Source organism: Corylus avellana, chromosome 2, assembly GCF_965113065.1.
Source record: "Corylus avellana chromosome 2, dhCorAvel1.hap1.2, whole genome shotgun sequence".
Lineage (NCBI taxonomy): Eukaryota > Viridiplantae > Streptophyta > Magnoliopsida > Fagales > Betulaceae > Corylus > Corylus avellana.
The window spans coordinates 18,317,847-18,602,024 of NC_142491.1; the positions used below are offsets into that span (position 1 = coordinate 18,317,847).

General features: G+C 36.5%; 27 protein-coding genes, 2 long non-coding RNA genes and 8 pseudogenes across 35 annotated transcripts; 29 read left to right on the forward strand and 8 right to left on the reverse strand.

Moving 5' to 3' along the window:
• Positions 1-867: 867 nt before the first annotated feature.
• On the forward strand, positions 868-2,756 carry LAP5 (Chalcone and stilbene synthase family protein). 2 transcript variants are annotated; one of them, XM_088513693.1, is made up of 3 exons: positions 868-1,128; positions 1,685-2,091; positions 2,174-2,756. In XM_088513693.1, the coding sequence occupies exons 1-3, from the start codon at positions 868-870 to the stop codon at positions 2,754-2,756; spliced, it is 1,251 nt and encodes a 416-aa protein (XP_088369819.1). The 2 variants fall into 2 exon arrangements, with proteins under 2 accessions (XP_088369819.1, XP_088369820.1); XM_088513694.1 differs by having other exon boundaries at positions 868-1,051; positions 1,680-2,091.
• Positions 2,757-3,228: 472 nt separating this feature from the next.
• On the reverse strand, positions 3,229-10,269 carry LOC132161628 (uncharacterized). Its single transcript, XM_059571791.2, has 6 exons — positions 9,847-10,269; positions 5,993-6,192; positions 4,414-4,554; positions 4,236-4,316; positions 3,632-3,756; positions 3,229-3,538 (listed from the first exon to the last, which is right to left on the reverse strand). The coding sequence occupies exons 1-6, from the start codon at positions 10,067-10,069 to the stop codon at positions 3,490-3,492; spliced, it is 819 nt and encodes a 272-aa protein (XP_059427774.1). The 5' UTR covers positions 10,070-10,269; the 3' UTR covers positions 3,229-3,489.
• A 1,461-nt stretch (positions 10,270-11,730) lies between these two features.
• A/N-INVB (Plant neutral invertase family protein) lies at positions 11,731-16,997 on the reverse strand. 2 transcript variants are annotated; one of them, XM_059591549.2, is made up of 5 exons: positions 16,561-16,997; positions 15,439-15,877; positions 14,185-14,616; positions 12,863-13,421; positions 11,731-12,304 (listed from the first exon to the last, which is right to left on the reverse strand). In XM_059591549.2, the coding sequence occupies exons 2-5, from the start codon at positions 15,865-15,867 to the stop codon at positions 12,009-12,011; spliced, it is 1,716 nt and encodes a 571-aa protein (XP_059447532.1). In that variant the 5' UTR covers positions 15,868-15,877; positions 16,561-16,997; the 3' UTR covers positions 11,731-12,008. The 2 variants fall into 2 exon arrangements, with proteins under 2 accessions (XP_059447532.1, XP_059447524.1); XM_059591541.2 differs by having other exon boundaries at positions 15,439-15,929.
• Positions 16,998-19,464: 2,467 nt separating this feature from the next.
• Positions 19,465-31,196, forward strand: LOC132178669 (Urb2/Npa2 family protein). 2 transcript variants are annotated; one of them, XM_059591161.2, is made up of 10 exons: positions 19,476-19,819; positions 20,508-22,173; positions 22,504-23,961; positions 24,178-24,563; positions 25,055-26,790; positions 28,115-28,556; positions 29,298-29,460; positions 30,087-30,190; positions 30,586-30,677; positions 30,761-31,196. In XM_059591161.2, exons 1-10 carry the CDS (start codon positions 19,566-19,568, stop codon positions 30,835-30,837), a joined length of 6,378 nt encoding a protein of 2,125 aa, XP_059447144.2. In that variant the 5' UTR covers positions 19,476-19,565; the 3' UTR covers positions 30,838-31,196. The 2 variants fall into 2 exon arrangements, with proteins under 2 accessions (XP_059447152.2, XP_059447144.2); XM_059591169.2 differs by lacking the exons at positions 28,115-28,556; positions 29,298-29,460; positions 30,087-30,190; positions 30,586-30,677; positions 30,761-31,196 and adding an exon at positions 26,930-27,055 and having other exon boundaries at positions 19,465-19,819.
• Positions 31,197-35,207: 4,011 nt separating this feature from the next.
• Positions 35,208-36,266, forward strand: LOC132170085 (uncharacterized). Its single transcript, XM_059580996.2, has one exon. The coding sequence runs from the start codon at positions 35,755-35,757 to the stop codon at positions 36,145-36,147; it is 393 nt and encodes a 130-aa protein (XP_059436979.2). The 5' UTR covers positions 35,208-35,754; the 3' UTR covers positions 36,148-36,266.
• Positions 36,267-38,204: 1,938 nt separating this feature from the next.
• Positions 38,205-39,531, reverse strand: LOC132167028 (uncharacterized). The gene is made up of 2 exons (XR_015911540.1): positions 39,010-39,531; positions 38,205-38,654 (listed from the first exon to the last, which is right to left on the reverse strand). It is a non-coding gene; the product is annotated as an uncharacterized LOC132167028 (long non-coding RNA).
• Positions 39,532-40,121: 590 nt separating this feature from the next.
• LOC132167027 (uncharacterized) lies at positions 40,122-40,888 on the reverse strand. The gene has a single exon (XM_059577921.2). The coding sequence runs from the start codon at positions 40,838-40,840 to the stop codon at positions 40,310-40,312; it is 531 nt and encodes a 176-aa protein (XP_059433904.2). The 5' UTR covers positions 40,841-40,888; the 3' UTR covers positions 40,122-40,309.
• Positions 40,889-41,355: 467 nt separating this feature from the next.
• Positions 41,356-45,970, reverse strand: TIM (triosephosphate isomerase). The gene is made up of 9 exons (XM_059578104.2): positions 45,694-45,970; positions 44,757-44,783; positions 44,483-44,552; positions 44,078-44,201; positions 42,989-43,073; positions 42,742-42,874; positions 42,451-42,624; positions 41,812-41,894; positions 41,356-41,691 (listed from the first exon to the last, which is right to left on the reverse strand). The coding sequence occupies exons 1-9, from the start codon at positions 45,877-45,879 to the stop codon at positions 41,635-41,637; spliced, it is 939 nt and encodes a 312-aa protein (XP_059434087.2). The 5' UTR covers positions 45,880-45,970; the 3' UTR covers positions 41,356-41,634.
• A 5,303-nt stretch (positions 45,971-51,273) lies between these two features.
• BHLH121 (basic helix-loop-helix (bHLH) DNA-binding superfamily protein) lies at positions 51,274-55,512 on the reverse strand. Its single transcript, XM_059600872.2, has 6 exons — positions 55,237-55,512; positions 54,620-54,741; positions 53,676-53,803; positions 53,122-53,580; positions 52,836-53,026; positions 51,274-51,670 (listed from the first exon to the last, which is right to left on the reverse strand). The coding sequence occupies exons 1-5, from the start codon at positions 55,323-55,325 to the stop codon at positions 52,874-52,876; spliced, it is 951 nt and encodes a 316-aa protein (XP_059456855.2). The 5' UTR covers positions 55,326-55,512; the 3' UTR covers positions 51,274-51,670; positions 52,836-52,873.
• Positions 55,513-56,736: 1,224 nt separating this feature from the next.
• On the forward strand, positions 56,737-61,588 carry XCT (XAP5 family protein). The gene is made up of 12 exons (XM_059579041.2): positions 56,737-56,965; positions 57,073-57,138; positions 57,233-57,297; positions 57,394-57,506; positions 58,780-58,855; positions 58,952-59,028; positions 59,115-59,176; positions 59,307-59,438; positions 59,544-59,597; positions 60,214-60,279; positions 60,947-61,021; positions 61,325-61,588. The coding sequence occupies exons 1-12, from the start codon at positions 56,795-56,797 to the stop codon at positions 61,373-61,375; spliced, it is 1,008 nt and encodes a 335-aa protein (XP_059435024.1). The 5' UTR covers positions 56,737-56,794; the 3' UTR covers positions 61,376-61,588.
• Positions 61,589-63,772: 2,184 nt separating this feature from the next.
• LOC132167644 (Translocon-associated protein (TRAP), alpha subunit) lies at positions 63,773-68,467 on the forward strand. Its single transcript, XM_059578658.2, has 8 exons — positions 63,773-63,971; positions 64,863-65,027; positions 65,119-65,169; positions 65,406-65,494; positions 66,171-66,248; positions 66,350-66,553; positions 66,882-66,953; positions 68,095-68,467. The coding sequence occupies exons 1-8, from the start codon at positions 63,902-63,904 to the stop codon at positions 68,143-68,145; spliced, it is 780 nt and encodes a 259-aa protein (XP_059434641.2). The 5' UTR covers positions 63,773-63,901; the 3' UTR covers positions 68,146-68,467.
• A 2,985-nt stretch (positions 68,468-71,452) lies between these two features.
• On the forward strand, positions 71,453-74,103 carry LOC132168164 (uncharacterized). The gene is made up of 2 exons (XM_059579267.2): positions 71,453-71,657; positions 72,009-74,103. The coding sequence occupies exons 1-2, from the start codon at positions 71,489-71,491 to the stop codon at positions 73,631-73,633; spliced, it is 1,794 nt and encodes a 597-aa protein (XP_059435250.2). The 5' UTR covers positions 71,453-71,488; the 3' UTR covers positions 73,634-74,103.
• Positions 74,104-74,564: 461 nt separating this feature from the next.
• Positions 74,565-95,729, forward strand: LOC132178167 (nucleoporin (DUF3414)). The gene is made up of 33 exons (XM_059590622.2): positions 74,565-74,799; positions 74,890-75,063; positions 75,412-75,507; positions 75,821-75,890; positions 76,109-76,242; positions 76,926-77,066; positions 77,149-77,306; positions 78,459-78,627; positions 78,724-78,822; positions 79,296-79,373; positions 79,457-79,516; positions 79,627-79,784; positions 80,021-80,222; positions 81,080-81,199; positions 82,807-82,892; positions 83,035-83,139; positions 83,382-83,480; positions 84,377-84,465; positions 85,204-85,352; positions 87,178-87,321; positions 87,412-87,519; positions 87,830-87,940; positions 88,850-88,957; positions 89,067-89,177; positions 89,783-89,961; positions 90,125-90,581; positions 91,007-91,114; positions 91,347-91,405; positions 92,148-92,532; positions 93,445-94,977; positions 95,164-95,371; positions 95,463-95,593; positions 95,681-95,729. The coding sequence occupies exons 1-32, from the start codon at positions 74,692-74,694 to the stop codon at positions 95,561-95,563; spliced, it is 5,907 nt and encodes a 1,968-aa protein (XP_059446605.2). The 5' UTR covers positions 74,565-74,691; the 3' UTR covers positions 95,564-95,593; positions 95,681-95,729.
• A 4,165-nt stretch (positions 95,730-99,894) lies between these two features.
• On the forward strand, positions 99,895-100,732 carry LOC132163213 (peptidyl-prolyl cis-trans isomerase). Its single transcript, XM_059573421.2, has one exon. The coding sequence runs from the start codon at positions 99,961-99,963 to the stop codon at positions 100,480-100,482; it is 522 nt and encodes a 173-aa protein (XP_059429404.1). The 5' UTR covers positions 99,895-99,960; the 3' UTR covers positions 100,483-100,732.
• Positions 100,733-107,434: 6,702 nt separating this feature from the next.
• LOC132181108 (magnesium transporter, putative (DUF803)) lies at positions 107,435-112,976 on the forward strand. Of its 2 annotated transcripts, XM_059594180.2 has the most exons (9): positions 107,444-107,903; positions 108,544-108,600; positions 108,702-108,792; positions 108,898-109,058; positions 109,182-109,309; positions 109,445-109,582; positions 110,544-110,636; positions 110,754-110,871; positions 112,381-112,976. In XM_059594180.2, the coding sequence occupies exons 1-9, from the start codon at positions 107,780-107,782 to the stop codon at positions 112,473-112,475; spliced, it is 1,005 nt and encodes a 334-aa protein (XP_059450163.2). In that variant the 5' UTR covers positions 107,444-107,779; the 3' UTR covers positions 112,476-112,976. The 2 variants fall into 2 exon arrangements, with proteins under 2 accessions (XP_059450172.2, XP_059450163.2); XM_059594189.2 differs by lacking the exons at positions 110,544-110,636; positions 110,754-110,871; positions 112,381-112,976 and adding an exon at positions 110,198-110,512 and having other exon boundaries at positions 107,435-107,903.
• Positions 112,977-114,073: 1,097 nt separating this feature from the next.
• On the forward strand, positions 114,074-117,103 carry LOC132167867 (glycine-rich protein). Its single transcript, XM_059578905.2, has 2 exons — positions 114,074-115,230; positions 116,768-117,103. The coding sequence occupies exons 1-2, from the start codon at positions 114,164-114,166 to the stop codon at positions 116,805-116,807; spliced, it is 1,107 nt and encodes a 368-aa protein (XP_059434888.2). The 5' UTR covers positions 114,074-114,163; the 3' UTR covers positions 116,808-117,103.
• Positions 117,104-121,824: 4,721 nt separating this feature from the next.
• On the forward strand, positions 121,825-124,950 carry LOC132163581 (Pollen Ole e 1 allergen and extensin family protein). Its single transcript, XM_059573924.2, has 3 exons — positions 121,825-122,041; positions 123,112-123,562; positions 124,463-124,950. The coding sequence occupies exons 1-3, from the start codon at positions 121,891-121,893 to the stop codon at positions 124,824-124,826; spliced, it is 966 nt and encodes a 321-aa protein (XP_059429907.1). The 5' UTR covers positions 121,825-121,890; the 3' UTR covers positions 124,827-124,950.
• Positions 124,951-128,862: 3,912 nt separating this feature from the next.
• On the forward strand, positions 128,863-132,239 carry LOC132170075 (dirigent protein 4 pseudogene; annotated as a pseudogene).
• A 2,784-nt stretch (positions 132,240-135,023) lies between these two features.
• Positions 135,024-138,551, forward strand: LOC148587441 (putative amidase At4g34880; annotated as a pseudogene).
• Positions 138,552-139,809: 1,258 nt separating this feature from the next.
• Positions 139,810-146,079, forward strand: LOC148587442 (putative amidase At4g34880; annotated as a pseudogene). Its single transcript, XR_015911394.1, has 5 exons — positions 139,810-140,461; positions 143,839-144,053; positions 145,058-145,300; positions 145,386-145,588; positions 145,696-146,079. The product of XR_015911394.1 is annotated as a putative amidase At4g34880 (transcript).
• A 9,606-nt stretch (positions 146,080-155,685) lies between these two features.
• Positions 155,686-160,843, forward strand: LOC132167965 (putative amidase At4g34880; annotated as a pseudogene).
• A 559-nt stretch (positions 160,844-161,402) lies between these two features.
• On the forward strand, positions 161,403-166,149 carry LOC132163480 (putative amidase At4g34880). 2 transcript variants are annotated; one of them, XM_059573793.2, is made up of 5 exons: positions 161,403-162,027; positions 163,697-163,911; positions 164,926-165,168; positions 165,254-165,452; positions 165,535-165,785. In XM_059573793.2, exons 1-5 carry the CDS (start codon positions 161,479-161,481, stop codon positions 165,697-165,699), a joined length of 1,371 nt encoding a protein of 456 aa, XP_059429776.1. In that variant the 5' UTR covers positions 161,403-161,478; the 3' UTR covers positions 165,700-165,785. The 2 variants fall into 2 exon arrangements, with proteins under 2 accessions (XP_059429776.1, XP_059429770.1); XM_059573787.2 differs by having other exon boundaries at positions 161,435-162,027; positions 165,560-166,149.
• Positions 166,150-173,546: 7,397 nt separating this feature from the next.
• LOC132167951 (putative amidase At4g34880) lies at positions 173,547-177,153 on the forward strand (annotated as a pseudogene).
• A 3,586-nt stretch (positions 177,154-180,739) lies between these two features.
• Positions 180,740-184,928, forward strand: LOC132167473 (putative amidase At4g34880). Its single transcript, XM_059578463.2, has 5 exons — positions 180,740-181,564; positions 182,494-182,708; positions 183,693-183,935; positions 184,020-184,218; positions 184,365-184,928. Exons 1-5 carry the CDS (start codon positions 181,016-181,018, stop codon positions 184,758-184,760), a joined length of 1,602 nt encoding a protein of 533 aa, XP_059434446.1. The 5' UTR covers positions 180,740-181,015; the 3' UTR covers positions 184,761-184,928.
• A 1,525-nt stretch (positions 184,929-186,453) lies between these two features.
• Positions 186,454-189,787, forward strand: LOC132163759 (putative amidase At4g34880). Its single transcript, XM_059574134.2, has 5 exons — positions 186,454-187,054; positions 187,380-187,594; positions 188,501-188,743; positions 188,852-189,050; positions 189,194-189,787. The coding sequence occupies exons 1-5, from the start codon at positions 186,503-186,505 to the stop codon at positions 189,584-189,586; spliced, it is 1,602 nt and encodes a 533-aa protein (XP_059430117.2). The 5' UTR covers positions 186,454-186,502; the 3' UTR covers positions 189,587-189,787.
• A 2,137-nt stretch (positions 189,788-191,924) lies between these two features.
• Positions 191,925-197,255, forward strand: LOC132167474 (putative amidase At4g34880). The gene is made up of 5 exons (XM_059578464.2): positions 191,925-192,479; positions 195,478-195,689; positions 196,156-196,395; positions 196,484-196,682; positions 196,766-197,255. The coding sequence occupies exons 1-5, from the start codon at positions 191,925-191,927 to the stop codon at positions 197,111-197,113; spliced, it is 1,554 nt and encodes a 517-aa protein (XP_059434447.1). The 3' UTR covers positions 197,114-197,255.
• On the reverse strand, positions 193,236-194,992 carry LOC132180243 (uncharacterized). Its single transcript, XR_015911536.1, has 2 exons — positions 194,872-194,992; positions 193,236-193,475 (listed from the first exon to the last, which is right to left on the reverse strand). It is a non-coding gene; the product is annotated as an uncharacterized LOC132180243 (long non-coding RNA).
• Positions 197,256-206,654: 9,399 nt separating the features above from the next.
• On the forward strand, positions 206,655-209,901 carry LOC132174526 (putative amidase At4g34880). Its single transcript, XM_088512605.1, has 6 exons — positions 206,655-206,690; positions 206,733-207,353; positions 208,119-208,330; positions 208,496-208,738; positions 208,854-209,046; positions 209,462-209,901. The coding sequence occupies exons 1-6, from the start codon at positions 206,655-206,657 to the stop codon at positions 209,816-209,818; spliced, it is 1,662 nt and encodes a 553-aa protein (XP_088368731.1). The 3' UTR covers positions 209,819-209,901.
• Positions 209,902-213,096: 3,195 nt separating this feature from the next.
• LOC132174515 (putative amidase At4g34880) lies at positions 213,097-216,269 on the forward strand. Its single transcript, XM_059586161.2, has 5 exons — positions 213,097-213,719; positions 214,461-214,672; positions 214,838-215,080; positions 215,196-215,388; positions 215,819-216,269. Exons 1-5 carry the CDS (start codon positions 213,135-213,137, stop codon positions 216,173-216,175), a joined length of 1,590 nt encoding a protein of 529 aa, XP_059442144.2. The 5' UTR covers positions 213,097-213,134; the 3' UTR covers positions 216,176-216,269.
• A 1,563-nt stretch (positions 216,270-217,832) lies between these two features.
• On the forward strand, positions 217,833-221,673 carry LOC132174505 (putative amidase At4g34880). Its single transcript, XM_059586154.2, has 5 exons — positions 217,833-218,635; positions 219,717-219,928; positions 220,127-220,363; positions 220,473-220,665; positions 221,170-221,673. Exons 1-5 carry the CDS (start codon positions 218,174-218,176, stop codon positions 221,524-221,526), a joined length of 1,461 nt encoding a protein of 486 aa, XP_059442137.2. The 5' UTR covers positions 217,833-218,173; the 3' UTR covers positions 221,527-221,673.
• Positions 221,674-232,723: 11,050 nt separating this feature from the next.
• LOC132167977 (dirigent protein 23-like) lies at positions 232,724-233,284 on the forward strand. Its single transcript, XM_059579035.2, has one exon. It carries the CDS (start codon positions 232,724-232,726, stop codon positions 233,282-233,284), a length of 561 nt encoding a protein of 186 aa, XP_059435018.2.
• Positions 233,285-238,820: 5,536 nt separating this feature from the next.
• LOC148587443 (uncharacterized) lies at positions 238,821-239,693 on the forward strand. The gene has a single exon (XM_088512606.1). It carries the CDS (start codon positions 238,821-238,823, stop codon positions 239,691-239,693), a length of 873 nt encoding a protein of 290 aa, XP_088368732.1.
• Positions 239,694-246,883: 7,190 nt separating this feature from the next.
• Positions 246,884-248,014, forward strand: LOC132170016 (mitogen-activated protein kinase kinase kinase 20-like). The gene has a single exon (XM_059580943.2). It carries the CDS (start codon positions 246,884-246,886, stop codon positions 248,012-248,014), a length of 1,131 nt encoding a protein of 376 aa, XP_059436926.2.
• Positions 248,015-249,330: 1,316 nt separating this feature from the next.
• Positions 249,331-249,894, forward strand: LOC132169760 (dirigent protein 23 pseudogene; annotated as a pseudogene).
• A 9,294-nt stretch (positions 249,895-259,188) lies between these two features.
• LOC132174730 (dirigent protein 23 pseudogene) lies at positions 259,189-262,717 on the forward strand (annotated as a pseudogene).
• A 1,768-nt stretch (positions 262,718-264,485) lies between these two features.
• Positions 264,486-265,152, forward strand: LOC132167579 (dirigent protein 23 pseudogene; annotated as a pseudogene).
• Positions 265,153-272,058: 6,906 nt separating this feature from the next.
• Positions 272,059-276,552, reverse strand: LOC132178530 (translocase of chloroplast 120, chloroplastic). Its single transcript, XM_059590971.2, has 2 exons — positions 276,413-276,552; positions 272,059-276,103 (listed from the first exon to the last, which is right to left on the reverse strand). The coding sequence occupies exon 2, from the start codon at positions 276,071-276,073 to the stop codon at positions 272,294-272,296; it is 3,780 nt and encodes a 1,259-aa protein (XP_059446954.1). The 5' UTR covers positions 276,074-276,103; positions 276,413-276,552; the 3' UTR covers positions 272,059-272,293.
• Positions 276,553-284,178: the final 7,626 nt, after the last annotated feature.

Consider the following 284,178-nt stretch of genomic DNA (forward strand, 5'->3'; position numbering starts at 1 on the left):
AGGGCCCACTTAGTGTACTTAGGTATATTAAGTTTGAGGTAGGGCTTATAATTTTTGACACGACTCATAAATCCGATACGAAATTAGTAGGTTATGGTTAAGATGCCTGACTTGTTTAATTAAATAGATCAGGTTAGAGTTAACTTATATAAACAATCCAAACCCAACCCAACAAGCAACATTTAGAATTGACAATTTTTTATACGACTTGCAAACTCAACACAAATCCAACACAAAATTAGCGTATTATGGTTGAAGGGTCTAACCGACTTAATTAAATTGGTCGGATTATGGTCGATCTATTTAGTCTTATATTTTGGTACGGCCCAAACCTAATAAGCGAACACAAATTACCATCCTTAATTTCGGGTAACTGGCTGCTAATGGTACTGAAGTTGTCCATGCCAAGCCCATGTGCAGTGAGTTGTGTTGAATATTCACAACGCGACTGCATAGCACAGGGATTTTGCATAAAATTTCTTTTTGAAGTCAAGGGATGATAAAAGACAGCAAGTAGAGGCTCAAACCCTACACCAAACCTCTACCAACACCCCTAAACATGACCTACATGAATGCCTCGCTCCTCAACTAATCCATTACTCAAATGTATAAGAAGTTGCATTCTTCATGTCTCACCCTTTTTCTGAAATTGTGATAACAGTTATCATCATAAAAAAAATATATTGGTTCAGTGGTATGTTAACGAATTGGTCTTCTTTGAGCTTGTTTCAATGCTTTAATCATGCAGTTCAACTGTATATATGTGGGTAGTTTGGTGTTTGCTTCACTGCAAGGTAAAGGGTTTTCTCTTACAACAAATTCTGCTACCATATTTATCAACAACTCATTTGGAGCAGCCAGAAAGACATGGGAAGTGAGGGTATAGCACATGGAGGTTCCACAAAGGTGGCTAGCCCTGGCAAAGCTACAATTTTGGCTCTTGGGAAGGCCTTCCCTCACCAGCTTGTTATGCAAGATTATCTTGTTGATGGGTATTTCAGAGACACCAACTGTGATGATCCTGTTCTCAAACAGAAGCTTACTCGACTCTGTAACACTAATAACTTTACTCTTTACTCTTTATTATATATTGTCATTTGTGTTTGTCATTGTTTAATTAGTGTAAATGTGTAGTAAAACACTTGTAGGCAACCATGTGGTGTTACCTCGGGGTCCATTTTGAGTTATGATTTCAAAACATGCGATTTAAAAAATAATGATTTCAAAATGTGAGATTTGGAAACACAGCATTTATAAACACAGTTAAGTATGTGGTAAAATTGCAATTTTTTTTTAAAAAAAAGCACTTCCAAATGCTAGACTTTCTGCAATTTTGCTAAACGGACTCTTAATATATGTTCTTCGTTATAAAAATCCTACCCAATTGAATGATCATGGCCACCCAAATCACAAAACCTTCCACTACGTATAGCATACCATCGAGTGTCAAAAATTAGTATGGCTTGCTTCTGGTGAAAAATTTATTGGAAATCCTCCTGTGCAAAAATAAACATTAGAGATTGTCTCCAATGAAAGTTATTCCCGATTTTGCAATCTTCGTTGTTTATTTTTGTATAGAAAATCTCTTGAGATTTTTTCACTAGAGGCAAGACAAACTCGTCAAAAATAGCTCCTTGGCTATCCTAAATGTCATCATATTTCTTTATGGCAAATTACAGGCAAGACAACGACAGTTAAAACAAGGTATGTAGTCATGTCAGAAGAGATCTTGAAGAAGTACCCGGAGCTTGCCATTGAAGGCTCAGCCACTGTGAAGCAAAGACTAGATATTTGTAATGATGCTGTGACCCAGATGGCTGTTGAAGCCTCACAAGCTTGCATCAAGAATTGGGGCAGGCCTATGTCAGATATAACCCACTTAGTCTATGTCTCATCAAGTGAAGCTCGGCTACCCGGCGGTGACCTTTACCTAGCAAAGGGACTTGGACTTGCTCCTGAGACTCAAAGGGTCATGCTCTACTTCATGGGCTGCTCTGGAGGTGTTACCGGCCTAAGGGTTGCAAAAGACATCGCTGAGAACAATCCTGGGAGTCGAGTTTTGCTTTCAACTTCTGAAACTACCATTATTGGGTATTATTAAATTATCATGTATCTCAAAAGCTTAAGTCAATAGAAAATGACTGAACTAATTATTTAATTAATATTTCAACAGGTACAAACCACCAAGTGCAACGAGACCATATGATTTGGTTGGTGTTGCACTATTCGGGGATGGTGCTGGGGCCATGATAATTGGATCAAACCCAATTTTAGACACTGAAAGGCCTCTATTTGAGCTGCATACAGCAATCCAGCACTTCTTGCCGGACACCGAGAAGGCCATCGACGGAAGGCTAACAGAGGAGGGGATTAGCTTCAAGCTAGCAAGGGAACTTCCCCAGATAATTGAAGACAACATTGAAGGATTCTGTAAGAAGTTAATAAAATTTGTTGGATATCCTGACAAGGACTACAATAAAATGTTCTGGGCAGTCCATCCAGGCGGGCCGGCAATCTTGAATCGGATAGAAAAGCGACTTGAGTTGTCGCCGGAGAAGCTAAACGCAAGTAGACGAGCTCTCATGGATTATGGTAATGCTAGCAGTAACACCATTGTGTATGTGCTGGAGTACATGATGGAAGAGGGGCTGATGATTAAGAAGGAAAATGAAGGAGACAATGAATGGGGCCTGATACTGGCTTTTGGACCTGGGATCACCTTCGAGGGAATTCTAGCAAGGAACCTCACTGTCTAACAATACAAAATCTATTGCTCTGTTTTAAGGTCTGTTAATGTAGCTTGTTACTTTGGAATAATATCCTTTAAAGAAATGAAACTAACCCTCAAGTTTAGTTTTTTAATAAAAAGTTTCTTTGAAATAGGCAATCGACTTTTGTAACAATAACTACTTTTGTAAAGGACACATGGTGCTATGTGTCTGATGAAAGAAAAAGTGACAGATTGATGCGAATGGGTCGGTTGATGTTAAAATTTATGCTTTTTGGAGTCTTATGGGTGAGTTTGCATATTGGATGTAGGTCGTGTTAAGCCATAAATATAAGGCTATACAGGTCAACCCTTACCTGACCTATTTTATTAAACGAGTCAAACCGCTCAACCCTAAGTAACTGGCTAATTTCTTGTTAGGTTGAAGTCGGGTTTAGACAAGCGCCTGGTTCAGCACCAGCAACTAAACTAAGCATTCATCATACAGCTTGAACACATAATTGGAAGTGGGAACAACTACGACTCTGATAAACTTCAAAATTGACACAGAAACATAAATCAACAATGAAAATCATGTTTAGTATATAAATATCAAAGCTTTCTGCATCCCCCCATCTTTACAAACAGCCCACTTGACTAATAGTCATGACAGAGGGAGAGCTAAAAGCAGATCTAGATTACGACAACCAGCCAGATTGCCTGGTTAAGTTAATTTTTGGATGGCACTGCACTCATCAAACATGGAACAAGAGGATCCCCTATCACACCACTCCAGAGGGAAGACGGAGGACAAGCTGGCCACCAAAAACACTGCAAAGCAGAGAATAAAGTTTACAAGATTAATAATTTCAGAGAACAATTTTTTTAGGGGGGAAATAAATAAAGAGAAGTATACAAACCAACCTTTTCACATAATAGTAACAGAAATCTGCTAAGATAAAAGTCTGGACAATTTCTGAGATAAGAACCATTGAAGGCCATAATCCATAACCAAGGGCAACCAGCAAGTGTCCACGACTATCTAAAACCTGTTGAAAGCAATAGAAACAAAGCATGGCAGATTGTAAACCCAATTAGTCCATACCCCAAAGAAGGATATTTTTGTAACTTACAGCAGGCACAATTTGACACCTTTATTGAATGCTCTCCAACAAATAAAGTTTTTCTTTGTAGACATTGATTAATTAGAGAGTCTAGGAATAATAAAAGTGGGACCTCATTGAAAATCACCAAAGAATACTTCTAACAAATTCTCCATCACATTGAAATACTATAAAAACAGTTATGTATTAATATTACTGTAATTCATGTTCTGCATTTTGCTCTTGTACTATCAAAATGTCCCACCCAAAAGTGAGGTGACTACACCAACTACCCCAAAATCGCATCAAAGCAAATTTAAAAGCAGTAACCCGACAAGCAGCACAACGGCAAACTCAATTTCCAAAAAGCACTAACAAATCAGACCTAACTCAGGACATATAGATTCAACTTTGCAAGATCAAACCTGGAGAACCCAATGGGCACAGCTCAAGAACCTTGCCACACCCAAAGCAAATACATAGTGAGCAGTGAATGGTTCAACAATCTGAAAGTACAAAAATAAGATATTACATTATAGAGGAAAGCTATAATATTTGTTCCAATGAAGAAAAAAAAAAAAAAAACTCGTAAAAAACTTATACCTTTGTATTCTGCATTACCCGCAACTGGGGTAGTACTGAAACAGCTTCCAGATACACACAGAATGCCCAGAAGATCCTGTTCACTAAATGGTGAGAAGTTGATGGGTGAATAAACATAGCTAACGCAGCACAGGGTAGTGCCTGCATCCAAATTAAAAAACAAGGATATTACTTTTACAAGAAGAAGGAAAAATAAAAAACAAATGTAGTGTTCCAGAAAAGTGCATCAAGTTGGGCAAGAAAGAAGGTTAATTTTCTTTTTTTTTGATAAGTAAAAAAAGAAGGTTAATTTTCAACTGACCCAACTTGCTTCTCTAAAGTCCCAAGGAAGCAATATTTTAATTTATGATGATACAATTGAAGACAAATTGCTCATTGAAGTACAAAATGGATAAAAAAGAAGAGCTTTCAGAGTTATGTCATCAACACATAGCACTGATTAAATAAAGCAAACTGCATAAAACAGTTATAATCATTCTCCATTGTACAACTCTTTGAACATCAACAAAAAGCACAACCAAAAAACAGGGTGCATTCTAAACGAAGAGAATTTAACAGCAGGATGTAATTCAAGCAATGACCTTGTAAAAATTAGAAGAAAAAAAATAGTATATGAGAAGGATTTTGGGCCTTTTCCCAGCCCTTTTCTCAAATCCCTGTTGGGCAGCATCAATTAGCATAGAACACAAATCCAGCATTACATGGAAAACTAAATGGAAGGGCCACTTCTCACTGAATTTTTTTCATCATATCTATTATACTGAAACATTTTAGGACTCAAATGGCAGTCCAGAATTTAAAATGTGAACTCAAAAAGCTGCAGTAGTCCATGGTAAATCACACATGTTACTAACAAAATTGATATTGCCACCCAAAAGAAGAAATAAAAAAGGACATAGTGAAATTTTACAGCTGTCTTCTTTTGGATACTATTTCCCTTCAACCAAAAAAAAAATTGACGGCTCAGAAAGCTCAAGAGAAACCCAAAAAGTACTTTTCCTCCTTCTTTCAGTGCCTCCAGAACAATCACTACCAAGGACTATATATACATAAAAACAAGAGGCATTATAATAAAAATATTTATTTAAGCATAAGCAGAATATTTAAAGAGCACGAGGAGGATGGAATGAATGCCAGAAAAAATATCATCAGCGTATCAGGAACGGACAAGGACATTCAGTCCATTTCGCTATTCCTGTATTCAGGAGGAATACATTCGATGGAATAATTTCTTAGAAGTAATACCACATCCCCAAGGATTAGGGCCCAGTGTATCAGGAAATAAAGCAATTTTCCCCTATAAGCATGCTCCCAGAAAATGTCTTACAATCTAATTACAAAATCATTCAACTTTCACAAGCAGATGAAAGAAGCATACACTCACAAGTACATTATCAAAATTTCACTGTCATATTCTCGCTTTATGAACAGACCAAGACTGTTACAAATTTTAACCATATCTAAGGACATATCAAACAGTGGAGCTCATGGGAGTCAAACTCAACCCATAAAAACCAGGATTAGTGCTTCACAGAAATAACTTAAAATGAAAATGGCACATAAATGATGGAGAACTTACCACATAATATATCGCAAAATTGTCTTTGTCCTCCATGTAACTAGACTTTAATTTAAAGCGGATCATATAAATAACCCACAGGGTTGTCACAAATGTAGCTAAATCAAGTAGAGTGTGTATATCATATTCCATAACAAAACTGCAGTACAGCCTAACAGCTAAAAACAGAGCTGTTAATTCCTGGGATTTGAGCGATAGTCCTGCAAACCATTGAAAGGACTATCAGAAATAGTGATATCATAAGGCTCTGAGAGCAGACAGCAATATAAGAGATGTGTGACATCAGGTAAACCTTCTGATACTCAATTCCTAAAAAGTATTATATTTTGGTACATTACAGTCATGTAGAAGTGATAAATCTTCACTCATACCATATAATCCAGTAGAAGTACACAACCAGAAAAGTAATAAAGATAAGCATTAATTATTAAGCTCCATTAGCAACTATATAGTCTTCATCTTCATGGATTTGAAACACAAGCATTAATTATTATTTCAGACATAATAAGGTTCCACCAGTGTCACAGGGAAGACAGGTCGCGCACATAGTATTGTATTCACAAACTAAAAGATAAACTGCAGATATCAGATTATATATGCATAACCAAAAATAGTACTCATCATACCATTTTTAACACACTGCCAAAAGGTAATTATAACTGACAGAAATGTGTTACACTCAAGGCTTCTCAAAAAAGTATGGAAGGAAGCACTCGAAAGGCCAACCACTACAATATAGGACTTCTCTTCTGGTGGGATTATATTTGAATTCAACCCAAGGGCACCTTAGCACTCTCCTCAGTGATCAGCAAAATACGAAAAGCATTTAACAAAAAAGACGGATTCTTTGGAAGCAAAATGGTCATGAAGTACCCTTTTTATGGAAATGACAGGGCAAAGTCTTAGCAATACAATCATAACCTTCAAGCGTCTTGACACTTGGTTTAATTTTAGACTTCATACCTCTTTATGAAAATTGCAATAGTTGTAACCTCATATGTTCAAGAAATTGGGATGAAACTCTGGGGCAAGTTATTGCCTCAAGTCAAGCATAAACAATTAGGACCCACCACTGTAAACTCCAGTAATTCATGAAGAACTTTGCAACATACATTATCAAAAGAATAAACCAAATAGAAATAATTGGTATAAGAAGATGTCTAGCTCCCCACTCAACAAAACCTTGTTGGGAGGAGGGGAGGGGATAATTTCCTTATGAGACTCCAATCTACCAACCATATAAACCCCAAGTCACCAAAACAGATAATAGATACATTATGATCACAGTAACTTCTTCCGTCTCATATTCAAGAATAGTTCTTTTACCAACTAAAGAAAGATAAAGATGTACCAATTGCAGTTCCAAAGCATGGTGAGACCATCTAAAAGGAAAATTACTGTTTATAAAAAATTAAAGTTCCTTCAAGTCCACTTAATATGGAAAGGGTCATCAGATCTTTTTATTCAGTTATAGCTATAATATTAGAGCCGGAGAGAACAGAAAGGGAAAAAGAAATTAGAAGCATGAAAAATACTAATTTGTTAGCCATCACAAAAGTGACCAAATATATATATATATATATATCTTTGGTCACTTTCTAAGTATTTTGAGGCCAAAAGGGTTGATTCTGCTACATATAACATAGGTAGCAGAATCAACCCTTTTGGCCTTGAGATCCCTAGAAATAATTTGTTTTGGTTAAAAGAAAGTAGCATAATTTGTTGAAAACATTGATTTCAACTGTTTATGATCCTATGAAATTTCATTTCTTTGATATTGTACAAAAATTAGCTGATTATTGAGAACTCTAAGGAATCAAGGATTGGATAATTTTTTTATGTACTAAGGAACAAATGCCTATATGATTGGCTAAATTATTTTATTTTTACAATGTTCTTTACGTACTTCTTTATTAAATTGAACCTACAAAAGATCTTAAGTGGCTAAATATATTAAATTCATGGCATATGATGAATCAACTTTATTAATAACTAATTGAATCAAAAAGTTCAAATCTTTCAATTGTTTCTCCCATAATTCTCAACTCTTTACAATACATTTTATTATCTGCGAAAGAAAGTTCAATGACAATGAATGTCATAAAGCAATTTTTACTTCATCACGTTCCTCTTGGCCTTTAAGCCCAAGAAATATCTAAGATGAGGAGTACTAATTCTGTGTTTGATGCAAATGCAGGTTCGGCTGAGAAATTCAGAACTTAAAATGAATTCAAGCTCTTTTAACCGAATGATTAAAGCAAGAAGAATGTAGAAACTTGTAACATCCCCGTTCTATATTGGGAAGATGAGTAGTCCATATAGAGTGAGTAACCCATGGGTGCTAAGTCCCACATTGCCCACTTACTAGATGAAATTGGGCTTTATAAACGATTATAGGAAAGCTCCAAATTGACTAGTCTTTTTTGAATAATAGTGCAGATGTAACTAGAACTTTTTCCTAAGTCGTTAAAAATGGTATCAAAGCCACCTAATAATGCATATGGTACTGTCAGCACAGTATGAAGTGGCGGCCCTTATGTCCTCATCATGGGCTTAAGAATGAAAGTTTGTAACACCCCGGTCCCATATTGAAAAGAATAGTAGCCCACACAGAGTGAGTGGTTTATAAAGAGACTCATGCGTGCAAAGTCTCACATTGCTTACTTACTAGTTGTAACTGGGCTTTATAAGTAATTTTGGGAAAATTCCAAATTAACTAATTCTTTTAAGGTAATGACGCAGATGTGACTAGCGTTTTTCCTGTATTATTACAAAACCCAGCCTTATTAAACAATGTAGGGCTTAACACAGCTGCCTATCTTCAATCTATTGTCTCAGTAAAGTTAATATCACATGCTTTCTATATCCATATGCGACTATGTATCTATGTCTATATACATAGTTTATTCAAGAGGATCATAAAGTCAAGTTGCTTATGCAACTTCATCATTGTTGTGCCTGCAAACTTTGGTAGAAGTCACAATTCTATTCCCCATCCATCAGATGGGTGAATGGATAACCCAAAGTTAATATCATAGCAAGTATTTGAAATTCAACTCTACTGGCATATGCCAACTATTATTGAACACAATGTAGAAAAAGGTTCGACTTTCTTCTTATGAAAAACTACTCACCACATTTACTTTGAAGCACGAAATAGTATATTATGGAAAGCAAATGACAACGTTCTCAAATGCCTTGTTACTGCACAAACAAGCCATGTTTCCAGAATGAATATCAGGCCACTGGAGTTTGGGCCAATGGAAATACCAAAGCTCAAGCTCGACTCGAGCTCAACTCGAACTTCAAAACATAAGCTTGAGCTTAGCTTGGTGGACATTCCATAGATCTCCAGAGCGGGCCATCAAGATCATCTTCCATGATAATTTGAGTTGAAATGAATCCAACTTTACTCAACTCAACCATCAACGTAATTAAAAAGAAAATTAGGAAAGAAACTCCCTTTTCTTTTCTTTTCTTTTCTTTTCTTTTCTTTTTTATCTAAAACTTCTGATCAATTGAAACCGGAAACATACAATCAAAACCACAGTCCAATAACTTAAAAAATAAGAAATAAATTTGGAGCTCTCAGCTTAATTGGCAAAGTTAAGCAAGAACAAAAACAAAAACAGTAAACCCAATTCACGGAACAGAAATAACTAATCAAAACAATCAAAAACCAACCAATCAAGCTCGTCATACCTGAAAAGAACTAATTCAAGGGGGAAAAGAACCAAACTTGCAATATCAAATACCCACCTCCACCCAAAATTAAAAAACCAAATTTCCCACAAATTATTACCAATCAAACAAACAAATTTCCCAAACCTCCATTAAAAAGTTCGAAACTTTACCAGCGCAAGTCCTCTCCTTCATGAGCTTGTAGATGAGCACCGAGATTCCAATGGAGTGGACCGCCTCGGCGGCGACGAAGAGGTTGTCGTGGTCGTGGACGATGAATCGGAGCAGAACCAGCGCCGCCATGCCCGAGACCACGGCCAGGAAGGCCTTCACCTTCGGCGGTTGTTTCCGCACCCATGTCGACACGGCGTGGATCGACCTTCTCTGTGCCCTCATGAGCGTTTCGCCTAGATGTGTATATGTCTTTTGTTCTTTGTGTTGTTTTGATTTTCCGGGAAAGCGTAGGCGAGAAAGTGAGGGAAAATTATTAATTAAAGAAGTGGTGGGTTTGTACTGTGGAGGAGAGAGGACTTTGGTAATTACTATTTGGCCATTTCATTTGTGGAAGAAATGTTGTTGGCTGCGTGACGTGTTTTGGTAGTGTTTTTAGGTATTTAATTCTTCTTTTTATCTCTTCAAAAAAAACAAAATTATTTTCCCATTAATATTCATAAAGATGGAGAAAATATCCTTTAATCTATATAAAATAGTGTCAAATATCTATAAACATTTAAAAAGCACGTTAAATTTAGTCTAAATTAGTAAACTGCTATTAATGAGGTTAAGAATTTAATGTACATTTTAAATGTTTATAGACACTTTGCACTATTTTACATGGGTTGAAGAATATTTCATCCATGCCGGTTTGGAGCAAATTTCTGTCCTATTAATAATAAAAATAAGATATGCCAACTATTTCATAGTCTAGAATCTAGATTATATTTTATAAATTTAATAACTTTTATCTTGCCAAATTTTAAGTTTTATGGTTCCGTGTATATTATTAAATGTAATAAAATAAAATTTAAAGGGAATCTTATTTCCACTTTCGATCATTTTAATACATTTTTATTTATAATTTATCATTTTTATTTGTATTTTTATCTTTTTTAAATGTTCAAACATATCCAATTCAACATATTTTTGTTTTTTATTTCCACGGAATAAATGTATCCAACTAAATGCCAATAAAATCCATAAATAATTGTTATATTTTAAATCACAAAATGTTATATAATATATATAGATATATCAAATCATTTTCCTTTTCCTGTTCTTAGTCAATATTTATTTGGTGGCAATTACTCCTCGGAAAACATTTTCCTCCATCAAGAAAAATTATCAAAAGTATGCTGTACTATGAAGGGTATGTGCGGGGAGGTTGTTTAATGATGGAAGGCTATATTAGGAATGAATCTTAGGTACAGTTTGGTTTTGTGGTTTTGAAAACATTAAAAATTTAAAACACGATTTTTAAAAATACAATTAATCGTTAGTATAATTATGATTTAACTTTTAAAGTCGTGAGTTTTTAAAATCACACTCTTTATATACGATTTAAAAATGCAGATTTTTTTTAGTTTCCAAATTATTACTTAATGCATTTTCAAATGAATCACTTTCTGCTAGTTTGTTTAAGAGCACACTTTTAACTTGCAAAATCACAGGCCAAACAGACTCTTAGTAGCATGCTGTTATTAATGAAGCAAAGCAAATATGCATATGAATTTATGAAACCAGTAAGGTGAGTAATAGGCCTATGTCATGGAAAAAGGACCAAAACACACAGATGAAATACACAAGTCAATATCTTTTGTGGCTACACAGAGTTCAAACAGTGGTTTGAACACAGGAAAAGGTTAATCATTATAGGACCAGTGCATGAATTCTTTGTGTAAAAGCGGGTTTTACATGAAGAATCCAATCAAAGAAGCTTTATTTCTTGATTTAGGAATAAATTTGCCTCGTTAAGGTCCTTTATCATTCTGAATCTCTAAAGGGCATCTTGACTTTATTTTGAGAAATCAAAAAAACAAAAAACAAAAAACAAAAAAAAATTGTCAGAAGATTTCCATGCACTTATTTTTCTAACCATTTAGTAGCAAACTGCAACTACATAATGTCCAGGAGAGAGAGAGGGATGAAGAAGAAAGAAGAAATATACCATTTCAGTTTAGACATGCAAAAGAAAGAGCAAATACTACATACTACAAATGCCTTATTGGAGAGAACCTGAGAGTTAAAAGGAATAGGTGGAAAGCTTCAATTAGCCCTGTCCTTCCTTCCTTACAGAACAGGCCAGAGATGGGTAAGTAGAAAAAGAAGATAAATGGCATCAGAAAGCCCATGAATTTGATCTTCTGAGTAGGGGCTTCATCTGTTTGTCTTCCTCAAGTGCTATCATGCCCAGATGAGATGGGTCTTCAAGCATCATCTTCGCAACCAAGTAACCGGCAATCGACCAAGTTTGAGATTTCCGGGCCTGCTTCCCAATGTATCGACCAAGCTTTCCGTCATAATATTCAGGCCAGTTGTCTTTTAGCAGCCTGGTTTCAGCAAGTTCAATGGCACGTCTTGCAATCTGGGGGCGTCCAGTCTTGATACATGCTGCAGTGAGGAGCCATAAAAGCACTGTACACATTTGACAACCAAAACGTATCATCTAGAGGAAACCTCTCAGCAAAATTCAATAAAACTAAAAAAAAAAAAAAAAAATTAAAAAAAAAAGAGGTAAGTATTAAGGCACTTAGATTTTCCTATCTGATCATTTCAAAGAGCTAGATACTGTTCCTGGCTTATCATGTTGAAAAATCAAGAGAATGTATGCATGTAGAAATTTCAGGTTGTATAAGCACAAACGAAAGAATAGAGCAATTCCCAATCCATTGCAAGAACCAAAAGAACGGATCCATGAGATATACTATTAACTTTTTTGGCATTTCATCAACTACAAACACTGGTAGACTTGGGACTGTTGGCCTTAGAAAACTGCATATTCTGGTCAGATGGGTTGAAATTTTTATTTCTTTATTTTTTTTTTTTTTCAGATATTTTGTGAGGGCAGAATCATGTCAATACTTTCTAAGTATTCAGACAGAGCTTTACTCGCATCATGTCAATAGTTTGTAGTTTGTAAATTGAGTCATGTCATGAATTTCTGCATTGGTAAATTACAATGCAAAAGCATACCTGGCCAAGATCCACCATTGTGGTAACTCCATCTTGTATTTTTTGGGTCACATCCTGTTACAATCCGCCATTCATGGCTTTCTATTGCTGGATAACAAACCTTTAGTGGCATTTCCCCAACCAATTCCTCCCATCGTGATTCTATAAGATCCATAATTGCAATTGACTGTTCAGGGGTTGCTAAGGATGACAGAATTGCAATGCAATTGCCCATGCAAAACCAACGGAAATCCATTCTGGCGGGACTGACATTCCCAATGAAGTAACCACCATGAGTTGGCATAAAATCAAAAATCCATTCTGGAAGAGAATCAGGTATTACATTAAACTTGTTGACCGCTGTGTGTGAGTATTCTTCTGTTTTATATCGATATATATCATTAAGCTGCTTCAAGTCTAGCCAAAAATAACTTCTCATGTGATAGCTTAAGGCATGAAGGCGTTTAGATATTCGTTCTACAACCTCCTTCCCTTCATCATCTTGCTTAAGTAAAAGCAAAGCACATCTTAAAGCCATGAAGAAAAGTGCTTGGATTTCAATAGGATATCCATAAACACCCTGGAAACATATATAATCAACAATGAAGTGAAATGAAGGAAGTTGACTGATTGGTTAAGGATAAAACAGTAATCAGCACTACATGTCATTCTAAAGAGAAAGAGAAACAATACGTACTAATGAACATCAAGAAAACCTGAAACAAAAGTTTATTTATGATGTCAATTGCTAGAAACCTCACAATACAGTTGGTCCATTATCTGTTTTCTTGACCAAAAAGACCAATTCTGTTGTTTATAGGGCAGATTAATTTCTCAAAATCCTAGAACACTCAAATTTGTGCTCAACCCAACAAAGCCATAAGTCCCAGAGTCATCACAGATTGGCATGCACACGGTAAGTTAGTTATCTGGCCGCTCATGTCTTAACTTGGCCCACATGTGTGCATTATCATGCTCAATCAGTAAGATGACTGTCAATGCTCACTCGAATTATGCACAAGAAGTCATTTAGCAGAGATGAACAAGTTGGGTTTGAAGCAAATTTTGTAAGTTCAAAGTTCCCCTTATTTAGTAATGAAACAGAGCATAAAGATTGATAAAGGGTGCTCGGCAATTCACTAAAAGCACTACAGGTGAGACATAAGCACTACTGAAGTGACGCAAACGCATATGAAAGGTAGTGCAGTTTTATTGTGATCTTTTTTCCAGTAACAAATTCAAATATTTGATGCATTTTCACGACACATACAAGTTTGGTGTGCTTCAGTTCTGCTCTTTTCGCTGATTGTTAAAGAACATTAACATAAACTTTGAGAACTCACCATTCTACGATCAATCATACAGCATCCATCAGCACAGAGAAGGGTCGGGAAAGTGTCAAATCCCTCTGAAAGACATAAACTCAGAATTAAGCGCATACCCTTCTGGCATTCAGGCAATTCAGCCAAGGAAGTGTCTCCTGTAGATTTTGTGTATGCTCGAAGCAATATAATCCACCAGAATCCAGAATCAACCGGAGCAACTCTTCCAATTGCACTCTCACCAAAATCTGCCATTAAAGTTTCACTGTTCCTGACTGGATCATGTAGTACTTTGAAACTAGCAGGCATTACTCCTTCTCCTAGCTGGAATCTATCAATCTTTTTCTCCCATGACTGAAGACGAAGAGTCTTTAAAAGAAAATTTTTCACTATTTCAGGTTCCCCATTCATTAGAAAAGCCAATGCGCTTGGGACAAAGTCTCTCACAAACACCTAGACAGATTAAGAAAGTTACCATTAATGTTTACCATTCTTCAGCCATTAAAACCCTGTGTAGCTAGCCATGAATTCATAACAGCATGCACTGAAGAGAAGCATAGATGAAAGAAGGATTGCACTGGATAAAATCAACTAAATGAATACACATTAGACACAAATACCAAAAGGCAGCACCTCGTTAACACATTTCCACAAATTTCACTAATCCAAAAGCATTTACCATTCGAGAAGTCCATTAATGGGTCAGCATCCTCTATATATTGGAATCCACCACCCCTCCCAAAAAAGAAAGAAAAGAAAAGGAGAAAACACCTGCCAATGAAGAATTACGATATTGCAAGCCCTTAAACTTGTCAAGCTCCAAGGGAAATGACATTCGTAGAGATTATAATTATATGAAAACATTAAAATTCTGGAACGTGGATTAAATAAATAAATAAGCTGTATATAACAAAATGGCTTACAATAGTTGGCATGTGAAGAAGTATCGACTATCAAGAAACTATGTGATGCATCATGAAGCATCAAATTTTTATTGCAAGAACATGCATAAGTATCCATATATGCATGGTTTTTAGTGTAGGTACACTCTGGCCCCCCTGGTGATAATATAACCAAAAGATTGTACAAAAAGTAGATAAATAAGTTAAAAAGATGGCTTAAACTAATGAATCTTTAGTGTCTCTCTCCTACAATCACAAGTAGCACTACTTCATAGCTTGTGTTTTAAGTCTAAGAACATTGAGTTAGCAATAATTTGCACCACTTTTTATATTGAGTTATGTAACAAGGGCTAAAGGGATAAAGATTATTCACCTGATCATAGTTAAGTTCTTCTTCAGAATTATCCAATGCAGCAATTGTCCCAACTGGCTGGCCACGGAAATGCACCAACGAACGTCTCAAAGCTTCCCAAGCTTCAGCAACCATTGGGTGTGGCTCAAAGCCAAGATGCGACCTTGGGGTATTAAAACCTGACCTTCTACCCGGTGAAAATGAATATTCCAGATGGTCAATTACTCGGGAAGAGTACTCAGCAGTTCTGGATGGCGGCTGCGGGGACAATGAAATAGATAATTCATGGAGCGACCTTTCATCACATGATCTCTGTCTCTCCATATTCAGAGGCCTTGGCCTGTCTAATAATCTTGAGAAATCACATTCTTCGATTCCAGTAATGGCACATAAGGCATCAAAAGTTCTTATATCTCCATTGTGAGGCAGGTCCGCATTAGACATAGACATTTTCAAAGATCTAAAAAATGCAAATAAATGGAGGCACTATGGTGAGTTTAGCGTTTAATACCCTGCAGTGTAATTAGCAGAAAGTTAATGCCAAAAAAGTTCAATCAACTCTGTGATGACCATAAATGGCAATTGAGACATGGTAGAACCAGCCCTTTTGAACTGATTATACAACAGGAACAGCTAAATTTCCAGTTTCAATTGCAAAATAAAAATAAATAAATAAAACAAGAATCCTATACAGGCTATACATTCTTTATATCAATACTCCAATAGTTGTCCAGAAAATACGTACGAATCTCTAAATTGAACCTGTTACAAGCATGTGTCTTAGTTTAGACAGATTTCCCACTTTCTGAAAACCAAAGAAATATGCGTACAAGATTCAAAAATTCGATTGTCTTGTCATCTTGATAGTTTTCTCAGCAACCATTCAAAGGGTAAAGCTAACACATCTTATTATAAATTCAGCAAGCAAACGAGCGGTTGAAACAACAAGAACTTGCCTCAAGTTCACATCTGTAAACCACTTCAAAATCCACTATCAAAACAGAAGAATCAAAATGATTTCTAAGATCCAAACAAGCGCAAATTTCTGCCAATCCAAACAAAAACAAAACTGGGAAAAAAATGTGTCCAAGCATGTTCATTCATAAATCATCCACAAACCACGTAAAGATCAGAGAAACCGACCTCAGAATCCGTCACTCAGCTGAGATTGGACCACCTCCAGGGATCAAACTGTGAAAGAAACAACCTCACCAACTTCTGAGAGTTGAGACTCGAAAATCTTTGTCGCGTACTAAACGTGGGGCCAGAATTCAAACAAAAAAAATCCCAAGACATATAATATTGGTAGATGGCGACCGGCAGGTGGGGTTGTCATGCTTAGTGCCTGACCATCGCCATTGGTCACCGCGAGTGACTTCAGCGAAGAGATTGCAACTCTTGGTGACGATCAATGTGTTCTTGGCCGTGGTTTTGCGTAGGTGTTGTACGGAGGAGTTGATGTGTAGGTGCGCGTGCCACGGGAGACGTTGGATCGACTGTGACGGGTGAGTTTTGGGCGTGACTTGACAGTGACGCTTGCGAGCATGATTGCTTCATGCAGTGCTTGTGTGAGCTGTGACACGCAGTAACAGCGCGCTTTGGGAATTGGGCCTCCTTGCGTGACAGCAATAATGCTGGCGTTTCTGCAGAGAAAGGCGTCTGTTTGTGCACGTGTACGGTCACTGTAGTGCACGAGGTGGCTGGTATATCGCAAAACGACTTGTAGTTTGAGAAAAGAGAGAATACATGATCGCGTGTCAAAAAGTTGTACGGACTCATACGTATAAAATTACATAGATTTAATTAAATTTGTCAAATTTTTCAATCTTAATCGCTTCATTTAGTATTGACTTTGCAGGTCGTGTAAAAAATGTAAAGCCAAAAATGTTACGTAATGAATTCAAGTTGCATCGAAGCACTAATATAAAACTACATAAGTTAAACATACTCTAACCATTTAATAAAACAAGTTAGACCCTTGACCATAACTTGTTTATTTAGTTTGGATTGAATTAACAAACTGCGACAAAAATTGTCAAACTCTAATATTGTATGCACATGAATAAGAATCGTTTTCACAAAATCCATTATCATTATAATCCACACTATCACAATTTAACCCTCTTCTCTCTTCACTCAAATTTAAAGTTTGGTTTGTTGATTTTTCGAATAAATTTGAGCTTATTCACGATTAGTGAAGTAAATTAACCTGCAACGTCTTTCATTTAAGAAACTAGCTGGAGTTGTCAACATGTGAATCGGATGGTGAATATGGTAGCTCACACACTGGCTCAGTTAGCAACAAAAACTTTCATAGATAGGACTTAGGCGGGTGAAACCCCCAATTGTATCTGTGATATTATTACGAGGGAACTAAAAATTCCTTCATGTTGATATTTCTTAATGAGATTTAATTAGTTTTATTGAAAAAAAAAAAAAAAAAATCGAGTATTTCTAAATGTATTAATATATATATTAGGGTAAAGTTCACTTAACCCTCTCAAATTACCACTCCAATTGACAATCTACCCCCCAAACTATCAATTATGACAATTTACCACCCAAACTATTAAAATAATGACAATGTACTATCTCTAATGCTAAAAAAATGACGAAATTACCCCTATAAAATTTTCAATAAGACAAAAATACTCTTAAATTTTTGAAAAAAAAAAAAAAAGTATTTTTGTTTTTATTTTAGTAAGGGTAATTTCGTTGTTTTGTTAAAATTGGGAATACATTGTCATTGTTTTGGTAATTTTGAGGGTAAATTGTCATAATTGATAGTTTGGGGGATAGATTGTCATTGAGGTGGTAGTTTGAGAAAATTAAGTAGACTTTACCCTATATATTAATTAGTCAATAAGCTATGCTCTAAAACATTATAATTAATTCATTTACATTACAATAAATAATATACTTTTTTCAATAAAGTGTGGAATAAAATACAATTTGCGATCATTTATTTTTCCTTCAAATTTTCGCATATTAATATTAAAAAATGTTCAATATTTGTTGTTTACTTGGCACGTGAATCTAATTCTTTTTTTTTTTATTGAAAAGCGTCACAGCGGAAAGCTTTGACAATCATAGTTGGTTAGAGATCATGGGGAATAGGTGACAGCTAAACTTGTTAAGAATTTGATGACCATTTCAAGATCCAAGGCTACACTATTGTATTGATTTCCTAAAGATTATATAAATAATATAGTTAATGATATATGTATTTTTTTTTCTTTCAAAAATTTATATAAATTAGGAGAAACTTCACTTTGGCCCCTTGAACTTTCATTCAATTTAACAAACTCCCCATCAACTTTCAAATATCTTATTTTGGATTGCTGAACTTTCAGTTACTCTCAATGTAGACCATTCGTCAGATTTTAAACGTTACATGACATTTATACCAGTGACTTTTGTATAAAATTCCAACTTTGAAAATATATATATATTTTTTTTAAAAAAAAAATGAAAATCAAAGACATTTTGGTTTTTTTTTTTTTTTTTTTTTTGTATTTTTAACGGCTAAAATTAACAGAAGAGTTCAAATTGAGAATAATTGAAATTTCAGGGATCCAAAATGAAAGATTTGAAAGTTCAGTATAGTTTATAAAATTGGATAAAAGTTCAGAGGGTCAAAGTGAAGTTTTCCTTAAAATTTATAAATTTAATAACATATATTATCATATTGTTTAAAACTGTAAACTGTGTATACTATTAATTTATTAGATTGTAACCAAATATAATATATTTGGGGTAATTCAACCACTCCCATTTAGTGAAGGCATGGCTCGACCACCCTTAAGATGAGTACAGAAGGTAGATTTAATCTTGTTTATTCCGTATAGAGAATGCACTTTGCATGACTTGAGGTTTGACCTACGAGATGAGTACGGAAGACAGCCGTGTCTTGAAGAGTTTTTTTTTTTTTTTTTTTTTTTTTTAAAAAAAAAATCATGTGAAAAAAGGATTTGGTGATTTTAAAAAATTGGATTTGTAGGAAATTTAATTGGTCCGTCCGGCCCCGCGCCTTGTAAATACTACCCCAGGAAAAATCACTTCCCATAAATGAACTAAAACCCTGCAGGGAACCCTAAAACCCTTCCTCCGAAACACAAATCCCACTTCGAAGGACGAAAGCTGCAACAATGGCTGATTCGGAAGCAAAACCTAAGAAGAGACAAACGAAGAATAACAAAAAGAGAAAGCTAAGGAGCCCCGAAGAAACTGAAAGACCTCCCAAAACGCACCGTTCAGAGAATCGGAGAGAACAAACCGAGGTTGGGCATGTTCAAGAGTTGGAAGGAAGAGAGCTGAATCAGGAGCTCCTCGGAGAAGATTCTCCATGGAGGAACCTGCAGTTGATTTTGTCGTTACAGAACAAAGAGCTCGATCTTCAGAAGTTAGTCTCTTTCTCTATCTCTGTGTCTGTTTTCATTCGTGGCAGTCTGTTTGGTTTCCGAGAAAGTTCGATGAGAGGAATGGAATTTGAAATTCAGTATCGCATTTTTGTTTATTTTGCTTGTTTTAAGCAAAGCTCCATCACTCTCCAAGATTATAGCTGTTGTTATTTGTTTGGTTGCTGAGGAGTTGATTCTTTAGGAGTTCCTCATTTTGTCCAATCAGTTATGCTATTGATCATTTTTTATGATTGAATCTCAATTTTGTTTTTGAATACGAAAAAGGTCCAGCAGCCAAATGGAGCATTGGCGTATAGTTTTAATAAATGAGGGGACGCATAATTCAGAATTGCGAGGATTCTCATTTAATAAATGAGGGACGCTAGTTTTTGTATCATGCATTATTTCTGTTGCCATATGTTTGGTTGCTGAAAAGACCAAGGAAAAGACAAGAAACTGGAGTTTGAGTTTGAGTTTTATGTTTTAGTTTGTTTGACTTTACTGACATCTATTCAGTCAAGCAAGTTGTCTGAGGCAAGGATATGGGTGCCTTTTCGGGTTTAAAGTGGATCCGAAGCAAAAGTCATATCCAAGATATGAGGATTCTATTTGTCTTCATTTCCCTTATAATGCTAGCCATCAAATGAGCATTAATTTTTTTATTTAACTAATGAGGGAATTTCAATGCAGGAAAGTGGAATTAGCTTCCAGTTTTGTGAAAATGAGGGTCTCAGAAGAAGGCAATGATGCTGATCAAGATTATCAACCAGTGAAATTATCACGGTTGATAGTTTTCCTTAATGATTGGATCCAGTCTTTGTTGATTTCTTCAGACAAGAAAATGAGGGGTGACAGGCAGAAACCTCAGGCTGAGGTTATTGAGGCATGTTTAGATTTTAGATGCTGGGAGATTTTCTTATTTTGCTTGAAGGAGTCGTTGAGATTGCAAGTTTCTTTGAATTTCTCACGAAACCTTTTACGGTCTGTTTCTTCTATCGCAAAAAATGCAGCATCTCTCGTGAACAACACATTCTTGTGTTCACAAGAATCCTTTTTTATTGGTGAAGATTTTAAGCTGTACAGTACCGTGCTTGATTGTATTTGTTTGGTCTTCTCATCCCATGGTGGCTTGTCGAATGAAAATTTAGACTTGTGGATTTCAACTGTTGATGCAGTTCTTGATCTTGTCCACAAAGTTTACGCCAAGAACCTTGATAGCCACAATATGGGTGCTTTTACCCTGCAGTTTTCGTGCTTGGTACTTGAGCCATTTGCCACATTTTTGAGGGTCCATCCAACTCGGAAAACAGGATTTCATGATTTTATAGATAAACTTCTTGAGCCACTGATGCATTTGTTGGGTGTCTTGCATCTTCAAATTGGTGGAAGTTATTCTCATTGGACAGAAAACTTACTGAAACTAGTTCAAGAAGTTTTGTTTAATGGTTTGTTTCATCCAGTCCATATTGATGGATTTCTGAGCTTACAGAGTACAGAAAAGTATGCCACATATTTTGATGGCAAATCAAAAAACACAAAAACTGTTATTAAGAGTTATCATAGACACTTATTTGATAAACTGGAAAGAGTTCTGACTGAAAAGAAAGTATCAGCAATGGGTAGCATTGGAGAACTATTCCACTTGCTTGTTGATCGAGTCAAAGCACTAAAAAGGACTTCTGTGCTTTCTCTAGGTAACAAGATGATGGGGAAAACAGGTGCTTCAAGGTACTTGGAGGATAACGTGTTCGATAGAACGTCTAAGATGTCTTTTGAAAGTAGTAGTGTACTTCTACACAAGAGCTATTGCTCAAGTAGTTTTAATGCAGACACACGAAAGTCTCTTTTTGATTTTTTTGTACAGATAATGGAGCCTCTTTTGTTCAAGATTAATGCCTATCTTCAAGTTAAATTGGAAGTGGAACCTGACTTGTTGGAGGTTCATGGAACTCTCAAATCTATTAATAGTTTGCTTGCTAGCTTTATGCATGAAAAGGTCTATGTAAGAACGGAGGACACCTCTGAAGGAGCTTGCCTTAATTTCTTGAAGAAGGTTTATGATACGGTTATATCATTTTCCACCAATTTTTTCTGGTTGAAAAAATATGATTTAGATAACAATACACACATTGGCTCGTTAGCTTTATCAGCCAACGAGGTACTTGTTGCTGTAGGTTATCTTCTAGAAATTGAGTACGAGGTTATAGGGAATGACTTGGTAAGCTTGTGGCTTATGATGTTTTCGTACTCGGCCATTGGCCTGTCTTTGGTGGGTCTGGTGGATCAAAGCTCATTATCTTCCAGGATAGAAGCCCTTGGATGCCAACTGGTTAATCTATATAGTCAGCTACGCCAGGTTAGTAGAACTCTCTGGTCACTATCCAGTTATATTCTGTTGTCTTCTTTCTTTTTAGTTTCTATATTGGAAATGTCTGGCATCACACATGGTTTACGTCATTAGAATATGCATGCGAGTGAATAATTTTTTTGGGGGTGTGGTGTGTGAGAGTTGCGGAGTGTCATGGGGCCAGAATCTTTTTTGTTAATTGGTTTTTCATCCCCTGCAACTATCCTATCTTGTTCTGTTTCCCATTCTTCTTTCTGCACCTCAAAATTTGGTTCAACTCATATTTCTTTTGGATTGAGAGTTTTCATGCCTTGTTCTTATACATTTGAGCTAATGTAGGTGAATACTGCTATCTTTGACCTGTGCAAAGCAGTAAGGCTTGTAATATCAGGTGATGATGATCGTGAGATAAATTACACTGGGTTTATGGCTCCTTTACCTTCTGAAGCATATGCAAGATCAGTGGGAATGCTATTATCCTCCCAAGAGTTTAAATGTGTTGTACATAATGCCATTAGAACTATACCAGAAGGGCAAGCGAGTGGATGTGTTAGGCAGTTAACAGCAGATATATCAGAATCTCTAGAATGGTTGAAAGTTAATTGTTCAGTGGCCGAGGGAAAAGAAGTTGGTCAACTGAAAGTAAATAGTGTGCAAAGTTTTGATCTGCAAGCAGAACTTTTGGGAAGAGGATTGTCTGAATTGTATGCACTAGTACTGAATTCAGTGACTGTCACAACAGGTAACAGTAACCTCCTTGGAGTTTCTATCAAGGACCTGATGACACTGCTACATCCTTGCATGAATTGCCTAGTTGGAATAGAGCCGGATACTGTCAATAAGTTCCTTTTCTCTGTCACTGGAAGAAATTTTAACATTGGGGTGGCTGGGAATAAAGGTGATGTGCTGAAATTTAGGTTTTCCACTTATTGGGTCTTCGTGTTCTTCTTTCAGTTGTACATGTGCTGCCGAAGCCTATATAGGCAAGCAATCAGCCTTATGCCTCCAGATGTATCAAAAAAGATGTCAGCAGTGATGGGAGATTCATTCACTGCATACTCTGGAAAGGACTGGATTGAGAGGACTGATTGGGATGATAAGGGCTATTTTTCTTGGATTCTCCAACCTTCAGCTTCCCTTCTTGCTGTTGTACAATCAGTTTCAAATATTTATCTTCAGGGTGGCACTGAAGATTGCTGCCCCTTAATTTATGTATTGCATGCTATGGCTCTTCAGAGGCTTGTTGATTTGAATAGGCAGATAAAGTCCCTTGAGTATTTGCTGCAGAATAATGATAATCTGTTGCACAATAACTTGGTTGATGGTGCTGCCTTGTCACTGTATCGCAAGAAAAGTAGAAAGTGGGAAAGACACATCTCACTTTTGAAGCAAGAGGCAGCAGGTCTTGCTGATTTCATGATGGGACATCTTTGGTTATTGGCTAAAGATCAACAATCGATCTCTTCTGATGATGCCACTTGTATGGATATATCTGTCCAAGCTCTGCATGAAACTGAAGAATGGGATTTCAGTATTTGTACTGTGAACAAGAAGTCACTGCCCACTGCTATTTGGTGGATTGTTTGCCAAAATATTGATATTTGGTGCACTCATGCTGCTAAAAAGAAGTTAAAGTTGTTGCTCTCACTTTTAATTTGTACTTCCCTCCCCTCTTTAACAAGCAGCTTTGTGAAGATTAGAAAGCAGCACAATAATGAACCTAGCCAGCTGAAGAAAGTAACAATAAATCAAATGTCATCAGAACTTCTAAGCGACTCAAGTTTTTATGAACAAAAAGTAAGACCCTTAAGTAATACCCTGCTTATTTGTGCGCAGATATTCACTCATACATGCTCTGTTAAAGAGTTTATTATATATATATATATATATATATATATATATATATATATATAGTTTTCTTCAAAATTTCCCTTTCTGTATGATGTCCTCATACTTCAATGAGTTTGTTGGAAATTATTGCTTCATATTTGTTCATTCTGTCTCTTGTATTAGTTTGTTCGCAGGTACTTTGCATCTAGATTTTGCCATGTATTGGAGAAATCAGTATCACTGCTATCTAAAGATTTTTCGTCTGGCAATGTTGATTTGAATTCGTTGCCTAATTGGCCAGAGGTTCTTGATGCATTTGACAAGTCATCAGTAAATATTTCCAGCAACAAACATGTTACATATGATCATCTGTCAGATTCAAAACCGATCGCCCATTCATCTGATAAATTGCCAACAGAAATTTGCAAGGAAAAAAAAGCTCTACCTTCCATCAGCAAGGAAGTTACAGCTTGTCAGAGTTTGCTTAATCTTTTGTGTTGGATGCCGAAAGGGTATCTAAATTCAAGATCATTATTACTTTGTGCGACTTATATACTTAACCTTGAGAGGTATGTTGTCTTCTCTGCATGATTGATCCTTTTATGTTATGGTGTGGTGAGTGTTTATGTAATGGTCTCCCAGCTAAATGGTGATTGTTGCCTCTAGAGTATAGGCAAGTAGATCACAACTTCTTCACCTCTCTTGAGGAAAAGACTTTGTGCCACATGTCAAACTGTCCGAATCTACTGAAAAATAGGTGATAAAATTAGAAAATAAGCATTACTGAAAAAAAAAAAAAAAAGAAAAAAGAAATGTGAGACACATGTTATCCAGATTATTCATCTGATACTGCTGAATGTCTACTTGTGCACTTTTCTGTAATTTCATGGCTATTTATAATGATCTGTTATCTTGTTGCAAATTTTCAAGCTTTTTTCATAAGCATTCAGTAGCATTTATCTTGTGATATCATATGCTTTCTTTTGCTGCCTCTGCTGAGGATAGGCTTTGAAATTCAATTCAGAATTTTCATTAATATGAGCACACCTACACCTTTCAGGCTTGTAGTTGGCGGCTTGTTGGAATGTCAGGGTAGTTTGTACACACATAGTCATCACGAGCTTTTCAGATTGTTTGTTTCTTGCCGGAAAGCCTTGAAATATATAATTATGGCAGCTTGTGACAAGAAGACAGAAGCTAGTCAATCCTCATTTACTCCCATATTCCCTGAGGATTCAAATTTTGCTTTATGGCTTTGCAAGTCAGTATCTCTGGTGGTTGAGCTTCAACAGAGGGTATCAGAAGATATTGCTAGTCAAGTTAAAGATTTGACATTTTCATTGATGGATCACACATCATATGTCTTCTTGACATTAAGCAAATATCAATTTAGTCATTCTGTTCACTTCCTTTTAGATGCAGAGAAGCCTCGTAAAGAGCAACCCTTTTCTGGCAATGCCGACCAACAGAGTAACTTAATTGAATCTGATCCATCTTTGGATTCCACCAACTGTATTGAGGCCTGGAAAAGTGCATCCCTTGTCGCCAAGATTTTGAAGGAACAGACACAAAGCTTTTTTATCTCTCCAAAGGATGCCCTTTGTACTGAAACAGTGGGTCTTGGTGTCAATGTTGTAAAGTTGAATAGATTTTCTTCTGTAGCTTCTTGCTTTAGTGGGTTTTTTTGGGGTCTGGCATCTGCAGTTGATGATACAAATGCAAAATATATTGATAATAAAGCAAAATTATTAGGGTGGGATTGTGAACTTGTATCGGAACTCAACCTTTGCATAAATGTGTTTGAAAAGTTCATTAATCTTTTCTTACATGCATTCCTCGTTGATGATCAACAAGCCAGAAGTTTCTATGGCCCAGATTTGGTGGATGCAGAGGAGTTTTCACCGGAAGGTTCTCGTGCCCAGACTGAAATTTCATGTGGTAGACAGCAGCAAAAATTGGCTGCTGCAATGGCCTGCTCAACGTCATTTGACATTGATGATGACTCTGGAAATGCTAGTTGTAAAAGGTCACAGTTGAAAGATGCAAACTTTGCTGCCAGTCTTTTGACTGAGGTCGATTCATTTGACTTTCAATGTATAAACAAGCCTCTGTTGCAAAGTTTGCTAAAAGGTAATTATCCCGATGTGGCATTTTCACTCAGGCGGCTATTAATTGGTTCATCAGCCATATTGAAGCTAAAATTGCACATCAATAGGATTTCCTCACTCTCAAGCTTGGTTCCCTTTTTTGTTGGCATCTCACAAGTCTTGTTATTGGGTTTTGTGGATATGGCTGAAATACCACAACCATTTTCTTTTGTTTGGTTGGATGGTGTTCTGAAGTATCTGGAAGAGTTAGGAAATCATTTTCCTTCAACTAATCCTACCTTATCAAGAAATGTGTATGCGAAGCTGATAGACTTACACTTGAAGGCTATTGGAAAATGCCTAACTTTGCAAGGAAAAAGAGCTACTCTAGCATCTCACGAGACAGAGTCAAGTACTAAGACACTCCATGGTCATACAGGATTATCTGAAGCATCTAATTCTCATGGGCCATATTGCTTGGATGAATTTAAAGCTAGATTAAGGATGTCATTTAAAATGTTCATAAAGAAACCATCAGAATTGCATCTCTTGTCTGCCATCCAGGCTATAGAGAGAGCACTAGTTGGAGTCCGTGACGGATACACAACGATCTATGACATAACTACCGGAATTGCGGAAGGTAGAAAAGTTTCCTCAGTTGTTGCAGCTGGCGTTGATTGCTTCGATCTGGTTCTTGAACATGTTTCAGGTAACATTGCACATCCATTGAAGGGATATTTTGAGAATTACGTAGATTAATCATTCAAGTGCATTCTTTAACATGTCTGTAGTGGGTCCACTTTGTGTTTTTGGCATCTAATATGTTTCCGTTATTTGCATTTTGATAGCTGTTAGATGAGAATGTGCTTCTGTTGGTAATATTTCCACCAGAAGGATTTAAATCTTTCAAATGCCATGCAGAAAAAAAAGGTGAAGATAATCTCATTTGTTATGTACATTTAAAATGTAGGACAAAGATAATTGAGTAATTCCTTACATTCCTTCAATAGTACAACTGCTTTTTTATGGAAAAGAAAATCGAAAAGTTATGATTGGGAATTCTCTATGTTAATTGTCTTCGTTTGGATTAACAGAAAAGTTATTTAAAAAAATCCATGGAATTTTGATTCAAAATTCCAAGTATAAATTTCCTGGAGAAAGGTGTGTACAAATTTTACCAACGCTACCATCCTCATACCACCAACCACCAACCATCACTATCAACACTGCCACTACCACTGTCGTTGGTACTGCCATTGCAAGCACCACCATCGCTAACGCCACCACTAGTGCCACCAATTTCACTACCACTACTAGCACCATCACTCGTCGCCACCATTGCCATTGCCATCACGAGGCACAACCACCATTACCATCCACCATCGTTGCTGGCACTCCCACCATTGCTGCTGGCACTCCCACCATTGCTGCTGGCACTCCCACCATTGCTGCCAACACTGTTACTTCCATTCACTGCCACCACTACCACTCACTTCTACCGCCACTGCCACACCCATAACCAATGTAATATTACTACCATTGTCGAGACACAATCACCATTATTACTGTCAAAATGTAACTACTGTAATATTCTGATTTCTAAATTTCTAGATATATTTGTTCAAACACTAGAGGTTGAAATGAATGGAATTAAATTTCCCATCCCTTTAAATCTTGCCTTTTTTGAGAATTGTAAGAATTTTTTAATTCTTTGTCCAAGCACAACTTCCTAGATCTATCAGAATTTCATCTTGGTATTGCAAAAGGTGGTCTTTAGGAAATGGAGAAATGTTAGCGGTACATATTTTTTGGAATTTCTTCGTAACTCATTTTGCTTATTGATGTTGTCCTGCTTACATCCTGGAACTCATACTCCTGCTATACTAAATTATGAACTATATGGAAAGAAGAAATAAATGTCCAATGAGGAGATGCATGAATTGATTAACCCTGCATAAATAATGCTATTGCACTTGTCACTTGAGGTTTCTCTACCAATTTGAGCATGTTCTTACCTTTGACTTGTTTTTCAGGACGCAAACGTTTGAATGTGGTAAAAAGACACATTCAGGGCTTAATTGCGGGCTTGTTCAACATAATTCTGCACTTGCAGAGTCCTTTAATTTTCTACATGAGATCTATCCATAATAAAGATGATACTAATCCAGATCCAGGATCAGTCATTCTTATGTGCGTTGAAGTACTCATAAGAGTTTCTGGAAAACATGCTCTTTTCCAAATGGATGCCTGGCATGTAGGACAGTCTTTACGTATTCCTGCTGCACTTTTTCAAGATTTTTGTCAGCTTAAACTTTCTGAAGCTCCCATTTCATCTCATCCTTCCTTAAACATGGATAACCAAGTCTCTGATCCACTGGCAAGCATGGATTTCTGTGTTATAGATCGGTACTTCTCAATTGACCTATTTGCTGCATGTTGTAGATTATTGTATACGGTTCTTAAGCATCACAAAAGGTATTCTCTCTCTCTCTCTCTCTCTCTCCATGAGAAACCTGGTTATACTGGTTCCATATGTTTACAATTAAATGACCAGAAAAATCAAAGTGAAAACAGAAAAATATAAAAAGAAGGGCACTAAACCCGTGAAGAGTCGTTCTTGCAATTTGTACACTGCAAGGGCTTCTAATTGTCTGTATAACTTCTTAGTTCATGTTACTATCTTTATACATTAATGTGGAGTGGCATCTTTTTACTGTGGCAAACAGTATTAGCTAGTACTGACATATATTTATATTTGGGTAATTGACAAATGTCATTGAAAGCATAATGTAGTAGAAAGAGATGCGTCAATGTTTTTATTTTTTTAAATACGTGAGAGCGCCTTACACTTTCAATGATATCTCAATTATTTATAAAAAATAAATAAATTAATTAATTAATTAAATACATGGATATGCTTTCACGTAGAAAGAGTCTCACTTGCATACAGTTTAATTCGAGGGCTAGATTTGAAGTTATAAGTTTCTTTGTGGCTTAGTAAAGCCACATCTATAGCTGATTAAAATTTATATGATCATCTCTTTTCTTGATCATGTTTTATGCACTTAAGCATGTGGGCTTTACATTTATATTTCTCACTAAAATTTTGAGCTATCTTGCTTATTTTCTTTGGTGACCCCCTCCCTCTCCCCCTTCTTTCTGGTGGATAGAATTGGGCATTATACGTGTTTATACTGATTGTTTTCATACTTCTAGTGAATGTGAGCGGTGTATTGCTCTACTTGAAGCCTCTGTTTCTGTTCTTCTTCATTGTTTGGAGATGGTGGCTACTGATTCAGTTGTCAGAAAAGAATATTTTTCGTGGGAATTAGAAGAGGGAGTAAAATGTGCTTGTTTTCTCCGAAGGATTTATGAGGAGGTATGTGATGTTTGTGTGAACATTCCTTATAATTGAAATGCATCTAAATTGGGGTATCACAATGCATCCTTACTCCATTGCCTTAATTTAGTTTTGTTCATACATGGCAAACACTGCCTCTTATTTGGGTGAAGTTTTGAGACATGGTAGCTGAGTTGGCGCATTTAGACATGTCATTTATTTTGAGATAAGATCATCTAGCTTGAGCTTGTAGATCCAATATCCTTGTCAAGGGATTTCTTTGGTGAATGGGGTCATTGACGGCTTTAGTCAGAGCTTATATTGGGTTAAAGTGTTTAGTGCTTGTGAAGTCCCCACCAGCTCGACTTGCATGTTCAGGAAACCTTAAACGTTCAGAAAAGTTGGATCTGTTGGGTTTGGCCTAAGCATTGATCACCACTAGTGATTGAAACATGTTTATATACAAAGCCTACTTTGGGGTTTTAACCGTACATCGTGCATTTCATTTTTACCATTACTGAGATCACTGGTCATTTAAGCTTTAATATTTATATGACATATGCCAATGGTCTTTGGATTGAATGGAATCTATTCCTTCCACAAACAACAACTTACCCAAATTGATTCTCATTCCACCTGATTTACTTTCTATTTTTATGGTGCAGATAAGACAGCAAAAAGATGTCCTTGGTGGCCATTGTTCTCAGTTTTTGTCCAGTTACATATGGGTTTATTCGGGATATGGCCCCCGTAAAACTGGCATCAAAAGGTAACTTTTAGAACCTTAACTTAAATCTGATTATTCTTATTATGGAGTGCGAGAATTTCCATGTTTAGCTCATGTTTTCTGTTCAAACCACTTCTCCATCCTACTAAGATTGTCTCCGCATTTTAGTTTTTCCCCTAAACATTTGTCCATCTCAAAAGATGCCACCTCTTTCCTTGCGGACCAAAATGACCCCTCGGAAGGTTTTACTTCAGTCTTATCCCATAATTTAGAGTTAAATAATGTGGGAGGACAATATTGGAGAAATGAGCTTAAATAAGCAAGTGTGACTTGACTGCATGGCATGAGTTAGTCTCCTTAAAATGTTGGCTTTTTCCAAGAGGAGCCCTTTAGCTCTCATACTGTTGTAGCTGAATCATTGTATTATAAATCTGCAGGGAAATAGACGAAGCTCTAAGACCAGGTATATATGCTTTAATTGATGCCTGCTCAGCAGATGATCTTCAATATCTTCATACTGTATTTGGAGGTAAGCAATCTTTGACTTGATATTTAAAATGAGTCTCTGAAGGAAATGCTTCATTCTCACTTAATTTCTTATCATTTCTGTAGAGGGTCCTTGCAGAAACACACTAGCAACCCTGCGACATGATTACAAACTCAATTTCCAGTATCAAGGAAAAGTCTAATCTAAATTTTGTTTTTCCTCTGGCTGGAAATATCTGATCAAATCAAGTAGTTGCAGATAACACAGCTGTAGGTTGTTGTAATATTAAATTAAGGTTTTTTTGGGGTCCTGGTAGATTGCGCCTTAGAATTAGATGCCTAAATTGTAGTTGGGTTAAAGTGTACATATGAACTGAATTACCTAACTCTTCGTTTGGGAAAAATGAAAATCAAACCTTCATTCATCGGGAGTAAAAAAAAAGAAGAAAGAGGAATTGCCTAGCACCATTTCTTGATTCCGTTGTAACCTTTCAAGTGTAAAATGGCTTCAACAGTGTTGTAAAGTGCAATCATGCTTTAAAAAATTTCTAGTTTTTAATTGGTACTTCATTTTGATTGAGTATTCTGTTAACTAGATGGTGTGTATGTTTCATGTAATCTCATTGGTGGTGCTACGGGATCTTTTAAAAAAATGTTTAAGGTATTACAACTTTTACTTTAATCATATACAAATTGATGTGACAGCTTACATGATACTATCACATCAGTCACAATTAAATTTAATTGTTTAGTGGTTGATATGGTAAGTATCACTTAAATTTACAAATTCATGAGCACTATCACCTCAACCACAATCAAATTTAATTGTTTAATGACTAATACGATAAGTGTCATGAAATTTACCACGTCTGTTTATAAAGGATTTATAATAAAAATTTGAAGTAGTATTCATAAGACTCAGTAGAGGAAATACTTAGAGCAATGTCTCACTTCTTGAGATGAGATGTTCCTTGACTGACATCTCATTTGGAATATGGTTTTACGCATCCATGGCTCAATTATTAAAGCGTCCGACTCAGTATTGGTGAATTTGTAGGTGCAATTCATATTGGATGATGACATCCGCCAGTAAGCCTATTGAAATTCACTTTGTATCAATGGAACAACAAATTATTGGTAAAACAACAGGGCTGTTATTTATACAAAGCTTAGGTTAATGAGTGCATTTAACCTTACAATAACAGATAAGCTTTGGAATAATGTCGGCAACTAGGATTAATAGTAGTAAAGAGGACAACCCTAGCTGCCAAAAGTTGGAAGATTTTCTTGAGAAATGGATGGCCTAGTTTTAAAGTGTGCCTTTTGTATGAAGGATAATTGAGAGAAGGGATGAGGATGAATGGAAAAATATAGGAGGAATTGACACAAAGGCTACAATCCACTCGTGCCAACCAAAAGGTAATGTTGATGGTGCACCTACCGCATTCTTCACACTAAAAAAAAAAAGACAAAAACCGCCCACCGCATTCTTCACACTCAAAAAAAAAGACAAAAACCATGAGTGCGGTAGTTAAGTGGCTTCAAGATAATTTTTATTTACTTGAGTAAATATCAAGGTATGAGTTCGACTCTTATAGTAAGAATTTTTATGTCGGATTAGTGTAGACCATATATCAGTCATAATGAAATTGAGTCAAGTTATGACTCAACCGAGCTACATGTGATTCCTACTGTTCAAGCCTTTCTTGATATTGGTTCGTAACGGACATGTGTTACTATCGTCACACCTAAGGAAATAACTATTTTAGCCGCCCCTTCCTGCCTTTTTAGCTTTACAAACAAAAACAAAAAAACATATGTGGCTAAGATTAAAGCCACTTTATGCTATTAACTTTTCCAGGCCTTCATATCCATCCAGAAAATCAGAAGCCGCCTCTAAATTTCTGTAAAAACTTTGCAACTCTCTCCTAGCGGAAAGGCCATTAATGGGCTGCTGTAAAGGGTGCAGACCCAGACCCGCCACCTATGATGCTTTTCCTCTTCTGCTAATCTTGGCTGTAGTCCTAACCCTTCTTTGCCTTCCAAGGCTAATTTTCAGCGAGCCAATTGTTTTTGAAACACCTAGAATTCAGATAAATTGGTTACTCATAGCCACCCCATTGGTGTTGCTAGCCATTGTGCATTGGCTGTCATCAATGACAAATTCTTATGGGTATTGTCCAGTTCCACCGTGCAAGCGATGCCACTACTCCTCGTGCAAAGGATGCTTGCCGTGTGGCGTGCCCTGCTGATTGGTTTTTTTTTTTTTTTTTTAACTTTATGGAGGGAGCGCTTTGGACGGGTTCGGAATTCGCCCGACAAGCTTGATGCTGCCGGAAGAATAAAATGTCAGGCTATGTTTTCTGGTTTGTTGCATTTAATCAGCTGATGACAACATGTTTTACATTTTCTTAGTATCTTTGATATCGTATCTTCTGTTGTCAGAGTGTTGAGAAAGTTGTTTGTACTAGATACAAGTTGGGCAATTATATATAAATAATATGATTATGTGAATATTAAAATCATTGTTGGGCAATTAAATTTACATTTTCTTTGTTTCTGTGCTTGTTTCTTCTGCTAAACATCCGTTCTTCGTTTAGGGTAGGAGAAAAGTTTAGTGAAAGAAAAAATTTCACTTTTATTAGTATTAAATTTTTTCTGCTTGTAGATAGTTTGAAGTTATCCATTGCTTCAATGGCAAAGTTTATATATATTTTTTATTTATTTATGCCCAAAAGATGGTTCATATATAATATTTCTAATTGGTAATAGGTGTATATTATTGGGAATTGCTTCACTTGGATTTGCTTATTCTGAAATAAAGAAGATTTATTTCATCGTTCATTTACATATTTAATGGTATATATGTTGTCATGTCATTCAAAATTTTAGATGATGTATTACAATGTACGCTAAAAGAAGTAAGAAAATAAAATCTTAATAGTTAAATAGTGCATTTCCATTTCACTTAAAATGAAATTTCTAGAGAATCTTATGCTGCAAAATTTTAGGTTTCTTAACTCAAACTTTAGCCAAGACTTAAAAAATAGGACAAAGTTTTCATTTAAATTTGGTTGTATGAATTTTTTTTTTTTTTTTTTTTTTTTTTTTTTTTAACTATCTATTAAATTGATATATATTTCTAGAGTATATAATTTTTAGGGTTAAATACATTTTCAGCTCATTGTAGTTTAACGACATTATTTTTTTCTCTCTCAGTTTCAATTCGTATCACAAATAGTATCTAGGTAATGGCAAAAAAGGGATATGGTACCTCTGTCTAAATTCCGTCTAAAATTTTATGGAAAGCTATGTCAGCACCATTAACAATCGACACGTTTCCATATATTAATTAAAAATACAAAATAAAAATTTTAAAATTAATAATATTAGAAAATTAGAAAATAAAAAATAAAAAACAAAAAATGGGGAAAGGGGTGGCTCGAGCCACCCCAAGGGCCCACCCTATTTTATTATTATTTTTTTTTCAATTGGGCCTTGGGGGTGGCTTGTCCCCATGTTTTATTATTATTATTATTATTATTATTATTATTTTTATTTTTTAATTTTCAAATTTTATAATATTTTTAATGTTAAAATTTTTATTTTGTATTTTTAATTAATATATGGACTCGTGTAGATTTCTTAATGGTGCTAACGTGACTTTTCGTCAAATTTTGGACGAAGATACCATCTCCGTTTTTTGTCATTACCTAGGTACCATTTGTGATACGAATTGAAAAGTGAGAGAGCAAAAAATAAAGTCGTTAAACCAAAGAGGGCTAAAAGGTATTTAACCCTAATTTTTACTTGAATCTTAATAAACCGTTAAATGCATGTAATTTTTATATGCAATTTTAAGATAATTACATAGTTTAAGAACATATATCAATTTAATAGATTAAATTTAAAAAAAAAATCATAAACCTAATTTAAAGAAAAATTATATGGTAAAATTAAAAAAATAAAAATAAAAAAAAAATAAAAAAAAAAAAAAAACTGTGAAGACCCGTGTCAGAAAAAAACAAAGAAGCCAAATCAGCTTAAAGAAACCGACAAGGTGTAGCCGTGTAGTGGTGGAAGCATTTATACAGTAGATGTTGATTTGTGAGCACCGTCAACAATCTTATTACGTCGAAGTGGTTGAGCAATTACACCACGTCCACGTCCACGTCTCTAAATTTGATCATCTTCATATGCATTCCACGTGGCTTTGTGATGTAACCTTGATTGTCTTTTGGTTAGGATGTTGGATGGTCGGCTCTGGATATGTATATGAACGGAAGTTGACTGTTTGTACCTTACAAGTTCCTTACAAATCAATATATGATAGTTTATACCTTATTTCTCACATCAGTCATTAAAATGTGAATTATCGTGTGAAGCGTGGCATCATACATAACACTTATCATGTTTATAAATTGATATTACAATTCATGTGAACTGCTATCAAATGAATTTATAAAAAAATTATAGTAAAAGTCGTAATGATTCCAGATATTTTCCTGGTGCGAAAAGTATCCGTCTAAAGTGTAGTAGGGATTAGACTAATTATGAGCTTACAAAGAAAATGAAACAACATGCCTCATTCATGCACATCAACATTTATGTAGCGTTGGCCCATCTGCCCACATATCACGGCAAGTATTGTCCACAATACATACTTTATCATATTCAAACTCCATCTCTAATCCACATGAGAATTTTTATAAACCGTTCAATTAATGGGCTGAGTGGAGAATACTTAATGGTTCACACACTAATAAAATCAAATTGGACCACTACGACCTCCTTGTCACTTCAACCTAATCCCTCGACAATTTGTTTTTATTTATATTTTAATATTAGAATACTATTTTCAGTAATTCTAGTTTGATGTCTTTATTATTTGTGGAAAATTTTGTATCTCCTATTTGAATGTTCGAAAATTAAAGCAACGAATTTGAAAATCCACGGCCGGGAATCAGCATGTACACGATATACAGTAAGTGGTGCAGTAGCATATAAGACACCCCCACGTTTATACTATAAATCGTAACGGCGTCTTGAATTTTTCAAACTTCAGAAGCTTCAATTCCCACAAGCACAACAAAGAAAGCTAGCTAGGTCGGCGATCAATTATGGCCCACAGAAGAAGCACAACCTCCTCCATCTTGGAGGTTTTCAGCCTGAATCCTCTCCCATACCCAGTTCTGCTAATTCTAGCCGTCATCTCAATCTTCCTCGGCATGTCTTGGTACTTCTCGTACGAGGAAGCCGTGGAAACCGCTGAAGAACAACTGAGTTGGGTCCTCTTGGCGACACCTGTCGTGTTAGTTGTCGTCGTCCGGTGGCTGTCGTCGATGGAAAATCCAGGTAGTAGTTTGTTTGCCACGTCGCCGTGGGACCAGCGCCGGCGGACCCACCATCTCCCGTCGGAAGGGAGCTCCCCGTGGGCTGTGGCTGCTTTGATTGTGCTGCTGCTTGTTATGGTGCAATACCGTTCTATCTTTCTTGATGGCTGGTCAATTTAGATACTGCTAAGATTTTTTTTTTTATATGTTTTTTTTTAAACAGGTTAATCATGATTATTGTACATATATAGTCAAGGATGGTGCCTTGTAATTGGCTTGGTTTTCTGTTTGATATTGAGAATATATTGGCTCATATATATATTAATTGAGATGTTTTGTTCTTCTTTTTCATTGTAATTAGGAAAGAAGGATTTGATTAACTTTGTTTGAGAATCTTAATACTTTTAGATTGAGCACGAATGATCTAGTTAATTATCTATATAGCAAACTTCTGATGGCCTTGGACATGGATTTTATTTATTTATTTATTTATTTTTAATTTGGTAATTGATTTGTTCTTTTACAAGTGAATTGTAGGTTGAAGAAATGGGATTTGTGTTTGTTAGATAATGATAGGTTAACATGTCTTTCTTGTGACAACTTCATGTACTAAAGGATGATGCAGAGGGGTTAGGGGGTTTGGATTGTGTCCAATATTGTTAAATCGTGATTTATTTCAAAAGCTTAAATTTTCAACAACTCTGCTTTGATATCACTATTCAATAATCAGAGACAATTAATGCTTAATTAATTGCCTTTTAAAGCAAAAATTTGCATCGATTTGGAAATTACATTCTTACTTGCCAGGCATATTTGGAAATCGGATTCTCTCCCGTTGGAATCAATTAGAGAGGAGGCGGTTTCTTTTATTGAAGGGGTAAAGCTGTCCAAACAAAAGTGAAATGACAAATTTACACCTTAAACAAAAAGATACGGCTCCTCTCCTATTCCGCGTATTTGCACCATGTTTGGTTGATGATTATAATAGTGGGAAGGAGAAGAAAATGCCTTATGGCTTATCCCCTCATGTCACTTCAATTAGGGAAATAAATAAGCCTCCATTAAGCCTGATACTTGTGTTAGACTTAGACTTGATTGAGTGTAAGTTTTCGTTTTCTTCAAACTCAAGCAAGGACTATTATATCAATCAAAGATTCGTAACTCTGATTTCTTGTCTTCTACTATCATTATTAAGCGACCAATCTCATCTTGATCTTTGAATACAATTTACTCATTAGCTACAGATGAACGTTTTTCAATAATGTAATTGCAAGGTTGCTATGCAATTCTTTGTTCTACTTGTATGTTTCTTTTTTTACGGCTTTTTGTATTTTGATCACAAAGACAAGTTATCACTATTTTTACTTGTTCAAATAATCCATGTATTTTTATTTTTTATTTTGAATATTTTTTATTAATTTTATGGATAATATTTTTGTCATTTGAAAGGGTAATGATACCAGAAACCCTTCTTTTTTTACGATATTATTTAATTATAATGATGTGATAGTGCTAATTTATTATTATTATTTTTACAATAATACAAAAGCGGATTGATATTGTCACATTTAAGTATAATTTCTAACTTTAGAATATTGCAAAAAGAATAAAAGTTTAGATTGAGTAGAATATCTTATATGATACTGTATTTTTTTAGTTTTTTTTTTTTTTTTTTTCTTTTGTCTTTCTATTTTAGTGCTCGGATTCAGTATGTTTCAATGTTAGTTTCGCTGTTGTGGTTAAGAAAGGTCTCAGTTGCAATTGTTGTTTACTTGCTTTGTTGCCACATCAAAAGACTAGATTTATGTTTTTTTTTTTTTTTTTTTTTTCAGTTTTGTTTGTTATTTGCTTTATTTGTAATACACTTTTTCTGTACACGTGTAATTAGATGGGCTGTTTCTAACATTGTTTTTAGAAGAATTTTCGACTGGTCTCTTATTTTTTTCTTCATTTCATATGAAGAATGAGAATGATCCCACCAATGTAACCCTTTTCCTTATTTTCTTAGGGAAAAAAAAAATTAAAAAAAGGCCGTATATCCCGGAGTAAAATATCGGAGATGTCAATTTCATTGATCATTCCTTTGTCTCGGCGTGTGATGGCATAAGTTGGTGTCAATAGCAATCGCAATTCAAATATTCAATCATGAAAACCTACCACCCGCCACGTGGTCCAATGTTAATCAAGCCAAGGCGGCCCAAGACGACACCTCATCAGGACTACTGGAAAAGCGGGCAAGTGTCAAAACTTTCGGCCCTTTAATTTGCTTGCTTTGTCAAAACTATTTGTGGAAGCCAAGTCATCCAAAGAATTGGGGACTATTGGAAGAGGCTACACTATACACTGATGGGCCTTAAAAGGCCCAACTGCGAAGAAAGTTCCAATGGGCCTAAGAGAGGTACAAACGGTAAGCCCACAGCACGGCCAGTGACCCTCTCATAAACCCAACGCACTACAACATTGAGGTCGTTCGTGCATCAACATTCATCATGCTACATGTCTCTCCTTATCTCTCTATTCTAAAACATTTTCACAATCCCAAATAAGTCATTCAACTCAAATTTCATTGTATAGTAATTACATGATAAGTACCACAATTAGTACTAGTCTCTAAAGAGACAACTCAATCGACTGAAGACTACACTTTGTAAAGCAGAAATTACTAGTTCGAATCTCCCTTTCTCCCTCTGTAAAAAAAATAAATAAATAAATTAGTACTGTAACGTAAATTTATAAAAAAAGTTATACATAGCAAGAGAAATGAAAGGATACCAACAAAATAAAATATTTTACAGTTAGAAAACTAGAAACTTCTTAAAACGTTTTAAATATAATTTATTAAATTGATATCAACATGTAATTCTAAAAATAGACAAATATTAAGTTAATAAAAATTAATTAAAAAGAAAACTTTGCCCTATTGTTAAAGCTATAATAACAAGTAATAAACATAATTAATAAGCATTAAAGGAAGGCAACACTTAATTTAGAAGATGTTTCTTCTTTTGCAAGTAATTAAATATAAGTAGCTAGAGTACTCACCCCCAATTAAAAGGTCCAAACCACATGGAACGAAAGGTTGATTGGTATGAAAGCAAGACCAGAATGAGCGCCGCCACCAAGGCAGTACCCCAAGGCAAGCCGCCGGCTGGCTGAGCTGAGCCGTAGTACTCCGGCTGCCAGAAAGGAAAGCGGAACCTCCAGCCGGTAGTAAATGAAGCCATATAGAGTACCAATAGAAAGGGCAACAGAAAAAGGAACACCTGTAAGTTGAATATTGTGTAGTTGAACTGAGCCTTGATATCTGGGGATTGGGAAAACCAGAGCAAGAAAAGGACAATGGAGAGAATGATGAGGAAGCCCATGGTCGACTCTCAGCTGATCTATATATCTCCATGCATGTATCCAAAGAATGGTTTATATATAACAAAAGTAGAAAAGATATTTTACAAAAAAAATGGATGATTTCTCCTTATCTCTTTTTGGAAATATCCCAGGATAGCTGGGTTAAATATCTGGAATGTCAGCTTTAGTTGTCGAGTCATTGGTAAATATCTGGTGGAAGGTCAGTGGTAAAAATCTGGTGGAAGGTAAGTTTAAGTTGTCTCATTGTGTCAATGGATCGAAGTTCAATCAGGAAAACCTAGCCAAGACAAGACAACTTTAGGAGAGAGCAACTTTAGTTTTGGTCCATTAATTTGCTTGCTTTGTCAAACTATTTTGGGCAGGCGTTGCCAACATAATGAGGACTCTTTATAATTGGTTGTTTGAATTACAGGACTTTAGGACAACAAACTACATAACTAACCCAAGAAAATTACCTTAATACTTATGCCAGCAGATAATGTTTTTTCATCATGCTAGTTACTACATGTCGCCCTAATCTCTTTATTCTAAAACCTTCTTGCAATACTTATAAAAAAAAAAAAAAAAAAAAAAACCAAAAACCTTGTTCACAATTTCAAATAAGTTATAGTTAGTCATGCCATAGAATTAATACTCAACTTTAATTGTTTAGTGACTGATGTGGTAAGTGATATGAGTATTGTTACGTAAGTTTGTAAAATTCTTGTAATAAAAGCTGTAATATCCTAGGCAACATTCTCATTCTACCACAAGGCCGCCACTTTATAAATTAGATTTTGTAGTAAACCGAAACAATTCAATGATGGGGTTGATAAAAAGATATTAGATCAATTTTCCACTAATAATTCTTGTATAGATAAGATAGAATTGCTCCACAAAGAGCAACACATTGTACGTTAAAGCTAACATATGGACAAGAGCGATATTACAGCCAACATTTTACAAGATGTTTCTTCTTTTGCAAGTATAACTAGAGTCACCTCCAAAGAGGTCCAAACCACTGGGAATGAAACGATGATTGGTAAGAAAGCAACAGCAAAAGCACCACCACCAAGACGGCAATGCCCCAAGGCAAGCCACCGGCTCGCTGAACCGACTCATACTCCGAGCGCAAGAGAGGAAAGTGGAACCTTCCGCCGGTAGAATATGCAGCCATGAAGAGTATCAAAAGAATGGGCAACAAGAAAATGAAAAGTTGGAAGTTGACTGTTGTGTATTTCAACTGGGCCTTATAGTCTGTGGATTGAGAAAGCCAGAGCAAGACAATAACAATGCCAAAAATGGTGAGCAAATGGAGTGGTGGGGTGGAAATGGAGCCCAGGGTCTGGCCTGTCCACCCTTGTTTCCACTCTGGACCCCTCCTCTTAGTGTAGAACCACTCCATGTCTTTCTCTATCCCTCTCCTTGTCTCCAATAATGGTTTATATAAGAAGTAAAAAGCTTGGTTTTCTTTGCTATTAGGTTTGCTTTGGCATATATGCTTTGAGTGTAGAATCACTGCACCCATATTCTTGCTTTTGGACGAGTGCTTGTGAATGGAGTTAGCACATTAAGTTCATGCATTGTAAAAAAAGTTTTTAAAACACTTGCTTCAACTACCTAATTCAGCTGCTATTTTGCATAAATTCCCAAGCCGTAAGTAAAAGTAATACTAGATCTACAACTCTTTTATAATTTACTAACACGTGTCATCATGTGATTGAAACTACATTAGCTGCTAAACAAAATTCTAATATGCTCCAATCACATGAGAACACATGTCAACAAATTGTAGAATAGTTGTAAATCTCAACATAAGAAGGGATAATTTGTAAAGAAAGTTGGAAAGAAGATCACGCCATGCAGTAAAACTCAAGATACAAGTTTAGGGCTTTGTTTATTAATGTCTTGGAGAATGTTTTTTGTTTTGGGTTTGAAAAGGTGTTCAAATATGACATAAAAGTAAAAACCGTTTCGGTATTTTTGAGTTGTTTAGTAACATTTTTGTTTTGAGAAAAGAAAACAGGAGACAGAAAACAAAAATTTCGACAAACATACCACTGGATTTCTTGATATGGATGAGTCATTCATAAATTGTTTATGGCACTAAAACATTACTTTGTATACCTCTAGTTATCCCCGGAAGAGAGGTAGCCCATGGAAAACAAACAAAAGATATTCTTCCATCCTTATGAGAATTACGAAGCTGGAAAATGATCCAAAAACCCAACCAAGAAAACTGGCACATACTTTTATTAGACTATGTTTGAAACTGACACAGCTTCTCTCCAATTATTGCTCTCGTCGCCAAAACCACCATAATCAAGCAGCAACTTTCTTGGATGTTACAGAATTGATAATAGTAGCAAACTCAGGACCCTGCATGAAGAAAAATCAAGTTGTAGTAATCATCATAAAGCATCATCATTGAGAAAACCCTAGCAAATTTTAACATTTGTCCTTAAAATTTCAAGGAAACTAGTTATGACAGAAACATACCTTTAAGGAAGCACCGCCGACCAGAAAACCATCAATATCTTCTTGTTTTGCAAGCTCAGCAGAATTGCCTCCATTTACAGACCCTGAAAATGAATTTTGGTTTTAGTTAAATTCTAAGCAGCAGTCAAATATCACAGGGTCTAGAAGGCTAAAACATTCCAATTGGCTGAGAAAAACCGATGAGTTGTAAACAAAAGAAACTGCTCAGAAGTGGCCAAAAGTAGTTAGCCCATAGGGCCATACCAATTCTGGTATCAATAACAAAGCATGCGGAATATTTGTCAATACTGTGCTTGTGTACATCTAATCTTACAATAAGACAAAGTATATGGCCGTAGATGACATTGCTTATTATAATAACTCATCAAGGGTTAGTCTAATCAGTTTGTAGAGTCAAATAACACATCTTGACGTGTTTTCTCTTGTTTGTGCAGCACCTCATAGAACAATGAAGTGACATACAACTAAAAATCTGAGCCTCAACAGCTCAAAAAAAAAGCAACATCATACAGGTGAACTCCTGGTCTAGTACTAGAACTAAAACTTCCAAATGCAGTAACATGTAACAATAACATTAGATATCCTTGATTTTGCAACATGGTCTCCATGATGCAAATAAAGTTGCAGTAAACAAACTACCTCCATAAATAATTCGTGTTTTAGATGCAACTTCTGCCGAGATATTCTTCTTTAGCCAGTCACGAACAGCTGCATGTACTTCCTGTGCTTGCGCAGGTGATGCAACTTTACCAGTCCCAATGGCCCATACAGGCTCATAAGCAATAACCACATTATCCCAACTAGGTACTGCATCTGTACGAAATGGACATGACTACTGTTATGGAACAATCAACGCGGTTTCCTTTTGCAACAGGACTCCACACACTGCCAGCATATTTAATGAAAAGGAAACATCAGCAATATACTTGCCTGCAAAAGCCTTCAGTTGCTGAAAACAGACATCAAAAGTTTTCCCGGCTTCCCTTTCTTCCAACTTTTCCCCAATGCAAGCTATTACTCCAAGACCCTCAGTCAAAGCATAGGCAGCTTTCTTTCCTATAAACTGAAGTTGACAAAGCTTCAATTAAATTCTTCATCCATAGCATCATTAGAAATGAATACTGATGATAAACTTCTCTTGGAAACCTCTCATTGAAATAATTGTTAAAACTTTCACCTGATCAACTTCACCAATAACATGTCTCCGCTCTGAATGCCCAAGAATAACCCACTTGCAGCCAATATCTTTCAATTGTTCCACACTACAAAATTGAAATGGTAAATTTGGTACATATGTGAAATTATTAAATTGAAAAATGAGCTGAAGCACAAAAATACAACCCAAAAAAACACAACTTTTTCATGTAAATGATCACATCAGGATCGACATAAAGGCAAAGGTGTTCAAACAACTTCCAAACTAATGAAAATTATAACAAGAAAGTGCCCCCATGACGCTTAATCCAAAGCCCTAATTTGAAATATTAAACCCTGAAAAAAATAAAAAATAAAAAACTAGTACAAGATATGTCACTATTCTTAAATTGCAGAGTCGTGAGAAATTGGATTTAGGGAAGGTAACATGGAACGAAGTATAGTGATGATAACATTATACTCATATGAATTAGATATTGGGAAAGTATGACAGCACCCATGTTCAGTAGAACTTCTCTGTCCTGGCTTTACTGGGGAGGAGGGGTAGAGCAGATAAGGCTTGTTAGAGATATGAGTCAACTTGGAGCTAAGACATCTATATGTGGCTGACTCCTGCTTTGTCCCTGGTGGAATGATCAGGACCCTCGTGGAAGGGCCTCTTCTTTTGGAATTCTGGTGCTACAATCTTGAAAGAACCATTTGCATTCCATGCGGTATGATGACAAGACATTTTACCATATTTAAACAGTTACCCACTAGAATTTCACACTTTTATTTTGAAAAGAAAAAAGAAAGAAAGAAGGAAACTTTCTAGATGTAGCAGTCATAGTGACCTCCAAAAAAAATGAAATCAGATACTGGGAACAAAAAGCACATTATTTTGGGATGCAGTGCAATGTCATCACTCCCTAAGATTTTCAACCATTCCACACAGAATTGCCTAATTAGAATATACTCAGCTGTCAATGGAATTGAAGGTAAGATAATTACAAGAATCTCTCAACCTAAACAAAGATTAATTCTCCTAGACTAAACAAATATTGTAATCTAGAGAAGCAAAAATCTATAAACCAACTAATATTTTGTGCTCAGCAAGGAAGAGCAAGCTCACCTGATTTCACCCGTGAAAGCCCCACCCTTTCCGACCCAAGAGTTCTGAGCAGATATCTCAATCCGATCTGTTAATGTGTTCTTCACCTGATCGATGTAAACAAAGGGAGGTGCTACAACAACATCTGTACATCTCACAATAAAATCAAAATTTATAAACTTCCTAACTTTGACTTGGATAAGATAATATCAAATTAAACAAACTTCTATCATACAAAAAAACCTGTGGACATATCTTCACTGTTAGAGGCTTTTTGCACACTCACAAACTTAATTTTACGCACAAGATTATTTTTGAATCCAAATTTGAAAGTGTTCATGGGCAAGGTCAGAAAGAAGCTCAATTATATAGTCTACTTGAGATTTAAAAATATATATACCGAGTCAAAGATCAAAATTATCTCACCAACATCAGCCTCCAATTTTGCACTGTTCAAGTCAGAGACAAGCTTGCTGATAGTGTCTTTTGTCCCATTCTATATAAAAAAAATGATGAACATTTCAATGCCCAACAGAATAACAAGATAAACAAACATAACTTAAATACTGAAATTCTCAAGAAACAATGAACTAGAAGTAATGCAAAAAAAAAAGGGCAGATTAAAGATATCAATGTTGAGGTACAGACGATCAAACATGACATTTTCAAGAAAGAAGAAAAAGAAAAGAAAATAACTTACACACTTCCAGTTTCCACCAACAAAGAACTGCAAGCACAAGAAAGTATAAGGCCAATTAGTAAATGCCCAAACGGGAGAATCAGTAACAATTGAGAACCCATAAAAAATGGACGTAATGAAAATCGCTGCGTGAGCTAATTAAGAAATTCTACTCCTACACTTCATGAGTAGAGACTCTTTTCCTGAGATATGCTTTTGTCTTATAGTTTGTGGCATCATCATTAAGGAAAAATTATGCAATATACCTACAAACATGAATAAGAAGAGAATACAATGAAATTAAACCACATGTCTTCCGGTTAACAACCACATTTTACAGGCAGCTTAGCTTTTTTAACTAAACTTCAAGTGAACAATGCAATGAATGTTCATAATGTTGAGGAATAAAGATACTCCTAGTCACAAATTTAAGCAAATGCAGACTTAGGTTCACATGGTTCATCAGTCATCACTAAAGAACCCGAAACAATAGGCCAAAGGTTTGCCATGGCCTTTGGACCAAAAGGCGTCTTCATCCCCCATGGGTATGAGGTGGTGGCTATGGTCAGGGGTTCATAAACCAATCTAAAGAAAAAAGAGCCAAAAGGACTTAATAGTTTGTGGCATCATCAAATAGTTTTCTCAGAGTGGTTTCCTTTGTTAAAGATAATTTAAGTTCCAAAGCATGTCTGTTGGGGCTGCCTGAGCGTCAAGTGGTTATGCTCTACACATTGTTGGTCGAGTTTCCAGAGCATTTAAGGATTGGTTTCTCCCACTTTTCCTATTCATGTCTTAATCTATTCATCAAGATTCAACATTTCTAGCATCTCAAACACATATTAATACTCTAAAAGAAAATTCAAAAACACAGAACAATTGCTATACCCACATGAAAAAACATAGAATACTTGTACAAGTGTAGATCTAGAAGATCATTTAGAGGCTTAGCTGTGCTTACCTTGCCAGAGCCAGCCATTGAAACGACGCCGCGGCAGCCTTTGCGAGAGGAGGAGAGGCGGATATGGGAGTGGACGTGTTGGAATAAGGATTGTGGTTGAGAGTGATCGAGCTTCGGCGAGGATCGGCGGAGGCCGGAGAACTGCGCCGAGAGCTGGGAGGCGAGAGAAGTGGACGCCACGGCCATCGTATCTATGACAGTGAGAATGCGAGTGAGGGATTGGGTTGTTGTTGTTGTTAGCAGTTACCTTTTGCTTGGTTTCTCAGATGTAAGGTTTGGTGCTCTCGCTCTGTTTTATGGTAAAAATGGCAGGTAACTGGTGATGGAGCTTCACGCGAACCTTCTGCGCGTCAAACACACGCGAGAAGGAAATGATAGTGAGTAGAACAAATCAGAGCTAGTGATCGTCAGCAAATTCGGACAAAAAAAAAAATTTGCCAAAATAGTCCAATGGTGTAATAAAAAAAAAATGACATAAATTTCTCACTATGTACACATAAAAATTTGTTAGGAATTTACCATGCTTTCAATAATAGTAAATAGATACGTGATTCATATTCGTCGAATTTGATGTAGATTTGAAATTGTTTAAGACTGTAATTTTTCATAGATATTGTTTTATAATAGTTTGACAGGTTATTGTGTATGTCATAGATAATGTTTGAGTTGTTAAGATTTTAAATTATATATTTAGCATTGTACGGAACATTTTGTCTCATTTGATTGTTATATCAATAAAGAAATAATTCGTTAAAATAATAATAATAGTAAATAGGTCCTTACCATAACTTTTGTTAAAATCTCGACGGAATCAGTTAATGTGTTATATTAAATTCAATAATATGATGATATGAGTCACCCGGCATAAAGAAAATAAAGTGTATAAAAATATAAAATATAAAAAATACATATTGATATTCTCTATTGAATTTTTAAATAGAACAATGAGATGGACAGATTGAAAGTTTGAGAGGGTTGGTAGGTGGGGGATGGATTTTGGATTGCAGATTTTCAGGTGAAATTATTTTACTGTGGATTTGTGGTGCAGCAGTAAATATAATCATGGGTTTTGGACCTTTGGTTGTGTCACTCTCACCTAACAAGTACAAAACTGAAGGATATTGAGAATTGAAGTGACATATACATCATACATTGTTGGTTTTCTTCTTCCTCTACTTCTTTTTATCTCTCTATTATATTTTCTGCCTTTTTTTTTTTTTGCATATTTTAATTTTGATGTTGATTTTATTTGACAAATTAGAGTCAGATTTGATAAAATAAAATAAAAAAGTGAACAGCTTTTGCTTAGTGGATTCGGCCATGTTGAATTCCCCAAATATTATTTTGATAATGATATGTTAGTATCAATTAAATCAGCATTTTCTATAGAAAAATATTTGGATTTCTTTAACTTTTATTATAATCTCTTTTTGAAACTATATTTTATGAAAAATGACTGCTACATGAATTTATAAACATAATAAATGTCATGTAAAATAACAATAATAAATATCAAGGAAAAATATACTTTACCTCTTAAAGTTTGGGACAATTTTCAATTCGATCTCCAATATTTCAATTTTTACAATGCACCTCCAAACTCTCAAATTTTTGCAATTTGACCAATTTTATCCTAAAATTTTCATATTGGCCATAATTTTTTTTTTATATATATATAAAAAAATTGGGATGCAAAAATGGCCATATGGCCAAAGCGGTGGTTACAGCTACCCCAAAATTTTTTTAAAAAAATTTATAAAAAAATTAGGAGCAATATGAAAATTTTAGGATAAAATTAAAATATTAAAGATCGAATTGAAAATCGTCCCAAATTTTAGGGGGTAAAGTATAATTTTTCCAAAATATCAATTAAATTGGTCGGTTAAAAAAAAAGAAGAAGCAAGTGTCTTTAACGCGCTTGAAAGGCGATGATGATATCAAAGACAGTCGCGGTTGTGGTTGTCGCTGTCGTTCAACGAGAAGACATTTTGGCAAGGTAGTCTCGCTCTATCCGTGCATGAAGCACAAAGTCCAACGGCGTCGTTCGAAGACGTCATTCTTTGGCCAATACATGTATGTTCTTTTCTACCGGTAGGATAATCTTGCCACGTGGTTCAACAAAAAGGAAGAGGAAGGATGTGGATATAGTGGCGTGCATCTTCATGAGAATCTGTGGTGAAGGCCTCCACTGACCGTACAGGTATCTTACAAATCCAATCCATCGTATCCAAAATAAAACCCAATTTGACCATCCTAGGTTTTTCCAAAATTTTGTTTGGTCCACATAACAACAAAAGCTCGACAAAAACTTAGTCAGTGAATCGTTTCGTTAAGCTCTGTTTATCAAATTGATATCTGTTTTTTAATAAATTTTTGAAAGAAAAAAAATATTACTTTGTTAATGAGAAAATGATTAGGAAACGTTTGCCATTAGAGAGGCACAAATATTTGTTTAAGTAGATAATTAATACCATACCTAACTAATTAAGTTGCCTTCACAACAAAGAATCAAGGTTGCTGATGGGTAGGTGCCCCACCAAACCCTATCCTCTAAATTCTAATTGATTAATATGTTACAACTAAACAATTTGAGCCACTAGGCAATGAGCACGTTACAATTTCATATCATGCATCTACTAGACAAGAAGTTTATAGCATAGGATTAGGAAGACCCCGGTTGGACTATGGAGTAACAAAAAAAAGACAAATATTTTATTTACAAATAATCTTATAAAATATTTAGAAAAAAAATTCGGCACTACGGCTTTCATTGCAATTATTTTACAAGTTCACGTGGTAATTCACATTTTAAAGAAATGAGTGCAGCGTATATTACCACAAGTCGATCCACACTTTAGTAATTGTTGTAGTGCGTGTTAGGTAAACTGTCATGTTAGCTTATAAATATAGTATGTGTTATGTGAACAGTGGCGGAGCCACGTTACCCCTTGGGGGTGCCGTGGGATTTGAAATTTTTTTTTTTTTTTTCTCAAACCCTCAAAATAAAAAATAAAAATAAAATTCTTTTTTACAATTTTACCTACATACCCATTACCCAAAACACAGCAACACTTCTCTTGCACCCCAATTTAACCCACGGCAACCCTTCTTCCGCACCAAAAAAAAAAAAAAAAAATTTCTAAGACGCTCTCTCTTAGACTCTCTCTAGTCTCTTCATTTTCTGTTCTTTCTATCACAGATTCACATGTAACTGCTCGTCTCCTCCTCCCCGGCTTCTCAGTCACTTTTGTAGTTTTATGCTATAGTTTTTCTTGCAAATAGTTTAGTTCTCTATATTGAAAGAGAAATTGCTGAGAGCTTCGATTTAGATTCGATATTTGATGATTTTGTACTTTTAAAAGACCGTAAAATGCAGTTCTAAACACTTTTTTTTTTTTTTTTTTTTTTTTGTATTTCTATATTTTTAATATAGTGTAGTCATGTTACATTTTTAATATATTAATTTGAGCACATATTTATGAACTTTTATAGATATTTTTTGTGATACATATATTGTGTGAATTACCAAATTTTTAGGCTGAAGAAAATTTGTAGGACGCCAAAAAAAATTTAACGGCACCCCCAATATAAAATCGCTGGCTCCGCCACTGTATGTGAACTACTACATAACCGTCAATATTTTAATGACTAACAGGATAATTACCACGTCCACAATTTGTAACCGTTAATGCTCGCTAACCGTTATAACCGCTAACCGCTATAACCGCCTAGCGGTTATTAGGTTTACTAACTGTAACCGCTAACCGCCTTTTTATATAATATATTTTTATAATTATAATTATAAAAATATTTATACATATAACATAATCATTTGATCATTAAATCACAATTTTTTTTTAAAAAAATGATTAAATCACAATTTGAGCATTAATATATTATTACTATAATTTATATAATTATATCATATAATCACTTGATGATTAAATCGCAATTTTTTTAAAAAATAATTAAATCACAATTTGAGTATTAATATATTATCACTATAATTTATATGATTATATCACATGATCAATTGATCATTAAATCATTTGATTATATGATAACAAATTATACATGTATAATATGACATAACTCATAAGTATACCAATTCATACTAATACAACAATTAAATATCTAGAGATTTATTTCCAATGTATGTTATAAACTTATAAGTCTATATATGTTATAAGTCTATATAAGTTTACATATGCATATGAATAATATAAATGTATAATATCAATATTTAATCATATGATTCAATGACAATTCAAATACTTTATTCAAGACTTCAAGTGAATCATATTATTAATGTACAATGATGATATCATTCGTATAATATCAAATTAAGTAATTGACATTGGATTAAACAATTACCAATGTATTACTTATAAATACAATTTAAGTATTAATGTATTATCATTATATGTTGTAACATTTGTCTGAATTCTGAATTTTTTTTTATATGTTGTGTTGAATTTTTTTTTTTTTTTTTTTTTTATAGGTTGTTTTGTTTTGTTTTGTTTTTTTTTTTTTTTTAAAAAAAAGTTAACCGGTTTTGATTTAATATTTAAGGAAAATTTTTTAAAGTACAAGTAAATGTAAATTTTGGGTCAAATATTTTTGATTTTTTAATATGGGCTATTTTTACAGCAATTGAGCCCAAGAAGTCACTAAAAATAAAAAATAAAAATAAAAAGAGTAAAAAAATGCCCAAAAAAAAAACCCAAAAAGGCCCGAAAAGCCATGAAAAAAATCCCAAAAAGCCAAAAAAAAGGCTCAATTTTAAAAAAGCGGTTAGCGGGCGGTTATCTATTTCACTAACCGTTAACCGTCTAGCGGTTAACGGTTAGCGGTTAGTGAAATCTATTAATTGCTAAGGCGGTTAACCGCTAACCGTAACCGCTCGTATTCAATAAGTTGTGTTCTCTCATCACTCGAAACAAAATTTTGTATCGATTAAAGTTTTTGCAAGAAATTGCCATAAGTTTTTGTGTTGAGACCTGCTCGGTCAACTGTCTTACAATTATTGCCCAAATTAATAGCCAAACTGTTAATATCTCAATCTTATACAAGATCACCATAGCAACCACATCTTTTGTCTTTTATGAGCTTCTTTACATAAGAATTTCCAACTGACACCAAAAAAATCTAAATGATATTGGAATATAGCAATTCTGTGATTGGAAACGTAGTTGTTGTAGCATCCGTGCACTAACTGCTTTTTTGGTGTTCATTCGAGACCTTATTAGAGAAGCCCATCTTCCAATCAATAGCCGCCTCTACTTGCAGGCCTCTACTGGACATTTTCATTGTGCCCATACCCATAATAATTAGCCGTCTGGTTGGATACAAATACAATCTAGTCTCTTTCGCGATTCAACTTCCACCTCATGAAACGTGATCTCCAGCGGATTGAACTATCATTTGGGGACTTTACTCTTTTATTATTGAAATGCTGCCTTTGACTACCTTAATATGTCTGGTTAGTTGTATCTATTGTATATTTCTTGTATACTTGAATTGCGTCTTTGCACTAAAAAAATAAAATAAAATAAAATAAAATAAACAACAAAGAAGGGCTATTGTTTGTATGATCCACACAAACCCCAAGTTAAAATGTTAAATAACTAAACAAATAGTCTTGGTTAAGCATTAAGACCTTCATTTACAACAAAAATAAATTATAAATACAAACTTTTACACAAAAAAAGTTACTTTCTACAAACTACCGTTGGTTATTTTTGTTATTAATGTACACAAATGGATTATACACCCCCGCAAAACACCCCCAACCTGCCGTTGTTTTCATCCTCAAACAAACAAAGCTTTAAAGCGCTTCCCTTTGCCCAGAAGAAGTGGACAATAGCATTATACACCACCCGATCCACCCGCCATATTTGTGGCCTTCATGCAAGGTGATGCATGGCCAAAAAAAACCCATCTTCAAAATTGTTTTAAAAAGATACTTCGTTTCTGCCTGCATTAGTTTGGAAGGAATTCAGTTCAGAAGAATATCAGATAATAAAAAGTGACTTAAAAACAGTTAGAGCAGTTATGGAACCAAGGTTTTTCTTTTTGGGGAGTTTGACTAATGAAACGGGATTATTTATATATAAATATTACCATAGGACTAAAGAGAAGTATATGAAAGTATATCTAGTCAACTTGGATGTAGATGTATACAAAAAAGAACACAAAAAATTCATAAATTTCTCATAATAGTGGGGTTTCAGATGATGTTTTAGAGAGTATAAATAATCTATCAACATCTTTCTGCTAAAATTTTATGCGATTTCTTTCTCGATGTAGATAACTAAATAATTTATAAGAAAGTCATCCTCTATCTTGTTGCACAGTCTAATCTTAACGTTATTCATAACCCAAAATGTTTGTTCTATATATAGTAAAGGTTGAAACCAGAAGAGTTAGCAGACATTGTGAAACTTTATTGAAAACAATCCATTCAGTAAGCACCAATTTCAAACAAATGTACTTTCTTGGAAATTTTTAATTGCCAACTCCTAGAGTCTTTGCTTTGGACTTGAAACTCTTCAATAGTTTTTTTCCCCCAAAAATTCCAGGTAGCCATGGCCCCAGCCACCTTCCCTCCCTCTGCCAGTGAGTTCGAGATCATAAAAATCTTTTCTTTTTTGTTGTTAGGTGGTCTTGTATTTTGGACTGGGCTTCTTTAAGCACTGGAAAGTAGCCTTCGCTGGAGCTCTAGTATTTGGAAAACTTTTCGTGGGGTTCAAGGGAGCGCCCTGCCCAAATTCTTTTTAGGGCTTCCTAATGTATATGTTATGAGGAAAATGTGTGCTGCAACAGTTGTATCGGAGAGAGAAAGTGATGTTGAGATTGTTGTAACCCCATTGATACATAGTTAAATTTTTTACTCTTCCTCTTACGGTTAATGTAGCTACTCTTGCTGATCTACGATAAACTTATATGTCCATTTGTATTATGTACAAATTAATTTCTTGCTTGTGGGTGTGACCGGACAACATTTTATGTGTCTTCTTTTTTAGGGGAAGGGGGGGTCAAAGAGGGTTGGTGTGCTGCTAAGACTTTGGAATCAAACAAAACAATAGCAGACAGAACTACATAATAAATTAGCGATATGATATGAAGAAATGGGATAAAACCTGGTTTTCTCTGTTCTTGTTCAAGTCTTTCCCATTTTTCAGCCGTCAGGCTTTCCACCACCAATCATGCCACCAGATGAGCTATCTTGTATGCTACGTGATGAAGAACACCTACTTGAAGAACTCCCATTAGTAGCACTGTTTTCTTTCCTCGAACGCTTCTTAGAAATTTTTCTTACTGGCGACAAATCCTGTTACATACTTACATTTGTATCAATTATATCCTAACAAGATAGTTAATGATCTCTGAAATGCTCACATATCGATCTAAAAGGCAACAACAGACCTGATCTTCAGTAGATCCAGGAGTCTTCAACTCCAGGTCTGTAGTAACATCATTGGAATCCTCTCTTTTTTCAGTATTGCTCTCCCCAGATGACTTGTTTTTGGAGTCTTGTTTGCCTAGATGCACAAGTGAAGATACGTGCTGGGTGGATTGTTGTTCGACCATGGTATTCGGAGTTACATATGGAATAAAAGTTGAACAGGGGTTAGGAATGACCCCAGGAATCTGATTTCCAAAGAAGGGGTATGGCTGCATAGATGGATGCACTGGAAATGGCCCTGGAGGCATCGGCATTGGCATCGGAAATTGATAAGATGGTGGGGCCATGACAATGGTGTGATCCATAGCACCCCATGGGTACATTCCCCTGAGTCTCTGCTGATATTGAATATTAAGGTTCTCAATATCAGATTTAAGAGATGCCTTCTCTTCTCTGAGATCATTTTTCTCCTGTGTCAACTGTATTTCGACAAAATTAAGTGACTTTAATACCTTACTAAATAAGCAACACAGCACACTGAACTAGCCCTCAAGACAAAAGATAAAAGGATTACCTCACGTGATTCTTCCATTAGTGTAGTATACTCAGATTTGAGTTTGTCAATTTGATTCGTGAGGTCCTTCAGCAATTGAACTGCATCAACCAGAATGGTTGCTTTATCATTTTTGGGCCTAGTAGGATCTGCATTTTAAAGTCACCACGTCCAAGTCAGTTTCATGCTTCTGGCCAAAACGTACATGACCACCACATATATGCGCTCAAAGAAATTACAGGCAAAAGCAACTAAACACTTGGCCTGTACTAAGTTTATCAAACAAAAATGAACCTCCCATAAATCTAGCTAAAAATTATACCTTACTATAAGCATAATTAACAGATTCAGTACAAACCTTAAACAGCTTCAGCTGTCGATTTCTAAAATCTAATTACTCTATCATCATTTGAGCATGGTGAATTAACTAACTACGCCCAAAAAGTAGTCATTCACATTTCATATACAGCCTCTAAATCTAGCTTAGAATGGTGTAATGGCCGATAAGTGTCCAATATAGTTTAGGACTTGACAGATTGCTACCCTACATCATTCAAACATATGATGAATAAATTATGAATAAATTACTAAATCAAGCTTTCCATGTTAATACGATAGCTCCAAGGCAGTCTGGATGGCAATATTCGAATATTTCAAATTGTGAACTCGAGAAACTCTTCATCGAGTTTAGAACCCCTAAATTTAGGCAACAAGTGCAAAGCTCAAATAATTTGCGGCATTGTTTTCAACCTTATGTCCTTATCCAATGCATAATACAATAGTAGTTTATAATTTATGCCCCTTGATGACAAATCGAACCCATGAATCATGACACACTAAGAATGCACCAAAACAGCTCAAATAACATGTTATGCTTCTACTATTTACATGGGATTTAGAGAAATGTTTAACTGTCAATGCATATTAGGGTGGCATTAAAGAATAAAAGGGAGTAGTATTATTACCTACAGCATTTCCCAACTCGACAAACTGCTCGTTTACTCGACACCTCCGCAGTTTCTCTTGGCCAGCTTTCTGCATTTTCCTTGCGGATTTGCAATCCTTGAGCTCCACTTCAGGCATTTGGCTGCAAATATAAATATAACTTTCAAAACGCGCGGTTTGAAAAAAAATATAGCTTTCTCAATAACAATAAGCAACAAAATTGCGATTTGACGTTTAAAATCATTCATTTTTTAAAACACCCCCTTGCCTGCAAATCCGAAAACGTGAATTTTTTCGAGTTTTCATACCGCTATTTCTTTCAAAGCATTCCAGAATTAGACACTTTCCGTGATTTTGCTTAAAAATTGGCTTTTCGGGTGCAAAATCGTGGGGTCAAACCCAATCTAAACGGGTAAATTTTTGTGATTCAATTCAAACAAAGCATAATAACAACAAGAACCAAAAGTCCTTAGCAACACTACAAGTCTACAACAACAATAAAAGCACTCCCACTGGACTAGGAAACAGTGATTGTGGAGGACTAACTTCAATGTACTGTTACCACATCAAAGTATAGAAACCACATTAAAAGCTACGAACAAAGCCCAAATTCTTGAAACCCAGAATTGATACGAACCTGGAACAGGGTTGGGAGCGAGTGGAGAGAACGCGCGGGTTTGGAGGGGGTGGTGGAGTTGGGGCTGACGGGGTTTGAATGAAATCCATTACGGCTTTTCTAAAACCCTTTTCCTTTTTGGCGGCGGAAGAAAGCTGCCTCCGAAGTGCTTGGTCGGACGGCGTTGTTATCACAGAAGTCCACGAGCGAATGGCTTATCTGCTACACGAGTTGCGTCGTGATTCTTGCTTTGCTTTCCGGTTCCCACGCTTGGTCGCAGTCCACCCAAGCGACTTGTCTTTTATCAAATAGGGAAAAATGAAAAAATATGTTGTACTGATAATTCACAATTAACGGTATCAAAATCAACTCAGAGATTTTCGAGATACGTTGAAAAAAAAAAAGTTCCTCTAATCAAATTCTGCTCACTAATCTAATAAACTTATTAATGTGAGATTGACTTAAATGCAATAAGTGTCATAATTTTATTTATTATAACGTTTCAAATTATCAAAATTTGATAAGCTAGTGAACGGAATTTAGCTATAGAGACTAAATTATTTTTGTAACATACTTCAAGGACTTTTGAGTTTATTTTGATACCACAATGATTTAATTGCAAATTAGATAAACCACGATGACCAATTTTACAATTTGTCCCTATCAAATATACAGTCAAAATAAATCATTGATTTTTTTTAATTAAATTAAATTTTAAAGTTTTATGTATTTTAAGGGTTTTTTTTTTTCAAAAAAAAAAAAAAAAACTTGGAGATATTGATATTTTTTGATAATTTATAGTGAATATTGATACAATTGGTAATTTGAGAGGGTATGTGTGTTTATCCTAAGTTCTTATTTTGTATTAAATAAGTCCATATGTCAATTTAGTATCTAATTAATTAGAGAGATGCTAGATTATTATTTTTTTTGTCATTTTTTTTTAAATCAGACTAATTAATTAATACCACGTGACTCTCATTTGATATATAATGTGCCAACTGTAATTATCAAGTGATACAACTACTTTAAATTACAAATATATCTTAAATAATTATTATTTTTTTTAAAGTTAAAAGCAAATTATTTATTTATGGTATATTTGTAATTTAAAATAATTATGACACGAGACATGTATAGTTAACACATAACATGCCAATCAAGAGTTATTTAACATTAATTGATTGGTCTAACATGACATATTATTGTTAATTAATTGACTGTAATTAACCAGATGGGGGCATATTTAAAATTAAAGAAAATTTTATAAGGATCAAATTTGACCCTTTTTTTTTTTTCTTTACTAGCGAAGATTTAAGCGTTATTTTTCTTTTAATGATGTCAAGTTATCAGTCTGAGAACACAAGGGGGCGAAGCCACGTGTCCTTGATGCACAGCCAATGACCAAGACAGCAAAAGGTCAGCAGATCCACGGTGTCTCAAATCACTCTTTAAATTTTCCCAATAGACCGCGCTTTACCTTATCACATCCACGACCTACATATGGAGAACATACCGTGACAGATTCGCACATTCACTTTTTCGATCTAACCCGAGAAAGAGAGAAAGAAGCAGAAAGATGTCGGGTATGGGAGACGGGTACGTGGGCACGGCCCAGGACGCCGTGCGAATCCGAAAGCTCGAGAAGCAGAGAGAAGCCGAACGCCGCAAAATCCAGGAGCTCAAGGACAAGTCCGCCTCCACCAAGGGCCAGCCGGGTCTCCTTCAGTTCGGCAAAAGCAGGGCCGAGGTCCGTACTCGAATGCACATCTAATTTCTAGGGTTTCCAATTGCTTTTTTGATAGCCTTGCGAAGCATACTCTATACGTGTGTTAATTCATTCGAGCCTTGTTTCAGGTTCTCGAGCACGCTTTTAAGAAGGAAACTGTGGGTTTGGTTACAAGAGAAGAGTATGTTGAGAAGGTAATAAAGATTAATTGCTGTTTATTGTTGATGAATGTGTAATTTGCATAGCGAAGGGTGTGATTGGGTGCTTGTGATGCGTGCTTTGTTGTAGAGAATTAATATTCGGAACAAAATCGAAGAGGAAGAGAAGGAGAAGCTTCAGAAGCTACAGCAAGAGTGAGTTTGTTTAGAATTTTGTGTTAGTGTCTTTTTTTAGTGGGGTTTTTTGTTTGTGTTGTTTGATGGTTAATTTTGTTGTTCTTTGTGTTATAGGGAGGAGGAACTTCAATTAAAGAAGCGCAAACAGAGGAAGATAAAGGGGAATTCACGGTTATCATTCGCTGATGATATCGAGAATGGTAGTGAAGAGGAGGATGGTGAAAATGGTAGGCATATATTGGTTGTCTTAAAACCCGAAACTTTTAGTTTCTCCAATTACTTCAAATTGCTACCTATAGCTGTAATTTTTCACTTTATTATCCTTAATGCGTGCATGTTATGGTAATTGGGGAATTTGTAGATTTTAGGAGTTGTTTTAATTGTCACTTTTGATTTCGACGATCAACTTCTAATTATCATTCTTGTAAAGTTGAGCTGTATTAGATTTCTTGTTTTGTGCTTGACCATGTGAAAAAAATGCTTAGTTTACTTTAAAAGAGATGACTTTTCCATCATTTATTTGATGATCATGTCGAAGTTTAGATGCCGGTATTCCTCCTTTTTGTAAAAAGTTCAGGTGCTGGTGTCCAAAATTTATTTCAAATATTCCAAATGGTGTTTTAGGTTGATTTATTTATCTTGCCGAGCTAGATGCCTAGGGGAAACATTTAGTTGAATTGATGCTCGGGTCAAGTATTCTATATGGCAAATTTCAACTAAATATGGTTCGTTGTGCTCAATTTAATGTATCCAAATGACTGCATTTGGATTTACATTCTGGGTGAGATCCGGATAAGGTGCTGATATGTGTTGATAGCTTTGTATTATGTATTTTACCTTGTAGTTTAAGGTTGTAAAATTTGGGTTTGAGTTAGGGGTCAAACGGCTATACAATTTTTTTCAAATATAGGTGTACAATCACTTATGACCTGTTGCTATACCCTGTATGTGCAGCAACAACTAACTGTTAGATGCATATGGATTTGTATTCTATTTGTCAATGTTGCACTCATAGGCTTCATGACGAATGCACTTGATGAGTTGTTGGAATGATGCCATATGTTCAGCATGAAGAGTCTCTAGCCATCTAGATGGCTTACTTTCTGTTTACATTGTTTAATTTTTTGTAGAAGTTATCTTATGACAACTTGATGCATTGGTCCATTCTGAATCTGTATTCTGGACACTCAGCACTGCATTTTACTTTGTTGAAAATGTATTCATTGAATCTTGTTGGAGTGATATCCCTGGGAACGAAAAAAAAAAATCTTGAAAGGCTGAATTTTTTTTTTTTTTTTTTAAATTCTTAATTGCTGTCATGAGTTTTATTGAATTTCTATTGAATTCAAATACTTGGTATTTAGTAGTTATTTCTAAAAGATGTTCTCCTTTTTATCCCTCCTAAGAACAAAGTTGGATGGATGCAGACAATTAGAAATTTCATTTCTGGTTCTCTTTCTTTCCTATATTGAAGTAAGAGTTTCACATGTACTTTTGCAGATTCGCAATCAAAGAAGTTTCGGCATGGCAAATTTGGTAAAGATCCAACCGTGGAAACTAGCTTTCTGCCAGATAGGTATGGCAACTCTCTCTCTCTCCTCCCTTTCTCCCTCTGTCTCTCTAGTCTTGGTACTAACGTTTGATGTTAGAGGTGATGAGGAGACACTTTCAGTGAGCGGGAGGCGGAGGAACAAGCTGAACGTGAAAGGCTGCAGAGACAGTGGTTTCTTGAGCAGGAGCAGATTCGAAGTAATGCTGTGTTTTGACACTGTTAAATTTTGTATGAATGTGTGAAAACAAATTTTTTACTAAATCTGGCTTTTCATGTGTTTTAGATGAGCCTCTTCAAATTACTTACAGCTACTGGGATGGTGCTGGCCATAGGCGGGTAATTCAGGTAAGTGGTGGTACCTGAATTGCATATTATTGATATTGCTCGTAGTTTTCTCTTTCTCAAATTTTAGGTGATTGATATACTTTTTTTTCCCCTAATGTTCTTGACCCTGGTCCCTCTTCTCATCATTTAGGTACGCAAGGGGGATGCAATAGGAGAGTTTCTTCGTTCAGTTCAGCAGCAACTTGCACCTGAGTTTCGAGAAATTCGTACAACCTCAGTGGAGAATTTGCTTTATGTAAAAGAGGATCTTATCATTCCCCATGTAAGATCCTACTGAAAACACGTGTAGGTATGATTGTGATATTCAGCTGTTGAACATTTGCTAACTAATACCTCTTCGTTTGTTTTTATGATTATGGAATTGCAGCAGCATAGTTTTTATGAGCTAATCATTAACAAGGCGAGGGGCAAAAGTGGACCGGTAATGTTCAATTTTACAAATTTCATTTTATCTTTTTGTTTCTTTCTTCTTTTTTTTTTGGGGGGGGGGGGGGGGGGGGGAGGGGGAATTGGGGACATGTGAGCTTGCTTGTTATTTTACCCATGTTCCATCTGCCAGCCAAAAGCCAAAATTTTAGAGGTTAAAAAGAAAAGATTAGTATTTAGCATTTCTTTTGGTGGAGTATGTTGGTATGATAAAATTGTTCGACTATGCCTTTTTTGGGGTTGTCGACTAGTCTATTCATTTTTTGGGTTGTCTGGTTTGGGAAGTACGACCATTTTCTATTGCCTAAGATATAAGGAAAATAATATTGAAGTTATGCAGAATATGGCTCATTAGTAAAAAGTTTTTGCAATATGATGGATAGCTTTCGCCCTAAATCTTTTCATGTTTCACTTCTGCTGACACTGACTTCGTAAGTGCCACTTTAAGGGTTTTGTTAGTGAAACCTAATTAATTTGTAGATGACCAAAAAATCAGGTCCTTTCACTATAATGAGTGGCCTTGGTTTTCTTTCTTTTTATTTTAAGTTCTTTAGTATTGAATTGAGGTGACTTCTTATCATATGCCATTTTTTCCCTTTATTCTTACACAGCTTTTCCACTTTGACGTGCATGAAGATGTGCGAACCATTGCTGATGCAACGATAGAAAAGGATGAGGTACATTCTCTTCCTACTTTTTCATTATTCATCACTTTGACAAAGGTATACAAGGTAACAGATGCACAAACAAGCCTGAATTATGGCTTTCCATTCTACTAATAATGGCACATACTAATAGCGAATGATTTAAAATGCATCTTAAGAGCCTGTTTAAGATTGCGTTTAGGAACTTAAAAAAGTACTTTTAGTACATAAAAACTTGTATCAATCAAAGATGGTTTGTTTGGTAAAAAGTTAAAAAAAAAAACTGCGATTTGAAGAAGCTTAAAAATGAATTCTTTTCTAAAAAGCTCTTTCAAACTTTTTATATAGACAAAAGCTCTATTTACCAAAAAATCTTCAAACCTGCTCAAAGTCCATTTTTTAATGACATAATTTGCTATGATACAATCAATGCTCGGCTTTGCTTTTTGGAAAATGTAATATGAAAAATGGCATATACATTTAAATCCTGACCCCTAACTGTATAGTAAGAAATGGATTGTAGTCCAGATGGCACTTATCAATTGGTGTGTAAGTTAAATTACCAAGCCCAAAAAAGAAAGAAAGAAATGAACTACATAAGATTTGATTACCTTTTGCAAATATTTCCCATTATAAATGTCTTTTAAATATCTGGCATCTCTTTGCTTTGATATTTATTTTTTCTTGAATTTTCAAACAGTCTCATGCTGGGAAAGTTGTGGAGAGGCACTGGTACGAAAAGAACAAGCATATTTTCCCTGCTTCGAGATGGGAGGTAAATTATATTTCTCTCTCATTGTATACACACTCATTTTAGATGGACAAATCAATTATGTTTATGGCACACCCTTGGCTATCAATCTAGATTGTCTATAGATACTAGGGTTCTATCGGTTCACATTCTAAATCAATTGTTTTAGAAGTATCACTTGAATGCTTCTATCTGTTGAGAAACTTGAGACATCTAGTGTGGTATAATATTCAGCTTGTCTGATATGACAGGCATATCTGCTACTTGTTTTCATGATGCTGCTAAGGATGTTTTCTAATCACTTCTCTTCATCCTTTGGTTTGGCAGATATATGACCCAACCAAAAAATGGGAGCGGTATACCATCCATGGGGACTGATTAATTGTAGCAGACGACATGAGGATCGAGAATTTTGTGATATGCTTCTAAAGCAGTGGAACCTGGTTTCATCCGCAGTTGCTTCCGTATTGTTTTAGATTGTCTTACCTAGTGAATAGGAAAATGGGAATTGGTCTTGCCTTTTCCATATGAAAAATGTTTGTGATGGGATCTTAAGAGTCGATTTTAGTTCTATTTCCATCATTAATCTTACCCCACTCTTTCTTCTTGCTCTTAAATATATGGTAAAGAGAAACAATATTCTTCACGCGACAATCACACTTTGCAAGCTAGTAACTTTTTGAATTAGTTCTTGTTAAAAAATAAAAATAAAGGGTTACTAGCTCATGTCATGTCGGCGAGTGATTGTGGGGCTATGTCATGTTAACATAGTGTGATTGCGGTGTGAAGCCGAGTAATGCTAGACTTGCAATTGGCTATAATTTTTTGTAAAATGTTAGACTTACAAATAAATTTTACAAAAATTTTTTTACAAATTGATGTGACACAATATAATTGAGTTTTCTAAATTTTTACAAACAAATTTCTTGGCAACCAATCCCAAAATCCATTGACACATTGCGGAAGAATATGGTCTAAATCCACATACAACGCATTCGAATCATTAAAGACTCTAAGGGTAACCATAAATACTACAATACTAGACAGAAGTGATGCAGAAGCTGATCAGTCTTAAAATGAGATCTCAAGGTAGATAAAAGACGAAGAAGAAGAAGCTGTATTGTCGTTGTAGAGCAGTAACTGTCCATGTTGTTCATTGTGGAAGAGCAAGAATGATTTATTGTGACAAAAAATAAAGGAAATATTTCTTATTTTAATTATAAATTTGTGAAATAAAGTACGGCTCCCTCAAAAGGTCCGAAAATGTACTCTTGACAAAACTTTTTTTTTAAAACCGTTTATAACAGAAACACCTGCCCTTGAATTTGTAATTGATAATCCTATTTTTGGTTTTTATTGAAAAATGAAGTTCGGAGGACTTTGTGATAAAGCGCACAACAACAAAGCTCTACTACGCGTGGCCACAATTACATTCTCTTCTTTCGAGTTGATTGTTGTCCGTTGACTACAAGAAGACAAGGATATGGAAATGGTTGTCTCTTGTGTATACTCGTTTGCTCCTCCTGAATTTGCCAACAACTACCACTTGTTTTAATCTCAGCAAAAGTTCTACATTATGTTAAAGAGGATTAAAAGTAACAATTATTTGTTTTTAAGATAAGAACGGGCCGGTTACAATCGACCCACCTTTTGTGTCTATCCACCTGGAAGAGTAATAGATAGATTTTTTCCTCATTATCCGATTAACGAATTTCACCCCTTGTAGACAGGCAATTGAATATTGAAACTGCCCCCATTAGAAGGTGAATTTGGGTCAAGTTGGGGTTGAAATCCACTCCTAATTAGTGGTGCTCAACCTTATTCATCTCCACTAGCAATGATTGGGCTACATGGATGCGGATATGTTTGTTGCTACTTGATTGGCATAAGTAACATGAGTTGAATGACTACTTAACAAAAAAAAAAAAAAACACTAAACTTTATAACTCCATTCAAATTACGTCATATTATTAATATGAAATCAGTGGTGAAAAAATGAGTGCAAAGTGTTGCATTTTACAAAAACAAAAACAAAGGGAGGGTGGTCGCCCTAGTTGAGGGACAGTTGTCCTTCCGAAAGAGGGGTGGTGCAACTTTCTTTTGTTTTGTTTTATATTTAAAATATGTAATTTAGGTTAGATTGTCACACGGCAATGTATTATAAGTATTGATGTGTCTATCTAATTTTCATTTATTGTAAAAAATAAGTAAATCTATTATTAAATTTGTGGGACCCAATCAATTTCTTTATCATATTTTTTGTATATATGACTATATGAGATCACAGATTCTTAGTAAATTTACAAAAGATATATATGGACAATAGATTGATTTTTGGGATATGGTAGGTGTTCTTTAAGTGTTCTCTTGGTGTCCTCCTAGTGTGATATAACTTTTAAAATTATCGTTGAATTTAAGATTATCATTATTGACTTTTAATCTATTAGTGATTTTAAAAATCACATCACAATTGTGAGGACACTGAGAGAACACTAGAAGGACACTTAACATTTTTTATTTTATTTTTAGGAAATAACTATTTTATAAAAAAAAAATTAATAATCACAAGCCAATTCTATAAAATTTAAATTAGAGGAATTAATTCTATAAATATGCTATTTACATCAACGAATTTGATGTTGCATTTGGAAATACAATGGTATTTTGTGTGTGAAGAACATCGTGCATAACACGGACATGTTTTAAAAAAAAAAAAAACACACAACATCGTGCTTAATAAATACCTTTATATTATAAGATGTTTGACCCAAGAACAAGAGTTCGGCTTTGCCTTGCCCTTATGTTTTAACCCACACGGTCTCGCTGTGGATCCCCATTTGCACAACAAAGAAAACCAAAACCCGTCTCAGACCAAACTCACCAACCCGTCCAAAGCTTCCAATCATGGCTATGAAGAACGTTAGGGTTTTCTTCCTCGCTCTCCTCCTCCTCCTTGCCTCCCCTCTCGCCCAAGGTTCGCTTCCTTAGCTCCAGATCTAGATCCACTCGCTTGCTGATACGAAGACTTGTTTCCATGTGAATTTGATTCGTTCCATTTCGTTGAATTTCGATTTTGCACGTTATGAAAAGTAGTCATTTAGGATTTGATGGTTGCATGCATGGTGCGGTTTGCGATGATCTAATTTGGATTGAGATCTGGTTCCGTAAAATTCTGATCCTTTTTGAGTTTTGGGGTTTGATTTTGTTCGAGATTCGGTCCCTTCGTATTAGCTTCTGATTCTATGTTCAATTTTGCACTTGCATGGTTTGACTGAGTTTCATTGTAACTGTGGCATCGTTTGGGTACGTGTAGCTCTAATGATATGGTGCCTTTATTGCTTTTGAAAGCGAAATTTTACTTTGTTGTAACGATTTCTTTTGAAGGTGAAGTTTGACTTGATTATTTGTTTGAGGAAAATTATGAAAGAAAGCGAGAGAAGTACTTAATGTCGGAAGTACTTCTTTTTCCCCTCGCTTTTGGAATTCAAACTTTGCCCTGATTTTTTATTTGGGAGACGGGAAAATCTTAATGTTTTCTGGGTTTTGAAAGGTGCGGACTTTCAAATTTACTTTCAGATTGCTGATTAAGTGGCATCTAATTGAAGATTACGTTAAAGTAGTGGATGCTTTATTTGATTTGATTATCCGTTTTTCATGGTGAATTTGTATGCTTTGCACCAGTTGCTTCACTGCTAGTAGTAAGTTGAATTCAGCTTGTGTTGCTCTGGATTTTGATCTACATTTTTTGTGAACTGGGTTTAGGGGCGTGGGGGATAATATCTTGTTTGAATGCATGAGTTTATTTTCACGACTTCTTGTGATATCTCGTCAATTCTGTCATAATTTAAGTTCTTTTGCTTGATAGTTGCTAAGTGCCAATCGGATTCAGACGTGGAGGCTACAGAGGCTGTTGAAGAAGTGGGTGATCTTGGGATCGTTGGTGAAGATGTCCAAGATTTTGGTGATGGGATTTTTAGCCCAGCTCCCGGAGTTGAGACAATATGTGTTTTCCCTAAGAATAGTGCTAGAGGTAATAGTCTCATCTATATTGTGCATAAAAGTGTCTTCTTGTGTTTTTATGGAAGATGCCTGTATATAATTCAGTTTTTTCCTTCTTGTAGTGGTGCCAGCTGGAGAAGAGACTGAACTATTGGTCGGAATGAAAAATGATGGTAATTGAATCCCTATTTGGTGGTGTTGTTGTCTTACTTTGTGTTGAAACGCCATGATGTTTTAAATCCATACTGCTTCTGCATTTTATCCTCTATTGGCTTCTCACTCTACATTTTTAGTTCTTTTTGAAAGACCAACATATATTCATGTTGTTTGCATGTGTCACTTATGCAACTCCCTTTTTCATTTTAATATTTGGAGCGTAGCTCATTTGCTTCTTTGGATGAAAAAATAGGGGAGGCCACTGTGAACGTCATTGCAATTAAGGCCAGCGTTCATCTTCCTTTTGATCATAGTCTGCTGGTTCAAAATCTTACTGCACAGGTAAGTCGAGATATACTTGAATTTGATGGGGTGGTTTGTGTATATGTAGTTTCCAAGTTGGCTCCTTATTGTTTAAATGGCTATGTTGCATATGTTATATTAATGAATTATATTGTGTGTTGTGTTGAATTGGTATTTTGACATTTGCAGTTGCATGCTTGCCCTAGATTCATATGGGCGACTTTCATATGAGTGTAGGAAATGTTAAATCATTCTTGGTGTATTTCATCAATATAATTTTGCATGTCAAAATATTGTTTATGTTAGTAGAAAAATACCTATATTTTATATTACTTTGCGTTCTCTGTGAAATTCTTGTTTGAGTTTCCTTGTGTTTCGTAAGTTTTTTCTTGGCATATACATATAGCTTTACATTGGCACTGTCTTTTTTTGGTTGCATTTCTCCTACCCTTCATGTTTTCTATTCTTTTGTTACTGAAAGTAGTTGTAATTCTTAAGCTTTAGAACTTTTTCTGCCTTATTGCACTGGTTGGGGGTGGTGCCCTTCGAGTGGATGGGTTCTCTGGGGGTATGATTACCTAGACTATATGGAGGGGGAATTTTTTTTTTTTTTTCCCTTTATATCTTATTGATTAAAACAGCCTTCTAGCTTTTTCTTGTTTGGTTGATTTCTCTTTGTTATTTCCTTGTTTACATGTTTGCGTTTTGATTATAGGCTTTTAACAACGCATCAGTTCCAGCTTCAGCACAGGCTACTTTCCCATACATATTTGCTGTTAGCAAGTTCTTACAGGTATTGCATTACTGTTTGAGTTATGTATGGTACCAATAATCAGTGTAAGAAATCACTCCAATATTTTGCTTGAGCTTAGGCATTTTATTCTTTTTGTGCAGCCTGGAACATTTGACCTTGTAGGCACCATCATATATGAAATTGACCAGAATCCTTACCAGAGCACCTTCTATAATGGCACCATCGAAGTTGTTGAGGCTGGTAATGTTCTCAGCATTGAGTCCGTTTTTCTTGTTACCCTTGGAATTGCCCTTCTTGTCCTCCTTGGCATATGGATCCGTGGTCAAATAAAGAACCTTTCCAAGGTATGCACTTCCAATCCTGCAGTTTGTATTATTATGTCTTATCTGAGATTAAATATAGGATCTCATTAGCTTGCATCGATTGCTATTCTCCAAACTGACAATGCCAACTTTGTCCTTATACAAACCTGCAGTTAATGTGAACTTACCATATTATTCTTTCTAACATTCTAATTATGACATTGTGATTGGAAAGTTAATTTTTATCCTGGCCATCTTTGAACTCATTAGATGCTTGCCTTTTATCTCCTCAAGACTACATATTTTATATTTCTATTGTGGATATTTCCTTTTTATAATAATTCTGATCTGTCTGCATGTACTTGGTTAGAAAACTAAGAGGGCTCCCAAGGTGGAAGTTGGAACCAAGACTATGGATGCCTCAATGGATGAGTGGCTTCAGGTGAGTGGTTTATGCTTCAACATGGCACTGAATGTTCGCACAAATTGTTGTCCTGTTGATGGGAATTGAATGAGCTAGAGTTTATACAAACCAGTCTAGGGTACATAATCCCCTGTAATCCATATAATGAACATTAAATGAAAAAGGGCTAAATGCATTTTTTTTTTTCTTGTGGTTTTGACAAATAGCTCATTGAATTTTAAAAAGCGATTAATCACTCCTTAGGGTAAGCAAAAAAAAAACAAATTGGTCCGTGTTGTTAGAAAAGTAGACTAAATCCGTTAATGTGCCGCACCAGCACCAATCACAGTGTGACATGTGTCACTTTTAGTAAAAAAATTTTAAAAATTATTAAAAAAAATAAAATATAAAAATTATTGGATCTTACTGGCATAGGTCAACAAAGAGAATTCAACTCTCTCTTGGTCTTTCTGCACCAACTTCTCCTCCAACCAAAGCCTACTATCCAGCCCACGTCATGTCCTGAACAATGAACACTGCATATCCAGATTCAGGATTAAACAACCAATCATGCACATCCCTCATCAGATCAGCCAACAAATTGTCAACAAAAATCGTCTAGTTGCCTCTGAAGTTGCATTGCAGCCTCTTTATGCGATTCATCTTCTTGTCAATACAGACCAATAAAATTGGTGACCTTAAACCCTCATTTTCTCCGCCACACGTGATCAGCAGAACTGATCATTAAGCTTATATATATATATATTTGCTTTTTAAATTTTTTAATATTTTTATGTTTTTTATTTAAGTGACACAAGTCATACTATGATTGTTATTGATGTGGCACATTAACGGATTTTGTCAACTTTTCTAATGGCTGGGACGATTTTTTTTTTTTTTTTTTGCTTACTCTAGGGAGTGATTAATCACTTTTAAAAACTCAGAGCTATTTGCCAAAACCTCAAATCACAAGAATAAAAATGCATTTATCCCAAGGAAAAATAGGAAAGACAGCAAAAAGCTAGCGAACATCTTTGTAGATTTTGATCTCTAGTATATAGAACTTTTGAAGGTCTATCATTCCACAGAATTATTTTTCTTTCTGTACTTCTGGCGATTAACACTATAATTGTGCTGGCTATTTCTGATATATTCTTTTTCTGCCCTTTCCGATGCTCAGGGAACTGCATATACTCAGTCATTGTCAGGCAAATCGAAGAAGAAAAAGTAGATGACCATTCTCATCTGGTTCAGCTGCACAAGCCATTGCACTGAAGGGCAGACTCTTGTAACTCTTGCTAGGCATTTGATGACTTTAAGAGAGCTCAAAAGGTTGGAGTAGTTTTGGAAATTAGACCAGAAAAGACTTGTCTTGCCTGTTGTAGCATTTGGAAGAAATTTTTTACATTTAAATTTTATTGGAGACGAAGTTGAGCATTTTGAGGTAAAACTAACGCAAATTTGAGTTAGGAAGGATACAATTTTCTGTGACACCACAAAATTTTCTTAGATTACATGCACTTTTTTATATTTAAATTTTACCATTGAAGTTTCTTGCGGATGCATCTGTGATTGTTTTTCTTGTTTTCTAGAGCAAGGTTCTTCTTTGATGTAGGCCTGTTGAGTTACTTTGACGTGCATTCTGATGTGATCCCTGCAGCAGATATTGTTATAAAAATATCTGGAAAAAAACGTCATTAGATTTCCCGTCCGATGTCCATCTTGTGGTGTATAATATCCACCCCCACACATTCTTGAGATTGACCTTTGGAGATCGAAGGAAGCACACAGAAATTGCTTCCACTTTTTGTGGAGAACAAACATTCACAAGAACATTTCTTGTGGTTTCGATGAGTTGGAAGGTTTTGTCAAATTACATAATTTACTTCCGACTAGATTTAAACCCATTTTAATTTTTAGAGTGGGGGACTGTTTCTTGAAGTGGGGTTAGGGGTTGAGGATGATAATACAGCTTTTCCATGTGCATGTCCCGTGCTCCTTTTTGTGGCGGATTTAATGCCCCTTTTTCTTGTTTGGAAGTGGAACCAACTTAAATCTGGACCTTAAAATTTCAAAAGCACATGCAATAATAAATTTGCACCGAAACAATATACCTTGCATTTGAAAGCATTCTTATTAGATCTTCCGTTCTTTTTCCATTTGGATAGTGGAAAGAATTTCCTCGTTCCCGCTTTTGATTAAAAAAATTTTTTTTTAAAAAAAAACTATTTTCCCCAAGTCTTTTTTAAATCCCTATTCCACCACTGTAGATGGGGTCTTTTCAGAAAAAAAGCTATCAGATTAGTTGATTAGTCCGGGGTATCTTCATTTATGATACATCTTAATATTAGAGCACCAATTTGCATAGAAAAGGTTAGGCATGGCATTTTCAGGTTTGATTATGCCGAGGTTTCCTAATAAAGTCATGTTTGTGATATTTTCTCATTAATTAAAAAAAAAAAAAAGGTCATGACCAATGACGTATTAAGTTTTGTTTGGGACTTAACTACCATATGATTCATGAACACCTAATATTTATGCTTATTTATTTCATATTTAAAATGCCAGGACGTGAGCGTAGTTATTATGATCAGATTACACCGCCAAAAGGTTCTTCCATTTAGTGTGTCTGCATGATGCATCAACAATCAGTAACATTTCGCCTCCAGTCACGAATATAAACCATTTTAAATTTACAAACTGACATCATGCCATCACAACTAACATTTTAATGATTTTCAAATGCGTGTTGCTAGGGATATCACAATATTTATAAGCTGACATGACAATTTATGTGGCATTTATCACGTTAATTACTAAAATGTGAATTATCACGTGGCAAAATACGTGTAACACCTATTTTTATAAAGATAAATGGTATATACTACATTTTTATTCCATTATTATCCTGATGCGGCACTGTTAAGCAGTTCTTGGATCAACCCTGTTAATTTTTTTTTTTTTTTTCAATGCTGAGTGTACCTAACAACTTCAAAAGTTTATTTGGGCAATTAAACCACCACCCTAGATGATGTGAACAATCATATTAATTTATAAAGAGAGTTATAGTAAACTCTGTAGCTAGTAGCTCATGCATTTTCCATTTCAATTAGGGACCAGATATTCATTGTAATATTTTTTCATATGATTTTAAAAGCCACATGCAATAAAAGACAAAAAAATGTTAGTAAACAAATAAGCAAACGAAATCACTAGTATTATATATATATATAAACAGACATTCTTACTGTTACAGTGTTACTGCATCCACAAAAGCCAACTTTTTTCAATACGTCCAGCTCGATTGAGAAAAGTGTGCCTGTACTCCTCTGCTCCAAGTAAAGTAGCTCACCAATAGTGACAGAACCTTGAGGTTTGCCTGGATTGAAGGACAGATGGGTGAGCCCTTGCACCTTCATGAGCTCAGGATGATAGGGATAAGATTAGGGTGCAATAGGTTTAATAGTTGAGTTGGAATTCGTTAAGATTATATTATTTAAATAAGAATTAGGTTATTTAAAATTAGTATTAAGATTAATTTAAGTGTCATTCTATTATACTCTATTTAAAGGCCATACTGTTGTTAATAAAATAATTAAAAAATATATATTTGTGAAATTGTGACAATCTCCGTCCTTAGTAGAATTTTGTGGTTTTTCCTTTGGTACTAGGTTATTCTGCATCTACCTCTCAAAGGTCCTTCTGCAGGTGTGCGTGAATCAAAATGTTACTATCTAAAGTGTTCTATATGGTTTAAATGCAATCTTAATCATGTGTATATAAATTATTGGGCACCCTCCCTTTTTTAAGTCTCTTTTCAATGGTGAGTTCTACTCAATGTTTGTATTATTTGATATTAGAGTTAGCTACCACATCGAGTATAGGATTGAACAGAAAAAAAAAAAAAATGGACTACGGTTGCTCGTGTACCCTTTCTTCATAAGCTGATTTTTGGGTCAGTATCGATGGAGTGAGCTGGTTTTAGACATCCTCTCTGCATAAGCTAATTTCTAAAAGTGAGTTCTAAGTGATATTTCTATCAAAAAAAAAAAAAAAAAATTAGTTTGATAAGTGTAGGTGATTCACGTGAAGTTAATATGTACCTCAATTATGGTGATGCCTCTTTTTAGGCTTTGTACCTGTACGAGCTCAAGAATATTCAAATAATGTAGTTTCATTGCCAGTCTTGCATTGTATGGAAATTTTCATTAATCTAACCCTTTGTCTTGAGAAAAGCAAAGAATTTATGAGAGCTAAAAGTTAGGTTTGGAGAGAGAGAGAGAGAGAGCAAAGAAAGTAGAGCTGTACATGCAGTTGAGAACTCATTGAATGAAAGATAAATGGCCTTTGCCTTTGGTGATAAAGCTAGTGGGCATCGTGACTGTCTTTCTCATATATTTATGAAGGCCGTCTCAATGGGTCCCCGACCTCATGTGAAGCCCTTAAGTTTGGTGTCGGTAAGCCTTTGAAACCATTTCCCTAAGATCACTATAAAATAAGCCTTATGGGACTGTGCAATATCATGCTGTATCAAACCACAGAAGAAGCAAATAGCTTCTCATCTGCAGTTCCCAATGCGGATTTTTCCTTCTTGCAGAGGAGCACTTTTGTGCTTCTGGGTGATCTTGCTTTTTGCAGTTAGTTTCTGCTATGGTAGTGATAAGACACTACTCGAGGTAGTTGGGATTGGAGAATGTGCAGACTGTGAGCAGAGTAACATTAAGGCTAGCCATGCCTTCTCAGGTACTGTTCTTTTGATTTTTTGTTGTTGTTTTCTTTTCCTGGAACCATCATGATAAGTGTTGTTCTTGTTCATGTTGGCTGCATCATTCTTTTATATGTCAATGCTGGTTTTTCCATGCATTACAAAAAATGCAATTTTGGCATGATTTTACCTTATTTGCTCTTAGCTAATTTTGGTTTTCATTTGTAAGTTTTTTGGCATAAGCCGTGATTTAATATTGTATGAGAGCTAAGGTCCCGATTTCGAACCTTTAACACACATTTCGGATGTGAAACTGCTAATAAGACTTATAATGCAAAAGACAAACAATCTTGGGAAACATCAGAATGATTTTGTGCATCACTGTGCAGGGCTTCGTGTGACAATTGACTGCAAGCCAGAAAATGGACACTTCAAGACAAGAGCAGCAGGGGAGTTGGATGAAGAAGGAAAGTTTAAAGTGTCTCTTCCTCAGGAGATCGTGGAAGATGGAAAACTGAAGGAAGAATGCTATGCGCAGCTCTACAGTGCAGCAGCTGCACCATGCCCTGCCCATGATGGCCTACAATCCTCCAAAGTAATATTCAAGTCTAAGGCCAATGGGAAACACACCTTTGGGCTGGCTGGTAAACTCAAGTTCTCCCCTGTGACGTGCACTTCAGCCTTCTTTTGGCCTTACCACAAGCACCCACCACTACCCAAATGGCCACCTTTGCCTAAGTTGCCACCCTTCCATAAATCTCTTCCTAAGTCCCCGCTTCCACCATTCCCCTTTCCTCCTAAGGTCTTTCCCCCACTACATCCAAAGATCTTTCCTCCCATATATAAGAAGCCTTTTCCACCACTTCCACCAAAGGTATTCCCTCCTATATATAAGAAGCCTCTCCCTCCACCAACGCCTATATACGAGAAGCCGCTTCCTCCACCAACACCTGTATATGAAAAGCCTCTCCCTCCACCGACGCCTATCTACAAGAAGCCACTTCCTCCACCAACACCTGTATATGAGAAGCCACTTCCTCCACCGGTGCCTATCTATAAGAAGCCACTTCCTCCACCGGTGCCTATCTATAAGAAACCACTTCCTCCACCGGTGCCTATCTATAAGAAGCCACTTCCTCCACCAGTACCTATCTATAAGAAACCATGTCCTCCACCGGTGCCTATATATAAGAAGCCACTTCCTCCACCAGTGCCTATCTATAAGAAACCACTTCCTCCTCCAGTTCCAGTTTATAAAAAACCACTTCCTCCACCAGTGCCTATCTATAAGAAACCACCTCCTCCTCCAGTTCCAGTTTATAAAAAACCACTTCCCCCACCCGTACCTATCTATAAGAAGCCACTTCCCCCACCAACTCCAGTTTATAAAAAACCACTTCCTCCACCGGTTCCAATATTCAAGAAGCCATGTCCACCTCTTCCTCCCGTTCCAATCTATAAGCCAAAACCACCAATATACCACAAACCTCTTCCTCCAATTCCAAAGATCCCACCATTTCATAAGAAGCCACTTCCACCTCTTCCTCCAATCCCAAAGATCCCTCCATTTCATAAGAAACCACTTCCACCTCTTCCTCCAATCCCAAAGATCCCTCCATTTCATAAGAAGCCACTTCCACCTCTTCCTCCAATCCCAAAGATCCCTCCATTTCATAAGAAGCCACTTCCACCTCTTCCTCCAATCCCAAAGATCCCTCCATTTCATAAGAAGCCACTTCCACCTCTTCCTCCAATCCCAAAGATCCCTCCATTTCATAAGAAGCCACTTCCACCTCTTCCTCCATTTCCACATCTTCCTCCATTTCATAAGAAGCCACTTCCTCCTCTTCCTCCATTTCCACATCTTCCTCCATTTCATAAGAAGCCATTTCCACCTCTTCCTCCATTTCATAAGAAACCATTTCCACCTCTTCCTAAGGTACCTCATAAGTATTTCCACCATCCCAAGTTTGGAAAATGGCCTTCCTTGCCACATTTCCCTCCTCCTGCTTAGGTACTGCAGTATTTATTCCAGATGCAAGTGTAAAGTGTAAACAATGTCGTTTAATGTGCTGATCAAGGTTGGTGTGGAATGTTATTAACGGCAATAAAGCCTTCAATGAAGAGAGATTACGCAAATGAAAAGGCATGCAGAGAGGTGGTGGTTTGGTGGGGGAAGCAAGCATTGTTTATTACTTTGTTCACGTTAGATGTGTGTGATTGTGTGATTTTTTCTTGCTACGTACGAACTTCTACAGATGTACTCAAATGCATTTGACTTCTGTAATAATGGTACCTTTTGTCTTGTAATTTATATATATATATATATATATATATATATAGTAGCTTTTACTAGCTACTTCATTTATTCTCAATCAAAACAAGTTCAGATGCCAAAGTACTGTTCAAAAACGACTCCTTGTACCTCATACGTGCTTGTACTGATGTATATATGCATGTGCGTCAAGCTCATGCTTTGCTGTCCTTGAGCTCTAAAGGTTCGCATGCAGTAGATGGATTTGCTTTTTGTACTCTATTTCATCTAGAGTGGGGGAAGAAACATGACTTTGACTGCTATTTACCAAAAAAAAAAAAAAAAACAAATATATTAAGCTCTATTTGAGTTTGTAGCGTTAAAAATATCATTAAAAAAGTAGCAATTTTAAAAACGCAATCGAATATTTAATAAAATCACAATTTTTAAATATTCGATTTAATTTGAAATTGGACTAAAATCACAATTTTTCTTTACTAAAATATACAATTTTTTACGATTTAATTTAAAATTGGACTTTTGGCCCAGGAAATCCGACTCGCCAAACGAACTCTAATTACTTTCTCCAACCCAAATAGACCCAAACGGAAAAGCCCAGCCCAAAAGCACCAGACCACCACCACCTCCGGTCCTCCACTTTACTCCCGCATTTTCACTTGCTCTCGAAGAAAGCTAGAGCTCTCTGTGCCAAACCTTCCGAGCACAAAAAGCGCGAAAATCAAACAAAGCCCTTCTTCTTCATCTCCTCTCAGTCTTCTCTACTAGGGTTTTGGCTCTGCAACCCTCGAGAGCCTCCAATGGCGAGCGGTAGCTCCGTAGACGGCTCTCTCTGGTGGGACCCGTTCTCTCTCCTTCTCACCGAGCTTGAGCACGCCCCTCTCTCCTCCTCCCTCCCTCCAAATCTTGTAAAACCTAATCCTAACTCTATTATTCACATATGATGTAAATGTATGTATATGTTGTATGTGAATTTGGTGGTGTTGGTGTTGGTTTAGGCGAAGAAGTTGAAGGACAACCGCGCCTGGTTCGTGGACACAGTGTCGCGATTCAAGCCACCGAATGAGAAGTCCAGGAACGCTTTGAATTCACAGAAAGTGGAAATAGGGTCTCACCAATTGACTGTACAACCCGAATTGAAAGAAAAGGCTTTGCATATCAGCTCCTCCTTGGTGCGTTCGTTGCACGCTTTTGCTAATTTGTAATTTGTTGAGCTAGTCGTAACCCTATAATCACTGCACTATTGTTCACTATCATTTCCGTTGATACTGCCAAATGTTGATAATCAGTTCTGTGAAAATTGTTGGTGCGCTTCAAATATTGTTTGGTCTTTGATTACATGGTTCTTAATGATGTGTTTCGTCTATAAAGTTAATTTTATATGAAGAATGAGTTTCATAAAGTGTGTATCAGATGCTTCCATCGAGGTTAATATTGGTGTTACTCAAACTTATTTTCTGACCCATATGCTATAAATATTCTCATTGATTATTATGTCACTATTCTGCTTCTTGTTTCAGTGTTTAGACGAGGTGCAATCGTACATTCTTGTTGAAAGATCTCTTCAGGACAAAGATCTAGGTGCTAATTCTATAGTTCAAGAATTTCTTCACGTGGTTAGTAGCTTTTTTTCCTTTATTCTTTTTGTGTTGAATGTGGGTACATCCGAATCTTGGATACAAGTTGTTGGCAATATAGATTTGGTGTATGATTCAATGACAATTTCATGGTTATCCAACTGATGTGAATATGCAAAATGCTAATGTATAGCTTATTCAACTTAGTTGAATTGAGTTGTACATGTGAAATGTTCTTTGCGTACAGATTGGGATGCTAGTGTTGGAGCTTTTTTTCACTGCTAGCTGCTTGTCTTTTTATTTCCCCCCCTCCCTTCTCAATGTTCTATTTTCTTTTGCTGTTGTTATGAAGATATTACTTCAGTATTACATGGAGCGACAATGCTTGCTAAAGTGTACCAGGCAAATTCTTATGCATGCCTGTAAGTCCATCATGGAGCTCTTCTAATTCCCAGTTATTTTCTGTTCTTTATTTTTGAGTTTATTCCTTCTTGGTGTCATGGAATATTTGAACCATTTGGATTATTTATCGAACCATACCACAACCACTTTTATGCCTTAACTTCAAGTTTTTGAAATGTTGCCTATACATACTGAGTTTTGGCTTGTCCTACTGAAAATGTTACTACTTTGGGTGCAGTATATGTTGGAACTGGATCCAAAGAAGGACAAATTATGAGGGAGGAGGTGCTAAAGCTGATTTCTGATGGGCTTGAAAGGAAACTAATATCGGTAATGGAGGACCTTCTATCCTCCAGTCACCCTGTGCAAATGGTATGTTTAATGTCAACATGTGTCTTCTACTTTGTGCCTTGTATGATTCTAAAAGGGAGCTGGATGATGGATATATGAGGTGCACATGTAAATTCATAATCTTACTACAATGAGTCTTTATAATGACTAGCAGAACAATCAACTTTATTAATGGTGCATATTGGTTCTTGAAATTGCCCAAAGACCCCAAACAATACCTATAGATGGGCGAGTATGTGCTTTTCAATTTAAGCACAACAAATATCAACAAATTAAAATTGGGAACCGCACACATGTATCTTCTTATTTCTGAGTTGCAAGAAGATACTTGATAGAAGATTGGACAGAATTCTTAGTTGTCATGATTTTCTTTTTCTTTTTGCCCCTACTACCTAGCTGGCTTCTCTTGTATACTTTGTGTGTACGTGGGGGCGCCTTATGTTTGTAATGATGTCTCGATTAATTATCAAAAAAATAAAATACTATTGATGCAATGGGTAACACTGTCTTAGTGGCTTAGTCAAATTTTATATGGTGCCCATATTTCTTCAACCACTTTTATACACAAGTCTGCTAGCGATAAAAATGTAGATGTATGCATGTTCTATTTGAGAGAAAAAAAGAGAGTACTTGCTTATTTTAATCATGGATTGTCATAATTATGCATTTGAACTTTTCGTGTGATTTGTGGGGATGCTTTGTAGGATGTTGACCTCTTCACTTTGTGGGCTGAGGAAACACTGATTGAAGACAATTTGGTTTTAGACATTCTTTTTCTAGCGTATTATGAGTCATTTTGTACTTGTGATGGTGGAAGATGGAAAAAACTGTGCTCCCTCTACAAGGTATATTGTAATCTTTATGAGAGTACTGTTTTTTTCATTCATTTTTTTTATCCTAATCAGGCTAGAAAAGAAATTCCTGCAGGGGATCACATCTGGGGATTATAACATTGGAAAGCTGGCAATATCATCTGAGGCATTACAATCTTCTTATCATGTCAAAGTTCAGCTGCTACTTATCCTCATAGAGACCCTGGACCTGGAAACTCTTCTCCAGATGGTTCATGATGAAATTCCTTTCAGGTTTTTTACCTAGTTGTTAGATACATTTTATATATTTTTATGGGTAATGTGGAAAGTTCATAGGAGCCTTTTATCTGTTGGAGAAAGAGAATAGCTGGTCAAATCTGTTAAATGCCCTAGTATTATTTCAAGATTTCATTTATTGCATAATTAACGGGCAATACCACGAACAACTTTGGGCTTGTTGAATCTCAACTGAACAAAAATGCCTAATGAGATTAATTGCCCTGAGCTTTGAAACACCAGTGTGGTAGATAGTCTGTAACATAGTATCTAATCTCTCTTCCTCCAAGATCTTGTGTCCAGGATACATAGCTTTTCTCACGAGGGAACTTAACTAATCTTATAATATGCATATAACATCAGCAGATATCAAGAATATCCAGGAAACTAAAATCAATACTGAAATAATGGCTAAAAGACAGGAATGAATTCATGTTATCTTCTACGAATCAGGTTATATCTCTCTCTCTCTCTCTTCCAAGTCAGGTATGTCTATAGGGCATGACATACATACCTAACAAGTATCCTAATATCCATGTTGTGCCATGTCTGACATGGGTACTGTCATTTATAGTATGTACTTGTCTTTGTGTTTTTTTTTCTCTTTTGTTGGGAGTTTTTTGTTTTAACGTTGAATATAATTGGAGGACTCCTATTGAAAATGAAGGTTACATGGGTGTCAGACCTATCAGCTAAAGATTGATGTGTAGTGTAAGTATCAAACTAGATATGAGTGTCCGCTTAGGGAAAAAACCAATTTGTCGTTTGACTGATGTTGTTTTGGTTTCACATTTTTTCGATGCTGTCCAAGATTACTTCACTCTCTAATTATTGGATCAGTGTTGAGTTTTTCAATTATCGTAGAATGGCATATTTTAGGGAGATTTCTCCATTGGGATTGGGTTTGCATACATGCTTAGCAGGCAATTTGAAGCTTATGCATTTTGTTTGTAATTGGAAACTTATTCACCTTGATTTTTCATCAGATTTTCTTTTTGTGGTAATTTTTAGAGCTGTGGTAACTGCAATTTAGATAATTAGATACATTCAGTAGGTTTGACAACCCCCCCCCCCCCCCACACACACACACACTGTGTTTTTAAATATGCCTGTTCTAATTGTTTGAAGACTTGTTTTGCAATTTCGTAGGCAGGGTGTCTCTGTTTTCACCTTGTCTGATGTCCAAGAGATGGATTCAATAATCTCCAGTTTCAATGCCTTTGAACTGAAAGAGGCAGGCCCACTAATTCTAGCCTGGGCAGTGTTTCTTTGCCTAATTTCATCACTTCCAGGAAAGGAGGAAAATAGTGTGCTAATGGTATGTAGTACTGTTGATTGATTTATTGTTTGCTACACTAGGAGGTATGAATATTGCAAATGTTGACCCTGTTATTCTTCTCTTTTAATTCTCCAGGAGATTGATCATGTTGGTTATGTACGTCAAGCCTTTGAGGCTTCATCCTTGAGTTATTTTCTTGAAATCCTTCAAAGTGATCTACTGAAGGAATCAGATGTGAGTTATTCATAGTTTATAGTTCCAAGCGTTTACAGTAACTTGTTTCTAGTGTTTCCCATTTATTTCAAGTGTTCTGACTGATTTGTCCTTCCTTTCACCATAAACCATGTAGCTCTATAATTAACCGCCTCTTTTTGTTTTTTTTGGTATCCGAAGAGAAGAGGGCATGTAGTATATCGTTTGATATTAAATTTACATATGATTGCATCATTTTGGTCCGTATATTTTTTGGATTTTGGATTCTCACTTGTTAGTTCTTGTATATATTCTGTTTTTTAAACTTCCGAGGGTGCAGTGCATAGGACATGGGTTTAATTTGCAGGAGTGGTTCCGAAGGTCCCTGCCTTGGAGAGGTTCCCCGACATAAAAAAAAAATAAAAAAAACTAATTTTTTTTTTAAAAAAAATCTGTTTTTGTAAAAGAAGTGATCTCTCTTTCTGACTTTTTTTATTCCTCTCTTTCTTACCCAGGGACCTAGTGCTGGTTATCGAAGTGTCTTGAGAACTTTTATTTCTGCATTTATTGCATCCTATGAGATCAATCTTCAGGCAAGTATACTAGGATATCTGCGAGAGTTTGTAAGGAATTTATTGTGTGCCTTTCTAATTTATCCTGCTTCATCTTGGTGCAGATAGGGGATAGTACTCTTAATTTGATATTGGATATTCTTTGCAAAATTTATCGAGGCGAGGTTTGGATGTATAATGATTATTGTTCTTCAGGGTCATTCATTATATTTCTAATCATTTAAACTATTGCTCGTAGTTTGCTAATTGGAGAAGTTTTCTCTTGAATTTGCAGGAGTCACTTTGTATTCAGTTCTGGGACAAGGAAAGTTTTATTGACGGTCCCATTCGGTGTCTTCTCTGCAACTTAGAGGGTGAATTCCCCTTCAGGACTGTAGAACTTGTTCGCTTATTGTCATCCCTCTGTGAGGGAACATGGCCTGCAGAATGCGTGTAAGTAAAACTTGTTTAGTTTTTCTTGGTAATCCCATTGGCTTCAAAGCATATGTTCTTTTGTGCTGATGCTGAGGTGGAATATCCATTTTCTCAATGTAACATATAATAAGCTCTATGATTCTTGATATATATATATATATATATATATATATATATATATATATATATATATATGCGGCTGTTCTATGATATGTAGTTTTTTTATGCCTTTAATGTCTTCATTCTTCTAACAGGTATAACTTTCTAGACAAGTCGGTTGGAATATCATCCTTGTTTGAGATTAGTGGTCATTCTTTGGTGGATGACATGTCTCAAATTGTTGAAACACACCTGCCAGTGCATGTTCCTGGCATTGAAGGTTTATTCATTCCTAGCAATACTCGTGGACATGTTTTGAAAATGATTGGTGGTAATACTGCTCTTGTACGATGGGAGGTAATTAGACAAAAGCTTTTAATTGTTTTAATCTAACGTTTGCAGATTGTTTTATCGTAGACCCTTTGGATTTTCTTGGAAACAAAGAGGTTCCTTTTATCTAGGTTTTAACCTGCGTTAGAATGCATTATTACAGTTAGATGGGCATTTTCGATGTTACGGCTGTATTATACATATTATCCTTACCTCTTTGGCTTTCAATCTATGATTTTGACGCTATCTTTGTGGTGTTTGAAATGGCCCACTCTAATAATACTCCTATGACTGACCTCTCTGTCTAGATGAGGTTTAGGATCTTTCTTGTAAAATACTTTCTTATTTTCCTGAAAGCACATGATTTCGTCATGTTGATGGTGCTGCATTACAGTACAATTGAGTGAATGGATCACAGTACAATTGAGTATAATCCATTCACAATTTCATGTTCCATTATGGTTGCATAGAGAGAGATCTCACGTTAAATGCTGATCATGGTTATTGCTTAGTTTAGAATCTCCTTTTTCACATATTGATTAGTTTTGCTTCCATGCTCTCTGGACATGATGGTTATGGTGTTGCCACTGTATTTCATACCTTAAAATTCATAATTTTTTGGGTGCAAGTGTTCTTTCTCCCATCAAATTACTTCCCACTACTTACCTAGCCTGTTTCTGTAATGTGACGGAAGATATATTGTACTCCTGGCAGTGACCTCCTGAAGTTGTGATAAGGTTTGAGTTGATATGTTTTTGGTGATACAACTACTGAAATCATAATGAACTATGAAGCTGTATTCAAGCTGGATTGATTAATTTGGTCATCCAATTCAAGTTCATTTAAGCTGCACCTTTTTGCTGACATATGGATCTGTTTTGTAGTATACACAATCTGGCTTGCTTGTATTGCTCCTCCGTTTGGCACAGGAGCTGTATTTGGACAAAAGTGGGGAAGCTTTCCTTACTCTTGACTTGCTTAGTCGAATGGTGTCTTTTAACACGGTAATTTGCTTTTATACTTTTACTATTGTCTGATATCTTATGAAAGTTGATTTTAAACTGATAATGTTAGGTCACGTTTAGGTGATTGTGATAGAATTCACTTATATAAGTAGTTTTGAGTTCTGCTTCCTGAGAAAGTTGGTTGCTATATGATGCGAAAAGGAAAATGTTGATTGAGCTGCATCAGATGTGAATAAACCAGAATGCTAATAGTCCTTTCATAGTAATTATCGATTTGACTGATATGGTGTCTGAGCACCAGACTTGAAGATTCTTTGGTATATTCTATTCTATGGGTAATGGTGTTGCTGTCAGAGGGCTTTGGTCAATAGTTTCAGCTTTCAATATTGATTTGACTCATGTTTTATCAATTATTTATCTCTTTTCTTTTTTCAGTTTTTGATCTGCTACCAAGTTGACTTGGAAAGATTTGGTTTAACATGGGTTTGATGATGAAATGGCATTCTCTTTGCATTCTGAACTGAGACTAGGTGGCATTCCTCAACTGAGATTTTGATGGGCTTATTGGTATTTTTGTGGCACTGGGAGTTATTTTTTCTTCCACGGTTTCTATATTGATTAGTCCTTTATTTGTCCTCATGTTCCTTATCTCATCAATGTTCGACATGGATTTTGTCACTTTAAAAAATCTGCATTGTGCGTTTGAGCTTTGCCCCCCACCTTCATTTTAAGTGTTTTCTCTACAGTACATGCACTTTGGTTTTGTTCTTTTTCTTTCTGTTGCAAGATCAGATCCAGCTTTTTCTTCTTTTTTCCCGTCACAAATGGATCTAGCTTCCCCGCCCCCTTCCTTTACCCGTTCCTGGTTTTGTAATCTTGTTTTTCACCCATCCCTTTGAAGCTTGGGATCGCTTTTGTTCTATCATTTAGTGGGCGTTCGAGCTCTTCTGAATTTCACCTTTTAATTTTCCAGAAACTATGTTCTTAATTTATATTTCATCTGTAACTCAGATCCATTCTAGCAGTTCAGATTGTAATTAGAAAATATTGACCTTTTCTTAAGTTTTTTTAAATTGCTGTATGATTTTGGCTCCTAAGGTTTATGTTCCTTTTTCTTTAGGTTAAATTGCTGTATGTCTAAGGGTTCGTTCTCTTATTAAAGGTTAAATTGCTGTATGTTTCTTTCTGTTCTTTGTTGAGCTCTGCCTCTTGTACTCTGGAGATGATGGGTCTGTTACTTCTTCTGGTTCCTATCAAGAACTTGTTCTTGTGATTTTCTTTGGCACAACACCCATGTTTGTGCTCACACATTTGGCTTCTCTGTCATGCTGAGCTGATCCTAAGCCCGTATGCATGACGATGGACTGAGCTTGAACATGGTTGCCTCAGCTTGGCTAAAGCCCTAGTTTGGCTTGAACAAGTCCTGCTTGACTGAGTGAGGTTGTAGAGCCGAGTGCTTAGCTCAGGTTGTTTGCATCCGTTAATAAACATATTGGAGAAGGGTAGTAGTGCTAAATATAAAGTTCATACTTTGTGAGGCAAGCAAATGTATTTTTGTACTTTTTATTTTAATTTTCCAGTGCAGTTTGATTATTTCTGTTTAGATTTTCTTTTCACCAGAATTTCTGTTAATTTATTATATGTAGGCAGTGTGCTTTGCTTTAATGGAGGTTGGGAGCTTATTGCATCTTCAAGAATCTGGCATGGCTGGGACTTTGGAGAAGAATGTGTGGTAATTAGGCGACTTAGATGCTTTTTTCTTGTTTCTTCCTTTTTGTCTTTCCTTTTCTGAGTTCATTTTCTAGTTCTGTCCCTTTCATAACCATATTTCTTGTTAAGTTTGAGATAGTTTGTTGTCTTTATGGTCACTGCAGGGTGGTTCAGACCATTTGCACTTTGTTCAGAACTCTGCCTCCTAATTCCAGTAGTGCTGCTCTGATGTCCATGTGTCTCAAGATTTTGGGCAAGATGTTGAAATGGTATCTGTGTTTTTGTTCGGTTGTTCTTATGCGTTGAATGTGTATCTTCAGCTAATCCTTGGCTTGATATTCTTTATAATATTTGGTAAAAATGACATTTGGAGGAATCCTTGTGGGTAATCCTTGGCTTGATATTCTTTATAATCTTTAATTATAAAAAAAGATTTGTGTATGAGTTTATGGTCGTAAAGAGAAACACATATACTACAACCTCAGTCATTAACATGCCTTTCTATGGGCAGTTCCCCTTCTCATGTTGCTGCGGTGGTTCTGAAGGCAAATATATTTGATGTGGTCTTAAGGACAAGTATCTGCGATGTTGGCAGCAGTGCTTCATCAAGGTAAATCCTCTAGTTTAAAATTCTGGACGTTTACATTCAACTTCCACTGTTGTGTTCGAAGTCCTCCATAATCATTTTCCTTATTGATTTGACTTATATATTTTGAAAGAACTATTTTTTGAGCCTTCTATACATATTTTTAAAAAATAAAAATAAAAAATTTATCCTGTCAAAATATTTAGATTACAGCACTAACTTTGCATGGGTCCTGAGTCATTTTATTTCTTTATTAAATAAGGCTAAGTTTTCCTTGATTGCGCGCATGTCTATTCATATTCCAATTTTTTTTCCACACATATATCTATTCGTATTCCAATTTTTTTTCTTCTTTACTTCCATTTATTTTATGGTTGGCCATTTGAAGTGCATAATGAATAATATCGTCATTGATGATAGCAGAAATTTGTGTAGTTTGTGACACCATGAAGCCTTCTCGTGGAACATAAGGGGTTATAGAATTTGAATGACATGCCCTAATTGCAACCTTATGGTTTTGCTTATGTGGATTGTCTTGCCATTTCATTGTATGGGGCCATGAACTTTGTGGATTTTTTTTTTCTTTTTTGTGTGGGGGCAAAGTCTTCATCTTTTGCTTGCTTCCTTTGTCTTAGTAGTGGGTGCTGTTTCATTGAGTTATATTACTGCATTATTTAATTTCGTATAGACCATTTCATTGCATGGGGCCATGAACTCTATGTGGTTTTTTCTTCTTTTTTGTGTGGGGGCAAAGTCTTCATCTTTTGCTTGCTTCCTTTGTCTTTGTAGTGGGTGCTGTTTCATTTAAGTTATATTACTGCATTATTTAATTACTTATAAAAAAAATGACTGCATTATTTAATTGAACTATGAATTTATAGTTTGTGTTTGTATTCTTTTTACCTCTTTCTTCTTTCTAGTGGATCGTGGTTACTTTCTGGGAAATTGGCAAAGATGCTCTTAATTGACTGTGAGCAGAATGATAATGACTACCCATTGGCTATATCAGGCATGTTTAGTAGTAGCTTCTCACATTTTACTGTTAGTATCTTTAAATTTGCCTCATATTTCATTTGTTAAGCATTGCAATAAGATTGTCATTAAAAGTTGTCCACCTCTAAGATACACTGAAGGGCATTGTATGAAGTTAACTAGACTTTCTACCTCTTTTTTTTTTTTAATGACGGGGAACCCCACCAAAGGCAAGGCCACTTCGTGTAGTTACTTATGAAGGATAAACTCCGGACCCATGTAATGCACCCCTACCACATGGATCAATTAAATATGGCTTTCACCAGGGAAGTGGCCCCAAGGAGTTGTTTGCACTCAAGGGGATTCGACTTTAGATTATATAGTTATGCCAGCAAAGTCCAAGGCCTTCACTACTTGGACCAACCCCTTGGGGTTAGACTTTCTACTTATTTATACTTGCGCCGTTTAGAATCAAAGACACCATTTTGGACGGAGGGAGTAATATTTTGAAATTTTCACTGTTTTTCTTTTATAATCTACCTTTTAAAGAACTTTGCCCAATATGTAGTCTATCCAACTTGACTTCATGAGCAGGAAACCTGAAATATCAAAAAAATAATTAGGGGACAACAAGGTGCAAATCATTTTATTTGTCTATATACAATAATTATTTTAGGAGCAGTCTTTGCAGTACAGCTGTTCATGAAGTCTGTAACATCATCATTGTCTATTTGTTTTCTGGATTCTGACGCACATTGTTAAAAAACCTTTACAGTGCTGGACTTTACCAGGCAGCTTGTGGAAACAGGATTAGAGGATGATTCCATACTGGCGCTAGTTGCTTTCTCCCTGCAGTATGTCCTAGTTAGTCATGAGTACTGGAAATACAAAGCAAAGTATGTGCGTTGGAAAGTAACATTGAAGGTGCACCTTGGATCTCTCTGGCAGCTGCTACAACTTGGTTCCCATTTTTTATTCTATTTAACTTGGTAGACACGTATGGAATTATCAAATGGTTGCAATTGTTGGATTTCTTTCATCATTCACTACCTTGAGTCTATCTAAAACTGCAAACATTTTAAGCATTCTTTTAGGCCCATGCAAAAAGATATACATTCATGATTATTAGCCAAAATTGGAATATAATAAAATGGTCAATATGATGTTCGAGATGCATCGAGATTTAATTTTGGATTTACAACCTCAAGCCTCCCATATTTCTTCGTCAAGTTAGTTTTGTTTAATGTCCTCTTGCTCCTAGGCTCAGTTGGCTAGGAGGGAGAAATGGAGGGATAAAAAAAGGTTTAGAGTTGGAGATTGGGTTCCAGCCGGCCCACCTCTTTTCGTTTTGTATCCTCATCACAAAGATGGGAGGAAAATGGGAAGTACAACTGGGAAGGATGAGGGGTTTGGATTCTTTTTCCAATCTACCCTTATAATCCCTGAACTAAAATGGTGTAATAGTAATTTCAAAAGATACCTTTTTTCCCCACGTTTTCATCCCTACTATGAAACATAGAAGGAAAACATCTCTTATCCTTCTTTCCAATTTTTATTTCCTCCTATCTTTCCCATCTTGCCACTTTCCATCCCTCCTATCCATTGATCTCTTTAAGCAGTTGTTCATATGCTAATTGTATCTTGCAATGCTTTGGGTCTTTTTGTTGCGACAGTGATTGGGGAGCTTTTCTTTTCTGTCTTGTTTCATCTGTCTCTTCACCCTTCACTAATTGAATTTTACTTATCATTGCGAAGAATATATCAAGCGGGTAAGCATGAGTGATATTAATATTTCTTTTACACGGTACAATTAAATTTCAAGTTCTTATCTTTATGCCGTTTGGTAGGCCTCTTCGCATGCTGGACAGCGCAGTTGGTAAACCTCAGTTTGATGTAGTATGGAAGATGATACCGTCCTGCCATATGTGGTGTTTTTGGAAGGAAAGAACCAATATAAGATTTGATGACCGTGAGAGGACATTGGTGTAATTGAAGGGTTTATACTTTGAGACACTTACTATTGGGCTCCTACCTTCGACTTTAATATTTCTAGCTTTCATATTTTTCTAGAGCTTTTTTCTTCTTCTAATTAGGTGTCTCTCTTCTATGCATCTGGTGAACTTGGGTTTCTCCTTTGAGCTTTTTAATGAATTTGCGATTAATTAAAAAAAAAAAAAAAAGAAGTCAAATTCTGATTATTTTCTGATGAAGGTCTTTTCTGATGGGTGTGCATTTGATATGACAATCTTTGCTCTCCTTTATCCCCTTGTCATTTATGGCCTGAGAACCAAATATTACAAATGGATAATAATAGAAGAGTAACAGCGCTTAATTACAAGTTACAATTTGTATTTTTTTTGTTGCTGACATATATATATATATATATATATATTGCTTTAAGATCTTCAACATCTGTCTTGTAATATAAAAAATGTTTCACATGTATTAGCCTTGTTTTCTTTCTGGCTTTAGAATTGTCTTTACTGATATCTGTGACCTGTTTGTTTGACTCATGTAAGTGACCCCGAGAATCTTAGGTCTGGGTGTAGTCATGTCTTCCTTCTCTTTATCCCAAAAAAAGAAAAGTCTACTTTTTAGTATGGGTTTGACGTATATGTGGTAAACGGTCCTATTGCCTGCATATTGTCCTACCTACACCTGGTTTCTTGTGCTCTTTCTAAAGTTCTCTGATTCATTGCAAACCCTGCTACAATAACATGATATGCTGATCATGTGTATAATGTTTTAGGTGCTGGAAGTGATGAAAAAATGCATTTTGTCAATCTCATACTATAAAAGATTGGGTGATGTTATCCGGGATATGTTACTTTGTGACTCTTCCATCCACAATACACTCTTTCGAATTGTTGGTACAACTACACAAGCCTTAGAGGTCAGCTATGTTCTATATCTACCAGTCTTACCTGGCCATGAAAAACTAGATTTCTCTTCTCCTAACTGATGTGAGAACATATTCCTGCAGAATATTTATGTTAGCCGTCTCTTCGAACTGATGGAGATTGAGGGATTACAGCTTGCTATGGGTTCTGTTCTAGATATTCTTTTCATCATGCTCTCCAATTTTTCAAAGGTATTTTTGAGAAACACTGAGCTTTTCGTTTGATTGGCGTACTAGGCTGGAAAGATTTTCGAAGTAGCAGTCCATGTTATATTTCTTCTTATACTGCTACATAGATGTTATATGTTTTTGTTTAAAGCGTGTCTTCTCAAGTTCTCATGTCTCTGTTGCGCTACAATTTTGAGCAATATATCTACCTTGATTTTAAGTATTATATTCGCACCTGTGGTAGTATCTTTCTTGTTTAGATTATTTTGTTAGTTTTGTGAATCAGCTAATTTAAGATACAAAAGTTGAGATCCAGTTGTGGTTAATTTTCCAGGATATATCTTCCAGCCTTACTGTCTTTCATCAAGCAGTGCTGTCATGTACGACCAAACCAGTTCCCATTGTTGCTGCTATCATATCCTTAATATCATATTTTCGCAATCCTGTATGTACTTCATCCTTGCTCAATCTGTACGCGGATCATGCTTGAATTTTAATAGTTTTCAGCTTATGTTCCTTAATAATGCAATTAATTTAATCCCTGCATGTCGTGTTTCTGCACTTTCATAACAAAAATTCAATATTTTTAAATATGTGTTTGTTCATCATCTTCTTCTCTGTTTATGCTTTATCATCCAAATCATTCAGTTAGAGATTCATCGAGAAATGTACAATATAGGCTTTTGCACCTAATATTTTGTGTTGGTCATTGATCATTGCCTTGTAATTCATGAGAAACTGAGGGTCGCATGCAACTTTTTCCTACTCTCAATGGTGAAATTTATTGCTGTACTGGAGGAAATTCACAATTATTTGAAAATGAATTTACTACACAAGGTTGATCACCTAATGATTCATCCTTTGTGCTTGAGACCGTGCATTATTTGATTAGCCTGTTTGAAATCATGAAGGTTATAAAAAGTTGTTTTATGTTTGGGGTGGGTGGATCTGCTGGTCATTTTGGATCTTACCTACATATGTTTGTAATTTCTTTAGTGATCACAGGTTCTTTGTTTTGCTACCATCAATCTTGCAAACTGTTCTCTAACTGTTTTCGTCTAGACTTGGACATGTTTGCCTTCAAAATCGCATCTCCTGCTGGATGGATTTTGGCTTTGGACATCTGCTGTGTTTACATATAATTATAGATAGACTATACAGATTGGATATGGAGTTTCATGACCATTGCTGTGTAATTGTGTTTCCTACGTGGCCTTAATTTGCATCTCTTTCTTGACTCCCCATTGTTCTTAACCCAGTGTACTTTTCTCTTCCTTCTATGTTTTATTAATGTCATATGGTACTTCCTTTATTGTTGAGAAGCTTTAATGAGGTTTTTGAGTTGTCTATGCAGACAATCCAAGTCGGTGCTGCTCGGGTATTGTCAGAATTGTTGATTGTGGCAGATTATTTACAACAATATTCATTTGGCAATGCATGCTTTGGTTTGGATGATAAGCAGGTTTTGCATGTTGTATTTGAGCTTATTCTCATACTTTCCTCCACTGGCTACTGTATTTAATTGACTAGATTAGTTTCTACTCTAATTTTGATTAACAACTTGGTTTTAGATTACAGATTTGAGGCACGCTGTAAACTACATACTACTTGAGAAGTCAGCATGGAATAAAGATCTTTTTGTTGCCATAGTCAATCTGCTCACTTCTGCAGCAAATTATCAGGTTTGATACCTTATATACCGGGTTTGAGGCTTGAAAAATGTTTGGAATAACATTTACATGCCGAGTCTGATATAATTTTGTTTAGGAGTGGCCCCATTATTATTATATTGTACTTTGATATTCTTGCGATGCTGATATACACCTCCTAAATTCTCTTCCTGTATCATTATCCTGGAGAAAAATGGGTTATTACTTACTGGGTATTTTGAGTAAAACAGTAGTCTAGTGGTTTATCAAGCTCTGTGGATCCAACAGATTCCGTTAGATAGCATGGATCTCTGTATAAGAGTTATGATATTTTCCCAATATTTTTGCATCAACTTTTATAGGTTTAGAAAGTTAATAGTTTGTGGTTTCTGACACAAATAGGACCATTGTTGTGGGCAAGACAGCCAAGCCTACGCTCATAATCTGTAATGAACACAGGAAAGTTGCATAGAAGCCAAATTGGACATTGCTTAACTAAGTTCAGCTCAATCACTGGCTAGCAATGACTCTATTGTAAATTATTTGGTTCATCTTTACTTTTCCTCACTCTGTCATCTCAATTGTGTCATTCTAGCTTTTCGTGGCATTGTTTCCTAACATATGGTTTCTTTCTGCAGCCTGCTTTTCTTGTTGCTGTATTTGCTGCCAAAGAGAGTACAGATATCCAACATAGTAATGCTAATGATGTGAAGCACCCAGCAAATGAAGCTTCCTTTGAGCCACAGGGTTCCAATAAATCAAGTCTGGTAGATGCACTTCTGTACCATCTTGATAGAACAAATGATCTTATCAACAGGTATATTGTCCTGAAAGGATTTTATTCTAGTTTCTTTGTCAGTCTTTTTATTGTTACCATGTATTGTCATATTTTGTTGCTTTTGTTTGATATGATTGATATGCTTACATCTTATCTTGGCTTCACATTTTAATCTGCTGGATATATATATATTTTTTTTCAGCAATCCTCAAATTCTGTTGAATTTACTTAACTTTATGAAGGCCTTGTGGCAAGGGGCTGCTCAGTATACACATATCCTGAAGTGGCTGAGGAGCTCTGAGAATTTGTGGAAACAATTGTCCAACTCTGTTTCGCTAATTGCTGGCGTTGAAGATCCTCCCCTTGAAAATCTTACTGAAAAAGAGGCTCTGAACTTGGCGTGCAAATATCAATGTCAATCTGCAATATTGGAAATTATGGCATATGAGATGTTCCTGCAGAAAAAATTTTCACATGCTGAATCACTTGTGAAGCATGCAGTTGAATCAAAGGACAGGATAGAAAACGCGGTATACATTGAAAAATCAAAAGTTGTGAAAAATATTATGTCAAAGTGGTGTGAGAGCACTGTTTTAGGCAATCTGATCAGGTCATACGCTTCTTGTGAATACAACAACGAAAAATACTTCCACGCAAAGGTGATTGTTAGTATTAGTGGTAACAAACCAACAATCTTCATATCTAATTTCATTTAGTTTTGTTAATATGTTAATTTAGCAATGTCGCAGTTGAAAATTGGGTTATTTACTTTCACTGGTTGATATTATGTTTCTTTTTGTCAGTCTTTTCTTGCTTTCTATGTATTGAGCACTGAGCTGGGATTAAAAGAACATATGCCATTAGCTCTAATAGTTGACTTTTCAATTAATTCACAATTCTCGAGTCAACTAAATCAGTGCTTTTCGATATGAATACTTTAATGCTTCTCTTAAGTATGCTGTTTGTGTATATGGTGTAGAGTACATCAGTACTATTACCCCTTGATATTTGTTTCAGCCTTTTGGTATTATTTCTGTATATCTACAATGTAAGAGAATCACTGGTGTCTTTTGCAACTTTACAGCTTGCTGCCAGCTTATTCACGGTGCATGTGATGGGAAGATTAGCAACCAGTGACTCAGGAACTTTGTCTGTCTCATTGGTTGAGAAGATCCTTGTGATTTCAAAAAAGGTTTGATCCTGTCTCTAACATAGTCAGATTGTTTTAGTTAGTGAAATTTCAAGAATGATTTTTATATCATATGTGTTTGTGTGTGTGTGTAGAGAGACAAGCCCTTTGGGGGCTCATTTTATTTATTGTCAGAACTGCTGGCTCTATGTATTTTATTTTTGTCTTCTTTTTTCATTTCATTTTCTTGGAGTTGCATCTAACTATAACCTTTTTTGTTATTTCCTGTTTGCAGTTGATCAGTCAGCCTGCTTTTTCTGAATTGTTAGCTCAATATTCTCAGCATGGTTACAGGTAGAGTTCTTGGATAGTCATTTAGTTCTGATAAATATGGCTGGCCGTTTTTTGTTTTCTTGGATTGAGAGAGAGAGAGAGAGAGAGAGAGAGAGAGAGGGAGAGAGAGAGAGAGAGGGGAGGGGGGGGTCGTCAATTGGAACCTAAACGCCCAAGTCTGGATGTATTTGAAACTTGGAAATGGTCCTGCATGATTTCATGAAGACTATTGAAAAAAATTATCTGATTCTTATCTGTTATATTTTATAACTATGGCTGTTCTACTGAAAATTACTCTCTTATCTATGGCCATTTTGGCTGCCATCCATCATGCATCTTTGAGATTTCATTCTGTTTACCTCGTATATGTGAGCATTATTATATTCACAAACTTCTCTCCTTGTTTTTCTTGTTGTGTGTGTATTATTGTGCATGACGATACTTCCAGAAGTTACTATGATTTGGTTTAAATGGACATAACCACCTCCTACATGTTGTGTTCTGTTACCCTTCCATTTTTTTGAAAAGAACTTGGCCTTTCTTCGGCTGTGACAAATTATCCTGGCATTTACATGGAATCATGCATTTTCTACATTGCAGTATGTTAACTTGTTTCTTTTCTTGGGCAAGTGTTTTGTTAATTTGCTTCTAAAACACAAGGTTTTTGTATAGTTCTTCACTTTGATTTTCTTCTGACGTACACAATGTATTTTATTTTTAGATGCTTATACAAATCATTTTTTTTTCTTTGTTCTTTTTTCAGTGAAGGGAAGGAACTAAATACTTTAATTCTCAGTGACCTTTATTATCATTTGCAAGGAGAGTTTGAAGGTCGTAAAATTTGTCCTGGACCATTCAAAGAACTATATCAGTATCTAGTTGAATTGAAGCTTTTGCAGACTTATCAACTTAAGTATGAGGATGACCTTTTTGCAACTTCCAGACCTGTATACTTGTTTGACCTTGTACGGCTCAGAGCAGATATGGGATTAGATATGTGGGATTTTTCAGAGTGGAAAGCGTCAAAGGCAATCGCAGAAACAATGTTGTGTTGCATGCAGGACACAAACTCAATGGTGTTGCTTGCAAGTTCAAAGCAGTCTGCACTGAAAGCATTAATAACTGTTTTAACTGTTTACGAGGATGATGTGAGTTATCAGAACTCTAATTCCCTTTCTGTTGAAGTTCCAAAGTTAGAAATGCATGATCGTTAACGGTTTTGTTATGGTTTGATTTGTTAGGAAAGTAATGCAAATTTCGTAATGATTCTACACCTTTATGTTTTATCTTGTCAAAACTAAAATGTGAAAGAATGATCATAATCTAGCGAGTCAATTAATGATTATGTTGATCTATAACGGAGGGTTTGTTTTCTAATATAAAAGTTAATTTTTGGTGTTTTGGGAATTTTGCAGTATATGTTATTATGAGGTTGATTGTAGTGAACATCGTGCCTTATCACCCTACTTTTCTGTAAAAAAGTAATAATGCTTTGAAGAAGACAGGTTTGAGCGTAACCGCATGTTGTATTATGCATCCACCTTTTGAATGAAGTATGGAATAACTCTTTGAAGGATCTGGTTATAACCAATATAAATTGATCCTTGTAGGATAGAAAAAAAAATGGGGATTGTAATAGTTATGCAATTTAGATATCTCTCTTTGACAAGCAAGTTGTTATGTGGAAGTTGTGTGAATCAAAACTACATTTCACAATTGCCTAGCATGGTTCTCTGACGTTAAATGGAGCATGAAAGGAATTCTGAGGACTCTACACTACAGAGAAACATTTTGGTATTCGACAAAGAAAACCATTTCTATGAACCACGCACCTTAGGCATTTAGAACATATTAAGATAATTCTTTCCTCCTTTCTGCACTGGGCATCTAATTTGATCAACCTGATGTCTTAACCTTTGTGTGTAGTCCTTTATGATACAACTAAAGTTCAACTTCATGCTTTGAAAAAACCAAAATGTTTTTCTATTTTTTTATTTTTTTATTTTACTCACATTTGCTTTATTATCAGACAATTAATTCTTTTTTGCCTACTGATGCAGTCACCAACGAGAAATGCTATTGGAGCAAAGATCCCTGATCAAGTTGTTTTATCATGTATTGATCATATATGCCAATGTTTCTATGCCACCGTAGAATCACTAGCACCAATTCTGGATGCCTCTGAAGATATCCTTTGTTTTCTAGCAGCTCAAGCAGAATTACTTCTCCATCTGATGAGATCTGCATATAAAAGCTTTTCGTTGCATGCTTTTGCACTTGTCTTGAAAACCTTGGGTTCTGGCCTCAAAGTATTGAGTGGCTTAAGGTCATCAGTCGAAGGGGTTAGCACAACAATGAGGCTCTTACTTAGGTTGCTTCTTTCGACTGTGGAGTTTACTTGCCTTAGTTCATGTTTAGATGGGGTGACAGCTATGGAATCTGTCGAAGAGTTGGCTGTGATTTCTAACACGACTATTTCCCTACTACCCATTCTCTGCAACTGCATTACTACTGAGCATTGGACCCTCTCCCTGACAACTATGGATTTTATACTAAAAAGTTTCTGGATGCCTAACACTTGGTTCCCAATCTTACAGAATCGTTTATCGATGCAGAATGTTATTCTGAAGCTTCAGGATAATAAATGTTCTGCATCCTTTCCCATAATATTGAAGTTCTTTTTGACCCTGGCACGTGTGAGAGGAGGTGCTGAGATGCTTGTTAATTCTGGTTTTTTCTCATCTCTGAGGGTTTTGTTTGCTGAATCCTTGGATGGTAGACTTTTTTCCCCAATTAATAGTGAAGGGGGTTTCTCTGACTCATCTGACAAAATTGAACCTGGATGCATTTGGGGACTTGGCTTGTCTGTGGTTACGGCTATAATCCAATCTCTAGGAGACAGTTCTACTTGTACTGATATTGTGGACAATGTGATACCTTACTTCTTTTCAGAGAAAGCTCATATGATTTTTTATTATCTCAATGCACCAGACTTTCCGTCTGATGATCCTGACAAGAAAAGACCTCGGGCTCAAAGGACACAAACATCTTTGGCTGCTCTTAAAGAAACAGAGCATACTCTAATGCTGATGTGTGTGCTAGCAAAACATTCGAATTCATGGGTTAAGGCCATGAAAGAAATGGATTCAGAGCTAAGAGAGAAAAGTATCCATCTCTTGGCCTTCATTAGCCGGGGAACTCGACGCCATGGAGAGCCTGCCATCAGGGGTGCCCCTCTTTTATGTCCTCCTACCCTCAAAGACGACTTTGATTGCTGCAAGAAAGAATCAGTTATCAAAAGCAGACATGGATGGTTTGCTCTTTCGCCGCTTGGTTGCGTGTCAAAACAGAAGTTCACTGCTGTCTCAACTGCTCTAACAATCAAGGATCAAGCAACTGAAAATAATGATCCTGTTTCTCAAACATACTTCTCCGATGCAATTGCCTTGCAGATCTACAAAATTGCATTTCTTCTTCTGAAGTTTCTGTGTTTACAAGCTGAGGGTGCTGCTAAAAGGGCAGAGGAGTTGGGATTTGTCGATCTTGCTCATTTTCCTGAGCTTCCAATGCCTGAAATCTTACACGGTTTACAGGTAGGATGGTGCTATCTGTTCATTTATTAGCATTATCTACTCTTTCAACATAATTGGATGCCTACTATTTGTTAGCAGTGCTTTAGCTAGGCAAACATATCAAATCTGCCATATACTTGATATAAAATGAAGCCTTATAGAAACTATTAAGATCATTCTTTTAAACATGCTATTTATCCAATGCAGGATCAAGCCATTGCTATTGTTACTGAACTGTGTGAGGCCAACAAATTGGAGCGGATTCATCCCGAAGTCCAAGATGTCTGTTGCTTATTGGTGCAAATAATGGAGATGGCTTTATATTTGGAACTTTGTGTTGTACAGATTTGTGGCATAAGACCTGTGCTAGGGCGCGTCGAGGATTTCTCAAAAGAACTCAAATTGTTGATAAGAGGTACTAGTCTTTTTCATCCCACTAACAATCTGATAACCCAATAATTGGTTGCCTATAATATAATAAAATGACTACTGTTCGTCTTATGCAGCAACAGATGGCCATGCTTTTCTGAAACTATCAATGAAGTCCTTGAAACATATAATATCGTTTGTCTATCCGGGATTGTTACAGTCCGAGGGTTTATTGTAGAGTACTTGTGGATACAGCTGAAGTCTGCAGGTCTTTTTTTTTTGTTTATGTATAATATAATGCATATATAAATATATTCGTGGCACTTTCTTGAGCCATTCTTTTTATGATTCCAAGGAGGTGGCGGTATTTTTACAAAGCAATGTGCACTCGGCCCACTTTACAATTCTGTCTCCATATGTGCTTGTCGTTACGCGGAGAATGAAGTATTTTCAGCATACTCCGGTTTGTTGCCTTTTAAGCTTTTTCTTTTCTTTTGTTTTGGTTTTAGCAACTTTTTTTTTTTTTTTTAAAGCCGCATATTTATTGTTTTTTGTTTTGAGAAATTATTGGTGAATGGGTGGGCGGGCCCTGCTCCGTGCATGCATGCATGCATTGCCATCATTGCCATGTGCTTTGGGTGGTGAAAATACAGTAGTAATGCCGCAAGTCTCTATAATGATTTTAATAATTATATTATTCTTGGAGGGATTCAAAAAGGACTTAAGAAGAACTTTTAAAATTACTCGAAAATACATGAGACTCTTGGATAAGCACAAATCATGAGGGGTTTTTTTTGATATAAATTTCCTAAAAAATAATTTCTTTCAAGTAGCCTCTAAAAATGCTACGTGTGATTTGAGCATGAGTTCATATATTTTTTATTAATGTTATTAAAAAAGCGAATTGTTATATATCTCAATTTTTTTTTTTTAAAGTTAATTTTTAAATAATGTATCACTATTTTTTGAGATTTATTATTTTAATAAATGTGTCATCAATTCATAGAATGGTGACACATTATTTAAAAATTAACTTTTAAATAAAAAAAATTTGGGATGATTTATCTCAAACAAGCATTTCTCTTACTTGTGAGAGATTTCAAAATCTCCTTCCTCTATTCTTTCAGTTTAATCATGTGGTCGATCCACGCGTTGGATGTGACCCCTTTTTCATGACTCTACTGTACCAGATGGCCTGCCAGCCTGGCTGGTATTATTCGCAATCCTGATAAAGTAGGATTGGATCCCCAGCACTTTTTTTTCCCTCCAAAGAGGAGGGGGGTAATAATAAGGGTTTGTGAGAGGGGCGTTCTTGTCTTAGCAGGGCTCTTGCTTGAGTAGGCCCCTGGCTTGATTGGACTCTTTCTCGGGGCTCTTTTGCTTGGCCAAGAAAGTGTCTCTTCTTTAGTATCTTCTTCGAAGAAGAGTAGAGAAGAGGGACTAGGACTAGTAACAGGTGTTCTCAATTCATGTCCAATATATTACTCCAATCAAAAGGTTCCATTACCACCTAGAATGGCATTGTCCAAATTTAGAATCTCTTTTAGATCGATCAACAAGTACTTTTTTTTTTTTAGGTGTTCTCTTGTTGGAATAGACTAATTTTGGTTTTTCATTTAAAAAGTGTTTTGACGTAATATAAAGTTGACAAGCATTTTTTGGTAGGGTTTACATTTGAGAAAATGTCTTCTATACTGCACCAGTGTTTCAAATTAATGTAGAGCTGAATCTTTACTTATAAAAAATAAAATAATAGGTTAAATACTTTTTTGCCCCTTGTGGTTTAATAACTTTATTTTTTTGTTTCCTAAGGCTTAGTTTTTATCACAGAAGATACTTCAGGTTTACATAAAAACAGAGATAGTACCTCAGTCTAAATTTCGTCCGTTTTTAAGTAAATCTAACGTACTTCCTGTGATAAAAACTAAACTCTATGGGCAAAAGATGAAGTTGTTAAATCACAGAGGGCAAAAAGGTAGTTAACCTTAACATAAAAGAGTAGTTACATAACCATTCTCAATGGAGTAGAGAGGTCGATGTACTGCTACTCCTAGCCTATTGTGGCGGTTGTTGCCGTTGCCTATGCCAATGTCAGATGTAGATGCATGATCACCCCCTTTTTTTTTATTAAGGGTGGTCACACGAACACTCTAATTTTTTTTAATTGTTTTAAATAATAAGTCAGCTCCACGTGTACAAAGTTAAGCACTTATTTAATTTGTCAAAATACTCTTTAAAGTAGGTGTGAATTTTTATTTGTTCATAAAGAGTGTTATTATGTTTTGAATTATTTGTTAATATGTTTGAGAACAATGTGACTTTCAAACGAAAAATAACCGTTAGGAAACATTGTCAGAATTTTTCAAAAGAAATTTTTTTTATGGCTAACTATCCAAAGGTTTCAATCTTCCCGCGTCATACATAGTGAATAATGTTAGATTTTGGGCATGGGCATGATTCTAAATGAATTATTATATAAATGAAATTTTGAATGCTAAGAAGAATCCCTATTCCTTTACGAAAGTGAAGTATGATGCAATTGAAGAATAATGATCCTTTTTGAAAGAAAAGAAAAAGAAGAATAGAATCGTAGAGTAGAGTAATAAGGACTTTTAAATGCTTTAAGGAGTTCTAAAAATTTCAATGTGTGTTTTTTTCAACGCTAAAGATTCCAATATTGTATGATACCCGCAAATAAATATGTATGTGTCAATCAATTGTAAAAAATTCCGAATTTGGCATTTTATTTTTCTTTTTAAGTTTTAGGAAAAACAAATATATTTTTCGGTTGATAGAAATGTAGACAACTTCGGTTTTTTTTTTTTTTTTACATTTACACACAAGGAAAAGGGAGGGAGATTCGAATTAGTGACGTCCACTTCATTAGACATGGTCCATAGCCGATTGAGCTAACCTTGGGGGACAACCAACTTTTATTAAATCAATAGATATGCTATAGTGCAATAAAAAGACCATTTTTAGCTCATAAAAGTTTTAGGTGGCCAGAGGTCATAGGCAAATCAATAGGTGGGGCCACAGCAACTATGAATGGAGTTTATAACCTCTTACCACCTAAAACTTTTATGGGTTTTGTTTCTCAACTAGCCTTAGGGTTTTCTCACTTTCTCTCTAGCGTCGCAGCCTCAGGTAAGCCCCCTCACCCTCGCTTGCCCTTGCATCGGGTGCCAGTAGTTTACTTGATGTCCTTGGCCCAGGTTGCCTCCTCCCTACCCTTTCTCTGCCGCACCTTCCTCTTTGTTCTGCTTTTGTCCTTGGCGAAGCTCTCTGGTTGTTTTCTACTCCTTTCCTTTCTGTTTTTTTTTTGCTATGTTTTTTGTGTGATGTTCTTGTAGCCTTGCTTGTCTGCCACTCGGTGTGGGTGCTGATTTTGAGGGTTTCTTTTAGACTCCCCCCAGTTTTGTTTTGTGTTCGCCGCCGATCTCCTCCGCCCACCGTCCAATGCTGGGTCTTTCCTCGTGCCCCTCCAGCGATGAGCTTCAACATCCCCTGCTGGCGATCAGTTTTTCGACCAGCTGGTGATCAGTTTTGCTACCCTCCGTCCACTGTTTTGGGCTTTTTCCACGTCCCCACCGCGTTGAGCTTCCATCGTTCCCTTCCGGTGTCAGTTTCCGGCGAGTGCACAATCGGCATCTATGCTGTGTGTGCTTGTTCCCGTTTGTTTTATTTTCCTTGTATTGTCTATGTTCATGTTTTTTTCCTGTATGCATTTCATTTCTGTTATTTGCTTATAATAAGGCCCTGCCTCTTTGGTTCTCCCACGTTTTATTTCGGTTTTCTTACTTCTGTTTTGTAATAAGGCTTGGCCACTCAATCTGCCTGTTTGGATGTGAACTGAACTTTGGTCCATATCTTTTAGGTCGTGGATGTGAATTTTAGTCCAAACCTTCGAGTTGTGGACGTGAACTTCATCCTGACTTTTGGGTCGAGGAGGAATTTGCGCTATTTATGCATTGGATTGCCTCTGTCTTATGCAGATCTGTTATTTCAATTGAAAACTAGTCATAGGTTAACAGAGGTTTTAGGTAATGTTGTATCCTTATAGCTTCGGCTATAATTTGCATTTTCAGGGCTTTGTGATCCTGCGATGTAAGAGTTTTATACTTATAATTATTATCAATGAAATTAAAATGTATTTCTTTAAAAAAAAAAAAAAAAAACTTTTATGGGCTAAAAATAAATTTTTATTGCACTAAAAGCATTTCTCTTCAATCAAAGGCAGGTGGCAACTCGCATCGAAGAAAATGGCTGACAAGTGTACTATTTATGTATACCTCATGAATCCCTCAAATCAGAGCCGTTTCAAACGGCGTCGTTTTCCCTCGTCCCTCCCACACAGTCCAATAGTCCACGCTCCTTATCCGGAATAATGACGAAGAGCATATACCGTCATATCTCGAATCTCCTACACTAACACTAGTCAAAACCTAACCTAACCATAGTTACTCCCACTACCGTCACGATCCCCCCACGCGTCCTCATCCAACGGCTCATTCCAACCTTACAGACACAATCCCCATGTCCCAACCCCTATATAAACCTTCCTCGTCCCCTCAAAACCCTAAGCAATTTCTCTCTCTTGCTAATCTTTGATCGAACATCAAAATCTCTGCTTCAATGGCGTCAAACCCTAAGGTTTTCTTCGACATGGAGATCGGCAACCAGCCCGCTGGCCGGATCGTGATGGAGCTCTACGCCGACACCACTCCCCGCACGGCCGAGAACTTCCGTGCCCTCTGCACCGGTGAGAAGGGAACCGGCCGCTCCGGCAAGCCCCTCCACTACAAGAAATCATCCTTCCACCGGGTGATCCCCGGGTTCATGTGCCAGGGCGGAGACTTCACCGCCGGGAACGGCACTGGCGGCGAGTCCATCTATGGCGCCAAGTTCGCCGATGAGAACTTCATCAGGAAGCACACCGGCCCCGGCATCCTCTCCATGGCCAATGCCGGCCCCGGCACAAACGGATCTCAGTTCTTCATCTGTACCGCCAAGACCGAGTGGCTGGACGGCAAGCACGTAGTGTTCGGACAGGTCGTGGAGGGCCTGGACATCGTGAAGGCGATCGAGAAGGTCGGATCCAGCTCCGGCAGGACCGCCAAGACCGTTGTCGTCGCCGACTGTGGTCAACTCTCTTAGATCTGATTTAACTCTTTATCTAATAATACTACTATGTTTTTCATCTACTTGGGAGTGTCGTTTAACTCTTTTTTTAACGTCGTTTAGCCTTATGTGGTTGTCGGTATGGTCATGGTGCTCTTTCTTTTTTAAGAGTCTTATGGGACTTGGGGGCTTTCGTTACCCTTAGATCTGGTGGTTCTGAGACTTTTTATTGTGTGATAAAATGAACTACCACCATTAAATAATATGCTGCTCTTCGTTTTCCTCATGCTTTTCGTTTATTATCCGTAACGTTTGCTTTAATTCCTTGATCGGTTTGTAATTGTTACAAGATTTTAAGCAGATTTATCTATCTCTCTCATGTGAAATAAATAAATGTTGACGACGGAGTCAACGAATCAAACAAGCTAGATATTTGTTTGTTAAAGTTCTCGATGATTCGGCGTTCAAAAAAAAAAAAAAAAAAAAAAAAAAGACAAGGGAGAGATAAGTATTGACTTGTCCATGATGGTGACTTTTGTCTCATGGCCTTTGATAATAATTAGGATTTGTGGTCCAGATTAGGCTCCGTAAATTAATCATGATCCTAAGGCTTAAAAAAGAGTAAAGAATATGTGTTAGTTATATATGCCCTTGATTCTCTCGACTTTTGTTGTGTGGGTGCGTATTAGGTTGAGGCCTCCGTAAATATCTTGGATTTTTTTATGAGTTGTTTTATGATTATATTTCCTAGGATGCTCTTAGTTTGTGTTACTTTTTTGTTATTTGGGCCCAACTTTTAGCTGTGTGCCTCGTCCTCGGCGGACATGTAAATTCGGGCCACTGATCACTGGAGTTGAGAATCATCTAAAACAAAGGCCCATTGGGAGAGAAATAAGGGTTATTATTTTTTTTAAAATAATATCTGACCCGGAGAATGTGTATTATTTTGTTAAAGATTTATTTCTTTATTTTTATCTAACAATCATATTTTAGAAAATTTGTTTTTTTTTTTTTTTTAAAAAAAGAATATTTCATTCAAAATATTGTCTCTTCTCCGCGATGGTCATATTTTCAAGAATTTAATAGACCAATCGGGGAAATTTTAATTATTATTATTATTATTTTCGGTTGGTGGGTGTATCAGTTGGTAAGAATAAAAAAAAATTGAATTGGACCCCGCTTCAGTATGAAGTTGATATGTTCGGGTGAGAAGTCGGGGTGCGGTTTTTTTAAGATTCCCAACTATCTTTGGGCTCTACTTGTATTGAGTGAGCTCATCAATATCTCATCCATCCGACCAAACCAAAGAGGTAACCACTCTCATCGAGTGAGCAAAATGTATTATGTAATAGAATAGTGTATAGTGGCAGATTATTTAAATAGTCAATTGTATGACAAACAACCTCATATGTATTGACATCCCCTGTAAATGCTGTGGAACATCATTTGAATTTCTATCCTCATGATGACTTTAAGATGCTACTGTGCTTTTAGATTTTGGATTCGAACTAATCCTATACAAAATCTGCTATATGATTTGCTAAATAGGTTCATTTCTTTTTTTTTCCTAATTGAAAACGGGACAGGTTTACAAAGGGAAATCCAATTTGACATGTCCTGCTAATTCCATGATACATCATTTGAGAACCAATTTTTTAAAAAAAAAATTGAGAAGTATAACATGTTTTGATTTTAGTGGGTTGTAGGCTAGTGATTAATAATGCTCGGACGTTCGCGGCATATTTACAATGGTAATGACTAATGAGTGAGAAGTTGTCCCTTAATATTCTATCAACGTCCAGTTTGAAGAAATGTGGAGGTCGTGGGAACCATTTTTTCGTATGCCGTGCGTGGAGGTGTTATTGATTCCCTCGCAAGGTGGTGTTGTTTGTACACTTCGTTGGATTTGATTGCATACTTGCTTATCATCTTCTCTCTTCTTCTTCTTCTTTTTTTTTTTTTTTTTTTTTGGCGCTATACATGTCCATAAAAATGGCTGCAAAAGTAGAAATAGTCAGTACCCTCGGTATTTTTACTCGGTCTATAACCGGGGTTGAAGATGGATTTTTGTTGTCTTTGTGATGGATGAGTGAACAAATTGGTGAATACTTTAGGGGTGACAGAAGATTGATGCCAAACAACCTTGGCAGTTAATTGTACGGGATCTCCATCTTAAAATGCATCATATATAAAGATGCTCAAAGATTTTGGTAGCAGTGTTGTTTAAGGGACAAGCAAACACATGGTCGGAATTATGGTTTGACATTTATGACTTTAGTTCTCATTAGGGTGATTTTTTTCTCCAACTCATCCCGATTAAAAAAAAAAAAAAAGTTGTCTTTTTTTTTTTTTTTTTTAATGTCATTTTTCAAATCAACAACTTTTTAATGATTCACCAATTTATTTTCACTATAATCTCTACAATCTTGAGCTCTATAAGTGAGTTGGAACAGGATTCCCAATCAATTTTTGCTACCCTCTGTAATTGGGTAGTGAATTTGGAGGGGATCCAGCCCTCTCCTACAAACTCTTTTGCAATTCTCCTGTCTCCCTCTTCTTTGGACAATAATTGCAACAAAAAAAAATAAAAAAAAATCCCTATCCCAATAACTTTACCTTAGTCCACTTAAAAGGACAATCTCAGCCCAAAGGGCAACAATAGAGCCCTCAATCCCCATCTCCCTTACTTGTTTATAATTCTCATATTAACCAATATGTTTTCATTAAATGACTATTTAATAGTTACTAATTCACTATTTATCGCCTCTATAGGAAGCTACATGCTTGGCCCTAAGCCTAAGCTTTTCTACAACATCATGATGGGTGACCAATCTGTTGGTCGGTTTACAGTGGAGCTATACGACAATGACAAAAAGGTCGTCGACAATGCCCTTCAGTTCGTGAATGAGATCCAAAAGGTTTCCACATCCGGAATATCTTTGAAGGCCATGGTATATCACTAACTTAGATCATCTCATTAACTTCATCCAATAATGTTATTATAGGCCTGAGGCCTCTATCTATCTTTTGGGTTATCGTTTAACTTATTTAGTGTCGTCTTACTTTGGTGGTTCTAAGACTTCTCATTATGATATAAGATGAGCTACCTTTGAATAAAATATTAGCAAATGCTTGATGATCGATTGTTAGGGAAATGCTGGGAATTACCCACTTTTCAGCATTTTCCGTTGCTTCAATTCTTGGAATGGTTTGTGATTGTTTCATATTTGATACCCATGTGTTGTATGCAGATTAGATAACTCTAGAAAAATGATAGACCTACAATTCTTTTACAACTTGTTAACACGTGTCAGCATGTGATTGGAGGCTGTTAAATTTCTTTTAGTGACTGATACGATTCCTTCCCACTCAACAACCCAGAAAGGAAGAGAAAACATAAGAATTGGGCGATCTAAATTACAAACCATGGAATCGGTAGTTCTATGGATTTGAAATTGAACTTAGGCCATGAAATATGTCATCTTTATTTCAAGTCTCAATCTCACTACAAAAATTTTGGTCTTTAGTAAAGTCGACGACTTTTAGTCGTCACTAATAATACAAAAATCGTCGTTGTTGCTCCGTTGAGAAAGACTATTAGTGATGATTACGGTATCGTCTTTGATAATATTATCTCTTGATACATATACGTGTAGACTGTAGAGAGTAAGTAGAACATACATGTAAAGGAAGCTTCCTCCAAGAAGCCATTTTCAAGGGAGCTTCCTTTTCATTATGCTTTTCTCCCTCTCCTTCTCAAGAATTTTGAATTATTGAAGCTGATTGGATATATTTCACTGGCATTTTTATAGATAAGCAAGTTAATCCACAGCCTACATTCTTAATGAGTGGAACTCTGTGCCCAGATTTGCCAAGTTGGGTTCGTCGTTATTGGAAAAAGAAATGAGAAAAAGTTGCAACTTCTAAAATATAAATAAATAATAATAATAATAATAAAATAAATAAATAAAAGAGTGGAAGAATAAGTGGAGAACTAAGAGGAAAGGATTTGAACGGTTCAATTTTAGAAGCATACGTTAACTATAAGTGGAAGAATGGGTGGGCATGCGGTTTGGGCTTGAATTGGATTTGGGCATGGAGCAGCAGCATCGGGTCAATGCAAGCTGGGCCAGAAGGCGCTAAATGCTTGGGAATATGGATGATCCCCAAAAAACCAATATCACAAAATCTTTGGGGGATCATAATCGTGTTAAATTATTACTTATTTTAAAATTTTAAGCGAACATGAATAGATAAATTTAATAATTTAATAAATTTTCTAACACACACCATTCCCTATGGAATATGGTCATCTCAATTTCAAATAAATAGGTAAGTATTCATTTCATGCTTGGAATTCAAAGTTGACATGTCTAATGGTATACATGATTTTACATTGTTTAAATTATTTAAAAGGCGTGTCAATATTGACTTCATATACATCGTTAAGATGCACTAATTTTGAATCCTGACCTTAAAATAGATATTATCCATTTCATTTGAAATGAAGAGGATACTTGTCTCTCTCGTGTGGGCCCAAACTTTTTCTTAATAAGCGAAATCTAACACGTAAAATATTTAATTAAATGAGAAGTAAATAACGGATACAACGTTCAAATTCAGGACATTTGTTCTGATATAATTTACATGTGTCTAAACTATACACATGTCAACTTATTTATAGTTTAATAAGGCCAAGTAGACTAAAAAATACAATAAGAAAATTAATCTAAATATTACATAATAAAATTAAACTAAACAAGGAGCCCAAAAAAAAAAAAAAAAAAAAAAAAAAAAAACATATGTAGAAAGTAACACTAAAAATTTATCTTATCTCTTTCTTGTGTCACTAAAAAAAAAAAAAAAAAAAAAAATACATTCGTGTTTATACCTACAAATATAAGAAAATAGAAAATAAAATAAAATCATTTGCCAGTCCATAAGAAAATAAGGCAGAAAAAACTGACCAAGCAACTCCACCATTTGTCGTCAAAGAACAACCCTGTTGACCAGAATGGTATGTATATGAACGCAACACGGCATTGTTAGGGGCAAGACCAGGAAAAAACTAGAGAAAAAAAATTGGCGGAAATGGCAGTGAGCTTTCAACTCGACGAAATCTAATTAATTATATTGAAGGGATATTTTTATTCTCTCAAAAAAATAAAAAGACAAAAATACATCTAAAAAATAACTAACCGAATACTCTTGGAAGAGGATCTTGTTCCGCATTAGATTTGGTGGCATTCTTATTAGGTCTAAACTTTGAATTTTTTTCACATACAAATAATTATTTTGGGCCATATTTGCGGTGAAGTTAAGTCTTACCCGTTTTATGTGGGGAGCGTCTTGCATGGGTTTGAAGTTTATCTTTCACGGATAAGTACATGAAGTAGTCTTATCTTGTGGGGTTCCTTGTCATAAATAAAAAAATAAAGAAATCGTGTATATCAATGATGAATTTGTACACATAATGGAAAAAATTATATTTCATGGTCAAGATTTAATGTTGTTATATTTAATGGTATAGATGAATCTTGACTATGAAATAATTTATCTATTTAACTTAAATGGAAAAGATCCTTGTCTCTTCTTGAGATTTGCTACTAGTTGTTAAAGTTGTAATTTGACTAATTTCTAAAAAAACATGGCCTATCAAGCTTTTCCATTGACGAATTTGGATTTGGCTTTAGGTATTGTATATGTTGCAAGTTTATTTTTTGGGTAAAAGACTTATTTTTAAGTTTTTGTCAAAAATGCGTTTGGACTATTTTTAGTATTTTTGGACCTTTAAAAACATTTTTAATTTTTTTTACCAAACAAATACTTTTTTCTTCAAACGGACTTTTTAAGTGTTAAAAACATTTTAAATCCTTTAAACACAATCCTAAATAAGCTCTAAATCTCTGTCAACAGCAACAATAGTAGCACAAAGTATAGAGATAGGAAAAGATCAAGCACATTTACTCATGCTTGTGACCCATTTGTACCAGCGCAGCACTAAAATTCAAAGATGAATTGATATTTGATTATACCCGGCAACATAGGGCGACATCGGTCCATTAATTGTATGGTGCGTCATTTTCATCTTTTCTCATTCTCCCCGTGAGCCAACTGCATCCACAAGAGTCACGGTGCAAACAAAAAAAACAGGCCTCCTCCTATTGTAGCACAACTATTGTGAGAGAGATGATATATAATTCATCTGTTCGAGTAAACAATGGAGCAGTCTAAAATTTATTTAAGCAGGTTGATTCTATATTACTGTTCAAATTGCTAGCAATATGAATAAATTAATTGTTGTAAATCCCAACCTTTTGGTTTAACGGGATATCGTATTGATAATGCGTTTTACACAACTCGTTTGTCAATGCTTTTTATGATTTTTTTAAGCTAAAAAAATAAAAATATTAACAAATAACTCAACACATAAAATACTCACAATAGATTTAAAGTTACTTTTAAAAAAGAAATAAATTCTAAAAAGCATTAATAAACGAGAATCCATTTTAAATGTAAACCTCACAAAAAAAAAAAAAAAAAAAAAAACACTTCTCCTCTTTGTATTCCATCAAAATACTTTGTCAAATAATCAATTATCAAACATACCCATCATAACTTTCAATTTTCTTCCTAATTTTTTATTTTCTATAAAAGAAATAATACGGTAATATCCTTCAAAGTGAGTACTTTTGTCATTTGACAACATTAACCACCGCTCAGTAAAAAAAAAAAGAAAAGGAAAAGACAACATTAACCACCACCACCCACAATCATTTGGGCCAGGGGGCTTTGTACAACATCATAATTCATAACCAGTTAACCACAATGACCTAAAAAAGTTACCAAAACAGAGAAATAGGTCCACACGGTTTTTAGTATTTGTTTTGCAGAAATCAAGTTCATACTAACCGACACGTGGAAACTCTTACACGTCATCACAAAATACGATGCGGAGACCCGGTGTAACTTGAGGAAAATACACTGCGACACAGGAAATCAAGCCTTAGGCCCGTCGAGGAATGGGAAACTTCCGACAAGACGACGAAGACGAACTCTCACTGTGAGAGTCTTCGCTTCGATTTGCTTCGTCGAGAAGGCTTTTATTGTCATTTCAGATCTCTCTCTCTCTCCGTGGCTTCGATTTCAGATTCTCTCGTTGGCACTTGGCGTTGCAGAGAGAAACAGTTGTGCAATTCTTATTGGGCCTCGCTTTTTTAGCGGGAAAATTTCAAGCTCTTCCTCACCTAATCACTGACCTTGACCTAATATCTGTTTTTTCTGAAGACTCTGATAGAGATAGAGAGAAAGAGAGGGCGAGAGAGAGAGAGAGATGGGGACGTCGGACAATGTGAAGGGGCTGATACTGGCGGTGGCGTCGAGCGTCTTCATCGGCACCAGCTTCATCTTGAAGAAAAAGGGCCTCAAGCGCGCCGGTGCCGCTGGTACTCGTGCAGGTTAGTCATACGCTCACGGATTGTTTCCAATTTCATATTTGGCTGAGAATTCAATTATTTGCTTTGAAATGATCTGAATTTTGAATGTACTAGTTAGATGCATAGTGACCGAGCCATTATGATTTTATCTGTCTCTGTGTGCGCCTTATATAGATTTTTAATTAGATTAATTTGAGAAATTTTTTTTAATAAAAATCTTCTTTCAGTAATTGAAGTTGGAAATTTTGGATGTTAATTAGAAAAATTGGAAAGATAGATAAGAAGATGTTGCAAATATTTTGAATCCTCAAAAGTGATTGAATTGGCTCGAATATTAGATTCTTCCTCCCCCCCAACCCCACCTTTGTTGGAAACAACTTGTTAAGCACTAAGCAGAAGCTATCATTCTTATGAATTGAGGAAAAGGGTATTAGCTTGGCTTGCGTTTAATGTTTAGTTTTGCTTTGTCTGATTCTAACAAAATTCTGAAATGATTATCAAATTTATCACAACTTTTCGCTCATAAAAAAAGATAGAAAAGTATAACTGTTGTGTAGCTTATAAGCTATTGTGATGTGGCTGGCAATCCTCGAGTTAATTTTATTGAGAAGTATGCCTCTTTGTTTCAGTTTATTGACTTTTTGTTTCTTTACTAACGCAGGAGTTGGAGGTTACACTTATTTAGTAGAGCCACTTTGGTGGGCAGGCATGGTGACAAGTAAGTGTAGCACCAAGAGTTGATAAATTATATGTTTGAGATGGTAAATGTAATTGGATAAAATATTTGATCTTATGATTTAATATTTCTGGACAATATAGTGATTGTTGGAGAGGTTGCAAACTTTGTGGCTTATGTCTATGCTCCAGCAGTTCTAGTAACCCCACTTGGGGCACTGAGTATAATTATCAGGTAAATGCGGATGATTCTGAGCTTTTCTTATGTGTGGTAATTTCTTATGGGAAACCTGTCTGAAGTGTGGTATATAACTTAAAAATATTTGATGAATTTGTGCAGTGCTGTTTTGGCTCATTTCTTGTTGAAGGAACGTCTGCAGAGAATGGGTATTGTAGGATGTATATCCTGCATTGTGGGATCAGTTGTAATTGTAATCCATGCACCTCAGGAGCATACTCCAACTTCTGTAGAAGAAATCTGGAATCTGGCAACACAACCAGGTATATATGAATATGTGTGTTTGGAGTTTAGAACCCGTTTTTTCAATCTTTGATGTTATCTCTGATTAAATGTTTACTTTCTTCAGATTACTAATTTTTCTCCTTTCCTTTCTCATTCAACAGCGTTTCTAATATATGTTGCAGCTACACTTTCAATAGTGCTGGCCTTGATTTTGCATTTTGAATCTCGCTATGGGCAAACAAATATGCTGATCTACTTGGGAATTTGTTCTTTGATGGGTTCACTTACGGTAATTATATTTTTAAAGTTATCAACTATACATAGGCTCTATGTCATTAGGGTCATATGGCTTTTAAATTTCATGGTGTAATATCAATACTGTCTTAGGTTCTTGTCTCTGAGACCTTCCTGCACTGTGCTTCAGGTTGTAAGCATAAAGGCCATTGGAATTGCAATTAAACTTACGCTGGAGGGTGTAAGCCAAATAGCTTATCCTCAGACTTGGTTTTTCTTCACTGTTGCAGTGATCTGCGTCATTACGCAGCTAAATTACCTGAACAAGGTGAGTGTGGTGTTATTACATTGGCAGTGATACTATTCACTGGTTGGATTTATGTCTGTACCTGTAAAAACCACTTTGCTGCTATCAGAGTACCTAATAATCTTGTGATGCAAAATCTATCCTCTACCTAGTGTGCAAACTATAGTTATTTGGCATACAAAATCAAATATTAGATTTTGCAAATCCAAGTCGATTATTTAGTTGCCCTTGGAAAATCCATGAATATTACTCTCATTTTTATAAAAACCTCCTAGCTTGAGTATAGGAAAGTTTGGGCTTGCTTTGATGAAGACTACTCCTGCTGTGTAGAGGACTGCAATCCAACACTGGCAAATGTCCTAAAGCTTTGAGAGCATTATCATGTAGGGCTTCTGCTTTCTGTTGTCTATCAGATCCTATCCATTTATTTGTCACCTTTCTACTATAATGTGTTCCTGTAGGACTTAACAAAGAAGAGATTGATGCTTTGTTCTTTTCTAACTGAGTACAAGAGTCTTGGAGACAGCATACAGAACATTTAAACTTTACCAATACTTGAATGTTATTATTATATGCTTTACAGTCATCCAGCATGAGTCATAAATTTGGAATTTTAATGAAAATTGTAAATTCCAGTTGTTGAAATTTGTAGACAGAAGTGTACGTTGGGCACATAGAACTGAAAGTTGGCTTCAATTAGGTACTTCATGCATGCAGCTGTCTGTTCTAGTCGTTAAGGTTTTCAGTGGAACTGTATTGCTAACAGTGCAAAATATTGAATATTTTGATGCCACTTCGTAGAAACTCAAGTTTCTAATAACTAATGCTGCTTGGATGGCTATCTTACTAGTTTTCCATCAAACTAAGTTGGTTTCTTGGCCTTTATTTTAGGCCAAGTCTTTGTAGAAATGTTTTAAGTTCTAAATGAAAGGGCTGGTTGGAATTCTCATGTTGGCTGGTGATTATGGCATCTTAATTTCAGGCATTGGATACATTCAGTGCAACAATTGTTTCTCCAGTATATTATGTTATGTTCACAACTCTGACTATCATCGCTAGTGCCATAATGTTCAAGGTAAGAATCTCGAACGTATCCAGGAATGTGCTTCTGAATCTACATTATGCTTTTACAAGCACCACACGTACCAAGGAACAGTGAGCTGAAATCTTTTATTTCCTGTGTCTTGTGTAGGATTGGTCAGGTCAGACTGTCAGCAGCATAGCTTCTGAGATATGTGGATTCATCACTGTGCTTTCAGGAACAATCATACTTCATGCAACCAGAGAACAGGAACCACCTCCTACACAAGGTACAATTTGACTTAATTCTTCTAAAAATGCTTGCTTTTTTCACCTTTGATCTGATATAGATCTAGTCCATAGTGGTTGATATGTTCTTTTGTGACCCCCATTTAAAGTTGTGCTTTGAAGTCCAATTAATAGTATAACTAAAATCATTAGGCATTTGGTAAACCTATACCATTCTTGTGCAAAAGAATCGCTGAGAATAAGACTACAGGTGTTTGGCACAAATCTTGGGGATGTCAAAAATGAAACTTGATTTCTGCGTAATCTATATCACCCCTGGACCAAAAGTTGATGCCAGTTGGTTGGTTAGTGTGTATTTTGCAGCAAAGACAAAGTGTCCATATTGGCATTGAATATCATGTCAAAATCTTGAATCTTGTAGGCATAATATAGCTGTCAGAGTAGCATATTGAGCACATTGCCTCAGAAGGAAACTTTTTGAGATTTCAGAAAACCAAATAATGCCCGAAGATCCTGGTTGGTTAGTCTGAGTCATTTAGAATGAGGGTTTTAATCACGTGTTCTTTTCTATGTTTTTTGTTTTTTATTATTAATTTTTTGTAAGTTTTTGGGTGGGGGGGGGGGGGGGGGGGGGGGTGATGGCTGCTCCTATGGTTTTTTTGGGGATGGCAGGCTCTGTCCCATCTTCTTAGACGTCTTTGTTTGCTAAGGAGCGGGACTGAATTATTGTTTAGATATATGGTTAATCTTCAAGACATAGGTACTGGCGGTTCCTATCGACTACAATGAGAAAATTACCCTCATATACTTGTTCTTCTGTACTATTCTTTTTTGCTGACTTAGTATCTGTGGTTTAGCCACCATATTGGACTGTGTTCTACATCCTGATTGATTGTGGACTTGTTCCCCAGGCCAGTCCAGTGATGAATGTCATCTCAGAATATCACGTCTTATAGTGAAAACAATATAACAGTATCTTCCGTGTGTGGCTATGGTGTGGCTAATGGTCTAACTACCTAATCCACTTTTTATGCCAAATTTTTTAATCTTAGTTTCTTCTGGGTAGAGCAGCCGATAGCTTGTTGATTTGCCATCCTGACAAAGAACAGTGTTGTTCTCTCTATTTCTGTTACACGTCAGGATCCCCATAATATCTGAAAGAGTAATGCTAAATACTCAATTCTCATCCTACTCTCATACAACTGGGCTGATGTGGCAGTACTTATAAGCCCTTATTTTTTTTTTTTGTCTTTTTATTTTTTAATAATGACTAATTTAAAGGTTTATGAGCATTGCCACATCAGGCTAATTGTATGAGAGTGAGATGAGAGTTGAGTATGTAGTAATACTCTACCTGAAAAGCTGCTGTAATAGTTATTTTAATTGCAATATTCCGGGAGTTGTCCTCCTTACAATCTTAAAGTTGGATTTAGAACTTATTATGGTTTACAAAGGCTGAAGTATCCAGTACATGCATTCAGGGTTGAGTAGGGGTGTTCTGCCATTATCATGCCTTTAGCTTATGATGGTACATTTGGTATTCACTGCAGGGACTGTAACATGGTACGTCAGTGGGGATTCAGTGAAAGGTTTTGAAGAAGAACATCTGATCACCATACACAATTCAGATGGTCTTGAACAATGAGTTTGTTTGTTTTTTTTTTCTTCTTTCTTTCAAACAAGAGAACATGATTCCCCAGCAATGAAGGAACCCGCGGCTGCTGTTAAGAGTAGTAGAGTTGGAAGCTCCTTGTTTTCTCTGGACATACTTCGGGTATCAATGGTCCGGCTGAAACATCCGCTTCCGTTCTTCACAAGCCAGGAGACAAGATCCTCCGATCACCAGAATCTTCGCATGATGGACTATTCTCTACTCAGATGGGGGTTACAGAGCTGTATCAGAGGCAGTGGGATGCCTAACGTGAGATCGTGGCAGGCTTCATGATCTTTTTTGGCTGTACAAATTTGTGTTTTTATTTTTTCCCCATTAAATAAATTGAAGTTAGGGGTTTGTATCATTCCATTCTTTTCTTCTTTTGAGTTTGTCTAATCGAGTTTTTTTTTTTTTTTTTTTTTTAGCTGTTATATTGTCAGTATAATCACACAATTAAAGGATCCAACACATGCTTGATGAGTTGTAAAAACCTGTTGGATGAGCTTTTTTTTTTAAATTTTTTTAATTTTAATTTTTTTTAGCATTATACATCACATTTTGGTTGGAACCAAAAACCTCTCCGCCCTGGACTAGGCTGCAGGATTTTGTTCTTTTGTGAATTATCAAATTTTGACGAATCTTTTTTAAGTAAAACTCAATTGGATAATTCTTTCACAGTGGGTAAAATGGGCCGGTGCATGGCTTCATTGAGTATATAATTGTTCAGAGTCTGAGCTAAACCCCACAAACTGCAAAAATTTATTTCCTTTCAGCGTGGGCTTAACGGTTAAGCCATGTAGCACTTTTTAGGTGCTATGCGTTTTTATCAAACTACTCTTTAGATTCAAAAGTGACCCCAACAGTACTTATACTTTTCCCTTTTATTTCTTTCGGTTAAAAAAAAAAATTTACAAATTTTGTGTCACGTGATTAGGCTGTCACGTAAAATATTGTTACATGTATATTTTTATTACACCAGCATGTCACTTAAAAAATAAGGTAGTTATTGGATTCTCGTGACCTACCAACTAAGGAGATTCCAATCTTCGGTCTAGTGTTAGAATAATTTCAAATCACACCACTTTGAAAATATGAACTTGTATAAAAAAACAAAAAACCAGGACAAATTTATCGTGTCATATCATTTTAATTCTAATCTTATAATATTCATATAATAATCTACTAAATAAAATTACTAAAATTATCACAAAATGTTGTATACTTTGTACTAGCATTGACTCCCAAAAAAAGGAAAAAAAAAAGAAAAAAACCAAAAGAAGAAGGAAACGTATTATTACTACCAGAATGAGGAATAATAATAAGCAAAAATTTGGTCATTATTTTGGAATAAAAGCAAGAGAATATCCAAATTGCCTACGGTAATCGAATAAGATTCTACTTTGCACCTTCCTAATCCGACCCAAAACCTGTCCTAAACCTCCAATCCCAACCGTAAAACGAACCCCACTACCCTCCCGTTCGGATTAGGAATCCATCAAACGCACCACGCCACCGTCCATTCCATAACACCTATCCTCCACCGCCCGATCCAATCCCACTTCCCTACCTATATATATGTATCCCTACACCCACTCTTCCCTCCCAACAAACGAATCCCACACGCGAAGAGAGAGAGAGAGAGAGAGGAAATCCACAGCGAGAAGCGAAGAGAGAACGCGATGGCCGCAACGGTGTCTCCGTGGGCCAAGCCTGGTGCGTGGGCCTTGGAGGCCGAGCAACAGGAGGAGAAGGTCCAACAACAACAATCGAACTCTGGGATTCCCGGCGAGCCGCTCGCGGACTTCCCGTCCCTAGCCGTGGCCGCCGCCAAGCCGAAGAAGAAGAAGGGCCAAACCCTCTCGCTTGCGGAGTTCACCGCCGCCAAGCCGACTCAGACGACCTACCAACGTCCGGAAAAGCCTCAGGGCCTCACTACTCAAGAGCTCCTGGCTCTCCCCACCGGCCCGCGCGAGCGCTCAGCTGAGGAGCTGGAACGCGACCGCGGCCGAATCGGCGGCGGATTCAAATCCTACGGCTCCAACGGCAGCGAGTCCTCGAATTCTCGCTGGGGGTCCTCTAGGGTTTCCGATGAGCCCCGCCGAAACGGTGCTTTTAATAGGGAGAAAGAATCGGGGCCTTCTCGGGCCGATGAGACCGACGATTGGGGCGCGGCGAAGAAGTCGACGGTCGGAAACAATGGATTCGATCGGAGGGAGCGAGAGAGAGGTGGAGGAGGGTTTTTCAATTCGCAGTCTCGGGCCGATGATTCTGACAATTGGGGAGCGAGGAAGGCCATTGTGTCGCCGACGGAGGGGCGGAGATCCAACGGCGGGGAGAGGAAGGTAGGGTTCGCCTCGAGCGGCGGTGCTGATGCGGAGAATTGGCTGAGGATGAAGAAGGAGGAGAGCACAGGGACAGAGAGGCCTAGGCTGAATTTGCAGCCTAGGACGCTGCCTGTGAGCGAAGGGAAGCAGGAGGGGCCGGTGACGCCATCGAAGCCCGCCTCGCGGGGCTCCAATCCATTTGGCGAGGCTAGGCCGAGAGAGGATGTGCTGGCGGAGAAAGGGCAGGATCCTAGGAAGATTGATGAGCAGCTGGAGGCGATGAAGATCAAGGAGGCTGCGCAGATGAAGGGGGACGGATTCGGGAAGAAAGGTTTTGGCCTTGGAAACAGCTGGTCGGCATCGGTGGCAGAGGATAATCGGAGTTGGAGGAAGCCAGAAGCGGTGGAATCTCAGCCTGAGAGGTTTGTTGAGTCGGCTCTGTGATTGGTCTATTTACTGTACAATTGCAAAAGATAATTACTTTCGTTGGTTTTCAATTGTTATTGATCACTGGATGAACTGTTTTTGTTAGACTAGGAATCTTTGTGGCTCAATTCATCTGAGTAATTTGCTATCAGGCATTCTGTTTATAATTTGCTTTTTTTTTTAATTGCTTTCAAATTCTATTCATATAATAATAATAATAATAATAATAATAATAATAATAATAATAATAATCATATCGCTGGTTTTGTATTGCTCTCTATGCAATGCTGTAGATTGGTCTTAGTATATTGCTTCCTAGGCATAGGAATTGTTTGTGTTATAAGTTTTAGGTTAATGCTCAGAGAAAAGAGGAGCTGGGTTAATTCCTTGAGTTTCAGTGAGCAGGAAATGGATTTTGGGTTGTTGGGCTTAAGGGAGTGTTTGCATTTTTATCATATTTGTGTCTAGAGGGAATTATGTGAAGAAAGGCGGTTCTCGCATTTGTAAAGGTTGTTTAAGCATCATTTCAACCGCCTTGGTTCCCATGTGTGGAGACATTAAGTGACCTTTTGAGGCATTGCGTTGGTTTTGAAGGTGGGCGCTAGGCGACCATGAGAGGGGACCTTAGGATTATAGTAAACCAAAGTGAATGAGGGACAAGATCCTATTCTATGCACGAAGTAAAACATGTTATCTTTGTATTTATACCTGCTGCTGCTTGATTTTGCTGATTTGCTATTATCAACAGTTGGAATCCATGCATCTATTCAGTTCATAGTCGTTGATGGCTTAACTCTGGTTCTATCTTATGAGTGCATCATATTTAACACTTGGACTTTGCAAATGGTTAAGGTTGTTTCTGAAGCCTTTCTTGTTCGGGGACCTTTTTTGGTTCTCAGTCCACAGCTTCGTGTTGCATTTAACCTATATTTGCTCCCATTTGAGATACACAGGCATGAATGGTGTAGATGTTTTGTTGTAGAGTGTAAAAATTGTAGGTTATATGGTCCTGTAGTAACATGAACAAATAATTTCAACTTAAGTGTCTCTTCTTTGTCAATTATTGATCTACTTTTCAATTAACAATCTGCTTATCTGGCTCTTTGGCACACCTCTTAATATTAACTGTTACATCTGCACACATTCCCATGGATTGGAAAGCTGGAAGCATTCAAAATTTGAAAGAACACTAGAGCCTTTATTTATTTATTTTATTATTTATCACTTGGTTTTGTATTGTTATTAGTCACTCTGAAAATTGATGATTGTTGTTTAAATTGTTTCTGATTTTTCATTTAGCAGTAAAAAGTCTCGGGCAGGCCTTTGACGACCTTGCTGCAAACACCTGTGCAAAAATGCAACATACTATATATTTTTTTTCTTTCTTTTTTGTCAAAATACATTTGCTACTTTAAGAGCATGTAACTGGAGAACTGTAAAAAAGAAAGAAAAAAAATTACATTAGGTTTTTACAATAAAAGCATGTAATGACGCATTCAACTTTATAATAAATTGTTCTCTTTTGGGTTGCAGTGCTGAGGAAACTGAGAATGGTCTTGGTGAAGAAAAATGAGGAGAGCTTACTATGCTGGGGGGTTGGCAGAGACGCTGAAAGTGCTAGAAGCTATTGGTTAATGAGAGGCTTGTTTTCTTAGTCTTTTTTTTATAAAATTATTCTCTTTTACTTTTTTATTTTTTGGGTGTTATGCCCTGAATGTTGCTACTTTTGAACACAGTTTGGAGACAATTTTGGTAGGGTTTAAGGTAGTGACACTAGTGTGGCCTATATGTTGTAGTAGGTGTTTGCAACTCACAATCGTTTGTGTACTCTCATTATTGTTTACAATATTTGAATTTTGTTCTCCTCTATTAACCGCATTGTGCGGATTTTGGATGTTTTAGAATTGTCGTCGATCGTTTCCATGAAAACAACTTTCTTCTGAGAATGTGGGGTTTCTCTTGAGGCAATGGTTTCCCTTTTTGGTCCCTTTTTTGGGACATCATACACAGCTTTGTTTCTCTTCCTAAGATATTGCATGGGGTCCTCATTTTTTTTTTTTTTTTGTTGTGGGGGGGTGGGGTGGGGTGGGGGAGGGTGTATATTTTTACTTACCTGTTTTCCCCACCACTCCTCTCCTTAGCTTCTTTAGTACCTCCTCACCTTTTGGACGCTTTGGTCATTGTTGGTCACAGGGGGTGGCTAAGCCAGCTTAAAGGCTAGTTGATAGTTGCTGAACCACCTACTTACTTTGGTGTCATTGAGGGTGGTTTGGCCACTTTAAAAGTTAGGAGTGATTGAATCATCTTTCATCATTTGAACGGATTAGCCACCTTGCGCAAAGAAACAGTGAGAGAGAGAAGAGGGGGGGAGGGGGGTGGGGGTGGGGGTGTTGATAGAGAGGTGAGGTAACAGTGGTAGGAATTTCTGCCTTCTCTAAGGCACTAATGTGAGGAGTTGATAGAGAGCACCATCTTTAACCCCCAATCAGTTTGTTCTAATTCTTTGCTTAACATAAATTTTTTTGATGACGTCGGCTGTTCAAATGAACAGCTTCGGTTGCATGCTTGCATTGCATGGCATATTTCTTTGATGTTTAACTATTGGTGGACATGAGTTATTGGTTGCTACTTGCTGTGATTAAAGAAGCTTTATTATCGCATCGAATCTTTGTTTCTTTCTTACTTATTTTATTTAAAAAACAGCATAGCCTATTATTATAGGTATTTTGAGGGGGGAAATCTTGATACTTCTAACCCATGGGCCGCATTTGTGGTTCGGGTGTTGAATCTGGATTCAGGTTTCCTAAAATGTCAATTTTAATTGGAATGATATGCAAACTTGGCCCATTGAATTTGAGAACTAATTTGCATACGAACTAACAAACTCAAAAGAGGCCGCAATTTTGGGCCTTTGATAATCCAAAGGAAAAGAAAATACCCAAATCAGCTACAAAATTATAGTAAATTGCAAATGAACAACCAACAAAAGAAAATACTCAAATCAGCTATAAAATGCAAGTTTCCAAAACTACCTTACTTTCCGGGATTACATTACTTTGCCCAATGAGAAGTAAATGTTACTTTCTAGAATTACATGATAAAATGCAAGTCCAACGACACTAGCAGTGCCTCTCCAAAATCCTATATAAACTTCTCTATATCCTATAATTAAAATTAAAAAAACCCAATGAAAAAGCTAGAGCAATTTGATAGTGTTTCCCCATAGTATTTGGTAGTGTTTCTCCATAGTATTTTTCACTTCAAAATAGCACGAACACTAATTTCACTGCAGTCCTCCATTTCACTACATATTTTTCACTGCTCCTCTGCACAAACCCACTTCATTTCTGCAGGAAATTGAACCAATTTGTCAGAGAAAAAATAATTGAAGCAGGAACTCATGCATCAATGGAGAAATATTTATATGCATGGGTTCCTGCATAAATGGAGAAACCCATTCATGCTCTAGTGTCAACTAATACATGCATGGGTTCCTGCATAAATGGGTTCAATTATTTTTTCTCTTATAGGTATTTTGAGGGGGGATCTTGATACTTCTAACCCATGGGCTGCATTTGTGGTTCGGGTGTTGAATCTGGATTCGGGTTCCTAAATGTCAATTTTAATCGGAATGATATGCATACTTGGCCCATTGAATTCGAGAACTAATTTGTACAAACTCAAGAGAGGCCGCAATTTTGCCGCCTTGGATAATCCAAAGGAAAAGGTGGTGGTATGTATGTTTGGTAGTTTTGAAAAGTGATTTGGTTTTGTGTTTTAAACTGTTTGTTAGTAATTTTAAGGAGAAAAAAAAGAAAAAAAAGAAAAAGAAAAAAAGAAGTGTTTTTAATTTTGTAAACAGAATATTGAATAATATTTACCCATGTACATATTTATGTTTTCTGACATTACCCTCTTGTTAAAAAAACTGAAGAAGTATCGAAGTATGAATTCCTCACTAAAAGAAAAGAATTTAAATTTGAATTAGGAAAAATGCTATATATAGTATATACCATCATTTTATCCTCCGAAATTGATGTAACTTTTAAAATTACCATTAAATTTGAGATTGATTACTTTTGTTATATGACCGTCATACAATTAGAATAATCTATCAATAAAAATTAGCAATTTTTTTTTTACAAGTACTAATCCAAAGGCTAATTTTTATTACCACATTATCAAATTATATGACAATCGTATAACAATTTACTAAGAACATAAATTTCCTTTAAACCGATCTGAATAAAATATCTTCCAACCATTTAAAATAGTGTCAAGTGTTTATCAACATTTAAAAAACACATTAAATTCTTAACGTCATTAATAGCAGCTTACTAATTTAGACTAGATTTAATATGTTTTTTAAATGTTTTATAGACACTTTGCACCATTTTAAATGAGTAGAATGATATTTTCTCTAAACTGGTTTGGAAAAAATTTCTGTCTATTTAGAATTTATACTAAATAACATTACTCTTTAGATTAGAATCACATGTTTTATTAGAAAAACATGGAAGAATTGTATAGTACTTTAAGAATGCGTATCAATTTAATAGACTAAATCAAAAGAATTTGTTTCAACACAACTCTGAGGAAAACTTTTGTCATCTAGTTTTTTTTTTTTTTTTTTTTTTTGACATGTCCGCACAAGAGGGGGGAGGGGGATTCGAACTAGTGACCTCCACTTCATTAGGCATGGTCTCAGTCGATTGAGCTACCTCTCGGGGACTTTGTCATCTAGTTGAAACGTTGAAAAAGCATGTGCAATGTAGTTGAAAAGAAAAGGATAGAAGGAATGGATTCTTCCTCTAGCCTGTCTATGCACATGAGCACATCTTGATCTTCTACCTCTTCATCAATGCTCCTCACTACCTTGACGGCCAACTAATACTCGCCACCGCCAGAAGCTCAGAGTATAACGGCTATATAGCTCCCCAAGTCTTGAACTTTTGAAAATAAGCACTTCTGCTTTGAAGGAGTTAGGTGAGAGTGAGACATAATTCCCACCCTCCCCATCACATTCTTAAAGAGGATTTTATAATTGTTGACTCTAGTATAAATTATTAAATGGCCATGGCTTGTGCCCACGAATAATGCCTACAAAGTTGTAAAGGAAATAAACCCTATAATTATGCTTTCCTAGCCAAGCTTTGGTTGATTTTTGAATTTAAATGGATCGGAATTGCGAGCAATACATAGAGCATTGCATACGGGGTGTAATAGTTTTAATCTGGATCGTTTATTTTAAATGACCAATTTAAAACGTAACAATATATAAGAGAAAGAATGAGCGGCTTATATTGCATATATAAGAGTGATTGAATGGCCAGATTGGAGGTGGCCAAACCATCCCTTTGAGCTACAAGAGATGATTCGGCCACACTTTTACTCTCACACTTTATAATGTAATTCAATAATTATCATTAGATTAAAATTTAATAGTAATAGTCTTTTAACTTTTACTCGTTGCGTACATTATGAATTTGGCGTAGGTTGCAATAAAAATTGAGACAGCGATATTGCTTCAACTCTCTTTCCTGCTTTCAGGGGTGACTGGCCATAGATTTAATGCTTGGAAGGCAACAAATGCAAAGAAAAAGTATTTGTCTCTTTGACAAATGGCAACCCAAATCTAAAATTTTTGTGATATGCCTGCACAAGAATCAACTGCCTCATCAATGACGTTCACATTGCCGACCAGTTGAATACAACTATACCCAGCAGAATGAAGACGTAATTAGGCTCACCCAACTTATAACTAATATGTGCAGGTAAAGGCAATTCAATCCCACCCTTGAAGAGCTTCTATTATGGGACGAGCAAATGTGAAAGAGCTATTGTGTGAGGACCCACAATAATTAAAGTGGACCTGTTTTCGTGGCATCTCCTAGGTAATTTTGAAATTACGGCATCGCTTGCAAGAATTTCTTACTATTCATCCAAAAAATTTAACCATCAAGATTCTTATTTTTTACATCACATCAATCCACTTTTTATTTAAAAGGTAAAGTCCACTTAATTTTCTCAAACTATCACTTCAATGACAATCTACCCCCTAAACTATCAATTGCGACAATTTATCCCAAAAATTAGCAAAACAATGACAATGTATCTTCCAATGCTAGCAAAGTGACGAAATTACCCTTATATAAATTTTAATAAAACAAAAATACCCTTAAAATTTTGAAAAAATAAATAAATAATTTTAATATTTTTGTTTTTATTTTAGTAAGGGTAATTTTGTTAAAAGGGAAGGTACATTATCATTATTTTGGTAGTTTGAAAAATAAATTGTTGTAATCAATAATTTAAGAATAGATTATTATTGGAGTAATAATTTGAGAGAATTAAGTAGATTTTACCCATTTATTTATTTATTTATTTATTCACATCACTCAATTATTACAGTTTCTGTTCACCGAACAGTATCTGTCCAATGCCAGACGGAGTTTGAAGACATAAATGAAGTTCCGTACAGCTTGCAATTCTTGCTGGTTTCAGAATAGTAATTATTTTGCACACATCAATACATAATAAATATAGGCAGTTGAGGGTTGAAAATAATCATCGACACAGTACTAGTCTTTATTTACTTCCGACTCACATTCCCATTACACCAACCCGGCCTTTTCTCTTTTTACTCATTTTGCTTCATGGATTGGTTAGAGAAGCTCTTTTTTGCTGGCTTCATCATTCTTGCTGCAGCCATTGATGGAGCTCGGGCAGATGCTATGGTCACTGGCACCGTCTTCTGTGACCAATGCAAAGATGGCGAAAGGTCCCTCTTTGATTATCCCATTTATGGTGAGATCCACAACTATAACTCACTACATTCTACATTTTTGCATCTCTTCTTTTTCCTTTTTCTTTTTTTCTTGGATTTTCCTTTTGTTGTTGAGAATTTCGGAGATATTCTGATGATCTAGTATTAAATCTCCAGTGTCTCATGGTAGTGTTTCCTCCATTACCCTTTTTTCAGTTTATGATCTCCTTTAACCCCCTCAAACTGAGCATGTTGAAGTTTAAGTCAAAATGAGAGAATTAATTTCAATGCCCATCATGAGATTTTTCTGGATGACTGCAAAGTATTAAGACCTAATTAATGAAAAGGGGTACCCCTTTTCTAATGTTCTGTGGGTCCATTTCAAATGAAATGGAAACGAATTATTTCATGGTTTGAATTTAATGTTCCATCATTTAAATTTTTTAAATGACGTGTCAGTTTATCATGTGACATCATTTATACTGTTAACTATCGATCAAGATTTCGTATAATTTTTTTTTAAAATTGTAGATTAAAAAATTACATAATTTATGTTGTTTCTACGCAACGAAATGCTTGAAAAATGTTATCTATTAAAAATATGGCATATTATCAAGGTAATCAAAAAGAATTTTCCTCCAAAAAAGCTTATTCTTCGCTTTTGTAGAGACGCTTATTCTTTATCAAATCAAAAGGCAATTTTTATCTCAAAGATTTTTTACAACATAGAGAGCAATAACCTGATGAAAATATATTCAATTCTCAACTCTAATATACTACATTTTTAATAGGTGATATTTTTCAAGTGTTTCGATGCCTAAAAACGGTCAAAATTACGTAATTTGAGAATCTATTATTTCTTTAAAATTGTAGGAGATCTTAATCCGTTAAATACAACAAAATTAAATGCTGACCATGAGATGATTCATATTTCGTCATGGGTGTTTTTTTGTTTAAAAAAGTGTAACATAAAGATGAAAACAGTTGTTATGTTCTTGAGGAATATTTTGTTTATGTTGTAGACATCAAAAGTGCAAAGAACTTTACTTTTGGGAGTCACTACATGATGTAGAAATGTAATTTGAATTTTCAACAAAATTAAATCCTGCAGGAATTAAAGTTACAGTCTCCTGTGCCAATAGTGAGGGGCAAGTGACAATGTCAAGGGAAGAGACTACAAATTGGTTGGGAAGCTATGTACTGAAATTTGATGGTGCCCCAGACTTAAGCGGTTGTTATGCCCAGGTTTCAGGCAGTGGACAAGGTTCAGAGGGTTGTGGGGCAGCTGCTGGTGCTGCCCAAAATCTTAGACTTATGTTTAGGATATTTGACATGGAGATGTACACAGTGGATCCTTTGCTGTCTCAGCCAGCTCAGCCTATGTCATTCTGCCCGAGGTCAGCTAACCCGGTGCCTGCACCGGTAGCACCGGCACCACCAACAAGGTCTCCTCCGCCTTTCAGGTTTCCGCCACTGCCCGGATTGCCACCACTGCCTCCGCTACCACCGCTGCCGCCAATGCCACCACTGCCCTTCATGGAAGCTTCAGCATGCCCACATGAGTAAGTTGGATCATTACATAAAGGCTTATCTGTTTGGTCCTGTTACAATATTGCTACACAATATACCACATATTCCTGCCTGCCTCATTGCCTCTAGCCTCGTGGGCATGTGAATTTGCACGTGCGTCAGGCTTCCAAGCACGTGTTTGTGATGCACATGTGTGAGCCTCCATATTTGTGATGCACATAAATAGCTGAGCATCACCTTTTGTTAAAAAAGTCTTGTGACATAAAAAATAAATCGAAATAAAACAGACCTTTACAATCAGAACCCACAATGCAATTGGACTCGTGAATTAGCTAGTAACATCATTCTAGAGCTTCACGAGGAACTTGTCACATAAATTTTCCTTTAGGATAGTTGTTTTTTTTTAGTCGGCTCGGACATTGCAACTGCCTAAAGCTTTGGTCACATTCAGAAGAATGTAATAACTTTTTTTTGTATGAATAATGTTACTTTTCACGCTCATTTATTACGCTAATTTTATTTCATATCGGTTAACCGAACATGTTTTAAATAATTGATATGAGAAGTCACTTAAAACACAATGTGTCTGTGATAATTTTATTTCATATCGGTTGACGTAACATATTTTAAGTAGCTGATATGAGAAGTCACTTAAAACACGCTATGTCAGATAATGATAAATGAGTGTGAAAAGTAGTATTATTCTTTTCTTATTAGCTTTTATATGTTTGACTTCAAATCTATGCAACTGATACGTGCTGGTTGTGAAAATGCTTGTTACTACAGTTTTTACTACAATTCCTTTACAAACATGTATATATAACACTATCGTAAGATGCCACGTCAATTTGTAAGGTGCTTATAGGCATACAATTGGGCTTAAAACGGGCCTAACTTGACCCACTAATGGTTTTTTTTGTGTGGTTTGACAGAAATTGGACAATGCCGGAGTACAAATGCTACTGGAGGGCGGTGAACCCAGACACAAAGGTAGGGGTTGCCTTTGGTTTGGTCGCGGCTAGGCGATATGGGACAGACATGACACTGTGGCAAGGTCTACAAGGAAGAGGAGACGTCTATAGGACCCTTCTAAGGGAAGGGACCACTGCCTTTCTCAACTCTTACAATAGCCTTCAATTTCCTTACAATGCAATCGGTGTGGTCCAACACATGAACTGGGCCTTGATGGGCTCCCCGCGAAGTGCCCTCCTCACGGCTCTGCGGTTCAGGAGGGCCAACTCTGGTTCTGGGCCTTCGGGCCATACTGTCACTTGCAAATTCACCCCTTGCAAGTGATTTATTGCTCGCCATTATAGAATTTACTAGATTATTGATATGCATTATGAGTAATTATTGTTATTTTTATGGATTTTATTAAGTTAAAATAAAGGATCAAGGTATTTGACATAGTTTTTCATTCCACCAACCCAATCTGTAAAATTTATATCTGGCTTTAAAAAAATGCATCGTGAGAGAATATTTTAAAAAATCATAATAAGGTGATGTAACATGATATCAAAACGGAAGTCGTGAATTCAAACATTGAGTCGCACAGTTTACTCCGTATTTCAATCGAAAACTTTCATGTGTTGTTTGACCTACATGTGAGGGAAAGTGCTAATTTATAACCTAGTATGGAAACATATGTCTTGAATTTTAACATTGTCTTCGTCATTCACCCCATTTTTAATTAAATATTTTATGTATTAAGCATCACTTATTAAGTAGGAATTGGAGCTCAGACGTGAGGAAGAGTGTTAAAAATTAAATGATTAAGTTTATTATTTTCTATCAGTTTAAACTTTTAAGATAAATAGTAATTCAACAACCTTAAGGCAAACATGACGAGGTATATTCTTAAAAATTGTAGCTTAATGTGGTTCTTGTATGTATTATGAAAGAAACGTAATAGTGGCTTATAGGACGTAGCTTAATGTGGTTCTTGTATGTATTATGAAAGAAACATAATAGTGGCTTATAGGACATCGAGAAGATTTTGAATATATATATATATATATATATATATATATATATATATATATATATATATGATGAAGGGTGATTGGGATCAGAAACATAATGTTGGCTTAGTAGACAAAAATTATATCCTTGCCCTTTTTTAATTGGACGAAAATCTGATCAGGCAAGAGAGTTAAAAATAAATGGCCATGGGACTCCTACAAGATCATCTGTCACAGCTAAAATTAGTGATACCAGCAATGGATTCCTCAGCTTTAGCAAGAAAGCAGACGACAATTCGTGGAATAAATTAATAGGGTCACCAACTTCTTCATCCAATCGGAAAACAGAACCACTAGCCGGAGTTCAACCGATCACACTTTTTTTTTTTACTTTTCTAATCGGGTCACAGGGAAATTTATTTCATCATTCATATTATATTTTATAAATATATTGTCAATATTGAAGTACATGATGAATATATTGTTACATTATTTAAAAATGATTAAGCAATGTTATATACCATATTTTTATTTTACAATTATCTCATAATGCTAATGTGACAATTGTTGAGGAATAATTCTACATTGCCTATGGACAAAATCTTAGGCATGTTTATAAGGATTAAGTAACCCTCTCTTATTGAACCGAATTTATGAGATGAGTTTGGCCCACGAATTTTTTCATGGTATCAGAGTTTACCACATGACGAATGAGGTTCACACTACTTACCCTCTTACAAAGACCTTGACAAGGATTAGGAAAAATACTGGCTTGCACGTGAGAGAGAGTGTTGATGAATAATCTCACATTGCTTGTGAACAAGATCTTTGGCATATTTATTACTTACCCTGTGACAATGACTAGGAAAAATACTGGCCTGCATGTGAGGGAGGGTGTTGAGAAATAATCCCACATTGCCTGTGAACAAAATCTTGGACATGTTTATAAGGATTGAGCAACCCTCTCTTATTGAACCGGTTTTATGAGATGAGTTAGGCCCACGAATTTTTTCATGGTATCAAAGCGTACCACAGGACGAATGGAGCCCACACTGCATACCACGTGACAAGGATCAAGAAAAATATCGACCTACACATGAGAGAGAGTGTTGAGAAACAGTCTCTTTATAAGGAATTGACAACCCTTTCTTATTGAACCGGTTTTATGAGATGACTTAGACTTACGAATTTTTTCAATAATGACAACCAATTTTTAGAGTTTTGTAATAATGTCTGATTTAAGGATTTGTTGAGACTGCTACATTAATACTGTGGAATAAAAATACAGTTTTTAACATTATTCTATTTTTAAAATCACGCATTAACCATTCTAGTTCTTTAAAAAAGTTTATTTAAGAGATTCGTGATAGCTAAAGTCTTGATAGTTGGCTCTCGGCTTTTGGGTTGACAAACAATTAATGCCGATGAAGACGTGTACGTAGTTGCTAACTAAAAATCAAATTATGAAAGATTTCGTTGAAATCAAGATAGTAAAATAATTATTGCAATGATTTCTAGCTACATGTATCCCTCTTGTGTCAATAAATCTAATATATTATAATTAAATGTTCTAGCAGAAAATTCAATCTATTTTAAAGTCCTTTTAGCTTGTCTTGCTCCAACTTGGCCCATTAGATTGCTGATCAATTTCTCTAGGAGTTGTTTTCAAATATTTTTGAAACTTGACTCTTGAAACTATCTAAAACATAAATTGCATCATTAACAATTTTTTGTTTAAAAAATTGATGTAAACAACCACAGAGCACATCCTACGTACCCTGCCTAACAAAGGCAGCGCATAGGCAACATGCATACTGGAGTCAATGAAATATATATATATATATATTAATTAGGGTAAACGTTTGTTTTGGTATTTGATGGTTTACAAGAAGTTCAATTCTTTTCCTTATTATTTAAAAATTGCAATCATGGCTCAGCAAGGAAACGGCAAGACAAAGTGAATAATTAAACCCTAATACATCTTGTGTCAATAACCAAGATTCTTGAATCCATCACAAAACAGACACTCTAACTAAAAAGTTTGACTTGCCTCTAGCGAAAAAATTATGGAAGATTTTGTGTGAAAAATTAATAAACTGGAAAAAGAACTCGGGTTATTTTTGCACAAGAGGATCTCCAGTAATTTTTTTTCACGGGAAGCAAGCCAAACTCCTAAGAAATGCCTGAAATGGAGGAAATCAAATCCTAATCTACAAAGTTTCAAAAATCTCACAAAGAGAAATGCTATTTTTCCAATTCATGCCCATCTTCCGTCCAACTCTATTCATACTTTTTTCTTTCAAATTTACATGTTAGTCCTACGAGTAATGCTAGAAGTTTTTCTTGTATTACTCCAAGAACGATGTGGCTCTTAAAATCACCATTGAGCTTGTGATTGATCATTATTAGATTTTGATCAAATGATAATTTTAAAAGTCATCTCATTTTCAGAGTGATACTTCTAGAATTACTCTTGTCCTACAGATGATAGATTTAAAAAAGAGTTGAACAAGAGATCGACAAGAGTTGGAAGAATAACATGTCTCAATCACAAAACATAAAAAAGTAAAAAATCTTTAAATAGGAAAATTAACTCTTTGAATCAACTCTTATAATTATTTGAATTGTCCAAATCAACTCATCCTGGTGGCCTCATGACTAACCCTAATGGATGATCTATTTTATTAAATAGTTGATCAAATGGTATGTATGATTTAGTGGTGATCATTTGGGTATTGGAAGTCCATGTAAACCTTCGCACAACCTTTCAATCATGCTAATATGCAATATGACATTACTTTCAACTTATCATTAAGTCATGCAGCCTTATCATTGGTTGATCAAAGGACTTAAATGTAACAACATAAATAATTTAGGGTTTTGATTGTGGCTTTTTAAATGTTATGTACTAAATTGAAACCATTTATAAATTTCTAGGACCAAAATAAAAGAAAACATGTTTCTAATGACAGCCATGCGAATAGGGGAGGAGGGAGGCCCCCTCAACTCCTTAAAATTCTCCTTACCCTTGATAAAAAAAACTAATGCCATGATTATGGATTTAATTAAACGGGTCAGACCCATTAACACTGATATGTTAATTTCGTATTAAGAGCGTGTCAAATGTGTTAAAAATTGACTGCCATAAACCCAATTCTAGAAAGGAGACTCCAACATATTAGTGCAAATGTAGTGGAGGCAAGCTAGACTTTCAACCTAACATTTTTGGTAATAAAATTCCCTTAAGAATTGAGTCTATAGGTCTAATAAGGACTTGTATTATTGCAATATCTTTACTTATTCAGGTTTGATTGTTTATACCATGCCTATAAAAGCTCATCTCTCATGTTTCTCATGCACAGTGAAACATAATGAAACTCAAGCGAGTAAACTTTGTTTGCTTTTGTGCTCTGCTTCTGTGCATGGTGGCCATAGCCTTTCTCCGCCAGTACTGCACAATGCCACTGCTTCCTTATCACATATTGGAGAAGGAGACTGTCCTCCACTTCTTCCTCCACGACACGCCCGGTGGCAGCAGCCCTAGCGCAGTCCGGGTGGTCCAAGCCAACGGCACGGCGCATAACACGTCGCTCACGCCATTTGGCACCGTTTGGGTCGTTGACGATCCTTTGACGGAGGGTTCTGACCCGAAATCAACCATCGTTGGCAACTCCCGAGGCATGAATGTGTCGGCCGGGCAGGAGGAGTTGATGCTCGTGGCATACCTTGATTTCGGGTTCACCAGCGGCGAGTTCAACGGCAGCTCCATCAGCATGCTTTCGAGGAATCCGGTGACACAGATTGAGAGGGAGTTTGCGGTGGTTGGCGTCTGCGGAAAGTTTAGGATGGCTAGAGGGTTTGCCAATCTTAAGTGTATTTTCTTCAATGCGAGTAATGGTGATTCCATTGTAGAGTACAAAGTGGTGGTGAGGCATTACTTAGATAACGAGGTACCATCTAATTATGGAACAGAAAAAAGAACAAATTAAGGAGATGTTTTCTCTTGTTTTTCCTCTTCTCTCTTAGAAATTCTTCACGATAGCCCATTATGCAGAGAGGACTTGATGATTAAGAAGAGGCTTATGTTTTCAGCATTAATGCTCATCAGTTTAGTTAATTTTGTTTTGGGTTTGCTTCTGCAGTTTGCATTTTTCATCGAATAAGAAACGGATCGATGACATTGTTTGTGCTTTCTAGTTGTAATCTTTGGCTGCTGCCATGCATGTGTACTGCAAGGGAAAAAATCTTATAAATGGCACTTACCATATGATTAAAATGCCAAGTGTGTTTTATTTGTTCTATTTTTATCAAATAACTTGAAGAAAAAAACAAGTTGGTCTGCAAAGAAACAACTAACAACTCAAAACTAACCCAAACACCTAAACCAATCAACCCTTGTAACTAGAGCAGAGAGCAACTCTAGAAAAACAAAACATAGAACCACAAAAGGCAACAATACAGCAATGCTACAATCAATCCTTGCCAAAAAAACCAGAAACACCTCTAAACAAATCTACACCAATATCAAATTGTCTCTATTCTTTTGAAATTTACCCCTCTCCGAGCGGGGATGGAGCCAGCTTGAATTTGGGGGGGGGGGCCAAGGGCCAAAATTTTTTAAAGAGGGATCAATTGGCAAATAATACCTTAAATTATTATTTTTTTGCTTTAACATTTTTTTTCCTTGTAATTTGGGGGGGACCAAAGCCACTACCGGTCCCCCCCTAAATCCGTCTTTGTCCCCAAGATTTGAGATCGAACTTCCCAAACAATAGTCGTCAAAAGTTGCTCCTCTGTTTTGGAATGACCATCATATTTGAGCTCATTTCTATTTCGCCAAATGTTGTAGATCGAAGAACTCTAGACCAACCTGCAAAGCATAGCAAGCAAAGATTTATTCGTCCAACTACAACATCCCCTATGCAGAACATCATCTCAAAATTGATGTGACTTTTAAAATTATCAAAATTTAATAATGATCTATCATAAATTTAATAATAATTTTAAAACACACATCAATTTTTAAAAGACCAAAAAAAAAAAAAAAAAAAAAACATGAAAATGTCATTAAACATAGAAGGCAAAGTAGCTGAAATTTGCATTCCACAATTTTGTTTTTTATGTTTTTGGGCAAAATTGACTTTCCTGATTGATAAATAGATAAGGTAATGAGCAATCACAAGATTCATATTCCTCAAAACTTAACGCTTTATCATCCAACCCTATTTAAAAGGGGAATGTTAGGTGCTCTTCTCGTGTTTTCCTAGTGTTCTTCGTTGGATACTTCATTTATGTTTAAATCTTTGTACAAACATTAATTCTACTCTATCCCCAGCAAGCAAAGTAAATGTGATAAGAAATATTATTGAAATATGTATACAATTACATATATTTATATTTAGTTGTGTAAAACCTCGACATTTTTTTTTTGTTTAATTGAATAAGAAAAAAGGTTACTCGACATTATATTAGTAGTATATAATGATAGAGCCAAAATACACCTACGACCAAGATGCACAAGAAGACTTGAACCCAGTCCAACACAAGGCCCAAGAAAGGTCTGATAGCCTAATAAAAGGCTCATTATTACTAAAGTCCAAAGAGGGGCATGCGGCAAGGCTCACTGCCACTATGGCCCAAGAGAGCCCAAGGCGGCCTAATGGAAGGTCCGCTGTTACAAAGGCTCGAGAAAGGGCCCAAGAGGAACTATAAGGTCTCATCCTCTCTACAACGGAGGTCACATTCTTGACATAGATAAGGCTTATTGTCAGAGAATGATCTCTCTTGGAGCCTACTTGGGATTGCGTTAGAGAGTTTAAAAAATATTTTTAGTATTTAAAAAGCCGCACCAAACAAAAGCTAGTATGTTTGGTAAAAAATTTCATAAGTACTTTCTTAGTCTAAAGATGGCCAAAACGCATTTGGCAAAAGTTTAAATATAAAGCTTTTGTCAAGAAACGTTTTATTTTATTTTTTTTTTTTTTTAAACTTAAAATCTCTATTTTTTAGACACAATCTCAAACAGACTCTTACCCTCTCTCAATGTTTTCGCTCTAGAGCTCTGAAAAATTGACTTGAAAGTCGGAATGCCTTTGGTTAAAGGACCGATGGTGTATTGACGACCCCTTCCCTCTTTTACAGGTTTTGAAGAAGGCTCAATCCAAATGTGCAAATGTTGAATCTTGGGAGATCTATCATATAAATTATTATTTTGTCATGTTGACATAACAATTTAAGTCGTCGCTAATTAAACAATACATTTATTGAACATAGTCCATGTTAAGAATATTATGTTAATGTTATTTACTTGTTATTTACTTCCTTAGGTATTATTAGTCTACTAGGTTTACCTTTCCTTAGTCTATTAGGTTACTTGCCTCTCTATAAATAGAGGTATTTGTATTCATTATCAACACAATCATAATAGAAGAGATGTAGTATTATATGCTTCCGCTCTTTCTCTTTCTTCCGCTTCTAATATATTATCCAACATATTTAACATGGTATCAGAGCCACTTTTCTGTGGCCTTCAATAATTGTCTTTTATGATGTTTTCTTTCTGACAAATTTCAGTCTAGTCGCCCTACATCACGCGCCTCTCAAAATTTCTGCTGTCCATAATGTCAAAATCGCTGCAGCCCTTATGCCGCCACTGACAGTTCAGACGCCGCCAAGTACAGATCCAAAGAGATCTGAAGCGTCCACGCTTCCGAGCGCTCAGACGCTTCAGGGTTCTGTCCGTCAGTAAACGCGCCTCCACGCGCGTCCTAAGGATTCCTCGGCACGCCGGCAAGATTCACCTAAGAATTTGTTTGTTCCCTTATAGGCCTTTACAAAGCTCTGATCACAACAATGGTATCGCCAATCGATAGATCAGAGCCAGAAGAGTCCAGATCTGTCGAGATCTTTGACAAAGAAATTCTGACGCGCCTACACGTGTTGCCATAAGGTGATGCCTCTCAGTCCACGCGCCGTTGCAGTACTTCCACGTGCTGCCAGGTCAGGTGGATCAGTCCGGATTTCACATTGCTCCATAGATCCAGCGCCGACGGTCACATCGCCACCAAGAACGCAGTCATACCACCACGGACGCTCCTCCACTCACCGGCGGAATCCTCCGCGCATGGGATTAATGCGCCACAGTGCCGCCGCTGTTGAGGTGCGTGCACCACACGCGCCAGGTAATGCGTCACTGTATGCCCTAGTGACACGTCAGCCCTAGCACCACGTCATCACATTTGCCACATCATCATCATTGCCACATCATCAGCCCATGTCACGTCAGCACATCAGTTATGTCATCTCACTGTCACGTCAGCACATCGGCCACGTCAGCACCTTGATAGAGTTGACTTTTCTTTCGTTGACCGTTGACTTTTAATTTGACCATTGAAAAAGTTGACCAGGTGTTTACTACTCAATTTTTCGTCCTGATTTCAAATGTGTGGTCTATTTTTGCTTTTGGCATCTCTATATGGTAGAAAACAAGATTTTTCTCCAAATTTAGGGGTTTGTTTTATGTGGTTCAAGTTGGTTCATGCTTGTTCAATTTGGTTCCATAGCCTTTTCTTTGGCGCAGTTCAAATCCGGTTCATTCTTCTTGCAGTAGGCACTCTCAGGTCAGACCAATCTTTCCTCGGGTCCATGAGTTTTCGGGCCAAAGAAGCCCCTTTCAACCGGCTCACTTATGCCTTGCCGCCATCATCGGTCACTGTAGCCTCTCCTAGGCCATTGATCCATTACTAATGAGAATTTTTTGGGTCAGACCTTTCAACAGTCCAAGGGTTTCAGGCATGATTAGCCTTTTCAACCGGCCATTTTTCTCCTTACTTAGCTCAGCCGACCAGGTGAGACGGTCTACTAGTTAGATGGGTCAAACTTTAGTTCAGCCGACAAGGCGAGACGGTTCGAGAGTTTCAGGCATGATTAGCCTCTTCAACCGGCCCTGCTTATCTTAGCCGACCAGGCGAGATGGTCTACTAGTTAGAATTTTTGGGACAGACTTTAGCTCAGTCGATCAGGCGAGCTTCTTTATTACTAGTATATGGTTTTCAAGTCAAATTACCACCAAGTGAACCAAGATCCAGCTTAAATGCATAGCTCAATTCAGGTAGAATCCACCGGACTTTAACAACTTTTATGGCGTTACTTTGGCAACTCTTTTGGCACAAGCAGCTTTTTCGACGACTTACAATTTTTCTTTTCCTATTCTTTTACCCAAACTCAATGTGTAAACATTGAGTTTGAGGGGGGCTGTTAAGAATATTATGTTAATGTTATTTACTTCCTTAGATATTATTAGTCTACTAGGTTTACCTTTTCTTAGTCTATTAGGTTTACCTTTCCTTAGTCTATTAAGTTACTTGCCTCTCTATAAATAGAGGCCTTTGTATTCATTATCAACACAATCATAATAGAAGAGATGTAGTCTTATATGCTTTCGCTCTCTCTCTTCTCTCTTTTTCTTCCGCTTCTAATATATTATCCAATATATTTAACAGTCCAAACCCAATAAAGCGAGACATGAAACCCCAAACACAAGCAATAAAAAGAACAGTTTATCCAAACAAATATGAACAAATTCACCGGAAATGGACGGCAAAAGCAATGAATTAGTCAGATGCCATCTCTTGTACGATGAGAAAGAAATGCTAACTTGTTTTTATCTATAACAGGGCCAACTTCTTTTCGAATATTCTTGGAATGCTAGGTTCATCAAGCAAAAATGCAGAGAAATGAGCTCACTGTTTCATTGTTGTATTTTGCTATAAAAGCTTTTTTCATGTTTGTTTGTTTGTGTTTTTGTTTAGAGTCATTTGTTTTCTTCTTAAAATAAATATATTAACAAATAACTCAAAATACAAAACTGTTATGTTGACAAACGTTGTGCCAAACATAGTCTGTGAAGTACGCTCAAGCATTTCTCCAATCCTTCCTCCTCGATCATCAATGCGAATGAGGCTATATATACCCCATTTTATGGGTTGAGGCATTAGAGAATTGAACAAAAATTTTAAGTGATTGCGTGTATTAGGCAATGATAATCGCTCTCTCATTGTGCGTTTTCTAGTGTTCTTAGACTAAGTTTTTTAAATATTACTCTACTTATTCTAGTGGTGTACTCCACCACTAGAAAGAAGAAAATATTAAAGAATTACATGGAACAACATTAGAATAATTCGAGACACTGCTTTATTCTACTTTACTAGTTTATTTTTCGAACAAAAACACTCATTACAATATAAAAATTATTTTTACATTTACATCACATCAAAATACCTTTTCACACCAAAAACATTTCCTCTTTTTAACTATAAAGAATACAATGTTTCATTAATTAAGCTTAAACTTTTCTCTTTTGATTCATAACTAGGCTACAAATGAACCATCCCAAATTTCATGCATGTTTTGATTAGGCTTTTGCTTGTGATTGTGACTATATATACTAGGACCATTTCTAATAGAATCCAAACCCAAGTCCAAAATTAAAAATTTGACGAGTCGACTCAGTGAGCCAGCATCGCAATACTGCATGGCCACCAATGGCAGCTCTCCTCTGGCCTTTTCTCTCTTCCTATCACTTATTCTGCTTCTCCTAGCCATATTATCAATTGGGTCATTATCACGGGCGATGGCTTCTCAATCAGAGAAGCAACCATTGGCGACCTCCAACTCCCTTTCAAGCAAAACCAACTCACCTCGAAACAACTCGTTGAGTTCTACATTGGAGAGATCGGGAGACTCAACCCGGTCCTCAATGGGGTCATAGAGGTGAACCTGGACGCTCTATACCAAGCCGATAAGGCTGACCATGAGCGCAGGACCAAGGCGCCTGGCTCGCTCTTTGGGTTGCATGGCATTCCTATCTTGCTCAAGGATAACATTGGAACAAAGGATAAGCTGAACACCACGGTTGGCTCGCTAGCGCTGCTTGGCTCGGTTGTGCCTCGAGATGCAGCTTCATGACCAAGTTGAGAGAAGCCGGGGCCATCATAATGGGGAAGGCTAGCTTGAGCGAGTGGGCTAATTTTAGGTTGCTCAATGCTCCCAATGGATGGAGTGCTAGAGGTGGCCAGGGCAAGGTAAGTCTAAATACAACATAATTGTTGTGGGCTTGCAAATAGTTTACACGATTCGAAAATTCGATGCACCCAATATAAAATTAGTGAATTAGGATTGAAAAATCGAGTTAGAATTGATTTATATAATCTTTATATTCATGCTTCGACACTGATGAAATAATGATGATGGTCATAAATAATAGCATAAGCAAGAGAGAAAATAAGATAAAATAACACAAGAAACTTATGCATGGGTGGTTCGGTGTTAGACACCTACATCCACTACTCTGAATAACCATATATAAGAACTACATTATATATGCTCATTAACCCTTTTTTTTTTTTTTTTTTACAATACAAAGGTTGTTATTTATAGGGTAGTTATTAAATACAAGTATGGTAATCAAACCGACATTTAGAGCGGGCAATTTTAACATCATGACTTGCTAACCTGACATGATTAATTCAACTCAAAATTAGCAGTTTAGAGTTGAGGGGTCTGATATATTTAATTAAATAGGTCGAGTTATGGTTTACATGTATAATCTTATAACCGTGCCTCGAGATGATCCGAAACGAACACATAAAGACGAATTGCTACCACTGTGGGTTTGCAATTATTTTCCCCTGGTATGTAATTTCAGGGTTTACAATGTTAAATGCACGTTGACACTTCACAATATAATCGTAATCCAAAATTTTATGTACAAATAGCATTATTTGAATCTCATAACAGATGATAAAGTTTGAAGTAATAATTTTTTGTGCAGAATCCTTATGTGTTATCAGCAGATCCTTGCGGGTCAAGTAGTGGGTCAGCAATATCAGTAGCGGCAAATTTGGTAACAGTGGCGGTTGGGACAGAGACTGATGGGTCAATCCTATGTCCAGCCAGTTTTAACTCGGTAGTAGGCATCAAGCCGACCGTTGGGCTCACCAGCCGAGCCGGGGTCATCCCAGTCTCTCCTAGACAAGGCACTATTGGGTGGGTGATGGTACACCGTTACACCGTACATCAATATTTCCTTTTATCAGGATATAGAATGCTCAGTGCTTGATGAACCATTGAAATAATCTTTGCCAGTACTGATTAATTATAAATTGAGAAATTATACCATTGAAATAATCTTCGTTGGATTAATATTGGAACAGGCCCATCAGCAGGACGGTATCAGATGCTGTTTATGTTCTTGATGCCATTGTAGGTTTCGACTACAATGATGGAGCAACAAGGGATGCATTAAACTATATTCCACACGGTGTATATAAACAATTTCTGAAGGCTTATGGGCTCCAAGGGAAGAGATTGGGAATTGTAAGGAATCCCTTCTTCACTTGTGGCAGTGGATCTCTCCAGGCTAAAGCTTTTGTGCATCTTTTCCGGATTCTAAGGTAAGTAACTTTCAACTATGGTTAAGCATTTGATATAAGTAGTAATTTAACATGATATCATAATCAAATATCATGAATTATGTTAGAACATTTTCCCGTACGACGTGAGTGGTGTGCTAATTATTTGCAATACGTATCATGCGCCAGGGAAACTTTCTAAGTCAGTTCCTTGGAAAAGAGCAATTTGATGAACAAAGCTCAATAATTCAGCTTAATTGAGTATTATTGAATATGTGAAAGAGATCCCTTTATACCTTGATGCATGTGCCTATTTATAGGCTGAAGAATTGAGTTAGACTTGAACTATGTCTCCTTCTTCAACTTGATGTGGGGTCTTGAGAGTTTGAATTGGATCTGGGTCCTACTTCACTTAGTCTTGGAGTAAGACTGTTGTGTTAGATTCTTCAATGAGTTCTAATTGGAGCTAGATTGAGACACCTGGAATCTTTTGTAAGTGAATATTCCACAGGAGGTGTTTGTCCTGGTATGTTTGACTACCCTGGGTGAGGTTTGTTCTGGGTTTGCTTGATTGCCCAGGAGGTATTTGTCCTTGGGCTTGTGTGTAATGGATGCCTCTTGATCGATAAGCTCAATCCCGAGAATCTTGCCATCTGGGTCATGGGCTTGTTATTGACCTTGAAGCCCAAGATCTGATGGGTCGATTGAGTGAAAATATTCCCAACAAATTCGAACTTCGAATCCACAATTAACCCCCCATTCCAATTAAATATATCATGCTACATCGATTATAGATGAGTTTAAGCTTATACATGAGAGTCAGTGTTATAATATAAACTAAATGATTAATTTATCCATTCTTAGTAGTTTAAGCTTCGAGATAAGTGGTAGTTTCATATTTAGAAATGGACTAAATCTAATGTGCAGTTTTTTTTTTTTTTTTTTTTTTTGCTATGAAGGCAAAGAGGTGCAGTTTTGATAGACAACTTGGAAATAGCCAACATTGATGTTATCTTGAATGCAACATTGAGTGGGGAGGCAACAGCAGCTAGCTGAATTCAAACTATCCTTGAATGCGTATCTCAAAGATCTGGTGGCTTCCCCAGTGCGAACTTTGGCGGATGTGATAGCCTTCAATGACAAGTTCTCTGATTTGGTAAGTTCACGTATCAATCAGCAAAGGTTTCTTTGATTTCTCTTGTATAATATTATTCCAGCCATGAACAAAGCTTCTTTTTTTATGCATGCAGGAAATGATCAAGGAATTTGGGCAAGATATATTTCTGGCAGCCCAAGTCACAAATGGAATTGGCAATACAGAGAAGGCAGCATTGCTTAATTTGGCAAAGCTGTCCAGAGATGGATTTGAGAAGGTGATGAAAGACAACAGATTAGATGCATTGGTGACTCCTGGTGCAGATGCTGCTCCTGTTCTTGCAATTGGAGTATTCCCTGCAATCAGTGTCCCAGCAGGGTATGGTAGTAAGGGGGTGCCTTTTGGCATATCCTTTGGAGGACTAAAGGGCTCAGAGCCAAAGCTGATTGAGATATCACATGGTTTTGAGCAAGCTACTAAGATAAACCATGAAGCCCTTGAATACCCTTCATTCACAGTACTACAAGAACTTGTATTAGCACCTCTTAATTAATCATTTAGTTTGGTTAATCCTTTGTTTGTCGTGATGATTGAACTATATCAATTACATGTAATCAAGTACTTACATGTATATGTTCTTTTGGGGCGGATTATGCACATTATGGAAATAGTCTTTTAATTGGATGAAAGGAAATTGAAAGTTCAAAGGTATAAATTGAAGGTTTTTTAAAATGCGTGGTAGTTTAAAAGTTTAAAGTAAAGTTTTCCTGAATAAGAGAGTTTTCACGTGATAATTTTTCACTCAATTTAACAGAAAATGCTAACGGAACTTTTCAATGTTTGAGAGTGTTTGTAAATAGGATGTTAATTTGAGAGGTAAGCGTAGTTTTCTTATTATTTAGGGTTAACTACATTTACACCTTCTAATTACATTATTATTATTATTTTTGGCAATTTTTTTCCTTGATTTTAACAAAAGCAGCCCTGGTTGGGATCGAGATCCCCGACAATGCATGGGGAACTGCCTATAAAAAATGGCTGAAATTCTAGCCATTGGATGAAAGTTTGCCACATGTCCCTTTAATTAAAAAATACTAAAATATTATTTAAGTTTTAAAAAGAAAATAATAAAAAAATAAAAAATTATAAAAAAAGTATGGGGTGGCCGGCCACCCCATCTGAGACATGGGGGTGGCCGAAGCCACCCCCAATGGCCAGTTGGGGGTGGCGTCCGGCCACCCCCATGGCCATAGGGGGTGGCTAGGGCCCAAGGTGCCAAACCCAAAAATTTCCTTTTTCTTTTTTTGCGTTTGGCCCCTAGAGCCACCCCCTAAGGCCATGGGATGGCTCCGGCCACCCCGAAGCCACCCCCAAGTCTCAGAGGGGTGGCCGGCCACCCCATATTTTTTTTTTTTTTATTATTTTTTAATTACATGGACATGTGGCATCATGGATGAAATTCAATGGCTAGGAATTCAGCCATTTTTTATGGACAATTCCACATGCATTGCCGGGATCCCTAGTTGACCTTAATTCTGTAATAAAATCTGATTGGCCCCTTGCATTAGTCGATGCAAAAATAGGGTGGCCGCCACCCCCATACTTTTTTTTTTTTATAATTTTTTATTTTTTTTATTATTTTAAAACTTAAATATTATTTTAATATTTTTTAATTAAATGAACATGTGGCAGTATATACGCCATGGATGAAATTCAATGGCTAGGAATTCAGCCATTTTTGATGGACAATTCCACATGCATTGCCGGGATCCCTGGTTGACTTTAATTCTATAATAAAATCTGATTGGCCCTTGCATTAGTCAATGCTAAAATTCCACGAGTCTATCGTATACTCTCTCTTCAAGAACAAGAATCAGACAGATGTCACTTTCAACGAATGCCGTGGAAGTGAAAATGCGGATCAACCATAGAGCGTCTCTCCTTTCCTCACCGTTGATCTCTCTGTTAGTTCTCTCCGGCTTCGTCAACGCAATCGATGGCTCGCAATTCACCATCACCGAAGCCACCATCGACGACATCCAACGCGCCTTTACCGCAAACGAACTCACGTCGAGAGAATTAGTTGACTTGTACCTCGGCCAGATTGCGAGCTTGAATCCCCTGCTTCGCGGCGTGCTGGAAGTGAATCCAGACGCGCGGGATCAAGCGGACCGGGCCGACCGCGAGAGGGAGGAGGCGGCCAATCAGGGCCGTCGGTGCTCAGGAGAGCTTCATGGCATCCCGGTGCTGCTCAAGGACAGTATAGCCACTGAGGACGCGCTGAACACCACGTGTGGATCGTACGCGCTACTGGGATCAAAGGTACCAAGGGACTCGGGCGTGGTCGAGCGGTTGAGAAGGGCTGGGGCTGTGATCTTGGGAAAAGCTACACTCAACGAGTGGTACGGTATTCGGTCCTTCACGATTCCTCGTGGCTGGTGTGCTCGTGGCGGACAAGCCGTGGTCGGTATTTCTTTTTTCAACAAATGGATGAGTTATCTTAATTTGTTTTATATATTTGTTTATCTTCCGTTTTTTTTTCTTTTATTTATTTATTTTTTTAATTATTTTTTTATGGTGAGTAGCTTGGGCTAGAGTTCGGATCCCTCAATTTTTTAAAATAAGAGAATTTTGGATTTTAAAATTTGGCCCTATGTTACATCTAATAATCCAAATAAATGCAAACGACAATTATTTATCTTAGTAACTCACAAATCTCTGAATTTATTTGAACCATTAGATATAATGGATGGCTCATATTTAAAAAAATTTGAGAGTATCTCAATGGCTCAACCTGAGCAGTGGTAAGAGCATGTTAATTGCGTTTAAGAAATAGAGCTTTTAAGTCAAAATTCGTTTTTAAAATGCGTTGGCAATTTTTATGTTTTTTAGACACTTAAGAGCGGATTGGGATCCCCAGCAATAGTGATAAAATTGCCCAAGGATTTTTTTTTTCAAATCCTGACCATTTATTCTCATCCAACAACCAAAAATCCGTCACGTATCCCAATCAATATAAAATAATAAAACATTATTATTTTTTAAAAAATAAATATTAAAAAATATGAGGTGGTTCAGCCACCCCCAATGGCCAGTTGGGGGTGGCTTGATTTATGGGTTTGGTTCTAGGGGGTGGCTCCGGCCCTGGGGCCCTAGGGGGTGGCTCCGACCACCCCCAAAGACCGGTTGGGACGGCCGAAGCCCCCCCCCCCCCCCCCCCCCCCCCCCCTCTGAGGCCCCAGGAGGTGGTTCGCCTACCCCCTAGGGCCAAAGCCATAAATTTGATTTTAGGGTTTGGGTTAGGGGTGATCGATGCAGGGCCAAATCCATAAATTTGATTTAAGGGTTTGGCCTAGGGGGTGGCCAATCTACCCCCTGGGGCCCTAGAAGCCACCCCCTAGGGCCCCAGGGGGTGGTTCGGCCACCCCCTAGGGCCAAACTCATAAATTTGATTTATGGGTTTGGCCTAGGGGGTGGCCGATCCACCCCTTGGGGCCCTAGAGCCACCCCCCAAGGTTGAACTGGGGTGGCAGGGGGTGGCCGAACCACCCCATATTTTTAATAATTATTTTTATTTTTTAATATGTGATTTTATATTTATTTTTTAAAAAATAATAATATTTTATTATTTTTATAGTGGATGGGACACGTGGCGTATTTCTGACTATTGGATGAGAATAAAAGGTTAGGATTTGAAAAAAAATCATTGGGCAATTTTATCACTATTGCCGTGGATCCCAATCCCTTAAAACCGCTTTCAATTTTTTTACCAAATGGGTATTTTTTTAAACGGACTTTTTGAGTGTTAAACACATTTTTAAGCTTCTCAAATGCACATCCAAACAAGCCTAAGTGTGCAATTAAGATGGATTTAGCTTGCCATACAATCCCTATCCGGATTGCAGGGGATTTTTGTAATTGTGAGGTTTCAATAGCCCACTTGTTTGAGAAAAAAAATTAGTTATAAACTAGTTTTTTGTATAATAAATTGTCATGTGCTCCTTAACACACACACACACACACACACATATATAAATATATATATAGGGAAAAATATAAAATGGCCCCCCAAACTACCAGCCATTTGTAATTTAGCCCCCCAATGTTTAAAATGTAATAAATTAGCCCCTCAAACTACCAACTAGTTGCAATTTGGCCACTCCATTAAGTAGCACCGTCAAAATGGATGGAAAATATAAAACGACGCCGTTTTGTTGAGGTAAAGTTACTAAAATACCCTTTTAAAAAAAAATCCAATTTTTTTATTTTTTAGAAAAAAAAAAAAAAAAAAACCCCACTAAACGTTGTCTTTCAAGCAACAAACCCCCTTCAACAAAACGTTGTCGTGTTGATTTCTTTCTCAAGCAAAGAGCCCCGTTTCTTATTTACAGTGGCTTGATCAAGTTTTGCCGTGGACTTCACCTTTTCAAAATCTGGTGGACTGTATCTCTCTTAAAGAATTTCACAAGAATCTTTTATTGGGGATTGTAGTGCTTTTGGTGGTCCCTGCTGAGTTTGTTCTTGTTTTGGAATTTCTAGGCGTGTAGATCTTAAAGCTAGCCCAGATTTTACTGCTTATGTAGAAGGATATGTTGCACGGGTTCAAGTTTTCCAGCAAATAACCCCCTGTCCAGCAGCTACTTCCTCTTCTTCATCAGCGACTTCTTTCTTTTATGTGCAATTTGTTCCTTTCAAGATCTCAATTCATCACGTCGTCAATTTTTTTTTTAAAAAAAGCCCACTAAACGAGCAACAGACCCCCTTCCACAAAACGTTGTCGTGTTGATTTCTTTCTCAAGCAAAGAACCTCGTCCAACAAATAACCCCCATCCAGCAGGTATTGGATCTTTTTCGTTAGCCACTTGTTCCTTTCACGTGCAATTTGTTCCTTTCAAGATTTCAGTTTGATTTCAATAGGCCAACTCCTTCAGATTTCAGCAAATTTTAGCAAACGAAAACAGAGAGATGAGAGATAGAAGAGACGGATAGAGAGATACTTGGAATTGAGAGACTGAACGGCTGCGATTCACAAATAAACCCTAAGAAACTTATTTCGTAAAACCTCAAATTTTAAAAACCATCTTTGAGGAGCTGTGAGCCGGAGAGGAGAAAGTTTTGAGCTGGAAGTGACGAACTGAAATGAAGAAGACGAAGAAAATGAAGTGAGAAACAGTATGGATGGAAGTACGATATGTTGTCGTGCAATAGATTCTTTTGGAAGCAAAACGACAACGTTTAGTCGGATTTGTTTTTAATTTGATTTTTTTTTAAAAAAAAGGGTATTTTAGTAACTTAACCTCAATAAAACGACGTCGTTTTGCATTTTTCATCCATTTTGACGGTGTTAACTAACGGAGTGGCCAAATTGTAACTAGTTGGTAGTTTGGGGGACTAGTTTATTACATTTTGAACATTATGAGGCTAAATTACAAATGGCTGGTAGTTTGGGGGCCATTTTATATTTTTCCCATATATATATATATATATATATATATATATATATATATATATATATATATATTAATTATATGTGATTCTCACTCTTTTTTTAATAGCATTAATAAAAAAAATATGTATTTCTCACATGTTAAGGGACATCTAATAATTCAGATGAAGCTAATTATACCAAAAATGGTTTTTTTTGGTGTAAAATTTTCAAAAATCCTTTTTTTTTTTTTTTTTCAAAAGGGTGTGTTAGACTTACACGATGTGTTTAATCATACAAGTTTTGGGAACATGCAGAATCCTTTCCACAAAAATCCTTTTTTTTTTTTTTTTTTCAAAAGGGTGTGTTAGACTTACACGATGTGTTTAATCATACAAGTTTTGGGAACATGCAGAATCCTTATGTGGAATCAGGGGACCCATGCGGGTCAAGCAGTGGATCCGCAATATCAGTGGCAGCAAACATGGTGTCAGTGTCACTGGGAACTGAAACCGATGGCTCTATCATCTGCCCAGCTGATCATAACTCGGTCGTAGGGCTCAAACCCACTGTTGGTCTCACCAGCCGAGCAGGCGTAATCCCAATCGCGCCCCGTCAGGACTCAATTGGGTAAACCACTCCGCTTTTAACATTTTCATAAACATTTGCTTTCCTAACCCTCATATTAATATTTGATACCACAATTTTTTCTAGCTTGACATAACTTTGTATATCAGTATATGCCCATTCTGTATAGAGTGGATGGTGAAGAACTAGTTGATCGTATAACGAAGAATTCCTGCTACGCAAAAGGGAAATAAGCTCACAAAGTGTCCAATTGGGTCCAGCTGGGTCACTTTGATACTTATATCAGTGTAAAGTAAATTGAGGAAGAAGTATTTGTAACTCCAAATGACCCAGCTTCCTTCTCCTTTAAGGATTGTTTCCCGTGCATAGTTGGTTGAAGGAGAGATTTGAGGGATACACTTTATGTCAGTAGTCTAGGAGGCAAGCTAGGGCTAAGATATAATAGATGCAGCTTCTCTTTGTGCCATGTGTGCTCATTTCTCTAAATCAAACTGGGGGTCAGGTCAATTTCGAATGGATAAGGTTCGGCCGGCCGGCTTACGGATTTCATTGTCTGTGAATTGTCTTAGGGTTGTGCCGAAAATAGGTTGGTTTGGGCCGGTTTAATAGTTAGGAGAAGCCCGCCTCTAAAGGGCTTACAATGTGGTATACTAGGTGACAATTTTTTCTTTTTTCTATGCAAAAGGGTAAGAGGGAAGTGGACTAGTCGTGGAGACTCTACTTGGATGTGACCATAATAACCCATATCTGTTGGAAAACCAATGTTTGCCTAAATGGTAAGGGGCCGTAATCGCTCCCACATGTGGTTTTAACCATAGCTTAATCTCAGTCGCATCAGAGTTCTTGTTGCATCAAATAGTAACCAACATTGCCCCGTGATTCGATTACAGGACCTACTCCACACCTACCCTTTTTGCCCACACCATATGCAGAAGTAACCTTTTATGGTTATATTTTGGGCAGCAGTAAACAAAAGCATGCAAAAATGTGGATGCTTATTTTGGGCAGATGTTAAACTCACGAATTTTGATTGTGATGAAATACAGGCCCATCTGCAGAACAGTAACGGATGCAGTTTATTTGCTCGATGCAATTGTGGGTTTTGATTCGAGGGATTATGAAGCAACAAAGGCAGCAACAAAGTTCATACCTGCAGGTGGTTATAGACAATTTCTTAATCAAGATGGTCTCAAAGGAAAGAGATTGGGTGTTGTGAGGAATCCATTTTCAGACTCTTATAATGGATCCACTGCCATTCTGGCCTTCGAGCATCATCTCAATGTGTTAAGGTACTTTGATTCAGTAGCTTGAAAAACAAAATTACTTAAATAAGTCCTCATACTTCATGTTTTTTTATTTTCTGTGCATATCAAGGCAAAGAGGTGCAACCATTTTGGATAATCTGGAAATAGCAGATATTGATATAATTATGAATCTCTCTCAAAGTGGCGAGCTAATTAATTGCATTGCTGGCTGAGTTCAAGCTCTCCATTAATGATTACCTAGCAGAACTCATCAACTCTACCGTGAAGTCACTCTCAGACATCATTGCCTTCAACCTGAATAACACTGTCCTGGTAAGGACATAATTCATATAGAGCGTCAAAGTCATTATACAAAGAACCCTTGTTTTGCAATCACTTGATATCTTGTTGCTTGGAAATTTCTGTCAATGTTTTTGCAGGAAATGATGAAAGAATACGGGCAGGATGTGTTCCTGGCATCAGAGATGACAACCGGGATTAGGAAGGAAGAGATAAAGGCAATCGAGATGATGGAATACTTGTCAAAATATGGCTTTGAGAAACTGATGAAAGACAATAAATTGGACGCAATGGTGACACTCGGCTCAGACGCTTCAAGAGTGCTCGCGATTGGAGGTTACCCGGCAATCACTGTTCCCGCCGGGTATGAAAGCGACGGAATGCCGTTTGGGATGTTGTTTGGTGGGTTAAAGGGTACCGAGCCAAAGCTGATTGAGATTGCTTACGCTTTTGAACAAGCCACAATGGCGCGGAGGCCACCTCCGTCCCTGTAAATGGAATTCTTGAAAATAAGATAGACGTTCACAAAAGACACCCTCTATGTTTACAAAATGAAGTGATATAACACTTGGCTTGTAAGTAGGAAACTGACATTGTCAGTTATTCTAAAATGAAAAAAACTGTTATCTTCATTTAAATGGGTGATAGTATAAATACTCTCTTATAGAATGATTTGAGAGAAGTATGAAAAAAAGGAAAAACAGAAAACAACTCTCTTTTTCAATATATTTTTCATTAGTGCTCTTAGGCCGTGGATTTTGTGAATATTACTCCAGTAATTTCTGGTAGTGTATTCCATCACTGGGAAAAGGAAGAAATTCATTGGAGAATTTGATTACCGTGCAAATAAGGTACTGTTCCATTCCGCTGTATATATATTAATTTTCTAACATTGGTATCAGAGCTAGGTTGAGTGTTTCTCATTGTATGTATGCCTGTGTAAGTGTTTTTTCTATACATGAGAAATTGCAATGAAACCAAGTTTCTGATTCATATACACTTTCGTTAATATATGGCCTTTAATGGCAATTTTCGAAAATGAAAGAATTAGACCACCAAATTTATACATGTTGTAGAGAACATTCATATGAACATGCCCACAAAATTTGGTGATGATTGGACATGTATGTTAAGAGATATAACATTTTTAGTTGAAGAACATGAAACTTTGTTTTCATTTTTCTGATAATTGTTTATCATCAAATGCGTTAATTTTTCATATGGTTAGATTATAATTGTCATATGGTTTAATTTGACATATGGAATGCAAAAAACGGATTTATAATGAGGGATATCTGAAGGATTAATGTTTGAAGGGGAATATGAAAATAGGGCGACAGTTGGGTTTTTCACTTTTTCTGAGGTTGAAGAAGGCCTGGTTCAATGTTCTGTAAATAACGGTTTATACAATTAAATTGTTGCATCTTCTTTAGAACCGGCTTTGGCCTAATGGTCAAGCTGGTACTTCTACGTCTACAGAATCCCTGTTTCGATTCCCTAGGCCTGGAGTTTTTTGATAAATTTCTTTTTTACTGAAATCGTGCCGTCCACGTGTGCTTTTAGTAAAAGATAAAGACAAGAGGATTTGAATCCATGCCGTGTAGTAGTTAGAGTGGCAAACACAATAACAACTAGGCTACTGGAATCCTTTAGTGATGGGGTTCCCTTTATTATTTATAATACAACAACACATATGCATAAAATGAATGAAAATTCATTTGTTGAAGAGATTGCATGTTAAATATTTTTTGTACAGTCTGTTTAATTTGGCATGCATATAAAATTGTTAGGGGTTGTAGTAATTTTTATGGATTTATTTTTATATAAGGATTGTATATCAAAATCCATAATTATTTCTTTGGATAAATGTAACACATACTTACTCTTTTAAAATTTGTTGAGATAATTTTTTTTTTAAGAGCATGTGTAGCCCCTAAAATGATGAGATTGAATTTATTCTTGGCAAGATATTTATGTTTGTTGCCTAGAATTAATTTAAATAGTGGGAGTTATGGTTGAGTTAAATTTATTTTTTCTCCCCTACATAATGTTGTGCGAAAATTAAGTTAAATATTAATATTTATGACACTTGTGGCGCGGGAGATGATTATGAAGCTTAGCGATTTTTCGATTTTGTGACATGTTAATAATTATTTTATTTAACTTAGATTATCGCTGCAAATTTTTTATGTGTGTATAATATCCCTTTGCGCAATTTCTTTGTAGTAATATGGCTTCAAAAAGTATTGTTGCTGATTTGAATAGAGGGGAAAAATTGGATGGGGAAAATTATGACATATGGCATCGAAAGATTCGATATGTTTTAAATGAACAAGAGGTCTTGGAGACCTTATCCCATTCACTGATTGAGCCAATGCAAGGGGATACCGAACAAAACATAAGAGATTTTGCTGCTTTTGAAAATTGGAGCAAAAAGGATCAATCTGCACGCTTCACTATGTTAAGCAGCATGCACAATGATCTAATTGGTGAGTTCGAGGTATATCCAACATCTCAAGATATGTGGGAAGCATTGAAGATAAAGTATGGTGGCACTTCTACCACTAGACTGCGCGGATTAACCATGAGGTTTGACTCCTACAAGATGCGTTTAGATCATACAATGAAGCTGCATCTCAGGGTGATGTCATCCATGATCCGCGAGCTCAAAGCAGCTGGAAACCAACTTACTGATGAGTAGCAGGTCCAAGCAGTGATTCGTTCATTACCAAGCTCTTGGGAAGCTATAAGCCAAAATCTGACGCACAATGGGAACATTAAGACTTTTGATGATGTTTCGTGTCATTTGGAACTTGAAGCTGAGCGCCTAGAGGCTGCTAAGCCTAATAGTTCAGTATATTTGGCTGAGTCAAGTTCGCGCAGGGCGTATAGGCCTAAGCGCAAGAACAATGACAAACATGGAGCTACTGGACCAGGGCCCAAGAAGGCAAAGACTTATAAGCGCAAGAGAGGTAAACGTGCTGGTAAAAAAGACAAGTCTAAGCTGTTTTGCTTTAACTGTGGAAAGGAAGGCCACTTCACTCGTGAGTGCACTGAGCTGAAGAAGGTACTCTCTGACTTTTCTCACTATGTTTATGTATCTAGCCATGTTTTGGTTGCTCATTCCTCTCCTATGTGGACTGTAGATTCGGCAGCAACCGAACATGTAGCTCGAGATCGGGTCGAATTTGTGGAGTACTGTCGAATTCCTGTTAGGAGTCGAGACATAAAAGTAGGGAATGGAGCTAGCATGGAGCTACTTGGTATTGGTACCTACAAGCTGGACTTGTGAGGTGGACGCATTACTCCATGATGTGTTATACGCTCCCGAGATTCGACGAAACTTGCTTTCTATAGTTACATTGCTTAAATTTGGTTTTCGGTTTGTATTTGATAATGGTGTTTACATATATTTGGGAACAACATATTATGGATGTGGTTTTATTTCAGATGGTTTTTTAATATTGGATTTGGATTATTCTAGTTATGATAAATCATTTGCTTTATTGACTTCTTCTGATAATGTTGATTCAATTAGATGGCATGCTAGGCTTGGCCATATTGGACAAGAAATGATGACTAGATTAGCTAGAGAAAACCTATTAGGCAATCTCGCTAAAGTGTCTATGTCCACATGCGAACATTGTCTTATGGGAAAGTCAATTAGAAAACCGTTTGGAAAAGCCACTAGGGCATCTTTTCCATTGCAATTAGTCCATTCAGACATCTGTGGCCCAATTAATATAAGGGCAAGACATGGGGGGTTCTATTTCATCACATTTATAGATGATTTTTCGCGATATGGTCATGTTTATTTGATTTCCCATAAATCTGAAGCATTGGATTGTTTTAGACAATATATGAATATGGTTGAGAATCAATTAAACAAGAGTATTAAAACTCTAAGAACTGATCGTGGCCGTGAATATCTTTCTGAGCTATTTAAAAGGCTTTGTGATGAAAAGGGAATCAAATGGCAACTTACGATGCCAAGTACGCCGCAGCAAAATGGCATGGCGGAAAGGAGAAATCGAACTCTACTAGAGATGGTTAGATCAATGATGCACAAGCAAACTTACCAATATCATATTGGGGGGATGCACTTTTGACTGCTGCCTACATTCTCAACCAAGTGCCCTCCAAATCAGTACCTTCTACTTCTTATGAGTTATGGACCGGCAAGAAACCCAATTTGAGTTACTTGCGGCCGTGGGGCTTAGCGGGATTTGTTCATGACACTTCTCATAAGTATGGGAAATTAGGTCCTAGAGAAAAAAAAAAAATGTATCTTTTTAAGTTATTCAGAGCATTCTAAGGGCTATGTGTTGATAGGAGAACAAACCGAAGGAAGGGTGACTGAGATAGAGTCACGAGATGTGGATTTCATCGAAGATGAGTTTCCAATCAGAGGTGAGGTTGAAAGAAATTTAGAGCTTTATGAGACTTTGGATCAAGAGGAAGGCACTCTAAGTGGCCTAGTTGAGAATGAGGAAGAAATTCCTCGAACTCCTAGGGATAGTGGGAGCGACTTGCCGCCTAGTGGGAGCATACCACTAGTGGAGGATTCACAACAACCTCAACCGCGTAGGAGCAAACATGGAAATCTTCCCCGTCGTCGTTTCGAGATTGAAGGGGAAGCTTTCATGATTGCCCCGCATGATGATGATGAGCCTAGGACAGTTCAAGAGGCTCTCTCATCTTCTGCAAAAGATGAGTGGATTAAAGCAATGAATGATGAGATTGAGTCAATGAAGACTAACCAGGTCTGGGATTTGGTGAACTTACTGCCAGGGCGAAAGACCATTGGGAACAAATGGGTTCTTAAGGTTAAACGCAAGGCGAACGGTTCAATAGAAAGGTACAAAGCTCGCTTTGTGGCAAAAGATTATACCCAACAAGAGGGTATAGATTATGAGGAAACCTTTTCACCAGTAGTAAGGTTTGCCTCAATTCGTCTGATTCTGGCCATAGTTGCTTATATGAATTTGGAACTCTATCAAATGGACGTTAAAACAGCTTTTCTCAATGGAGAACTAGATGAGGAGATCTATATGGATCAACCAATTGGTTTTGTGGCCAATGGACAAGAGCGCAAAGTATGCAAGCTAAAACGGTCCATCTATGGCCTGAAGCAATCATCTGGACAGTGGTATCTAAGATTCCATCGAGCTATTCTTTTGAATGGGTTTACGATGATCGAAGTAAACCATTATGTTTATGTCAAACGGTCCAAGGGGAGTTTCATCATTTTGTCATTGTATGTTGACGATATCTTGTTGGCCGGAAATGATAAGGATATGATAGTCGCCACTAAAGGGTGGCTGTCCTCCAACTTTGAGATGAAGGACATGGGTGGGGCAGTCTACATTCTGGGAGTTAAGATTTTCAGGGATCGATCAAAGAAACTTCTAGGTTTATCGCAACAAACCTATATAAAGAAGGTTCTTGAACGCTTTCAGATGTATGATTGTAAACCCATTGACAATCCTATTGCTAAAGGCGAAAACTTGTGCCAAGAGATGTGTCCTAAGACTCAATATGAGAAAGAAAAGATGACTCGTGTTCCTTATGCTAATGCCATAGGTAGCCTGATGTATACTATGATGTGTACTCGGCCGGACATATGCTATGCAGTTGGCTTGGTTAGTAGATTCCAATCTAACGCCGGACAGATCCATTGGAAAGCAGTCAAGAGGATATTAAGATACCTCAAAGGAACCACAGATTATGTACTTTGCTATCAGGGTTCAAATTTGCGTCTTGTCGGATATAGTGACGTCGACTGGGGTAGTGACCTAGACGAGCGCAAATCAACATCTGGATATGCTTTCTTACTTAATAATGGTGCCATTACTTGGAATAGCAAGAAACAACCCTGTATAGCGTTATCAACTATGGAGGCCAAGTATGTAGCTTGTTCTGCAGCGGTTTAAGAAGCTGTTTGGTTGAGGAGATTCCTTCAGCATCTTGAGATTGTTGCGGATGCTCCAAATCCTATGACAATTCATTGTGATAGTACAACAGCTCTTGCTTATGCTAAGGACCCCAAGTATCATGGGAAGACCAATCGACATAAGATATCACTATATTAGAGATATGGTTGCGCAAAAAGTGGTTGTCCTGAAACACATTTCTACTAGTCAAATGATTGCAGATCCCTTGACAAAGCCTATCGCTAGAGATGCTTTTCAGACTCATGTTAGGAGTTTGGGACTGTGTAGAATGTAATCATTTGTTATTCAGTTGACGATTGTTGTACTATTTTGGGATATTTATTTATTAATGCATATGATGTTATTCATTATTTGTTTTTTGAATTATCATATGGCATATTATTTATACACACACTTACCAAGTGATTGGTTCCATGGTATGAAAAGTATGTCAATAGGTTTAGATTGGCTCACTCACATGAGCAATCGCCTCTAGCGCTTGGGTAGCGAGTTGAGATAAGACATTGTGCCCTTTGATACTTGTGTAGCAAGTAAAGGTAGTTGACTCAAACAAATGTTGCCTTAGTTGGTGCAAAGATGAGGTCTATAGTGTTGTTTAGACCATGCATGAATAGCCCACAATTCATGTAACCTATGATTAGCCGGATATGAGACCTTAATCTGGCGCCTAAGATGGTGAGCAAATGAATGGCTCGGGTTAGGCACTTGTGTAGCGACTAGACTAAGATCTGTACAGTTTATTGAGCTTAGACATATTTTTTTTAAGAGAACTTAACTGTAACATGTATTTCATACTACATGTGCTCATACGACCAAATTGAGAAGGTGAGTGAATCAATCCCTATTTCCTCACCATGTGAGTTCCACAAGTCATTTTTCAATGACTATATATATTTTGTGACCTTGTTGACTTTTTTGACTATGTCATACAACGGAGGTCTTTATGTCTGCTACTCTAGTATGTTGCCTATGACTATGATTGATATAGTCTAAAGGGACATAACTGGGAAAGCGATTGGACCAAAGTTGAGTGGCATGAGTGCGAACGGAAGACTATTCGATAACACATTTCTGAGTGTATTCACTGTCAACAGGTTAAGGCGCTATATGATAAATAGTGACATAATCGTGAATACATTATGGTATTTTATGGGTAGGTCAAACATTGCTCTGAGTTAACTCAAAAGGGATTAGAGATGTTTGATCTAATGTGTTCGAATGAGTCTAGGGCATAACGAGACATTTTTTTTAGGGATGTTGCTATGCTGGCCTTTTTGATAAAGATTTGGTATAGTGCTCCCAACCTTCTTATGCAGGTGTACTCGGTGGTCGCACAGTCTATTTGCAAGCATGAATAATGAAAAATACATTGAGAGATGCATGACTAGGTTGTGCCCATTGTGTGCGAGTGGGAGATGTTGAAAATAAGATAGACGTCCACAAAAGGCACGCCTCTATGTGTACAAAGCCAAGTGATACAACACTTGGCTTGTAAGTAGGAAACTGACATTGTCAGTTATTCTAAAAAGAAAAAAACTGCTATCTTCATTTAAATGGGTGATAGTATAAATACTCTCTTATAGAATGATTTGAGAGAAGTATGAAAAAAAAAAAAAAGGAAAAACAGAAAACAACTCTCTCTTTCAATATATTTTCATTGGAGCTCTTAGACTGTGGATTTTGTGAATATTACTCCAGCAATTTGTGGTAGTGTATTCCATCACTGGGAAAAGGAAGAAATTCATTGGAGAATTTGATTGCAGTGCAAATAAGGTATTGTTCCATTCCGCTGTATATATATTAATTTTCTAACAGGAATTGATTGAAGAACCCCTTCCTCTGATTGTATAAGAGGTTTTGCATTTTTGGTGTCATTGCAACAAAAAGTAGACTAACATTTTCTCGTAGGTTTAGTTTGGATCCACTTACTGTTGAGAGATTGTCAGTTCAAGAGCATTAATTTAGCAAGAGGAATTGTATGAATAATTTGGCTAACCCTTAAGTTGGTCTTTTAGGTGGCTTGGTTGGCCGGATTAGGATTCCTACAATTTATTTAGTCAAATCACGTGATTTAGGTTGTTTTTAAGTATCAAAAGGCTTGAAAACCGCTACCTATTAAAAATGTGGCATATCATCGAGCTAACCAAAAAAAGAAAAATCATCTAAAAGGGTTCCTCTTCACTTTTGTAGAAACTTTTATTCTTTATAAAATCAAAAGACAATTTTTAGGTCAAATCTTTTTTACAACATAAAGAGCAAGAACGTGATTCAAATATAATCTATTCTCAACTGAAATATAACACATTTTTAATAGGTGACATTTTCAAGCGTTTTGATGCCTAAAAAGGATCAAAATTGCGTAATTTAAAAACCTACAATTTTAAAGAAATTAGATAGGATTCTAATATGGTTGGGCCACCCTAATGACTTGAGAATTGTATACTGCACAAGGCTACGAGCTACGTTTTTTTCACTATTTTATGTGTTGTCACCATCTAAACCGTTCATTTTAAAACTAACAACTAAATGCTAGATTAGAACTTTAGCACGGCGTACACGCGATCCATTCTATATTGTTGGTATGAGTACATTTATGTTGCTCATTTGATTTTTTAGCGTGGAAAATTGGAAAAAAATGGCAATCAAGTATCCAGGCTCTTTTCTCTTTCCGCCGTTGATCTCGGTGCTGATCATCGCCAATATATTCTTCTTCAGCACAATCGACGGGGAGGATTTCACGATCGAAGAAGCGACCATCGAGGAGATTCGGCGGGCCTTCACCAAAGAAAAGCTCACATCAAGACAATTTTTCAGAGCTCTAGAACGAAAACATCTCTGAATGTTTTCGCTCTAGAGCTTTGAAAAATTGACTTGAAAGTCAGAGTGCCTTTGGTTAAATGACCGATGGTGTATTGGCCACCCCTTCCCTCTTTTACAGGTCTGGAAGAAGGCTCAATCAAAATGATCAAATGTTGAATCTTGTGAGATCTATCATATAAATTATTATTTTGTCATGTTGACATAACAATTTAAGTCGTCGCTTATTAAACAATACATTTATTGAACATAGTCCAAACCCAATAAAGTGGGACATGAAACCCCAAACACAAGCAATAAAAAGAACAGTTTATCCAAACAAATATGAACAAATTCACCGGATATGGACGGCAAAAGCTATGAATTAGTCAGATGCCATCTCTTATATGATGAGAAAGAAATGCTAACTTGTTTTTATATATAACACAGCCAACTTCTTTTCGAATATTCTTGGAATGCTAGGTTCATGAAGCCAAAATGCAGAGAAATGATCAGCTCACTATTTTATTGTTGTATTTTCGCTTTTCCCATATGACTTTGTTGTTGTATTTTGCTATAAAACCTTTTTTTCATGTTTGTTTGTTTGTGTTTTTGTTTAGAGTCCTTTGATTTCTTCTCAAAATAAATATATTAACAAATAACTCAAAATACAAAACTGTTATGTTAACAAACGTTGTGCCTAACATAGTCTATGAAGTACGCTCAAGCATTTCTCCAATCCTTCCTCCTTGATCATCAATGGGAATGAGGCTATATATAACCCCATTTTATGGGGTAAGGCATTAGAGAATTAAACAAAAATTTTAGTGATTGCGTGTATTAGGCAATGATAATCAGCTAATCGCTCTCTCATTCTGTGTTTGCTAGTGTTCTTAGACTAAGTTTTTTGAATATTACTTTACTTATTATAGTGGTGTACTCCACCGCCAGAAAGAAGAAAATGCTAAAGAATTACATGGAACAACAATAGAATAATTCGAGACACTGCTTTATTCTATTTTACTAATTTATTTTTCGAACAAAAACACTCATGACAATATAAAAATTATTTTTACATTTACGTCACATCAAGATACATTTTCATGCCAAAAAACCAAAAAACACAATACGTACATTAACAAACATTTCCTCTTTTTAACTATAAAGAATACAATGTTTCATTAATTAAGCTTAAACTTTTCTCTTTTGATTCATAACTAGGCTACAAATGAACCATCCCAAATTTCTTACATGTTTTGATTAGGCTTTTGCCTGTGATTGTGACTATATATACTAGGACCATTTCTAATCGAATCCAAACCCAATTCCAAAATTGAAATTTTGACGAGTTGACTCAGTGAGCCAACATTGCAATACTGCATGGCCACCAATGGCAACTCTCCTCTGGCCTTTTCTCTCTTCATATCACTTCTTCTGCTTCTCCTAGCCATATTATCATCTGGGTCACACATTATCACGGGCGATGGCTTCTCAATCAGAGAAGCAACCATTGGCAACCTCCAACTCACTTTCAAGCAAAACCAACTCACCTCGAGACAACTCGTTGAGTTCTACATTGGAGAGATTGGGAGACTCAACCTGATCCTCAATGGGGTCATAGAGGTGAACCCAGACGCTCTATACCAAGCCGATAAGGTTGACCACGAGCGCAGGGCCAAGGCGCCTGGCTCGCTCTCTGGCTTGCATGGCATTCCTATCTTGCTCAAGGATAACATTGGAACAAAGGATAAGTTGAACACCACAGCTAGCTCGATTGCTTTGCTTGGCTCGGTTGTGCCTCTGGATGCCGGCGTGGTCACCGAGTTGAGAGAAGCGAGGGCCATTATAATGGGGAAGGCTAGCTTGAGCGAGTGGGCTAATTTTAGGTCGCTCAATGCTCCCAATGGATGGAGTGCTAGAGGTGGCCAGAGCAAGGTTAGTCTAAATACAACTTAATTCTTGTGCGGCTTGCAAATAGTTTACTCGATTCGCAAATTCGATGCACCCAACATAAAATTAGCGAGTTTGGGTTGAGAAATTAGGTTAGAATTGATTTATATAATTTTTATATTCATGCTTCAACACTGATGAAATAATGATGATGGGCATAAATAATATCATAAGTAAGAGAGGGAAAATAAGATAAAATAACACAAGGAACTTACAAGTGGTTCGGTGTTAGACACCTATTTTCACAACTCTGAATAGCTATAAAAACTACATTATGCTCTTTAACTTTTTTTTTTTTTTTTTTTTTTTTCCTACGATACAAAGATCGCTATTTATTGGGTAGTTAGTAAATACAAGTATGCTAATCAAATACTCTTGATTTGATTACAATCACAATATTAGATTACAATCAACCCTTCCATATATTCTAAGAGACACTATCAAAATCCAATACGCAATATTTAGAGCAAGCAATTTTAACATCATGACTTGCCAACCTGACATGATTAAGGGTGATTTTGCAAGAATAGTCTACGTTTTTTAAAATATCGTAAAACTTAAGGTGTTTGGCATTGCGATTTAAAAAGCATTTAATTTAAAATAGGAAAAAAATTTGTGATTTCTATAAGCAGGTTAGATGGTGTTTATTTGAAAAAGCGCGAATTTAAACCAAAATTACGATTTCGCATAACAAATATTTGATAAAAAAAAAAAAAAAACTTTTTAACATGCTTTACCAAACGCCTTTGCGATTTTAAAAAGTAGTAATTTCAAAAACGCGATTTTTAAAATCGCACTTATTGAAACCGCAATCCTAAACGGACCCTAACTCAACACAAATTTAGTAGTTTAGGGTTGATGGGTCAGATATTTTTAATTAAATAGGTCGAGTTATAGTTTACCTATATAATCTTATACCCGTACCTCGACATGACCTGAACTGAACACATCCTGGTTTACAATTATTTTCCCATGGTATGTAATTTTAGGGTTTACAATGTTAAATGCACGTTAACACTTAACAATATAATCGTAATCCAAAATTTAATGTACAAATAGCATTATTTGAATCTCATAACAGTTAATAAAGTTTGAAGTAATAATTTTTTGTGCAGAATCCTTATGTGTTATCAGCAGATCCTTGCGGGTCAAGTAGTGGGTCAGCAATATCAGTAGCGGCAAATTTGGTAACAGTGGCAGTTGGGACGAAGACTGATGGGTCAATCTAATGTCCAGCCAGTTTTAACTCGGTAGTAGGCATCAAGCCGACTGTTGGGCTTACCAGCCGAGCCAAGGTCATCCCAGTCTCTCCTAGACAAGACACTATCGGGTGGGTGATGGTACACCGTTACACCGTACCGTACATCAATATTTCCTTTTATCAGGATATAGAATGCTCAGTGCTTGATGAGCCATTGAAATAATCTTCGCCAGTACTGATTAATTATAAATTGAGAAATTATACCATTGAAATAATCTTCAATTCGCTGGATTAATATTGGAACAGGCCCATCAGCAGGATGGTTTCCGATGCTGTTTATGTTCTTGATGTCATTGTAGGTTTCAACTACAATGATGGAGCAACAAGGGATGCATTAAACTATATTCCACACGGTGGATATAAACAATTTCTGAAGGCTTATGGGCTCCAAGGGAAGAGATTGGGAATTGTAAGGAATCCCTTCTTCACTTCTGGCAGTTGATCTCTCCAGGCTAAAGCTTTTGTGCATCATTTCCAGACTCTAGGGTAAGTAATTTGATTAACAAAGTTCAATAATTCAGCCTAATTGAATATGTGAGGGAGAGCTGATAAGTGCTAGAATATTCATATTTTCAGCCCTTAACTTGCATGTTTTAATCCTTTAGTTTTGGTTAATTAGGCCATTTTACTTCCTTTTTGTATTTTCTTTGTTTTGTAGGCTTTTGGAAGAAAATAAAGTGTTTCTGGAAAAATTCCAAGCTTAAAGGGCAAATTGGGAAGATCTAGAAGATATGGTTAAGCTTAACCTATCATGGTTAAAGTTTAATCAAATAAAGGAAAGGATTAATTCGGAATTTCTCAATTTGAAGTCAAATCGGATTGGATGCAAAATTGGATTCTGAATACGTCTCGGTATTTTGGCCATAACTTTCAGGTCAGATATCCGATTGAGGTGATTCAAGCGGCATTGGAAAGATAACTAAAACTTATACAATTCATTGTGAAATAGCATTTTCCCAATTCGGAGCGCCGCAAGGCCAAAATCACGCCGGAAGATAGGACCGCAATTCTGGGCGAATCCTATTCCGATTTGGGCTTAGGTTTTCTTTAACCTAATTGGGCTTGGACTTAAATCTCCGAAATTCCTAGGATTACTAGGGCTTCTAGGACTCTCCTAAGCCCTATAAATAGACCTCTAAGCCTCACAATTGAGGGGGGATCAGACGAAGACGCGCCGGGGGCGCTGTTCTTGGTCGCTTTCCGTGTTTTCTGGGTTTTTGTAGCTTGGAACTCGAATTCTTTTGTAAGTTTTTAATTTTAATGAAGTAATTTAGTTTCTTTATGATTTCTTTTGTCATGAGAGGCTAATTCTTCAACTAAGGTTGAAGATGAAGCCTCACCATTGATTAGTTTTATATTTTTATGTTTCGTTCGTACAAATCCGTCGTTTAATGTAATGTATGTTCGTTTCAGTTCAATTGTGTGACAAAATTGTGATTGATTGTTGTTTATAAATCGTGAAAATGTTGGATATTCGTTGTGTTTCATCCAACGGATACATCGAATGATTTGATTGAGACTTATATCCATTGTGATTTACGGATACAATGGATGATTTGATCTCAATTGGATATTCGTTTGTGATTTGTAATAGAGATAGATTCATCGAATGATTCAATTGGTTTATAAAAAAACAATAGAACATATATATAGGGTTTAATTGTTTGTCGGATGCATGAATGAAAACATAAGAATGTATACTTTGATTTGGTGAGGTGAATTCTAAAACCTTAGTCGTTTATCTTTTGATTATTTTTATTTTATTTAGTTTATGTTAGTTTATTTTCAAAGTCAAAATCATTCGGAACTAGGTTAAGATATAATTGATTTAGATAAAAATTAAATTTCACAAACACAATTCCCTGTGGATCGACCTCGCACTTGCACACACACTATATTGCACACGACTCGTGCGCTTGCGAGTACAATTAAATTTGTACATCAAGAGCCCTTTATACCTTGGTGCATGGGCCTATTTATAGGCTGAAGAATTGAGTTAGATTTGAACTATGTCTCTCTCTTCAACTTGATGTGGGGTCTTGAGAGTTTGAATTGGATCTGGGTCCTACTTCACTTAGTCTTGGAGTAGGTGTTAAATTCTTCAAGGAATTCTAATTGGAGCTAGATTGAGACTCTTACTCCAATAATGCTTTCCTTAGATAAGGGAATAGAGATCCCTAGAATCTTTTGTAAGTGAATATTCTTGAGGAGGTGCTTGTCCCGGTATGATTGACTAACCTGGGTGAGGCTTGTTCCGGGTATGCTTGATTGCCCGGGAAGTGTTTGTCTCGGGGCTTGTGTGTAACGGATGACTCTTGATCTTGGTATAAGCTCAATCCCGAGAATCTTGCTATCCAGGTCATGGGCTTGTTATTGGCCTTGAAGCCCAAGATCTGATGGGTCGATTGAGTGAAAATATTCCCAACAAATTCGAACTCTAAATCCACAATTCACCTTCTATTTTAATTAAATATATCACGCTACACCAACTAAAGAGGAGTTTAAGCTTACACATTAGAGTGAGTTTTATAATATAAACTAAATGATTAATTTACCCATTCTTAGCAGCTTAAGTTTTGAGGTAAGTGGTAGTTTAACAGTTAGAAATGGACTTAATCTAATGTGCCGTTTTGAAGTTCCATAAACTTTTTTTTTTTTTTTTTCTTTTTTGGCTATAAAGGCAAGGAGGTGCAGTTTTGATAGACAACTTGGAAATAGCCAACATTGATGTTATTTTGAATGCCACATTGAGTGGGGAGGCGACAGCATTGCTAGCTGAATTCAAAATATCCTTGAATGCGCATCTAAAAGATCTGGTGGCTTCCCCAGTGCGAACTTTGGCTGATGTGATAGCCTTCAATGACAAGTTCTCTGATTTGGTAAGTTCATGTATCAATCAGCAAAGGTTTCCTTCATTTCTCTTGTATAATATTCCAGCCATGAACAAAGCTTCTTTTTTGATGAATGCAGGAAATGATCAAGGAATTTGGGCAAGATATATTTCTGGCAGCCTAAGTCACAAATGGAATTGGCAATACAGAGATGGCAGCATTGCTTAATTTGGCAAAGCTGTCTAGAGATGGGTTTGAGAAGGTGATGAAAGACAACAGATTAGATGCATTGGTGACTCCTGGTGCAGATGCTGCTCCTGTTCTTGCAATTGGAGGATTCCCTGCAATCAGTGTCCCAGCAGGGTATGATAGTAAGGGGGTGCCTTTTGGCATATCCTTTGGAGGACTAAAGGGCTCAGAGCCAAAGCTAATTGAGATATCATATGGTTTTGAGCAAGCTACTAAGATTAGGAAGCCTCCATCATTTAAACCATGAAGCTCTTGAATACCCTTCATTCACAGTACTCCAAGAACTTGTTTTAGCACCTCTTAAGTAATCATTTAGTTTGGTTAATCCTTTGTATGTCGTGATGATTGAACTATATCAATTACATGTAATCAAGTACTTACATATATATGTTCTTTTGGGGCGGATTATGCACATTATGGAAATAATCTTTTAATTGGATGAAAGGAAATTAAAAGTTCAAATGTATAAATTGAGGATTTTTTAAAATGCGTGGTAGTTTAGAGTCTAAAGTAAAGTTTTTCCGGATAAGAGAGATCACGTGAGAATTTTCTGCTCAATTTAACAGAAAATGCTAACGAAACTTTTCAATGTTTCAGAGTGTTTGTAAATAGGATGTTAATTTGAGAAGTAAGTGTAGTTTTCTTATTATTTAGGGTTAACTACATTTACACCTTCTAATTACATTATTATTAGTTTTTTTTTGGCAATTTTTTCCCTTGATTTTAGCAAAAGCAGCCGTTCTTGACTTTAATTCTGTAATAAAATCTGATTGGCGAACTTGCGTTACTCAATGCTAAGATTCCACGAGTCTATCGTATACGCTCTCTTCAAGAACAAGAACCAGACAGATATCACTTTCAACGAATGCCGTGGAAGTGAAAATGCGGATCAACCATAGAGCGTCTCTCCTTTCCTCACCTTTGATCTCTCTGTTCGTTCTCTCCGGCTTCGTTAACGCAATCGACGGCTCACAATTCACCATCACCGAAGCCACCATCGACGACATCCAACGCGCCTTTACCGAAAACAAACTCACGTCGAGAGAATTAGTTGACTTGTACCTCGGCCAGATCGCGAGCTTGAATCCCCTGCTTCGCGGCGTGCTGGAAGTGAATCCAGACGCGCGGGATCAAGCGGACCTGGCTGACCGCGAGAGGAAGGAGGCGGCCAATCAGGGCCGTCGGTGCTCAGGAGAGCTTCATGGCATCCCGGTGCTGCTCAAGGACAGTTTAGCCACTGAGGACGCGCTGAACACCACGTGTGGATCGTACGCGCTGCTGGGTTCAAAGGTACCAAGGGACTCGGGCGTGGTCGAGCGGTTGAGAAGGGCTGGGGCTGTGATCTTGGGAAAAGCTACACTCAACGAGTGGTACGGTGTTCGGTCCTTCACGATGCCTCGTGGCTGGTGTGCTCGTGGCGGACAAGGCGTGGTCGGTATTTCTTTTTTCAACAAATGGATAAGTTATCTTAATTTGTTTTATATATTTGTTTATCTTCCGTTTTTTTTTTTTTTTTTGTGAGTAGATTGGGCTAGAGTTCGGATCCCTCAATTTTTTAAAATAAGAGAATTTTAGATTTTAAAATTTGGCCCTCTGTTACATCTAATAATCCAAATAAATGCAAACTACAATTATTTATCTTAGTAACTCACAAATCTCTGAATTTATTTGGACCATTAGATATAATGGATGACTCATATTTTAAAAAATTTGAGAGGATCTCAATGGCTCAACCTGAGTTGTGGTAAGAGCATGTTAATTGCGTTTAAGAAATATCGTTTTTAAGTTAAAAATAGTTTTTAAAATGCGTTTTGGCAATTTTTAAGTTTTTTGGACGCTTAGAAGCGGATTGAAATCCTCAACAATAATGATAAAATTGCCCAAGGATTTTTTTTTCAAATCCTGATCATTCATTCTCATCCAACAACCAAAAATCCGCCACGTATACCAACCAATATAAAATAATAAAACATTATTACTTTTTAAAACATAAAAATAATTATTAAAAAATATGAGGTGGTTTGGCCACCCCAGCTCACCCTTGGGCCACCCCCAAGGGCCGGTTGAGAGTGGCTTGATTTATGGGTTTGGCCCTAGGGAGACACCTCCAAAGACCGGTTGAGCCACCCCCTCAAGCCCCAAGGGTTGGTTCGGCCACCCCCTAGGGCCAAAGCCATAAATTTGATTTAAGGGTTTGGCTTAGGGGGTGACCAATTCAGGGCCAAAGCCATAAATTTGATTTAAGGGTTTGGCTTAGGGGGTGACCACCAAATCCATAAATTTGATTTAAGGGTTTGGCCTATGGGGTGGCCGATCCACCCCCTGGGCCCTAGAGTCACCCTCAACCGGTCCTTGGGGGTGGCCACCCCCAAGGCTGAGTTGGGGTGGCCGAACCATCCCATATTTTTAATAATTTTTTTTTAAATTTTTTAATATTTGATTTAATATTTATTTTTTAAAAAATAATAATATTTTATTATTTTATATTGGATGGGACACATGGCGTATTTCTGGCTATTAGATGAAAATAAAAGGTTAGGATTTGAAAAAAAAATCCTTGAGCAATTTTATCACTATTGCCGCGGATCCCAATCTCTTAAAAGCGCTTTCAATTTTTTTATCAAATGGGTATTTTTTTAAACGGACTTTTTGAGTGTTAAACGTACTTTTAAGACTCTCAAACGCACACCCAAACAAGCCTAAGTGTGCAATTAAGATGGATTTAGGTTGCCATACAATCCCTATCAGGATTGCAGGGGATTTTTGTAATTGTGAGGTTTCGATAGGCCACTTGTTTGAGAAAAAAAATTAGTTATAAACTAGTTTTTTTGTATAATAATTTGTCTCGTGTTCCTTAACATATAAGAAGTATTTTATTTTTTTTAATTATATGTGATTCTCACATTTTTTTTAGTAGCATTAATAAAAAAATATGTATTTCTCACATGTTAAGGGACATCTAATAATTTAGATGAAGCTAATTACACCAAAAATGGTTTTTTTGGTGCAAAATTTTCAAAAATTGTTTTTTTTTTTTTTTCAAAAGGGTTTATTAGACTTACACGATGTGTTTAATCATACAAGTTTTGGGAACATGCAGAATCCTTATGTGGAATCAGGGGACCCATGCGGGTCAAGTAGTGGATCCGGAATATCAGTGGCAGCAAACATGGTGTCAGTGTCACTGGGAACTGAAACCGATGGCTCTATCATCTGCCCAGCTGATCATAACTCGGCCGTAGGGCTCAAACCCACTGTTGGTCTCACCAGCCGAGCAGGCGTCATCCCAATCTCGCCCCGTCAGGACTCAATTGGGTAAACCACTCTACTTTTAACATTTTCATAAACATTTGCTTTCCTAACCCTCATATTAATATTTGATACCACAATTTTTTCTACTTTGACATAACTTTGTATATCAGTATATGCCCATTCTGTATAGAGTGGATGGTGAAGAACTAGTTGATCGTACACCAAACTCTTAACGAAGAATTCCTGCTACGCAAAAGGGTAATAAGCTCAAAGTGTCCAATTGGGTCCAGCTCGGTCACTTTGATACTTATATCAGTGTAAAGTAAATTGAGGAAGAAGTATTTGTAACTCCAAATGACCCAGCTTCCTTCTCCTTTAAGGATTGTTTCCCGTGCATAGTTGGTTGAAGGAGAGGTTTGAGGGATACACTTTATGTCAGTAGTCTAGGAGGCAAGCTAGGGCTAAGATATAATAGATGCAGCTTCTCTTTGTGCCATGTGTGCTCATTTCTCTAAATCAAACTGGGGGTCAGGTCAATTTCGAATGGATAAGGTTCGGCCGGCCCGCTTACAGATTTCATTGTCTGTGAATTGTCTTAGGGTTGTGCCGAAAATAGGCTGGTTTGGTTCGGTTTAATAGTTAGGAGAAGCCCACCTCTAAAGGGCTTATAGTGCGGTATACTAGGTGACAATTTTTTCTTTTTTCTATGCAAAAGGGTAAGAGGGAAGTGGACTAGTCGTGGAGACTCTACTTGGATGTGACCATAATAACCCATATCCGTTGGAGAGCCAATATCTGCCTAAATGGTTAAGGGGCCGCAATCGCTCCCACATTTGGTTTTAACCATAGCTTAATCTCAGTCGGATCAGAGTTCTAGTTGCATCGAATAGTAACCAACATTGCCCCGTGATTCGATTACAGGACCTACTCCACACCTACCCTTTTTGCCCACACCATATGCAGATGTAACCTTTTATGGTTATATTTTGGGCAGCAGTAAACAAAAGCATGCAAAAATGTGGATGCTTATTTTGGGCAGATGTTAAACTCACGAATTTTGATTGTGATGAAATACAGGCCCATCTGCAGAACAGTAACGGATGCAGTTTATTTGCTCGATGCAATTGTGGGCTTTGATCCGAGGGATTATGAAGCAACAAAGGCAGCAGCTAAGTTCATACCTGCGGGTGGTTATAGACAATTTCTTAATCAAGATGGTCTCAAAGGAAAGAGATTGGGTGTTGTGAGGAATCCATTTTCAGACTCCTATAATGGATCCACTGCCATTCTGACCTTCGAGCATCATCTCAATGTATTAAGGTACTTTGATTCAGTAGCTTGAAAAACAAAATTACTTAAATAAGTCCTCATACTTCCTGTTTTTTTATTTTCTGTGCATATCAAGGCAAAGAGGTGCAACCATTTTGGATAATCTGGAAATAGCAGATATTGATATAATTATGAATGTCTCTCAAAGTGGCGAGCTAATTGCACTGCTGGCTGAGTTCAAGCTCTCCATTAATGATTACCTACCAGAACTCATCAACTCTACCGTGAAGTCACTCTCAGACATCATTGCCTTCAACCTGAATAACACTGTCCTGGTAAGGACATAATTCATATAGAGCGTCAAAGTCATTATACAAAGAACCCTTGTTTTGCAATCATTTGATATCTTGTTGCTAGGAAATTTCTGTCAATGTTTTTGCAGGAAATGTTGAAAGAATACGGGCAGGATGGGTTCCTGGCATCAGAGATGACAACTGGGATTGGGGAGGAAGAGATAAAGGCAATCGAGATGATGGAATACTTGTCAAAATATGGCTTCGAGAAACTGATGAAAGACAATAAATTGGACGCAATGGTGACACTCGGCTCAGACGCTGCCAGAGTGCTAGCAATTGGAGGTTACCCGGTAATCACTGTTCCCGCCGGGTATGAAAGCGACGGAATGCCGTTTGGGATCTTGTTTGGTGGGTTAAAGGGTACTGAACCAAAGCTGATTGAGATTGCTTACGCTTTTGAACAAGCCACAATGGCGCGGAGGCCACCTCCATCCCTGTAAATGGAATTGATTGAAGAACCCCTTCCTCTATGTTAAAATAAACTAGAGAGTACTAGAGAATATGATTGAAGAACCCCTTCCTCTGTTTTAAAATAAACTAGAGAGTACTAGAGAATATGATTGAAGAACCCCTTCCTCTGTGTTAAAATAAACTAGAGAGTACTAGAGAATAAAGGGATAAACTGAATATTGTATTTATGTGTGTATTGAACTGTATACAAAGATGTCTATTTATAGTTGAATAATGCTAGATAAACTAGGAAATACAATCACGGAATTAATGTACAATATTGCAGAATAATATCAAAATATATATATAGGGAAAATATATCAAATCAGCAATTATGGTGAATATCAAAACATATTAAGAATATATTCTAACATTCCCCCTCAAACTCAAGGTGGTAATGTAGATGCCAACTTGAATTTGGAAACAAGATCACGAAACTGCCCAGGTGGATGTTTTTTGGTGAACACATCGGTCAACTGATTAGCGGAAGCAATAGGACAAAGACGGAGAGTCCCCTGCAAAAGATGATGGCGTACAACATGACAGTCGATCTCAATGTGTTTAGTACATTTATGAAATACATCATTATGCGCAATCTGAATCGCACTTCGATTGTCACAAAAGACAAGAGAACTGGAGGTCTGAGAAGCCCCCATATCTTGTAGGAGCCAGAGGAGCTTAGAGGTGGTGTCAGCAAGAGCACGATACTCAACTTCACTACTAGAGCGGGCAACAACAGATTGTTTCTTGCTACGCCAAGAGATGAGAGAATCACCAAGTAAGAAACAATAACCCGTGGTGGAACGGCGATCAGTGGGATCACCTGCCCAATCAGAATCTGAATATACGTGTAAGTCTAATGATGAGTGAGAGGATAAATGCAAACCATGAAACAAAGTGCCCTTCACGTAGCGAAGGATGTGAAGAACAGCCGCATAATGAACTGAGCGTGGCGCGGTCATAAACTGACTAACAAGATGGACTGCATAGGCAATATCTGGTTGTGTCACACTAAGATAGATGAGACTTCCAACTAACTATTGACAGAGAGTGGCATCAGAAAGTAGCTCACCATCAGTGGCACGAAGTTTTACATTGGTCTCTAGAGGGCTATCAACAATTTTACAATCGGTAAGGCCTACTCGGGAGAGGAGATTTGAAGCATATTTAGCTTGAGAGAGATAGTAACCATTTGGATCAGAAGACACTTCCAATCCAAGAAAGGAGCTGAGAAAACACAAATCCTTCATCTCAAATTGTTGACTCAAAAATTGTTGAAGATTACGAATACCGACAATATCATCTCCAGTAATAATCATATCATCAACATATAATAAAAGTAGAATGAGACCAGCATCAGATCGCCGGATAAAAAGAGTAGAGTCATAGGGGCTAGAAACAAACCCAATCTGTGCAATAGTGGAACTGAATTTGGCAAACTAAGCCCGTGGAACCTGTTTCAGACCATACAAAGCTAGACGAAGTCGGTAAACCTTGTGTGGCGGATGATCATACCCAGGAGGAGGTTGCATATAAACTTCTTCACTAAGATCACCATTGAGAAATGCATTTTTCACATCCATTTGGAAAAGATCCCAACGACGCACAGAAGCCACAGCAAGGAGGGATCGAACAGAAGTAAGGCGAGCCACTGGCGCAAAAGTCTCCGCATAATCAATACCATACTCCTGATTGAACCCCTTTGCCACAAGACGTGCCTTGTATCGCTCAATAGATCCATCAGATTTTGTCTTAATCTTGTATACCCACTTGTACCCTACCGCAGTTTTGCCTGGAGGTAAATCAACTAAGTCCCAAGTATGGGTTTTGAAAAGGGCATTAAGTTCTTCAAACATAGCATTCTACCAAAGAGGGTCAGTATGAGCCTCACGGAAGAAGTGAAGTTCATGTAGAGTAGCAAAAGCAGAATAACAATGATAATCACAAAGGTGGGAAGGAAGAGATGTTATCCGAGTAGAACGACGAGTGACAGAGGGAGCTGGCTCAAGAGTAGATGGATCAACAGGCGGGGTAGAGTCATTGGGGTCGATCGTCGGAATGTCGTCTGGAGAGCTTGTCATCCCTGCATCAAGATCAGTAATGTCGGGGAGCAAATCAAATGAGACATTAGTGAATATATAAGAAGAATTAGAGGGACTAGTAGGAAAAGACTCCATATCACTAAAGAACCTATGTTCCCAAAAAGTGACATGCCGCGAGATACGGAGCCGTTTGGAAATAGGATCATAACAACGATATCCTTTGTGTTCAATGCCATACCCAAGAAAACAACATAGACGAGAACGAGGTTCTAATTTTGTTCGTTCATGGGGTGGAAGAAGCACGAAACAAACACAACCAAAGATACGAAGGGATTGGTAATCAGGGGGAGAACCATACAGGAGTTCATAGGGGGACCTATTTAAGGTAGTGGGAGACGGGACCCTATTAATGGTATAAACAGCGGTAAGAGCAACTTCTCCCCAAAAGTGTTCAGGGATAGAAGCAGATAGGAGCAAAGCCCTAACAGTGTCTAAGATGTGCCTGTGTTTATGTTCAGCACGACCATTTTATTGAGAAGTATTTGGGCATGAGCGATGGGGAAGAGTGCCATTTTGTTTGAGGGTAGTAAGGAAGGTAGATTCACAATATTCCATGGCATTATTAGAACGAAAATTTTTCATTTTTCGGGAAAATTGGGTTTGAACCATCTATTGAAATTTAGAGTAAATGTTAGGAAGTTCAGACCGATTTTATAAAAGATAAAGCCATGTGTATCGAGAGTAATCATCCACAAAAATGACAAAATAGCGGGATCCACCCATGGTGGGAATAGGCGCAGGGCCACATACATCAGAATGCACCAAATCAAAATGAGCAGAAGAAACAGATGCACTATTATTAAAAGGTAAAGCACTTTGTTTTCCAAGTTGACACGCAACATAATCAAATGACTCAGACTCAACAGATCCTAACTGACCACTTGTAGCTAAAGAATGAATACGAGAAATAGATGCATGTCCTAAACGAGAGTGCCATAAACTGAGGGTGGTAGAGGGAGGTCGAGATGGAGTGGCAGCAGACACAGCAGGAGGAAGATGGAGTGATGAAAGCTCGAACAGACGTCCAATCTTACGGGCGGTCCCAATTAGCTGTCCCATCTGTGGATCCTGTACATCACAACCTCGGTTGGAAAAGTGCAGTTCTAAGCCAAGTTCACAAAGTTGACCAACAGATAAAAGATTTAACGAGAGATTAGGCACCAATTATGTATCAGACAAAGAGAGTTGATGAGTAGAAACAGACCCGACGTGACTAACATTAAGATGGGAACCATTAGCAGTGTAAATGGTGGTAGGCCTAGGTAACACTGATTTGGCAGAAAAGATGGAAGAATTCGGTGTCATGTGATTACAACAAGCAGAATCAATATACCAAAAGGAATTACATGGTGTGGTGGACATGGCGGTATTAAGATTGGACTTAGATAAAACCTGATAAATGAGAGCTTCGATTTCTGCAGGAGAAAGGGTACTGGGTTGGGGTGCAACATCGGTGTAAGACATATTTGATGTATCAGTATGAGTGACCGCAGTAGCCTTATGACTAGGAGCTCGATGATTCCCACAAGAGAGCCTTTTTCTGCATTCACTATACCTGTGGCCAAATTTATGACAATAATGGTACTGGAAATTCCGATTGGATGAGGAAGACCTGCCAGAAAAAAAATTAGGGGCACACGTATTGCGGGATGCAATGGCCATGACCATCTCAGAGGTGTGTAACTTCATAGTGGCAAATCGAGTCTCTTCTGAAACAAGTTCACTAAGAGCACTGTCCAAGGATGGCAGCGGTGAGCGGTGAAGAAGAGAAGCTCGAGTATGCTCAAACTCATCTCGAATTGCCGCAAGAAACTCGGCTAGGCGCATGCTATCGCGAAAAGTGATGTATTCAGAGGCATCAACCTTATTCCTCCACTTAGGCTCACATACTGCTAATTGATTCCAAAAACAAGTCATTTGTGAATAAAAATCAGTAATACTCTGACCTGGTTCTTGACGCATGCGATGAAGCTTGGCCACAATCTAAAACCGCTAAGCAAGGTCGGTAGTGCTGTAGCGCTGAGCTAACATGTCCCAGACATCTTTGGCATTGTCAAAATTGTCAAATGTCATGCTGATGAAGACAACACAAGTGTTGGAGAACCAAGAGATAATCCTGTAATGGATACTTTTCCATGTGCGGACGCGGGTAGAGAAAGCCGCAGTGAGAGACCAAGTCGGGTAATTGGAGCCATTGAGAATAATAGGGATAGGTTGGGAAATATCTTTGGTGTTTGGGAGAGTGGTAGTAGGTACAGCCATTTTTTTTTTCGATTTTTTTTTTTGGAATATAATCCGGTGTGGTAGGGTGTAGGATAGGTTCTGTGAGCCTAGTGAGAGGATCGAATTTGGTGTGGCCGAGTGTAGGATAGGGGATATGAGCTTGTTTTTAAGCGTTAAAATCTGGTGTGGCTGAGTGTATAATAAGGAATATAGGCTTGGTTAAATAGGGGCTGACATCTGGTGTGGCTAAGTGTATTATAAGTCTGTGGGCTCAAAAATTAGAAATAATCTAGTGTGGCCGATTGTAGTGTAACTAGGTGAGCTCAAAAAAAAAAAAACTTACAAAGGTGGTGGCGCGTGCTTCAATTGGTTTGACAGATCGGCGGCCTCCGATCACGAATCTGTGAATTGTTTCTGGAAACGGTTGACAGGGGCGGCGTGTGGTGGTTGGAAACGGTGCGTGCGGTGGTTCAAAAATTTCACAGAAAGTTGTGGCAGCGCGTGGTGGCTCCTAATGGTGCGTTCTTTCGACAGGCCAGTAGATCAGCAACCTCCAATCTGGATTTCTGGCGATATTTTTCTGAAAAACAGCTGACTGGGCAACGCGTGGAGGCCGGCGGTGGAGCGTGAGGCGTGTGAACAGTGACACAGACACTTATGACGGCGCGTTGAACTTCAGAATGACGATCTAGACAAGGCCAGAACCTGGCTCTAATACCATGTTAAAATAAACTAGAGAGTACTAGAGAATATAGGGATAAATTGAATATTGTATTTCTGTGTGTATTAAACTGTATACAAAGAGGCCTATTTATAGTTGAATAAGGCCAGATAAACTAGAAAATACAATCACGAAATTAATGTACAATATTACAGAATAATATCAAAATATATATACAGAGAAAATATATCAAATCAGCAATTATGGTGAATATCAAAATATATTCTGAATATATTCTAACACTCTGATTGTATAAGAGGTTTTGCATTTTTGGTGTCATTGCAACAAAAAGTAGACTAACGTTTTCTCGTAGGTTTAGTTTGGATCCACTTAATGTTGAGAGATTGTCAGTTCAAAAGCATTAATTAAGCAGGAGGAATTGTATGACTAATTTGGCTAACCCTTAAGTTGGTCTTTTAGCTGGCTTGGTTGGCCGGATTAGGATTCTTACAATTTATTTACTCAAATCACGTGATTTAGGTTGTTTTTAAGTATCAAAACGCTTGAAAATCGCTACCTATTAAAAATGTGGCATATCATCGAGCTAACCAAAAAAAAAAAAAAAAAAATCATCTAAAAGGGTTCCTTTTCACTTTTGTAGAAACGTTTATTCTTTATAAAATCAAAAGACAATTTTTAGATCAAATCTTTTTCACAACATAAATAGCAAGAACGTGATTCAAATATAATCTATTCTCAACTGAAATATATCACATTTTTAATAGGATACATTTTCAAGCGTTTTGATGCCTAAAAATGATCAAAATTGTGTAATTTAAAAACCTACAATTTTAAAGAAATTACATAGGATTCTAATCTGGTTGGGCCACCCTAATGACTTGAGAATTGTATACTGCACAAGGCTACGAGCTACGTTTTTTCCACTATTTTATGTGTTGTCACCATCTAAACCGTTCATTTTGAAACTAACAACTAAATTCTAGATTAGAGCTTTAGCACGGCGTGCACACGATCCATTCTATATTGTTGGTATGAGTACATTTATGTTGCTCATTTGATTTTTGGGCGCGGAAAATTGGAAAAAAAAAATGGCAATCAAGTATCCAGGCTCTTTTCTCTTTCCACCGTTGATCTCGGTGCTAATCATCGCTAGTATATTCTTCTTCAGCACAATCGACGGGGAGGATTTCACGATCAAAGAAGCGACCATCAAGGAGATTTGGCGGGCCTTCACCGAAGACAAGCTCACATCAAGACAATTTTTCAGAGCTCTAGAGCGAAAACATCTCTCAATATTTTCGCTCTAGAGCTCTGAAAAATTGACTTCAAAGTCGGAGTGCCTTTAGTTAAACGACCGATGGTGTATTGGCCACTTGTTCCCTCTTTTACAGGTTTTGAAGAAGGCTCAATCAAAATGTGCAAATGTTGAATCTTGCGAGATCTATCAATAAATTATTATTTTGTCATGTTGACATCACAATTTAAGTTGTCGCTAATTAAACAATACATTTATTGAACATAGTCCAAACCCAATAAAGCGAGACATGAAACCTCAAACACAAGCAATAAAAAGAATAGTTTATCCAAACAAATATGAACAAATTCACCGGAAATGGACGGCAAAAGCTATGAATTAGTCAGATGCCATCTCTTATATGATGAGAAAGAAATGCTAACTTGTTTTTATATATAACATGGCCAACTTTCTTTTCGAATATTCTTGGAATGCTAGGTTCATCATGCCAAAATGCAGAGAAATGACCAGCTCACTATTTTATTGTTGTATTTTCGCTTTTCCCATATAACTTTGTTGTTGTATTTTGCTATAAAACCTTTTTTCATGTTTGTTTGTTTGTGTTTTTGTTTAGAGTCCTTTGTTTTCTTCTCAAAATAAATATATTAACAAATAACTAAAAATACAAAACTGTTATGTTAACAAACGTTGTGCCTAACATAGTCTGTGAAGTACGCTCAAGCATTTCTCCAATCCTTCCTCCTTGATCATCAATGGGAATGAGGCTATATATAACCCCATTTTATGGGTTGAGGCATTAGAGAATTGAACAAAAATTTGAGTGATTGCATGTATTAGGCAATGATAATCGCTCTCTCATTGTGTGTTTTCTAGTGTTCTTAGACTAAGTTTTTTGAATATTACTCTACTCATTCTAGTGGTGTACTCCACCGCTAGAAAGAAGAAAATACTAAAGAATTACATGGAACAACAATAGAATAATTCGAGACACTGCTTTATTCTACTTTACTAATTTATTTTCGAACAAAAACACTCATTACAATATAAAAATTATTTTCACATTTACGTCACATCAAAATACATTTTCATGCCAAAAAAACACCTAAAATACGTACATTAACAAATATTTCCTCTTTTTAACTATAAAGAATACAGTGTTTCATTAATTAAGCTTAAACTTTTCTCTTTTGATTCATAACTAGGGTACAAATGAAGCATCCCAAATTTCTTGCATGTTTTGATTAGGCTTTTGCCTGTGATTGTGACTATATATACTATGACCATTTCTAATAGAATCCAAACCCAAGTCCAAAATTGAAATTTTGATGAGTCGACTCAGTGAGCCAGCATCGCAATACTGCATGGCCACCAATGGCAGCTCTCCTCTAGCCTTTTCTCTTTTCCTATCACTTCTTCTGCTTCTCCTAGCCATATTATCATCTAGGTCACACATTATCACAGGCGATGGCTTCTCAATCAGAGAAGCAACCATTGGCGAGCTCCAACTCGCTTTCAAGCAAAACCAACTCACCTCGAGACAACTCGTTGAGTTCTACATTGGAGAGATCCGGAGACTCAACCCGGTCCTAAATGGGGTCATAGAGGTGAACCCGGATGCTCTATACCAAGCCGATAAGGTTGACCACGAGCGCAAGGCCAAGGCGCCTGGCTCGCTCTCTGGGTTGCATGGCATTCCTATCTTGCTGAAGGATAACGTTGGAACAAAGGATCAGCTGAACACCACGGCTGGCTCGCTCGTGTTGCTTGGCTCGGTTGTACCTCGGGATGCCGGTGTCATGACCAAGTTGAGAGAAGCCAGGGCCATCATAATGGGGAAGGCTAGCTTGAGCGAGTGGGCTAATTTTAGGTCGCTCAATGCTCCCAATGGATGGAGTGCTAGAGGTGGCCAGGGCAAGGTAAGTCTAAATACAACTTAATTCTTGTGGGCTTGCAAATAGCTTACAAAATTTGAAAATTCGATGCACCCGACATAAAATTAGTGAGTTAGGGTTGAAAAATCCAGTTAGAATTGATTTATATAATTGTTATATTCATGCTTCGACACTGATGAAAAAATGATGAGGAGCATAAATAATAGCGGAAATAAGAGAGAGAAAATAAGATAAAATAACAAAAGAAACTTATGCATGGGTGATTCGGTGTTAGACACCTACATCCACCACTCTGAATACCCATAAGAACTATATTATGCTCATTAACCTTCCTTTTCTTTTTTTTTTCTTTTCTTTTTTTTTCTTTTTTTTTTTTTTTTCTTTTTTTTCTATAATACAAAGGTTGTTATTTATAGCCTTATAGGGTAGTTAGTAAATACAAGTACGGTAATTAAATCCTATTGACTTGATTACAATCCCAATATTAGATTACAATCAACCCTTCCATATATTCTAACGGACACAATCTGAATCCAATGCCCGACATTTAGAACGGGCAATTTTAACATCATGACTTGCCAACCTGGCATGATTAATTCAACGCAAAATTAACAGTTTAGAGTGTGGGGTCTGATATATTTAATTAAATAGGTTGGATTATAGTTTACATATACAATCTTACAACCGTGCCTCGAGATGACCCGAAACGAACACATAAAGACGAATTGCTACCACTGCTGGTTTGCAATTATTTTCCCCTGGAAAGTAATTTCAGGGTTTACAATGTTAAATGCACGTTGACACTTAACAATATGATCATAATCCAAAATTTTATGCACAAATAGCATTATTTGAATCTCAGAACAGTTGATAAAGTTTGAAGTAATAATTTTTTGTGTAGAATCGTTATGTGTTATCAGCAGATCCTTGCAGGTCAAGTAGTGGGTCAGCAATATCAGTAGCGGCATATTTGGTAACAGTGGCGGTTGGGATGGAGACTGATGGGTCAATCCTATGTCCAGCCAGTTTTAACTCGGTAGTAGGCATCAAGCCAACCGTTGGGCTCACCAGCCGAGCCGGGGTACATCCCTGTCTCTCCCAGACAAGACACTATTGGGTGGGAGATGGTACACCGTTACACCGTACATCAATATTTCCTTTTATCAGGATAAAGAATGCTCAGTGCTTGATGAATCATTGAAATAATCTTCGCCAGTACTGATTAATTATAAATTGAGAAATTATACCATTGAAATAATCTTCGCTGGATTAATATTGGAATAGGCCCATCAACAGGACGGTATCAGATGATGTTTATGTTCTTGATGCCATTGTAGGTTTCGACTACAATGACGGAGCAACAAGGGATGCATTAAAGTATATTCCACGCAGTGGATATAAACAATTTCTGAAGGCTTATGGGCTCCAAGGGAAGAGATTGGGAATTGTAAGGAATCCCTTCTTCACTTATGGCAGTGGATCTCTCCAGGCTAAAGCTTTTGTGCATCATTTCCAGACTCTAAGGTAAGTAATTTTCAACTATGCTTAAAGTAGTAATTTAACATAGTATCATAATCAAATATCAGTTGTGATGCGCCGCCGGAGAAACTTTGATGTCTATGTCAGTTCCTTGGAAAAGAGCAATTTGATGAACAAAGCTCAATAATTCAGCCTAATTGAATATGTGAGAGAGATCTCTTTATACCTTGGTGCATGCGCCTATTTATAGGTTGAAGAATTGAGTTAGACTTGAACTATGTCTCCTTCTTTAACTTGATGTGGGGTCTTGAGAGTTTGAACTAGATTTGGGTCCTACTTTACTTAGTCTTGAAGTAGGACGGTTGTGTTAGATTCTTCAAGGAGTTCTAATTGGAGCTAGATTGAGACTCTTACTCCAATAATGCTTTCCTTAGATAAGGGAATAGAGATCCCTAGAATCTTTTGTAAGTGAATATTCCTCAGGAGGTGTTTGTCCTAGTATGTTTGACTACCCCAGGTGAGGTTTGTTCCGCATATGCTTGATTGCCCGGGAGGTGTTTGTCCCAGGGCATGTGTGTAATGGATGACTCTTGATCTTGGTATAAGCCCAATCCCAAGAATCTTGCTATCCGGGTCATGGGCTTGCTATTGGCCTTGAAGTCCAAGATTTGATAGGTCGATTGAGTGAAAATATTCGCAACAAATTCGAACTCCAAATCCACAATTCACCTCCCATTTCAATTAAATATATCACGCTACACCGATTAAAGAGGAGCACTTTAAGCTTACATATGAGAGTGAGTTTTATAATATAAACTGAATGATTAATTTACTTATTCTTAGCAGCTTAAACTTTGAGATAAGTGGTAGTTTAACAGTTAGACATGGACTCAATCTAATGTGCCGTTTTGAAGTACCATAAACTTTTTTTTTCTTTTTTGGCTATAAAGGCAAGGAGGTGCAGTTTTGATAGACAACTTGGAAATAGCCAACATTGATGTTATTTTGAATGCCACATTGAGTGGGGAGGCAACAACATTGCTAGCTGAATTCAAACTATCCTTGAATGCGTATCTAAAAGATCTGGTGGCTTCCCCAGTGCGAACTTTGGCTGATGTGATAGCCTTCAATGACAAGTTCTCTGATTTGGTAAGTTCATGTATCAATCAGCAAAGGTTTCCTTCATTTCTCTTGTATAATATTCCAGCCATGAATAAAGCTTCTTTTTTGATGCATGCAGGAAATGATCAAGGAATTTGGGCAAGATATACTTCTGGCAGCCCAAGTCACCAATTGAATTGGCAATACAGAGAAGGCAGCATTGCTTAATTTGGCAAAGCTGTCCAGAGATGGTTTTGAGAAGGTGATGAAAGACAAGAGATTAGATGCATTGGTGACTCCTGGTGAAGATGTTGCTCCTGTTCTTGCAATTGGAGGATTCCCTGCAATCAGTGTCCCAGCAGGGTATGATAGTAAGGGGGTGCCTTTTGGCATATCCTTTGGAGGACTAAATGGCTCAGAGCCAAAGCTGATTGAGATATCATATGGTTTTGAGCAAGCTACTAAGATTAGGAAGCCTCCTTCATTTAAACCATGAAGCTCTTGAATACCCTTCATTCACAGTACTCCAAGAACTTGTATTAGCACCTCTTAAGTAATCATTTAGTTTGGTTAATCCTTTGTATGTCATGATGATTGAACTATATCAATTACATGTAATGAAGTACTTACATATATATATGTTCTTTTGGGGTGGATTATGCACATTATTGAAATAATCTTTTAATTGGATGAAAGGAAATTGAAAGTTTAAAGCTGTAAATTGAGAGTTTTTAAATTTTGGGAGGTCTTCTCAAAACGCGTGGTAATTCAGGAGTCTAAAGTGAAGTTTCCTCGGATAAGAGAGTTCTCACGTGAGAATTTTCCGCCCAATTTAACAAAAAATGCTAACGGAACTTTTCAATGTTCGAGAGTGTTTGTAAATAGGATGTTAATTTGAGAAGTAAGTGTAGTTTTCTTATTATTTAGGGTTAATTACATTTACACCTAATTACATTATTATTATTATTTGCAATTTTTTCCCTTGATTTTAACAAAAGCAGCTTTTGTGCACGAAATTAAAATACAAGATCCCAAAGAAGCAGAAAAGGACAGAATAGAAAATAGATCAATCACACACGACACCAAGATTTAAATGGTTCGGCTTAACAAACCTACATCCACTAGCGGAGATGACCCGGAGGAAATTCACTATAAAAAGATGGAGTACAAAGGAGTAGGGAGAAAAACTACTCAAAGCCCAAAGCTCTAATACAACCAAATCTCACTCTCACACAAAAGAGAAAATTACCAGAAGAGAGAAGAACAACAAAAAAACACTCTCTTATTCTTTAAGTGCCTTATGGCACACCAAAGTGAGAAAGCTACGTGAGATGGCACAGATTTCTTCGTTATTGTGCTGGACTTCAAAGGCTAAAGCTATGTCCCTTTTATAGATGTTTGAAGTCGGCGTTTGGACAAAGGAGTTGCAATCCTTCTCCAACAAGGATTCAAATCAGAGTTAGCGCAGGAGTTCAAAACCAGTTCGTAAAAGGAGACTAAAGGCTTCAATTCCAAAAACCAATTGGACTTAAGAAAACAAGTGGCCGGGCCCCACATCCTAGACTTGATTTATTCAAGTCACTCATAATAATCTCCACCTTGACTTGAATTTCATCAAGTCCTCAATTGCAAATCTCCTCATGACGTCTCCTCCAACACCCTCACGGTCAATCACAAGGTACAAACAACAATCAAGTCCAAGCAACTCTTGAACTTGAGAACCAGAACTGGCATAGTCAACATATCCACTGTATTTTCCTTAGAGGCAATTTTCTCAAATGTGATATCTCCTTGTGTCACAACCAGATCACTAACATAATCTGAATTGATATACCCAATGACACTGGAACCAATACCACTGTCTTTGTCAAAGACTAAACTAACATCTGTACCACAGCGTAGATAACGGAGTATCCATTTCACTGCCGGCCAGTAAACCTTACAAGGAATAACAACACTGACTGCATGTGAAACATTTGGACAAATGTGCACCATAACATACATGCTGCTCCCAAACACACTAGAGTAAGGTACATGCGACATAAAACACTCCTCCTCCTCACTATGATGTGCTAACACTGCTGATAGTCTGAAATTATCTAGAGAAAACACATCAGTTGAATCTATCACCGCACTGCCTTAAAGAAAGTAGAGACCATCAATCTTGTTACATTCCATCACAACCAATGAGCCTTTACTAACCCGGATGACTCCACCTCCACCGGAATACTCGTATCCAAGGGAGTCCAAAGTGTCCAAAGAAATAAGATTTTTCTTCAAATCTGGTACGTGTCGAACATTCTTCAAAGTCCTAACAGTCCCGTCATGCATCCTTATTCTGACTGTACCACTACCAACAATCTTGTAAGGAACATTGTTTCCTATCATGACTAAACCACCATTGATTGACTCGTAGGTAATAAACCAATCCCTTTTAGGGGACATATGAAAAGTACATGCAGTATCAAGTACCCACTTGTCGTAAAAACGATCATCATAAATGAAAACTGCAAGAGCAAACTCTATATCCTCATAATTTTCTTCGACAACACCAGCCATAAAAAAGGAACTTGCCTTATCAACTTCCTCTTTATTTCTCAACTTCGGACACTCGGATTTATAATGCCCATACTTTTTGCAATAGTAACACTTAACTCTGTTCTTCGAGTTGGACTGCAATTGGCCTCTTCTATCTGAGTCTCTCTCACTAGATCAACCTCTAAAATTAGAGGAATTTTCCGAGCGACTCCTAACAAATAAACCATCAGCCTGATTGCCACTGCCTTTCCCATTCAATCTTGTCCTCAACTCCATAGAATTCAAAGCAGATTTAACATCAACTAAGGAGATGATATCTCTATCGTACAACATTGAATTAATGAAATTATCAAAGAACTCAGGTAGTGAGCATAACAAAATCAGGCTTGATCCTCATCATCAACTTTGATATCAATATTTTTCAAATCCATAAGAATTTTATTAAATTCATCAAGATGATCACAAAGAGGCATACCTTCCTACATCCTGAGGGTATATAACCGTTGCTTCGGAAATAAACGGTTGGTGAGAGACTTCTTCATGTACAAACTTTCTAACTTTTTCCAAAGTTCAGCGGCAGTTTCTTTATCGACAACTTCTCTCAAAACTCCATCCGAAAGAGACAATAAAATTTAGCTATGGGCTTTCTCTTCAAGTTCCGCAATTTCCTTCTTTAATGATGTTGATGGCATCTTGTCATCCAAAATTTTTGCCAAGCCTTGTTGTCGCAATAAAGCACGCATCTTGATACGCCAAAGAATGAAACTATTCTGACCATTAAATTTTTCTACTTCAAATTTTACAGAAGCCATCTTGCAAAATAAAGAACCTAGGTTTTGATGCCACTTGTTGTGCACATAATTAAAATACATGATCTCAAAGAAGCAGGAAAGAACATAATAGAAAATAGATCAATCATACACGACACCAGGATTTAAGTAGTTCGGCTTAACAAGCCTACATCCATTGGCGGAGACGACCCTGAGGAAATTCACTATCAAAAGATGGAGTACAAAAGAGTAAGGAGAAAAACCACTCAAAGCCCAAAGCTCCAATATACCAAAATCTCACTTTCACACAAAAGAGAAAATTACCAAAAGAGAGAACAACAACCAAAAAAAAACTCTCTTATTCTCTAAGTGCCTGCTGGCACACCAAAGTGAGAAAGGTAAGCGAGATGGCATAGATTTCTTCATTATTGTGCTGGACTTCAAAGGCTGAAGCTATGTCCCTTTTATAGATGTTTGAAGTCGGAGTTTGGACAAAGGAGTTGCAATCCTTCTCCAACAAGGATTCAAATAAGAGGCTATGTTTGGCAAAGGGCTGGATTGGACCGAACTCAAAAATAAAAAAAAATAAAAAAATCTTAAATTTAATTCTAATATTTTTACTTTTTACATCATATCAATCATTTTTTATTACGATTCAAATAAAAAAAATTGTTATAAAACAAATTTTTTCACTTTTTTATACAAAACATTCTTAATTTTTTCTTTCATATCCATCAAATCTACTACAGGATCATTCCACTTTCTTTTTTCATTCCATTGCCAAACACAGCCAGAGTTGGTGCTGGACTTCAAAACCAGTTCGTAAATGGAGACTGAAAGCTTCAATTCCAAAAACAATTGGACTTAAGAAAACAAGTGGCCGGGCCCCACATCCAAGACTTGATTTATTCAAGTCACTCACAACAGCAGCCCAGGTTGACTTTGATTCTGTAATAAAATCTGATTGGCCCCCTTGCATTAGTAAATGCTAAAATTTCAAGAACAAGAATCAGACAGATATCACTTTCAACGAACGCCGTGGAAGTGAAAATGCGGATCAACCATAGAGCGTCTCTCCTTTCCTCACCGTTGATCTCTCTATTAGTTCTCTCCGGCTTCGTCAACGCAATCGACGGCTCGCAATTCACCATCACCGAAGCCACCATCGACGACATCCAACGCGCCTTTACCGCAAACGAACTCACGTCGAGAGAATTAGTTGACTTGTACCTCGGCCAGATCGCGAGCTTGAATCCCCTGCTTCGCGGCGTGCTGGAAGTGAATCCAGACGCGCGGGATCAAGCGGACCGGGCCGACCGCGAGAGGGAGGCGGCGGCCACTCAGGGCCGTCGGTGCTCAGGAGAGCTTCATGGCATCCCGGTGCTGCTCAAGGACAGTATAGCCACTGAGGACGCGCTAAACACCACGTGTGGATCGTACGCGCTGCTGGGATCGAAGGTACCTAGGGACTCCGGCGTGGTCGAGCGGTTGAGAAGGACTGGGGCTGTGATCTTGGGAAAAGCCACTCTCTCCGAGTGGTACGGTGTTCGGTCGACAACGATTCCTAATGGCTGGTGTGCTCGTGGCGGACAAGGCGTGGTCGGTATTTCTTTTTCAGCAAGTGGATGAGTTATCTTTGTTTTATATATTTGTTTATCTTCGGTTTTTGTTTGGGCTAGAGTTCGGATCCCTCAATTTTTTAAAATAAGAGAATTTTATATTTTAAAATTTGAGCGCTCGATTACCTTTAACAATCCAAGTAAATGAAGTCTACAATTATTTATGTATCAGTAACAAACTTCTGAATTTATTTGGACCAGTAAATGTGATGGAGAGCTCATATTTAAAAAAGTTTGAGAGGATTTCAACTTGAGCAGTTAAAAGATTTTGTTTGAAATTGCGTTTGAAAAATAGAGTTTTTAAGTAAAAAAAAAAAAAAAATTGGCAAAAATTTCATTTTTAAACTTTTGTCAAAGTGTGTTTTAACTATTTTTAGGCTTTTTAGACCTTTAAAAGTGTTTTTAATTTTTTTTACCAAACGAATATTTTATTTTTTATTTTTTTCAAATGGATCTTTTATTGTTAAACACATTTTTAAGCTTCTCAAACGTACATCCAATTCATATGGATTTAGGTTGCCATACAATCCCTATCCGGATTGTAGGAGATTTTAGTAACTGTGAGAGGTTTCGACAGCCCACTTGTTTGGGAAAAAAAATTAGTTATAAATTGGTTTGTAGTATAATAATATTCCTTAACATATAAGAAGCATTTTTCTTTAAAAAAAAAATTATATGTGATTTTCACTTGTTATTTTAATAGTATTAACAAAAAAAAAAAAAAATTGTATTTCTCACGTGTTAAGAACGTCTAATAATTTAGATGAAGCTAATTACACCAAAAATGGTTTCTTTGGTGTAAAATTTCCAAAAATCGTTTTTATTTTTTTAATTTTTTTTATTTTCTTTCAAAAGGGTGCATTAGACTTGCACGATGTGTTTAATCATACATGTTTTGGGAACATGCAGAATCCTTATGTGGAATCGGGGGACCCATGTGGGTCAAGCAGTGGACCTGCAATATCAGTGGCTGCAAACATGGTATCAGTGTCACTGGGAACTGAAACCGATGGCTCTATCATCTGCCCAGCTGATCATAATTCGGTCGTAGGGCTCAAACCCACTGTTGGTCTCACCAGCCGAGCAGGCGTCATCCCAATCTCGCCCCGTCAGGACTCAATTGGGTAAACCACTCTGCTTTTAACATTTTCATAAACATTTGCTTTCCTAGCCCTCATATTAATATTTGATACCACAATGTTTTCTAGCTTGACATAACTTTGTATATCAGTATATGCCCATTTTGTATTTAGTGGATGGTGAAGAACTAGTTGATCGTACACCAAACTCTTAACTAAGAATTCCTGCTACACAAAAGGGAAGTAAGCTCAAAGTGTGCCATTTGGGTCCAGCAGGGTCACTTTGATACTTATATCAGTGTAAAGTAAATAGAGGAAGAAAAAGCATTTGTAACCCCAAATGATCCAGATTCCTTCTCCTTTAAGGATTGTTTCCTGTGCATAGTTGGTTGAAGGAGAGATTTGAGGTATACACTTTATGTCAGTAGTCTAGGAGGCAAGGGCTAAGATATAATAGATGCAGCTTCTGTTTATGTCATGTGTGCTCATTTCTCTAAATCAAACTGGGTCAGGTCAATTCTTCCAGATTTCATTGTCTGTGAATTGTCTTAGGGTTGTGCCGAAAATAGGCTGGTTTGGGCCGGTTTAATAGTTAGAAGAAGGCCGCCTCTGAAGGGCTTATAGTGTGGTATACTAGGTGACAATTTTTTCTTTTTCTATGCAAAAGGGTAAGAGGGAAGTGGACTAGTCGTGGAGACTCTACTTGGATGTGACCATAATAACTCATATCCGTTGGAGAACCAATGTCTGCCTAAATGTTAAGGGGCCACTATCGCTCCCACATGTGGTTTTAACCATAGCTTAATCTCAGTCGCATCAGAGTTCTAGTTGCATCAAATAGTAACCAACATTGCCCTGTGATTCGATTACAGGACCTACTCCTCACCTACCCTTTTTGCCCACACCATATGCAGAAGTAACCTTTTATGGTTATATTTTGGGCAGCAGTAAACAAAAGCATGCAAAAATGTGGATGCTTATTTTGGGCAGATGTTAAACTCACGAATTTTGATTGTGATGAAATAACAGGCCCATCTGCAGAACAGTAACGGATGCAGTTTATTTGCTCGATGCAATTGTGGGCTTTGATTCGAGGGATTATGAAGCAACAAAGGCAGCAGCTAAGTTCATACCTGCAGGTGGTTATAGACAATTTCTTAATCAAGATGGTCTCAAAGGAAAGAGATTGGGTGTTGTGAGGAATCCATTTTCAGACTCTTATAATGGATCCACTGCCATTCTGGCCTTCGAGCATCATCTCAATGTGTTAAGGTACTTTGATTCAGTAGCTTGAAAAAAAAACTTACTTAAATAAGTCCTCATACTTCCTGTTTTTTTATTTCTGTGCATATCAAGGCAAAGGGGTGCAACCATTTTGGATAATCTGGAAATAGCAGATATTGATATAATTATGGATCCCTCTCAAAGTGGCGAGCTAATTGCACTGCTGGCTGAGTTCAAGCTCTCCATTAATGATTACCTCGAAGAACTCATCAACTCTACCGTGAAGTCACTCTCAGACATCATTGCCTTCAACCTGAATAACACTGTCCTGGTAAGTTCATAGTTCATATAGAACCTCAAAGTCATTATACAAAGAAACTCGAAGACCCTTGTTTTGCAATCATTTGATATCTTGTTGCTTGGAAATTTCTGTCAATGTTTTTTTGGTTGGACATAATTCAGCATTGCCCATTGCAGGAAATGATGAAAGAGTACGGGCAGGATGAGTTCCTGGCATCGGAGATGACAACTGGGATTGGGGAGGAAGAGATAAAGGCAATCGAGATGATGGAATACTTGTCAAAATATGGCTTCGAGAAATTGATGAAAGACAATAAATTGGACGCAATGGTGACACTCGGCTCAGACGCTTCCACAGTGCTAGCGATTGGCGGTTACCCGGCAATCACTGTTCCCGCCGGGTATGAAAGCGACGGAATGCCGTTTGGGATCTTGTTTGGTGGGTTAAAGGGTACCGAACCAAAGTTGATTGAGATTGCTTACGCTTTTGAACAAGCCACAATGGCGCGGAGGCCTCCTCCGTCGCTGTCAATGGAAGAATTGATTAAAGAACCCCTCCCTGTGATTGTATAAGAGGTTTTGCATTTTTGGTGTCATTGTAACAAAAAGTAGACTAAGGTTTTCTCGTAGGTTTTGTTTGGATCCACTTACAGTTGAGAGATTATCAGTTCAAGAGCATTAAGCAAGAGGAATTGTATGACTAATTTGGCTAACCCTAAAGTTGGTCTTTTAGGTGGCTTTGATCCTTACAATTTATTTACACAAATTACGCGATTTAGGTTGTTTTTAGGTATCAAAACGCTTGAAAACCGCTACCTATTAAAAATGTGGCATATTATCGAGCTAACCCAAAAAAAAAAAAAAAAAAAAAAAAAAAAAAAAAATCTTCTAAAAAGGTTCCTCTTTATGTTTGTAGAGAGTTTATTCTTCATAAAATCAAAAGACAAGTTTTAGGTTAAATCTTTTTTACAACATAAAGAGCAAGAACGTGATAAAAATATAATATATTCTCAACTGAAATATATCACATTTGTAATAGGTGACATTTTTCCAAGAGGTAACTCAATCAGCTAGGACTACGCCAAATGAAGCGGAGGTCACTAGTTTAAATCTTTTCCACCCTCTTATGCGAACATGTCAAAAAATAAAAAATAATAGGTGACATTTTCAAGCGTTTCGATGTTTAAAAACGATCAAAATTGCATAATTTGAGAATTTACAATTTTTAAAAAAATTGTAAAGGATCCTAATTTGGTTAGATCGATAAATGCTAGAAATCAATAAGTTCTTCATATTTGGCCTATATTCCCTTACACTCAACCGTTGGATTTGTGGGGTCTACTATTGACTTATATGAGATTTACATAAGTGAACAAATCCAATAATTGATTGTAAGGGAATATGAGCCAAATATAAGGAACTTATTGATCCATAACATTTCTCGATTGGGCCACCCTAATGACTAGTGAATTGTACAAGGCTACGAGCTATGCTTTTTCCACTATTTTATGTGTTGTAACCATCTAAATTGTTCATTTTAAAACTAACAACTAAATGCTAGATTAGGGCTTTTGCACGGTGTGCACGCAATACATGGATCAGGATCCCCTCCAATTGAGGGGAAAATTGGAGATTCTCCAACTGTGAATCTTAACCTTCAATTTGTATCCAACAGTCCACATCACGCCACGTGTCCCACTTAAATTAAATAATAAAATATTAATTAATTTTTAAATAAAAATAAAAATAAAAATAATAATAAAAAATTAAAATAAAAAAAATAAAAAAAAAATGGGGTGGCAATCTACCCCCAAGGGCCAAAAAAATTTCAATTTTTTATTTGGCCATTTGGCCACTCTCATTGGCCACCCGGCTCACCCCCATGGCCCTTGGGGGTGGTTCGGCTACCCTCAAGGGCCAAATAAAAAGAAAATTTGAAATTTGTTTGGCCCCCGGCCACCCTCAAGAGCCATGGGGTGGCTTCGACTGGTCTAGGTAGCCGAAGCCACCCCTAGACTAGGGTGCTAGCCACCCCAATTTTTTTTAAAGTTTCTTTTCATTTTTTTATTTAATTTTTAATTTTTTATTATTATTATTACTTCTTTTTAGAAATTAATTGATATTTTAAGTGAGACATGTGGCGTGATGTGAGGGTTAAAAATGAGAATCTCCAATTTTCTCCTGAATTTGGAGGGGATCCGGATCGGGGATCCATTCTATATTGTTGGTATGAGTGCATTTATGTTGCTCATTTGATTTTTGAGCGCGGAAAATTGGGAAACAAAACAAAACAATAGGAAAAAAAAAAAAAAAAAATGCCAACCAAGTATCCAGGCTCTTTTCTCTTTCCGCCGTTGATCTCGGTGCTGATCATCGCCAGTATATTCCTCTTCAGCACAATCTACGGGGAGGATTTCACGATCCAAGAAGCGACCTTCGAGGAGATCCGACGGGCCTTCACCGAAGACAAGCTCACATCAAGACAATTGGTTGACTTCTACTTGGACAGGATCGAGACGTTGAATCCCCTGCTTCACAGCGTAGTGGAGGTCAATCCAGACGCGCGGGATCAAGCGGACGAGGCTGACTGGGAGAGAACAAGCAATCGGGACAGTTCGTCGTTGGGGGAGTTGCACGGCATCCCGGTGCTGCTCAAGGACACGATAGCCACGAAGGACAAGCTGAACACGACGGCTGGGTCGTACGCGCTGCTGGGCTCGGTGGTGCCTCGTGACGCGGGCGTGGTGGAGAGGTTGAGAACCGCTGGGGCTGTCATTTTGGGGAAGGCTAGTCTCACTGAGTGGTACTCGTTTCGTGCGTTGGGTCACGTTCCCAATGGTTGGTGTGCCAGAGCTGGTCAAGCGGCGGTCAGCCCGCTATCTCTCTCTCTGTGACAATTTCTTTTATATTTTTAAGAACTTTTCAGTATTTTGTTTTGCCAAATTATTAACTGACCCTCGAAGTAAACTCTAATCTCGTTTACTTTCCTCTTCTTTCTCAATCATTTTTGTAATTATTGCAATTATCAGTGTTATTAAATACTGAATGAATGATATATTGCATTTCGTTGGCATCCTCTGAAATTGGCCATCCTAATTTCTAGGTTCATTTTATGCATGTGATTTGGGTAGCCATGGATAACTCGAAAATCAATAATTGAAATAATCTGAGTTAAATATGGACAATGTGCAGAATCCGTACGTACCGTCAGGGGATCCATGTGGTTCGAGCAGCGGATCAGCCATTTCAGTGGCAGCAAACATGGTGGCAGTGTCCCTTGGGAGTGAGACTCATGGCTCCATCCTTTGTCCTGCCGATCACAACTCTGTTGTGGGGTTTAAACCCACTGTTGGACTCACTAGTCGAGCGGGCGTCATTCCCATTTTGCCCCGCCATGACACCGTTGGGTAACATCATATCTTGCTAACATATTTTTAGCCTGTTGTAGTTCTTACCATCCAAGTTTTTTTTTTTTTTTTTTTTTTAATGGGTAAGATAAAATCAATATATAGCTTAAGAAAATCATAAGAAAAAAGTGGAAATTGGTTAAAGAATTGGTCTGCTCCAATATCGTATTGACTCAAAGGCTAAGAAAGGGGCTGCGGAACGAACATCCAATAATTTTATATCAAATCACTCAAACTTGTGACTACTGCTGATATGTGTTAAGAGTATATTTGATTATCCTATATTATGTGATTTGATTGTATTAATTTCAGAGATTTGATTGTAATTAGATAAGTATGGTAAAACTATATCGAGAAATGTTGAATACAAATCTTTGAAATCAATATAATCAAATACCATAATATAGGATAATTAGATATACTCTAACAATATGAAACTTAACCACTCGCACTCATATAGTCATATATGTATAAGTAATGCTATAATATATATCTAGAAATGCAATTTTGTATTTCATTGTCCTTCTTTCATCCTTCTTCGCTCACATGGTATTGTCAATCCACTATTAAATTTTTTTTCCATTTTAAATAAATTAATTTAAATGTGAATTAACAATGCCACGTCAATTGGGAAGGACAAGAGAATACGAAATAACATCTTTCACTATATATTATACCACTATCTCAATATGCTGACATGGCATTGCCAATTCACCATTGAATTTTTTTTTTTTTTTTTTTTTGGTCTTTTAACAAGGGCTAATCTAAAGGTGGATATAACATTACTCTCATGCATATTTTGTATACATTACGCTGTTGCGCACATACACTGACATAAAGCACACACAAACACATAATATCTAGATTGTGCTGTAATGATTATTTCTTGTCCCAATGAAATCATAGGACCATAAGCAGGACAGTATCCGATGCAGTATATGTGCTTGATGTAATTGTGGGTTTTGATCCTCGAGACTATGAAGCAACAAAAGAAGCGGCCAAATTCATGCCTGTAGGTGGTTATAAACAATTTCTCAACCCAGATGGGCTCAATGGAAAGAGATTGGGGGTTGTTAGGAATCCATTTGTGAGCTCCTTAAATAAATCCTCTGTCATTCAAGCCTTTGAGCGTCATTTGAACACAATGAGGTAAAAAATAATTGTTCAAATCCAGTAATTCTTTGTGTTTCCTAAGTTTTTAAAAAAGGCTTTTAAATATGTACTCATGTCTTGTGGATTCTCTCCTTAACATTCTAGACAAAGAGGTGCAACTATAGTGGACAATCTTGAGATAGCAAATGTTAGTGTAATTCTAAATCCCGCACGAAGTGGGGAATTGACTGCAATGCTGGCCGAATTCAAGGTGACCTTAAATGATTACCTGAAAGAGCTTATCTCTTCTCCGGTGCGGTCACTTGCTGACATTATTGTCTTCAACCAAAACAACCCTGAATTGGTGAGCAGATGATTCTCATATTGCATTTAATTCAATGAAGTTGACTAGGAGATCGATTGGGTTGCATGTGATATATCGGTATCATTGTTGGAAAAAGATTGTATTAGTTTTCATGTTCTTTCTTATTATTTTGTTTAATGCAGGAGAAGACTGCAGAGTATGGTCAGGGCACTTTTATTGCATCAGAGAAGACAAGTGGTTTTGGAGAGAAAGAAAGGCAGGCAGTTGAATTGATGGAAAACCTGTCGCGAAACGGATTTGAGAAACTGATGATGGAAAATGAATTGGATGCGATGGTGACACCAGGTACGGGTGCCATTGCACTGCTGGCAATAGGAGGCCACCCGGGAATCACAGTCCCCGCTGGTTATGACAGTGATGGAATGCCATTTGGAATCTGTTTTGGAGGCCTAAAGGGTGCAGAACCAAAGCTGATTGAGGTAGCTTATGCTTTTGAACAAGCCAGCATGATGAGGCGGCCTCCCTTTTCCAAATCATTTGAAATGAATAACGAATTTCTCTTTGCAAGTTTATAGGAATTTTGTTGTTGTTGTGTTAAACTGATCGAGAAATTTCTGTTTAGTTTGAATGTATAAATAACTCTATTAATTCAAAGTCACTGTGAAAAAACAAATAAATAAAGCTTTTGTGCTTTGAATTTCCATATAGCAATGGCATTTTTTGATACAACTTCCAATTAGAATCACTGTAGCTTTTGATTTCCAATAATGTGTTAGAGGAGTTAGGGTTTGAGTCATTAGGGTTTTAGGAATAGTTTAGTTTTTATGGTATTTTCCTAATCCTATATAATAGGGATGCTTGTATTAAGTTGAATACGTTGTTGAATAATATAATAGCTCTCGCCTTTTGCGTCTAAACTGTTTATACAAATTTTAACATGATATCAGAGCCAAAAGGTCTGGGATCGAACCTTGACTTCATTAAATCATTCCCATTTAAATTAAATATTTCATGTGTTGGGTATCACCTATTAAAAGGGAGTTTGAGCTCACATGTGAAGGAAAGTATTAAAGTTTTGATTAAGTAATTAAATTTGTCTTTTCCTATCAGCTTAAGCTTTTGGGATAACTGGTAATTTAATACGGTATCAAAGTTTGTTTCGATTCTGGGCTAGTCTTTGTTTTTCTCTTGTTGGCGACAGCACTTGCCCGTAAGCCCACACAGGCTGTGCCTTCGTAGAGTTGTTTTATTTTGTTTTATGGTGACGGGAACACCTCCAATGAAAAAAAAAAAAAAAAAAAAACCAGCAGTGTCGTTGCTACTTGGGTGCGAGTTCTTGTTGCTAGGTGTGATTGTTGGTGTTGTTTGTGGTGGCCGGAGTGGTCTGTGGTGGCTAGCAAAGTTGCTGCGGCCATCGGGAAAAAAAAAAAAAAAATCCGGCCTTTGATGTTTTTGTTGTTGAAACGTTGATCTGTGGTAATCGTTTGATGCTTTAGTTGCTGTTTTTGAAGTGGCCAGAATGTTCTGTATGCTCCGGCAAGTTCCAGTGAGATCCGGCGAAGGTCCGGCGAGCCTATAGTTACTGTTTCCCTTATATTTTTCACTGTTTTGCTTCTGTTTTAGGTACTGCCGGCATGTTCTGTCTATCTCCAACGAGTTTCGGCATTTTGCAGCAATGCTCCAGCAAAACTTGTTGGTTAATCATGTATTTGTTGTTGGTTGTTGGTGATCGATGTATCCAACCGGCCTTGGATTCTCCAGCAAGAACCGATCCAATGTTGTGATCGATGTATCCGACCAGCCTTGGAGTTTTACAGCGAGAACCAATCCCAAAGATCGTTGTATTCGACCAGCCTTGGTTTGTCCGACGAGAATTGATCCAATGTTGTTAGTGATCGATGTATCCGATCGGCCTTGGTGTTTTGCAGCGAGATCCGATCAAATCTTGGTTGTTCAAGTTTCCGACGAGTTTTCGACCGGCGTTGAAGTTTTATTTAATTATCTTATTGTTTGTATTGTATACTCCAAGTTGTTCCAACTTGAGGGAGAGTGTTAGAGTATGTTTTTATAGTTGTTTTTCGTTTGCGTGTATCTTCCAAGCTGAATTCATATGATGTATATGCTCCAGCTTGAAGGGGAGTGTTAGAAGAATTAGGGTTTGAGTCATTAGGGTTTTAGAGGTAGTTTAGTCTTTATGGTATTTCCCTAATCCTATATAATAGGATGCTTGTATTAAGTTGAATCAGTTGAATAATATAATAGCCTTCATCTTTTGTGTCTAAACCGTTCATACAAACTTTAACATGGTATTAGAGCCAAATATTCTGAGATCAAACCTTGACTCGTAAAATCATCCTAATTTAAATTAAATATTCCATGTGTTGAGCCTCACCTATTAAAGGGAGTTTGAACCCACACGTGAGGAAAAATGTTAAAGTGTTGATTAAGTAATTAAATTTACTTCTTCCTATCAGCTTAAGCTTTTAGGATAATTGGTAATTTAACTATAAAGGGAATGGATTTGTACATCTCTAATTTTACTGTGCTTTGGTGTTGGTTGGGATTGATATGCATGTCTTGTTCAACTAAAAAATCATGTCTGCATCTTCCATTATGTTTGCTTTTGTAGTGGTGTTGGTAAAGGATGTGCATATCGTACATAAATAGTCAACAATCACATTAGCCCCCCAATGAATTGAAAAAAAAAAATGGCCATCTTTTTTGTAATTTTTGTGGTGGATTTATCCTTCAGCGACATGCATAAGGTGAGATTGAAGCTCTTCCACTAATCAGTTCGACAAAATGGTTGATTATGCGTTATGTAGTGGTGGTGATGAAAATGTGAATATCTTGTTGCATAGGCATACAAAGGCCGTCTTCCATTCTCTTCCAAAGCAAAGACCAGGTACTCCCATGGCTTGCAGTTCACCACTAAGCATCTCTCTGTTATCGTCCCTGACTCTGATTCTTCTGCTTAAAATATCACCTGGGTGCCGATGCCACAGCATAATGGGCCACAACTTCTCTATCAAAGAAGCCGCCGTGCATGATCTCCAACTGGCTTTCAAGCAAAACAAGCTCACTTCAAGGCAGCTAGTTGAGTTCTATCTGAGAGAGATTAGCAGGCTCAACCCGATCCTTAAAGGGGTCATAGAGGTGAATCCAGACGCCCTGTACCAAGCTGATAAGGCTGACTATGAGCGGGAGGCAAAGGCGCCAGGATCACAATCTCGGTTGCATGGCATCCCAGTTCTGCTCAAGGATAATATTGCAACAAAAGACAAGCTGAACACCACGGCTGGCTCATTTGCACTGGTTGGCTCAGTTGTACCTCGGGATGCCGGCGTGGTGACCAAGTTGAGGAAAGCTGGTGCTATCATCTTGGGGAAGGCAAGCTTGGGTGAGTGGTCCCATTTTAGGACCGCTAGGGGTCCTCTTGCTTGGAGTGCCAGAGGTGGCCAAGGCAAGGTGAGTCAATTTTCAAGAGTATGCTCTCCATTGCATTTTGAATATTTTCTTTCACTTGTTAGACCTTATTTATTATCTTATAAGGATTCTACCTTATTGGGGGGCGGGGAGGTTATAGCAAAAATATAAATTTAAATTTTTCGGTGATTCCGTTCCTTGTGAGAAGCTAAACCCACACATAAGGAGAATATTGTAATATATTAGGCTCCGTTTACTTCGACGTAAAATGGTTTCCGTCGAAAAATATTTTCAGGGAAGTCATTTTTCCTGAAAATATTTTCCACCGAAAACATTTTACTGTGTTTACTTCGCGCACGGAAAATCAATTTTTTTAAAAAATATTTTCAAAAACAAATTTTAATTTTTTTTAATTTTTAAAAATATTTTTTAAAAAACTATTAATATAAAAAACTATTAATTTTTATATTAGATATTCAACTGTACTGAAAATCAATTTTTTTATTTTATTTTTAAATATTTTATACTAACCTATAAATATAATTTTTATTCAAAATATAAAAATATTAATATAAAATAATTTATGTTTGATTGTTAAAATTCGACAAAAACAATCAACCTATCTAAGAATATTTTTTGATTTTCTATTTTTTCAGAAAAAAAAAATAGAAAAAGTATTTTGAAAGTACTGTATCTAAAAATGTCCATACATCAATATTACGAATATTCCACATCTAGGAAGATTGATATATATGAAAGGGCAAGTACGTTAAAAAAAAAAAAAAAAAAAAAACCATGAATTCTAAAATTCAACCATAAATATTACAATATTTTGGCCAAAGAACTACCATCCAAGTTCATTAGTATCTTACTACATATCGATAATACACAAATTCTAATTTCCATGGTTTTTGAAGAAGTTGTCAAACCAAAACTTTCTAAGTTTAGCATTCTTTACTAGAAATCCTCTTGCAAGCTTCTCATCTCCATTCAAATGGTCGAATGCAGTTGCAAGCATAAACTCACCTTCATCACTTCCTGATACAAACAACATAAAAATAAGCAATAAGCAATAAATCATATATGCATTGTTTCCGATTCATCCAAGGATAACATGACAAAAAGTAATGTCAACGAAATCCAATTTCCTGGTGTGTGCCAATTATCAATCCTCCCTGACAAATTCAATCCTCAAACACTTTGATATGCCATACACCGACTATACTGATGTAAAAACAAGGAAATTTCCTGCTAATACAAGTAGCTGCCAAGACACTAACCACAATTGGTGGCAGTCCCAACAGTATACCTTGGTCGATCCCCTTATCAACAATTGTAATAGAAAAAGACAACCTCTTTCCAACAATCCATTTGCATCAAGGGGAATGAAGGAATAATGGGAAATGTCTATGGAATTAACTTAAAACAATCCAAAATATTCTGCCTTACCACTCTACCTCTATCTGATGCTTAACTTACATTCCCTCAAGCAATTCATCAAACAGAAAAAGTGCAACCCACAAACAACACAGATCTCGTTTCCATCAAAATTACCTCACTCGTACATACCAGCCTAGTGGAAGGCTTCACTCCCTCATATATATATATCCCGGATGCACTACTATGCCCAGGTAGATTCTCTTATCTCTTTTTACTATGCCAGAAATGTGTTGGTTTTTGATATCAACACATTTCCCCTCCGTTAATAGGGAGGCAGAGACAACAAAATCGACAAAAGTGAATGAAAACCACAAAATCACACCTTTCTCTCTTTTTCTCCCACCCACAAGTTTCATAATTTCTTTTGCCACAGTGGGTACGTACTTGAAATGGAATTCAATTACATTACAAAAAGATCATATTTTTTATTGGGTTTGTTTCATCAGAAACTCATTCAAGTTTCGATACCCATTTCACCAAAACATCTCAAACCCCAGGAAGTCAAAGCCTTTAATCCATGGGGGTAACTATTGCGTAACTACGAAAATATAAAGAGAATAGCAGAATATAAAGCATAACTCGAAACAACAACAAGAAGAAAAGTAGGCCTTGAGGGGAAAGAGAACAGAGGATCTAAATTTCCTGTACACGAGAATCAAGCCAAGAGCCACAGAAAATCAGAAGGAAATAAAAACCCATTCGGTTGAGGTTCATCTCAAAATCAGAACTTCCAAGAATCAACAATCAAAAACAACCCATAACAACAAAGATCATAGAAGTTCTCATTTTCCAAAATCCACACCCTAGACCCAAAACCTAAATCGCAAATCTGATACATTAATAGGGAAAGAAACCAAAATCAAAATCGCTCCATGATTTTCAGTTGTCCAACAGAGAAAGAAACCAAAATCAAACGAAAATTACCAAGAGAAATTCGTAGATTTGAATCACTCCATACATATGGTTCAACAAAGAAAGAGAAAGATGAGAGTACCTGCGTCGGGCTTGAAGAGTGAAGCTCGGCCGAGAGAGAGATGAGCACCGGTGAAGGAGAATCAGCAGCTGTGCGTGAAGGAGAAGGTGAAGGTGAAGGTGAAGGAGAGTGCGCGAAGGTGAGGAGTGGGGGGGGGGGGGGTGTTTTTTTTGTAATCAGGAGAGTGTCGAGATTTTTTTTTGATTAGGCAGGGAAAATGGTTTACGAATTTAAAAAGTGTAAACCATTTTCCCTAGAAATGTAAAGGTTTTTTGGTCAAACCGAAAATGATTTCGGTTTGACCACCATTTTACGGCGTAGTAAACACCGTAAAATGCGGAAAATATTTTCTGGAAATCATTTTACGTCGAAGTAAACGGAGCCTTTAATTATAAATTATTAAATTTATCATTTTCTGTCACCCTTAAGTTTTTTTTGGACAATTAATAATTTAACAACCTATATATCTAGTAGTTTTGGCAGGGTGCGAAGTATGAAGCATATGTTTTTAGTTTTTTTACAGTTATTGGAAGATCAATTCCCTAATTCTGATTGATCATTTTAATAAAATAACAAAGATTGAGTCTTCCTACGAAACCAAGGACTATGCTTTGTGATGGTGTACAGAATCCTTATACATTAGGAGAACCTTGCGGGTCAAGTAGTGGGTCCTCGATATCAGTAGCGGCAAACATGGTGGCAGTGTCACTGGGGACAGAGACTGATGGGTCAATTATATGTCCGGCCAGTTTTAACGCAGTAGTGGGCATCAAACCAACAGTTGGTCTCACTAGTCGAGCGGGTGTAATTCCAATATCTCCAAGACAGGACACTGTTGGGTAAGTGATCTACATCCATTTGTTTTTCCTAACCAAATTTGATGACCCTGCAAGTTTTGGAACTGCCATATGTGACTTGGAATTAACATATGCACCTTTAAGTGTATTTGGCCCCGTGATTTGGGGGGTCGAAAGTGTTTGTAAACAAAGTCGGTGAAACTGTCCCGTTTGAGAGTGTTTTTGAAAAAATGTCGGTTACATAAAAAACAGTTAATGTTGTCAAACTGTACGCAAATGTTTTTTTTTTTGTAATTGTTATTTTTTTAAACTGCACATTTTGAAAACACTAAAGCAAACGGACACTAATTTCTGAAGTATTTTTCTCAGCCTTTTGGTTTAGGTCGAGAATAATAATGTCAAATTCTTATTAGACTAGCTTATAAGTTTCTAATTATTTCTCACAGTATTGCCTATTTGCCTGACATAATGGTTGTGACCTCTACAAGTATTGTGCTGGTTGAAACAGGCCCATTTGTAGGACGGTATCAGATGCCGTTTATGTTCTTGATGCCATTGTAGGCATTGATAATAACGATAATGCAACAATTAGAGCCTCAAGGTACATCCCAAATGGTGGCTATGGACAATTTCTTAAGGTTGCTGGGCTAAGAGGGAAGAGATTGGGGATAGTGAGAAATCCCTTCTTCAATTTCGGAAACAAGACTTTCTTGCATCAAACTTTTGAGCGACATTTCAAGACATTAAGGTAACAAACAGTACGCACTTTCCATGTCCCCAAGGATCAACCTAAGGTATTTTAGGAACATGATACAAATACTTACCTTCAAATTTAGGCAAAGAGGTGCAATTCTGGTGGACCATCTGGAAATAGCCAACATTAAGACTATCCTTGATTACAATTTGAGTGGTGAAGAAACTGCATTGCTGTCAGAGTTCAAAATATCATTAAATGCTTACTTAAACAAGCTTGTAGCTTCTCCAGTACGAACCATGGCGGATGTGATAGCCTTCAACAACAAAAACCCAGAATTGGTAACTATCCAAGCATAGTTTCCCTTTCTTGTTCTTCTGTATTCATGTCAAAAACGCACAATTTTGCTTGGGTGGCTATGCAGGAAATGATCAAAACAATTGACCAAGAACAGTTTTTAAGTGCGGAAGCCACAAATGGAATTGGAAAAGCAGAGAAGGCAGCACTGTCAAATTTATCAAAACTATCGAGGGATGGATTCGTGAAGTTGATGACAAAGAATAAGCTTGATGCCTTGGTGACTCCTGATTTCTCTGTTTCTAGTGTTCTTGCAATTGGTGGTTTTCCAGGAATAAGTGTCCCAGCAGGATATGACACTAAAGGGGTGCCATTTGGCATTTGCTTTGGGGGCTTAAGAGGTTCAGAGCCAGAGTTGATTGAGATCGCTTATGGTTTTGAGCAAGCAACAAAGATCAGGAAGCCTCCATTCTAACGTTGAAGCTTTTGAATTTCAGCCATTCGAAGTTTTACAACTAGGAATCATGAACATAATTAACTTGGTATTTCGTTGAATCATGTGCATGTACAATCAATGTGCAGCAAATTGAAACAACTTTCACCTTCTCTGTTTCCTATCTGTGCCTTCTTGGAATAAAATTGTGAGAAATAGCTATTTCTCAATTTAAGGGGGGTGTGTTTGGCAAATCTCCCTCTCCTCCGGTCCTCCCTCTCCCCTTATTTTCACTTCTCCAAAAAAAAAAAAAAAAACAGTAAACTTGTTTTTAAAGCTATTAACAAATAATTTTTTTCATTTTTCTCTTACAAAAAAATTAAATCTGTTTTCACATTTATATTGCATCAATTACTTCTTATAACCATTCAAACAAAAAATTCACAACAAAAGTATTTACCGAGCACACTAACATATATCCCTTTATTAAAATATATTTACACGTTAGTATAAAATATATGATTGGTCTGGAGAGGGACAGCTGTGGGAGAATTCACTGTTCGTAGCGCATATCACATGGAAAAAGACAGACATGAATCATTGCGAGGAGGGGTCGAATAGTTTGAGAAGCAAAGAAAAATGGAGTCTAAAGATACCAAATACAGTGAAGATGTTACTTTGTCGAGCTTGCCATAACCTATTGCCTACCAAATAAAATTTGCAAGAGGAGGTATTATAAATGACTCTCTTTGTCCTATTTGTGGGATCATGGATGAAAGCACAGTACATATCTTATGCAAATTGCCCTTCTGCTATGGATGTATGGGGAGTGTGGAAAGAAGTTTTAGAAAAGCACTTGTAGTGCATCTGATTTTTTACATGTGGTGGAGGATATGTCCTCAAAATGTTCTACTGAAGAGTCTGAGTTATTTGGGGTTATTTCCTGTAAAATTTGGTTCCGTCGAAACACAGTAATTCATGGGGGAGAGTTCTTAGATCCAAATCTTGTGGTGAAAAGGGCTATGGAGTCATTTGAGGAATACAAGAAAGTTTTGGTGATGGAAAGGGATAGGGATGACCAACATGTGAACGGAGGATTAACACCCATCAGATGGAAAAACACCACCAATTAATGCATGTAAAGTAAATTGGGATGCCGCGATTGATAATACTTTTGGGCGTACAGGGCATGGTGCTATAATAAGAGATCATCGGAATAGGATCCTCTCTAGTCCATTTTGGACTGGAGAATATCCGGTTAATAGCTAGCTGAGGCCATAAATAGGACATATGTCCATAAATAAAAAATAATAATAAAATGTTATATATATTTTTTTTTTAAAAAAAAAAACATATTAAAACTTGCAATGGGCTGGTCGGCTACCCCAATTGGGGCTGGGGTGGCTTCGACCACCTCAGGCCGCTGGCTTGGGGTGGCTTCAGGCCCATGGGGGTGGATCAGCCACCCCCAAGTGCCAAATCTTTTTTTTTTTTTTTTGATTTGGTTCTTGGGGTGGTCTGGCCACCCCCAGGGGCCTTCAGCCACCCCAGATCCGCGGTCTGGGGTGGCCGAAGCCACCCCCAACCCCAATTGGGGTGGCCGGCTACCCCTTTATTTTTTATTATGTTTTTTTCTTAAAAATATATATATATATATATATTAATTAATTATTTTTTAAAAAATATATAATTTTTTTTTTACTATTAGTGGGGGCAAATGTCCTATTTATAGCCTCAGGATCTCTGAATATTCTGTCGTCCAAAATGAACTAAAAAGAATCTGAATTCGAGATCATTAGGGAGAGCTGATAGCGGCGAAAAGACTAGGTGGATTTGAGCGATTTCTATGCCATTATTTTATATTCCATATTATTTGAATAATAGATTTCAGTACATCACGTAGAGTTTTTTGAACATTTTTATACTTCATACAACTTATTATAAATCGGTGCAATTACGAGAATGCAATATCATTGTACTTTTCAACAAGTAATAGTAAAAGTCTTTTTTTTTTTTTCTTTTTTCTCTTTTCTATTTAAAATAATGTGACTTTTATAATTATTATTTAACTTCTAATTAAACAGTTTTAAATTTTAATCAAATTATGGAACGATGGGAAAAGGATAATAACAATAAGAGCAAAGTAAAATTCTATAAAGGTGTGAAAGGTGTTTCACAATTATTGGCTATTGAGGGGGCCAACACTAGTGCAATCCCAATTAAAAGAAAGTGGATCGAATACAGTATACATCCTTCCACGCATTACACAATGATTGGTTTATTGAGGGCCAACACTAGTTCAATACCAATTAAAAGAAAGTCCATAATTCATCCTTCCACACCTTAAAAGAATTTTACATTGCTGTCGTTTCACACAACCTTTAAATTGGGTACCCCCTAAAGCGTCGTCGCATCAACGATAGTGGAAGAAATGATTACATGTTGAAAGAGTACAATACATATGTTGCACTGCGGAAAAATGCAAACGTGCTATAAAAATGTTTGGATAGGTGCACGTGGTATCAAAAAAATAATAAATATATCTTTGCACTCAATTTCTATCTTTTTTTTTTAATAGAAATTATCAAATAACATAGTGACACATGTCATAAATTTGATTAGTACTAAAGTAGCATTCAACGGTTAAGTTGATTGAAGGAACTTATTGTTATTTTTGCATTAAAAAAAACTCTCAAAATATGAAACAAACTAATAAATTTTACTTTTTTCACGTCAAAATGTGTGCACTTAAAAGTGTAAAAATGAGAACATGGTGTTGCGTTTCTCTTCCTTCAAAAGAGATTGAATGCATTCGACTGATCAATTGAATGTAAACTTGCATGGACAAATTGGTCGGATCATGTTGCTATTTGGTTAAATGGAGCTGTATTCAAATTTATATTTTGGGGAAAAGTTCACATATCTAACAAATTACCACCCGATCATTAATGTCCACACCCAAATTATCGATTGCGTCAATATCCTTCTTAAATTATCAAAAATTGACAATATCTTCATCTTCTAATTTGGAAGTGTAGTGGCTGCATCTTTTGGGGTAGTTCAAGCATATATATTTTTTTCCCTATATTTTGTTATGAAAAAGGGCAAGAACTCAATGTCTTCATGATTTATTCCAATTTCCAACCCAAGTTATAATTTCACATGAAAATCCATGCTGAGATGAACTAGTAATATAGTGTTACTATAGGTACTACAACTTTTAATATAAGTATCTTATAAACTAACACTACTTTCACATGTCACTTGTTATGTCAGGTGTTAAAATATGAATTGTCACATGATATTTCACATGACGCTTATTACATTTAAACCACATAATTTTTATAAAATGAACCGTTGTACTACGCACGTAGTACCTCAAATATTTTCCTTAATAATTGGTTGTATATGTTTGACAAAAGTTGTGAAGTAATCACATATAGACCATTGAATTAAGATCCCCTCCAATTGAATAGAAATTGGAGATTTTTCCATTGTTAATCGTGGTCCTTCATTTTAAATCTAATGGTCTATAAAATGCCAGCAGCTTTTGTATAGATGAGGCATTAAATACTGGCTTTTGTTTTACCGAGGTTTAAATGATTTTATAAGCCATTAGATTTAAAATGAAGGACCACGATTAACAATTGGAGAATCTTCAATTTCTTCCCAATTTGAGGGGATCCGGATCCTAGACCATTAGGGAATGTACACATTTTCCCTAGTAATTGGTGGTATACATTTGACAAAAGCTGTGAAGTAATCATAGACAATTTGGGAATGAAAACGATGTAAACTTCTTTTCAAAATTTTGGTTCCAAAATGTGTCTCGGTCTAATTATTTTATACTTCTATTTATTAAAATAAAAAATTACATGGTACTATGACGAGTAATTTAAGTGTGTCTTACTTGTGTCCTACTAAGAATGATGTGATTATTATCGTACATGAAAGATTAATATCCCAACAGGCTACAGGCAACAGGTAATGACTTTGCAATTTGATTGTCGCTTTTGCTAATCATACTACAATTACATGCAACATTTGCTTTGGCAACCCTATTAATAGCCGAAGGTCACAAGCAATTTCCTTCAGGTTGTGAATTTTGGTTGAAGACAATATGAGTTGACTGTAATTCTTTTGCCTTGCTGAGTATTTGACTCAGGTCACTATTTGTAAAGGTTTGTACAAAGGGTAAGACACAAAGAAATGACCTACTACTGTCAGTAGCATACAGTGGTCCAACACATTATCTACAAGATAATACAATGAGATGGTGTAAGGCCTTAATATTTGGATCGAGGTTCAGCTCCATATTTCCTGGTAGTCTCTTGTCTTTCAGAGTCTTGATTTTCCTTGTCTTGTGTGGCTCGAGAGGCAGCTACATTGGGGAGAGTGAGGATATCGTTGACACGCCCCCTCAAGCGCAACGGTAATGGCATGACGTTGCTTGGTCTGGAGGAAGGCAAACTGGGTAGTGGAGAGCGGTTATGTAAAAATGTCAGCAAGTTGGTCATGAGTGGACAAGAATCGAATGTCAAGTGTGTGAGAGGCAACCATGTCACGAACAAAATGGAAGTCGATTTTCACGTGTTTTGTATGAGCGTGGAACACTGGATTAAAGGATAAATAGGTAGCACCAATATTATCACACCAAAGTATCGGAGGTTTGTGAGTGGGAATACCAAGCTCTTGAAGGAGAGATTTCAGCCAGGAAATTTCAGCAACGGCATTAGCAAGAGCTTTGTATTCGGCCTCGGTGCTGGAGCCAGCAATAGTGGCTTGTTTGCTGCAATACCCGCAAATGGAACGCCGGTCATCGCGGCTGCCTGCCCAGTCGGCATCAGTAAAGGCCTGAAGGACTGTAGAGGAGGATCTCTGAATTTGAAGGCCGAAATGGATAGTTTGTTTGAGATAGCGCAAAAGGCACTTCACTGATTGCCAATGGAGAACAGTGGGTTTCTGTAAGAACTAAGAGAGTTTGTTGATTGTGAATGAGATATCCGGTCGTGTAATGCACAAGTATTGGAGAGCACCTACAGTGCTTCGATACAAGGTGGGGTCTTCAAATGAAGCTCCCTCAAAGGCAGAAAGACTCGTTGCTGTGAACATAGGAGAGAAGACCGGTTTGGCAGCAACCATCTTTGTGCGGTGAAGGATGTCCAAGATGTACCTTTACTGGGATAAAAGCGAACTGCCAGGGGTGCCAACCACTTCAATGCCCAAGAAGAAATGAAGAGCACCAAGGTCTTTGATGGAGAAATCACTAAATCAAATTTGAGCAGAGATAGAAGGTCTTCAATGGTAGGGGGTGAGAGCACGTGATGATGATATCGTCGACATAGATTAGGATAAACATTATGAAGGCTACAGATTTGAACATGAACAAGGAGCTGTCAGATTTAGCACCATGAAAGCCAAGGTCAAGAAGGCGGTTACTCAAGTGAGAGAACCAAGCCCGCAGAACTTGTTTAAGTCCATACAAAGCCTTATGTAGCTTGCAGATGTGCTGTGGAAATTGTGGGTGAGAGAAACCAGGAGGTTGAGACATGAACACATCTTCGGAGAGGGTACCATGTAAGAAGGCATTGTTTACATCAATTTGCCTTATAGCCCATCCAGCAGAGATTGCAATAGACAGAACAGTGCGTACCGTGGTGGGTTTGATGACTGGGCTATAAGTCTCTCCATAGTCTATACCCGAAAGTTGATAAAAACCTTTGGCAACTAATCTGGCTTTGTAACGATCCACAGAGCCATCTGCCTTACGTTTAATCCGAAAAACCCACTTGCAACCAATGATATTCTGGGTAGCAGAGAGAGGAACAAGTTGCCATGTTTGATTTTTTAGCAAAGCATCAAACTCGGTATTCGTGGCCTCACGCCATTTGGGATGCTGGATTGCTGTAGAGTAACAAGTAGGTTCAAACTCATCCAAGTTAGTAGTAGTGAGTAAAGCATGAGGGGGTGGGTATTTGGGGGTGCCGTCTGGAAGAAGGGTTGGTTTGGAGATATTGTGTTTGGAGCGTGTGATCATAGGATGGTGAGAGATGGGTAGAATTGGGGTAGTAGGGGAAGAATATGGACATAAAGTGGGAGAAGGTTCAGATGTGGAATGGGGGGAAGAGGGGTGAGGTGTAGTGCAGGGGCTGGCAGGTGGAGAAGTGCCAGAGGGTGGGACCTCATATGGGGAAAGAGAACTAGGAGGCATAGGGTGGGTATGTTCACGTGGGTTTAGGTGCGGGGGAGAAGATTCTGGGATTTCACGTGGAGAGGGAGAGGGATGGATCACAATTTCACTTGGATGAGACATGGGCAGTCTAGTAGGAGACGTGTAGGAGTCGGACGCAATTGAGGGGGATGGGACACTAGCAAAAGGAAAGATGTCTTCTTGAAAGAGGACATCTCTAGAAAAATAAATTCGGCCAGTTGGGAGATGAAGGCATTTGTAGCCTTTGTGGCGTAGATTGTAGCCCATAAAAACGCACTGGGTGGATCTAGATTGCAATTTGTTGGAGTTGTAAGGTCTGAGATAAGGGCAACAAGCACAACCAAAAATTCTTAAAAATTTGTAATCGAGTGGGGTTTTAAATAGGACCTCAAAAGGAGATTGATTTTTAAGAGTGGAGGTGGGCATTCGATTGATGAGATAACATGCGGTAACAAAAGCATCATCCCAAAAATGACGAGGAATGCTTGCAAAGGATAATAATGCAAGACCAATTTCGACAATATGACAGTGCTTTCGTTCAACAGCACTGTTTTGTTGGTGAGTGTGGGGGCAAGAGAGACGATGAGTAATGCCATGTTGTTGAAGAATGTTGGAAAGAGAGCGATATTCTCCACCCCAATCAGATTGCACAATTTTAATGAGACAAGAGAAATAATGTTCAACATAAAGCTTGAATTGATTAAAAATAGCATATACATCACTTTTACAGGCAATTGGAAAAATCCAAGTGTATCTACTAAAGTCATCAAGAAAGGACACGTAGTATTTGAAACCAGCTGAGGAGCATACGGGGGATGGGCCCTAAACATCCGTGTAAATAAGTTCAAGAGGGCTAAGACTACGTGTGTGTGAACATGGGAAAAGCTTTGCTGGTGGCTTTTGGAACTAAAACATGCCGAACAAGTAGGGGTGCCCTAAGTAGTGGAAAAGGGAAGCTGGAACTTTGAGAGAAGAGGACGCACAACACGAAAGGCTGGGTGACCTAATCTGGAGTGCCAACCAGGGACCGAAGTACGTTCACCCACCAGTGCTGTTGGAGGGGTAGATTTATTTGAAGTAGAAAAAGACAAAGTAGTAGAGCCCATGGCTATTCTGCCCTTGCAGCAAGGGTTTCCCCGTGGTTTGATCCTTCACAAGGAAATGAAAGGGATGAAACTCAAAATAAGTGTCAGTAGCTTTTGTAAATTGATGAACAGATAGTAAGTTTTTCTTGATTTGAGGAGCATGCAGAACATCATATAAGGTGAAGGGAGAAGTGGGTGTGGAGATTCGGGTGTTTCCAATATGATGTATAGAGAGACCAGTACCATTACCGACATGAAGTTGATTTGAACCATCATAATCTACAGCCTTTAGGTTGAGGTTGGCTAAGTCAAAGGTGATGTGATGAGAGGCACCTGAGTCAGGATACCAGGCCTGCTCAACCATGGGATGGGAAGAGGCCATGAGTGCTTGCATGTTGGGATGAGAATCCCTATGGTAGTTGCTGTTGAAGCGTTGGTAGCAGTCTAGCGCAATATGACCTGGTTTGTTACACACTTGACACACAGGTCGTGGAGAGGAGAAAGACCCACGTCCACGCCCCCTACTTCGGTTGGGGTATGAGTTGGAGTGAGAGGAGCCATGAATATAGTGATAATTTCCATGGTTAGAGGAGAAACGTGAGCCACGTCCACCTCGAGAAGATTTTCCTCTGGCAGCAAAGTTAGCACCTGCAAGAGAGACATCCAAAGAAGACAGTTGGTGTTGGATGTGTTGTTCATGAGCCAAGAGATGGCCATAAATTTCGTCCAGTAACAAAGGCTCCACACGAGTAGTGACAGAGGTCACAAAGGAGTCACAGTCTATTCCAAGGCCTACAAGGAGGAAGGATACAGCTTCAAAATTATTCAAGGGCTGATTCACAGCCGCTAGAGTGTCCATAAGAGCGGTGAACTTCTGAAAATAATCTGCAATAGAAGTGTTGCCATTTTTTAACGTAGCAAGTTGATAATGGACTTGCATGGTCCGTGCTTGAGAATGAGACTTGAACAAACGTTCAAGTGTGAGCCAAACATCTCTGGATGTGGTGCATTTGACAATATGAGATAGAATGGAGTCAGTTAAGCAAGAGGTAATAGCACCAAGGATGAGTTGGTCTTGCATATGCCATGCCAAGTAGGCAGGATTGAGAGCAGTGGTAGCTCCAGTGTCGAATTGTGTGGTGATTGTTGAGGAGGGGCATACTGTCGTGCCGTCAACAAACCCAAAGAGAGAGTGTCCCTTAAGGATAGGGACAGTGGTGGTTTTCCATAAGCTATAGTTTTCACGGGTGAGTTTGTGGGTGATAGAGTTATGGAGAGAAATGGGAACAGTTGCAACAATGGAATTGGGAGGATTGAGGTTGAGGTCAGTGGTGGAAGAATTTGGGGAAGTTGGTGGTGTTGGTGGGGAAGTTGGTGTTGGTGCAGCGGCCATTTGAAGGAGGATCAATAAAAGGACACTAGTCAGTGGAGCTCTGATACCATGTGAATTTTGGTTGAAGACAATATGAGTTGACTATAATTCTTTTGACTTGCTGAGTATTTGACTCAGGTCATTATTTGTAAAGGTTTGTACAAAGGGTAAGACACAGGGAAAGGACCTATTACTATCAGTAGCATACAATGGTCCAACACATTATCTACAGAATAATACAATGAGATGGTGTAAGGCCTTAATATTTGGATCGAGGTTAGCTCCATGTTTCCTGGTAGTCTCCTATCTTTCAGAGTCTTGATTTTCCTTGCCTTATGTGGCTCGAGAGGCAGCTACATTGGGGAGAGTGAGGATATCGTTGACACAGGTATCACCTGTGATTGACTCAGTTAGGGGTGTCAACCCGGTCCGGTTTCCCGGTTTTTGGCCAAAACCGGAACCGGAACCGGGGTACCCCGGTTCTCAATTTTGAGAAACCGGAACCGGAACCGGGACCCCGGTTAACCGGGGTCCCGGTTACCGGCCGGTTCCGGTATTACCCGGTCCGGTAACCGGTTTTTTCTTAAAAATTGATTTTTGGGCTTATTTTAGGTATTGGGCCTAAAATAAGCAAAAAAAAATTTTCATAAGTTGGCTCATTTTTTTAAAAATTTATTAGTTTATTTGTCTAAATTAAAGGGACTTTGTTGTGATTGTTCCAAATAATTAAAAAATAAACCTTAAAAAGTCCAAAAATCCTAAAAAATCATTGTTTTTGCCTATTTGGGCCTTAGAAATAAAAATTTAATTTTTTAAAATACCCTAAACCTAAACCTAAGTGTAAAAAATATTAATATATATAATATATATATATTAATATATAAACATAATAATATATAAATAATATTAAATAAAATGAAAACCCGGTTCCGTATTCCCGGTAAAAACCGGGTACCAAAAACCGGTACCGGAACCGGGGTACCCGGTTTTTAGATTTTTCAAACCGGAACCGGAACCGGGACCCCGGTTTCCCGGTTTTCCGGTTCCGTGGGTACTACCGAGAAGTCACAACTCTCCTCCTCTCTCTTATCATCCCTGCTCCTGATTCTTCTCGCCACGTTATTCTCCGGGGCGCAAGCCATCAAGGGCCATCGCCGTGGCCGCTTGTCATTACTCAGAGAAGCCACCGTGCACGATATCCAGCACGCTTTCAAGCAAAACCAGCTCACCTCCAGGAAACTCGTTGAGTTCTACCTTAAAGAAATCGAGAGGCTAAACCCGACCCTCAAGGGGGTCTTAGAGGTGAACCCAGACGCGCTTTTCCAAGCTGATAAAGCTGATCAGGAGCGTCATTCTCACGCGCCTATCTCACTCTCTCCCTTGCACGGCATCCCTATTTTGCTCAAAGATAACATTGCAACCAAGGATAAGCTGAACACCACCGCCGGTTCGTACGCGCTGCTCGGCTCAGTTGTCCCACGGGATGCGGGCGTGGCGACCAAGTTGAGGAACGCCGGGGCCATCATATTGGGGAAGGCCAGCTTGAGCGAGTGGTCTAATTTTAGGTCGAACAGGGCACCCAGTGGTTGGAGCGGCAGAGGTGGGCAAGGAAAGGTGGGTCTAGAATATTAAGATTTAATCTTGGTTCTTTTCTTTGTTTGTTTGTTTGTTGTCTTTTTTTTTTTTTTTTAAAGATGTTTTTTAATAAATTATGGCTGGGATCAGATAAATGATATGCTTTTATACATATAATCTGAAGTTTTGCCTCAATGCAGTCAAAACAGCGTTCTTAAATTATCTTCTTAATTGGCACAGTACTTCCACTGGTTCTTTTAGCTTCGGTTCTTCACACCTACCGCACTCATTGATGTAGTGCCAATATGATAGCAGACATTATATTGTCTTTTAGTAAGATGTTATTGGTATGTATTTGGAAGGGAGAAGCAATTACCCCTTTTTTAGTTAGTTTATGATGAGAACCGTAACCAATGGAGCAGGAAGTCTAATCCTAAGTACTTGGATTAGTGTCATTTATTCTTATCATGTTGTTTGGGATTATTCGTATAAGTAGGATTATGTCTTATCATTAGAATTACTTATCAAAAAAATGTCTTATCATTAGAATTGTAGTCACAGCAGCTTTGTTATATTAAACGAGGAAGTAGCAGTGTAGATTCATTGGGTCATTTAATCAAATACCTTGTATGATGGGGAACTCCTACCATTTTTACAAATCGATCTCAACCTATCAACCAAACCCAGTAGAATCCTATCAGTTTATTACCAAATTCTAGTAGAGGATAGCAATTAAGAGTAACAATATAGAGCTTGGTATCAAAAGTTCCAAGAAACTAAGACTACGATTTTCGAGGTGTGCAGGATCCGTATACAATGGGAGATCCTTCGGGGTCTAGCAGTGGATCGGCAATATCAGTAGCGGCAAATATGGTTGCAGTTGCGGTGGGGACCGAGACTGATGGCTCTATTTTGGCTCCGTCCAGTAGAAACTTGGTGGTGGGCATCAAACCAACGCTCGGCCTCACTAGTCGAGCAGGTGTCGTACCAATCTCCCCAAGACAGGACAGTGTGGGGTAGGTTATCATGTACATAATATTTTTCACAAAATTAAATATTTTTCCAAAGTTTTGGAATTGCACTATTTGATGTTCAAATAAAATTTAAGCTTTAATTGATTCAGTGTTGTTAGGGACACTACAGATCAATTCTTGACCGTTTACGTGACACTTATCATGCAGGCCTATTTGTAGGACAGTATCGGATGCCGTTTATGTTCTTGATGCCATTGCAGGCATAGACTACAACGACAATGCAACAATTGAAACATCACAGTACATTCCAAAATGTGGCTATGCACAATTTCTTAAGGCTGATGGGCTCCGAGGAAAGAGGCTGGGAATAGTGAGAGACTTGAACGATTATGCCATCGGCACTGATACTATTTTGAATCGAACTGTGGAGCAACATCTTGACACTTTAAGGTAACCAAACATGCATGCTTAATTAATCCCTTATGCCTTGTAGCTTATTAGAGACAAGCTCATTTACCAAACGTATGTTTGAGAACTCATATACAAATACTTCCTGCAAATTTAGGCATCGGGGTGCAGTTTTGGTAGACAATCTGAAAATAGCCAATCTTCTTGAATACCATACCTTTAGCAGTGAAAATATATTATTGGTGGCTGAGTTCAAAATATCCTTGAATGCATATTTGAGTGAGCTAGTGGCTTCCCCAATTCGTTCCTTGGCTGATGCGATTGCCTTCAACAAGAAAAAAGCAAAACTGGTGAGTCTATATAATGAGCTCAATTTCTCTGCATCTTAGCATTGTTCTGTGTATCATGCCCATACGTGACTGACTAGTCCCTAACGTTAAAAGAGTTGACAAAATGTGCTAAATGGAGTTGGTTGAGACCAGGAGGCCATTGGGGGGTGGTTCGGCCACCCCATAGAGTATCCACCCCCAAGAGGGGCCATGGGATGGTTTGGTCACCCCTCTAGTCAGCTTAATTCGTGCATATGTGACAAATTAATGGATTTTGTCAACTTTTCTAACAACGGGAACTAATTTATTTATTTATTCTTATTCTATGGAGTGATTGATCACTTTTTAAAATTCAGTAAGCTATTTGCCAAAAAAAAAAAAAAAAAAAACAAATGTGGTTGACATAACTAAGAAGACTCAATGGTGACCAATGCAGGAGAAGATAGACGAGTATGGGCAAGAAATTTTCATAGAAGCCCAGGCAACAAATGGGATTGTAAAGGTAGAGAAGATTGCTTTGGCAAATTTAACCAGACTGACTAAAGAGGGTTTCCACAAGTTGATGATAAAGAACGATCTAGACGCCTTGGTGACTCCCCATTATGTGGTTTCTCCTCTCCTCGCAGTTGGGGGTTTTCCAGGAATAATTGTTCCTGCAGGATTTGACTCTAAGGGGACACCATTCGGCATTTGCTTTGGAGGACTAAAAGGTTGGGAGCCAAAGCTAATTGAGATCGCATATGGCTTTGAGCAAGCCACTAAGATAAGGAAGCCTCCTAAAATTAAAGTTTAAGGCACTTGTAATGCAACAACATCTATTATGTATGAAAGCTGCTATCTGCCTGCTGCAAGTAAATAAGAATAATATTAATCTTACCTTATGTTTATTTTAACCCCTTTCAAAATATGAAAAAGAATTTTAAAAACAAAACTAAGCAAGTGAAAATAAAAAAAATTAAAAAAAAAACCCCTTTTTTTGGAGTAAGCAAAATCTTAACCAGGAAACGAAGAATCACATATCAATTACTAATCTAATGGTAACTTTAAAAGTCATATCATTTTTTGAGTGATACAAAAAGGACTTTTTGACATTACTCAAAAACGAATAGACCGTTCTAATTATTGTAGGAAGTGATTAGTCGATTGTTATAACCAAATTGATGCATTTAACCTCAATTCCCTTGGACTATATGCAGGGCCGGCCCAACCGCTAGGCGAGTTAGGCCGACGTCTAGAATCCCAGATTTTTAAGGCCCAAAAAAGATTTTTTTGGGCCCAAAATATTTTTTAATAAGGCCAAAAAAAATTTGCATAAAGGCCTTCAACATGCTTTAAAAAGACAATATATATATATACTTCATCAAACTTATTATAAATCGGTATAATCACGAGAATCCAATATTATTGTACTTTTCAACAAGTAATAGTAGAAGTTATTTTTGTTATTTTTTTTATTTTTTTATCTTTAAAATAATGTGACTTTTATAATTACTATTAAGCTTTTAATTAATTATTTTTAAATTTTAATCAAATTGTGGAACGATGGGAAAAGGATAATAACAATAAGAGCAAAGTAAAATTCAATAAAGGTTTCTCAAAAAAAAAAAAAAAAAGAAGAAAAAGAAAAAATTCAATAAAGGTGTGAAAGGTGTTTCACAATTATTGGCTATTGAGGGGCCAACACTAGTGCAATCCCAATTAAAAGAAGAGAAATGCTAAAGGCCCAAACTTTTTTGCCCAACAAAAGTCCAACTTTTACCCTTTATTTTTTTTCTAAAAAAAACAAAATGAAAAATGGAAAAAATGTCTGAAGCAACCCTATCTATTTTTGGCCTTTCTTTTATTTAGTATTTTTTTAAAAATGAAAAATAGTATTTTTCTTCATAATAATGACATTTTCTTGAAAAAAATGACATTATTATGAAAAAAATACCAATTTTCATTTTTTAAAAAATACCAAATAAAAGAAAGACAAAAAATAGATAGGGTTGCTTCAAACATTTTTTTCATTTTTTATTTTATTTTATTTTTAAAAAATAAATAAGGCAAAAGTTGGACTTTTGTTGGGCAAAAAAGTTGGGTCCCTATCATTCCTCTTAAAAGAAAGTGGATCGAGTACAATATCCATCCTTCCACGCGTTAGACAACGATTGGTTTATTGAGGGCCAACACTAGTGCGATACCAATTAAAAGAAAGTCCATTATCCATCCACGCCTTAAAAGAATTTTACTTTGCTGTCGTTTCACACAACCTTTATTGGGTACCCCCTAAAGCGTCGTCGAATCAACGATAGTGGAGGAAAAGATTACATGTTGAAAGAGTACAATACGTATGTTGCACTGCGGAAAAATGCAAACGTGCTATAAAAATGTTTGGATAGGTGCACGTGGTATCAAAAAAATAATAAATATATCTTTGCAATCAATTTCTATCTATTTTTTTAATAGAAATTATCAAATAACATATTGACACATGACATAAATTTGATTAGTTCCGGTTAAGTTGATTGAAGGAACTTATTTGTTATTTTTGCATTAAAAAAAACTCTCGGAATATGAAACAAACTAATAAATTTTACTTTTTTCACGTAAAAAAGTGTGCATTTAAAAGTGTAAAAATGAAAACATAATATTGCGTTTCTCATACTTCAAAAGAGATTGAATGTATTCGATTGATCAATTGAATGTAAACGTGCATGGACAAATTGGTTGGATCATGTTGCTATTTGGTTAAATGGAGCCGTCAAATCCCTAGAGAAGTATATAATGTTAGATTCAAATTTATATTTTGAGGAAAAATTCACATATCTAACAAATTACGACCTGATTGTTAATGTCTGCACCCAAATGATCAATTGCGTCAATATCCTTATTAAATTATCAAAAATTGATAATATCTTCATCTTCTAATTTGGGAGTGTAGTGGCCGCGTTTTTTTGGGGCAGTACAAGCATGTATATTTTTTCCCTATATTTTGTTATGAAAAAGGGCAAGAACTCAATGTCTTCATGATTTATTCCAATTTCCAACCCAAGTTATAATTTCACATGAAAATCCAAGCTAAGATGAACTAGTAATATAGTGTTACTATAGGTACTACAACTTTTAATAGAAGTATCTTATAAACTAACACTACTTCACATGTCACTTGCTATGTCAGGTGTTAAAATATGAATTGTCACATGACGCTTATCACATTTATAAATTGACATTAGCCACTGAAATATAAACCACATAATTTTTATAAAATGAACCATTGTACTACGTACGTAGTACCTCAAATATTTTCCCTAATAATTGGTTGTATATGTTTGACAAAAGTTGTGAAGTAATTACATATAGACCATTGAGTTAAGATCTCTTTCAATTGAGTAAAAATTAGAGATTCTCTAATTGTTAATCGTGGTTTTTTAATTTAAATCTAATGGTCTATAAAATGCCAGTTGCTTTTGTATAAACGAGACATTAAATACTAGCTTTTATTTTACTAATGTTTAAATAATTTTATAGATCATTAAATTTAAAATGAAAGGCCATGATTAACAATTAGAGAATCTTTAATTTCTCCCCAATTGGAGGGAATCCAGATCCTAGATCATTAGGGAATATACACATTGTCCCTAGTAATTGGTGGTATACATTTGACAAAAGCTGTGACGTAATCATAGACAAATAGGGAATGAGGACGATGTAAACTGCTTTTCAAAATTTTGGTTCCAAAATGTGTCTCCGTCTAATCATTTTATACTTCTATTTATTAAAATAATAAATTACATGGTACTATGACGAGTAATTTTAAGTAGCTTACTTATTTTTTGCTTGTGTCTTACTAAGAATGATATTTTTTTTTTTTTTTTTAATCAAATGCTGGAAAAGATTACAAGGGAGGCTTACTAAGAATGATATAGTTATTAAAATCACCATCTCTCTTAATCATATATGAAAGATTAAAATCCCAACTGGCAACAGGAAATGACTTTGCAATTTGATTGTCTCTTTTGCTAATCATACTACAGTTACATGCAACATTTACTTTGGCAACCCTATTAATAGCCGAACGTCGCAGGCAATTTCCTTCAGGTATCAGCTGTGATTTGACTAAGTGAATCATGGTAGCCACGACTTCCATGGGTACTACCAAGAAGTCACAACTCTCCTCCTCTCTCTTATCATCACTGCTCCTGATTCTTCTCGCCACGTTATTCTCCGGGGCGCAAGCCATCAAGGGCCATCGCCATGGCCGCTTGTCATCACTCAGAGAAGCCACCGTGCACGATATCCAGCACGCTTTCAAGCAAAACCAGCTCACCTCCAGGAAACTCGTTGAGTTCTACCTTAAAGAAATCGAGAGGCTAAACCCGACCCTCAAGGGGGTCTTAGAGGTGAACCCAGACGCGCTTTTCCAAGCTGATAAAGCTGATCAGGAGCGTCATTCTCACGCGCCCATCTCACTCTCTCCCTTGCACGGCATCCCTATTTTGCTCAAAGATAACATTGCAACCAAGGATAAGCTGAACACCACCGCCGGCTCGTACGCGCTGCTCGGCTCAGTTGTGCCACGGGATGCGGGCGTGGCGGCCAAGTTGAGGAAAGCTGGGGCTATCATATTGGGGAAGGCAAGCTTGAGCGAGTGGTCTTATTTTAGGTCGAACAGGGCACCCAATGGTTGGAGCGGCAGAGGTGGGCAAGGAAAGGTGGGTCTAGAATATTAAGATTTAATCTTGGTTTTTTTCTTTGTTTGTTTGTTTGTTTTATTTTTTATTTTTTAAAGATGTTTTTTAATAAATTATGGCTGGGATCAGATAAATGATATGCTTTTATACATATAACCTGAAGTTTTGCCTCAATGCAGTCAAAACAGCTAGTTCTTAAATTATCTTCTTAATTAACACAGTACTTCCACTGGTTCTTTTAGCTTCGGTTCTTCTCACCTACCTCACTCATTGATGTAGTGCCAATGTGATAGCAGACATTGTATTGTCTTTTAGTAAGATGTTATTGGTATGTATTTGGAAGGGAGAAGCAATTACCCCTTTTTTAGTTAGTATGATGAGAACCGTAACAGCTGGAGCAGGAAGTCTAATCCTAAGTACTTGGATTAGTGTCATTTATTCTTATCATGTTGTTTGGGATTATTCGTATAAGTAGGATTATGTTTTATCATTAGAATTGTAGTCACAGCAGCTTTTTTATATTAAACGAGGACATTTAATCAAATACCTTGTATGATGGGGAACTCCTACCCTAAGTGGAGTACCATTTCAATAAAACTCCTTTCCATTTTTACGAATCGATCTCAACCTATCAACCAAACCCAGTAGAATCCTATCAGTTTATTACCAAATTCTTGTTGAGGATAGCAATTAACAGTAAAAATATAGAGCTTGGTATCAAAAGTTCCAAGAAACTAAGACTCTGATTTTCGAGGTGTGCAGGATCCTTATACAATGGGAGATCCTTTGGGGTCTAGCAGTGGATCGGCAATATCAGTAGCGGCAAATATGGCTGCAGTTGCGGTGGGGACCGAGACTGATGGCTCTATTTTGGCTCCGTCCAGTAGAAACTTGGTGGTGGGTATCAAACCAACGCTCGGCCTCACTAGTCGAGCAGGTGTCGTACCAATCTCCCCAAGACAGGACAGTGTGGGGTAGGTTATCACGTGCATAGTATTTTTCACAAAATTAAATCTTTTTCCAAAGTTTTGGAATTGCACTATTTGATGTTCAAATAACATTTAAGCTTTAATTGATTCAGTGTTGTTAGGGGCACTACAGATCAATTCTTGATCGTTTACATGACTCTTATCATGCAGGCCTATTTGTAGGACAGTATCGGATGCCGTTTATGTTCTTGATGCCATTGCAGGCATAGACTACAACGACAATGCAACAATTGAAACATCACAGTACATTCCAAAAGGTGGCTATGCACAATTTCTTAAGGCTGATGGGCTCCGAGGAAAGAGGCTGGGAATAGTGAGAGACTTAAACGATTTAGCCATCGGCACTGATACTATTTTGAATCGAACTGTGGAGCAACATCTTGACACTTTAAGGTAACCAAACATGCATGCTTAATTAATCCCTTATGCCATGTAGCTTACTAGAGACAAGCTCATTTACCAAACGTATGTTTGAGAACTCATATACAAATACTTCCTGCAAATTTAGGCATCGGGGTGCAGTTTTGGTAGACAATCTGAAAATAGCCAATCTTCTTGAATACTATACCTCGAGCAGTGAAAATATATTATTGGCGGCTGAGTTCAAAATATCCTTGAATGCATATTTGAGTGAGCTAGTGGCTTCCCCAATTCGTTCCTTGGCTGATGCGATTGCCTTCAACAAGAAAAAAGCAAAACTGGTGAGTCTATATAATGAGCTCAATTTCTCTGCATCTTAGCATTGTTCTGTGTATCATGCCCATATGTGACTGACTAGTCCCTAACGTTAAAAGAGTTGACAAAATGTGCTAAATGGGTTTGGTTGAGACCAGGAGGCCATTGGGGGTGGTTCGGCGACCCCATAGAGTAGCCACCCCAAATGGCATCAAGAAAAAAAAAAGAGGGGCCATGGGATGATTTGGTCACCTCTCTAGTCAGCTTAATTCGTGCATACATGACAAATTAACGGATTTTGTCAACTTTTCTAACAACGGGAACTAATTTATTTATTTTTTCTTATTCTAAGGAGTGATTGATCACTTTTTAAATTCAGTGAGCTATTTGCCAAAAAAAAAAAAAAATACAAATGTGGTTGACATAACCAAGAAGACTCAATGGTGACCAATGCAGGAGAAGATAGAGGAGTATGGGCAAGACCTTTTCATAGAAGCCCAGGCAACAAATGGGATTGGAAAGGTAGAGAAGATTGCTTTGGCAAATTTAACCAGACGGAGTAAGGAGGGTTTCCACAAGTTGATGATAAAGAACAATCTAGACGCCTTGGTGACTCCTGATAATATTGTTCCTCCTCTCCTCGCAGCTGGGGGTTTTCCAGGAATAATTGTTCCTGCAGGATTTGACTCTAAGGGGACACCATTCGGCATTTGCTTTGGAGGACTAAAAGGTTGGGAGCCAAAGCTAATTGAGATCGCATATGGATTTGAGCAAGCCACTAAGATAAGGAAGCCTCCTAAAATTAAAGTTTAAGGCACTTGTACTGCAACAACATCTATTATGTATGAAAGCTGCTATCTGTCGGCTGCAAGTAAATAAGAATAATATTAATATTACCTTATGTTTATTTTAACCCCTTTCAAAATATGAAAAAGAATTTTAAAAACAAAACTAGGCAAGTGAAAAAAAAAAAAAAAAAAAAAAAAAACCCTTTTTTCGGAGTAAGGAAAACTTTAACAAGGAAATGAAGAATCACATATCAATTATCAATCTAATGATAATTTTAAAAGTCATATCGTTTTTTAAGTGATATAGAAAAAACTTTTAACATTACTCGAAAACAAATAGACCGTTCTAATTATTGCATTGTTCTTGCAAGAACCTAGGAAGTGATCAGTCGACTGTTATAACCAAATTGATGCATTTAACCCCAATTCCCTTGGATTTGTATGCAGGGCCGGCCCAACCGCTTAGAGCCCCAGATTTCTAAGGCCTAAAAATTTTTTTTTTAAGGCTCAAAATATTTTTTAATAAGGCCAAACAAATTTTGCATAAAGGCTCTCAACATGTTTTCTTGAGGCCCTCAACATGTTCTAAGAAAAATATTATTATTTGCTTATAATATCAAGGCCCCAACATGCTTTTTTGAGGCTTTCAACATGCTTTAAAAAAATAATATATATATATATATATATGGAGGTCTTTTGCACAACGGCCACGAGGCCTTCAATAGTCAACATGTTTTAAAAAGAAAAAAATAATATTATTTGTTTATAATATGGAGGTCCTCTATAAAGTAAGAACAGAAAAAAAAATCTGAGAATCTCACAGATTTGTCTATTGTGATTATTTTGTAAAAATCCAGCCACTCACAAAAGGTTAAAATGTTCAACTTTTCACATTTCAAAAAGGTTAAAACAGTTATTTTGCAATCTACGAAAAAGCTGAAAGACAAAAATAATCCTGCTTAATTTAAGTATAAAGAACAAAGAGTAAGGGCAAAATGGTAATTTTAGTCTCAAACAAAAAATCACTAAGTGTGGAATCGGTATTTATTAGGTAAAGATCTCCTGCAAGTCTGCAACATTAAAATACATATTATTTAATTAATATTTAAATTTTAAAAAATAAGGCACAATTTAAAGTTTTGCCTAAAGCTTCCAAATACATTGGGCCGGCCATGATTGTATGTGTCTTGTATACAAAAACAAGACAGAATCTACAATGTAATCAAGCAACTAGATAATTGCTTCATGCAAGGCTCTTCTATAGGGGTAAAAAGGTGGTTACTAAATTTCACCCTTATAGGAAAAAATTTTATTTTATAGTGAAATTAAATTTAAACCGGTGAAAAATTTACAATAAGATGCAACTTCTTTACAATACCAAAGCTAAAACCATTTCGGTTTCTTTTATTTACTTTTTTCAAAATTTGCTACATATTATTTGCTTCCTATTTAAATTGTATAATGTTTTGTTTTGACGTAATTTTTTTTTTTTTTTAGTATTACTGAAAATGGTGGTCAAATTAAAAATATTTTAGATTAACGAAAAACTTTCTTTAATTTTCATAAATTGGTTTTTCTTTTTAACAATAAATACTTTTAATTTTTTAATTTTTTATGAGTTTTAGCTTTACCTTTTTACACTATCGCATCGCAGTTTATTCTTTGTTGCTACTCGCTCGAGATCACCGGCCGTTTATATGCGGTCGAAGGAATCCGCCACCAGAGTTTGCCCAAAAAGTTACTTGCCTTTTTGGCCGCTGTCGCTCATGTCAGATGCCAAAAAAAAACAAAAGTTTTCATCCAATCATTTTGCTGAAAATATTTTCCAGCCGAAATGGTGTTTGAGGGGCCATTTTATGATTTTAAAAGAAAATGTTGACTTTTGTAAAAGAAATTCGTAAGAAATTCTAGCCGTGGCATCCATGGATGATGGGTACCAAGAAGTAACAACTCTCCTTCTCTCCCTGCTCATCCCTGCTACTGATTCTTCTACCCAGATTATCGTCCGGGACCCAACCCATCAATGGCCATGGAAGTATCCCTCAGAGAAGCCACCGTGGATGATATCCAGCTCGCTTTCAAGCAAAACCAACTCACCTCCAGGAGACTCGTTGAGTTCTACCTTAAAGAAATCGACAGGCTAAACCCGATCCTTAAGGGGGTCTTAGAGGTGAACCCAGACGCACTTTTGCAAGCTGATAAAGCGGACCACGAGCGTTATTCTCACGCGCCCATCTCGCTCTCTTCTCCCTTGCACGGCATCCCTATTTTGCTCAAAGATAACATTGCAACCAAGGATAAGCTGAACACCACCGCCGGTTCGTACGCGCTGCTCGGCTCAGGTGTCCCACGGGATGCGGGCGTGGCGACCAAGTTGAGGAACGCCGGGGCCATCATATTGGGGAAGGCCAGCTTGAGCGAGTGGTCTAATTTTAGGTCGAACAATGCTCCCAATGGTTGGAGCGGCAGAGGTGGGCAAGGAAAGGTGAGACTAGAATATTAAGATTAATCTTTGTTCTTTCAATTATTTTAACATGTTCTTTTAAGAAATTATGGCTGGGATCAGGTAAATTATATGCTGGAGGAGAATTGATAGAGCAAGAGGGACTGAACTTTTCTTCACTGCACATATGCACAGAGCACACTATAGGGCAGCAATTTCTAACTTTTTTTCATCGCAAAATTTCATTGTATTGTCTTTTAGTAAGATGTGATTGGGATGTATTTGGAAGGGAGAAGCAATTTCTAAACCTATTGTGTGGCGTGCTGGGTATAGGAATGGAGATGTGTTTATATGTTTACTCACATCCTTCTTGAGATAACACCTTTTAAAGCCATGATGGTCATGAACCTATTAGAACTCTACGGTTTAGTATGCTTATGCGAGAGTAGTATCAGGATGGGTCTAGAAAGTCTGGTTTGGGGAATCAAAAACGGATAATATTGTGTCATTGGGGTGGGGCGTTACATATTGGAGGAGATGGGAAGTGAAATAGATAAGAGAGAAAGAGAGATGTGAGAAAGGAGGAAGGTGGCTAAAAGCTAGGCTGTGAGAGAAAGACAAACAATTGGAGAAATGCCGTAGTTGGCTGGTGATAAGCGGCAATAGTTGCTGAGAGATCAGGCAGTGTCGTCCTTGGACACTTTTTTTTTTTTTTTTGGTGCTAACTGCAGGAGTAGCAGGCCTAATACCTAGTACTTGTATTAGTGTAATCTTCGTTGGGGGTAAAGATTGTTAGAGTTTATTCTTATCATGTTGTTTGGGATTATTTGTATCAGTAGGATTATTATGCCTTTATCTTTAGAATTGTAGTCAGTAGCATAAAGGAAGATTCATTGAGTCATTTGATCAAATATATTGTATGCCGGTGAACTCCTACCAGGCTACCATATATGGAATACCATTTCAATAAAACCCCTTTCCATATTTACAAATCCATCTCAACCAAACTCAGTCCTATCAGTTTATTACCAAATCTAGTTGAGGATACCAATAAAAAGTAAAATTATAAAGCTTGGTATCAGAAGTTCCGAGAAACTAAGACTATGATTTGCGAGCTGTGCAGGGTCCTTATACAATGGAAGATCCTTTGGGGTCTAGCAGTGGATCGGCAATATCAGTAGCGGCAAATATGGTTGCAGTTGCGGTGGGGACCGAGACTGATGGCTCTATTTTGTCTCCGTCCAATAGAAACTTGGTGGTGGGCATCAAACCAACAGTCGGTCTCACTAGTCGAGCAGGTGTCATACCAATCTCCCCAAGACAGGACAGTGTGGGGTAGGTTATCATGTACATAATAATTTTCACAAAATTCAATCTTTGTCCAAAGTTTTGGAATTGCACTATGTGATGTTTAAATAACATTTACACCAATTGGAACTTCAATTTTCTATTGCCTTTTTAAGGCTTAATTGATTGAGTACAAATTCCTACAAACTAACATGACGGTTTATGTGGTACTTAATACAAGTGCAGACCCATTTGTAGGACAGTATCAGATGCCGTTTATGTTCTTGATGCCATTGCAGGCATCGACTCCAACGACAATGCAACAATTGAAACTTCACAGTACATTCCAGAAGGGGGCTATGCTCAATTTCTTAAGGCTGATGGGCTCCGAGGAAAGAGGCTGGGGATAGTGAGAGACTTCTACAATTTCGGCAATGATGCTATTTTGAATCGAACTGTTGAGCAACATCTTAACACTTTAAGGTAACCAAACATGCTTAATTCTCGTATGCCATGTAGGTAGAGACAGGCTCATCATTCATCAACCAAATGTATGTTAGAGAACTCATACAAATACTTGGTGCAAATTTAGGGAACGAGGTGCAGTTTTGGTAGACAATCTGGAAATAGCCAATCTTCATGAATACTATACCTCGAGCAGTGAAAATACAGCAATGCTGGCTGAGTTCAAAATATCCTTGAATTCATATTTGAGTGAGCTAGTGGCTTCCCCAATTCGTTCCTTGGCTGATGCGATTGCATTCAACAAGAAAAATGCAAAATTGGTGAGTCTATATATTGAGCTCACGTTCTCTGCATCTTAGCATTGTTCTGTGTATGTCCATATGTGACTGACATCAACATATTTCATCCAATAAATGCATTTTTTGTCCATGTGGTTTGAAGTTTTGACAAATAGCTAGCTCCTTGAGTTTTAAAAGGTAATAAATTAGTCTATGTCATTAGAATAGTTGAAAGAATTCCTTAATGTACTAATGGGTTGGCTGAGGCCATGGGTGTGATTCGGCGACCCCCCAATAGCAACAAAAAAAAAAGAAGGTGGCCGTACCGTGGCCATTGGACGGTTTAGTCACCCTTCTAGTTGACCCTAACTCATGCTAATGTGACACATTAACAAATTCTGTCAACTTTTGTAATGACGTAAACTAATTTTTTTTTTTACCTCAAGGCGTAATTGATCACCTTTTAAAATTCACGAAGCTATTTGTCAAAATCATTTTTTTAAAAAAGTGATTGACATGACCAAGAGTCAATGGTGACCAATGCAGGAGAAGATAGATGAATATGGGCAAGACCTTTTCATTCAAGCCCAGGCAACAAATGGGATTGGAAAGGCAGAGAAGGCTGCGCTGGCAAATTTAACTAGATTGACTAAAGATGGTTTCCTCAAGTTGATGATAAAGAAAAAGCTAGACGCCTTGGTGACTCCTGGAAATAGGGTTTCTACTATCCTCGCAGTTGGGGGTTTTCCAGGAATAATTGTTCCTGCAGGATTTGACTCTGAGGGGACTCCATTTGGCATTTGCTTTGGAGGAGTAAAAGGTTCGGAGCCAAACCTAATTGAGATTGCATATGGCTTTGAGCAAGCCACTAAGATAAGGAAGCCTCCTAAAATTGCAGTTTAAGGCACTTGTACTGTAACAGCATCTATTCTCTAAGTTTTTTGACTTCTATTGATATCTACAAATCATGGACCTACATGTGTAAGGAAGCTGGTATGTATATATGCTTGCTGCAAAAATAAGAATAATATTAACCTTACCTTATGTTTATTTTAACCCCTTATATGAAACAGGATAATATATATATATATATATATATTATGCTCCATTGAACCATGTCCACTCAATTAATAATAATGCACACCCAGAAATTACTAAACGGGTTAAGTTATGGTTGAATTCATTCAGTTCAATTTATAAAACACTTATAATGTGTTTTCAATTTTTTTTGTTTTTGTTTGTTTTCTATAGTTAAATTCCACTGTTGGCTCTTACAATGAATAAATTAATGATTGTTGTTGAAATTTTCGGTCGTATGCGAAAAAGACCTTGAAAACAGTATCCGTATGATGGGTCACTGCATGCTTGCTTGTGGGTTGGGTTTTTGAGATGGGCCTAAGTTGGCCTTTGAGTCGTGATGATGGTATTACGAAATACAAATGATGATAGGAACAATCAAACACAATACAAGAGTTAGAGTGGTTCAGCTCCAAATGAGCCTACGTCCACTATCTACGACTTGTTATGATCTTACTAAAAATATTGACAAGGTTACAACATAGACTCTCAAAGTTCTCTCTTTTCCTCAGTATACTTTCTCTTAAGCTTTCTCTCTTCTTTTCTGGTCGTCCCTCTATCGTTCTTATTTCTCCTTTTTATAGCGTCCCTCCTGTGCCTGGGTATTGCTTTTTCCAGCTCATTACCCATTGATCTATTTGTTTAATAAATAATACAACAAGGTCTAGGGTTAATAAAATAATCCCTACGAGGCAAAAGGAATTAGTGGGGGAGACCTCTATCACGTGTGCTGCATAAGTCTGTGTAACCCATGTTTTTATAATTCAAAGTGAGGACTTTTATTCCTCGTCTGTTACCTACTCCATAACCTGTTGTTGGTTTTGCGCTGGGTTCTTGTAGTCCGGGTGAGTACCCTCGAGTGTAAGTGATCTCACTAGTCACTATCCCGGGTGAGTTTGCTTCTGGGCCTTCGTAAACACTTGTCTTGGTATATAATGTAGTTTAGTTTTCGGGTGAATCGACCTCCTGAGCATCTGGCTCCCGGAACCCTGACCTGCATGAGCTATCTTAATCGCTTGGGCTGATTTGTGGCCCAAGTTTGTTCTCCAAGGTTCGTTTATTCCTCTATTGTCACAGGGACGGGAAATATCCCTAACAATTGTAAAGGTCAATCCTTCAATGGATCCGAATTTTCAACAATTTTTGTAGATAACAAATGTGATTATGTGACGGCCTTTACAGAGTTCACATGATTCAATAAATATGCGAGCTATCTAAGATTTATTTGGGCAAATATCACTACAAAAATCAGGGACTATATTGACGTGGCAAACAGTAACTCATGTTTGTCACGTTAATAATTTTTGACGTGGCTAAATAAACACATCAATAAAGTATTTATTAACGTGGCAGATTTCAACACGTCAAAAAATTTTGACGTGCCATTATTCCACACGTCAAAAAATTATTATCATGCATATTATTATTGTATAATTAATTAGGTAGTAAATTAATTTTAATTGGTGTATATGTATTGTATAAATTAATATTATCATGCATAAATCAAACATTTCATTAATATTAATATGAAATGAAATGATAGCCATATTAATATGATATGATATTATCATGCATAAATCATTCTAGTAATATTAATATGATAGCCATATTAATTTTTTTAAAAATAGGACATACATAATACATTTATTTTTATAAGACCCGCAAACCTCACATGAACCCAGCCAACACAAAATATGTGTTCGGCGAGTCCTTCACTTATCTCAATTGTTCATTAATCCTACAGTGGAAATGCCTGGAAGCTCGATCTGATTCTCAGTGAGTGAATTATTGAGTCCTCACGAAAAAATGGATTTTATTATCTGTATATCTAGAATATTAATTTATTTGTTCTCTAATTAGTTTTAAATATATTGTATTTATAATGTGTTATATAAGAAAAAAAAATGATATAAATTCAAAATTTAAAAATTTATCTTTCAATAATTTCTTGATGTGTCACATGTGGACACATCATAAAATTGTGACACATCATTTGAGAACTAACTTTTGGGAAGAAAATTTGGGATATGTAGCACTCCTCATATATATATATATAGCTGTTATGCAATTAAAATATATGTTAATAATAAAATAATTTAAATACTTAACCTTATAAAATGAGAGTGAATGTAGTATTTTCTTTTAAAAAAAAATTATATTCTTTCAATATAAGGCAAGGAGAAAGGAAGAACTTGGACCACGAAAAAACATATTAAAAGTGAATAAAGAAACAAAATATGGGAGGAGGAAAGTATATATTATAAGAGATGTGAACATAAAATATAAAATATAATAAAATACAAGCTTATAATTCTTGACGTGCCACATGTGGCACGTCAAGAACTTCTTGAAGTGTCCTGTGTTGACATGTCAAGAAGTTCCTCGGGAAGGCGCGAATCCAGTTGCTAGTTGGGTTCTCCTCCTTTTTTTTTTTTTTTTTTCCTCCCTCTCTTTCTTTCTCTCCCCCGCGTGCGCCACAACCCTCCCCTCCGCCACTTTTTTTTCACAGCCCACCCCTCCACATTTCTTTCTCTCACCAGCGTTCTCTCTCTTACTAGCTAGCTCGCTACCAGCCATTGTCTCTCTCACCAACCGTCACCACCGCTCCTCCCTCCGCCCGTCACGAGCTCTCCCTCCGGCGATTCTCCGGCCTCTCACGTGTTCCAACCTCTCCAAATTAGGTATATATATATATAATTTACAGTGTATATTATTATATATTATTGATGTAGTTATATTAGCAAATTAATTTATTTGTTTGAGATATATGGTGGGAATATTGTTTAATGTATTTGCATACATGCATGCATGCAAAATTACGTACGTAAATTTTTTGAAATTAGGTTTTTTTGTGCAGGTTTTTGCATTTAGATTTAGACCTAAATTTTGTGTAGGTTTTGCAAATGCACGTTATCAAAACCAATAAACCTCAAAACTTGCTTAAAACCAAAAAAAAAAAAAAAAAAAAAAAAAAAACAACAACAACAACAACAAATAACAAATGCATATCCATTTTAGACTTTAATTTTTGTTTAGATTTTGAAAATTTAGAATAAATATGTAAATGTTAAAAGGAAAAAAAAAAAAAACAAAGAAAAAAAAAAAGAAAACAAATAACATAGCTAGCTGGATTTATTTTATCTATGGTTCCCATATATAACAAATGCATAAATGTTATAATAAACCAAAAAAAAAAAAACTATCTAGCTAGATCTATTTTATCTAGGGTCCCCATATATAAAAAATTCATTTAGATCTTACAAATTTAGATTATGTAAATGTCATAACAAACGAAAATAATAATAATAATAACAACAAATAACCTAGCTAGCTGGCTAGATCTATTTTATCTAGGGTCCCCATGTATAACAAATGCATTTTAATATCCTTAATTTTGTTTAGGTTTTGCAAATTTAGATTATGTAGATGTTGTAATTAAAACTAAATGTCTATGTTTATTTGTTAAAAAAAAAAATTGAAACGATGTAATTAAAAAAATACACTAAAAACAATAACAACTAACTAACTTAGATTTATTTTATTCAATTATGGTTCTAGTAACTAAAGCTATGGACAAGAGTTGGATGACAAAGTCTAGAGGTACGAGGGAGTACAGAGACGGGTGTAGATTATTCGTGGACTTCGTAGTTATGAACTGTACAATCCCTAATGGAAAAATTTACTACCCCTGTAAGTCGTGTCATAATAAGCAGCGTCACCCACCAGGTTTCGTATTTGACCACTTGACAGAGGGTAAAGGAATAATGATTGCATACAGAAATTGGTATTATCACGGTGAGAAGCCTGTACGGTCACCTGTAGCAATCTCTAATTTGACTACCACGATCACAGATGCGAGTATAAGCACAGAACAAGGTGAAAACATGCATGCAATGTTGCATGATCTATTCGGCATGCACGGTGTCATGGAAAACAATTGTGAGCCTCAAGTAGTGGTGTAGGAGAATGAAGAAACTATGAATGAAGAAGCCGCTGAAGGTAACGTACTAAAATACTACAACTTGCTTAAAAAGGCAGAGAAGCCACTTCATGATGGGACCAAACATAGCAAGCTTAGTACTACTGTATATTTGTACAACTTGAAATGCATTGGCGAACTTAGTAACGCGATATTCTCATTTTTCCTTGAATTCATCAATCAGTTGCTGTCTGCGAGTGATGAAGCTTTGCCAGCTAATATATATGAGGCGAAAAAGTTTGTAAGGGATATGGGACTTGGGTATGAGAAGATCCCAGCATGTCGTAATGATTGTATGTTATTCTAGAAGAACAATAAGGATTTAGATTCATGTACCATTTGTGGAGTATCTAAGTGGAAGGATGAAATTCATTTAGATGAGGATGGTCAACCCATATCATTGAATAAGAAATGCTCGGTCAAGGTGCTGCGGTGGTTTTCACTCATACCACGACTATAAAGGCTGTTTATGTCAGAACATACTGTCCCCTATATGAGATGACATGCAAAAGGCCAAACTAAGGATGGTATATTGAGGCATCCGGCCGATGGTGAAGCATGGAAGGCATTCGACAATTTACATCCAGACTTTTTAGTGGACAGCAAGAACGTTAGGCTTGGACTAACCTTGGTTGGATTTAATCCATTTGGGAACATGAGCACATTCCACATCACTTAGCCTGTAATGATTGTACCGTACAACTTGCCTCCTTTGACGTGCATGAAACAAATGTCATTTATACTATTCCTGATTATCTCGGGCCCAAAGTCACCTGGAATGGATATAGATGTCTACCTTCAACCTTTAATTGAGGAGTTACAGGAACTATGGACTGTAGGTGTACGCACATTTGACGTCTCTAAGAAAAAAAAACTTTGTGTTGCAAGCGCAGTTGATGTGGACAATTAATGACTTCCCAGCATACACAAATTTGTCCGGGTGGCCTAACAGGGGTGAGAAGGCATGTCCCTGCTGTATGCACTCGACAAGGTCCAGAAGGTTAAAACACAATAAGAAATCTTGTTATATGGGGCACATGCGATACTTGCCCCAAAATCATCCATGGAGAAGGAACAAAAAAACATTTGATTGCAAGCAAGAACTAGAATGTGCCCCCGATGTGCCAAGTGGAGATGAAATCCTTAGACAATTAGAAGAGATGGCATTTAGGGATGAGAATGCCGGTAAGGCAAAGACAGATAATAAGAAAAAAAACAAGAAGCGGAAGAAAAGTGGGCTACAGAAAGAGGATGATAGACTGCTAATGTATTATGGAAGAAGAAAAGTGTTTTCTTTAGGTTGCCGTATTGGAAAGATAATTTATTACGGCACAACCTTGATGTTATGCACATTGAGAAAAATGTGATGGACAACATACTTGGTACAATACTGAACATTTCAAGAAAAAATGACAACTTCCAAACCCGTACAAACTTGCAAGAAATGGGGTTGCGACATACACTTCATCCGTACATGGGCAAAGATAGTCAAACATATATGCCCCCAACTTGCCACATAATGTCTTAGGACGAGAAAACACATTTTTTGAAAGTGCTTCTAAATGTAAGGGTGTTAGACGGATATGCCTCGAACATTTTTCGATATGTACAACTTAATGATCGTACGATATCCAGTTTGAAGAGCCATGACAGTCATGTTATTATGCAACAACTTCTCCCTATTGCATTGTGTGGATCACTGCTAGGTAACGTGGTTAGACCACTTGTTGGGATGTCTGCATTCTTTAGGGGGCCTATATTCAACGTTATTGACACAAGAGGATATGGATCGACTAGAGAGTGACATTTGTATCACTTTGTGCCAGATGAAACAGGTCTTCCCCCCCCCCCCCCCAGTTTTTTTACCATAATGGTTCACATGGTCATGCATCTTGTCCGTAAATGCTGACTCGGTGGACCAATATAGTATAGATGGATGTATCCGGCAGAGTGGTAAAATAACTTTACGATTATTCATCAATTTATTTTTCCTTCATTATAAAATCATCACTAACTGTAATGAATGAATTATGTTCATATGTAGGAGCCTTGGAGGGTTCAAATCTAATGTGTGCAATAAAGCGGCTCCTAAGAGCTGCATTGCGGAGGGCTACATAGCAACTGAGTTGGTGGCGTTCTGCTCGAGGTATTTAAACAACGCACCAACATTTCACAATAAGGCTCAAAGTAACTCGGATGGTTCAAAGGGGTGGGAACATGAGTCATCCTCGACCGTGTCACATTGACATAGATTCACCGATACATTATGTTTAACTCGGATGAGTTCTTTCAATTACGGACATAAGTCGTGTTAATAGTCAATGCAAGTTCAATATCACCTTGCACCCTTAGTTGTGAATTATAATAGAACTAATTTCGTATTGTAGGGTGCACATGGATACACTTAGGCGATCATGCGATATGGGTGAACAACAGAAGATCAGTTGAAAACCCAACATCATGAGTTGTTCTGCGATTGGTACCGTGATTACGTAATACTACCATGATGTTTAACTATTACAATTTGATTATATTTACTTATGGTTCATAACAACTAACAAAACTAACTTCTTTATGGTCAATTGTATGTAATATACTCGCAGGTCGATCGATTGGACAATCAATACAGGAAGAAAATAGGTGACAAACTGGTAATGCATTATAGAGGGTCGAAGGAGACAGCTACCAAATATAACAGATATGTGGTTAACGGGAAGCTATTTCGCACTTTTGCATTCGACGTCGGAAATAGTACATAGAACAGCAGCGTGTGCGTGCCGACTGTTGATGGCGAAACGTACTATGGAAAGTTAATGGAAGTAATTGAGGTGGAGTACTTCGACAGGACTAAGTACGTTCTGTTCAAGTGTGATTGGGCGGATAACACGAGGGACAAGGGGTATAAGGTAGATGAGTATGGAGTAATACTTGTCAGCTTCAAAAACCTTGTCCACTGGGGCCAGCAAATTACTAATGAGTCATATGTGCTAACGTCACAAGTTGACTAAGTCTTTTACGTCGAAGATGAAAGGGACCTTGATTGGGCTTATGTTGTAAGGATTAAACCTATAAATATATACAACGTTGGTTAGAATGAAGGTCCTAATAATGAATGTGCCAACTACCACGAATGTGAGCCGCTCCTATTGACCAGCAATAATTAAGTGGATTCGCAGGATGACATTGACTACGTCCGATCAAACTTAGATATGATATAATCGTATGTGGTTCAAAAAAATAAAATTATATATGTAGTTCACATTAATTGACTTGTTTTCTGTTCTTTCTTTCTACATTGATTGGTAATTGTAGTGCATATTTTATCTATTGTATACATAATTAATTGGGTGTGTGATGTGTTTTACAGGTTGATATGAGTACCATGGGAAAGAGTAGACGATGAAGGTCCCCACAAGTAGACGACCAGGGGTATAGACCAGTACTTTTAGAACATGTGGAAAGGTCTCAGATGGGGTATCAGTCTCAATCGTCTCCATACGACACGGAGCAAGAGTATCATATGCCAAGTCTGTTGCCTACGATGAGCGAGTTAGGGATATGTTCACATGGCCATGTAGAGCGGTTATTCCCCCCCGACGAGAACACATGTTTGAACTACAATGAGCCATCGCAACAGGATGACAGCGAGACACAGGGACGAGTGGACGTGGATGATGGGATAGGTGTCACGCATGACTCGTAGCCCGATGACCCTGCTCCAAAAGTGTTGGCCAGTCGCCAGCTCCGAACAATAAGTATATATGCTTCAAATACCAATATTGAATATGTATATAACTTATGTAGTTACTATTAAATTCCAAATAATTAACATCGGTAATTATTAATGTGTTAGGTATCGGTCGAGACGGGCGCACCCACATTCAAGTGGTGACCATTAAACCATCGAACAAGACATGGGATGTCCCCATCGGGCAAAAAGTCGTGTGCGAGTACAATAAAGCGTGGCAACCCGTAGAATTTAGCGAAATGAAATTCCGAAGGACGACCAGCAACATCATAAGGAGCATAAATTATGTTAGATTACGGGACGACTGGACGAAGGTACTGCCCCGTACGAAAGAGGATATATGGGACGCCTTGATGGTATGGTTAAAATATATGTTATATTTTAGTATGTGTATTTCATTATGTCAAACGCTGTTAATGCGTGAATTATACGCCTTACTTTTTTTATTTGTGCAGGCAGACTTCTATATCCCGCCTGAGTACAATCTCGTTCTAAGATATGGGCGTGAAACTGAAGAGTTGGAGACACCTAGTGAAAGACACTATAAAAATTCAGCCGAGCAATACTCCTGACTCTGTGAAGGCAAGAATGGGTCAAGATGCCATCTCGAAGTACGACGCCTACGACTTGGATGTGTTGTTCGATAAATGGTGCGACCCGAAGAATCAGGTAGGTCACGAGTGTAGTTTCATTAATTGTAATTGTATTATGGCTGACATATTAAGAATGATATTTGTGTAGGAGTATGCTACCTACATGAAGGCATTGCGAGCAAAAAACAACACACCTCACTGCACCGGGTCGATGAGCTTTGCTTGGGCGACATATGAAGAGGTATTTGTCTTATTTACCGCATATATATAGATATATATACGTATCTAACTGTATGTTTATGTTAATTTTTTGTTTGTTTGATGATATATATTTTTTTTTATGTAGACCTTATCTTTGGGCACTACTCCTACTCGAGCGCAAACTTACATTTCAACACACACAAAGAAGGATGGTGACTATCCAAATGATGTGGTCAGGGAGAGATGTGTAAGTACTCACTGATATATATTTTAATAAATTAGTTATGATTAACCTTCTTTATATGAGATACTAACTTATTATTTAATGTACAGGAGAGGATGAAGGAATTGATACCCACTGTCCCGGCATTGACGTCAAGCGTGACTGAAGGGATGGTACGGTGGACCCCGAATGACGCGTATGCTCAAGCGCACGAAAATAAGCCTAAGTACGCTAGCAAGGTCCAACAGGTGGGTCCGAATGTTCTACCGGTGTGGGGTAGCATACATTCGTACTATACACCGTCCTAGGCACGGTCGCAGAACCCTGAGAAATCCTCATTCTCACAGATGACGGATAGGATTAGAAAACTTGAAGAGGTGTGGACACATGAAAGACGTGCGATGGATAAGATGGTCGAATAGATTGAAGAACAAAAAGCTCTGATAGAAGAGAAAGATGTCATCTTTGAGGCTCGTTTCTACCAGCTTGAGGCCATGCTCACGTTGACCTCTGGATCCGCGCCCAACAGAGGTAATGTTATATTTGTGTTGTTTTTGTTATTCTTCGGTTAATATGACTATAGCCCGCATCGATCACTTTAACTGTTAGAATTGTGTCTCCACAAAAGTCTCAATTAGCAACGCATTATTCTCGTGGTTCATTTTAGAACTAACGTATATTTGCATCACTGTATATCTGTGTTTTGGATTTTTTTTTATTGATTATCATTGGTTCTCAACTCATTTGCAGGTAATGCAGATTAAGCATTGGGGGATGACTATATTGACTTGGATTGAGCACGTGGTTTCTCATCGTTGTTTGTTAAGTTTTATATATATTTTGTTATTATTTGTTGATGTATATAGTTAGATCAAACTATATGTTTGTTGAGACTAAATGGAACTTATATGTGTTGTATATTTGTAGTAGATAGAACAGATATAGTTTGATTGTATATTTGTTTTGTGTTGTGTTGGAACGTATTTTCGATGTAGATATTTGTAGTGTTGGAACGTATTTTCGATGTATATATTTGTTTTGTTTTGTGTTGTGTTGGAATGTAGTATATGTGTTGGAATTTGTTTAATTAATTTGTGTTGGAATTTCATATGTATTGGATGTATATGCAAATTGAATTAGAATTTTATATGTGTATTGGGTTGGATGTATTGGATATGTTTGATGTATTTGATTAATTAGATGTATTGGATATGTTTGATGTATTGGATATATTTAATGTATTGGATTAATTGGATATGTTTGAAATGGGGTTGGATATTTTGATGTATTGGATGTATTGGATATGTTTGATGTGTTAGATTAATTTGATGTATTGGACATGTTTGATGTATTAGATTAATTGGATGTATTTGATTAATTTGATGTATTAGATATGTTTGAAATCGGGTTGGATATGTTTGATGTATTTGATTAATTTGATGTATTGGATATGTTTGATGTATTGGATTAATTGGATGTATTTGATTAATTGGGTGTATTGGATATGTTTGATGTATTGGGGATTTTGATGTATTTGATTAATTGGATGTATTGGATTGAATTGATTGTATTGGATAATGTAAATGTCGATATTGGATTGAATTGAATGTATTGGATAATTTAAATGTAGATGGATTGAATTGAATTAAATTGAATTGAATGTATTGGATATTGGATGTATATTGAATGTATTGGATTAAATGTATTAAATTGAATGTATATTGAATAAATTAAATGTATATTGGATATATATTAAATGTATTGGATATCAGGTTAATATGTAAATCTGGGTATAAACCCGAATAATTCAGAAAATATATAAATAAAAATAACGTACAGTGTGACACGCCAAAATCTTTTTTGACATGATGAAATTTACCACGTCAAAAGACACGTCAGAAATAGTTGGTCAATAAAAAACACGATTTTTGTAGCGTATTCTCTATAAAAACTCAACTCAATTCACATTTATGTCTGAATTGTTATCTCTCTGTCCCTTCAATGTTATTTTAGAAGAATGGTGAATCAGCTGGGGGAGTCAAACATGGCAATGGTCGGTACTTTCCCCCACCAAAAATAGAAGGAAATTGGATAGAAGTCAAGCTGTCTCCTTTGTAAAACAAGTTGGCCGTCCCAGAAACAAGTGGACACCCTCAAAAAGTGGCTCAACATATTTCTTCCTTTGTAATTTGTAGTTAAACAACCTCTGAAGTCAAATCCCTTTGTCTACCTATAAATTAAGGTCTCCCTTCACTGTTTCAGACAGACAAATATTGCAGATGGATAAACTGATCGGTGTGGTGCTAATGCTGATCTTCTCCCTAGTGGCATGGGCTCAAAGCGTTGAAGAAGAGAGCTGCTGGGCCACAAGATCTGTGGTTCAGAAGAAGGAGACAGAGATCACCAACCTCCATTTCTACTTCCATGACACAGTGAGTGGCAAGAACCCTAGCGCTGTTAGGGTGGCTCAAGCCGCTGGCACAAACAAATCCCCAACCCTTTTTGGCGTTGTCATGATCGCAGATGACCCATTAACTGAAAAACCCGATCCAGATTCAAAGCTCGTGGGTAGGGCTCAGGGACTATACGGGTCTGCGGGACAGCAGGAACTGGCTCTCATCATGGCCTTGAACTTTGGGTTCGTTGATGGCATCTATAATGGTAGCTCCATTAGCCTTCTTGGCAAGAACCCGGCTCTGCAACCGGTTCGTGAGATGGCTATCGTAGGCGGAACCGGGGTTTTCCGGTTGGCACGTGGATATGCCATCGCTCACACATATTGGTTTAATGCCACCACCGGTGATGCTATTGTTCAGTACAATGTTACCGTTGTTCACTAGGGCTACATACTTCTGTGATCATAATCTTGATTTTTTATTTTTTTTGGAAAATATCAAATTTAGTCCCTAAGTTTTAATGTGATTCAATTTAGTCTTTAGATTTTTAATTTTAACAATTAGGTCCTCAGGTTTGGTTTTTTATTTTATTTTATTTATTTATTTATTATTTTTTGGAGTTTAAGTAGCTAGGTCCCTCCATCAACCTACCATCCAATTAATTAACAGTATGACCATATCAAATTAATCAATTAATATCCCATGGCTCTCGTTTAACATGTCATGTGCAAACTGTACGTATCATATGGCATAGTTAATTACTTCAAATTACAAATACACCTCAATATATATATATATATATATATATATATATATATATATATATATATATATATATAGCAGAATCACTCTTAGAATTGCCTTAATATTGCAACATGTGACATAAACACTTTTTTATTTTAATGCTAAACCGATTTTTAAGGCATAATTTGCGAATCGGTTTTTACTTAAAAATCGGTCATTAAATTAGCGTAATTAATGGCGTTTAATTATATTTGAAGAGTTTTGCATATATAACTTATTCAATAAATTAAGTATTATTAATGGCAAAATCAAATAAGAAAACAAATCATACAAATCAAATTATTATGTATTATTATGTTTAATCACTTTAATATGTATATCTCTAGAATTTATCTCTCTTTTCTTTTAGACAACACAAAGAAGAATTTCAGTGCTCGGTGTCTTCTTTGTAGGCTCCTCCGATTTCCGATTCTGGCGAGTTGCTTTAGATCTAGTTTGTAGATCTAGATCTAGATCCAGGTCTAGTCTCTTCAACCTTAAATCTGATCGTCTTTTTCGGCTAAGGCGTGTCTTCCGAAGGGATGTCTACGATGCCATACTCCTCCGTTGCTGCTTGTGGGGTTTTTTTTTTTTTTTTTTTTTTTTCTTGTCCTGGCCTTCAGGTTGAGGATGGATTTGTTGTCCTACCCTTCGAGTTGAGGATGAAGTAAATCAATGTGGGGGCTTAACTCTCATGGCTGAATTTTTAGTTTTTAGTTGTTTTTTATTTTACTTTTTTGTATTTGGGCTACTCATGTCCTAGATCTAGTCTGCACGAAACATATATGTTCCTTAAATGTAATTGTACATGGGTTAGCGGAAGTTTGAAGTCATTTTTATGACTTTGTAACCTTCATAGCTTTTGGCTATGATTTTTCAGAACTATATGTTCACTGATGTAAGTGCTTTATGTTCGTGAAATTTCATCAATGAAAGTTCCATATTTTTCAAAAAAAAAAAAAAACTTTAATATGTATATAACATAATATTATATGGTATAGTTGAATTAGATAAACTAAATGATAGGATGTAGAAACAAAAGAGAAAAAAATTTCATTGCATTATTAAACAAAAATAATAAAAAACCGGTTCAAAAAAATTTAAGTTGCATGGGTTCAGTCGTTTAATAAAAAATAAAAAAAATAAAAAAACCAGTTTTTTAGGAGGTATAAAGATTATTAATCAAAAATTTCATTGCATTATTTTTTGTTTTTTGTTTTTAAATATATAATTGTATATTAATTATTAATTATATAGATTGTCGGATTTTTACTCAACATAATGATTAGGTATTTATTTTTTATTTCATTAGCAAAAATAATCTTTATTAATAATAAAAAAAAAAATCAAAGTGTTTATTTTTTATTTGATTAGCATCTTACAAGCAATTATATATTCAATGTCCAAACCAAAGTGTAAAATCACAACGGTCATCTTGGGGCTTATTTTTGCTTAGTGTCCATTAGTTTATAAAATCATTAGTTGTTCGATATAACATGCTTCTTATTTAATATTTGCCTCGGACCTATTTGCCTATGAGATTTTTTGTTTATTTGTATAATGTACTCGGATTTTCAGATATTTTTTTAAGTACTTTTTATGCTTTTGAAAGAAAGAGAAGGCAAAATTTTATTTGATTATTATACAAAAAGGGAACTTCAAAACACCTAAGAAATAATTAAGATTGAATATAATGTGAGATGATTATTTGATTGCATTATTGACTGAAAGATTTTTTATTATTTTGTTATGTACTTTCTTGAAGGCTCATAATTATATGGGTTTTATAATTTTTATGAAATATAATAGGTATAACACTAATAATTAATATTAATGATTCATACTAACTTTCTATTAATGCTTTGATAATCACAATCCAAGTTATCTTTTCACTATTTTTTTTTTCTTTATATTTTTCATTTTAAACTATACATATGGGAACAAAGATTTTAACATGTTTTAATTTATATGGATTAATTTCTGCTGGGTCTTTTCACGCGTCCCCACCGCGATGTGCTTCCAACGCCATCTACTCATCGGTTTCCGGCAAGCATGCGATCGGCTTTTCTTCCGGCTGCTGTCATCCGCCTAGTGTGCTCCTATTTTTAAATTTTTAGTTGTATTGCTTTGATTTTCCCTGTATTTTTCTTGTTTTTCTTGCTGCTTGTAATAAGGCCATGTCTTCTTTCTTGATCTCCTCGCTTGTTATTTTGGTCCAGACCCCTGGGGTTATAGATGTGAACGATATCCTAGCGTTCGGGTTCAGGAGGATGTGTGTCGGCATGGGGTCCTTTTGATCCCAGGATCGAGGAATAAGAGCTACCTATGCATTAGTTTGTGTCTGCTTAGCGCAGATCTGTTATTCCAACTGAAGATTAGTTATAGGTTAGCGGATGTTTGGCGTCTTTGATGTGTAATCTTTTAGCTACGATTTTGATCTTTTAGCTTCGGTTAGGATCTTTCAGAACGTATGTTCTGTTATTGTAAGAGTTTTAGTGCTCTTGATTCCTCTATTAATGAGATAAGAATGATTTTCCTTCAAAAAAATTTATATGGATTAAACTAATTAAAGTTAAATGCCTTATGATAGTAAAATTTTATGCGACTTATACATTAATGCTTTTTTTTTTCTTTTTTTTTTTTAACAACCTATAATGAAAAATTCGATAGAGATGTGTTTAAATTTTAAAATTAAACTATAACAAAAATATCTCGCACATATTGTTTTCTACAACTAAAGTACTTTTTCAAATGTTAATAATTTTGAGTTTTATTTGTGTTAAAATCTAATAAGTATTACACCAACAATATTAGAGATTTTTTCTAATATTATATTAATTTTTTGATTAAGCAAAAGAGGAGTTCTATGTTTACAAACAAATTTTACATAAAAACTTTTACAAACTTATGTGACACAACATAATTGAATATAAGATAAGTTCAAATTTTGAAAAACCTAATCATGTTGTGCCACATCAGTTTGTAAAAGATTTTCTTTTGTTTGTAAGCCTAGCACTCCTCTAAGCAAAATTCAAGTTTTCCTCTTGTAATTATAAAAAGTAAATTTCATAATACTTATGAAAAGTACGATTTTAATATTTTTAAATTTTATAATTAAATGTAATGAAGAATCTCGCATATTCCGCTAGTTATAAGCTAATATTATATATATAGGGAAAAATGAAAAATTAGTCCTTGTGGTTTACCTGATTTATAATTAAGTCCTTGTGGTATCAAAATGAACTCAAAGGTCTCAGAAGTATGTCAAAAAAATAATTTAGTCCCTACAGTCAAATTATGTATACTAATTTAACAGATTCTGTTAGTGTGACATTGACTTAAATATGACAAGTATCACAATTTTATTAGTTCTAACGTTTCATGTTATCATAATCTGTTAAGTCAGTGAACGGAATTTAACCATAGGGACTAAATTATTTTTTTGGCATACCTTAGGGACCTTTGAGATCATTTTGATACTACAATGAGTTAATTGCAGATCAAATAAACCACAAGGACTAATTTTACATTTTTCCCTTATATATAAAAAATTGAATCACTCTCAGAAGTGCTTTAATATTGCGACATGTGGCGTGAACCCTTGTTTTTTAAAGGATAAACCAATTTTTAAGGCATAATTTTTGAACAAATTTGTTAAGAGTGCACCGATCATTAAATTAACTTAATTAAAGCTATTTAATTATATTTCAATAATTTTCCTTATATGTGATTTCATAAAATTCAAACATTTAATGTACAACATTAAGTATTATTAATGTCCAAATCAAATAAGGAAACAAATAATACAAATCAAATTATTTTGTATAAATACTTTTAGTCACTTTAATATTTTTAATTCAAATTTAGAAAATGTTAGAAAGACGATTTTTTTTTTTCTGCACATACTTTGTGCATGTAATAATAGATAATTTATAAAATAAGAATTGATTTTTTCTAAATAATAAGCCTTTGAAAAGCAATTTGATTAATAAAATATTATCTACAAAATAATAAGGCCTACAAAATAAAGATCTTCCAATTATTTCTATTTTTTTTTTCTCCCTCTCACCGATTTAACTTTTTTTTTTTTTTTTTTTGTTTTATCTCTCTCTCTCTCTCTCTCAACTCTTCAAATATAGCAACCTAAAAATTCAACCTAAAGTAATTCTTCTTCTTAATCTTCCATGTGTAGGTTTTCTATTTAAGAAAAACTACAACTTCACGAATTAACTTGTTTTTTTTTTTTTTCTTCTTCTTTTTCTCTCCACTCTTCAACAATAATAACCTAAAAGTTCAATCCCGAAGTAACTCTTATTCTTAACCTTTCAAAAACGCAATTTTTTAAATAATCAATTTTTAAAATCGTACTTATTAAAACTGCAATCTCAAACGAACCCTTAATAAGAATAACACAACCCTCTCCAAACAATTACAATTGAGTATTAACTGTATTTGTAGGTTGTTTACTTTTTTTTTTTTTCAGTTTGTTCTTCGTTGAAAATTGCAACTTCTGAATTAAGATAATAAATTGTTTGGATTTTTAGTGGGCTAATGGAAGATTATAGTGTGTTTATTTGATTTTTGTGGGAAAAAAAAAAGAAAAAGAATAGAAACTCTTTCGAAACACTAAAGAGATAATTAAACATTGAACCTGAGAGGATTTATATCGTGTTAAATGCTGAGTGCAATATTTTGTTAAGTACTTATAAAATAAAAAGATTTTGTTTATTTTTGCACTGTATTTTGATTCCGTCTAGAGTTTCTATTTAATTGAAAATTTTGTTGTTTGGATTTATCTTTGTGTATCTATGTATAAATTTTTCACGACAATAAATTGATTATTTTTATATTTGTTTCTCTATAAAGTTTATTTGTATTGAAATATAATATGTATCACACCAATAAGATTTTATGTTTTAATTCATTTGAATATTTTATTGGATTTTTTTTTTCGTTTTGTGATTTACTCGGATTTTCTAGCATTTTTTGAAAGTGTTGAAGAGATTTATTTGATTGTATTAAATATTGAGTGAAATATGCGTTTTATTTTGTATTTAAAAGAAGAGAGAAGATTTTGTTTATTGAGTGAAGATTTTATTTTGATTGTGTCTCAGACATTGTAATGATAGAGCATATCGTTCCATCGGTTGATTTGTTTTAATGAGAAAGCAATGACTACTATTTCAAAAAAGAAGGAATGAAACTGTCTCACAAATCATTGAATTTTTTTAGAGTAGTTGTTTTTTACGTTTTCAATGGCGGACGATGTTGCAAATCTGTGGCAAATCTTTCGCTCTCAGAGGGTGAAGATGGAGAACTGGAGATTCAGCAGACCGAAGTAAAAGGGATAATCATGAGAGGAAACTCCTGCATTGTAGGAAAACTCTTGTCTGAGAGGCTTGTGAGCAAGGAGACAATCAGGAGCACGCTTCTGCGTTGGTGGAGACCAAAGGGAACACTTACCTTTAAGATACTGGACGGCAATCTTTTTTTGATCGAATTTGAGGAGGCCAGGGATAAGGCAAGAGTCCTGGAGGGTAGGCCGTGGGATTTTGAGGGCTATTTGTTCTTAGTTGAAGACTTTGATGGCCGAATCTCGCCATTTGAACTTACATTTGATAGGGCCTCCGTTTGGGTGCATATGACAAATCTACCTTTGGCGTGCATGGGACGAGAGGTGGGTTTCAAACTTGGAGCATCGGTGGGACGCGTGGAGGAAGTCGACACAGACAAAGATGGGTTTGGATGGGGGGAGTTTTTACGGGTCAAGATCAATATTGATCTGTGCAAACCTCTCTCTAGAGGCCGCATGATCAAATTTGATGGGAAATCAAGGTTAGTTGGCTTCAAGTTTGAACGTCTGCCCAAATTCTGCTACCACTGTGGTGTGATCTGCCATGGGGTAGAGGGATGTCTAAAAAGGAGTATGTTGCGGAACCAAGAGGTCAGTCAGTTTGGTCCTTGGCTACGTGCAAATTCTCCCACACGTAGAGCAAAGAGAACCCATGATCGCCACATTGACCATTTTGAGCCAACTACGTATGCAAAGATACTTCAGGGGAGGATCTAAAGCAGAGTGGTGTTCCGGCGAAGAAGGAATATGGCCGAAAATGACGAGCGGCAGAATCGGGGGGGCACAACGACTCCGGGGAGGATATCCGGGAACGCCATAACGTATTACAAACCAAAGAAGGAAGAAGCGGAATTCACGGTAAGAATAATGATGGCATTAATTTGGGTCAATGGCAAGATGCTCCGGATCAGGCAAGTTTCCATCATAGGGGCAGTAACACTGGGAAGAATTTTGAAAATACAAGCTGCCTGTCGCATTTGGGTAAGGAAAGTGATTTTAATGAGGAGCTTGGGGCGCAACAGTTAGGAAATTCTTCCAATGGCAAGTCTGGGAGGGGATTTATTACGGCAGACAATATGTCTACGAGTGGGGAAGGTCAATATAGTCATTCTTTCAGTCCTAAAATCCTTCCAAAATATTTGTATGGTGGAATAAAACTTGTTGACGTGGAAAAATCTGTCGAAGCTGCGAAAGACTCCATGACAGAAAACAAAGAGCCTGATGATGTGTCTCTAACTAGGAGAACTGCTGGAAAACGTAGAAGTAGGGATGAGGGAGATTGGATTTGGGAGAATTTATCACCTCCAAATCCCGGAATAAGGAAGGTAAAGTCTAACAGTGGCGTGGTAAAAAATTTAAGCCATATGTTGGAAGGACAGATTTTGCAGGCACAAAAAATTGCTCATAACGGATCGGGGATGGCGGCGGCTGGGGAACAGCCCCACCGACCGCAATGAGGATCATAAGCTAGAACTGCCGAGGGCTTGGGAACCTTCGGATAGTTCGAGACCTTTGCCGGGAGATAAAAGGAAAGTGTCCCATGATGGTTTTCCTTATGGAAACCAAGTTACGGAAGAATAAAATGGAAGTAGTTAGACAGAAATTGGGTCAACCTAATATGTTTGTGGTGGATTGCGTGGGAAGAAGTGGGGGCTTGGCTCTATTATGGGGCGAAGACGTTTCTATGGATATACAAAACTTTAGTCTATGGCATATTAATGGTATTATCAAAATGCCGAACATAGAAATAGAGTGGAAGTTTATGAGGTTCTACGGTCACCCGGTTAACTACAAATGGGCTGAGTCGTGGGAACTATTGAAGGTGCTAGCTCAACTATCCCCGACGCCATGGATTTGTTTAGGAGACTTCAATGAAGTGGTATCATTGACGGAAAAATGGGGTGGAGGGGGAAGATTAAACAGCCAAATGCGAAATTTTAAAACAGCTCTAGAAGGGTGTTCATTATCCGATCTTGGTTATCGTGGGCCCAAATACACATGGTGCAATTGTTGGGAGGGGGGAAGCGATTATACCAAAGAACGGCTGGATAGAGGTGTTACTAACTCGGAGTGGTGTGCATTATTTCCTGTGGCAGAGGTTTGGGTGCAAGCTCTAACAACATCGGATCATGCCATGTTGACTTTGTGTTTAACATGTCAGCAAATGCGTATTAGGAGGAGTTGTGGGTTCCGATACGAAACCTCATGGGCGTCAGAGTCCGGTTATAGCGAAGTCTTTAACAGGGAGTGGAATAAACCTGTCACAGTGGGAAATAAGTGGGAGCAAATTGAACAAAAGTTGGCCAATTATAAGAATGGGACGTTGAAGTGGAGGGAGAAAGTGAGGGGACCCACACAGGGATTAATCACCAACCTTAAACAGAAACTCAATAAGGTACAAGGTGGAGAAAATGAGGAAATAGGGCACTTGGTAGTAGATATCAGGAAAGAGTTGGATTGTCTTTTGGACCAAGAAGATTTGATATGGAAGCAAAGAGCAAAGATGGAATGGCTTAGGCAGGGGGATCGAAATACAAAGTACTACCATGCCTGTGCTAATTTCAAAAGGAAAGTGAACCAGATTTATAAAATAAAAGATGAGCAAGGCTCTTTATGGGAGTCTTATGAAGGTATAGAGGAGGCTTTTATTGCATATTTTTCTGGTTTGTTCTCTGCAGGCCCGATAAATTCCATGGAGGAGTGTTTCACAAACTTTGAGAGTCGGGTTACAAGCACTATGAACGATGAACTGCTAAAGCCTTTCACAAGGGAAGTCAACTTTGCCCTCCACCAAATGGCGCCGCTCAAAGCGCCAGGCCCTGATGGTCTCCTTGTGGGATTTTTCCAGTCCCACTGGAATATTGTGGGAAATGAGGTTAGCCAAGCTGTTATTGATTCTTTAAATTCTAGAATTTTACCTCCTTTATTAAACATGATGCATATTGTGTTAATACCTATGACGAAAAATCCAACGTGTGTTACAGACTTTAGACCTATTAGTTTGTGCAATGTTTTATACAAACTTATTTCTAAGGTCTTAGCTAACCGATTGAAGAAGGTGTTACCATACATTATATCACCCATCCAAAATGCTTTCATTCCAGGAAGGCTCATCACCGACAACATTTTGGTTGCATATGAAACTCTTCATACGATGACCTCGAGAATGGGAGGGAAGAAAGGCTTCATGGCAGTCAAATTAGATATGAGCAAGGCGTACGACAGGGTGGAATGGAGATTTCTAGAATAAACAATGAGGCGGATGGGTTTTGCACCCTGGTGGATTAATTTAATTATGATGTGCGTGACTACGGTGCAATACTCTATTCTGGTAAATGGCAATCCCTGTGGACGGATAATTCCGTCAAGAGGTATAAGGCAAGGGGATACGATCTCACCATACTTGTTTCTTATTTGTGCGGAGGTGTTGAGTTACATGTTGTCACAGGAAAATAAATATGGGTCTTTGACGGGTGTTCCTACTTCTAAAAGGGGGCCCCGAATCAATCACTTATTTTTTGCAAACGACAGCTTGTTATTTTGCAAGGCTACTTTGTCACAGTGGAATCAATTATCTTGTATTCTGAATAAGTATGAAGCTTTATCCAGTAAAAAATTAAATAACAACAAGACTGCCATTCTATTCAGTCGTAACACTTCAAAGGCGGATAAGGGGTTGATTGGAGAGGCATCAGGGGTTCCTATTACACAAAGCTATGACACTTATTTGGGCTTCCCAGCTTTGGTGGGCAAATCACGTATAGCGGCTTTTCGGGGCATTGTTGATCGGGTGTGTAGGAGATTGCAGGATTGGAAATTCAAATTTCTTTCCCAAGCTGCGAGGGAAATTTTAATTAAAGCAGTATTACAAGCAATCCCAACTTTTTGTATGAGTGTTTTTCTTCTTCCGAAATCCTTATGTTCTGAAATTAATTCGCTTATGCAAAATTTTTGGTGGAACCAACCCAACAATGAATCATGTGTGCATTGGATGAGCTGGAAGCGGCTAGGGGCAGCGAAAAAATTTGTAGGTTTCAATAAAGCGCTACTAGCAAAACAAGTTTGGAGGATATGGCAAAGCCCGGACAGTTTTCTTTCGAAAATCATGGAAGGGAAATACTATCTAGGGGGAAATATTCTTGATGCAACTTTAGGTTCTAGACCCTCGTTTGCGTGGAGGAGCATCCATAGTGCATCCAATCTGTTCAAAGAAGGCTTGATTTGGAGGATAGGGAACAGGGCCAAAGTAAGGATATGGAAAGATAAATGGCTCCCTCGGCACTCGACTTATAAGGTACAATCAAAGCCGACTATATTGAGCCCTGATGCCACTGTTGACGAGTTTATTAATGGGGACACAAACTGGTGGAATTCTAATTTGCTGGAAATGCTTTTCAGTCAAGAGGAGATCAACCTAATCCACTCCATACCGGTCAACACAACGAACAGGGATGATGTGTGTATATGGCGAGGAACAAAATCAGGTATTTTCTCGGTTAAAAGCGCCTACCACCTTCATATGGAGATGGAAGCTAGTGGATTGGCAGAGACTTCAATACAACAAGAAAATGGCAGTGTGTGGCATGCTATATGGAATCTTAAGGTACCGAATGTGGAGAAAAATTTTCTGTGGAGGGCTTGTCATGACATACTGCCAACTCGAGTGAATTTAAAGAAGAAAAAGATCGTAGAAGACCCATCATGTCCGTTATGTGGCCGGGAACAAGAAACAACTGTGCACATTCTCAGGCAATGTCCCTCTGCCATGGATGCTTGGAGTGTGGGGAGTACTCGGCTGCAAAACTGCCAAACAAATGGCTTAGATTTTATCCAAATAGTGGCGAAGGTCTTTAACAAATGCTCCCAGGAGGATCTTAAAATGTTTGCTGGTATTTCGAGAAGATTGTGGCTGAGGCATAATGAGGTGGTGCACGGGGGTGTCTTTCTTCACCCCAATACATTAGTTCAACAATCGGTTATAGCCATCCAAGATTTTTCCAAAGCACACGAAGTGAAGCAGCAATTCCAAGCTACGGGTCAGTTGGGAATGTCAAGGAAATGGGAACCTCCTGAACGTGGATGGGTAAAGATTAATTGGGATGCCTCATGTGCGAAAGGGAAAGGTTGGATGGGATATAGAGTCTTGATATGTGATGATCAGGGGAATGTTATAGCGGCCAAATGCTTCACAATGGTGGGAAATTTGGAGGCATCGGTGGCAGAGGCTAGGGGGGCACTCTTGGCTGTCCATCTTTGTAAGAATCTGGGTCTCAACCGGGTTCATCTAGAGCGGGATGCACAGGTAGTGATAAAGGCCGTCAATTCTCCGGCAGTAGACTGGAGTGGTGTTGGACTGATGGCAGAAGATATCAAAATGGAGCTACAATCTATACCTCACTGGCTGATGTCTTTTATTCGTATGGAGGGGAATAGTGCGGCACACACACTGGCCCAGTTAGCTTTACATAATTATATGGATTAGATATGGCTCAATGAGTTTCCTACTTGTATTTCACAGATTGTAAACACGGAGTGCACAAATCCAAGGAATGTCTTGAATTAATGATAAAGCAGCGATATCTTTCAAAAAAAAAAGAAAAAGGAATGATATATATTCTTTGTAAGATTTTGTTTATTTTACTCTATATTTTTCTGAAGAGTAATGCTAGGTACCATCTTTTTATCCTCCTAAAATCTTCCTAAAGCTAATGTGGCTTTCACAATCACCATTGGATCAAAATTCAAGCATGATTCATCTAAAATTTAATGGTGATTTTAAAAGTCACATCAGCTTTAGGAAGATTTTAGGAGGATAAAAAGATGGTACCTAGCATTACTCTATTATGAAATGATTAGAACTTTATGGGTTTTATTTGTATTGAAATATAATAAGTATCACATCAACAATATCAAAGTTTCCTACTAATTTACTATTAATATTTTGATAATCAGAATTCAAGTTTTATTCTTGTTATATATTTTTTTTCTTTTATATTTTTTATTAAGTACATGTTTGGTACACTTCAAAAAAGAAAAAGAACATGTTCAGTAACGTACCGGTGTATAAGATTTAGTATGTATTTTCATTAAAAGAGGCGTGACAAATTTTTGTACACACCTATTTTAACTTATAATGAAAAGTAAGATGAGATGCCTTTAAGTTTTTAAAATTAAATTATAATGAAGAATCCCACGCATAGCGCAGGTTATGTACTAGTTACAATAATACACCGTGCCCTATTGAATTAGTACTACATGGCTAAATTAGTACAATATGACTCCTATATAGTACATACGAAATTTAATTTGTAATCTATATGGTTAAATGAGCCTCTAGTACCATATACTAAAAAGGAAGATTATAATATAATAAATCAATTCATTCAGCCAATAAAAATAAGGGTTAAATATTAAATACCCCCCTGGAGTTTCACAACTTTATTTTTTTTCCCCTAAGGTTTGATTTTTATCACAGGAGGTCCCTGTTGTTTTGATAATAGACCAAATTAGTCCTCCGTTAGTTGACCGTTAGTTGACTTAACGAAGTTTTACGTGGACCAATCAGATATTGACATGTGGCACTTACTTAATTTTTTTTTAAAATTAAAAAAATGTATTATTTTTTTTAAAAAAAAAAAAAGAAAAGGAAAAGGAAAAAAATTGGGGGTGGGTACTGGGGGTGGCTCGGCCACCCCCATGGAGCCTAGGGGGTGGGTTTCGGCCACCCCCTTGGGCACCAACGGGGTGGCTCGGCCACCCTGTTGGAGCCAAAGGGGTGGCCGAGCCACCCCCAGTACCCACTAGGGGTGGTTTCGGCCACCCCCTTGGAGCCAAGGGGGTGGCCGAGCCACCCCCAACGAGCCACCCCCAATTTTTTTCCTTTTTTTTTTTTTTTTTTTTAATTTAAAAAAAAAAATTAAGTAAGTGCCACGTGTCAACATCTGATTGCTCTACGTGAAATTTCGTTAAGTCAACTGACGGAGGACTGATTTGGTCTATTATCAAAACTGCAGAGACCTCCTATGATAAAAATCAAACCCTAAAGAGAAAAAATAAAGTTGTGAAATCCCAATGAGTATTTAGTATTTAACCCTAAAAATAATAATAATTTTATGGAAAATCATTGTTAGCTTTTAATAGTACATCACTAAATTGTTTAGTGTCAATCAAATCTTCAATAGTTTTAGCTAGTATAAAATTTATTATAATCCTTTCTCCTTCACCTTAATAATGAGTTCTCCTCATCGGCAAAGGAATACTATTTTCAAAGCTTTAAATATGAGCACAAAGATTAATTTTCGTCCGAGTTAATTACTCCATCCAAACCATTCATAAAGAAAAATATTATTTTGCATTCATCTCGCCCACAATTCTACCACGTGGCCAATCAAATCTTTAACGTGTTTCTAACTTACTTAACTCAATTTAACTCATTTCTTTTACTAAACAAAAAGTCAACCTTTTTTTTATTATTTATTACAAAACAACTTTCATCACTTCTATCTTATGACAAACAATTCAAATCTCATTTTACATTTATATCACAAAAATTATTTTTTATTATTCAAACAAAAAAAATTTCTCTTAATTGTGATTTAGTTTTTAAAATCACCATTGAATTTGAAAGGATAATAATTAAATTTTAATTTATTGGTGATTTTAAAAGCCACATTGTATCAAAAGAAAAAGAAAAAATAAATAAATAAATAAATAAAGAAAAAAGAAAAAAATAAAGAATAGAGTTCTAGTTCTATCAATATTACTCAAGATCACCAAATCCAAGTCTCATTCCTATTTCCGACCCTCAATAGAAATCCGAATGAGCAACAAACTGAAACCCAGCGGCAACTACATCTATATATCATGTTCTTCCTCCGGCTTCCCATTTCAATCTCATGCGTTGCGATATGTTCTTTCAGGATCATCCTCAGCCTTTTCGACGTTATGGTGATCCACCAATTGATCAGAACCCTTCATCTTCTTATTGGCTTGGTTGTGGGTGTCCTGCGAAGTATACCAACTGGACCAAAATTCAGCTTCTTGGAAAAGGATCGTATGGCACCGTACATTTAGCCATATGCATGGACTCTTATTCTTCTGGTGAGTCAATAGCAATGAAGTCGGCGATTCTTGACCAATCTTCTTCGCTCATGAAGGAGGCAGAAATTCTCAAACACTTTGTTGATTGTCCGGAGATTGTTCGTTGTTTTGGAGTTGATTTTACCGTTGAGAATGGCCAAAAATTCTTCAATTTACTGCTGGAGTATGCGTCAGGAGGTACTCTTCTTGATTTGATAAAGAAAAGTGGAGGAAAGATACAAGAAAACGAGGTCAAAAAGTACACTCGGATGATCGTCAAAGGCCTTCGTTGCATGCATGAAAAGGGATTCGTTCATTGCGACCTTAAGCCAGAAAACATTCTTGTTTTTCCTTCTCCAGATGGTGCAAGCTACGTCAAGATCACCGACTTTGGATTATCAAAGATTCCTGAAGATCCAAATGAGTTAATCACGACAACAAAGTTTTCCTTCCGAGGAACACCTACTTACATGTCTCCAGAATCTGTTGTTCTTGGGGAAATCCATGGCAGTTTGGATATATGGTCTCTGGGATGCATAGTCGTTGAGATGATCAGCGGAAACCTGGCGTGGGAATTCAATGACATGGAGGATTTGATGGTTCTGATTGCTAAAGAGTCACCCAAGATTCCCGAAACCATGTCGGAGATTGGGAAAGATTTCTTGTTGAGGTGTCTTGCAAGAGACCCCAAGGAGAGATGGACGGCTGAGATGCTACTGCGTCATCCTTTTCTCATTGAGACTCGATCAGGTACGCCATCTACAAGAAGTGCTGTTTGTTACTCTTCAGCTGGAAATGTGCTTCCTCCTCCTGGGTTTGAATCAATTTCAAGGAAACCTTCCATTATTCAGAAATATTTGCCTCCTCCTGGGTTTGAGTCAATTTCAAAGAAACCCCTTGTTAAGAAATATTTGCCTACTCCTCCTGGGTTTTCTTCCAAAAGAATCCTGCAGGCATGAGTATATATGATCAATATTGCTGTTGTAAGCTTGGTGGGATTATTGTTGTTGTAGGTTCTGGGGTTCTAGCAGGTTTTCTGCTAAATATATATATTTCATATTAATTTGGTTTATGTTTTTAATAAAGTATTTCTCTTTTTGGTTTGATTGTAATCAAATTTAGACCATTTTATATTTTATGTTATTTATTTCCTTCCTATAAATGAGAGTGCAGTGTGAGACTTTGGGTGGGTACTTGAGCAGGTGGATTCTTCTATAGTACCCTGTTTGGGACTTGAGTTCCAATAGAAGATCCATTAACTTAGGACTTGAACAAGATGTTATAATTAAAGCCCGTGGATCTACGGCTTTGCAAAGAGGCCTTATCAATGGAATGGGTAAGAATTTTGTATGCACCCTGTGGAGCTGGCACCCTTAAGCATTTTGGGCCTCAAAAGATTTGGCATGTTGTACAAAATTGTAGACTAATTATAATTAAGTACTCTAGCATTGCTCTCCCCTTTTTGGATCCATGAATTGATTCAATCTTGCAACATTTGCAAAGTCATTGCCAAATAGAATGTTTTAGCCTTCCAATATTAAGTATTGAGGCCATCTAATTTCTGCACACCTTATAATGTTTGCCCTCAATTACAGTAAAAGCTAGCCCCCATTGGTATCAAGATGGGTCCTAACTCCTAAGTAACCTTGCCAAGTGCTTAGGTTCAAGCCCACTAGCTAAGATAAATTTGGTTGAACTCCTATATCGAGCATTCTACCCTTTTGAAATGAAATGGAGAATAACCAAGATGGAGAACATCAATCCCTCACAATTGAGACTTTTTTGCAAATCGAGCGAATAATTGTGAGAGATTTCAATAGGATTTTTTTGTCTGAATAGGTGTTCGATCAAACAAGATTTGTTTGAATAGGTTAACCTCATCACCTCTCACAATTACAAAAGATCTAATACAATCCGAACCGAAGATCGTAGGGAATCCCGCTCTCAAAAAATTTTGTTGAGTGATCGGTTGGTGAGGGTCAGCAGTAGGTTGTTCATCTAGTTGGTAGAGTTGTTTTTTTGACCACCAAAGCAGATTCAAGATATTCGGCTCAATTACCATACATGAAACATTTCTTGATGTTAGACAGATTGTCTTGGCATAATATAATTGCATTGATCTAGGCACTTAATTATTGGCCTGCTCATTTTCATTGAGGCACTTAAATATTGTAATTGCATGACAAACACAAAAGTTAAATAGAGAGTCAGAGACAATATGATGCTGACTATGCCCACCAATAAAAGACCCTCCCTAGCCCCATTGAAAGGGAAAATGGCAAAGCTAGTTCTAGTAATTCTGCTTTTCTCACTTGGCATGGCCATGCCATTGTTGCACGGCATCGTTGAAGATGATGATGAATGGTTCCAAAACCTCCATTATGCCAAACACAAGGTCACCCGCCTCCATTTTTACCTTCATGACACACTCTCAGGAAAAAACCCAAGTTCAGTACAAGTAGCCCAAGCATCAAGCACCAAGAAATCACCCACCATCTTTGGAGCAGTTTTTATTGTTGATGACCCACTAACAGAAAGCCCTGAGCCCACTTCCAGGCCCGTGGGTAGAGCTCAGGGGCTTGAAGGGTCAGCCGGGCAGCAAGAACTGGGTCTTCTTGTGGCCATGAACTTTGTTTTCACAACTGGGAAGTTCAACGGCAGCAGCCTCACCGTTTTGGGCAGAAATACTGCTCTGCATCCGCCAAGTGAGATGCCAATCATTGGTGGGACTGGTGTTTTTCGATTGGCACGTGGATTTGTGATAGCAAACACACATTCTCTTAATGTTACCTCCGGTAACGGTATTCTCGAGTACAGTGTTGTAGCTATACACTATTGAATAATAATAATAATAATGGGGTCTCTTTCAGATCAGGGGCATATAATATATATTGCTAATATGTTTTGTTTAGCTTAATTTGTCGATCGAACTTGTTGGGTTTTCAGTGGAGTTGCATGCATGTATGTGTTTTATATATATTGGATTTGATGATCTCATTACGGATTTTCGGTAGATGATATATATGAGACACATTCAAAATAGTTTGTGATTTGATGAAAAAGACCATGGGACATGCATGGTGCTTTACATATCTAATTAAGGTAATTCTACGATAGGGTTATTAAAATCAGATTGAGATCCCCTGGAATTTATAGTCGTTTATCTTATCTAAGTGTCTAAAATAAGTCATATTTCAAAATTTAATGAAAAAGCTAATAAGTGACAGAAATTTAATAAGGTAGTTTCCTCATTAAATTCTAAAACGTGGCTTATTTTAGACCCCTTTTTTTTTTTTTTAAAGAGGAAAATATTCCAGTCACATTCATTCAAAGATAATACGAGCATAAAGCTCTTACAATACAAAGCAAAAAACTATGAAGCAATTATAGCTGAAGTTACGAGATTACAAACGTCAAAGATGATGTCAAAGATACAATCATCCTATCTTGGAAATAATTTTGGATGGTGCACAAATTCTCATTGATATAAAATCATTGCAATCTAAAAATTAACAATAAAATAAATAAAATACAAGAGATGAAAAGTAGAGTATGGAAAGATCTCACAATGTGCTATAAAATCACGCAAGAGCGTTGTCCTTAAAGGTTGATTCGTGCCTCCCGGAGTGTATAACTCGGTGCGATCGGATCCTTTGACACGCAACCTCCCAGGATTAGACTATAGCGTCTACCTTCGTTAAGGACGCACTTCCAATAACGAAGACTAGTAGAACAACCCTTTGATCTTCTTAAAAAAAAAACCGCAAAGAGAAAATAGAAATTGAATAGAATATAATTCTATGCAATTGATCTTCTAAAATAGGACAAAACTCTTTTATAAAGAAAATGAGTTTGCCTTTCTTTCTTTCTTGTTGCAAGCTCACTCTACCATGGGATTGTGGATGTTTTCTTTTCTTTTTATAATGTCCAAATGGTCATAACACCAAAAAGGGTAAAACATTTGTTAATAACAAAATGGTCAAACTACAATAAAACTTTTAAAGACTAACGGTCAAAACGGTAAAAATCAATTAAAACTAATTTTTATTTAATAACTCATAACCAAGTAATAAATACAAACGGTCATAAAAATTATATCTTATAACCAAGTAATAAAAACTAACGGTCATAAAAATTATATCATATAACCAAGTAATAAATACAAACGGTTATAAATCAAAATGGTTAAAGATGATTTTTATTTCTCATAAAAACCTTTAAAAAGATATTATCAAATGATAAAACATTTCCAAATGACTTAAAATGAATGTTTGTAACAAATATTACAACAATCCCCCACATGTTACAAACATTAGAATAAAAGGAGATTGAAAGCATGCATCGATGTGGTACTCGAAAGTTTTAACCGTACATAGGATAAATAAGTAGGAACTTAATGAATCGTGGTAGAGTTAAACTCTTTTAACCAAATCCACAAGTTAAACAAACTTATCATCCACATAACTTTCTCCAAAAACAAAAAATTAAATCAAATCAAATAAACAAAAAGTCAAATCAAATCAAATAAAGAAAATTGGGTTGTTCTATAGCGGGTTGGCGCCTTATACAGGCCATGCGCCTCTGGGCTTCATGAGTGCTCTAGAGACTTGCCAAAGTCTCATAGGAGGCGGCACCACCTCCACACTCACATAGGTGGTGTCCATCAAGAATGTGTGCAGAGAACATCCCATCCCAACAAGTAGGGACTATGGACCCATTAAGAGTTTTAAACTCATCCTTACTCACTCTGCATCTTTTGTTATTACACCATAAAATGGCTTTCATGAGCACTCTAGAGACCTACCCAAGTCTCATAGGAGATAGCACCTCCACACTCATATAGGTGGTATCCATCAAGAGTGTGTGCAGGGAACACCCCATCCCAACAGGTAGGGACTATGGATCCATTAAGAGCTTTAAGCTCATCCTTAATCACTCTGCATCTTGTACTGTCTTACACCATTGGGATGGACTCATAACTAATCTTTTCAACAAGATAGTTAATAAACATAAATTGACAGTACCATACCTCATTTCACTTGTGACTTCGTTTTCCATTAAACCTTATTCATGAGATCTCCAATCACAGAGGTTGGGTATCAATCACAGTGTCATGATTTGGGTATCAGTCCTATCCCCCTCGATGCTTCTCTCACTAGCTTTCTTGCTAGTGGCATGGTCAAAGAATCTGCAGAATTCTTTTATGACCTCACAAAGTACATGGACATATACCGGTCTCAATAAGCTGCCTCACAATATTGTGCACTTTCTCATTATAAATTCATCACTCGAGCTTTGGTAGCCTGACAATCACAATGAACACATAGATCCAGCTATGTTAGCATTAAAGGAAAATTAAATAAATTAACCAATAGGTTCTTTAGCCTTTCATCTTCACTTCATGCCTTCTCCAAGGTAATTAACTCTGACTCCATAGTAAACCTTGCTATGCAAGTCTTTTGAGGACTTTCAAGAGATACTCCTCCAGCCAGAGTAAACACATAAAAGCCATTAGTATGCTTTGCTCATCTGAATCAATAATACAGTTGCATTCCTTTCAATATAGCAGGATAATCACAATAAGACAAACCAAAATTAATTGTGCACTTTGAGAATCTCAACAATTTAGAGATCACATCACAATGGCTCGATACCATGATTACGAGTATATCTACTCAATTTACTAACAATATATGTAATCCCAAGGCATATACAGTTTGTCAAAACATTAAGCTACCAATGATTTGCGCATATTTTTCTTGCAAAACACAATCACCGTAATTCTTAACCAAATATATTTTTGAATCATATGGTGTAAACATAGGCGGATAATCAAAGTGCTCATATCTTATAAACATCTTTCGAGCATAATAAATCTGAGATAAAATAATGTAATAATTATCTCTAATAACCTTAATGTCCAACATAACATTCGCTTTACCTATGTCTTACATATCAAAATTAGATGCAAGAAATCTTTTAAGTTCATGCACAACATCAATGTTAGTTCACAAAATAAGCAAGTCATGAATATAAACAAATTATGATACATTCATTATTGTAAAACTTGTTATGCATTTAGTTGCATCATTAATCAAATATAAATTAAACAATATCACCTTGTCAAACGCCATTGTTTAGGAGCTTGCTTTAATCCATACAAGGATTTCACCAGTTTGCACACTTTATATTCTTAACCGGGGATTACTAGCCCCTCGGGTTGCTCCATATAAATCTCTTCATCATTTAGAAAAATAACTTTGACATCCATTTGATGTACAACAAGTTTATAAATATAAGCAATGGCAAATAACATTCCAAAAGATGTAATTTTAGTAACCGGAAAATAAGTACCAAATAATCAACATTTTGCATTTACTTGTAGCTTTTAGCTACCAAGTCTACCATGTACTTATCTATTGTATCATCCGGTTTAAGCTTCTTCTTAAACACCTATATATAACGAATTGATTTGCTCTTAGAAGGTAACTCAATGAGTTCCAAAGCATGGTTAGACATAATTTATTCAAATTCATTATTTATAGCTTCTAACCAAAAAAAATGCATCAAAAAGAGATTTAATTGCTTCATTATAACATATTGAATAATTATCAACAATATAAGCAATAAAATCATACCGAGATTCCTTTTCGTTCTAGCTCACTTGCTTCTTCTTAATTCTTACACATCATCAACAATTTTATTAGAAGCACCAAAAAATCATGAAATAATTTTTTTTTTTTTTTTCCTTCTTTTTCAAAGGAAACACGTGCTCAAAGAAAATAGCATTTTTAGATTCAATAATAGCATTGCAATCTAAAACATCACTCTTAATAGTAAGGAATCTATAGCATAAACTATTACCAATCATAGGTTTTAAAACCAAGTTTCCTCATTTTAGGTTTGGGTAACATAACATTTGTTAAATACCCCCACACTTCGAGGTATTCCAAACAATGCTTATGAATGTGACAAACAAAATAATGGCTTCCCCCCACACTTTGGTGAATAACCCAAAACTGACACTTATAGAATTCATCATTTATTTCAATATTTTAATTTCTTTTCATCCCCTTGATGTAGCCAAGATTTACATGTATAAATTTATCATGCTAAATATTAATGGAATAAACCAAATATTCACAAGAAAATAAATTTTCATTAATAGCTCACAAGTGCTTTAAGAAATGACTTCTATGAGCTCATCTTTCTCTAAGTATGATATGTCACTTCCTCTTCTTTATTTTCTGTCAATTGACAGTTCTAAAGCTGTTTTAAAAAAAATATTAATCATCACTCGTGATTTTTCAACATGATCCTTATATATTATATATATATATATATATATATATATATATATATATATATATATATATATATATATATATATATATATAGGGATTGCATATTTCAAGTTCTATCAAGATTTTAAAAATAAAATCTTTTAACTAAAGCCCCAATAAATATGCAAAGTATCAAGCTCAACCAAATAATAATCAACTATTATTGGCTCATTCTCATAAATATGACATTGGTATCAATCTAATGATATGATAAATTTATTAGATATCAAATGAGCCTCAATATATAAGAACATCAATAATCACATATACTTTATTAGGAATTAGCATTTTAGATAAACTTGAAAGTTGAATGATATATATGAAGATTTATCAAATACTTGTAAAGTATTTATGCTAATCTAGCATGTCATTACTAACATAAATGCTAGATGCTATTTCAATTTTGAAATAGATGAATTAATAGAAGCCACCACTTATCATATATAAAATTCATATAATTATAAAATTTTGCACTAGCTTTAATTCAATTAAGGAGCACCTTCATAACTTGAATTTTTTCCATTTTAATAAATGAAATGTATATTATGTCTTAAAAAATAAGACCTATGAGTCAAAGTTTAAAACTCACAGCGGAGCCAACAGCTTTACTCCAAGATCTTCCAAAATAGATTGTCATTATCACACACCAACTAGGTGTCGTAAGAACCGATCGACTCAATGCACACACCACGTCTCTTTCTCCTATGTTATGCTTATCTGCTAGAAGCTTCAACAAAATTGTATTCTCTGCACACAATTAGTAATTCCTATGTATTTTTTTCCATCACACCATGAGTAACTATTCATTGTAATTATTATTAATCTACATGGATGTTTTCCGGTAAGCTTAGCACAACACAACATAAAATGCTAAGTTCAAAAAAAAATCATAAAGGGCTTAACTCTTTTTATTGTAAGAATAGTAACTCAACAATAAAAGATTATTTGACAATCAATAAATTGAGTTCAAATAATTGAAAACTCTTTCAATCAAAAATGTTTTCATTTTCAATAACTACACATGAAATTAAATTCTTTTTTTTTTTGATAAATGAATACAAAATCTTTCCACTCAATATTTGATTTCATCTTTCTCATATGTGAATTGCATACCGCAAACTCTTATAGTATTTGACTTCTCATAAGTTTAAATACTATTGTTATGATACTAATCAAAATATTTGTGCAACCATCATAATCAACCTTTAAGATTGTTGGAAATAATTTTGGATGGTGCACAAATTCTCATTGATATAAAATCATTGCAATCTAAAAATTAACAATAAAATAAATAAAATACAAGAGATGAAAAGTAGAGTATGGAAAGATCTCACAATGTGCTATAGAATCACGCAAGAGCGTTGTCCTTAAAGGTTGATTCGTGCCTCCCGGAGTGTATAACTCGGTGCGATCGGATCCTTTGACATGCAACCTCCCAGGATTAGACTATAGCGTCTACCTTCGTTAAGGACGCACTTCCAATAACGAAGACTAGTAGAACAACCCTTTGATCTTCTTAAAAAAAAAACCGCAAAGAGAAAATAGAAATTGAATAGAATATAATTCTATGCAATTGATCTTCTAAAATAGGACAAAACTCTTTTATAAAGAAAATAAGTTTGCCTTTCTTTCTTTCTTGTTGCAAGCTCACTCTACCATGGGATTGTGGATGTTTTCTTTTCTTTTTATAATGTCCAAATGGTCATAACACCAAAAAGGGTAAAACATTTGTTAATAACAAAATGGTCAAACTACAATAAAACTTTTAAAGACTAACGGTCAAAACGGTAAAAATCAATTAAAACTAATTTTTATTTAATAACTCATAACCAAGTAATAAATACAAACGGTCATAAAAATTATATCTTATAACCAAGTAATAAATACTAACGGTCATAAAAATTATATCTTATAACCAAGTAATAAATACAAACGGTTATAAATCAAAATGGTTAAAGATGATTTTTATTTCTCATAAAAACCTTTAAAAAGATATTATCAAATGATAAAACATTTCCAAATGACTTAAAATGAATGTTTGTAACAAATATTACAACATCCTAATCTCAAACAAGATCCACTAACCCATGACTAATATTCAGATATAACAACAAATCTGCTCCAGAACTCATTCCAATGCATAAGTAGCTTTTATTCCTCGACCTGGGAGTAAAAAAACCTCATTCCGAAACTCTTCCTTCTCGACCCAAAAGCTAGAATATAGATCTCATCCACAACCCAAGGGTTTGGACCATAAACAAAAATACCTCACGGATCAACAAGAGAACAGAGCCTTATTAGAAGCAATAAAACAACGGGAAATATAAAATAAGGAACAAATAACAGGAAAAAAACAACAGAAACCGAAAAATACAAGGAAAATGAAAGCAAAAAAAACCGAAAAGCCAAAAAACAGTAGCACATTAGGCGGATGATGGCAACCGGAAGAAAGGTTGATCGCGTACTTGTTGGAAACTGAAGCTGGCATTGGCTTATTTTAGACGCTTAAATAAGATGGATGGCTAAGATTTATGAATTCGAGAATTTCAAATTTAAAAGGAATTCTAGTGGATTCCAATCCATTAAAATCTTACCATTTTGGTTTCTCAACATACACACTTAATTAATAAGATACACTAAACTTTATTCAAAAATAATAATAATAAGATGCACTAAACTAAGAACAAAATTTATATATATGAATAATGCTAGAAATTCATTTTGTGTCACTCCAAAAATAATAGTGGCTTTTAAAATTTGGACTTGTGATTAATCACTATTGAATGTTGATCAAGTAGTAATTTTAAAAGACACCTTATTTTTTGAGTTGATACCTATTGATGCCAGGCAGAACTATGATTGTTCTGACAGCGTATGATAGTAGTAAAAACTAAGACTTGAAGATTTGAAAGGATATTCAAAAAAAAAAAAAAAAAACAAATATAGAAGAAAAAGTCATGTCTCAATAAGCAAACCGAAAAATAATTCTAAAAAACTAAAATTTAATTAATATTTCAAAACTTAATTTACAATAATACAGACCTACTTTTACATAGGCTAGGGTTGCGCTTCCAATTTTTAAACTGCATGTTGTGCCTGTGTCTTTAGTGAGGCTTGCCAGTAGGTTGTTTTAGGTTTTCTTTTTTTTTAGATAATAACATGGGGAAAGGGGGAGGGGATTAAAGGAGGGTATTTTCCGCTCTTAATTTTTACGAACTATATAAAATTTATTTTTTTAAAAAAATGAAAATGCTTCCATTACGGATACATTGTTGTAGTTGGTACCAGTGATTTTTTTTTTTTTTTTTTTTTCTCAGCTGATTCTAAATGTTCGGTCCAATTGGCTATACATTTTCCTGAAAAAATTATTGATGCTAGACAGGCTATCTTGGCATAATATAATCACATTAATGGCCTGCTCATTGTCATAACTTTTAACTCTTCTGTTCATCTTTTGCACATTTCAAAACGGCGAGAAACATTTGCAGCCCTAAATTAGTGTGGATAATGGATATGGTAGGTGGAAAATAATAGAGGAAACAAAATTAAAGCAAAGAAGTGACTTCAAGTCAAAACCCTGAGGAAGCATATGCATGTGAACTACGACACATGGTTGATACAATATTCTTCCAATTTAAGTTCTATTTAATATTCTTCTGGCCAAAGAAGAAGTATTCAATACTCGGGAAAAATAAAAACAAAAACAAACAAAATGGTAGGTTTTGATTGCAAAATTTAACAGTAATTAAAGTTGCGTTGTTAAATCATTACTTATCTTATTGCTAGTTTTAAAAACTTAAGGTAATTAAAAGAATAATTTAATTAATATTATAATACTTAATCTAGTTGCAAGTGAAATTTCATAAATTTAATTGTCTAGATGAGATTGACACTGAAAAATAATTGAAGAACCAGTTAATTGGACACCGTACTTCAAGCTAGCAGAACTTGCAAAAAGAAAAAATAAGTACGAGTGACCTTATTAGGTATACCGATAGAAGACACTCTGATGCTTAAGTCAGTAATTTTTTAGGAAAGAAGAATGGTAAGCTCATTAGAATATTATTGTCTACAATGATAGAATGAATGGAATATAATTTCTTCACGTCATGGACTCTCTTTTCTCTACATGGGTCCTGCTAAGTGTTCCTTACTATTGAGCGCTGTTCTAATTGAACATGGTGTTTGATCTCTAATCTTGACAAATCACATTAATATCATGTTATGTCTTACTTGTCGTCGTGATACGGTTCTGGCTTAATGTAGAATTAAATGCCACCTGCTACAATTATATAGAGGTAAGGCTTGGCACGGTGTGCCGAAGTGTGGTGTTGTTTGATATTCTACCTCGAATATAGACTAAAGCGGGGGTTGTTAGATAGATGATTATGCCAAACCCTGCGAATTTCGCGCTAAGAAAGCGAATCAATTCCCAATAAACAATACTAGACTCTATGAGTTGTTGGACTCTCCCGAGGCCCGATTGGACCTAACTAGCTTGCACGTGTGCAGTGTCGCCGCCATATAGGCCTTGTTGGCTTCTATCTTGGGCCAGGGGCCCACTGGTAGAGGAATTGTTCTTGGATGCTATTGTATATGCTTCCCGCCATCACCACACATGCATGTCAATCTACATTTTCATTATAATTAAGGTAGTTGGTCACCACCAACAACGAGAATATTATAATTGCATGACCAAAACAAAAGTTAAAATAGAGACAAAAATGATGCTGATTATTCCCTCCATAAAGACCCTCCCTCCCTACTCCCTAGCCCCATTGAAACGGGAAATGGCAAAGCTAGCTGTACTTCTGCTCTTCTCACTAGCCATGGCCATGCCATTGGTGCACAGCATCGTTGAAGATGATGATGAATGGTTCCAAAACCTTCATTATGCCAAACACAAGGTGACCCGCCTCCATTTTTACCTTCACGACACACTATCGTAGAAAAACATAAGTGCAGTACAAGTAGCCCAAGGGCAGTGGCGGAGCCACCTGGTAACTTGGGGTGCCACGGCACCCCCAAGGATTTAAATTTTTTTTTTTTTTAAACCCACGGCACCCTCAAACTTAACACACATCACATGTTTGATGTAATATCTCAATGATGTGTAGTTGATCAAATTTTCCTTGTTTTTCTTAGAGTGATTATGGCCAGAGACTGTAAAGTGCAGTTTTAGACACTTTCTTTTTATATATATTTCTATCTTTTTGATATAGTATCGACATATTACATTTTTAATATATCAATTTCAGCACATATTTATGAATTTTTATAAATATTTTTTGTGATGCATATATTGTGTGAATTACCAAATTTTTAAGGTAAAAAAATTTTTAGGACACAAAAAAAAATTTTAGCGGCACCCCCAATATTAAATAGCTAACTCCGTCACTGCCCAAGCGTCAACCACGAAGAAATCACTCACCTTCTTTGGATCAGTTTTTATTTTTGATGACCCACTAACAGAAAGCCCTGAGCCCACTTCCAGGCCCGTGGGTAGAGCTCAGGGGCTCTATGGGTCAGCTGACCAGCAAGAACTTGCTCTACTTCTGGCCATCAACTTTGTTTTCACAACTGGGAAGTTCAATGGCAGCAGCCTCACCATTTTGGGCACAAATTCTGCTCTGCATCCGCCAAGTGAGATGCCAATAATTGGTGGGACTGGTGTTTTTGTTGGAAATAAATTTGAATGGTACACAAATTCTCATTGATATAAAATAATTACAATATGAAAATTAATAATAAAATAAATAAATTATAAGAGATGAAAAGTAAAGTACGGAAATATCTCACAATGCTATATAATCACATAAGAGCGTTGTCCTTAAAAGTTGATTCGTGCCTCCCGGAGTATAGAACTCGGTACGATCGGATCTCTTGACACGCAACCTCTCAAGATTAGACTATAGCGTCTATTTTCGTTAAAGATGCACTTTCAAGAACGAAGATTAATAGAACAACCCTTTAATCTTCCTTTGTGAAAATAATCTCATTATTTTTTAGAGCAATATCATAAAAAAATAAAAAAAAAATAATATATATATATATATATATATATATATATATATATATATATATATATATATCCCAAGTACTCGTGGTGTGTCATATATAGACATGATAGTTAGTAGGGGTGTCAATGGGGGCAGTTTCTAACCGCCCGCTAACTGCTAACTACTATAACCATTAACCGTTTAACTGCATTAACCGCCAACTACCTAACCGCTATAACAGCCTAGCGGTTAGAAGTTATTGGGTTTACTAACCATAACCGCTAATCGCCTTTTTATATAATATATTTTTATAATTATAATTATAACAATATTTATACATATAACATAATCACTTGATCATTAAATCACAAAAAAAAAATTTTAAATAATTAAATCATAATTTGAGTATTAATATATTATCACTATAATTTATATGATTATATCATATAATAAATTAATCATTAAATCATTTGATTACATAATAACAAATTATACATATATAATATGACATAACTAAGTATACCAATTCATACTAATACAACGATTAAGTATCTAGAGACTTAGTTCCAATGTATGTTATAAACTTATAAATCTATATATGTTATAAATTATAATTATACATATATGCATATAAATAATATAAATGTATAAGATCAATATTTAATCATATGATTCAATGACAATTCATATACTTTATTCAAGTTAATCATATTATTAATGTACAATGATAATGTAATTCGTATAATATCAAATTAAGTAATTGGCATTAGATTCAATAATTTGTTACTTATAATCACAATTGAAGTATAAATGTATTATTCTAATTTATATGATTATATAATAACAAATTATACATATATAATATGACATAAATTATAAGTATACCAATTTATACTAATACAACACTTAAGTACCTAGAGACTTAGTTCCAATATATGTTATAAACTTATAAGTCTATATATGTTATAAATTATAATTATACATATATGCATATGAATAATATAAATGTATAATATCAATACTTAATCATATGATTCATTAATGACAATTCAAATACTTTATTCAAGTGAATCATATTATTAATGTACAATAATAATGTGATTCGTATAATATCAAATTAAGTAATTGACATTGGATTAAACAATGTGTTACTTATAAACACAATTGAAGTATTAATGTATTATCATTCTAATTTTAGTAATATTATCACTATAATTGATATGATTATATCACATGATGAATTGATCATTAAATCTTATGATTAGATAATAACAAATAATACATATAATTATATATATCATATGTTTTATTTGAACTTTTTTTATATGTTGTATTAAAAACTTTTTTTATATGTTGTGACAGTTGTGTTGAACTTTTTTTATATGTTGTGTTGGAATATATATATATATATATGTTGTGTGTGTGTTTTTTTTAAAAAAAAAAAAAAAAAAAAAAAAAAAAAAAAAAAAAGTTAACCAGTTATGATTAAGTACAAGTAAATGTAAATTTGGGGTCAAATATTTTTTATTTTTCAATATGGGCTCTTTTTATAGCAACTGGGCCTAAGAATACACTAAAAATACAAAAAACAAATAAGGGTAAAAAATGCTACAGTAGTAAAAAAAAAAACCCCAAAAAGGCCCAAAAAAAAACCAAAAAACCTCAAAAAAAAAGCCCAATTTTGAAAAAGCGATTAGCGGGCGGTTACTTATTTCACTAACCGCTAACCGGTGGTTAGTAGCTAACCGCTAACAGCCTAGCGGTTAACGGTTGCGGTTAGTGAAATCTACTAACCGTTAAGGCGGTTATGGTTAGTGGTTATTGGCAATAACTGCAAACCGTAATCATATTGACACCCCTAATAGTTGGCTTAGCAGGAAGAATCCATAATAATATCCATTGAAAGCAATGAATGTAATTTATGCTCCAAACGGTCATCTATTGGGATTTATGACCAAGCGGTCAAAACACTTTAGGAGGAATAAAACTTGTTAATGACCCAAAGGTAGAAACGTAAAACTTGTTAATAAAATGTCAAAATACCTGAGAATTAATCCCAACCGTCAAAACTATAAAGCTGATTTTTCTCTCATTAAAACTCATGATTAGAAGGTAAAAAGTTTAAGAGATTGCAAACGGTCAATAAGAAATTTAATCTTAAAGTCAAAGAAAATAATGAGTTGAAAACAAGTGTCTGTAACACACAATTACAACAGATTTTCGATTGGCACGTGGATTTGTGATCGCGAAGGCACATTCTCTTAATGTTACCTCCAGTAACGGTATTCTCAAGTACAGTGTTGTAGCGATACATTACTAAGCAATAATATAATGGAGTCTCTTCTGAGGGGCATATAATAAAAATATTGCGCTTGCAGTTCATTTCTGCACCAAATGTGTTTCCTAATATGTTTTGTTTTGCTTTGCTTTGTCGAACTTGTTTTGCATGTGTTTTCGATCTAATTACGGATTTTCGGAAAATAATATGAGACATTCAAAATAGTTTGTGCTTTGATGGACAAGACCATGGGACATGGTGCTTTACATATCTAATTAAGGTAATTCTATGAGGGAGGATTAAAATCTTACCATTTTGTTTTCTCAACATACACAATTAATAAGATACACCAAACTAAGAAAAAATGAAATATATCTATGCCTTCAATCTCCGCATGCTCGACTCCAAGTTTGTTACTTCCGACTCTTCCTAGCCTACAACTCCAAACTTATTTTCAAAGGCCAATTAAGGGTGACCAAACCACTCCTATGGCCACTAGCGGTGAAGCAGTCATGAGGATGGTGGTGGCTACTAGAATGAGAGAGTTTTAAGATTTTAATAACATGATACAATCTAAACCCTTCATCCATTGGATCCAGCCATTCATCCGTATGACCAAAATTTCTTTTACAGTGAGTGTCGTCCCTCCCCATGTGCAAGAGTCATGGCGCTATATGTACATCTTCCTGAAAAGTTTTTGATGTTAAAGAAGTTGTTTTGCCATACCAAAAGATTGAAACATTAAGGCTCTTTTAAATTTTCAGTAGTTTGGAGAGGACATCGATGCAATCTTTATTTTTGAGAGACATTGCAAATTATGTGATAGTTTAAGCATGGTATACATACTTTTCCCTAATTATTTTATCCCCCAATAAAGACTATCAAGCATAGTTGTTCTATTCTTTTAAGTTGTATTTGGTTAAACTATTATTAAATAATTAAATTCAATCATTTTTATCAATTTAAACTTTTAAAATAAGTGGTAATTTAACGTAATATCAAAACAAAAGTTATGAATTAGAACTTTGTTTTCGTCATTCATTTTCCATTTTAATTAAAAAAAAATTACAAAAAAATTGTAAAAATGTTAATTTAATAATTAAGCTTTTGATCAATGTTCTTTCTTACAAAGAAACAGAGACAGAAGAAAGAAAGAAAGAAAAAAAAAAATATATATATATATATATATATATATATATATGGGAAAAATCCACTTTACCCCCCTGAAGTTTCAGGAGTTTTTCAATTTGAACCCCAAAGTTTAAAAAGTGACAATGTATCCCCCAATATTTCAAAAATTTTCAATTTAAACATTCCGTTAATAATTTCCGTTAAATTTGATGGAAATCTCTAAAATTACATAATTACCCTCAGGCTTTTTTAAAAAAAATTTCCGTCCAATTTAACGGAAATTGTAACGGAATGTTTAAATTGAAAATTTTTGAAACATTGGGGGTTACATTGCCACTTTTTAAACTTTTGGGTTCAAATTAAAAAACTCCTGAAACTTCAGAGGGTAAAGTGGATTTTCCCATATATATATATATATATATATATATATGTGTGTGTGTGTGTGTTTGTATTCAATATTAGGGAAATTAAAACAAAAAGAAATATGATAATGCATGCACATCTTACTGTTCTTTCCACCATCTCCACACTTGTCAATCTGCATTTTTCACGGGCTGCTAACGCAATCACATCTATCTCTACGAAAAGGTAGTTGATGAATGATCATCACCAACACCATAATAACATTTGCCAAAACAAAAGCTAAATAGACAAAAATGATGATCATAATTCGTCCGCTATAAAGATCCTCCCACCTTCTAATGTGTGAGTGAGAGAGGGAATGGGAATGGCAAAGGCAGCTCCATTAATTCTACTGCTTGTCTCAACAGCCATGGCGATTCAATTGGTACTGCAGAGCACCGTTGCAGAGCCCAAAGAAGTTGACGAATGGCTCCAAAACCTCCAAACCTCCAAACAGACGGTCTCCCGCCTCCATTTTTACTTCCATGACACGCTATCGGGGAAACAGCCGAGTGCAGTGCAAGTAGCCCAAGCACCAAACACCGACAAATCGCCCACCTTTTTTGGAGGTGTTTTCATTTTTGATGACCCACTGACGGAAGGACCCGAGCCCACTTCTGGACTCGTGGGTCGGGCACAGGGGCTCTATGGGTCGGCTTGCCAGCAAGAACTGGGTCTACTTGTAGCCATGACCGTTGTATTCACTACTGGGAAGTTTAACGCCAGCAGCCTTACCATTTTGGGAAGAAATGCGGCTCTGCAGCAGGTCCGTGAGATGCCCATCATCGGCGGGACTGGTGTTTTCCGATTGGCACGTGGATTTGCCATCGCAAACACACACTCTGTTGATTTCACAAGCGGTGACGCTATTGTGGAGTACAATGTTGTGGCTATACATTATTGAGCTGTAACAATGGAGTCTCTCCAGTAGAGCATAGTGCTTATTTTCCACCTTTTTTTTTTTTTTTTTTTAAATTTTTTTGAGCTGTAACAATGGAGTCTCTCCAGTAGAGCATAGTGCTTTTTTTTCACCTTTTTTTTTTTTTTGGGTGCTGCTTTGTTGGGCTTGTTGTGGAGTTGCATAAGTGGGATACATGTGTTTTCTATTGGATTTGATTACATAATTTATGAGCATAATTTTGTATTTGTTTTTATCTACTAATATTGACCGTCTGGAAATTACTATAAACAAAGTCAATCACCTCTTCCTAAATGTGAGAGCTATCTCGAGAAGAATATACTAGAAGTATCTCTAGTATATTCTGATATATGGATCAGGATCTCGTCAAGTGACACGGTGTACGTTTGGGTGCCCTTCCTTTGGGTTGTCTAAACATGTGAAGAAATTGCACACTTATGGACATGGTTAGGAGCATGTTTAATAATTTTCAGCTACTTTTATTCTTATGGAATGAAGCCTTAAAAACTACTGTGTATGTATTAAACCGAGTCCCATCCAAGGTTGTTGCTAAGACACTTTTTGAATTATGGAATGGATGAAAACCAAGTTTAAATCACTTACATATATGGGGTTGTCCTGCTGAAGTGAGGATTTATAATTCAAAACTAGATAAATTAGACCCAAGGACAACCAATGGTCATTTTATTGGCTACGCAGTAAACTCCAAAGGATTTAGGTTTTACTGTCCTTCTCATAATAATAGAATTGTTAACCGCAAATTACATGACATCCATAGAGAATTACAAAGAAATTTTAACTATACCAATCAATCTTGAGTTAGGCTCTCTTTGTTTTTTACACCAGCTTGATAATCCATACCATCCTACTACCAAAAAAGCTCTGCATCAAGTCCAAGCTTGATTTGAAGCTAAAGAAGAATAGGCCTAAAGCTCCTCTTTTTCAAAAGGTTTTATGGGAAATCAATCAATCCCAACCCTTTAAAGAATGGTTCTTGTGGGCAATTTTGAGGACAAACTATGACATGATTTTGCCTACCACTCATTCTAATTTGTAAAAGTGAAATTCGTGTTATCATCACTTTGTTATAAAAGTTAAGTGATTGACCATCACTAGACAAGGCCTTCTACCACTAAATAGGGCCGGGCAAAAACCCTCCCAACCCGCAGACTCGCCCCGCCCCGTGCGGGTTTAGTGTTTATTTTTGTGGGTTTGGGTTGGGAATATCCAACCCGTGTGGGGTGGGGCGGGTTTCGGGTTTACTAATTTTTCCTATGCGGGTATCCGCCCCGACCCGCTCCTACCCACACTTAACCTAAAACACAAAAAAGTTGAAAACCCTGGAGACCCATTCGGCCATTCACCCAGCACTCAACGCAACTGCACCGCACCTCTCGATCTCTCATCTCACTCTCGCCTCTCATCTCTCTCACCGTCGCCTCTCACCGTCGACTCTCACTGTCGAAGTCTCTCTCACCGTCACCTCTCCTCTCTCCTCAATCCTCACGGCTCGTCTCCGCTCCTCTTTCTCTCGCCGCTCATCTCTCTGTCGCGGCTCCTCTCTCACTATTGCTATTAAGGTTTGATTTTCTTGTTAGGGTTTTATTTTGATAAGCAACTTTTTGTTGAGGATTCTTGTTAGTTGTTAATAATTTATGGTATGATTATGTTGGGTTCGATTTTTTGTTGAAGTAGTGATTTCAGTTTTGCTTCTTGTTAAGGTTTTTGTTGAAGTACCGAATCAAGCTGATTCTCTCACCCCTCGGCCTCAGGTAAAGAATTTTCGTTTGTGCCTTTTGGTCTGATTATGTTGGGTTGGATTTTTTATATGGTGATTGATTATTTAGTTTCGCCTTTACTGTATGCCGATTGATTATGCAATACTAATTCTCATTTCATGTTGAAAAATGAGATGCTAATGATTTGATTATGCAGTACTGATTTCATGTTGAAAAATGCTAATATTATGCAGTATTGATTTTTTTTTTTTTTCCCACTTATTGTAGACTCATGGATGGTCATTCAAGTAGTGCTGTTGGTTCTAGTTCTGTGTCATCTATTCATAACCCTAATTCAGCTCTCCCACCAAAACCTATAAAATTTGAGCAAACATCAATGGTTTGGGAACATTTTACCAAGTTAGGAGGGGTGATCTTAAGGATCCTAAATCACAATGCAAGTATTGTAACAAATTGTTTAGTTGTCACACTAAAAAGCATGGTACAAATGCCATGCTTGGGCATTTAAGAAATAGTTGCAAAAATATCCCGGTAGGTTTGATAAAGATTTTAAGTTTGAAGGTGAGAGGAAAGGCCAAATGGCAATGGGAGAAGGATCTGTTGGTAATTTGGTGATTACTAAATACAATGCTGCGAAAATAAGGGAAGCAATTGCTAAGATGATAATTAAGGATAAGTTGCCATTTAGGTTTATGGAAGGTGAAGGGTTTCGGGATTTCATGAATATAGTTGGGCCTAGGTTTTCAATTCATTCTCGTTATACTGTGATGAAGGATTGTGTTAAGTTCTTCTTGTCTGAGAAGGAAAAGTTGAGGGCAATGTTTATGACTAGGGGTGTAAACAAGCCGAGCTTGAGCGAGCTTCCCTTGTTTGGGCTCGACTTGTTTAAATTTTGCTCGAGCTTGAGCTTGAGCCGAGCTTATGAACGAGCCAAAAAATTGAGCTCAAGCTCGAGCTCAAAATAAGTCAAGCCGAGCCGAGCCGAGCCAGTTCACAAGCTGGCTCTTATATTTTATTTAATTTATTTTTTTATTATAAATTTAAACTTCAAGGTACTCTTAAACAGCTCAAGAAGCCAACTTGCATATGAGCATTTACTTAATTTGGCTAGAGGAGTATGGAGCCCGAGTCAATACAGTAAGGCACCTAGTTTTGAAAAGAGAGGATATGCATCATTTTATAATAAAAAATGATCATCAATTTTTAATATTAATATGAGGAATTATGTGAATAACTACCAATTCGAGGCTTATATGAGCTGCTCACGAGTTTGGCCGAGTCGAGCAAAGCTAGCTTCGTTTAATATTTGAGCTAGGATTCGTGTTCACGAAACGTTTCATTTAATATTCGAATCAAGCACGAACCGAGCTTATGCGAGCCGAGCCCGAGCTCGCTTGCGAGCGGCTTGCTCTCTTAATAGCCCTATTTATGACAACTGGGGTTCGGGTTTGTCTTACCACTGATACATGGACTTCGGTTCAAAACCTTAATTATATGGTAATCACCTCTCATTTTGTTGATAGTGATTGAAACTTACACAAAAGAATTTTAAACTTTTGTTTAATTCCTAATCACAAAGTTAATACCATTGGAGAGAAGATTTTGTCGTGTATGCTTGAGTGGGGTATTCGTAACATTTTCACTATCACAGTTGATAATGCTACTACCAATGATGTTGCTTTGGATTTTGTAAAGAAGAGAACTAGTAATAAGGAGGGCGTCATATTAGAGAGTCAGTTTATGCATATCAGGTGTTGTACACACATACTAAATTTTATTGTGACTAATGGTTTGAAAGAGGTTGATGACTCCATTGTGAGAATTAGAAGTGCGATGAAGTATGTGAAGTCTTCACGTACAAGATTTGACAAGTTTAAGGCTTGTATTGAAAGAGAACAAGTTGATTTCAAGGGTTTGTTGTATCTTAATGTTCCCACTAGATGGAACTCTACATTTTTTATGTTCAAAGGTGCTGAAAAATGTCGAGCTACTTTCCAACTTATGGAAGAGCTTGATAAGAATTTTAAGCCTACATTGACCGAGGAAGAGAATGAGAAAAATGGTTTGGGACCTCTTACTTGTGCTGATTGGAGTCGTATTAATATTTTTCTCAAGTTTCTCAAACTTTTTTATGAAGCCACAATTCAAATTTCAGGGTCTTTGTATTGTACATCTAATATATACTTTCAAAAAATTTGTGGCATTCAAATACATTTACAAGAGTATATTGATAATGGTGATTATGTATTGAGTGCTATGGCAGAGAAGATGATGACGAAGTACAATAAATATTGGGGGGATCTTGAGAACAATGATAGGGTTAACTTAATGATGTTTGTTGCGGTTATACTTGATCCACGAACCAAGTTGGTGTCATTAGAATATTGGTTCAAAGATATTTTTGATGTTGATAAATGTAATGAAATGAAGAAAAAAATGAAGTGCATCCTTAACAAATTATATGATTACTACAACTTTGGAGAGAGTTCGTCTCAAGTTCCACATAGTAGTGGATAAGTGGATTGCCTCAAGGTTCCTCAATGAAAATAGAAGAAAGTGAAAATGCTAACCTCTACTTCATGAATAGGTTTCATAAGTACCTAACTTATAAAAGTGATATTGAAAACAAATCAGAAATTATCGATATTTGATGGAGGATGTTGAAAAAGCAAATGCGAATTTTGATATTTTAAATTGGTGGAAGGTGAACTCAACCAAATTTCCAATAGTTGCCAAAATAGCACGAGATGTGTTGGCTATTCTCATTACAACAATTGCTTCAGAGTCAGCCTTTAGCACCGGAGGACGTGTGTTGGATCATTTTCGAAGTTCATTGGCCCCAAGTACGGTTAAAGCGTTGATATCTTCACAAAATTGGTTAAGATCAATGCCCCTAAGTTCTGACTTAGATATAGTTAATGATGCTAAAAGTTATAAGCTCGATTCAGGTCAGTTTTTTGATCATTTATTCATTTTAGTTTGCTTAATATATTTTGCTATTTACAAATTTCATTTATCGGTTTCAATTGATATTGTAATTTTTTTTTTTTTTTTCATTCTTTATAGAAGTAACTTTGAAGAACATCAGCATTTTACTTGAGGATGATTAGTAACTTGAAGTTGAAGTTGCATTCTGGACTTGAAGTTGAAGTTGAAGTTGCATTCTAGATGATTAGCCATTGGACTTGAAGTTGAAGTTGCATTCTAGATGATTAGCCATTTTACTTGAAATTGCATTCTGTTGGGTTTTGTTGCTTAGAGTTTGAAGTAATTAATTTTTATTGTTGCTTTGATATAACCATAAACTATGGGTGTTAAGTAATTTTTCGGTTTGTTTTTTTCCTAATCTTTTTGATAAAAAAAAGAAAGCTAACCATATTTTTATGAAAGATTGAAAGCCAAAATATCATTATAGGTGTAGCTTTTTAGACTTAGACCCAACAAAAAGCCCATATTCTGGTTCAAAAATAATTAAAAAAAAAAAAAAAAGAAAAAAAAAAGCCCATATATGTGTGGCCTTTTGAGCCTAGCCCAAAAAATTGAATAAAATAAATTACAAAAATACCATGCCAATAAACCCGACCCAACCCGCAAAACCCGCACCGCAATACCCAAACCCACATAGGTCTTGGTCATTGGGCTCGGGTGGCGGGTTGGAAAATCCCAAACCCGCAAGGTGCGGGGCGGGTGGGAAAAAACCCGATACCAGCCCCACCCCGACCCGTGCCCAGCCCTACCAATAAATACTACTAGCATTACAGATCGCTATGCCTTCATTAGGTTGAAATGAAATAATAATGCAACAACAAAACAAACAAAAACAAAAAACAATAAAAGATCTGGATTCGAGATCTAGATGAATATCCAGATTCATGCATAAAAATAAAAATAGAACATGAATATATATATATATATATATATATATATATATATATATATATATATATATTCATGTTCTATTTTTATTTTTATGCTATTTGATCAATTTGATTGGCATGACAGACAAAAGCTTCCATTTTGCATCGTTACAGCATGTGAAGTCATTTCCAACAAGGATCACTATCTGATATTCACACTTATAATGCAAACAGATAAAGGGGTCCAGGGTCCTCGAACATTGCAGCATGCATGTCAAGTATTTTGACCCTTTGTATCATAGCTCATCCCCCTTATGGTCGCTTCAGGCCACACCTAAATCCAATAATGCCTAGAAGAAGACATTAATTGCAGGATGCATCATTCATAAAGAGTAATCTTTGGCACCTAGCAGCTGGAGACTACCCAATGGCCTTCTCTAATAATTAACCAGTGTCAAGGAAAAAGGAGGTTTTATCAAAAGAGGTCACAAGATTCTCCTGATGAAAAGAAGAAACACAGGCCCAACGACAAGAGGCATGAGCTGCATCATCAAGAAAGTTGAGGCTGAAAAATCTCTGACCCAAGAATAAGAGATAGAGGGTCATTAAGATGAAGTGATTAACCTACAAAGACGGGGATTGACAGCTAGAATTGGCATTTTAGAGGAGTAGGGATTCGTTTGTTCTTTCTAATTGTTTCAGCATCCGCAAAGGCAATAGGCAGTTGAGGATGAAAGAGCAGCTTGACACATCATTATGGCCTATTGAAGAAAGTTTTTGGCGGTGACGGAGAACATGATTGGTCAAATTTCTATCTGCACAATGGAGGAACACCACTCCAAAAATGTACAATTTGATGCTAATCACCACACTAATAAATCAGATAAGGGTATCATACTCTCAAGGACACAAGAATTCAAAAAATAAGTTGAAAGATACAACAGCTGTAAACCTCTAAAATGCCAGAAGAAATAAAGCTTGCCTTGAAGGAGTATGATTAAGAATGTCACGAAGGCACATGCCCTCAACTCCAAGTAACAAGAATTCTGTGCACGCAATGAAGAAACAGATTTATCATTTAATCAAATGAATACACGTCTCTTCAGCATGTTAACAGTATCAATAACACTGATTTTCCAATCGCCTCAGTGATGAAACACTTGTAACAACAGATAACAAATCCTTTTGTTTTAACATTCTCATAAAGTACAAAATAAAGTAAATTAAAAGAAATCGTATCCTGGACTTCAAGAGAAGGTGATCATGATTAACATGTAAAAAAGTTCAGGTCAAGTTATTAGACACTGTCAATATAAATGAATTTTCACACCAATAGAGAGATAATTAAGACAAAATCATAATTGAACAAGCTGCAATACTTGGTCCAGTAGCTTAAAGAGAACAAAATTCATCAAATGCGGATATCTAACTGAAGAAGCTAAAATTACTGTACTCGAGGAAAGTTATTTTGGGGGCCAAGAGAGCACTCACTCTTGAGGATGCCATTAGAGATGGCCATGTAAAGTAATCTCCTATAACCATGAAGCTGCTGCAGTATAACCTAATAACATCATTGACTAGACTGCAATTGTTCAAGATGACCATATAGTTTTCTGAAAAGAGGAATGAGGCTGACCAAAGCTATTTGAATCTGTTCCGAGCTATTTAAGCGAATGCTGACTTGTCCTGCCCCTCTGTTATTCAAATTGATGCGCCCAATCAAATTTGAAGATCGCCCTATAGGGATCTGGGATTGTATATTACAACCAATAGCAGGATCGCCATGCCAATCCATGACAGAAAGCCCAAGAGTTGATAGAGAACGACCCAGAGGGTAATCCTTATCTCTCAACTGGGCCTCCAAACTACCACCGTAAGCAACATCACCCCGAGCCGTCATTGCACCACCAGTCATAACCACCCGGAACCGTTTATTAGCAATCAATTTGTCTTCAAGTTTTAATCCAGCTGATAAGGCATCACCCAAGAGAGTAACTGAGAGACCAGCAGTTGCCTTATTCTTCCTAAAATTACTAAACCTTGTCTCGCTTCGTAGAGTGTATGCTAAATCCTTTCCAACAGTCTGCATATCAAAACCTAATGAAGTTGCTTTCCCTTCACCATGCTTTATTGAACTGGCAACTTCCAATTGGACATTGGCATCTTTCTTGTCCTTTGTAACCTGACTAGAAAAAGATAAGGGTATTTTGTCTTTAACCACAAACAATCTCTCCACATTAATGCCTTCATAACCAACATCATGATCCCAACCATGGGTGTCTAGAACAGGCCTTATAAGCCACTGGTTGGATGAATCAAGATGGCGATACCGATGACAAGGATTATCAGAATCAAAAGAAGCAGGTAAGGCATAATCTGGCAAGGGAACTGGCACAGATGCTGCTCCACCACTTTCCTCTTCTACATTCTCGCTGAAGTCACTAGGCTGATCCTTTGCCGCAGCAGCCATTTTCTTCATCATCTTCCGTCTCTTTTTCTCTTCCTTCAACTGTCTCTTCATAAAAACCTTTTCCCTATATTCCAATTCATCATAATACGCCTTCTTCTGAGCTTTAGTGAGCCTTGCCTCCTGGGCTTTTGTCAAACGTTTAAATGGGGGCAATTCATCCAATTCTGATTCATCATCCGAATCTGATGACTCATCCAGATCATCATCTAAATCATCTTCATCACCAAACTGCTCCTCAGGCATCTTCAACTGTGGCCTTGATTGGAGAAGGGATGAGAGAAGGAAAGGTAAAGGAGGAGCTCTTGTTCGATTAGGAAAAGGTTTTCCAGGAGGACTATCTTGCAACTTTAAAAGTGTGTTTGCTTCGGCCAGAATCTTTGATGCAAAAGAGAGCAATAACAAATGAGGCTTCCAAACCTGACCATTTGGTAGCACTCTCTGCCCAGCCCTATTTGTTCTGCAGGCGGAGTGGTTTTCCACTAAGGAAACAGGATTCATAAGCCGCATATCTCCAGCTGCCTGACGAATGGCTTGCTGGACAACATGAGATCGTTGGGTCACAAACATGTCATAACTAGAAGCAGTACCATTTGGGCCATCAGGTGGAGCAGATGCTGCATGAGTTAAAACCACAATTGCATTGAACCATATTGATGGTCCAAATATCTCAGTAATGGTGCGCAAGAGCGGCATATCACTAAAATCCCTGCTCTGCATGTCCAACCTATCAAGATACAATACAATATCTGGAGGAGTTGTCTTAATAAAGCGCTTAACAGAGTGGAGGATCTTCTCATTTTGGCGCTGGTCTGACAAGGAAGGAAGAAGCCCTGGAGTGTCAATGACCCGTACCTTAATACCCTGCACCGTTCCCACAACATCCTGCACCTTCTTTGTACCCATTTGAAAAGCATCAGTGCTGAACTTGACTTCATCAAATATTGAATTGATGGTTGCACTCTTACCAACTCCTGTCTTCCCAAGAACCATAATTGTGCAAGAGAAATCAAGGGGTTCCTGCCCTGCTGCCTCAAGCTGCTCTGCCATTGCACTTGCACGATCAAAGCTAAAGGCACCAACACGGCCCCCATTTCTCCCTCGGAGCTGCTCAGCTAATCCTAATCTGTACAAAACCTGTGCCACAACAACATTATGGGGAGTCTGTCCGAGTCTATGTGCAAGGCGCAAAAATTTCACCCTTATCATCTGGAGTTGTTCACGAGTCTCATCATACTCCTCAGCCTCTCCATTAATGGGGTCCTCAATTTGTTGTGTTTGCATTTGAGATACATTACCGTTCACACGAGCCTGCTGAACCACCCGAGATACAGGTTCCAGTAGTGGTGCAGCACGTCCAAGACCAGCAGGACGCGCAGGAGGAGGAGCAGGATTTGCAGATTTTTCAGGTGAAGAAGCAAGCTCTGGTGGTGCTGGCTGTATCTCCCGTTCTCCATAAACTCGAGCTCTTAGCTTCTCTTGCCGAGCATTTTCTTCCTTCAGCATAGTCTCCTGAGCCAATAGTCTTGCAACAATTCCAAGTTTAGAAGGATCTGCAGGAGAAGGAGGAGCAGTTGCAGATTTTCCAGGTGAAGAATCAAGCTCTGGTGCTGGCTGTATCTCCTGTTCTCCATTAACTCGAGTTCTTTGCTTCTCTTGCCCAGCATTTTCTTCCTTCATCATAGTCTCGTCAGCCACCGTGTGGTTGTTAAGAACTTCATGATCATTTTCAACCGCACGCTGAGGTTCAGAAACCTCATGATCCTCTGCTTTCAAATCAGTTGTATTATCCTGAAAATAATCAGTATTTTCAGTTCTAGATAATTCCGCAGAAGGCGAGCTTCCAATTACTGAAACCACTGGACTTTCCTCCGCAAATGTATGCAGATCAACTGAAGTCTCTTTCAGTTCACAAGGTTCCACATGACGCTCAGAATCAACTCCAGCTTGAGTATCTTTCGCTTCCCCATTCCTGCAACCCTGATGTTCTGTATCCATACGAGATGAGATGACCCTTGCCTCATCACTGCTATCATCCTCATGGCTTGAAAAAATTCCAGCTCTAGCATCTTTGAACTCCCTGCTCTCATTGTCTTGACATTCAGTATCCAAGTTATCACCCTTCAGTTCCTCACCATTACCATCTTCATTTAGAATCTCCCTATGTAATTCAGTTTTTTGAAGAGACGCATCAGCAACTCCTCCAACCTTATCACCTCCTCCATTTTCTAATATTTCATCTATAGGAATATGCTCCAAATTAACATGATCAAAAACCTTATTTTCAGAGTTTTCAATCACTAGACTAGAATTTAAGTCCACTTCTTCCTCACCCTTCAAGACTTCCTTCTCTCTGCCACAACCAACCTCAGATACCTCCTCTCCACCATTTTCTCCACTATCAAATCCCCCATGATCCCTCGATCCATTCAATTCATCAGTCTGTGCCTCCTTTTCATTCCCACCCTCATCAATCCCATCCACCACCACAACCCCATCAACACTCCTCCCACCAACCAAACCATCCACCTTATCTTCAATAATCACGGATGCCTCCAAAGATTGAACCACCTCCTCAAACTTCTCAACCTCGTGTCCAGCATTTGGATTCTCATCAACCACCTGCAAAACGGATTCAGGAATCACCTCAACATTCCCACCTCCACCACAAGACACACCGTACCCAGAATCAGGCTCCGCCACCTGCTCGTGCAAAAAGCTTGGGGTACTCATTGCCTCCTCAAAAACCTCTTCACCATCCAAATCCTTTGATTCATCAGAGCCCACCACAACCCTCTTCTCTATTCTCTCCTCAGAAACCTCAACTTCCACACTCTCCTCTCCCACTTGAGACCCATTAACAATCTCAACCCCATTTTCCATCACAAAAACCTCAATTGTTGCTTCAAAACCCTAGATTCACCAAAACCCAGAAAAATCCATTTAACCAAACAGATAAAATAATCAAGAAAAAGCCAATATAACCATCATAAAAGATCATCAAATTCAAAACCGCAATATCAAATATACAATAAAAGATCGCATTTTTAATCCAAAACCATATCCACAAATAACAGATCTTTCTGGGTTGTCATAATTAATCCGATATTAGCATAAAAACCCAGATCCTCAAAGAGTTTTTGCATGGTCTCTACTAGGGTTTTGCAAATACTAACAGCGTGATAAATTAAACAAAAGCAAATAACATCACAGGAAGCTTACCTGCTCTTGTGGATGACACACAGAGAGATTTTTAGAGAAAGAGAAAGTGTGCGAGCTTCAGAGAGAGAGAGAGTAGAGGGAGGTAGAGATACAAAGCTCTGTATGGGTTTGGTCTCAGACGAAATGAAAGAAAAGCTCTACTTTCATATGGTCTTTCATATCTACTGCCTTGATGAATTACAGATAAGAATTTATCGACGGTTGAGAATCCTTTTGTGGGGTTCTGATCTGACGGTGGAGAGCGACGCCTTGGTATCATCGTGAAAGACGCCAAATCTTGCTGACGTGGACGCCGAGTGCAAAGGTTTCCTGCTTTGACACAGCATGTGGTTGTTCTCCGAGAGTCACGTTGGAGGGGACTGGGGAAACAAATCTCGACCGTCCGTGCATATCTTGATTAGGAGAAACACAGTGGATGGTGATACGTGACAAAAGGTTGACCGTAGTGATTGATTAGAAGAAACCCTAGTGATGATTAAAGAAGTTTGCAATCTATGAAAATTATCTTCAATTTTAAAAACAAAAACTAAAATTATCTTCAATTTGGAGTATTCATCATATTTTTCTATTAATAATGCTAGGATTTTATTTTTGGGTAAACAATAAAAGTATCCTTATCTCATGATTCATCAAATCTTAACCATTTCTAAAAAAAATTTGGTAAAACTTTATTTACAACCTATAATCTTTTATTACTTTTACGATCATATATTTAGAGAAGTGCTAGGGAGCCAAACAAATTAACCGAGAAAAATTTTCAAACTGATGTGGCAAGGGTTTTTAAATTAAAAAAATGCAATTCTCTCTCCTTTGTCCACGACTCACGGTCTGCCACGTCAATTTAGAAATTTTTTTGGGTTCATTTGTTTGGTTCCCTAGCACTTCTCTATATTTAAACTTTAAAAAATGTCAATTTTATGGTTATCAACTTTTAAAAGTATACAATATCAACTCTTCCGTCCAAATTCAAGGTTAAATCCTAACAAAGTAAATGAAATTCCCAAAATATATCTATTCAAATTAAAGGCATTTTTGTAGTTTTATAAACATCTTATAAGTATTTTTGGTATTTCACTCATTAACCATTTGATTTAAAGTTTAATTTTGACAAAAGGGTTGACATTACAAATTTCTAAAAAATGATAACCATAAATTGAGAATTTTTTTTTTTTTTTTTAAGTTTAAAGGTATTATTGCAAAAATGATGAAATATTATGAGTGCAAAGTGAAGTTTTCAAAAAAAAAATAATAATAAAAGAAAAGAAATTTTTTTGATGTAATACCGTTTTGACTACAATTTTCTTACAAACCCCTGTGGCAGTCATATAAGTGTCATAAGGCGCCATGTAGATGAAAAATTAAGCAATAAAAGTTGAGATAAATTTAATTGTTTAGTGATTAAAGTGGTAAGCGACATGTAAACTGTCACATCAATTTGTAAGATGCAATGTCCCTAGTAAGAGCATCCACATCAAGCTCTCTATTTCTAACATTTCTTTAAAATTTTAACAAAATCTACAAAAAAAAAAAGGGGAAAATGCAGTTTACCTCCCTGAAGTTTCAGAGGTTTTTCAATTTTAACCTCAAAATTTAAAAATTGGCAATCTACCCCCCTGAAGTTTCAAAAATTGGCAATTTAAACCCCCCGTTTAATTTTTCCGTCTAAATGGACGGAAATTTGTAAAATTACATCACTACCCTCAGTCTTTTTTAAAAAAATTTCCGTCCAATTTAACGGAAAAATTAAACGGAAGGTTTAAATTGCCAATTTTTGAAACTTCAGGGGGGTAGATTGCCAATTTTTGAACTTTGGGGTTAAAATTGAAAAACCCCTGAAACTTCAGAGGGGTAAACTGCATTTTCCCAAAAAAAAAAAAACTCCCCACATCAAACTCTATCAAATGTTAAATATAACATTTAATTCCTCTTCAAATCTAAAGACTCAAAAAGCAAAAGCTATTTACTTTTTAATATTATTTTGGTTGTTGGGATGACATTTTGGTAAATCTCTCATGTAGAATCAAGTGGGTGAGTTTCATGACAACTACTTTTATTAATAAAAAATATGAAAAAATCCACTTCACCCCTTGAAGTTTCAAGAGTTTTTCAATTTGAACTATAAAGTTTAAAAATTTGCAATATACCCCCCTAATGTTTCAAAAAATTTCAATTTAAACCTTCCGTTACTAATTTTCATCAAATTAGATGGAAATCTCTAAAATTACATAATTACCCTCAGGCTTTTTTAAAAAAATTTCTGTCCAATTTAACGAAAATTATTAACGGAATGTTTAAATTGAAAATTTTTTAAACATTGGAGGGGTACATTGCCAATTTTTAAATTTTGGGGTTCAAATTGAAAAACTCATAAAACTTCAAGGGGGTAAAGTGAATTTTCTCCTAAAAAATAATATTTAGTTAAAGTAGAGAAATATAACTAAAAAAGTACATTTTGAAAGTTAAATTTAACTAAATTTTCAAGAGCTTGATATGGATACTCTAACATTCTTTTTCAAATAGTGGGTAGAAGTAGAACTTTAAATTTTATTCTTTAAGAGGGTGAGAAATACCATTAAATTGTCATGTCATTGATAATTAGATTAAAGTCTACTCAAGTGAAACATTGCAACTAACCTATGAAGCATTGCACTCAAATTTGAGTTTGAATCATTTGAATTATGATATAATATATAATAAAGAAATATTTGACCAAAGGCTAATCATATAAATAAATCATTGTTAAAACGTTGTATAATGCTAATGAAATAGAACACATTTTATTGCACTTACTGGTCAATTCATATTGTCATTAGTCTAATTGACCTAGCTTGTATTGGATTTGACTTGACATAACAAAAAAATAATTTTTTTTTTAAAAAAAAAAGAAAGAAAAAAAGAAGAAGAAGAAGAAGAGGAAGAAGAAGATTAATGAGGCATTTATATGGCTGTTGATATTAATATTATCATCATCTTTGTCATAGCTTAGGTGTATATCAGATTTTTTTTTTTTTTTTTTTTTCTTCTTCAAATAGGGAGAAGGTCCATATTGGTTAACATCATCAAATTCAATTTGAGGTTAATTAATTATGCTTTTCCTTTATTCAACCATTTGAGTGCATGAGCTATATCAACTACTTGTTCATTTGATTCAGCCTTCCAAATCCACCAAGAGCCATAACACTGTGTTATGTCCATCGCTATTGCCTTTCAACCATCACTTGTCTTTTTATTTTTTGTTCTTTTCACTTTATCAGAATCTATTGAGTACTATAAAACATTAAAACAATTGCAAAAGCCAACTTTTGGATATATATATATATATATATATATAAAACGGGCTTTACTTGTGTCCCGTTTCAACTAGCGCAATGGATATGTACCATTTGAATCTTATCAAGCCAAGCCAACCTAATCCACATGGATAATTTTCCTAATCATTTTTTGGGAGTTAAATGTGTCCCAAGCTGCAACAAAGCCACACGCAGTTCATCTTTTTAAGAAAATTTTGTTACCCAAGAACTTCCACTAATGTATCTAGCCTTCTTTAGATTCATCATAACATTAAAACCCAAGATTTCAGAAATCCAATTTGAAATCAAATGCACTAGGATCAAGATGCTGGTTTTAATTGGGATCATTTTTAAAATGCACATGAGAATCGCCTGATTGATGATAATTTAATAAATTGAATAAGAAGAATTTCCTCCAATTCTATTCGAAATAAAATTTTACTCTATTATAATTGTCGTTATTATTATGATTTAAATTATTTACATCATACTCTCATTTTGGTACATGATTGATTTCCTATATATTTTTTATTTTATTGGTGAAAAAACCCAATCTCCTAAATTTGTCCTTACATAATCAGGGTCGTTTGGGATTGCAATTTCTTATGAATAATTTGTTTTTTTTAAAAGATATTGTAAAATGTAAAGCGTTTGTCATTGTGATTTAAAAAACACTTAATTTAAAATAAGAAAAAAAAAATTGCTATTTCAATAAACAAGCTATGGGTGCTTATTTGAAAAAGTGTGAATTTAAACCAAAATCATAAATTCACATAACAAATATTTAATAAAAAATTACTTTTTAATATATTTTACTAAACGCCTTTACTATTTTAAAAAGTAACGATTTCAAATACGCTATTTTTAAAATTGCACTTATTGAAACCGTAATCCCAAACGAATCATCAATCATTAATCACAGTGGTTTTAAAATTTCAACAAAAAGATATGATACATCCACCGAACTAGTTTGCTTTATTTGGAATATGATCCTTGTAGTCAAAATTTAAAATTTGTGAATCCAACGGCATACACGAAGTTAAAGTTAACGCGACTTTTAACAAATTTAAATCTTGTAAAACTATATATACAGATAAATGTACCAACTTTAAATTTCGAGCATAAAATAAATACTATACATTTCATTTGAAATGAAAATAATCTGTATCCGTTTTATTGTTAAATAGTTGTATGGTATTGATATATTTTAATTTTTTAAAATCAGTATAAGGAATCCTACTGAGTATTTATCCATATAATAATTAATATCTAAATAGAGTAATAAAATATATAATTTTATATACTGCTGACATCCATTGAAGTCGATATAATATTCATTTCAGTCATTTCACTTGCAACACATCCTCGTTTTTCCACATATTCTCCTTTCTTTTAATTTTCTATGTTCATTTTCAATCTCTCTCCAATTACTTAGAATCACGATTTCCTAAATTCCTCTTCACATGAGCAGTCATTAATCAAAATAATTTCAATTTTTCAACACAAAGAATATGATCCTAAAATACAAAATATGTTGACATGAATTAATTTGTCACCAAACGAATTTGTTTTTATTTTTAAGCAGTAATTGATATAGTTATTAAAAAAAAAAATTATTATTATTGGCCTTTTTTTTTTCAACACAACTAGCACTTTAGCCATTTACATTTTTGCCCTTCTTGTCTGTTTTTACTTTTTTCCTTTTTTTTCCCACGCAGAGCAGCAGTTCTGTTGCTTGCTGCTCTACACAAACTACACATATAAGTTGCCCAAATCCTTCACTTTTTACCAACGAACCAGTTCAGATTCTCCTTCGCCTTCCTTCAGCTAGCTCTCAAAATGTATCAAAATTGTCCATGTCCAGTTTTTCCCAACGTTCAAACGGAATGCTTCGAATTCCAGAGTGATGGTTATAAGATCTTAACTGATACCATATAAGATCTTAAAATGTGATGAGTATAAAATGCGGAATAATATGAAATGAAGGAAATAGAGAAAGACACAAAAATTAAGGTAGTTCGACATATAACCTACATTCACACATTAAAGTTTCAATACGCTACATATTTCCTTGATTATATGATCTGAGTACACAACTCTATTTATAGAGCTTTACATGTGATTTGAAATATTTCAAATACAAAATATCTCTTAAATCAAGATTAACAAATATTATTTAAATCCATTGATTTAGGGAATACAAAATCAACTTCTATTATAAAGGATTCATATCCTTAACATGCCCCCGCAAGATGAATGGTCCATTAGCGATCGTTGATCATGAACATATCGAGTGGCTGGAGTTGATGGCGCCTGATTTAAAATATCGGCTGCTCTTGAACTTAACTTCGGCGGCTGTGGCTGGGATTTGAACATCGGCAACTTTTTGACTGGCATCGGTTACTTTGACTGGAATTTTGACATCGACAACTTTTAGCCAAAATTTTGACATCTGCAATTTTTTGCTGGAATTTTGACATCGGCGACTTTTGGCTGGAATTTTGACATCGGCTACTGTGACAGAAATGAGCCAACTATGGGCTTGAAATAGGCCATAATGAGCCAAAACATTTGCCTCTTTGGGCTCTTTTTTTTTTTTTTTTTTTTTGTAGGCAAGCAATGGACCTCATAGCTCGTTTTCTTCTCTGATACATGTTAAATCAAAGTGAAAACGATTAGAGGAGAAAAATGAAGTAAAGAAAAAAATAAAATTGCAATCAAGGATCTAACAATTGGCGTTAGCCTGTTAGCTCTGATACCATATAAGATCTCCAAGATCTTGTTTCTTTGTTTCTTGTAGTTTTCCTACCAAAAACAAAATCACGGGTACAGTAGTTTTCTTGCTTTTATTTCTCTCTTTAGTATGACTCGAGCTCTTTTCAAAAAAAAAAATTAAAAAAACAAATTTGTATAGAGCTTGAAGTGTTGGATGAACGAGGTGCAAAACACCGATGGACCACATCGAGACTTGTTAAACATCTGCGTATTTGACAAGGGGGGAAATCTCCTAGGTTTTGGAGAGAAGTGCAGAAAAATGATAAGGACTATAGCGAATCATATCTATAAGCTTCACAAAGCTTCCTATTTTTCTGGTAAGCTGACCGACCGAGTGTTCATCGATCCATATGATGTGTATAACATTTCCCTGTGATGCTGAATGTGCAAAGGACAATCAGGCACAACTTTCTGAGGGTATCAAGATTGATACTCTTGATTTCCGATGTTTGGTGGCTGAACTTTTAAAGAAGGAGCCGAAGATGTATGAAAATGAGGTGTTAAAACCTTTACCGATCGATCCTCAGTTTTTTTTTTCCAAGCTATTTTTAATTGGTCTCAGTTCACTCGATTTCAAGACGGTCAAACGACATAATTTTTACTCATTGTACCATCCTGCAACATTCGACGCTCTAGATCAATTTAAATTTATTCATTTGATTATAGAGTTTCGTGACAAAAACTGTTGATATTTTGAAATTAACCTCCAGTTGAATAGAGCTGATTATATGTTATATGACTGGACAACAAAGTTAACGAGGGGCACTTGTCTGCATTATTCTATGCAAAGATCCTTAGATGGACATTTGGGGTGCTGCTGATGATAATTCAGCTAATTTTTTTCCTGGATTTGTGAGAAACGTTCACCACTATTTCCTTAAGAACTGTGGAGATAAGGTATTTTCTTTTAGTTTAATTGGTTAATTTTAATAATTGAATGAATTATATATACTAATACACTTTTTTTTTCTCTTCTTTTTCTTCTTTTTTTTTTTTTTCTTTTTTAATTACAGGCTAAATTTCATGAAGAATTTGATGAAGAGACCAACACTTTATTTCCGGGGTATTGCACCAAAATTTTAGATGCAGTTTTGAGGGACTTTAATGGTTGTAAAGCATTCTTAAAAAATTGCAAGCTGTATAAAGTGTTGAAAAAACTATCATTAAGATATATACCAGAACACTACTTGGAAGTAGACTTCAGTTTCAATGGCTGATTGATGATCTACTCGTAACGATTCAAACCTAGACTTCTAATTTGTTTGTTTGTTTGTTTTTTTTTTTTTTTTTTTTTTTTTTTTTTTTTGTAGGCAAGCAATGGAGACCTCATAGCTCGTTTTCTTCTCTGATACATGTTAAATCAAAGAGAAAACGATTAGAGGGGAAAAATGAAGTAAAGAAAAAAAATAAAATTGCAATCAAGGATCTAACAATTGGCGTTAGCCTGTTAGCTCTGATACCATATAAGATCTCAAAGATCTTGTTTCTTTGTTTCTTGTAGTTTTCTTACCAATAAAAAAAAAACCACGGGTACAGTAGTTTTCTTGCTTTTATTTCTCTCTTTAGTATGACTCGAGCTCTTTTTTTTTTTTAAATTAAAAAACAAATTTGTATAGAGCTTGAAGTGTTGGTTGAACGAGGTCCAAAACATGGATGGACCACATCGAAACTTCTTAAACATCTGGGTATTTGACAAGGGGG

Excerpts from the sequence above, each read along its gene's own strand:
- LOC132178530 (XM_059590971.2), bottom strand. The coding sequence starts at position 276,073 with ATGGAAAATGGGGTTGAGATTGTTAATGGGTCTCAAGTGGGAGAGGAG.
- LOC132178669 (XM_059591161.2), top strand. The coding sequence starts at position 19,566 with ATGGCTGATTCGGAAGCAAAACCTAAGAAGAGACAAACGAAGAATAAC. Across the intron at positions 19,820-20,507 it reads AAAGAGCTCGATCTTCAGAA|GAAAGTGGAATTAGCTTCCA; the intron begins GTTAGTCTCTTT and ends ATTTCAATGCAG. Across the intron at positions 23,962-24,177 it reads CAAGTTTTTATGAACAAAAA|TTTGTTCGCAGGTACTTTGC; the intron begins GTAAGACCCTTA and ends CTCTTGTATTAG.
- LOC132163480 (XM_059573787.2), top strand. The coding sequence starts at position 161,479 with ATGCGGATCAACCATAGAGCGTCTCTCCTTTCCTCACCTTTGATCTCT. Across the intron at positions 163,912-164,925 it reads CCCCGTCAGGACTCAATTGG|GCCCATCTGCAGAACAGTAA; the intron begins GTAAACCACTCT and ends GATGAAATACAG. Across the intron at positions 165,453-165,559 it reads ACCTGAATAACACTGTCCTG|GAAATGTTGAAAGAATACGG; the intron begins GTAAGGACATAA and ends ATGTTTTTGCAG.
- LOC132174526 (XM_088512605.1), top strand. The coding sequence starts at position 206,655 with ATGAAAACCCGGTTCCGTATTCCCGGTAAAAACCGG. Across the intron at positions 208,739-208,853 it reads CAACATCTTGACACTTTAAG|GCATCGGGGTGCAGTTTTGG; the intron begins GTAACCAAACAT and ends CTGCAAATTTAG. Across the intron at positions 209,047-209,461 it reads ACAAGAAAAAAGCAAAACTG|GAGAAGATAGACGAGTATGG; the intron begins GTGAGTCTATAT and ends TGACCAATGCAG.
- LOC148587443 (XM_088512606.1), top strand. The coding sequence starts at position 238,821 with ATGAAACTGTCTCACAAATCATTGAATTTTTTTAGAGTAGTTGTTTTT.
- A/N-INVB (XM_059591549.2), bottom strand. The coding sequence starts at position 15,867 with ATGTCTATGTCTAATGCGGACCTGCCTCACAATGGAGATATAAGAACT. Across the intron at positions 14,617-15,438 it reads AAGAACTTAACTATGATCAG|GTGTTTGTGAGAGACTTTGT; the intron begins GTGAATAATCTT and ends TAATCTGTCTAG. Across the intron at positions 12,305-12,862 it reads CAATGGTGGATCTTGGCCAG|TGCTTTTATGGCTCCTCACT; the intron begins GTATGCTTTTGC and ends AAATGTGTACAG.
- LOC132161628 (XM_059571791.2), bottom strand. The coding sequence starts at position 10,069 with ATGAGGGCACAGAGAAGGTCGATCCACGCCGTGTCGACATGGGTGCGG. Across the intron at positions 6,193-9,846 it reads GAAGGAGAGGACTTGCGCTG|GACTATCGCTCAAATCCCAG; the intron begins GTAAAGTTTCGA and ends AATGGTTTGCAG. Across the intron at positions 4,317-4,413 it reads GGGTAATGCAGAATACAAAG|ATTGTTGAACCATTCACTGC; the intron begins GTATAAGTTTTT and ends TTGTACTTTCAG.
- LOC132168164 (XM_059579267.2), top strand. The coding sequence starts at position 71,489 with ATGCGGATTTTTCCTTCTTGCAGAGGAGCACTTTTGTGCTTCTGGGTG. Across the intron at positions 71,658-72,008 it reads GGCTAGCCATGCCTTCTCAG|GGCTTCGTGTGACAATTGAC; the intron begins GTACTGTTCTTT and ends ATCACTGTGCAG.
- LOC132181108 (XM_059594180.2), top strand. The coding sequence starts at position 107,780 with ATGGGGACGTCGGACAATGTGAAGGGGCTGATACTGGCGGTGGCGTCG. Across the intron at positions 109,059-109,181 it reads GAATCTGGCAACACAACCAG|CGTTTCTAATATATGTTGCA; the intron begins GTATATATGAAT and ends CTCATTCAACAG. Across the intron at positions 109,583-110,543 it reads AGCTAAATTACCTGAACAAG|GCATTGGATACATTCAGTGC; the intron begins GTGAGTGTGGTG and ends TCTTAATTTCAG.
- LOC132167644 (XM_059578658.2), top strand. The coding sequence starts at position 63,902 with ATGGCTATGAAGAACGTTAGGGTTTTCTTCCTCGCTCTCCTCCTCCTC. Across the intron at positions 66,554-66,881 it reads AAATAAAGAACCTTTCCAAG|AAAACTAAGAGGGCTCCCAA; the intron begins GTATGCACTTCC and ends GTACTTGGTTAG. Across the intron at positions 66,954-68,094 it reads CAATGGATGAGTGGCTTCAG|GGAACTGCATATACTCAGTC; the intron begins GTGAGTGGTTTA and ends TCCGATGCTCAG.
- LAP5 (XM_088513693.1), top strand. The coding sequence starts at position 868 with ATGGGAAGTGAGGGTATAGCACATGGAGGTTCCACAAAGGTGGCTAGC. Across the intron at positions 1,129-1,684 it reads ATTGTTTAATTAGTGTAAAT|ACAACGACAGTTAAAACAAG; the intron begins GTGTAGTAAAAC and ends ATTACAGGCAAG. Across the intron at positions 2,092-2,173 it reads TCTGAAACTACCATTATTGG|GTACAAACCACCAAGTGCAA; the intron begins GTATTATTAAAT and ends ATATTTCAACAG.
- LOC132167027 (XM_059577921.2), bottom strand. The coding sequence starts at position 40,840 with ATGGGTGCAGTGATTCTACACTCAAAGCATATATGCCAAAGCAAACCT.
- XCT (XM_059579041.2), top strand. The coding sequence starts at position 56,795 with ATGTCGGGTATGGGAGACGGGTACGTGGGCACGGCCCAGGACGCCGTG. Across the intron at positions 57,298-57,393 it reads CTTCAGAAGCTACAGCAAGA|GGAGGAGGAACTTCAATTAA; the intron begins GTGAGTTTGTTT and ends TTTGTGTTATAG. Across the intron at positions 59,177-59,306 it reads GCCATAGGCGGGTAATTCAG|GTACGCAAGGGGGATGCAAT; the intron begins GTAAGTGGTGGT and ends CTCATCATTTAG.
- LOC132170085 (XM_059580996.2), top strand. The coding sequence starts at position 35,755 with ATGGCCCACAGAAGAAGCACAACCTCCTCCATCTTGGAGGTTTTCAGC.
- LOC132178167 (XM_059590622.2), top strand. The coding sequence starts at position 74,692 with ATGGCGAGCGGTAGCTCCGTAGACGGCTCTCTCTGGTGGGACCCGTTC. Across the intron at positions 77,307-78,458 it reads CATGATGAAATTCCTTTCAG|GCAGGGTGTCTCTGTTTTCA; the intron begins GTTTTTTACCTA and ends GCAATTTCGTAG. Across the intron at positions 84,466-85,203 it reads CTACCCATTGGCTATATCAG|TGCTGGACTTTACCAGGCAG; the intron begins GCATGTTTAGTA and ends AAACCTTTACAG.
- LOC132174515 (XM_059586161.2), top strand. The coding sequence starts at position 213,135 with ATGGTAGCCACGACTTCCATGGGTACTACCAAGAAGTCACAACTCTCC. Across the intron at positions 213,720-214,460 it reads GCAGAGGTGGGCAAGGAAAG|GATCCTTATACAATGGGAGA; the intron begins GTGGGTCTAGAA and ends CGAGGTGTGCAG. Across the intron at positions 215,389-215,818 it reads ACAAGAAAAAAGCAAAACTG|GAGAAGATAGAGGAGTATGG; the intron begins GTGAGTCTATAT and ends TGACCAATGCAG.
- BHLH121 (XM_059600872.2), bottom strand. The coding sequence starts at position 55,325 with ATGGATTTCATTCAAACCCCGTCAGCCCCAACTCCACCACCCCCTCCA. Across the intron at positions 53,804-54,619 it reads CGAGTTGGGAAATGCTGTAG|ATCCTACTAGGCCCAAAAAT; the intron begins GTAATAATACTA and ends TTTAAAATGCAG. Across the intron at positions 53,027-53,121 it reads CTGGATCTACTGAAGATCAG|GATTTGTCGCCAGTAAGAAA; the intron begins GTCTGTTGTTGC and ends AGTATGTAACAG.
- LOC132174505 (XM_059586154.2), top strand. The coding sequence starts at position 218,174 with ATGGCCATGGAAGTATCCCTCAGAGAAGCCACCGTGGATGATATCCAG. Across the intron at positions 218,636-219,716 it reads GCAGAGGTGGGCAAGGAAAG|GGTCCTTATACAATGGAAGA; the intron begins GTGAGACTAGAA and ends CGAGCTGTGCAG. Across the intron at positions 219,929-220,126 it reads CCAAGACAGGACAGTGTGGG|ACCCATTTGTAGGACAGTAT; the intron begins GTAGGTTATCAT and ends ATACAAGTGCAG.
- LOC132170016 (XM_059580943.2), top strand. The coding sequence starts at position 246,884 with ATGTTCTTTCAGGATCATCCTCAGCCTTTTCGACGTTATGGTGATCCA.
- LOC132163759 (XM_059574134.2), top strand. The coding sequence starts at position 186,503 with ATGCCAACCAAGTATCCAGGCTCTTTTCTCTTTCCGCCGTTGATCTCG. Across the intron at positions 187,595-188,500 it reads CCCCGCCATGACACCGTTGG|GACCATAAGCAGGACAGTAT; the intron begins GTAACATCATAT and ends ATGAAATCATAG. Across the intron at positions 189,051-189,193 it reads ACCAAAACAACCCTGAATTG|GAGAAGACTGCAGAGTATGG; the intron begins GTGAGCAGATGA and ends TGTTTAATGCAG.
- LOC132167867 (XM_059578905.2), top strand. The coding sequence starts at position 114,164 with ATGGCCGCAACGGTGTCTCCGTGGGCCAAGCCTGGTGCGTGGGCCTTG. Across the intron at positions 115,231-116,767 it reads GTGGAATCTCAGCCTGAGAG|TGCTGAGGAAACTGAGAATG; the intron begins GTTTGTTGAGTC and ends TTTGGGTTGCAG.
- LOC132163213 (XM_059573421.2), top strand. The coding sequence starts at position 99,961 with ATGGCGTCAAACCCTAAGGTTTTCTTCGACATGGAGATCGGCAACCAG.
- LOC132167977 (XM_059579035.2), top strand. The coding sequence starts at position 232,724 with ATGGATAAACTGATCGGTGTGGTGCTAATGCTGATCTTCTCCCTAGTG.
- LOC132163581 (XM_059573924.2), top strand. The coding sequence starts at position 121,891 with ATGGATTGGTTAGAGAAGCTCTTTTTTGCTGGCTTCATCATTCTTGCT. Across the intron at positions 122,042-123,111 it reads CTTTGATTATCCCATTTATG|GAATTAAAGTTACAGTCTCC; the intron begins GTGAGATCCACA and ends TAAATCCTGCAG. Across the intron at positions 123,563-124,462 it reads GCTTCAGCATGCCCACATGA|AAATTGGACAATGCCGGAGT; the intron begins GTAAGTTGGATC and ends GTGGTTTGACAG.
- TIM (XM_059578104.2), bottom strand. The coding sequence starts at position 45,879 with ATGGCCGTGGCGTCCACTTCTCTCGCCTCCCAGCTCTCGGCGCAGTTC. Across the intron at positions 44,202-44,482 it reads AAAATTGGAGGCTGATGTTG|ATGTTGTTGTAGCACCTCCC; the intron begins GTGAGATAATTT and ends TGAGATGTACAG. Across the intron at positions 42,625-42,741 it reads GCAACTGAAGGCTTTTGCAG|ATGCAGTACCTAGTTGGGAT; the intron begins GCAAGTATATTG and ends CATTTCGTACAG.
- LOC132167474 (XM_059578464.2), top strand. The coding sequence starts at position 191,925 with ATGGCTTGCAGTTCACCACTAAGCATCTCTCTGTTATCGTCCCTGACT. Across the intron at positions 195,690-196,155 it reads CCAAGACAGGACACTGTTGG|GCCCATTTGTAGGACGGTAT; the intron begins GTAAGTGATCTA and ends TGGTTGAAACAG. Across the intron at positions 196,396-196,483 it reads CGACATTTCAAGACATTAAG|GCAAAGAGGTGCAATTCTGG; the intron begins GTAACAAACAGT and ends CTTCAAATTTAG.
- LOC132167473 (XM_059578463.2), top strand. The coding sequence starts at position 181,016 with ATGCGGATCAACCATAGAGCGTCTCTCCTTTCCTCACCGTTGATCTCT. Across the intron at positions 181,565-182,493 it reads CTCGTGGCGGACAAGGCGTG|AATCCTTATGTGGAATCGGG; the intron begins GTCGGTATTTCT and ends GGGAACATGCAG. Across the intron at positions 182,709-183,692 it reads CCCCGTCAGGACTCAATTGG|GCCCATCTGCAGAACAGTAA; the intron begins GTAAACCACTCT and ends ATGAAATAACAG.